Here is a 288,358-nt window from a genome sequence, read left to right as displayed (position 1 = left end):
AAATGTTCATGTATGAATGAATAATTTGCGAGTCGAGTTAATTCTTAATTAAATTTTAGTTCCCTTCGGCGACTTGTGTTTATACTCGTTTGTCCCAAAGCGAGAATAAACATGAGCCGCGCGTAAATACTATGTACACACACAAGATGTCAGTGTATGCTTCATTCTTCTTCAAACCCTCATCCGCACCTGATGGTGCATAGGGCACGTGTGTATTCTAGTATATACAAAAAAATCATATTTTTTATATTTTTCAATATGGTTTCAGCGTGTTGAAAATTGATATTCTGTCAGCATCTCGCGATTGTTCGCGTATATCGCTCACTCCTTTCAAGAACGTCATAAATCAAAAAACTTGATTTTCAGGGATAACGTTTTTATAATTCAAAAATATAATACAAGGTATTAAAAATAAATATCAAGCCACTTATTGAACATTTTACTGTGCAACAGATCTTTTTAGGTTAAACCTGAAGGTTTTTTCTCCATTTGAAAAATAAATAGTATATTAAATAATAGTATATTAAAAAATACTTAAATAATACGTTTTCTTCAAAATGCAAAAACAACACTTTCTGCCCTGTAGCGTGTAAATATTAAGTTAAAAATATGCCGCTTTTGCTGGGATATACTTAGTACATTTTCTTGGCATTCCGAAAACATACACAACTGAAAATTGTTGATTTTTTATTTATGAAGTTCTTGAAAGGAGTAAGTGATATATCATATCAGTTATAGACTATATATGTATAATAATAAAAAAACCCTTATCCACACCCCAATGGTGCATAAGGCACTGTGTCATATAAACGCAGTGTTATCTTGATCGTTTACACATGAAGGAAAGGTGATCAGCCCTCCGCTTCAGGTACCAGTCCATGTTAATATTGAATAAATATTACAGTGAAAAAATCACTTATGTTTATTTTATCCCCCTTGGGAATCGAACCCAGGACCTTCAGAACGGTAGCCGAGCGTGTTGACCATTACACTACGGAGGCGGACGATATGTGTATAATATATCGTATAAAATTTTATGAAATATTTTTGAATATAGAGTTTAATAATTATTTGTTATTAATACTCACTACGCGAATTATGGTTTAATGTGTTTTAAATCCAGTACACATTACAAATCGCAAATAATTTATTTTTATATGAAAACATTAATCTTAATGACAATAAAATTTCTTAATTAAATCATCGTGAGCATCGGGGTTTATGTACGAAAGTAATGTACATTGTAATTTGTGCATCAGATATGAAGGAGTGGAGTTGGCAAAAGAAAGATGAAAGTAGACTGAATGCAGTCAAAATGCGATCTCTCAGAACGATGCATGATAGAGAAGGACCCCACACAATGGACCGATTAAGTTAAGACAGCAGCAGGCACCTCGGTGGTTGGAGGGGTAAGTGCAGCGCAGTCAGGGGATAACTGGAGAAGAGTCATTGCTTAAGGGTCACAACCCTCAGTAATGAGGACTTATACAGAGAAGAAAAATTTTGTACAAAATTTCAATCAATTAGAGTATTTTTGTTTCTTCTAGCTAAAGACATGTTTTATTTTATTCTGTGTTAAGAACAGAAGGGATGATCTAGTGTGGGACAATCAGGAACATCTCAGTATTTGCTCATTGCTGAGAGAAAACAACGTTAAGTCTTCTTCCCCTTATACGTACCCAAATGTGCACAGGGTCCTATATTTATTGATTTAATCATATTACATACATAAGTGCAATCTCTCAGAAGAATGTGCGACAAAACGATGTATGATAGATGTACGAATAGTGAAATAAGGAAGGAATGCAAAGCTGAGATAAGCATTATCCATAAAATTAAGAAAGGTGTGTTGAGATGGTTTGGACGTGTAGAACGAATGAGTGAGGAAAGAACGGTAAAACAAATTTATGAGGCGAAAGAAGCAGAGGAAGACCGAGAAAAACATGGCACGATCAGGTATGCCAAATACTTGAAAGTGGTCAGGTTATGAGTCGTAACAATCGGCGGGTATGTATGAGGAGATGCATGAACGTGGAAGAGGCGAAGAATGTTTGCAAGGACAGAGTGGTGTGGCGCTCTATTCTCTCTGCCTACCCCTGCGGGGAAGCGGCGTGATGGTTAGTTAGTTAGTTAGTTATATGAAGGAGTTTTGTAGGGCTTCGAAATTCATATTATTTCAATTGTATATTTATATCGAATATCGAATAAATATACAATTGAATAAATAAACGACATATCGAATGTGTTGCTCGACTCCAATCGGTGTTATTGCCTTGCGGAATACGAAGTGTGATGAGTGAAGAGCGGTCGGCGATCAGGTGCCCTGGCTTGGTAGCTCCTGGCGCGCATGCGTGGGCCCGAAAGTAATACCAGGTTCCGTAATTAGGTTGTAGAACCAATTTAGTGATTATTATTCTAAACGAATTAAGGATACTACCGCCATCTGGCCTCGGGAGGGGGCGGGGCTCACCCGACAGGGTGACCACACGTTACAACACACAATTAAAAACCAATAATTAAAATAATTACTTTTTACGATTAAATATATACATATGATTAATGATTAAAATAAATTATCTCAACATACATACATGAAGAATAATATGGAAGTTTTGGCATTTACAGGGGTAAAGACCGTCATAGGCCTGGTTAAGTGATCACTTTACACGTGTAACATTCACCAATTCTACCCATGATTGACAAACACACTACTCAAATTCTTGAAACTTTTAGATATATTGATCAAACTCGTAACACAGTATGCGAGAGTTTACGAAAGCCATCTATGATGTTGGAATGAGGAAAGCTTTTATTAAGCAGAGACTTACAGAGCATACTGTAGTACACACACATGTATATCGATTTCAGAAAAAAATGCTGTTTTAATTAAGGATTCTGGGAAAGGATGCATTCTTATTATTATTCTTGGTTGATATGCCAAATTGCAACAATTGTTGCATCCGAGTTATATAACGCATGCAACAATTGTTGGATACAAACTATAATTTCCTCGAGGAGTTGTGAGCAATCCAAGTTGCTATTGACTATTTTATAAACGAAAAGGGTATCAGTGATGGTTTTTCTGGATTGTTAGATATCGATTTTGTGATGCAGTAGGCTTTTTAAAAGTTATATTATTTCGAGAAATAAAAATACTTTGTGTTCTGATCCACTCACATTTTTATTAACCAACTGGTTTCGGCAACAACCTGTTGCCCTCTTCAGGGTTTCATTTATTACTAAATATATATATATAAAAAGAATTATATATCAAAATTTAACGAATGATTATTAGATTTCAATATTCAAAACATTTTTAAAAGTTATTTAAATAATAAGTTTGTCGACAGATTAAGTTCTTATTAAGAAAACCAGATTATTGAGCAGTATTTTAGGATACTGTGGACATGTGTATATATATTTTATTTTGTTAAATTAAAAATGTACTTTTGTTAATATATTAAATATGATTTACTTTGCGATTAGAATTTTTTTTACATAAATGAAAATTTTCACACAAAAACAATGAACTGTGTTGGACTGGTTAAGAAATTTGTCAGACATGAACCTAATTGAAAATCTATAAGAATATATATTCTGTAAGAATCGGCTCTCCGAAATTGATTGCACTACGGTGGAAAAGCTCATTTTGTCCATAATTCAGGTATGGTTTCGAGACGAAAAAAATTATATCCACCTTCTAAAACCTAATATAATAGATGCCAAAAAAGGTAAAATCTTTGATAGAGCCCAAATTAGATCATATTAAATATTTAATTGTGATATAGCTAATAAACAAAAGATTTTACAAAACTTTTTACGAAAATACGACAAAAAATGTTTTGTTTCAATTAATCTGCTCGTTATCGTATATAGACACTCACCAAACATAACCATTGTAATTTTATTTTATTTTAGTATAATCATTTAAGCAGTTTCGTTTGAAATTTACCTATCATACAAACGAGGTGTTCAGTGTATTGTAGAAATATTTTCACACACTCAGAATATTGTTGATAATTTGGTGATGGTCACCCTGCTCGAGATGGTAACGTACTTTATCAAAATTACATATTCGTCATAAATTTCTTTAGTTAATCGTGTTTTGGTGAGAGAAGGTGGGAAACAGTAGCCGGTATTTTCAACCGTTTGTCAGATTGAATTCATTAAAGAAATATAATTGAACTAGGTTATAAATCGTCACATAGCCGGCTGACGTATTAATAATAACCTACAACGTAATACACGAAAACCATTCCGGCGATTTGTCATATACGAATACCTTGTCTCGGATTTTTGATTATTTTTAAACTTGCGCTAACTCGGGTGGAATTGGAAAATGGTAAACGGTAGGCAGGATATGGCTATTAGATATTTTAATTGGTTTTGTGTTGTTGCTCGTCATAACGTGTTATCTATAAATGGACCACAATAAACAATAACAAATTATTGTAGATATTTTTTATAACGACTAGAGATGAAAATAAGAGACATTTATCTAATGCTTTGAATAATAAAGGTATGGATTAACTACGTATGTATTATTTCAAGGCAATACGATTCATCCGTTTTAAAGAATTATTTATGGCATTGTGATATTACAAAATACATAATTGATTACGTAGGTGTTAGATGTGTCTATTTATATATATATATATATATATACATATATATATATATATATATATATATATATATATATATATATATATATATATATATATATATATATACACATATGTATAAATACATGTACTCGTATGTAAAAAATTACAAAATCTCAGATCTTCTAAACTTCACCAATTACTTTAAATATTGACACATTGCATTGAAATATTGCATTTAAATTCGTGAGTATTTTTAAATATTTATCAGTTAAAAACATTATTTTTAAAACAGTTTTTACCCTATAATAACGGTGCCATCTATTGAACGTAATAGAAGTACACGCAATACTAATTACTGCTGATAGAGGACAACCAACGTCTTTCTTTAGCGACGGCTTTTGTTGCCATTTTTTATTGCATTATTGTTTCATAATTTTTAAGTATTTTTAATGCTTCACAAGCATTATGAAATAAACATTGGGTGCAAATGGGTGCTTCATATTTTTTTTCATTTTCATTAAATCAGACTAAGCCACAGCAACGCATGACTGGGTCCAGCTTAGTATTTATAATATTATGGAATATACTGGCTAAATCTCAATTAGAAATGCTCATAATCAAAGACGGACATGCATGCTTCAACCTTTGTTTGTCAATTCAGTTAAATTTAGTTATTAATTGATATCAATTTAGTTATAAATATAACTAGTTACTTGTTACGATAAGTGTTGAATGAAATGTGAGTGGGCACCCAACAAAATCTTGAATGACTGCAAGTAGCATAATACGAGTATTATAACAAAGCTTGTGGTTAGTAATATTATGGACTTAAAAGAGTATATCAACAATAAACAATTATAAAATAAGAATTTGAAATTTAAATGATATTTTTCTAATGATTTTAATTATTATATTAGAATTAGTTTCGCAAATGATTTGGAAATTTAGTTTCTATCCGACAATAAAAGGAAAAAAAAGTGTGATTTAATTTTTACAAAGTGACTAGTATTTATTATTTCGAGAAATAAAAATACTTTTATTTGGTTATTAATTATATTAAATTTTTGTTTAACTGTTTTTTTTTTATTTCTAACACCTCTAAATTATTAATTTGACTAGTTCTGTTATTATAATGCAAAATTTCTATCACATCTTCAAAATTTAACGAATGATTATTAGATAAGATGTAAATATAATTAATAACCAAATAAACGTTAGTCAAAGTCCCATTTTTAATATTTTTCCTATAAAATCAAACCCAACCTAAACAGAGTTATCCCCTTCCTTGCTCTTACCCCTCCTTAAAACACCATTACCCCCACCCCTACCCTTTTGAAACCCAACAACTTGTACAGTGTTTCTTTTTATATATATATTCAGTAATAAATGTAACCCTGAAGAGGGCAACAGGTTGTTGCCGAAACTAGTTGGTTAATAAAAATGTGAGTGGATCAGAACACAAAGTATTTTTATTTCTCGAAATAATATATCAATATGATCCACAAAGTTAATGCTTTCAATATTCAAAACATGACCAGTTTTTGTTAAAATTTATTGTAACGCGTGTTTCGATGCATTCACCATCATTATCAAACACCATTTGTGATGATGCTGAATGCATCAAAACACTTATAACAATAGATTTTGAGGAATAGTAATATTTAACATGTAAAATTAAGTTTTAAAAATGCATAGATATTGTATTAGCACAAAGTTACAGCCATTTAATGAAATTGTCAAAGCCAGGCAATGCTTTCTCAAAATATCAAATATATCAATTTGGTCAATTGAATGAAAATAATATTGTTTACATTTAAAAAAATAACGTTTTTTTTATTTAAATAAGAACTCCTTTTTCGACATGAGAGCAAAGAAAAATGACATATTCAATTGGGTTTCGTTAATCACCGTGCGTTGAATTAGAACTGAAACACAAACACGCCTTACTTTGAACTCTCACATTTCTCAATTAACTCTTAATCCATGGAATTCCTTTCTTTACCAATTTGATCCAAATGTATGGTATATTAAAAAAAAGGATCCAATATTGATCCAATATTGAAAAAAAGGATCCAATAGTGATCCAATATTAAAAAAGGAGGTTGTTCATTATTGTTCACAATCTGAACTTTTCCAAATTCCGAAGAGGCCACAGCCCCAATAAATTGGTATTTCCACTGTATAAACAGCGATATATTTTTATTATAATTAGGAAAGCGCCAGTCAAATGCCTTTTTCGTCCATCAGGTGCTTGACTGGAGGCCTAGAATAGGACACAGAAGAGTGGGTAGGCCCCAGATAAGATGGACGATGACATTTATTAATTGTCGGGCCTGCACTGGAAGAGAGTCGCATCCAACAGACAACTGTGAAGTCCAAGAGGGAGGCCTGTGTTCAATACTGGACACAAGAAGGCTGCAGTATGTAAGTAAGTAAGAAAAATACATTTTCATTGCTTTTTTGCTGTTCCTTTTTATATCGTATTATTCAAAGTAAATATGTATACCTAATATATCGTGGGTAAAAAAACGCTATCTCGAAAATATGCTATTTTAAATGAATGATGCATATTGTAAAGCTTTCAACGTTCTATAAACTTGAAAAATAAATTAAGTAGTTTAAAATGTCATATTTAAGTCGTTTTAAAAGAACCTATATTCAACTTTAAGTTCAATAGCGGGTATTTTATTCAGGCTAAAAGCTTTAATTAACAGGGATTATTCAAACAGGAATTTTAGAGATGACGTTTTTTGCCAGTATACCCACGATATTATAATATAATGCACAAAATACAGTCCATATATTGAGCACGGTATTTAACGTTAATAAGTTAGGAGTTGAGCCACAACTTGCCCTTGAACTGAGGGTTACTTTGGAATTTCATTATATTAACTTTAGTTTCCTTCTGCGGCTGATAATATCGGGAACATTATAACTTATAACGTAGAACATTATAACTTGGTCGCTCCATGAAGATGAACGCCGGTTAAAAGACAATCACGATTGTTGAGAAAGCCACGGTAGGCGAACCCATATCAAATATGATAATGTTGTACGTTTATTAAGTATGCCTTCGTAGTTAAGTGGTTGGGATTTTGGTTACTAAGCCTGAGGTTCTGGATTTAGTATATTTTTTTCCCAGAATAGATAAAACTTGTACTAATTTATTCATGAAGAATAAGTATGTTTTATTGTTTATTTTACATGTAAAATATTTAATTATTATGAGGGCCAATTGTGGCTTGTATATATATTTACAAACAGGTAATGTTCTTGATTTAAACTTGACCACACATAAATATTTTGTTCAGGTTTGATTTTCAGAGGGGCTTAAGATAAATATATGCGATTTTTCACTTTAATATTTATTCATACCTTTCCTTTGTGTATTTTGTATTAAACAACACTGAAAGAGAGTTAGGAGATAGGGAATGAAACTGTATTTTTTTAAGCGGTATATATTTTTTTTCATCTCAAAATAAATATAATTACATATGTTGGAAGTTATTTATTCGGAATAACCCTTTCTTCATTAAAATGATTTAATTAATAAAATAAGACATTTAAATGAGTATTGTAAGATGGACAACTAAAATGTATGTATAAAATTTAAGTGGACACGAAGTGAAGTATTCGTCCATGTACAGTTTTAATATCCATACTTATAATTTTATAATTTGATTTCCGTTCGGGTTGTTCGTTGAGTGTGGACACATCAATCTAGAGGCGTGTAAAGTGAGGTTGTAATTTTTAAATTAGATTGAGTGCTCATTATTAGGGAGCAACCACTCCTTCCTACCTAACAACTTCCAACCTAATACTCTCCTACCAACGTTACTCCTCACGTTGAAAACATATTTAGCTACGTAAATAACTAGGATATATTGTAACATTAAAAAAATATGCTTTGAAAATTTATTGAAATATCGGCACCTCCATATGACATGAGGTAATAACAATGATAATGATAATTTTGGAAAATTTAAATAGCACAATTTTTGTAAAATATTACTTCAAGGGCGTTTCACCGTGATAAAAGCCAAGTATTCGTTAAGTCCTAACTTTATTTTCTCCAAATCCAGGTAACATTTTACGTAAATGATTTTTTTTTAAAACATCGTTTTTGCATTGAAAAAATAAGTTTTTCTTGGAAATAATTATATGGTTTAAAAAAAATGATTAAAAATAAAGGAATTACAAAAAATACATATTTTTTTCCATATAATATATATATTATATAAAACAAAAAAGTATGCGATATAAATTCATAAAAAAAACGAGCGTAATGACACGTCAAGCCCAAAACGCGTTTTTTTTAAATTACCCAATGTCCAAGTGACTCTGAAATCTAGCTACGGCTTATGCAACACCGCTTATCATGACCCTACTCAGGCTTCAACTTTTTAAGTTTCATAGTGGATTTACTCTTTATGTTTAAAGTTATTATATTTTCATGTAATTCATGAGTGGAAATTCTAGGCAAAAACACTCGCTATCTCGCTAGAGGCATGAGTTCATACATTTCATTGATTCTCAGTTAGCAGTGAAGTTACTTAGGTGTATGATTTTAGCCCTGAGCGCGGCTCTGCGCATTCTGATTTGAACGCTTGAGATTTGGGCCTTAAGGGCGCTTTACCATGATTTAATTGGGAAAAAGCGCGTTTTTAGTCTTTGTCTGAATATTATCTCTCTCACTGTTTCTAACTACTGGTGAAAGAGCATTCCTCGCCTAATTTTGTGCGCTGGTTGCGAGCTGGTAAGATCATTTTACCAATGACAGTTGTCTGGAATACACAGCTCTTTTAGATACTCTAGGTAAGAAGTCACCGAAGCGGCGATCCGCCTCACCGTTTTCTGTGCTGTAAATTAAAGTCCAACGGAAATTACTAATCGGCTGTTCAGTGGTCGAAAAACTTACTAGCCAAAGAGCCAAATATGCACATTATAACGATTATTTTTTTTAAAGCCAAATGTACACCTTGATTGTAATTTCAGAGTTTATTTAATCACGGGAACATTCAACATAAATTTTGATTTTGTACATGAGGTCCCGGGTTCTATTCCCGGGGGATGAAAATAAATATGCGTGATTTTACACTCTAATATTTATTTAATATTACCCTGGGACTGGTCCCTGAAGCGCAGGAGTGATCACATTGCATTAATGTTGGTAAATATCAAGATAACACTGCGTCAATACGATGCAGTGCCCTATGCACCATTGGGTGCGGATAAGGGTAAGAAGACATACGAGTATTGTAAAAAAAAAACAAAATCCTGGATTTTTTTTTAATTTACAACATTTTGAGTGTGTCCCAATAGTTGTTCACAAATCTGGATTATCTCCAATTACGGGAGTTAAATAAAAAGCTTCTTTTCATCTAACCAATAGATGTCTCTAGTGATTCAAGAACAATGTTTTGAAATTGGTTCATATATATAGAGCTTCCAAGAATTTGAATCGTGTGGTTGTCAACAGTGGGTAGAATTGGTGAATGTTACACGTGTGTAAAGTGATCACTTAAACCAACCAGCCTATGACGGTCGTCAGCTTCGTAAATGGCTAGACTTCCATATTCTTCTTCATCTTTGATGAGATATCAAAGAATTATAAGACATTTTTTAATGTCCATGGAGACACGTCTGGTCCCTACCGCGCTCGATCGCTTAATGAATTGGATGCTTACAAATACCCCCTTAAAAGATCGTGCGGCTCCCGATCCACACTTTGCCGGCTACTGATCTAGTTTATCGTACACGTGGATTAATCCGAAATTTCGATAAATATATAGATTAGTAAAGTGTTGATAATAATACAGAATGTGAGAGGTATTTGGTAATGGAGTAGGCATCTGCCCTTACTGTGTGTAGCGACACGATGCGAGCCAATCTACATCAGTCATATCTCAACCAATCATTACATCTTACGTCGACATCACTCGTAGCTCTGTGTATGGAATTACCATCCTTATATGGATGTGCCAGAACGCAATTCGTTAGCGGCTCTGCGCCGAGGTGTTACAGAACCTCTTCAAATATTAATTTGATCAATATTTCTATCATATATTCTTCTTCGGCGCTCGGCTACCGTTCTGGAGGTCCCGTGTTCGATTCCCAAGGGTGGTAAAATAAATATAAGTGATTTTTTCACTGTCATATTTATTCAATATTACCCTGGACTGGTACCTGAAGCGGAGGGCTGATCACCTTTCCTTCATGTGTAAACGATCAAGAGAACACTGCGTTTATATGACGCAGTGCCCTATGCACCATTGGGGTGCGGACAAGGGTTTTATTATTATTTTATTATTATTCTTCTTCACCCATGTTAAATGTCAAAGACGTAATTGGGCAAATTCAAAACGTTGTGAATATTTAATTATTCAAATTTAATAGGGTCTAAATTTCAATTTACCTCTGTGGTGGAATGGTTAGTCGGTTAGTGCGTTTAACTAAGTGCAGAAGGTTCCGGGTTTGTTTCTCAGGGGGTTAAACTAAATATAAGTGATTTTATAACATCCTGGACTGGTAGGTACCTGATGGAAAACTAACTAACCACTATGTCTTTGTAAACAATCTTCGCTTCTTCCACATTCATGCATCTCCTTACACATACCCGACGATTATTATTCGTAACTTGATCACTTTCAAGTATTTGAAATACTTGATCATGTTTCAAGTTTTTCTCGGTTTTCTCCTGCTCCCATTTCCAGCTTTATTTAACTCATAAATTTGTTTACTACTCTTTCTTCACTCATTCGATTCACATGCCTAAACCATCACAACACTCCTTTCCACTGCATTCATTCTACTTGAATTTGTTTTCATCCAATTAAATTTAATTTCAAGACCGCTTTTGAAAATAATCCCATTGTGATTCCTTTATCTTCTTTCTCTGTCTTTCAAATAGTGATAATAATATTTTTTGTTGTTTTAAATGCAAAGAATACCGTATTCCGAAACCGGTGACTACCGGTGAAGTAGAGTTTTTAAGTGGTATTACACAAACGTGTATCATTCATCAGTTCCTACTCCATAAAAAACAATATTAGCTTACGAGACGTATGATGTTCTGTAAATCTGCCCCAGTAGTTACGATCATAGTATGATATTTACGAAATTGATCCGCTGTTCCCATGCGGTTAGCCCACAATAGTTTGACGTCCACATGTCCGCTAAGCAGTAATTTGGTGCTAATAAACGTAATTGAAAAATACTTATTTAAATTGATCTGCTCAGATGAAGATTACTGGCACCTGACAAGTGGCCGGTTCGAATCCGACCACAAAATGCCAGACTAGAAATTAACACGTTTTTGTAGCGGACCAAATTAAAAGCATTCTGATTTGCGTATTCTGGCCACGCTGATTTCACGAACGTAATTGGATGGGCACTCGCTCGGCGGCTGATGTTGTTTTATGCCAACAAAGATGTATTTTATATAATTACAGCGAATCAGAAAGTATTTACATCTTACACACGATTGATGCCTACGTGATAATCATAGTTTATCTACATACACAACGAGATAACTCATAGGTAAGTTAAACGATTTTTAGATGAAATTTAATTTTATTTTATTTGGGAATTTTAAAGAACAGTTACATCAAACTATACACATATATGTAGGTACTTGTAATACAAAACTAGTACTTGTACTGAACCAATAACAAAATTCCACACATGTAAAATTACCTGAAAGAGGGACAGAAGGGAGGAAAAGGGGAAAAGGTAAGATCTAAGCTCACTAGGTTTAGTGGGAACATAGACAATAATGGCGAGGATTTTTGGAAAAGCTTACTATTAATTTAATTTTTTTAATTATCTAAATAGTTCATCTCTGCTATCGGCAAAAATAAGATGGTTAGTTAGTTTAGTTAATTAAATTGTTCATGACTTGCTCTTGTATGTGACTGAGTGTAATATTTTGAGTCTGTGTGAGTAACAGAGAAATCTGCGAGATCCAAGACGTCGTTAGATGGGGAAGACAACGAAGAAAGCAATGGTATGCGCATGTCAGGAGAATGGAACCATCCAGTCAACATTGCACTGCAAGGCCAACCACAAGGTAAATAGATGACTCCCGGGAAGACCACCAAAGATATCGATCGACAGCGGGATCAACGTCACAGGAGGCTAACCCCTCTTAAAAATAGGCCACAAGACCTACACCAAGCAAAAGAGGAAGACTAAGTTAGTCAAATGAGTGGTAAGTTTCCATTATGCGATTCGCGAGCAGTGAAAAATAATTACTAGCAAGACTACGGCGATGTTCTTCGATTCCTGTTTTTAGATTTCTCGCAGTTTGGCTAATATATTTTTTTATCGCAGACTCTACAAAAAATTTCATATACACCGCTTCTATCTAATCTATATTTAGTTTTGATTTTGAGTTCACAAGAATTTTAACTAAATTATTATTAGTACCTACTCGCATAACACGCAGGTTGGATATGAGAAGGTAAAAGTTCAAATATAATTTTAGTTATTAATCCAGTATAGAGGAAATTCTACCCGAATTTATTTTTTAAAGATTCATTGTTGCATGCTGAGTATACGTATAAGTATTTAATATGATTATTATTTAGTCAGATATCGCAGCAAAAAAGCATAACGGGCTATTTTATTTAATGATAAACCTCTTTAAAACGACTTCTGTATTCCACAGTATAAATGAGAGGTAGTAAGGCAGTCCATTTACATTATATTGTGCCTTTATTTCGGACTGACCAGATCTGCTCTGTCGCAATATGAGAATTAACTTTTCAACGACTGTAATTTGGTGGTTTAATTTGCATAAAACTCACAATAAATGAGTTGTTTGTGCCTCTTACCTCGGGGCGGAATATCACTGCTGAGCACGCAACCCCTCCCTCGGGGGACAATTAGCTACAATGTTAAAAAAAAAACACCGAAAAATTATATTCATACCTTCTTAATACTATTATTATCTCATAGGTCTATATTTTGAACGAAAATGTTAAATTGATTGTCCAGGCGATTTCGGGCATTGTTTTTTTGTTGTTATTGTATTTTTAAATTATCGCTTTTGCGTTTGCTTATATTTAATCGAATCTTTCAGACAAATGTGCGGTAAAACGATATATTATAGATTTTCGAATGGTGAAATAAGGCAAAAATGCAAGGCTATATATATATATATATATATATATATATATATATATATATATATATATATATATATATATATATATATATATATATATATATATATATATATATATATATATATATATATATATATATATATATATATATATATATATATATATATATATATATATATATATATATATATATATATATATATATATATATATATATATATATATATATATATATATATATATATATATATATTTATATTTATATATATATATGTATATATATATATATATATATATATATTTATATAAATATGTATATATATATATATATATATATATATATATATATATATATATATATATATATATATATATATATATATATATATATATATATATATATATATATATATATATATATATATATAAATATATATATATATATATATATATATATATATATATATATATATATATATATATATATATATATATATATATATATATATTATTTCGGTCCAAAAATGCTTCATTTTTTATATTTCTTGAATAGTTTTGGGAGTCACTTTGTGATGATATCCATTAATTTTCAATTAAAAATTTACTTGTTAATTATCTCTGTTTCTTTAAATGGACACGTTTCAATGCATTCAGCTTCATTTTCAAACTTAATATTTAAAACACGGTGTTAAATGGTGTTAAACTTTAAAAACGATAAATGGATAGATTTTCAAATGGTGAAGTGAGGCAAAAATGCAATATATATATATATATATATATATATATATATATATATATATATATATTGTATATATGATAACCATATATACAAATGTGTAGTAACACGATGTTGAATAGATGTTCGAATAGTGATATAAGGAAAGGATGCAAGGCTGAGATAAGAATTATCGATCAAATTAAGAAAGGCGTGTTGAAAGATGGTTTGGGCATGTGAACCGAATGATTGGAGAAAGAACAGTAAAACAACTTTTTGAGGCGAATATGGTCGGGAGTCGGAAAAATCGGCGGATATGTATGAGGAGATGCATGAATGTAGAAAAGAGAAAAGATTGTTAACATTGACAGATTGGGGTTGCGTTCTTCTCCCTGCCTACTCCTGCGGGGAAGCGGCGTTACGGTTAATGATGTAGTTGATGGTTAGTTAGTTATATACATAAATTTCCCGCTAATTGTATATCTAGGAAGTTTGCCCACGTGTTGGCATATTTCACGGGCGAATTTGTTTATCGTTTGAATTCTGCTACTAAAATGTTATCAGGATTTCAAGTTTAGTTACGACTTAGCGAATGCTGGGCCTTAAGTATAAATTATTTTGCGTTTGGTGAACTGAACTGTAAGAAATTATTGATAAGTGGACATTGTTTAAACCTGATCGACATGTAAGTATGTTCTAATCACGTGCTAATCATTTTGGCACATCAAAATTATTTCTTCATTATTAATATCTTTTTGTAAAATCAATGGCCGCATTTTGGACCTATCCTGTATACATAATTTGGTCGATTATTACGTGATAAATATTAATATATTTCAGTACTTATATTTATATTCATGATATTAAAACCAAGATGACCGACAATTACAAGTGGGTTTATGCCGGTCACATGGAAAACGGGAGAGTCTATCAATAGCGATTACGATGACGTAAGACGGAGTAGTAGATCATATTGGACATACATCAATACTGAATTATCAGACTATGAAATATTTTTTAAAAAATCAAATAAATGTGTTTTCTTCTAAACATTTTGAGCGTGTTCAAATCTTTGTTCACAAATCTGGGTTTGGTTCACTTGGGAGCTATTTTTTTAATATAAATATCTCAGCGTAGATACGTATGTATGGGGCGATGCATGAATGTTGAGGAGGCGAAGAATGCTTACATACAGTGGAGTGGCTTTCTATTCTCTCTGCCTACCCTTAAGGGGAATCGGCGTGATAGTTAGTTGGTTAGTTAGTTTTTTTCGTTCTGACTGTGAAAATTGTTTTCTTAGACATGTGTTGAAATGCTTTAAAATGTATGAAAAAAGTGTTTTTCATATTTATTTTCATAATAAAAAGCATATAACAATCATAGTCTAAATGCGTTATTGGATATATAATAAGTCATTTAAAAAGTCTCCGCAGTTTTTCGCAAGAAGATGGTGATGATGCCTATATCGCTCACTCCTTTCAAGAACGTCATAAATGAAAAATCGTCAATTTTCAGTTGTGCATATTTTCGGAATGCCCAGAAAATATACTATATCCCAGCAAAAGAGGCATATTTCTAACATGATATTTACCCGCTACAGGGCAGAAAAGTTGTTTTACTAAATATTTTTCAAATGGAGAAAAAACCTTCAGATTTTACCTAAAAAGATCTGTTGCACAGTTAAAAGTTCAGTAAGTGGCTTGATATTTATTTTTAATACATTGTATTATATTTTTAAACGTTAAAAACGTTCTCCTGAAAAATCAAGTATTTTGATTTATGACGTTCTTGAAAGGAGTGAGCGATATGTCGGACAAACACTTACTCAATTGTCTCAAATAAACATGTGTTTAAAAGGTGACATTTTGTCTTACATTTTTTGTTAAGATAGATTTTTAATTCATTGCTAGTGTAAAAAGTTATATTAATTTGATAATGAGTGAAATATCTAAAGAAATATATTGTGTGATGCTTTTCTGCTATAAAAAGGTAAAAAAGCTGTAAAAACATGCCGAAAATTGTGTAAATGAAAAATGTGTAAAGCAGCGTGAAAAGCAAAACACAAGTCTGGAAACATAAAATCAAATGGCATATACCAACATCATGAATAGGGTAATAAGTCCGATATAAATATTATTATTCATGCGTTAAGTCAACTTGAATACAGTGTTGCAGGATTATAATTGTAATTTATATATAAATTCTCTGTAATAATAAATAATAACCTCAGATTGCCCTCAATCTTGTCGCCTCGAAGTGTTCTCGTTCTCCACTGCGTAATGTCTTCATTTGAATTTCTAAAACACCAGTTTGGTGCGATGAAGACACAAAGTAATTATATTTCATCTTCAATCACACGAATCTGAATAATTGTCCTAAGTAATGTGGGAATTATGGTTGCCAGCGGCTAGATACTACACATTATTACACATAAGGTTAATAGCTATAATGTCCTCTCATCTGCCTCGGGGAACCGAGGCAAAACTCACCAATCTTACTAAAACGGGAATATCTAAAGATTATTATTATTATTATTATTATTATTATTATTATTTTTTTACATCTCACCAATAGATGTCTCTAGTGAAGTTCTAGTGATTCAAGAACAAGGTTTCTAAATTGGTTCATTTATATAGAACTTCCAAGAATTTGAGTAGTGTGGTTGTCAACAATGGGTAGAATTGGTGAATGTTACACGTGTGTAAAGTGATCACTTAAACCGGCCTATGACGGTCGTCAGCCCCGTAAATGCCCAGACTTCCATATTCTTCTTCATCTTTGATGAGATGTCAAAAAATAATATGAAAATAACTCCTGTAATTGGAGATAATCCAGATTTTGTGAACAAGTATTTGGACACACTCAAAATGTTGTAGATTATTATTTTGTTGTTTAGTGAACGCTTCTGTTTAATGGTCGTATCGACAGCTAATTTCTAAGTTATGAAATCTGTTAAAAATGTAAGAAAACGTAAATTAACTAGGATTTACCAATATATATTTTTAAATATCTCAACAAAGATGAAGAAGAATATGGAAGTCTGTGCATTTACGAATAATATGAAAAATAACTCCTATAATTGGAGATAATCCATTGGAGATAATCCAGATTTGTAAACAAGTATTTGGACATACTCAAAATGTTGTAAATGGGATTAAATGGGATTTTAGTGTTTAGTGAGGTTAAGTGTTTTTTTCTTCTTCAGTTTTTGTCACGGAGTACATATTGAAAAAACTCTGGTGTAGATTATTCGATTTGTTTATTTCGTATTTTATTTTTTTTTATATTGAAACCACATATTGAAAACCTTGATGATTAGGCATTCTAACAAAATATTAGTTATAAAATAATAACCATGTAGTTTTCTTCACATGAGTTTTATTTGACCAGGAACCCAGTCTGATGATGTCGGTTACGACGAAACCCGGTTGCGGGTCAAATAAATTAATGCCGAAAAAACTACGTAGTCGTGATTTTATTCTATAAAATGCAGTACCTACCACCAAGAAATGTCAGTACAAAACATTTATCTTAATTTTTGGCATCTCAACATAGATGAAAAAGAATATGGAATGGGCATTTACGGGGATTTGTGAAGTATTTGGACACACTCAAAACGTTTTAAACTTAAATCTAATAAAATGTAAATTTGCTTTTATTATTCCAAATTACATGTAGTTACCTACAAGATATTGTTTTTTTGCGATTGTTTTTTTTTCGTATTAAGTGTGATTATTTAGGTATATATATTTATATATATATTGATAAATATATATATATATATATATATATATATATATATATATATATATATATATATATATATATATATATATATATATATATATATATATATATATATATATATATACAGTATCTACTCAATGAATTAGGGCCACCCATTATTTTTTTGAATACTCTGAAATCTTTTGGATTATTACATTTATTTTACATAAATACTTTAAGTTTTTTATTGACATCTAATATCATGTATATTACCTTCAATAATATGTAAAATATACCTGGATTATTTAAGCGTTTACAAAATTTTAAACCCTTTTTCTGAGAAAGGTCCCTAATTAGCACAGGTAGACAGATAGTTGAAAGTTCAAAAAAAAGCCCTATCTCATTTATTAGTGAAGTTTCTTGAGTTCTGATTGTTGTTTTGTTCAGAGAGGTTATATAGTTATCGTGTCTTGTGAAAAAAACTTAATTTTTAATTTTAGTTCATAAAGTATAATTTTTTTTTGTAAACACAAGTGTTTTTTTTGAAAAGGACAAAATGGGAAAAAGTAAAGACATTTCTGAGGAAAAAAAGTCTAGTGTTATAGTGCTACTGAAATTAGGAATACTATCTAATAGAGAAATTTCAAAAAAAGAAAACGTTTCTCGTCAAACAGTGGACAAAATTTCAAAATCAATAAAAAATCAGTCACCCGCCACCAGCAATCAGCGAAAGAACTGTCGTAAGATTAGAAAAACAACACCGAGGACTGATCAAAAAATCGTTCAAAGTGCCTTAGAAAACCGAAGTGCATCAGCAAAAACATTAAAAATAAAATTGGAAGAAGAGGGTATAAATATATCGGTATCAACACTGAGGCGACGTCTTTACGAAGTAAATCTGAAATGCAGGCGCCCTGTAAAAGTACCAAAATTGACACCACGAATGAAAGCGGATCGATTAAAATGGGCCAGGCTACATCGAAATTACTCGGTAGATGATTGGAAAAAGGTATTTATTTAAATTGAATTTTCAACATATCATTTTAGTCAATAAACTTATATATTTGAATTAAACTTAAATTTTCATTATTTTTCAGGTCATCTTTAGTGATGAGTGCCGGTTAGAAGCCGTGACAGAGAGCCGTCGATTCGTCAGGAGAACACCAATGGAACGTTACAATGAGGCCTGTGTGGTTAAAGTTATCAAACACCCCCCTGCAACAATGATATGGTCATGTATTATTAACAATTTACCTGAGCCGTTGTTTTTCGTGGAAGGAACAATGAACCAAAATTCCTATAAGCAGGTCCTCGAACGAATTTTATTGCCCTTCTACCATACACTCGACCCAACAGAAGGTCCATACACCTTCATGCAGGATGGGGCACCTTGCCACCGGGCTAAATCAATAATAAAAATTTTGTCTAACAAAAATCTGCCTTTGCTCCCCTGGCCTGGAAATTCTCCGGACCTTAATCCTATAGAAAACGTATGGAGCATGTTAAAAAATAAGGTATACTCATTCCCAAATCCGACAGTAGACTGTCTAAAAAAAAAATTAAAAAAATTAGGTCAGAAGACGAAGAAATAAAAAACACGATAAAACAGTGCATTTTAAGTATGCCAAAAAGAATTGAGGCAGTTATTTCTGCCAAAGGTGGAAATAATAAATACTAACTATATTTATATGAAAATATATGCATAATTTAAGCGTAATAAAGTGTTCTTGTGTAAATAAAATTCAATGTTGTTTTATTCAAGGTTTTCTCTGAGTTATTCCTGTTTGAATTGAGAAATTGCGCGAAATTCTGCGTGGCCCTAATTCATTGAGTAGATACTGTATATAAATATATATATATATATATATATATATATATATATATATATATATATATATATATATATATATATATATATATATATATATATATATATATATATATAAATATATAATATTCGTTTTACATTTCTCTGAAGCATGCACAGTGGACGAACACTATTACCTCAACTTACACTCACTAATGATAGACGGCCTATATAATTACACGAAGTACTGCATTCATAATCTGTATGCAAATGAACCGGAATATTTAGAGCGATTTTAATTTAATAATTTGCACAATTATACGCAGGAAATTTCGATCAAAATAACGACGGATACTTTCGAAATTTCAAATACATATTTATTTTAGCTTTTCATAAATTAATTTTAATAACAAACTGTACCCGGCCACGTGTTACTGCAGTTAAATGAAATAAAAAGAAAATTATTTATTTATTTATTTCAAAACTTAACATACATAAGTCATAAATATATATATAATATTCCCGATGAGTAATTTCTATTTCTCATTTTGGGACACGGGATTAAGGTAAACAAGACTTGAACACAAATAATATAGTAATTTTTTAAATAACCAAAACTAATACATGGTAAAATATAAAAACAATAAGCAGGTATAATAAATAGGCATAAAAAGCATATTTAAAAGAAATAAATCAGAAAAACATAAGGTAAGAAGCATATTTAAAATAAATAAATGAGAAAATATAAAAAAAAACATAAGGTAAAAACAAAATAAGAAAATATTACTAATTACTACAGCATCAATTGACAGCATCTTCTTCTTTACGTGTCGTGTCTGGTCCCCTTGATGTTGACACTTCACTTGTGACAATGTGTCCATATTTTGGGCAGTCCAAAATAACTCTTCGACTTTCTGTACTCCTGTCTACTCGTGTACATTATGGAGCCAGGAGATCAGCCTTCTTTCGACACCTCTTCAATCCTCGATCTTAGATTTGGTGATCAGTTGCAGTAGCTTATACTTTTCTCCTTGGAGCACATGTCCCAAATAGGACACTTTAAGGGGATATTCAAGAAGGGGATATTAAGAATTCATTCCACCTGAGATCATTATGGAGGTCACATATCTGTTCACGCCCGATTTTTTATCTATATTCAATATACATAAGAATGTCATATTATTTATTGATTCGGCATTAACTTTGTGGCATGACATATTGATTTTTATTTTTAAATTAAACACTTGAATATACCACTTCAATGCGTTTCATTTATATATATATATACGACTAGTTTCGAAAGCTTACAGATGTTTTCATCTTCTGGTAAAAATTAAATACGTAAGAATGTATATTGAAATTTTTTGTTTTTTAGAAAATATGTAGAAAAAATATGTTAATATATTTTTTTAAATTTCTTCTTCTTCTTCAAACTCTCACCCGCACCGCGATGGTGCATAGGGTACTGTATCACATCGATCCAGTGTTATCTTGATCGTTAATTGCACGAAGGCAAGGTGTTGAGCCCTGCGCTTCAGGTAACCAGTACAGGGTGATATTAAAAAAACTGTAAAACTGAAAACGACTCATATTTTTTTTGACCTCCCTGGGAATCGAACTTGGGACCTCCAGCACGGTAGCCAGATGCGCTAACCGCAACACTACGGAGGCGGACAATTTTGATTTCTTACCTTTCAATAACTCTTTTCAAAATAATATTTATTTATAAGAAAAACCATTTTTTCAATATAAAAACGGTGTTTTAACCAAAAATTCGTTAAATGTTACCTGGGTGTGAAGAAAACTAAGTTGTGGGTTATCGATTATTCCAAAAAGTTGGCTATACATAAGTGTTTTATTTTTTATAATTAAATTAAATTTAAAAAGTTTATCATTTTAAGAAAAGTTAAGAAAAGCTTGACATCAATATGACAAAAAATATAGAATGTTATTTTATGTATATTATATTATATGTGTGTGTGTAGGTTGGTATACGTAATTATTCGATGCATGTTACACAAAAAAAGCGAGGAATGTTTCGATATATTTATTTTTCGATCAGAGTTAATTTGGAATGGATACAGGCGGTGATTTCGCCGTATTAAATCTTAGTAGTCAATTATGAGACTCAACAACCGGGTGCCGGGTATCGAGTTCCAGAGTTGGCCGGCTAGAATCATACTTAAGCAAAGGCGTTGCATCCGATCAATAATTTGACGTTAAACGGGTATTACTGATCGTTAGCTAGGCTGTACTTTAAAGCAGCTAACGGCTAAAACTACCTGACAGCACTTTTTTCGGGAGCTAACTCCCTCACTTAGAAAATGTTACATTATAAGAATAACCACAAAAATACTGTAAACCCCCCTATAAAGCTGAGATAGGTACCGCGTTATCGGAGGAGACGTTATAGGGAAGTTAATGTTTTAAATTGTTTAAAAAAAAAAAAAAACATGTTAACTCTTACCACTCTGTAGGCCAGACATTCTGGCCCGTATGATTCTAGTAGGCAGCTCCGTGGGCCACAATGTCTGGCCCGGCGAGGTATAACTTTAATCACTGATTTCTCTATCACCCAAGTATATTCTACCAAAAAATATTTCAGATAAATACAGTTAATCTTAATTAACATGGTCATACGAATTGCCAGACAGAGTGTCCTAAAATTAGGGAACCAAAATATTTATTTTAATGGTAGAAAAACGTCGCATTTTTTTGATCAGAGTAGCTGCTCAGTTATGAGAAAAAATAGTCAGAGTAGAAAGGGTTAAAAGTAGTACTCATGATTCAAAGTATCATTGAAAATCTTGTCCGCACACATAACGCGCACAGACTATGACAACGTGCCGCGCAAGTTTGCCAACTTGACTAACGCTTTTTCTGTATATTCTTAAGAATAATGTTGAGGATAGGTATTTACACTGACGGAATATGTAGTACTAATTTGAATATACATTTTTTTTAAATTTTTTTTTTATAAAATACAATAAACGTTCAATTTCTTTTGTAAAGCTTTCAATTTGGTCTGTTAAACGTCCAATATGATGTGAAAAACTGTATATGAAGCGAATGTGGAAGAGTCCCGCTGTAGAAAAGCTCGGATTCGTCAATAATATTAACAAATTCAAACCTTTTCCGCACCCCAATGGTGCATAGGGCACTGCATTATAAACACAGTGTTATCTTGATCGTTTACACATGAAGGAAAGGTGATCAGCCCTCCGCTTCAGGTACCAGTCCAGGGTAATATTGAATAAATATTAGAGTGAAAAAATCACTTTTATTTATTTGACCCCCCTCGGAATCGAACCCGGGACCTCCAGAACGGTAGCCGAGCGTGCTGACCATTACACTACGGAGGCGGACAAAGATATTAACAAATACACAAATTTAACTAACTTTTAGTGAAATAAATAATAAAAACAATTGTTTTCGCTCTTACATTGTCCACCGAACGGTTTTGCCAAAAATGAACCATTTTTGGCAAAACCGTTTTTTTAGCTTACTTATAAGAAAAAGTATCAGCACTTAAACGGTTAAGATAATATAATAAATGTAGCATACAATATTTACATACATGGCGTTTGGCCTAAATTTAACAACGCTTTTGGGTTCGAAAGGGTCAATTTATCCATTTAAATTTAATAGCAATCAATGAATTAAAAATTATTGGTTTATCGGTTATAACAAATTATATATAATAAGGCTTTAATAAAGTGAGCTCATATGTATCTTCGGAAATCGCGACCAGACGAGGGGTAAAAAATTCTCTAAAAATTGCACGCTCCAGACTGCTTCGTCCTTTTAATCAAAGGATCGGGTAATATTCCATTATTTTTAATGCGAGGGTGATTACTCTTCTCAACGCACAGATTAGCGAGTGGCCTCCGACTTAATCTCATCCTCGCAATCTCCGCAAATGCTCAGCAGCGTTTAGAAGTTAATTAACTACTGTGGTAATAATGATGTCCACCGCATGCGTAGTGCATTCTTCAAGAGAAAAACATTACATTTTTGATTAAAAAAAAACCTTTCTTCCCAGTTATTAAAAAAAATTATTGGCATATTATCTGTAATTCCTACACATATATATTTTTCATAATTTTGTCATTTGAAGTTTCGTTACGGGCTCTGTCCATTATCATAATTTCTAACTCGCATTTTCCGTGGTAAATAGTGCATAGGGTACGGCATTGCATCGATGCAGTGTTATATGGATCGTTATGTCTCTGCCCTTCAGGTACCAATTAGTCCATTTTTTCCGATATAATTTCATATTTTTGTTCAAAATATATACGTTAATACATGTATACATGGGGCACAACGCATACATTTGTAAAACTATATTTATATATATATATATATATATATATATATATATATATATATATATATATATATATATATATATATATATATATATATATATATATATATATATATATATATATATATATATATATATATATATATATATTTATTTATTTATATATTTATATTATGAAAATAAGTCCAGATTCTCATTGAACAAGAATACATTTTTAATTAATGTTTTACTTAGTAAATACCATTATTCCTTAAAATCTACTGTGACACGTGCTTCGATGCATTCCGCATCATTTTCAAACACCGTAGATTTGTAAGTAGAAAATTTTAAGAAATAGTGGTATTTACAAAGTAAAACATTAATTAAAAATGGATAGATTTTTACCACAAAGTGATTGCCGAATCAATTAATGAAATAATACATTTCCAGATAAAACTAAACAAACCTATTTACCAGAATGAGCCATCGATGTCCATGCGATTTCATTCTTTTGAAACGTGCACGTTCGTATTACGTATATCTATATCTTGTAATGACTGTTTCTACAATATTATTACCCACTAATTAATTAGAATTATTTTGTTATAAGAATCGTGCAAGAATATAATTATCCCAAATGTCAATACTGAGTTTGTTAATTTGATATACACGTTATAGCTACCACGAAACAACGCTGTAAATTGAATATTATATAGCGTTGTCATTTTCCCTAAATTGTCAATTCATTCTTTTAAAAAAAATAGAAAACCTTCAAAGTAAATACCGCATAATGATTAAACAATCCAGACTTAGGCGTGAGGTCAGGGTTGACAGCTGCGAATATACGGATCAAATAACATTACAAACTAACCATCGCGCCGTTTTTCCGCAAGATTTTTTTTTCTTTTAGAATAATCGTTGCCTCTTCCATATTCGTGCTTTTTTTTATACATATGTACGTAAACCCGCCGACTTTTACGATCCCTGACCTAACCACGTACCAAGTACATATTTTAAATACTTGATCATCCTAAGTTTTCCTCGGTCTTCTGCTGCTCGTGTTTTCGACTACATTCACCGAAAAAAATATGTTACTGTTCTTACCTCACTCATTCGTTCCATGTATCCTAACCATCTCAACACACCCTACTTAATTTTAACGACAATGCTTATCACAGCTTTGCATTAATTCAAACATCTATCAAACATTGCTTTGCCGTACATTTGAGAAATCGCATTTAAAAGGCATTCAGTCTGCTTTTATGATATTGATATCGATATCCTTACCAATATTAAATTTTATTATTTATTTAAAAGTTTTTAGTTAATTTGGTAAAAATAAATATTATTTAAAGTGATTTCCCCTTAGTTAAACTCCTGTATTTTTAAACATTTTTATCACCGATTTTAAATTTTTAGATGTTTATCTCGAACTATTAACAAAATAAACAACAAATAACCTTTTTTCCGTACATTTGTCGTAAATAGATAATAATAATAATAGATTCATAAACAGGTATGTTTGAATCGAATATTGGGACCGTGCATATGACAAAGTGGCAACCCTGACATATTCGTCTATTTTGTTTTTGATTTGCTGAGATCCGTTTCCTTGTGAGGTGTTTAGATTACATAAAACTAATTTAGACGCATGACGAAATATAATAACGTAGTCTTGACAATAGGTCCATACACTGTCTCAGTACATTACTTATGTCCCTACGTGTGGATGGCATATTGTTTTTTTTGTACCAGATCGACATATATATATAATATATAATACAATTCAAAAGCGGATATAATTATACATATGTACACACAAACACACACACACATACACATACATACAGTGGTAGGATTCAGCCGGTGCGCACCGGTTCGCTAGAACCGGTGCCTAAAATTTTTAGAGTTCTCCGAACCGTTCCTTAACCCTTTGTTGTCACACAATATTCCGATTGAGATCATATTATATCGGAGCACGCTCGGTTTACTTCTTCCTCCACGTTGAAAAAATATTTGAACCTCACGAAGAGATTGCTTTTTTTAGAAAGATGAAAAAAAAAAATAGTGGAAAAATGCAGTCAAGTTATTGCACTTAGTAAAAAGAATATCGTGAAAGACTTACGCTTCAGCATTTTTTGTGAATGTTCTGTTTATGTGCGGTATAAAAAACAAATAAATGAATAAATTTAAAAACTATTTTTGTATAGGAGGGGGCTAGGGGTACTACCTAAAGGGCGAACCGGTTCTTGAAAATTTTGAATCCCATCACTGCATACAAACATATATAAAAATCAAGTATTTCAATAACCTTCATACAGATACGAGTATAAAATAATATTGAACACATTAAAATACTAAAAAATAAATTACATGAATTATACGAGCATACATATTAATCTAAGAAAGAAAAAAACCTAAGTTACCTTAAAATACACCTAATTTAAAAGTCTACTTAGTGTAGTGTAGTGTAGTGATAAGCGCGTTTTGCTACCATGTTAGAGGTCCCAGGTTAAATTTCCAAAGTGTTCAGGAGGCCTAACCAGGCGGCGTGTCGCGTTGCGGTCCCATGGTAAGTGCCGCGGACTGTTAAGTCAGAGTTTCTCGGTTCGAACCCACTCTACCACAATCAGATACCTTTTTCAAATATTGCGCCGCGTAGGCTCACAGAAATAGTATGAAATTGAAATATTTGTTTATGTAATAAAAACACATATACATATTTATCTTTTCTTTAAAAAACATTTGGACACACGTACGCAGACAATCGCCCTACCGAAATTAGATTGCAACGCATCGCTCCTTTTAACAAGTGCTTTGATAAATAATCATCTCCAAATAATAGCGTGTATCATTTTTTACATGGAGAATATTAAACTATTTTCTGATACAACCAATAGTGATTCAGCTATTATGGGACCTCTATAGCGGGCAGTAATTTCTGTTCACGATCCCGTACCTTGTTCAATGACTTTGTGTATTTTTAAAGATAATAAGATGACGTGTCATAATAAAATCATGGTGGTAGCATTGTCCGCTTTTTTCGACTTGTACTTATAAGTTAGTACGAGGAGCACATGCGAGAGACCGCCTTTGATTGTTGCGGATCAAAGGTGGCGGAATGGTTTTGTTGAATTAATTGATAGATTATGCACGGTTTTTTCAACTTTTCCTCCGAGATAATTCCTTTTCTTTTTTGTCAGCTTCCTTAATATAGTGGTTAGCGCATTTTGCTACCGTGCTGGAGGTCCCAGGTTCGATTCTCATAGGGTTCAAAATAATATTAATGATTTCATTAATTGATTCCCCAGTCACTTTGTGGTAAAATCTATCGATTTTTAATTTAAGTTTTACTTAGTTTATAATGATGCGGAATGAATCAAAACGCGTGTCACAATAGATTTTAAGAAAGAGAGGTATTAACTATGTAAAACTTTAATAAAAAATTTAAATAATTTTTCAATTAATGGCTTGTTTATGTTATATATTTTTTCGGCATTCGTTTTTTGGTAAGATAGGATTAAATTATAAATAAAAACGTTTTATATCACAAGTTCACGTTTCGACTAGTCTCTGAAACTACAGATGCTTCCATCTACAGAATATATTTAAAGCCCTCGATGGAAGCATCTGAAGCTACTGAAATTAGTCGTAACAACATGATACTAGTGTGGTAAAAAAAAACAAATTTTATTCATAATTCAATGTCACCCACGGACGATAACTAGTTATAAGAACTAAGTGTAGCAATAAGTTAAATATGTACGTATTAGGTAAGATAGTTTATATCTAGTTCATAAGTAAACGTATATCCTATGTAAATTCATCAGTGAAATCATACACTTAATACAATAGTAATTTTTTAAACTTATGCTTTTAACGAGATGGCGAGTGTTTTTTTCTAGAATTTTTCACTCATGATTAACATAAGCTGTAGCTAGATTTCGCATAAACATAAACATTAGATAATAATAATAATAATAACCGTATCCGCTCCCTAGGTGGAGCATATGGAGTCCACAAACTGTCGCCAGGCTTTTCTGTCGGCTGCCAGCTCCCTTGCATCCTCCCAAGTCAGATCCGCGTCCCAAAGTTCTGACGAGAACTGCGACGAGCAGTGGTCGTCCTGGGCGGCGCGAACCTGATGAACATTAGATAATTAAAAAAATACTTCCACTACATTTTTAGGTGATTCCCAATCCTTGTTCACAAATCTGGTGGGTAGAATGGTGATTTTTCAATTTTATTTCTTTGGTTAGTTTATATTATATTTAACACAAACTATTTTTACACTTAATCATATATATATGTTCATCTTCTTACATCATATATATATTTACATCTTCTTTTAGTATACAAAACATTTTCTTTTAAATTCTTTCAGACTCTTTTTATTCTGCATACATTCAGGCATCATACATTTTCAAACCCAATTTAGCAACTCTGTCTTATTTAAAAAATCTTATTTAATCTTTATTTACCATAAAGTAATATGTTTATAAATGTTACACGTGTGTCAAGTAATACCCAGACATCCATTTTCTTCTCCATCTATGTTGAGACGTCAAAATGTTAAAAAAATACTAACTTACTCACAATTACCATAACCCCTATAAATGGGTGAAAATCAAATTAAGGTAAAGTATTTGAATGCGTGTTATGAGTAGATTACTTTATTCAATATTATTGCTCTCCATAATACATGCAAGCCGTACACAAGTTTAAATGCACCCAATTCTTGTATACAGCCATCTCCCGAAGGAGGCTAACATTATATCATGTGATACTATCTCATAACACGCTGAGTTAGGAACCGCTTTCAGAATAAGCGCTATGTAATATGACGTGCAACGCTCATTACCGGCACGATATACTACATTACTCCCCCAGTCCAGCTATAAACCAAATTGTTTCATACAATAATTAACGAGCTACGTAGCTTACGCGGAATAAGTTCACTGATAAATTTGTGCAGTAGCACCATCTAGGTGCGTTTGCACTGCTCTGTATTAGTGACTCGCTGTATCCGGCCATGTGTGACTGTGGTTCAGTCTGGTTAAACAAAAAATAAATAAAATTAAAAGTAGATTTTTAACGATTTTTATCAGGGAAATTCATCATTGTAAATACATGTGGAGCTGATAAACACAACTAAGTTTGGAGTAAGGTCCTTGCAATACAACCAAATTAACCAGCTGCCTGACATATCGCTCACTCCTTTCAAGAAAGTCATAAATAACAAAATCGTCAATTTTCAGTTGTGCAAGTTTTCGGAATGCACAGAAAATGTACTATATTCCAGCAAAAGAGGCATATTTTTAACTTAATATTTACCTGCTACAGGGCATAAAGTGTTATTTTTGCATTTAGAATAAAAGGTATCGTTTAATTATTTTTAAAAATATAATAATATCCATATCCGCTCCCTAGGTGGAGCATATGGAGTCCACAAACTGTCTCCAGGCTTTTCTGTCGGCTGCCAGCTCCCTTGCATCCTCCCAAGTCTGACGAGAACTGCCGACGAATTGTCAGCAGTGGTCGTCCTGGGCGGCGCGAACCTGATGCCTTGTAAAAGAGGCAAGCTTGATTAAGGCTCTCTTTTTAAAATATACTAAATATTTTTCAAATGGAGAAAAAGCCTTCAAATTTTACCTAAAAAGACCTGTTGCACAGTAAAATATTCAATAAGTGGCTTGATATATATATTTTTTATGTACTGTATTATATTTTTAAACTTTAAAAACGTTCTCCTGAAAAATCTAGTTTTTGATTTATGACGTTCTTGAAAGGAGTGAACGATATATAAAATAGATCCCAGTCAGGGATCCAAAATGAATGAACTGAAAAAATACTCTATGGAAAGATATTTGTGTTGGTGATTAGTTATATTTTCTTATTTTTTCCCTTTAAACATGCTTCTTGCCTTATGTTTTTTTTATATGCCTATTTACTGTAACTTTTATGGCTTTATATTTTACATTTTGCCTTGTGTTTTCTTATTTGTTTTCTAGTCTTGTAAACCTTAATCCCATGTCCCAAAATGAGTTATGAAAATTATTCACCGGGAATATTATACTCGTATATGTGACTTATGTATGTAATATGTTTAAATAAATAAATATAGGACTCTATGCACATTTGGGTACGTATAAGGGGAAGAAGACGTTACGTGGTTTTCTCCCAGCAATGAGCAAATACTGATATGTTCTTAATTGGCCCACACTAGATTATCCCTTCTGTTCTCAACACAGATTAAAATAAAACATGTCTAGCTAGAAGAAACAAAAATACTCTAATTGATGTCCTCATTACTGAGGGTTGTGACCCTTGTAGAAGCAATGACTCTTCTCCAGTTATCCCTTGACTGCGCTGCACTTAGCCCTCCAACCACCGAGGTGCCTGCTGCTGTCTTAACTTAATCGGTCCATTGTGTGGGGATCCTTCTCTCCCTCTCTTCCCCTCCAGGGTACATTATAATCAAGGTAAATAATATTTTATTTATTTGTGGTAAGACATGTTTCAATGATAAAGGAAACACCTGTTTTTATACCACTTCAGTTTTATTAAAAACTACTTGTTTCGGAAGCTAAATTTCCATCGTCAGGTCTGAATAATACCTAAAATATAAAAATAAAAAAATTATCTATAAATATGGATAGTGGTAAGTTAGGAGGAGGGTGTTAGTCAAGGGGCGAAGTTTGAAAAGAAAGGAAAAATGGAAAGCAAAGGTGAAGAATTTCGAAACAATATATTATTCAATAAATTATATTGTTTTTTTTGGATTTCCAAATTTTCTAAATAATGACCTTTATGTGGAACAAGGTGTTATCATTTTAATTTATGAGAAATAAAAATTTTGCTTAATAATAAATCGAACTCCCTTCCTAAAAAATGTGAAGAATAATGTATGAGGAGATACACGAACGTGAAAGAAACGAAGACTTTTTGCGACAAAGACAGATTGAGTGGCGTTCTATTCTCTCTGCCTTCCCCTTTAGAAATGGCGTGATGGTAACTAACTAGTTAGCAAGAATCTCTATTGACAAAAATGCCATGGAAAAAATTAGAACGCAATTCGACAATTATATCCTACCTACATACTATTACGTTCATATTATTATTGTTGTCATTTTAGTATTGCATTTATATAATATTTAAGGTACATATTAAATATTTTTTTCACTCGAGTTTATATCGGTAGTCTGTATCGGGCAGCTCGACTTTAATTTTAAATTTTAAATTTCAAATCGTTATTTTTCGGTTTTCAATGATTATTTCGGTGCGTCGGGGAAATAATAATACGTGTAGTAGTGTTTTAAAGTAATAAAAAGTTTCAATATGATGTGATTTTGTTGTGAAATGTTCAAATATAAATTTCAAAAGTACATTCTCAATTTTCCTACACTTTTGTCTTTTAAAACCAGTGAGTGGCGCAATGAAGTCAAGAAAAAATATGTTTCAAGACCCGGTGAGTTTTTTTAAATATTTATATTTGTGTTCATTTTACAGTTGACCTTCAATTTGACCAATTATTTTTCAAATAGATACATACTTTTATATTAAATCTCGTTATATTTGTAAGTAATTTATAAATAAATAATTTTGTCAATGCTTTAAATACAATGTACGACATTTTATAAATACTTCTTATACTTTCTATTACACAGTACAGTACGTTCTCCTTTTCTAACTCTTAGGATACTTTTTGAACAAATGAGCATGCTATATTTGGCGAACGCTACTTAGTAACACGTGTGCGCGTATTTTGCTAGGAATGAGCATGCTCAAAAATCGTCAGCCGTTTTTCGGGCAAGTAAATGAATTAATATTCTTGAATCATACCAGGATCAAATGAATGATTACTGGTAAGCATATTTGCGAACGTAAAAAGATAGGTGATTCCATCATATAGTGATGTTCGTGGCATTATCACAATAGTCTTAGAGGGCGCATTATTGTGAATGGTGAAATATAAATGAACGAATAAATTCTTATTATTTTTTGACATCTCATCAAAGATGAAGAAGAATACGGAAGTCTGGGCATTTACGGGGCTGACGACCGTCATAGGCTGGTTTAAAGGATCACTTTACACACGTGTAACATTCACCAATTCTACCCATTATTGACAACCACACTACTGAAATTCTTGGAAGTTCTTTATATATGAACCAATTTAGAAACCTTGTTCTTGAATCACTAGAACTTCACTAGAGACATCTATAAATAACATCTGTAAATAAATTATCTGGTCAAATTATAAGCTTAAATAATAAAAATGAAAATGGTATTTTGTGGCGTTTCTCATGTGTGTGATTATAATCCAGGATTTGGACCTCACATACTAATATAAGAGTTTCTGCTTAATAAAAAGCTTCTTTACATCTCACCAATAGATGTCTCTAGTGAAGTTCTAGTGATTCAAGAACAAGGTTTCTAAATTGGTTCATATATAAAGAACTTCCAAGAATTTGAGTAGTGTGGTTGTCAATAATAGGTAGAATTGGTGAATGTTACACGTGTGTAAAGTGATCACTTAAACCAGCCGATGACGGTCGTCAGCCCCGTAAATGCCCAGACTTCCATATTCTTCTTCATCTTTGATGAGATGTCAAAAAATAATATGAAAATAACTCCTGTAATTGGAGATAATCCAGATTTTGTGAACAAGTATTTGGACACACTCAAAATGTTGTGAATAAATTCTTCTTCTTTTCCCTCTTCTTCTTCTTGGTGGAAGCCTTGTGGCCTGTTTTTAAGAGAATTACACTCCTGCGATGTCGATTCCCAGCTGTCAATCTATCTCTCTGATGGTCTACCCGGGAGTTTTCTATCTTGGGGTTGGCCATATAGTGCGATGTGGGGGAGTCTGGATGGTTCCATTCTCCCCACATGCGCATATCATTGTATCTTTCATTGCCTTCTCCACCTAACGACACCTTCGATCTCGCATATTTCTCTTATCCTGGTGTTCCTTATTCCATCTCGTAAAATTAATAAATAATGATAAAGATTCGTGAATCGTACCAGGATGTCATAAATGATTACTGGTAAGCATATTTGCGAACGGAAAAAAGTTGATTTTATCATATCGCTCATTTGGTGCAACAATGGCGTAATTACACTTTTAGTAAAATATTTTTTTATCTCTTAATGTTTTAATAGTTATTATAACATAAATGTGGAATTGTTTCATTGACTTTTTTTTATTAATGTAACTATGTTTGTTAATGTAATGTAATGTTTATTATTGTAATTTATTTATTAATGTAATTTAGTCCGCCTCCATAGTGTAATGGTCAGCACGCTCGGCTACACCATTCTGGAGGTCCCGGGTTCGATTCCCAGGGGGGTTCAAATAAATATAAGTGATTTTTTCACTCTAATATTTATTCAATATCACCCTAGACTTGTACCTGAAGCGGAAGGCTGATCACCTTTCCTTCATGTGTTAACGATCAACATAACACTGCATTTATATGCAGTGCCCTATACACCATTGAGGTGCGGATAAGGGTTTAAATGTTTATTATTGTTAATGTAACTATTTTTTTATTTTACACTTTTTTATTTGATATTTTTATCAAATAAAATAAATTACAGGAGATACCAATCAGACGTTGTAGCAACAGAAATGGCGCCATTTTACTCAATTCTACAACGACACTCGCGACATCTCGCAGCATTTCACCACAAAATCAATTCTTACGATGTTTCTCCCGATGTAAATAGTCTTTTCGCACATTTTGACGCATTCAACTTGTTTAAAAAAGTGTAATTACGTCATTGTTGCACCAAATGAGCGATATACGGACTATCGCGGTATTGTCACAATATATAATATATAATATAAAACCCTTATCCGCACCCCAATGGTGCATAGGGCACTGCGTCAAATAAACGCAGTGTCATCTTTCGGATCGTTTGCGCATGAAGGAAAGGTGATCAGCCCTCCGCTTCAGGTACCAGTCCAGGGTAATATTGAATAAATATAACAGTGAAAAAATCACTTATATTTATTTAACCCCCATTGAGAATCGAACCCGGGACCTACAGAACGATAGCATAGCGTTCTGACCATTACACTACGGAGGCGGACAAAATGTCACAATATCCCTAACATTATTAAATAAGACAAATAACACGACGCGATCCGTTTCTTCTTCGTCTTCCTAATGAGGACGCGGGTAATTACAAGTTCTGACACTGCGCTTTTCGGCGCGGGGTTTCCAGTGCTCCAATCGCCGGCTCCAATCTGCGATCGCTGCCCGGGCGAAAGGCGCCAACGCCAAGCCGGGCTGGAATTGGTTTCCGTCGGCCATGACGGCGCCCGAACGGACGATACGACGCGCGAGTACACAAAAAGCGAATTGGAAATCTAATCAAGCTACCGGGATGGGACCGTGACTGGCCGGATTCAAAAGCTGCTCCTCCAATATTCGGTACTTGGCATTGTTCTAACTTAGACCGTCGCTTCGAAAAGTGGACTTCACTCGTGACGTCACGCGTTATTACATACATAATTTATTTCATATGATTTTACATTTTTTTTACGTCTCAACATAGATGAAGAATAATATGGAAGTTCTGCGTATTTACAGGGCTTACGACCTGTCTCCTTTCAACAACGTCATAAATCAAAAATCGTCAATTTTCGGTTGTGCACGTTTTCGGAATGCCCAGAAAATGTACTATATCCCAGCAAAAGCGGCATATTTTTAACTTAATATTTACCCGCTACAGGGCAGAAAGTGTTGTTTTTGCATTTTTTTAAAAATGTATTGTTTAAATATTTTTTTAAATATACCTATTAAATATTTTTCAAATGGATAAAAAAACATTCAGGTTTTACCTAAAAAGATCTGTTGCACAGTAAAAAGTTCGATAAGTCGCTTGATATTTATTTTTAATACATTGTATTATATTTTTAAACTTTAAAATGTTCTCCTGAAAATTCAAGTTTTTTTATTTATGACGTTCTTGAAAGGAGTGAGCGACACGTGTAACATTCATCATTCTACCCTTGATTGACAACCACACTTTTAAAATTTTAAAGCATGGCTAGGGTAGAATGGTAACTTTTACACGTGTGTGAAGTGATCACTTAACCAGTCTTTCAGATCCAGATCTCAACATTGATGAAAAAGATTATTAAAGTCTGGGCATTTACGGGGCTTACGACCGCATATAATGGTATTTATTTTGATAAAAAAAAAGTTCGTGAAGCTGTGTGATTTGAACAATTGAATTTTGAATATTAAAATTTAATTCAAATGGGCTTCTTTATAATATGTATATAACTATCAAAATATTCTAGTATTGGTCTGATGGACAGATCCAGTCATCACGATAATACTCCATCTCTTGATCGTTCTCGGAAGCGCTCGGCTCATCCAATCAGCGGCCTGCTTATCTCAAAGCAACATCTGAATACAAACATAAATACCATTACAGTGTTATATTCCTGTATATTATTATTTAGATACAGACTTCCTTACAACAACAATGAGATACACACGCTTCATGTGAATACAATGATTTATCTGTATGTACCTGCCCGGAATCTGGAACAAATTGAACCATTTGTGCAAGCAGTGTGTATATCGTAATAGAGTTTACATATTCTTCTTCATATATGAAGAAGAATATGTAAAATAGGTCTTTAAGTTTACAGTTGACCTGATGATGGAATGGTTATTCCGGAATCTGTAGTCATCTAGTACCTAGTCTTTTAAGGCTTAGCATTCGTTAAGTGGGAACTTAATTTTCTCTAAATCCAGGTAACATTTTACTTAATTGATTTTTTTTCTTAAAACGCAGTTTTTGCATTGAAAATTAAGTTTTTCTTAAAAATAATTGTATGGTTTTTAAAAGAAAAGAGTTATTGAAAATTAAGGAGTTAAGAAATATACAAAAACTTTTTTTCTAAATACATTATATTTAAAAAAAAATTATATCCAATATAATAATTATAATAATAAAACCCTTATCCGCACCCCAATGGTGTCATATTAACGCAGAGTTATCTTGATCGTTTACACATGAAGGAAAGGTGATCAGCCCCCCGCTTCAGGTACCAGTCCATGGTAATATTAAATAAATATTACAGTGAAAAAATCACTTATATTTATTTTACCCCCCTTGGGAATCGAACCCGGGACCTCCAGAACGGTAGCCGAGCGTGCTGACCATTACACTACGGAGGCGGACACAATGTTTTAATTAAATGACATGTTTGATACATGACATGTATGATATCCAATATACATTCTTAAAAAAATTGGGCGTGGATAGACATGTGACCTCTCCACTGGTCTCCGGTGGTATGAATGCTGAACCTTAAGTGGTATTACATAAAGTGAACATCGTTCAATGAAAGGAGATTGTTATATTAGCAAACTACAAAGTTACAAACCTATTAATATACATTAAAAGAATATGGAAGTCTGGGTATTTTGAAGCTTGCGACCCGCCAAAAGCTGGTAGAGTATGGTTATTCATACATTTCATGAAGGTATCTGCTAAATAGTATACCTACACAACAACGAAATGAGTTATTCAAAAGTTGGAGGAGTAAAAACATATCGCTCACTCTTTTCAAGAACGTCATAAATCAAAAATCGTCAATTTTCAGTTGCGCATGTTTTCGGAATGCCCAGAAAATGTACTATATCCCAGCAAAAGAGGCATATTTTAAACTTAATATTTACCCGCTACAGGGCAGAAAGTGTTGTTTTTGCATTTTGAAGAAAAGGTATTGCTTAATTATTTTTTTTAAATACCCTAAATATTTTTCAAATGGAGAAAAAACCTTCAGGTTTTACCTAAAAAGATCTGTTGCACAGTAAAAAGTTCAATAAGTGGCTTGATATTTATTTTTAAAACATTGTATTATATTTTTTAACTTTAAAAGCGTTCTCCTGGAAAATATTTTTATTTTATTTACGACGTTCTTGAAAGGAGTGAGCGATATATATATTTCAAAAATATATATATTCTTAAAATAAAATTGTGCGCGGAGACACCTCTGGCTTCTCGCACAGCCGATCGCTTACTGAATTGTTACATTTGCGAGTACCCCTTAATAAACTTCACCGTAAACAATATGTTAACAATTAATTATCATTTATTCTTTCAGATACTGGATAATCGAGTGTCTGATTATAAATAATAAATTATGAATTTAAATAAATATATTAATTATTTTGCAGTCAGTACAACTTGGTCCACCCTGTATTTCCCCATAGTTTAATCCATTCGAGCTGTCTACCTTGAGTATCTTTATAAAATTATTTACGGGCCTTTCTTTTATCGGAAAACCTTTTTTATAATCTTATTATTTAGGGTACATTATCCGTTACGCCACACCTCCCGTTCGGATACCGCGGAATCCACCAAAATATTAATTGAATTAAAATTATAATTAAGATTAAAAATAACGTAATTTAACATGTTATCGTGTAATCGGCGCAACCTGTAATTTGTTAGCAATTGCCACGGTCCTATTCCGGCACTTAATTTCCGACAGGATCGGAGTGAGACTTATTTTTATTATTTGGAAAACTAAACTAGTAGTGTGTCAAATTGCAACAATAAATATTCGTACTTGCTTCTCCTTCTTCTTCCTTGATCCATCCCAACTTATCGTCTTTGTGGACTGTTGGGGTCAGCTCTTCTAGTTCTCAGGTTGTAGGTCCTTCTATCATATACAATGTCATCCTATGAATCATGTTATCTTTCTGTGGCATCCATAATTTTTTTGATTTTCCTTTAGATCGCCTGGTTCTCTACGTCCTATGTGTAGATACATATCATCTCAATTGCCGTTCCTCTATTTGCCTGATTTTAAATTTTTCATGCAGCTTATAGTTTAACCAGTTATTTTATTTATTTATTGGTTCGTCGATTAATTTGTAGAACACCATTTTAATTTACGTACTATTTTTTTTAAATCAAACACAGGTTTTTTGAGTATACTAAGTTGTATTTTTTAAATTTTTATAATTTTTAAGTGTTTTTATAATAAAATACAACCTAGTAGACTCAAAAAAATTGTGTTTGATTTTAAAATTAATATATAAAATTATTTTATTCACAACATTTCAGTGTTTCCAAATACACTAGTTTGTTAATCTGTATTTCTTCTTATAGGGGTTATTTTACATTTTTGACATTTCAACATAGAAAAGAAGAATATTTTTCTTCATTTGTGTTGAGATAACAAAAATGTAAAAATAACCCTAGTGGAGAAACCCATATTTGTGAACAAGTTTTTGGACACACTTAAAATGTTGTGAAAAACTTAATTGTTCGTTTACTCAAAATCTTACATCTCCTAAAGTTTTTCAAGATGAGGAATAATATGGAAGTCTGGGCATTTACAGGGCTAATGACTTGTTATAAATTGGTTTAAGTTATCACTTAATATGTATACGTAACATTCGCCATTCTGTCCATAATTGACAACCACACTACTCAAGTTATATTTATGCTTCAAACAAAAATATCCGTCAAGTGCTACTTCTTCGGTGACATCTATGGTGAAAATCAGTAAGTTTTTACTGGCAGAAACCTTCATGGAATGTATGTAAGATTCTTTTCGAATTATTTAACACACTACGAGATGCTAGAAAATATAATTTTCGTTTTAAATTAATCTTCCAATATTTTAAGTGTGTCCAAATTTTTATGACAAATTCTGGATTATCCTCCACCAATAAGTAATAAATATCAAGATTTTTTATTGACATCTAAACTTATTTCACCCTCGCCTTTTTGAAGAATATATGTTGGATTTTTATTGTTTACTTAAAATGTATACTATATAAGAAAAATATTTTAGTATTATTTTCACTCTTTACCTTGCAATTATTCTTTTGTTTTTAAAACCGTATATTTATTTCAAATAAAAACTTATTTTTTCAATACAAAAATAATATATTAAAAAAAACAGTAACGTCAAATGTCACCTGGGTTTAAAGAAAGTTGATTTGCTATTTAACGTATGTAGGGTTTTAAAGCGTTTTACTACTGATAGTGATCTAATAATCTAGGGCATTTCCATATAATGCCCGAATCCGCCTCTGTCCGACAACCATTGAGATTCTAATGCCCAGTTAACAGGCAATTTCAACACCGTTTAATTAACAACGAAATTGTACCACGGACTGGTCGTAAATTATTCAGATTAACTATTATATCGGCCCACATTATATTTCGATACTGATTTATTTTGTTTGTTACCAAGGATCATGCACACTGGGTACCCAGCCACCTACACCACTACACACTGCACCATACTATGCAGTCTATGCACCATACACAAGTAGCGCAGGTTATATGCCGCACTGGGAACGGAGAGGGTGTAAGGACGTTTTCATGGTTTTATGGATTCAGATTCTGGAAAGTTTAATAAGAGATCGGTTAAGAAATTATAGCTGTAACTGTTTTGTAGAGATAGGTTTTTTTTTAAATCTATAACTACCGACGTATGAAATGGAGACACTGATGAATATATTTATTTATTTATTTGCGGCAAAGACTTTGTTTTGAAATGAATTTGAGTTAAATAATAAGAATATAATAAAGGTTACATATAAAAGCATCTTTGGCTCGCACATTATTACAATGTGCTCAGCCAGAAGAAAGAAATAAAAGCTTTTATATGAATAGCAACATAAACAAATACATACACATACACACACACATGCACATGCACATGATAATGCACTTGCACATGCATATGCACATGCCCATGCACATGCATACGCATATGCACATGCACATACACGTGCACATGCAAATGCTCATACACCTGCACATTTTTATTAAATTAGAGTCTTCAATAGACATAAATAAGATCTGATCATTCAGAAGATCTGCATCAATCGATTTGCATCATGAATGAATTGAACAATGGATCAGACTAATTGAGCGGGGATAGAATTTTGGTTATAAATCCTATCAATGATGTTAGCAGATATCAACAAAAAAGATCATCGCAATATTTGATGATTTATACATTGGTAGGCAATGCTTTTGTGCCTATAATAAATGCACGCCCCTGCAATATTGATGGGCGCTGTCGGAAAAATTTTAAATTTAAAACTTATAATATTATTTATTGCACCCCGCACCCTTTCTCCAGTCCCACCCTTTTCGTCTAACACAGGATATGTTCCCTCTTTGATGTTCATAACTAACATATACTCTTGTTATAATATTACCCAACAAATCATTATAACTATTCCAGGTTACAGTTGGGGTGACCATTGTTTCATTTCAACCTAATTTAAATAACTTTTTTTGTTACTCCGTCCAATAGCTATTCACAATAAAATCACAATAAGCAAATATAATGTGTACGAGTATCTTTTAATTTTTACCGTTTACCTGCTGAACTGTTTTCTTTAAAGTATGCTAAAATTTTTTAATTAATGTTTTACTTAGTAAATACCACTATTTCTTAAAATCTACTGTGACACGTGTTTCGATGCATTCCGCATCATTTTCAAACACCGTATGATGCGGAATGCATCGAAACACGTGTCACAGTAGATTTTAAGAAATAGTGGTATTTACTAAGTAAAACATTAATTAAAAATGGATAGATTTTACCACAAAGTGACTGCCGAATCAATTAATGAAATTATGCTAAAATTGTTGAAAATTTGTTTTCAATAATGGTTAATTTCAAATTCAGTGTATTGAACGGGGATAAAAAAGATATTTACAAAAAAAACTGCTTTTTTATTTTTGTGTGTATTTCGACGCCGAAAACGGTCGGTATATCTATGTTTTTCAAAGTATACAAGAGTCAATATATTGCTTCTGAGCAGTGAAACGGTTAAATGATTTAGAACAGATACTGAAATTGAGGCAGAGAAAAATTTTATCAATCGAATTCTCATTCTATCTTTTCCAAAGTATCTACCCGCAACAGGGCAGAAAGTGTTGTTTTTGCATTCTAAAGAAAAGGTTTTGTTTAATTATTTTTTTCAATATACTTACTAAATATTTTTCAAATGGAGAAAAAACATTCAGATTTTACTTAAAAAGATCTGTTGCACAGTAAAAAGTTCATTAAGTGTCTTCGTATTAATTTTTAACACATTTTATAATATTTTTTAACTTTAAAAACGATCTCCTGAAAAATCTTTTTTTTTTATAAATCACGTTGTTGAAAGAATTGAGCGATATGTGGGTTATTTTTGTATAAATTCTTATGTACATAAAAAAATATATGAATAAATGAGAAATTTTAGATTTTTCTTTATGATGTGTTAGGATGTTAAATTTCACGTAGACAAAAATAGTAGACAAAAAATTGTACACAAAAAATATCGAAATACTATTGTACACAACCATGATACACGATTTACAAAGAGCGAAGGTTTGATAGCCCCAATAAATATGGGAGTCGAACACTGCAATATATCGTTCCGAACATTTTTAATTTGTTGCCGACGAATGTTAGAGGTCAAAATAAAATATGGAACAAAGGCAAAATAAAGGAATGGTCAAATGATCGAGAGTTAATTTTATGAAAATTGTAAAATGTTTATATTCTTAATTTTTTTCTCTTTTTCTGTGTGTATATTAGGTTAAAATTGTTAAAAACAATAAAAAAAATGTACTGAAAATGAACTCCACCGACATGACACACAAGGTGGCTTGGTGGGTCTCTGCAAAAAAATGTTCTAAATATGTAAAAATTGGGATTTAAATGAATGCAAATAAAACTAACGTATTTTTGAAGTTTTTTACGGGCATGCATCATGGTCACCGCACAGTCCTGGCAGTCAGCGGGGCTTCTGTATTTTTACTAGGGATATTTATTCAAAAATAAATCCAAACCATGCCATCGCGTTTGAACTTTTCAAGTAGCCTTTTCTCAACAACATCATAACATTTTTTTATCGTTATTAAATCACATTAATACTTGACAATAGAACAAGCGTTTACTGCTGATGGTTTATAAAAAAATACTGTAACTATCACGATAAATTTCTTAATGGTTTGAAATGAACAAGCGCTTTATGATATCAGGTTTTTTGGGAGTTTGTTTTGATGCGGATGAACGGGTATAAGAACCAATACTAAAATTGAGATCAAACAATATATTTTATTAAACCAACCTGTTTTGTTACGATTGGTATATATATCGTCGTCATACAGGAGAAAGTGACCAAGTGCATTTTTTACAAAAACGTGATCATTGACTATTTGATATCTTACTAGCTTAATATTGCCCCGAAAAAATCCCAAAGGATTTTAATCTTGTAAGTATAATATATTGAATAGTTAAAAATGACTAACTGCATTGGTGTTTATTTTCTTGCTAAGCAATAGTGACTTAAATGGCCCTCCTGAACATTTTACGTTTTGGTAGTTAGTCACTTTCTCCTGTACGACTACGATATATAAGTATAAAAATAATGTTTACCTATATGTATATCTAAAAACTAACTAACTGACTATCACGTAGCTCTCCAGAGTTTGGAGATAATCCAGATTTGTGAACAAGTATTTGTACACACTCAAAATGTTATCTGGTCAAATTATAAACAAAAATAATAAAATGAAAAGGACATTTTCTGGCGTTTCTCGTGTATGTGATTATAATCCAGGATTCGGACCTCACATACAAATATAGAGTTTCTGTTCAATAAAAAAGCTTCTCATCTCACCAATAGATGTCTCTAGTGAAAATTCTAATGATTCTTGTACAATATTTCGAAATTACAATATTTCATACATAATTTCCAAGAATTTTAGTAGTGTGGTTGTCAATCATGGATCGAATTAGTAAATGTTACACGTGTGTAAAGTGATCACTTAAACCAACCTATGATGGTCGTAAGCCCCGTAAATGCCCAAACTTCCAAATTCCTCTTCATCTGTGTTGAGATGTCAAAAAAATAATGTATTTTTTTTCAATCCAGCCAACTAAACACAATTAATATAAATATTACTTTTATATTTTTTTACAAAAATGTTAGTAATATTTTCTAGTATTTAACCACTCACCGATATATGTATAAATATATAAATATTTTTTAATTGATATAAAAATAATTAAAGCAATCAATCTCTAATGTTATAACGTTAATAACATTTTTTAAATGAATTAATTAATTTGATTCCGATGTCGAATATTGAAGCAAAAAATATACATGTACAGGGTGTCCCATAATCCCACGTATTCCTTTTAAGGGGTGTTAGGCCAGCTTATGACTCACCAAAAAATTCAAATATAACAGATGAAATATGTAAAAGAATGTTAAATAGAAAATATGTAAAAGTGCCTTAGTTTTCGAGATATTTCCACTTTATGAATTTTCCGAACATCTACGCCTAAGATCAGTTTTATGAGGGCCACATTTTTTGAAATTTTTATATTTTAGGATTCTAATTTATGTTTCACAATACTGAATAACTATTCTGTTGATCACAGTGCAAAATATAAATAATACTGTCTTGCCTTGGTGGAAAAAAATATTAATGCCTGGTCTATGATTTTAAAATAAATCTCTGGGTAATTTTGACTCTTCACCCTGAAAAAACATATGACGTTTACCTGGCAAGTCATTTTAAAAAGTTGTTTAATTTATGTCATTTTTAAAAAAAATATAAAAATTTCTTTGTTTTACTATAGAAAAAAAAGGTTTTGCATTTTTTATGCAAAATGAGCTGATTTTATAATAATTTCATTTATTAAGAATTCCGATGTAAACAATTGCTTTGGTTTAGTAAAGTGAAAAGTGTTGATGTTAAATTAAATAATTTAAAATACGAAAATATGAAAATTTCAAGAAGTGGCACTCAAAAAACTGATCTAAGAGGTAGATTTTAGGGAAATTCATAAAAGAGTAAATATCTCGAAAACTAGCGAGTCATAAATTAGCATAGCACCCCTTAAAAGGAATACGTTGGATTATGGGACACCTGTATATATAGGTTGATGAAAAAAATATATCATTTTAATTTTCTTACAACGGTATTTTGATTAGAGTATATTAAAATTAAACGGCATATTTTAATACTTATTTCATTTTCAAAAATGGAATCGAATTAAACGATTTCAATTTGAATAGAGAATAGTATAAATTTGAATGCATGTTCCAGGAATGGGATTGGTTGAATTGAATAATGGTATTGTAATCTGGGAGTGAGATGTCATAGTTGGTAGTCGGTTTCTGAAACCAATTTCTCGTATTATGTCTGGTCGCAGTCGGGCGCTATTCAGGAATGATTGGAAGTTTACTATTATTAGACAAGATTGGTTCACTTGCATATAATAATTTTTAATTAAGACATTACGAACGCTTCAGAATACGCCGTGCCAGCGATTGTCAACGCGAGAGTCGCGGTGACGTTTCTCTTTCATCTCTTTCAATCAAAATTGATTCTTCTTCTAACCCTTATCCGCACCCAATGGTGCATAGGGCACTGCGTTGTATTGACGCAGTGTCGGGTTGTGGTCCCGTGGTTAGTTTCGCGGTCTCTTGAGTCAGAGTTTCTCGGTTCGAATCCGCTCTATCAAAATTTGATACCTGAAATAGGTATTTCGAATAATGAGCCGCTTAGGCTCACAGAAATAGTATAAAATTGAAGTATTTTTATAAATAATAAAAACACAAATATTTATCTTTTAATAAATTATTAATAAAATATTTAAAAAAAAAAAAAAAAACATTATTTAGAGTTATGATTTTAACTTCTTCTTCGTCTTTTAACCCGCACCCACTGGACACTTACCACGGGACCACAACCCGACACATATATAATCGCTTCATATAGGTACTTCTGTAACTTTCATTATTCTTAACATATTTTGAAGATCTATATCATTTGAGTGAAGTTGATCACTCCAAATGAGGTTCTCGATTTTAAAAAAATTGAGAAACTCTGCGATACTGAGAAAAATACAGTAATATGTTTATAACAGTTAGACAGAATTTATTTATAAGTATATTGGAATAAATTTAAAAGTATTTTAATATGATGCTTAAACTGAAAACTCTTATTTTCAACTGAAAATGACAGGTAATAATCGCTGTACAATACAAAGAATGTGTGTGTTTATAGATTATATATATATATATATATATATATATATATATATATATATATATATATATATATATATATATATATATATATATATATATATATATATATATACAATATATATATATATATATATATATTATATATATTATTATATATATATATATATATATATATATATATATATATATATATATATATATACATATGTATACACACACACATTTTTAAACGTTTTCACGTATTAGACAATTTTAGTGCTGAGATTTTTCTTACACTTTTGTTATACATAATTATTGAAGCATTTTTTGCCAAATTAGTCCATTTCAAATTGAGTGGCCATTTTATGGGCAAAAAAAAGATAATTATGGAATATGTATTTCTATTTTTCACTAAAAATTAGTTCAATTTATTTTTTTTCTGAATCTGAAGCTCGACCGCTAAAATACACAGGTGTAATCGTCGGTATTTCGACGACCGTGTTTCTGGCATACCAGAATCGAAATATCGATTTAGATAGTAATAAAAAATTTAATAATTATTTTATTTTATCAGACACTACATTTTTCACCCTGCGGATGAGATGTCACTATTGTAATGAACTGGAAAAATACTATAATTAAAATATATAATTTAAATGTAATTTTGGTTTTAAATCACTATAAATATTTTATTATAACTTAATTATAATATCTACCGGTTTCGAAGCTAACCGCTTCTTTATCAAAATACTCTTTTGAAAGATATTTGTGATGGTGATTTTCTCTTTTTTTCTTTTCTTCACCTTATGTTTTTTATATGCCTATTAATTATACCTTTTATTACTTTATATACTACATTTTGCACTGTGTTTTCTTGTTTTTAACTTTCTTATCGGTTTTTCAATCTTGTCAACTTTAATCCCATGTCACAAAATGAGAAATGGAAATCACTCATCGGGAATATAATATATATGACTTACCCATGTGAAAAGTATAAAATAAATAGGTATGTCAACTTTATATGAAACATCCGTAGTTCCTCTTTATATGAAAGACAATAAAAAATCATATTAAGAGGAACGATACATGTTTCATTAAAAATCGAGATACCTATAATACATGTATATTAATAAAATCCTGATTACAATGAAAGCTACAAAATAATATAACGAAATTAATGCATCGTTGATCTTGATCAATCCGTATTAATATTCTTCATTCGGAGCACCTCAGTTGAAATGAAAATAATCTAGTTTTTTTTTCATGAATGTAATCTAATAAAATGACGAGTGGAATATTTTGCAATGGCCAATGGCCACTATTGGCAGTGACCACCTAGTGGCAGAATAAAATGCTTAATAATTACGGCGATCTGTCTCTATAATTATTCTATGGATGTTAGTTGCACGGTCCATTCTGGGGGACTAATATAGTCATCAAAACAACCCCCCGCTACTTTATATGGACTAAGGGACCTTTCGCGGTGGGTCCGGTTCGTCACTCAGGCCCCATTTTTTTTGCAAACAAATATTATTACCAAGAAACAAAGCAGGTATCTGCTTTTAAATTGAATGGAAATATTTTAAAGGCGATGTTTTATGTTATATTATTTATTATATTATTATTTATTAACATTTCGCTTATTTTCTCTATGGTTTACAATATGATCAACTTTAGATGGAGAAATTTAAGTATATTTAGGCGAATTCTCATACACAACCAAGGGTTAACGCATTTATACTGTATTTAAGTACATATTGTGACTTGTGGCATTTCCTTATGTTTTGTTTTGGGGAAGCCATCAATTGTTTACTTGTTGTCTAAAATTATCAACCCATTGCATCTTGTTTTTTTTAATTATCTTTACATATTTTTATAATTTTATACTAAAATTGAATTTTTAGCCAATGTTTTCAGTACCTTACTTTTGTTTTTAATTATAAATTTGGTCAAAAACCGGGTTTAAAATGGTAAAGTCGTCCGAAATAAAAGTCTAGAAGTTAATTTAAAGTGAAGTTGTGTAAACTACGGAGTGTAAGTGATAACTTCCTTATAGAATCACAGCCCTAGATAATAAACACATCAATTTGCAACAACAAAAAAATAGTAAAAGAGAACTATTTGTGTTGTTATTATATACACAAATATTTCAATTTCATAGTATAATATTTTCATAGCATAAGCGACCCATTATTAAAAATAGGAATCGAATTGTTGTAGAGTGAGTCGAACCCAGATACTCCGACTTAGAGTCCTCGATACTTATCACGGAACCACAACCCGACACATTTCAGAGTCGAGTCGCCTATGCTTAGCGGCCTGTCCGAAGCAGCGCTACTTTATGTCTACTGAGCAGGGACTTTAATAGTCGAGGCTGACGGCGTGTGGTGCACAATAGGACGATGACAGTAGGCGAAACTGGTCAGGACCCTTTCAGGTGCTCTGTGTGGTAGCTACAGAGCTCGATACAAAAACTATTCTCGAATAAATTGAATACCGCTAGCTAACTTGCCTTTTTTATAAGTCGCGATCTCTCATAGTATATTCATACTGAATACTATCACAAATAGAGAAATTAAATACGAATTCAAGTCATATTTTTTTATTACTAAGCTTCCACTCGTTTACGGATGATTGTAAAATTAATAAAGTATTTTTTAATAGAAAGAGAAATATGTGTGTTATTATTTTTGACATCTCATCAAAGATAAAGAAGAATATGGAAGTCTGGGCATTTACGGGGCTGACGACCATCATAGTTTGGTTTTAGTGGTATTTTCTGGCGTTTCTCATGTGTGTGATTATAATCCAGGATTCGGACCTCACATACAAATATAAGAGTTTCTGCTTAGTAAAAAGCTTCTTTACATCTCACCAATAGATGTCTCTAGTGAAGTTCTAGTTATTCAAGAACAAGGTTTCTAAATTGGTTCATATATAAAGAACTTCCAAGAATTTGAGTAGTGTGGTTGTCTATAATGGGTAGAATTGGTGAATGTTACACGTGTGTAATGTGATCACTTAAACCAGCCGATGACGGTCGTCAGCCCCGTAAATGCCCAGACTTCCATATTCTTCTTCATCTTTGATGAGATGTCAAAAATAATATGAAAATGACTCCCGTAATTGGAGATAATCCAGATTTTGTGAACAAGTATTTGGACACACTCAAAATGTTGTTAATATATGTGTTTATTATAAACACAAATATTTCAATTTCACTATAGTATTATTGTGAGCCTAAGTGGTACATTATTAAATATAAGTATTTAATATTTACTTACGCGCGTATTCATAGACAACGTTATGTCAAAATTTCAAGGCAATCGGTGAATATTTTAAGGACATTTAAGTTTTTCAACAAACGAATGTTTACATTCACGACATTTTGGTGTGTCCAAATCCTTGTTCAAAATGTTGTAAATGTAAAATGACTCCTAAGTGACGAAACCCAGATTTGTGAACACGTATTTGAATACACTCAAAATTTTTTAATAAAATTACTGGTCAAATTATAAGCTGCATAAAAAAATTGAAAATCATAAGAATCAAGAAATTAATACGAATGTCATTAAATACATGCTCTACACAGCTTCTAGCAATAGTACGTCGCTCGTTTTGTTGACCCTTTAGGTACCTTGAACAAAATACTGGCGTTTTAAGTTTTTTTTTCTAAGAATAACCTACAAAGCTTCTGCTTTTACAGGCTTCTCACAGGTAATGTGATAATCACAAACACTTAGACTGATTAAAAATTAATATTTCTTTTATTTATTTTTACATTTTGTTCTCCTCTTTATCGGGAATATTCTTTATCCTAAGTTTATTCACTTTGTGGTGAGTCGGGTAGGTCTCTAAACGCACAGGGGACCTGCCAAGCTGTTGTAGGCGGGTAGCAACTACTACTACCAAGTTGGCAACACTGAACTACTGCTACTACCAAGTTGGCAACCCGAGCGGATTCAACAAAAGCGGCCAACCGGAGCGCGCCAGCGAGAATCGCCTGCCATCGCTTGATTGCCAAAGGACGTATATTTTAGCTTCATATTTAATTCAAAGTTCCAAAATCGATTAAATAAAGTATAATAAGTTAATATCAATAGTAATTAAAGTGTAAGAATTTTATATCAATAAACAAACTGTAAGTAAGCATTTCTTTTAAATATCCTGCTCTGGCTTCCCGCACAATACCACACACCCCGGGTTTCCAAATTGGTGACCTCCGTTATAACACAAGCACGAGGTGGCTAAATTGGTGAACCCGACATTCTTAGGTCTTTCCAAACTGGTGGGTCTCTAAACTGTCAAGTTGACAAAAGTGAGTTAGCGAGAGTGATGTAGCGGAGTCTATAAAAGCCCTTACATAAGTGAGATCGCTTTCTTTTTACCTGCGCTCTCAACTAACTGCATCCAGAGCTCAATTTAAATTAATAAACAGTGTTCTAAGCCAGTGTTCCGCAAAGTGTGTGCCCCGGCACACTGGTGTACAGTGGTGATTAGTTGGTGTGCCGCGGAAAAAGTCACTTGCGAGAGCAAGAGGAATTCATAGAAGTAAAAACTAATCAAACATTAAAACTGAAATTTTTTAAAACAGATCTAGCACATATTTGGCTGCATATAAAACATGAATATATACTACTTTCAAAGTGTGATATTGCTATTCTTTTACCATTTGCCGCGACATTCCATTTTTATATCTAAAAACGTGGATTGTATGACTGATCACCTTGAATAAAAAATAGTCCACGATCAAGTTAACACCGTTTAATTTGCGTAAGAGTGGCAATGTGTATTTATCTCAACAGTCAAAATGCAAATACAACTAAAAAAGCTGGGGTTTCAAAGGCTTAAAATTAGCATAAATTTAATTGACTTGGTCCAGTACAACCGTGGGTCGCTGGAAGCCACCCTTCCTCCTGTCCGTCAAAAAGAACGTTCTTACGAGCCATGATTGATTCCCCAGAGTAATACGTGTGCAAGGTCTCGATGTCGAAAACTCTTGATTAATTATGCTCCGTTAATTAGACACGGCGAACACTAATTGCTCGGGTATAATTGAATATTGTAATGATTTTAAATTTACATCTTTCAAATAATACATACTCAAGCTGTGTGGTAATGGTATAACCATACTGTAGGGAGAGACATTCTTTTCTGATGATGTATATTTTGTTTCCTGTAATTGATTAATATGAAAATGGTTCTATATTAGATACTTAGCATATATATATATATATATATATATATATATATATATATATATATATATATATATATATATATATATATATATATATATATATATATATATATATATATATATATATATATATATATATATATATGTATATATATATATATATATATATATATATATATATATTTATATATATATATATATATACATATATATATATATATATATATATATATATATATATATATATATATATATATATATATATATATATATATATATATATATATATATATATATATATATATATATATATATATATATATATATATATATATATATATATATATATATATATATATATTTATATATATATATATATAAATATATATATATATACATATATATATATATATATATATATATATATATATATATATATATATATATATATATATATATATATATATATATATATATATATATATATATATATATATATATATATATACATATAAATGCATATTTATAAATATTTATAAATATATATATATATATATATATATATATATATATATATATATATATATATATATATATATATATATATATATATATATATATATATATATATATATATATATATATATATATATATTTATATATATTTATATATATATATATAAATATATATATATATATATATATATATATATATATATATATATATATATATATATATATATATATATATATATATATATATATATATAATAAGTATTAAGTAAAATTAATTTGTTTTTTTAATAAAGGAATGTTCTTCAAAAACATACTTTTTTTTAACTTAATATTTTTTTTTAAATATTTACCATTTTAATAGCAATTTTTTTTTGATTTTTTATTCGCTTATGTTCATTAATAAATTACAATTTTCAATGAAGCACGTATTTCTGAAAAAAAAGCCAATAATATATAAAATTAAGTCCCAAAAATTAAGGGTACTTGTTTAAAGTTGTGATTTTTCCATTATTATCGATTTTTCTCTCGAAGGAGTGGAGGAAAAAAATAATATCTTCATATCGTAAAATAAGTATAAAACCAACATACCAGTGTAATAAAATCGGTTAAAGTCGCTAAATACTAAAAATTGTAGTAAACTTCAAATTGCTCGGTGGTACAGCCTAGAGATCATGGACCGAAATTACCCGGTGATAGAGCCTTAGAGATCATAGACTCAAATTGCCCGGAAGTACAGTCTAGAGATGATTAACCCAAATTGATAGGAACATACAGCCTATAGAACATGGACCCAAATTGACAAGATTATACAGCCTAGAGAACATGGACCCAAATTGCCCGGTAGTACAGTCTAGAGACCGTGGACCCAAATTACCCGGTAATACAGTCTAGAGATCATGGATTCAAATTTCCCGGTGGTACAGTTTAGAGAACGTGGACCTAAATTGCCCAAGAGTACAGTCTTAAAATCATGAAACTAAATTGCTTTACGATACAGCATACAGAACATGGACCCAAATTGATCAGTCTCTTTTGTTCAGTACTGCAAAATGATGTTTTCCGCGTCAATTATTTCACTGATGATGATTTAGCTGATCTTTGATCTGAGCAGTGTTTAAAACGGTATAAATAAATTATTTAATAACTACTGGTCTATATTTTACATGTCGTAACAAAAGTAATTAGTTTTCGTACCGAATTCATCAATTACTTCTAGTCTAATTACCCGATCCATGTAATAACAACCAATGATATTACTTACGTAGGATAATTCATTAACTCCTTTAGATCCATTACATTATTTGAATAAATTTTAATAAAGAATACGCAAAAACTCTTATTCCTGTATTCTTTTTTTTTGCTTACCCTTATTCCCACCCAATGGTGAGAAAGGCACTACATCTTGCAGTGTTATCTTGATCGTCAAGTACACGAAGGAAGGTGATCACCTCTGCGCTTCGGGTACTTCTTCCGGGTATTATAAAATAAATATTAATGAAAAAAATCACTTATATTTATTTTGACCGCTGTGGACCCCCTAAGACTTCTGCACGATAGCTCAACGCGCTGACTATTATACTAGGTGGAATTGCCAAGTGTAATTTTTTTTAAAATAAATAACAAGAAAAACACAATGCATGCCATGGTTCAATTTTTTCAATTGTTGAGTTCCTCACCAAAACGTTACATTTTCATTATAAATGATTTTAAGTAATCAGGAATTCTAGCTTGTAAAATTGTTACGTTTTGGTGCGATTTAATGATTTCATATTGGTTTAACATAGGATTAGTCACGTTTTGTCTCAACTTTAAGTAAGATATCAATAGAATACAATAAACAGAACAGATTTGCATTTAAAGGATTTTTTTGTGCAATATTGGAAATGTTACTTTTTGGTGAATACATCCACAGTTATAACATTATGATTTGTTTACAACATTTTGAGTGTGTCCAAATACTTGTTCACAAAATCTGGATTATCTCCAATTACAGGAGTTATTTTCATACTATTTTTTGACATCTCATCAAAGATGAAGAAGAATATGGAAGTCTGGGCATTTACGGGGCTGACGACCGTCATAGGCTGGTTTAAGTGATCACTTTGCACACGTGTAACATTCACCAATTCTACCCATTATTGACAACCACACTACTAAAAATTCTTGGAAGTTCTATATATATGAACCAATTTAGAAACCTTGTTCTTGAATCACTAGAACTTCACTAGAGACATCTATTGGTGAGATGTAATTTACGGTCGTCAGCCCCGTAAATGCCCAGACTTCCATATTCTTCTTCATCTTTGATGAGATGTCAAAAAATAATATGATGATTTGTATTCAACAAACTTGTATGCAATGGCGTACTTTATACATACACTTTTTTACAATTTTATTTTGTTAAATAATGTACAGACACTATTGTCTTTTGTAACTCTTGGTGTCTTATCTTCCTCCTCTTCCTAAGTTATAGATCCTTAATCTTCAACCATCAAATTTATATGAATTTTCAGTATTAATATAATTTCATAAATCGTTTAACCTCATTTCACAATAAAACTTTTCAATGTTAATATTTTATTCACTAGAACTGAGCATAAATTTTAGGTTTTCATTTCGAAGTCATGTCTGAAGAGGTTTCATGGAGGTTTTTTTTTAATGCTTCGAAGGCTGTAGAGCATAATAATTAATTAGACTAGAAATATGAAAGTTAGTAAGGACATATTATGTTAACTGCTAACTGACAGATTACCATCATTTTTCGTGATTCTAAACACACTTGGAATAAATTACTTCGCTGTGTATTTACATCTTAAGCTTGTCAAAGTTTTTACAGATAATAAGGTACGCTATAACAAATTCTAAAAAAATATATTAAAAAAATCTTCTTCTTCTGCTTGGTGTAGGTCTTGTGGCCTGTTTTTAAGATGGATTAACCTCCTTCGTCGATGTCGATTTTCAGATGTCGATCCATCTCTTTGGTGGCCTGCCCGGGAGTCATCTATCTTGGGTATATAGTGCAATGTGGAGGAGTCTGTATATTTCCGTTCTCCTCACATGCGCATTCCATTAAAAATTACATGTTTTTAAAAATTACAAACAACATTTAACGTAATTATAGAATAAAATAACAACTATGTAGTTTTTTCACATTTTTTTTTATTTTACCAGCAACCGGGATTCGTCGCAACGACAATTACGACGAAACTCGGTTACTGGTCAAATAAAATCAATGTGGAAAAAACTACATTGTACACCAAGAATGTCAGCACAAAACTTAAATCTAATTTAACGTAATTGATATTTTTTATTAAATCACCATTTATGTATTTAAAAAAAATGTTTTTCGTTGAAAAATATATAAGGTTTTGAAAAGAAACGAGTTATCGAAAGGTTAGGAGTTAAAAAACATATATTTATTTTTGTCAATACCGTAGAACTTTAACTTAACGTAGGGCTACTTGAACTTTGATGTGTTACTTGAGCCCAGTACAAAAAAATATTTAGATCGTTGTATCGATCGAAGTATCGTGACAATAAGTGTTACCTGTCAGGAAAACAATGAATCATGTCGATACGTTCATTGTTGTAGACCAAATACAGATTTATTTTTTTTAGTACTGGGCTCAAGTAACACATCAAAGTTCAAGTAGCCTCGTTCTACGGTACATATTCTTCAAAAACATCAAATTCCAATATATTATTTGTATTCTAAAAAAATGTGCGCTAACACACTTCTGACTTCTGAATTGTTTATTTGGGAGAACGCCTGATCTTCTCATTTTATCGATCGTAGAAAATTTACAATCGGAGCAAGATTTTCATGTATTATTCACAGGTTATTTCCATGATGATTTTTTCATAGATATTTTGGGAGAGCTTTGGAAGGCATTATGAAAAATTGCGTCCGTAGGAAATGAAATTAATTAAGTTCCATACCCTGTGCTTTGTCTCATTTCCAGAGATGGGAGGTCCAACAGATCATAACGTTAATTGGAACTGTCAATCACCGTAATGAACGTAAATGGAGCCCGTGATTGGTCCTCCGCTGACTTTTGAAGTAGCAACGGGTTCGTTGAACGAGATCACCATTTGCAAGAGCGTTTTGTGTTTTACGATTAGAACCTTATCAGATAGTGTAGGAAACAGAAGAAGAAAGACGATAGATATGGAGGAAAGATGATTGAAATGGGACGTATGCTGCGAAATAACAACTTTATCTAGCATAAATGGAATAGAAAATTAAAGTTTTATACTGACACTTTTTTGTGGAACTGCATGTTCAATCTGCATGTTGCAATCACAGCTTTATAGTTTTTTTCGCATTTTCAAGTTTTTTTTTTAAATTTGGCCAGAGAGAACAAGTTTCGTTGTCACTGACATCATCAGACTAAATTCTACGTTATACACATAACAAGGCAGGTGTAAACCACAATTTTATGTAATTTTATGTGATTGAAATTCATTTTGTTAGAAAAAATTTATAAAATAAAGTTTTTCTGACGGAATTAATTTCAACCATATGAAATCATGATTTTCAACCCCTACCTTATTATGTACATAGCATAGAATTTCGGAGAGCCAGACAAAAAATAATCTTATGTACATCTTATTTCTTAGTCAGAAGTTGAAAAACATGATTTTAACTATTTTTTCTGATGAAATGAAAATTAATCATGTAAAATCGTGGTTTAAACCCCTGCTTTATTGTGTATATTACATAGAATTTTGTCTAGCCTCGCACCAGACTGATGATGTCGGTAACGACAGATCCCGGTCACTAGTCAACTTAAATTAAAGTGGAAAAAAACTATATACATATGTAGTCATTGTTTTTTAATAGGAATAGAGAATTATAAAGAGCAAGGGAAAGATATATGGAGCAGCAACTAAAACTTGCGTTTTGTATAAAGAACTTTAAAACGAAGCTTTGAGCAGAAAATTAATTACCACAACGACATAATGATTAAATTTGTTATTAGGAATGAAAGTAGATGTAAGAAAAAAGTATCAATTATGCACAGAAAAGAATAAACATTTTCAGTGATTAACAGTGCTTTAATAGAAAAAGTTTCAATTAAAAATTTTGATGTGAAGGATATGCTTGTCAACTTTACAGATACTTTGTGGCACATTTTATAAACTTTATAAAATTAAACAACTTTGTTTTAACCACTTTTTATTGGTACACTAATCCATCCGGTTTCGACAAGAACCTTGTCATCATCAGGGTTTATGGACTAAATTCTAAGACATTAAAAATTTTGGTAAGAGAATGGTAATTAACTATGAGTATTTCAATGTTTTAGAATTTAATACATAAACCCTGATGATGACAAGGTTCTTGTCGAAACCGGTTGGATAAAGTGTACCAATAAAAAGTGGTTGAAACAAAATTGTTTAATTTTATAAAGTTTATAAAATGTGCCACAAAGTATCTGCGAAAAACATTTAAAAAAAGATATTCGTGTCAAATTATAATGAAAAAATAGCAAAATATACAACATTTACTAATCGGATTATTTTTTACGATACAGAGGGTAAAAACTGGCCTAATATCTTTTTTGTATACAATTTTCCTTACTAGGTTAAATACTAACAGGATTTTCGAATACGGATATCAAGGATATAAAAATATCAAATGTTTCCCGAAACAATCTCCCAGTTTAATTCACTTCACGCCAGGGATTAGCTATCACTTTATGATATCATAACGCTATACAGATATTCTGTGTCATACAAAATTTATTGTTATTGTGGATGTTGTCAAAAGAGAATGAATAATCAACACTTTATTACGATTTATTGTAAGCGCTCGTTGTTTGCCAATGTAAGTAAATTTATCTCCGCACTTATTGTATTTAACGAATTCGTATTTGCATTCAACAATGACTTGCGCGTCATTAAATATACAAATTGAATTATTTATGCGAGCGGATAATCTATAAATTTGACTTCGCCCACCTCTCTGCGCAAAATTAGGTACCTAGTGGGTCCCTAACCGAACGCGAGAGAGTGCGAGTATTGAATCCATAGAGGCGTAAATATAATATGAAGATGAAGTGTTCAGCGAAAGGAGTACTTACTTAAAAGGAGCAGAGGGTGCAGATCAGTGGCGGTCGGTTACTTTTTGTAGAAGGGATGCTGGACATCAGATGTTTATACTCGTACTCATAGATACTGCATATCAAAACACATTTTTTCCTTTTTTAAAATATAAAGAATAAGAGATATTTAGTGTGCTCAAAAATATGAATTATAAAAATTGCTTAAAATTTTTAAAAATAAAAAAACCCTTATCCGCACCCCAATGGTGCATAGGGCACTGCGATATATAAACGTAGTGTTATCTTGATCTTTAACACATGAACGAAAGGTGATCAGCCCTCCACTTCAGGTACCAGTCCAGGGTAATATTGAATAAATATTACAGTGAAAAAAATACCTGTATTTATTTTACCCCCCTTGGGAATCGAACCCGGGACCTCCAGAACGGTAGCCGAGCGTGCTGACCGTAATGGTCACGGAGACTACGGAGGCGGACACAATTATTACGTTTAGAATATTTCTATAAGCTCTGATCCATGGCTGAGTTAAACACAAGGCAAAAAGAGATGGAAACTACCAAGTAAAACATATCATTATGTTTAAGAAGTAATTTTTTTTCTAGGTAAATTTGCTACCATGGTTTTTTAAAAGCAAATTTAAATAAAATTAAGATAAAATGGGATAAATATTATTTTTTTGAAATCCTGAAATAATTTTAATACATGAAAACCTTTCCACCGTATTTTAAAAAACATTTTTTTTAGTATTCTTTATTTAGTCTTTTGTTAATATATTTATAATCATTATATATTAGGTAGGTACGCATTGTAGTGCAGAATAATTATTTACTTTTGTCGTTTTTAAATATTAAAATTACTGTACATTATAAAGCGCCCTTGAGGTGATTTCACTTGAAGACGGCGCCATATAAATTGTGCGATAAATAAATAAATAAATAATCATAAATGTAATGTAATATAAATGTGAAGTTCAGTATACGAGTATGTATGTATATATGAAATGTCGTTAACAAGTCGTTGTAATTTTGATGTGTCGAGATTTCCGTCCGTACTTCGTATATATCGCTCACTCCTTTCAAAAACGTCATAAATAAAAAATCGAAAATTTTCAGTTGTGCATGATTTCGGAATGCCCAGAAAATGTACTATATCCCAGCAATCGAGACATATTTTTAACTTAATATTTACCCGCTACAGGGCAGAAAATGTTGATTTAGCATTTGGAAGGGAAAGTGTTGTTTAATTATTTTTTGAAATATACTAAATATTTTTCAAATGGAGAAAAAATCTTCAGGTTTTACCTAAAAAGATCTGTTGCATCTGTCGCTGTTCAATAAGTGGCTTGATATTTATTTTTAATACATTGAGTTTTATTTTTAAAACTTAAAAACGTTCTCTTGAGAAATCAAGTTTTTTTTTATTTATGACGTTCTTGAAAGGAGTGAGCGATATGTATATGGCACATACATGCGTAGGTAGTCGAATGAAATTAATTCCGTTTTAATGGTTTTAAAGAAAAGCTCATTCTTATGCATCAAGAAATTAATGTTGACTGTTTCCCATTAGAAGTTCTTGTTAATGTATAAAAGCCGCAACTGTGTTTCGAATTAAGCGAAGGCTGAGAGGACTCGACTCATTTGGCCGTGGGGCTGTAGTTGATGAGTTTAAGTGGTTAAGTACCCCCGGACCCACCCTACGCCCCTTTTTCATACCTCGGGTCCGGTGGTCAGGGGTTAAATCCAAACCCATTCATCATCATAACTTACTGCGGTGTGGCCGATATTACTTAACCGATATTTTGTGGGTTAATTGTTATTGTATTAATAATTATAATGATTTTTTCGTATTAATGAAATTTAATTGATTTTTTTCTCATGTTGAACAAGGATATAGAGAGTTGACAATATTACTTAACGGATATTTTGTGGGTTAATTGTTATTGTATTAATAATTTTAATGATTTTTTCGTATTAATGAAATTTAATTGATTTTTTTTATGTCGAACAAGGATATAGAGAGTTGACAATATTACTTAACGGATATTTTCTGGGTTCATTGTTATTGTATTAATAATTTTAATGAAATTTAATTGATTTTTTCTCATGTCGAACAAGGATATAGAGAGTTGACAATATTACTTAACGGATATTTTGTGGGTTCATTGTTATTGTAATAATATTTTTTTCGTATTAATGAAATTTAATTGATTTTTTTATGTCGGACAAGGATATAGAGAGTTGACAATATTACTTAACGGATATTTTCTGGGTTCATTGTTATTGTATTAATAATTTTAATGAAATTTAATTGATTTTTTCTCATGTCGAACAAGGATATAGAGAGTTGACAATATTACTTAACGGATATTTTGTGGGTTCATTGTTATTGTAATAATATTTTTTTCGTATTAATGAAATTTAATTGATTTTTTCTCATGTCGAACAAGGATATAGAGAGTTGACAATATTACTTAACGGATATTTTGTGGGTTCATTGTTATTGTAATAATATTTTTTTCGTATTAATGAAATTTAATTGATTTTTTCTCATGTCGAACAAGGATATAGAGAGTTGACAATATTACTTAACGGATATTTTGTGGGTTCATTGTTATTGTAATAATATTTTTTTCGTATTAATGAAATTTAATTGATTTTTCCTCATGTCAAACAAGGATAAAGAGTTGACGATATCGTAGTCATACAGGAGAAAGTGACCAAGTGCATTTTATACAAAAACATGGTTATTGATTATTTGCTATCTTACTAGCTTAATATTGCCCTGAAAAAAATCCCAAAAGATTTAAAACTTGGAAGTATAATGTATTGACTTGTTGAAAATGACTAACTGCATTGATGTTAATTTTCTTGCCAATCAAAAGTGACTTAAATGGTCCCCCTGAACATTTTACGTTTTGTTAGTTGGTCACTTTCTCCTGTACGATAACGATATTACTGTATAACGGACATTTAGTGAGTTAATTGTCATTGTATTATTTTTGGTGTACGCGATATTACTTAATGGATATTTTGTGAGTTAATTGTTATTGTATTAATAATTTTAATGTTTTTTCCCCTATTAATGAACTTTAATTGATTTTTTCTCATGTCAAACAAGGATATAGAGTGTTGACAATATTACTTAACGGATATTTAGCGGGTTAATTGTCATTGTATTATTTTTTGTGTACGCAATATTGATTTGTTTTCATATCGAACAGGGATACAGAAAGAATTAAGCACCTAAGGGAAAATTTTTGTACTTTAGAAATAGAGTATAACTCAATTTGACATATCATATCCTCTACCTACATACTATTAGGTTCATATTATTTTTATTGTAAAAGCATTGTGTGTGTATATATATATATATATATATATATATATATATATATATATATATATATATATATATATATATATATATATATATATATATATATATATATATCGGTAGCCTAACTTTAATTTTTAATTTCAAATCTTTGATTCTACGTTCTCAACTATTATTTCGTTAGGTCAGTGAAAAAATAATATGTGTAGTAGTATATTAAAATAACAAAATGATTGAATGTAATATGATTATGTTTTGAAATGTTCTAATACAAATTTAAAAAAAAACATTACATTTTGCTAAATCTTAGACTTTTAAAACCAGGGACAGATTGGTGTGGCGTTGTATTCTCTTTGCCTACCCCTTCGGGGAAACGGCAGGATATTTAGTTTGTTTTTATTTTTATATAATTAGAAGTATCTATCTTTTTAATAACTATCGATGGTTTCCTGACAGATGGATCGGGCATCATGAGGCAGAGCTCGCGTCCTGGCCCCCCCATTCATCATCTCCCACAATAAATATTCAGGGCCCGTAATAATTTTTCTGTTGATTTTGGACTTATTTCATTAGTATATCGCCGCGGGACGCGTGCTTCGCCCGAACGCGCCAGGTGCGCGCAACCCTTAGTCACAGAACTAACTTCAACTTAACTAGCAATGCTAGCACTTCTTTTTTATTGAAACCCTCCTTATTATCACACAAAGTGAACGATATGAACAGTGTTAAGGAGACAGTGTTTTATTACCAAACCATTTAGTTATTTTTTTCTTACTTATGATATTTAATTCAAGTTTTCAAAATTAAACAGCACAATTATCAATATTTTTTATAGATTACATATAATTAATATACTTTATAAAATAGAAATTCTTCTTATAATATGGTATCCTATACATAGAATATGGTATATGCGTTAGTGTATATGTGTAAATAGTGGTAGAATGGTGAATTTTATAGATGTATAAAGTGATCACATAAACCAACCTTTTACAGGTCATAAGCCCTGTAAATAGGTATGTAAATATTAAAAAAATATATGTTTATTGGATTTTTTGTTGTTTTTTTTAGAATATATGTACATGCAAAATATATATATTTTTTTAACTCCTTATCTTTCGGTAAATGTTTTCTTTTTAAAACCAAATATTTATGTCGAAAAAAACTCATTTTTTAATACAAAAACTGTGTTTTATGTAAAAGAAGAAAAAGAATTACGTCAAATGTTACCTGGATTTAAATAAAATTAACTTGCTATTTATCGAACTTGGTCCTTAGTTTAGTTTCTATACGAGTTGATTTGGTTGAAGACCCCTGGTGCCGAAGTTATCTACCCTAATTTAACAAAAAGGTGTTTCAAATCTACTAGAGAGCCTAGGCAAAAGTGCCGCATAACAAAGCGGTTATTGTTTTTGAAAAATAAAACAAAAATACAACACTAAATTGTACCTACCCATCCACAATGGCAGATGTGAGAACAGTATCCTTTGAATTAAATTTATTATCAGAAAGGAAAACCAACTAGCTATGCGATATCGCATGGAGGGTTCAAGGGAAAAACGAATCGTGTCGTTCTTAAATATTTCACAGAAAAATATTAATATCGCCTTCGACAATATCACTTGGTAGAGTATAGTGTACACGTGTTTTTAAATTTATCATTATTTATATAAATAACATTGTAAACATTCGTTTGCTCAAAATCTTAAATCTCCAAAAGTTATTCACTGATTTTTAAACATTTAACTCTTGAAATTGAAAACGCGCGTGGTTTTATCAATGTAAATAAAAATGTAATAGATGACAGGATTTTTAAATGATATTTCTTTCGCAATGGCAGCGCCATCTGTTGAACGTAACAAAAACACGCGCAACACTAAAAATTTCTCATGGCGGACAGTGTGCTTCTTGACAGCTGCTATCATTTACCATTTGCAGTATTTTCGATTACGTCGTTGTTTATTTTATTTGCTTCATAAACATAGTGAAGTGAAACATACATATTAGAAATGTGTACTTTCTATTTTTTTATATATTCTTTTTATATTTTTAGTAAGGCAGAATGAACCACAGTAATGTGGCTAAATACAGGTAGTTTTTAATTGATTGAATCTTAGCATTTTCCCAAAAATAATCTACGTACAAAAAATATATGCAATTAATGATTTACGTACGAAACCAATAATGGATTATTGTTGATATATTAAGAATTCATGTTTTTTTATTTGAGTATTTTTATAATTTAACTCGTTTTTCTCCTGGGCCATCAAATTAAGTTGAATACATACATATATTTTTTTTTTATTTCATTTCCTTCTCATTATTTTTTATCTAATTGATTTTAAAATGAGGATAATAAGTTGTTATTAATGCTTTATGGCGAGTTATAATAATTATTTATTTTAATGAGTTGTGAATTTATTGTTTGATAAATAAACAACATGTTTATCATTTTTATTATACCGTTTTACCCAATGTAGCAGATGTTGCGTTTTCAATTATTGTAATAATATAATGTATGGAAAAAGCACGATTTTTTTTATTTATGTTTGGCAATATTTGTATTTTTTTAAATTGATTTAATATAGTTACATTTTTAAGTCTGCCTCCGTAGTGTAATGGTCAGCATGCTCGCCTACCGTTCTGGAGGTCCCGGGTTCGATTCCCAGGGGGGTTCAATAAATGTAAGTGATTTTTTCACTCTAATATTTATTCAATATTGCACTGGACTGGTACCTGAAGTGGAGGGCTGATCACCTTTCCTTCATGTGTAATCGATCGAGATAACACTGCCTTTATATGATGCAGTGCCCTATGCACCATTGGGGTGCGGAAAGGGACTATTATTATATTATATATTATTAGTTACATTTTTAAGTACAACATAATACAATTTCTAAACATTTATACATATGGCAAACGTATAGTTTTAGATTCGCTGTGCCTCTCCAACAAAGAGACTGAGCTCTTGTGCTTGGAGAGGGACTTACAATCAAGGTTTAATGTTTTATATAATTAATGGTATAATATTCTTTTTTTATATTTTTTTCAAGATTTATATGTAATGGACATTAATTTTTTTCTTTTTGAATTTTAATTTTAATAACAACAAGAATTTTAATATCTTCTATTTTTTTAATTTCTTTAGGAAGTTTATTGAAATATTTAATTCCCAAATATTTGAAGTTTTGTTGAAAATGTTTACTATTACATTTTGAAGTTGAAAAATCATTTAAAGGCTGAGATTGACCGGAGAATTTCGTCGTAACGTAACTAACACGTTACGACGCGAGCATTCAGCCAGTCAGTACAGCGAGCCGAGCGCTCCATCCATAGTTTCGGATGCTCGCTGATGCTCGCCGCGAGCGATATTACGACGTTATGGTACGACGAAATGCTTCGGTCAGTCTCCACCTTGAGAATCTAGAAGATAAACTTTTTTAATTCAAATATTTGTCACCCTTTAGAAATTGAAAAATAGCAGCTATTTTTAAAATGATTTATATGGTTGGGACTTGAAACTTTGTAAATAATAATTTTGTTGGATATATATTTTTTTCAAAATAACTTTAATTATTTTTTTCTGTACTATTTTCACAGAGTTCAGTGTGTTGTTGTAAGTACCCCCCCATCCAACAATGCCATACTATAGAAGTGAGTGTACAATTTAAAAGAGGTTGATCTATGGTACCAAGGAACATGGGGATAATGTTTCATTTCGGTTATTTATTTCAATTATATAAACACTAAAACGCACCATGAAAGGCAAAAGTCATAAAAACTGACTTCAACGGAGAAGAGATTTTTTAAATTTTGTTTTTCATTCAATTTATAAATTTAAAACTATTATCCGCACCTGATGGTGCATAGGGCACTGCATCATATAAACGCAGTGTTGTCTGGATCATTTATACATGAAGGGAAGGTGATGAGCCTTCCGCTTCAGGTACAAGTCCAGAGTAATATTAAATAAATATTAGAGTAATAAATTTAATTTTTTTATATTTTAAAATCTATCATGATACGTGTTTCGATCTAATCCGCATCATTTTCTAATACCGTAATAAACTGAAAATGAAACGGAATGCGTTGAAACACGTGTAACAAAAGGTTGTAAGAAAAAGTGGTATTAACTTAGTCTTAGACTCTGTCTTTTAAGACTAAGTAATTAATAAAAAATAAATGAATAATTTAGTGTTTATTCGTATTTTTCATTAATTTATTAAAATACAGCCGAACTCGGTTATTACGAGCACAGATATAGCGAGATCTCGGATATAACGAGGAAATATTCGTCGAAATTTTGGTTTTTGATTTTATCCATACATTTATTCACGGTTATAACGAGCAACTTCTCGGCTATAGCGAGCAAAAAGAGATCGTATTTAAAAATAAAGTTAATTGTAGTTTAACTTTTCAGTTTTATATGACCAATGATCAATGATCAGTCTCTAGTTGCCACTGAATCAAAATGGTTGATCTTATTCCCCATCGTAGCCACATTTCTCCATTTAGTTTTCATGGGAACTGCTGGGAAGTGTAATAAGTATGTGAAGCTTTAGAAGTTTACCACTTAATAACAAACCCCTAGCCAGGGGCGGCGCTTTCTCGAGTAGACACGAAAGTAGGATCATTTATCACTCCTAACCATATTACGAGTTGTTCAAATGTTACGGCTATCGTCAGAGACTGTCCATACCTTTATTGTCAAGTTCTTTAAAAAATGCATATTTTTACGGTATTTTTAAGGTTTATTTCAGTTCAAGTATTTTTTAAATTAAGTTTACATATTTATTGAACAATTTAATCGTTTCATAAATCATATAGGATACAAAAACATCTCCACCACTTATTTTATTAATTTTAGTCCACCTTCATAGTGTAATGGTCAGCACATAAGGCTGCCGCACTGGAGATCCTGGGTTTGATTCCCAGGGAGGGTCAAATAAATAAAAGTGATTTTTTCACTCTAATATTTATTCAATATTACTTTGGACCTGGTACTTGAAGCGGTGGTCTAATCACCTTTCATTCATCTGTTAACGATCAAGATAACACTGCGTTAATATGATGCAGATCCCTATACACCATCGGGTTTGAAAAAGGGTTCGAAGAAGTTAAAAAAATTATTACATATTTTTTTTCCAATGAAATATGTACCTACATAGTTTTTGGAAAGAAAATAAATTAATTCAACCAAACACGCATTTACATTATGTTTAAAAATATACGTTAGATAATATTTTCAAATCATTTTTGCCAAGAAAAAATATTATTGAAAGATATTTTAGAATTTATTTTTAAATAAATTCAGAATTTGTAAATCGATAAAACATTATTTTCTGTATTTTTCTCTCTCTTAAATTGAAGAGTTTTACAGTAACGTTATTAAATTATTAAATAAGTATATTATACACATACACAGCATATAAAACTTCAACATTACTCAATAAGATTTGAGTAATCGCTTGCTTCACCCCCTGTCTTGTCTTTCTATACTCTTTCAAGATGAAGAAAAATGGGGTCAAAAAATTGGCTATTGAGCCCCCTGCTGATTCAATTAGCCGGACCGGCTATAATACACACACGTAATAAGAAAAAAACAGATATTAATATTTTCTATTCATAAATCAATGATTGAATGCTTCTCTATGGTGAATTTCATTAATTATTAAGGTAGATCTATTACTACTCTATGATTGATTAGTGGATATCCATTTAATTGATTAATATCGAGTTGATCGATCGATTGTAAGGAATTATATAAACCAGTAGATAAGTATTATTTTACAACAGATGAACATCAAAGAAAGTCAATACGTTTTTATGGTTTTTTTGTTTTTTTAAGGGGTGGCTCTTAACCATCTTATACATGTTTTAGTTTATTTTCTTAATTTTTCCTTTAGTGTTTGTACCCTGCTAATAAATACAAGGTAAACTTACAAATAGATTTTTGCATATTGTATGGGAAAAAAATGTAAAGCGGTGCAGTTCAGCCACTCTACTCTACCATACTTTGGCTAAAATAAACGTATGTTTAAGAGAAAAGTTATTACATATAGATTATAACAGAAGAGTGCATTTTAACTTAAAATGTAACTTTGTTTTAAAATCTAAAACAATGTTACATTTTAAATAAAAAATGGAAAGTCACAAAGTTGGTGCTTCAAATATGAATTATTTGCATTTTAACTGCTTTAACTAACATTCATTGGCTCCGGGTAAATATGGTATATGTGCTAATACAATACAACTTAATATAGAGAGCGTTATTATTTCATACGTTCTGTAGTGTTACATAATCAAAAACATCTTATATAGGAAATGAAATAAAAAGACAGTAGGGTTCAGTTATCTACGCAAACATTCTTTGGCTTCTTATATAACATACACGGTAGATTTTTATACTCTTGTATTTACAAGGTGAATAAACAAAGATTTTTTATTTTATTTAATCTGCAATGTCACATATTAGAAAAAAAATTGTAAAGGAAATAAAATAGATAAGAAAATGTGAAAACAGAAGTGTACATTTGACCTGCTCAAAACCGAATGGGTAAATATACAGTATCGAACAGATTAATTTAAACAAATTGTTGTTGTGGTATTTTCGTAAAAAGATTTGTAAATGTTTTATTTATTAGTTATATCACAAATTTATATTTAATACGATCTCGTTTGGGCTCAATCAAAAATTTTACTCTTCTTAGTATCTATTCTATAAGGTTTTGGCACGTGGATGCCATTTTTTCGTCTCGAAACCATACCAGAAGTATGGACCAAATGAGCTTTTCCACCGTAGTACAATCAATTTTGGAGAGCCGATTATTACAGATTGCCGATAGATTTTCAATTAGGTTTATGTCGACCAACATTTCTGAGCAGTAGGAATATGATATATAATAATGCATATAATGCTTGCACTGTTCACATCAAGGTTTTTGCAAAGATAAATTAATAAACTGAGTTTTTAATTTTAAATATATGTTTTCTTCTATAAAGACCCTCGCATGAAAACCCTCTATAAGAAGGCATTGTATAATTACATCATACACTTCTGATTCTATTATCGTGACGTAGATATTTGCTTTTACTCAACAGTAGGTATCACAGCAGCCTTCGGAGATCAACACGACGCCTCAAACTAGGATAATGAAGAAATATTAATTAAAAATTGGTGAACAAGTAATCTATAATTAATATCAATAGAGCGGTAACCGGACGCCTTCCTCTATAAGGACGGTAATGTGTTCAAAATCAATTTAATTTTACTATCTTGTCTATATTTAAGAACAACCTCATGTTATTTGTTTAAATTTTTATCGTGTTTATAATTACAAGCCACGGTTTTAGTTAATTAAATATAGAACCCACCTGACGCTCGGTGCTCGGCCAAGGAAAGGCACAAAAAATGACGTTCCTCAAAGGTTATATTACAATCTGCCCCGGTTTGAGGCGAAGTGCCCGCCCCAACCACCCATGAGCACCACTGTCATAAATTTTAATTAAATTATGCCCCAGTTTTAATTTTAATCGATTTTGATTAAAACGCAATAAAAAGGTCTCACAATGTCTAGTAATTTAAATCTTAAAACTAAGAGGTGCCCGGTTTATTTGTGATATGTTATTATCCTCTCGGTTAATAGTTTAATATAGAGATAAATATTAATTGATTATTTGGATGTGTGTACACTCGTGGACGAAAGGAACGTAAACGATTTTTACTACTTTTTGTCGACATATAAGGAAAACCGGAAAAATTTAATGATCATCTCGGCTGATGATTTGAATGATCACTTTTCACACGTGTAACATTCACCATTTTGCCTATGATTGACAACTACACTCACACTACACGGCTGCCCAAACTCAAGACACAGTAAGGGACATTTTTTTGTAGTACGTTTTTTTTTGCATTTTTGGACTAAGTAGATTGTACTTAATCCAAAAATGGAAAAAAAACGGACTACAAAAAAAATGTCCCTTACTGTGTTTTAAGTTTGGACAGCCGATCTCTTTGATATCTATACGGCATATTTTAACTGTTTTTAAATTTTAAAATACTGTATATTAAGATGATTTTATTTATAAAATAAAAAAAAGTTTAAACAATTGATTTTATTTATTAAAAAAGCTAAGATTTGTGATCATAAAAATCTCATTTCAGTTTTAGTTTTGAAGTAGCATATTTAAGTATTTTTTGTAGTTATCTTGGAAAACATTCCTATGGAATATATTTTTTTAAGTAATTAAATAAATACTTTAATAATTATTTTAAAAAAAAAACATTTAATTCAAAATTGTGTACACAAAATCCACAAGCAGCTACAAAAATATGATTTGCTAGAGAATATAGTTACACCTATCAAATCAAAGTGTTGACAGATATAACATAGATATTAAAAAAGAGAGGGAATCATACTTATCGAACACCCCAAAAAATTAGGATGTTAAGATAAAAACCATATAAGTAAGTACTTATATATCACAAAATCCTTTTTTTTTAAGAAACAGCAAAACTCAAACATATTGGAATTGCTTATCGCAGCATGTTTTTTTTGTAAAAATATTTCCATTCTACAGAAGCTCAATGGAATTTTATTAAAATAAATATTTTAATAAATAAATAAAAAAAGGTGGCTGTTCAAAATTCTCAAATTAATAAACGCCATATTTGATATATGATCAATTTGATGCAGTGCCCTCTTTCCACCATTGGTTGCGAATAACTGTCAGTAGTAGTCTATTATATCTGCATATTTTATTCTGCTTTAAATAAAATAACAATACTGAAAAGTAGTCACTACTTCATTTAACAGAAAAATGAGAGAAAAAATCGCTAAAAAAATGTAATCAACATTCCGTGATTATTCCAAATTCGCAACAGAATCTCATTATTCGAACAAAACGCAAAATGAGATCACCCTTCACCTCGATATTAATTATGGTCTCGTTAGAGGAAACGCCAAAACAAGCTCTAAGTAATATGCGTCCAAGTGTCAATATCCCATCCGCGGTGTTGCCAGTTACTTAGCGCAATCTTGTTTACGTACCGAGATCATTTTTCATAGTCTGTCATAATAATTATGGAGGGAGTTTCGAAATTAATATTCGCGCTTTATTTAAATTTCGAACGCTCGGGGCAACAAAAAATGGTCTGAAATGTAGATGGGTAGGTACCTACCCACTGCTCGCGGAAATCTTTCTAGAGTAAATTAATTAATTACACATAAATCTTTGTTAGATCTGTATTCGTGTAACATAAATCGTATATTAGTAGCGAGAATTGTCATATTCGTCGTCTCAATACTAGTTTCGATATGAAACTGTAGAAAACAGCAAACTTTGTGAAATATAAACCGAAAATTAACCAGCTGCCTGACGTATACAATATTAAATAGTATCCAATCAGGGATCCAAAACGAATGACTTAAAAAAAATATTTAAGTACTTTATGGAAAGATATTTGTTTTGGTGATTAGTTATATTTTCTCATATTTTTCATTAAAATATGCTTCTAACCTTATGTTTTTTTATATGCCTATATACTGTACCTTTTATTCTGTGCTTCTTATTATCCTGCTGTGTTTTCTTATTTGTTTTTCAATCTTGTTAACCTTAATCCCATGTCGCGAAATGAGAAATGGAATTTACTCATCAGGAATATTATAAATGTGACATATGTATGTAATATGTTTAAATACCATTCGCGTCATGTTCAATACTTGGCTATTTCAATGAATGATTAGACGTTAGGATCATGAGACTTTTGATCTGGTGTGTATTTTCCCATATAAAGGTTTAATTATTTTTATGTTTAAAATTACTTTCCTGGCAATTATTTTTGTAAAAAAATTGGTTTAAGTGATTATTTTAATGAAAAATAACTGTTTTATTTTCATTTTACTTGGTCAATACAACTATTTCTTAAAATCTACTGTGATACGAGTTTCGATGCATTCCCTATTACTTTCAAGAAAAAGTAGCATTTACAATGTAAAAATCAAATGCAAAATGGATTGATATTAGGTACTACTAAGTGACAGCCGAATCAATTAATAAAATAACTGATTACCAATTTACTCAAATCGAAATAGGTAAGTATTTCATAAATAAGTTTGGTATATTTCAAGTGTGTCAATATTTTTCTACATGATGTTTTCTCTCTTTCTCTTTTTTTTCTCTTGCTTTCTCTATAAACGGGTGGAAGGGAGGTCTCCTTAATTATTTGGTGAATAAAAGACAAAAATAACTTTAATACTGATTTATGTAATAAAAATATTTTAACCTAGGAGACAAATTTTAGTACATTTGCTTACATAAAAATAATAATACAATATAAATTGAACTTTTTTATAAATAATTTATTTTTTACATAATTATCTTACTCACTTAATATTTTTGTACATTATTTTTTACGTAAAGTATAAATATAATTGTTTTATTTTATAACGTGTGTAAACAAAAGTAATAAAACATTATACAGAGTGACTGAAGTGAAGTACAAGATAAAATAAATGAAAAAAATCAATAAAAATTAAATAAAACAATATTTATTTATTATTTTTTGTAGAGAAAACTAGTAGGTTAAAGTTTACCAATAATAAAAATTAATATTTAAAAAAATCATATCGATAAATTAACATTAGAGTATGTTGTACATTTTATCAATTAAAATATCCTTTCAATTAAAATTTCTTACTTTCGAACTCTCATTAGGACGGATTTAAATTATTTTATTTAAGTACTAAAATATTTACAAAATGATCACAAAATAACCTAACCTAGAATTAAATAATAATTATTGGTATAGCAACATATTCGTGATTGAAAGTCAAGAAGAAAACAACTTTTATATGAACGAAAAATCCATAACTAAAAATTTACTATTAAATATATCGTTTTAAAAATCTAGAACCATATTTCTACTTATTATTTATTTATTTATTTATTTGATGTAAAAAAGGCACTGGTAGGTTGATTTTGAGCCATTCAAATATTCTTATATAATTTTATATTATACTATGTTTATTAAATTAAATTAAGTGCTCAACTAACATATTATAGATATATTTTACTTACATATGTATTGTATTATATATAAATGGACGGATATTTACATGATAATATAATATTAAAATAATACATAACATTATCATCACATATTCTTTATGTAAATATTTATAGTATGTTCTTAGGAGTAAGTTACAGTGGAACCTCTCATTACGAGTAATTCGCATAGCAAGCAAAAAAAATGAGAAAGATTGTCGCATAACGAGTTACAGAGAAGGGGCAAGTCCCTTTTTTACGACATTAACTTGTGAACCGGGACTTCCGCGCCAGTCAAAACAAAAAGCGTTTCGCTTAACGAGTAAGATTCTGGAACGAGTTATGCTCGTTATGAGAGGTTACACTGTATTTTCTTTTGGACGGATATCGTTTTTTAAAGGAATTAAATACTAACCCTTTGGACGGAGTATACGTAATATACGTACTTATAATAAATTTATTATAATATCAGGGAATTTCCTTTTTGTCATAAAGTGATCGAAAATAGATGTGTTTGGAAATTTACTTTTGGAAATTTACTTTTGGAAATTTACTTTTAACTTTATCCAATGCGATAACAGGGTGAATTATAGTTAAGTGAACGATCAAAAGATGCTGTCATCGTACGTAGGTACTGACATTTCGTGGTCCAATTAGATTGTTTTCAAAAGCCAAACTTTACATATAAAAGCCAGAATTTATGTATAATTTATAATGGAGCAATATACGACAAAAAATTATGACCAGTATTCATCAATTTTTTCGTGGACATCTCGAAATATTACAGATAGGTGAAATATCATTCTAGATCACTTGATTTGTTTTGAATTTTTTTAGTGTTATCTACAAACCAAGAAGGTATAGGTACATGGATTAACAGTTCACAATTTTTTATCGAGCCAATATTCCAGGCCTCAGCCAAAATTATTAAAAACAAACAAAATAACTTTTTTGTACGCCCTTGGATAAATTTTAGAGTAATTATTATTTCTTCATCAGTAATTATTGTGCAGTAAAATACTATATTCAAGATTGAGGTAAATAAGGCCAAATTCAGCTGATGAGATCTCCGTGTCCATTTTGCCTCAACATCTCGAGCTTCAGTTCGTGCTCCCGCGCCTTCAGCCTCAAAGCGGCAATGCTAGAACTTCTCCTGTCGACTTCTGGAGCCCCAGGAGAGGACCCACCGCCAGGAGATAGGGGTGGAGACTGCGTGACGTACTCCTGGGTAGAGCTGGTCATCAGCTTGGGTCTCTGGGCGGCGGAGATATTAGCCAGAAGAGTCTGGAAGGAGCTCGCGGCTGCAGGGTTGTATAGATGGCTCATGCTTTGAGGAAACAGCGGAGGGGCAGCCCTGTGGAACGGATGTCCGGCTCCAAGATACCCAGCCGGGATGACTGGTCCAGCGTGGAGAGGGGGGTATCTGAATGACGCCAGGTTCGCTCCGTCGAAGGGCTTCCTGAAGTTGAACCCGAGGTGCGTGAACGGGTTGGGTAGGGCTGTTTGGGCGGGGGGCGCTGGAGACCCTCCGGGCAGGTAGGGGTTGTAAGGGTGGCCTTGGGGGCCAACCTTTTCTTGTTTCCTCCACTTGGCGCGCCTGTTTTGGAACCACACCTGGAACAAAGAATAATACAAATTTTAGCGATTACCCTCAATGAAGAAATTTGAAATTTTGTTAAACTTTTTGGTCCTGAGATTTTTTTCCATTTAAAAAATTAAACACTTGTATGTTTAATACCACTTAATAAGTTTTATTTCATTACACATGACTAGTTTCGAAAACTACAGTTGTTTTCATCGACAGGTGATTACTAAAACTAAAGAGCAGAATAAATATTCTGGTAAATATAGAAATACTGTGTTTACACTATGTTCAAATGAAGCAGTGTCCTATGCACCATTGGGGTCCGGATAAGGGTTTAAAAAATAATTATAAAAAAATAAAATATAGAAATTAATATTTTTGAATTATGAGATTTTTTCTAATAGGTACATATGTTTTGTTAAAATTAGTGAATATATTTTTTGTAAAAATGGTCATATACATTTAGTGGACATTGTAAGGACAAAAACAATAGGTTTTTACAACAGCAACAAAAATAATATTTTTTAACTTATATTGTAGTACACCGTACATAAAATCATAATATCTCATTATTTTCAGTTAGCGAGTGTTTTTCCCTAAAATTTTCACTCGTGAAAAACATGAAATTATTGTAACTTTCAACATAAAGAGCAAATCCACTCACGAGTAGGCATAAGCTATGAAACTTATAAAGTTGAAGCCTGAGTAGGGTCATGATAAACGGTGTTGCATAAGCCGTAGCTAGATTTCAGAGTCACTAGGACGTTAGGTAATTCAAAAAAAAATATTTTCAGTTTTTTTTTTAAATAAATAAATAGATTTAACAACATTACGTTAAGTGATATCTGATTTACTATTTAAATATATTTATATTGATCTTGAATCACGTGTCAATCATAATTAATGAATTGCATAGTATTCCAAGAATATTCTTGCTTGGAAGATTATAATAATGCAGCGCAATTACGAACATTGTAGCACCAGCATACAATGTCAATATTTAATAAACTATTATTTAAATAACGAGATAATTAAATGTAATATATCGGTATCTTAACTGACACGAAGTATGTAGTAGTAAGTAGTGCTGTCACCAGATGAGAACTTTGTGAAATTTACAGCTTTCCCCGAGTAACGGATCATTGTCAGACGAGAGGAATATCTAATTTAACATATGTACTTAACCTATAAAGGATTGTATTTGACTCGTTTTGTGTTTATAACAGCCGATATAATCGATATTTTCATTCTTCATTTTCATTCGGGAAATTCGCCTTCATAAATACATTGTTTTCGTAAGTTGGTAATGAATGACGTCACATAAACGATGGACTTATTTTGATATTGGTAACATTGCTAAATTATTAGCGGCTCTATTTGTGGATGTCCGTGGTCATTTTGTAAATATAAAAAAAAATACAAAACAAAAAACAAAATTATATTTTCTATCTTCGGACACTCGTCGTGAAATGACGTTGCTGTTTGATATCGACGCGCTTGCTTTCCGTAATCTTAGTTTGAAAAAAGAATTAAGTTTTTTTTGCACTGATTGATTTTTGTTTACATACGGATTATTGTTTACATACGGATGCAGTGACACTTGAATTTAACCTTTCGCTGCATTGTGTATCAGATTTGTTACACGGCCAAAAGTTAATGTTAAAACATATATCAATATCTCACAAGTATATCCATTGCATATTGTTGCAAATTTGATACATAAGTATTTTATTGATTTTTCTTTGTTAAAATTTTTCATTATTTTTTATTGTTTTTCCTCTAATGTTTAGAGTAAGATACTAGATATTTAAATTTTTATTTATAAATAATAATAATAAACCCCTTATCCGCACCCCAATGGTGCATACGGCACTGTGTCATATTAACGCAGTGTTATCTTGATCGTTTACACATGAAGGAAAGGTGATCAGCCCTCCGCTTCAGGTACCAGTCCATGGTAATATTGAATAAATATTACAGTGAAAAAATTACTTATATTTATTTTCCACCCTTGGGAATCGAACCCGGGACCTCCAGAACGGTAGCCGAGCGTGCTGACCATTACACTACGGAGGCGGACAATTTTTATTAAAAATGAAAAAAATCATGCAACGATGGGTTAAGCATGTATAATATTAGTAGGACTTTTTTTTAAATATATGTATTTGGCTGGATTATTTGTCCGTTACATCCGAAGCTCGTAAAATAGAGGTTCGTTATATCGAGGTTTTACTGTACTCTTCCACTGTTCTTCTGATCTATTGGTACGAATAACAAAGCTGATCACTGACGTTAGTATTTAAATAATTTCCCAATTATGTATGCGTAAATCCATTTGCAGAATTGAAAAGGACTCGATTTGATTAAAAATAAACGCAATACGAGTACGATTATGCGCACGCAGTAAATTTTTGTTTAATTGAAGTTGTTAATGTAATTTGGAACAAGCAATTGAGGTTAAGTATAACGGGGATTTATACCAGTACTTGACTGGATTCATTAACTACATACATATTTATTACATATGATTATGATTTAAGGTATTTAAACATATAAATTCTCGTAATACACATAATTTAAAGGATTAATTTAATAGCATAACTGATATAGTATTTAAGGATGATATGATGCATTGTTATCTTGATCGTTAACACATAAAGAAAAGATGATCAGCTCTCGGCTTCAGGTACCAACCAGTCCAGGGTAACATCGAATAAGTATTGAGTGAATAATCTCTTATATTCATTTTACTCCCTTCGGAGAATCGAACATAGGACCTCGAGTGCGGTAAACAAGCGTGCTGACCATTACACTACGGAGGCGGACTTAAACAAAAGATCGCTTAAACCAGCCTATGACAGGAGCCCTGTAAATACCTAGACTTCCATATTCTTCTCTTTCTACAAATGTTGGGATGTCAATAAACATATATATATATATATATATATATATATATATATATATATATATATATATATATATATATATATATATATATATATATATATATATATATATATATATATATATATATATATATATATATATATATATATATATATATATATATATATATATATATATATATATATATATATATATATATATATATATATATATATATATATATATATATATATATATATATATATATATATATATATATACACATATATATATATATATATATATATATATATATATATATATATATATATATATATATATATATATATATATATATATATTTCTTATATTTAGCTAAAAAAGTTAAAAGTTTTAGTTAGAAGAAACAAAAAATCCACTAAATGATCTATAAACCTTGAACATTATAAGCAAGGTAAATAATAATGCAACTTCCATAAAAAAATATCTATAGTAGATAACTAAACATTCGTCCACGCGACGACGCCCTTCTCCGAAAAAGCCAAGTGCACCTACTTCCCTGCACCCCGCACCCGCCAGGCTTTGTTTACGGAATAGTGATTCATTGTTAAATGTTTCTTACATTTATTCCTTATAAGCCAAACTTAAGTGTCATGTAACCAGTTACTATTTTTATAAATACTTTTGATAATTTTCACGTTTTTAATTACGTAGTCCACCTGACGAATGTTTAGTTACTATGAATCTACAAATATTGTTTTGTTATCTAGGGTTAAATTGTCCTCAAATTTAAATAATTAAATTATTTAATACCAAATAAAGTTGTTTACATTTAAAATAAAGAAATATTAACCTTCTTTCTAAATATAAACAGTAAAAAAATAAAATCTTTAAATCGTCTTCATACATATCCTTTCCTCAGATCGTTTCAGTGATAAGTTTAATTAATATATGCTAACCTATTTTGCATTTCATTTTTATTTTTCTGAGAATTTTTTTCTCTCTGTATCTTTAATTGAAATGATTACGCATTCTGCTCGAAATTAAGGCAAATTTAATTACATCTATTATCTCCATTTACGGCCAATCTGAAATCGACCCCACATATTGAAACTAATTATTATTTCCTTCCTCATACTGTTTATTATTCCACGTTTGCTATAAAAATTCTTACTCATACGAAACACACATTCATACGCTGTCTTCGTAAACATCACAATAAATGCGACGATTTTAAACGATTGGTACTTTAAATAAAACGTATCTTCAATATGGTTTCAAATATTCCCGGCAAATTTTTTGACTATCTGACATTTAATATAAAAAAATGCGTGTAACACCTGTATAAGTGATGAAAGTTGAGCGTTTAAAAAAAATAGAGACTTTTAGAGAAATTTAGTGTAAGGACATGTTGAAAGAAAGAGCATCTCAAAAGAAATACAATATGCAATTCACATCAAAAATATTATTTCGTGAATCTATTCGGCAGTTACTTTATTATATCCACAAATTTTTAATTAGTATTTTACTTAGTAAATACTACTTTTTATTAAAATCTTTTGTGCCACTTGTTTTGATGGATTCCGCGTCATTTTCAAACACCGTACTTTAATTTATTCGAAAATATGTTATTTTGACTAATGACGCAGTATTTTAACGTTTTCAACGTTCTATAAACTGTCAAATTACACTACGTAGTTTGAAATATTATTTTTATATTGTTTAACTAGTAAATTCATCTTTAAGTTTAACAAAGGCTATTTTATTCAAGATGAAAGCTTTAAATAGCAGAGATTATTCAAACAGGGATTTTAGAGTTAACGTTTTTTGCCAGTATACCCACGATATAATATTTTCAGATACTATACACGTACATGTGTCTACTACATATCGCTCACTCCTTTCAACAACGTCATATATCAAAATCGTCAATTTTCAGTTGTGCATGTTTTCGGAATGTCCCAGAAAATGTACTATATCCCAGCAAAAGCGGCATATTTTTAACTTAATATTTACCCGCTACAAGGCAGAAAATGTTGTTTCTGCATTTTGAAGAAAATGTATTGTTTAAATATTTTTTTAAATATATTAAATATTTTTCAAATGGAGAAAAGCCTACAGGTTTTACCTTAAAAAATCTATTGCACAGTAAAAAGTTCAATAAATGGCTTGATATTTATTTTTGATACATTGAGTTATATTTTTAAACTTTAAAAACTATCTCCTGAAAAAAAAAGTTTTTTGATTAATGACGTTCTTGAAAGGAGTGAGCGATATGTAGGTAGTGATGTTATACTTCAAAAATAGATTCTCCTATCACACGATTCGGCCCATTTGAACGGGTAAACCCGATCGTATTGTATCGTATCTACCTCACGTAATTGTCGTTTTTATTTTTCAATTAAACCAAGAGGCAAAATGAATAATTGGAGTAATAACAAAGCTCTTATTATTTATTCAGTTCATTAATGACCAATTACATGGATTCCGATTTAGATTTCAGGTTTCTGATCCATGAAATTTGGTTATTATTAAATTATTGTTGAATTATTCAAATGCCCCAACGGTAATTGCTTTTCAGCGAGGAATTTAAATTGGTTTAATTGAATTTTTATCATTTTTCGGTATTAATGAATAACGAAACATGGGAAATTTTATCTGATGTGCGGTTTCATATTTTGAACAAATCGTAGTTTAATAATACCTATAAATTGTATTTTTTTAGTGATTTGAATCGAATTTAAATATCATTATAATATCATGTTACAATATGAACGAAAACATTTCAATCACAGTATTTTTGTAATTTTTCAATATAATAATTGTGTGTATGTGTGTTTGGGTGTGTGGGTATGTATATATATATATATATATATATATATATATATATATATATATATATATATATATATATATGTATATATAAATATATATATATGTGTATATATATATATATATATATATATATATATATATATATATATATATATATATATATATATATATATATATATCTATATATATATATATATATATATATATATATATATATATATATATATATATATATATATATATATATATATATATATGTGTATGTATGTACATATGTGTATCATTTGTTATAGAGTCCGGAAATATACATTCGAATAATTTACGCCGTTCGTCTAAAAGTTACATTTCGAAACTTCTACGAAAGTGTTGAACATAGTTATTTCGGAACCTCAACTAACTAACTAACCAACCACCGCACTGTTTCCCCGCAGGGGTAGGCAGAGAGAATAGAGAAGTATTTTCAAACAATCCTCGGCTCATCCACATTCATACATCTCCTCATATATAGGGTAGACTGGGTACGGTTGAAACAAAGGACGGTTGAAACAGAGCAAATATCTTGCAAACCGTATGCGGTAGGGTGAAGGGTCCAAGGGACGAACAAAGCGGACAACAAGTTCAAACACGAATATCAGTGTTGCATCGCTCGCCGCACGGTGCAGTTGCTTGTAGGAGGTCTTATTGTATTTTGATAACCAAAAGTAAGTATTTTTGTTCCGAGAATTTTCCTTTTATTACGGTTTCTATTGAAACGATATTATTGAGTATGATTTCGTGTTTGAAATGAAGCTTGTAGAACACGATTTAGTGATTAGTTTTAATGTGCCATTATTGTTAACATTACTATTTTCTGTTTTCCACCTAAAGGAGGGGTTGGGGACGGTTGAAACATTTTTTGTGGGTACGGTTGAAACAACATATTTTTTCAGTTTTCCTGTTTTCTTGATGCCGAGAGTACGCGCAAGAAAGACTTCGAGAGGGGAGGTCGACTTGTCAAGGTATACATACGCTTATGAGGAGGTTAAAGCAGGAGATTCACTGCGAAAAGCGGCGGAGAAGCATGGATTAAACCACTGTTCGCTCATTATATATATACGAAAGCGAGATGCATCTGGTGAGGAAGAAAATGGGATATGAACTCCATAACGAAGTTTTTAATAAAGGAGCAGGAGCTTGCAAAATACTTGCTACTAAAAAAAACAGAGAAAGAAGAGATAAGAAAGGAACATGAAATAAGGTTGAAACGGATGAAAACTAAGTAAGTCAAGAAAAGATTGGATGGAGGAAAAAGTAGAAGGATCGTTAAAGGAAAAATAATCATAATACGCAATAGGAATCATCATCAGAAGAGGACGAGTGCTATTGTCTTGTTTGTCTGTCACTGTATTCAGAGAGCAAATCCGGTGAAAAGTGGATACAGTGCACCACTTGTAAACTGTGGACTCAAGAAGACTGCACAAAAGGTGGTCTTAGCTATGTTTCCCACAATTGCGACTCGGAATGATCCCAAAGCTAGATTTTCGCTTGATTTATGACTAATCAAAATGAAAGAAGTGTTTCCTTTTAGTTTATTCACAGATTATTTTCGTTCAATTTGTTTTTTTTAAATGCCATTGTTTTTAGTTGTTTTTGTTCATTACATATCTGTAGACTGATTAATATTGTCATGCGGTGCCATAATTATTTATAAAACAAACATAAATAATGAATAAAACGTTTTACAATATTAAATATTGATTTATTTGCGTGTGTTTCAACTGACCCCAATCACTGTTTCAACTGCCCCTGGTATGGGGACGGTTGAAACAAATCGGATATATTTTTTAAATTTGATCTGCCACCAAAAATAACACACCGGGTACTGAAATAATACTTCCCATTAGTAGACAGAAACACACTCTTGTATTTAATGCATCTTCATCATCGCTTGACTTGTTAAGAACAATTCTATGGACAATATAAGCAAAATTGTTTCAACCGTACCCAGTCTACCCTACCTGCCGATTATTCCGAATTCTGACCTGACCACATTCAAATCAAAGTTTAAGGTCAATTTTCAGTTTTTGTAGTGTTTTAATTTTTTTCTTGGAAGATTGTATTAATTTTGATCTTCGGCAGTTAGTCTGGCTAAAGGCTGCGATATAAAATGCGTTTATATCTTTTGAAAACGTGCTTTCTAAATGTAATATAATTTCAATACGCATAATTATACAGTCCCGTCTTTAGAGTAATTATAAATAAATACCTTCGACCGTAACACGATGATTATTGAAGAAAATTAACAGAACTACTCGGTTTTATTATCGAAATTAAGTAATTCAGTCTGATTAAAATTTCCGTTCCTTAATCCGAGTGACTCTATCTGCAATGTCCATTCCGTTTTATAGCATTTTGATTTGATATTACAAATCGAATATTACGATTTGTATTTAATAAGAATTTAGTACTTTAGTTTTACCGACAAAGCGATTTTAAAAGCAGGTGACATTTGATAAACTTATTCAAGTTGATTCGATCAATTAAAAAAATCGTTAGTTGAGGTTATGTTTTAATTCTCCACGATTTTTTTATGTTCAACCCGGATCTTAATATGTTTTTATATATTTTTTTAGTGTTGACGGTAAATTTTATAAATTTATAATGCTGTACACTTATTTAATTTTTTTATAGTTTATGAAAAGGATTTTTTATTATTGTATTTCTCATGAACAACCATTTGAGGTAGGTCTTTAAAAAATATTATCTTAAGGCCCAATATACAATAAATCGTGACTTACTTTTCAATTTAAAAATTCTTTCAGGTAACATTTAACGTTTTTGATATATTGGTTTACAAAACCGTTTTTGTATTGAAAAATCAAATTTTAATTCGAAATAAGTATTTGGATATGATAAGAAAGGAGTTTGAAATTCGTCTGAAAAAAATCATTTTTTAATTTTCAATTCAGAATAGAACGCTACATTACTATGTCATTGCAAAAAATCTTTGCCTCTATCACATTCATGCATCTCCTTATAGATACTCGCTGATGACTCTTGACCTGACCACTTTCTATTATTTGAAATGGGTACTTGATGATTGCAACTTCAATAATTATTAATTAATTTTCATAATTATTTTCTGATTGATCAATATCTAAATACGAATTCTTAAAACAATTCCTATAAATTTATATTTGAAAAGCACATTATTTTCATCCTTAAAAAATTACAATTTGTTTTGTAAAAAATGCAAGAAATTTCATTGTTTTTGTGTCTATTGAAAAATATAGCAATGACTGTTGTAGTTTTTCGGGATTTCCATAGTACCTACATACTCATACAACAACAAAAATTCACCAAACGGAATTATCGTGTGTGTAATTGAATTGAGTGAAATTCTTCAAAACAATTAACATGAATTTTAATTTGTACTGCGTTAATTTAATGTCGTTTTTTGTACTAGTAAACTCTTCGGTTCACTGAGTTTATGAACATATTCATGTGTTTAATAAACTGTAAGTAGGTTCTGTAAAAAAACACAGGAATGTAGGTTAATTATTATTATTACAGTGCATTGGATTCCATTTTTATTTCGTAAATGTCACAATTATCGAAATTCACTTTTGAAACTGGAGATTCATATTTTGTCCTTGGTAGTGTTTTTGGAATGCCATTAAGGCCCAGTATTCATTAAGTCGCGACTTAACTCTCTCTAAATCCAGGTAACGTTTTGCGTTATTGATTTTTGTCTGAAAACAGCGTTTTTGCATTTAAAATAAAAGTTTTTCTTCGAAATTATTATACCATGCATGGTTTTTAAAAGAAAAGAGTAATTGAAAGGTAAGAAGTTAATAAATATACATTTTTTTCTGTATACATATATTCTAAAAAACAAACAAAATATGCAAAACCTATATTCTTTGAAAAAATCGGACGTAAACAGACATGTGACTTCTCCTAAATTCGGTGTCAACGAATATCCCCTTAAATCGCAAATTACACTGATTTTTGTGTAAACAATTAAATCCTCATTTTTTTAAATGAGAAAACCAAAAAGAAAGCACGAGGGAAAATATGATACTATTGGGAAAATGTTTTGTCCGCCTCCGTAGTGTAATGGTCAGCACGCTCGGCTACCGTTCTGGAGGTCCCGGGTTCGATTTCCAAGGGGGGTAAAATAAATAAAAGTGATTTTTTCACTGTCATATTTATTCAATATTACCCTGGACTGGTACCTGAAGCGGAGGGCTGATCACCTTTCCTTCATGTGTAAACGATCAAGATAACACTGCGTTTATATGACGCAGTGCCCTATGTACCATTGGGGTGCGGATAAGGGTTTTATTATTATTATTATTATTGGGAAAATTGTAATTCTTCAGTTATGTCGTTTCATACTTTTGAATGTTAAAAATTTTTATATATTTTTTAAATCCTTGTTGATTTCAAATGTTATTCAAATTAGAATTATTTTACATGAAAAAATACCTGCTTAAATGTCTTTCATGATGTATGAATAACAAGATATATTATTTTTTATAATTAAATACTTGTATAACCACTTAATGAGTTTTACATTACACACTACTAGTTTCGAAAACTAACAGACGTTTTCATCTACAGGTAAAAAGTAAAACCGTTTTAATAATGTGGATTTTCTCCAATTAGGAGTTATTTTTTACATTGTTTTCGATATCTCAAAATAATGTAAAAATAACTCCTAAAAATCCAGATTTGTGAACCAGTATTTGGACACGCAAAATTTTGTAAATTAAATCTAATAGTATGAAAGAAGTTTTTTATCATTGTTATTTAAATTTCGGTTTTTTATCATTGTTATTTAAACAAGTCAGCGATATAATATGTAGGTACTTATGAGCGAGGCTGGGTTTTTGTAGCTAATTCAGGTAGCCGCTATAAAACCCGACTCCTGTAAAAACGGTGACTGTTATTATTTAATTATCCACCGCGTTCCTGAATACCCACTGTCCCCAATTACCCCTCCGACCCCTCCCGGAGGAAACATGTCCCGAGACGTCATAATTAGGACCAATTAACCCCGACATACTATTGTCATTATCGACACAATCACACAATGCGAAAATCCATAAACTCGGTGTCTTTAACACAAATCTGACCGAGGTTTATTTGTTTTTTTACGTAGTTTCATCCTTTATTAAGCCCAGTATTCGTTGAGTCGCAACTTAATTTTCTCTAAATCCAGGTAACATTTTACGAAATTGATTTTTTTTTTCTAAAAACACCGTTTTTGCATTGAAAAATGTGTTTTTCATCGAAATAATTATATTGTTTTTAAAAGAAAAGAGTTATTGAAAAGGTAAGGAGTTTTAAAAAAAATATGAAAATATTTTTTCCGTACCTATTCTAAAAAATATCCAATATATTATACATTCTTTAAAAAAATCGGGCGTGAGAAGACAAGTGACCCCTCCGGTGGTCTCCGGTGGAATGAATGCGACTTAACGAATGCTGGGCCTTAAACGAAATATGTATAACCTATTAGAGGAAATAGACGCTATGACGCTTCCAAGATGTGTACATTGAATTGTAAAGCAAACAATATGTGTATTGACAAATTAATACTCGTACATATTTACGATGTAAAAAATAAATACATTTACTTTTTACAATATTTTGAGTGTGTCCAAATACTTGTTAACAAATCTATTTATATAGATCATCTCCACTTAGGGGATATTTTTTTACATTTTTGATGTCTCAATATAGATGACGGTCGTAAGCCCTGTAAATGCCCAGACTTCCATATTCTTCATAATCTATATTGAGATGTTAAAACATAAACTTTTATTTATTTTTGGTAATATTTAAAAAATATATTAAATAGTAAAAAGGCATTTATCATTTGCAAAAAAAAATATATTGAAATTTCATCCTATTATATTTGTATGATTTTTTTTATTAATCAAAACATTTTCATTAATATATGTACATCAATAAATATACCGTGAATGTATTGCAAACTAAAATTATTTTTTGAAAGACGCCACACTTAACTAAACCATGTTGGTTTTCTAAAAAAATCGTAATAATTGCGCACAAAATGAGGTATAAATAATATTTTCATGAGTAAATTTATGTCTTTTGTAATAAAACGAATAGAAGTTGTGCATAAAAACAAATTGAGGTATGTTTTCGGCATCATTTTGATATCTTATGGTAAACATATTTCTTCAAAAATGGCTCATTATTTACAGGTTTAAGATTGATAGTTTGTAATCTCGAAAAAACGAGTAGTGTAGAATATATGTATATGTTTATATAAATTTTTTAAAACATCGTAAGTTGCCATTGATTTATGGTCATTCAGTAGTCTACAGTTGTAATACAGGTATAACATTTAGCCATATTTCAAAGGAATATACATTTATCCAACTTAAATATAATACATCATTATTCATATTTTTATTGATTGATTTGTTACCGATAAACGATTTTATTTCGGATTAAAAAAAACTGTTCATACTACTTCCTAAGTGAATGTAGAAAGTTAACAGGGAAAAAAAGTTATTGAACACCAATTTACTTTTTTTTTAATTGCTGTAATGCGTCCGTTAATATTTTTTTTATGTAATATCGCTCACTCCTTTCAAACTTGATTTTTCAGGAGATCGTTTTTATAGTTAAAAAATATAATATAATGTATTAAAGATAAATATCAAGCCACTTACTGAATTTTTTACTGTGCAACAGATCTTTTTAGGTGAAACCTGAATGTTTTTTGTCCATTTGAAAAATATTTAGTATATTTAAAAAATAATTAAACAAAACCTTTTCTTCAAAATGCAAAAACAACACTTTCTGCCCTGTAGCGGGTAAATATTAAGTTTAAAATATGCCACTATTGCTGGAATATAGTAGTACATTTTTTGGGCATTCCGAAAACATGCACAACTGAAAATTTACGGTTTTTGATATTTGACGTTCTTGAAAAGAGTGAGCGATATACCAGAAACTAATTAACAAAACTAAGTCGTATAAAATTGAGGAATTTGAAAAGTTTAACAAGCTAAAACCATACACATCTTTTTAAAGTTAACAAAATGGAATAAATATTTTTTTAAATATCATCAGCCTATCCTGAGACATTGAAAACTGTGCTTTTAGATAAGTGATAAATTTGAAAGGAAAATATAGTTTGTTCTAGGAAGTAATAATCATATTAATAAACGGTTAGTATAAGTTCACCTCCGTAGGTCAGTGCGTTTGGCTGCCATGCTGGAGGTCCCGGGTTCAATTCCCCAGGGGGGTCAAATAAATATAAATTATTTTTCACTTTAATATTTATTTAATATTGCCCTGGACTGGTCATTGAAGCGAATAGCTGATAACCTTTCCTTAATGTCACTTCTATACGATCCAGTACCTTATGCACCATTAAATTACATGTGTTTGTCATATCAACTCTAAAAGGTTTAAGGTATTTAATTTATTCGTTTAAATTTAAAAATGATTTTTTTTAAATAAATTTTTAATCTTTTAAAAATGGGTGGTTAAAAAGTTATAAACATTATGTTTTTTTACCTGTATTCTTGCTTCTGTGAGACCAATTTTCATCGCCAATTCCTCTCTGGAAAAAAATATTAAATTAATACATTTGAATTATTTTTTGTTTATTTATAAAATTTTAGAACTGGTAGTTATTTGGAGTAATTAAAAATGTTTTTTTTATGTATTTCATATTGTAAAATATTATAAAACTAAAATTAAAATTAACATCTTTATGCATACTACAAAGCTAACCAAGGCATTTTTTTTAATGAGTTGACGTGACTTATACTTTATAAATTTTCAATCATGGTATTAGGATTACGAAAAAACTAAAGAATTGTTAATATTAAAGCAGTATAAAAAAATCATAAACATTCAAAGACTAATTTATTTATCACTTTTAATTAATTTTAGTTTTACACTTACAATACAGAATATTCAAGTATATTAGTGAAATAAATAATGAAAGAAATTACTTAATATGAAGCACCCTTAACAATTTTTTTTTATTTAGAAAAAATATCGTGTCGAATGTTCTGTTTAACGATAAATAAAATAAAATACAACATTTTGAGTGAGTCCAAATACTTAACATAATAAACAGCTTCTTTTCATCTCACCAATAGATGTCTCTAGTGAAGTTCTAGTGATTCAAGAACAAGGTTTCTAAATTGGTTCATATAAATAGAACTTCCAAGAATTTGAGTAGTGTGGTTGTCAATAATGAGTAGAATTGGTAAATGTTACACGTGTGTAAAATAATTTTGTCCGCCTCCGTAGTGTAATGGTCAGCACGCTCGGCTACCGTTCTGGAGGTCCCGGGTTCGATTCCCAGGGGGGTCAAATAAATATAAGTGATTTTTTCACTGTAATATTTATTCAATATTACCCTGGACTGGTACCTGAAGCGGAGGGCTGATCACCTTTCCTTCATGTGTAAACGATCAAGATAACTCAATATAAAAATCAAGATAAACCCTATGCACCATTGGGGTGCGGATAAGGGTTTTATTATTATTATTAAAATGATCACTTTAACCAGCCTATGACGGTCGTCAGCCCCGTAAATGCCCAGACTTCCATGTTCATCTTCATCTTTGATGAGATGTCAAAAAATAATATGAAAATAACTCGTGTAATTGGAGATAATCCAGATTTTGTGAACATGTATTTGGACACACTTAAAATGTAAAATAAAATACATTTAATTCACATGTTTTTCAATATCTTATTCAATTAGTTTTACCAATTACAGTCGACGCCGAGAATTCTTAAAGAGAAGATTTATAAGACTATTATATGAATATTTCTGTTATTAGAGAACTCAATTACTGAGCAGTAATTATCTTATTTTAGGTCATCATTGTTCAGCATCTTCTCCACCTCATTCCACTCGGAGCTGGCCATTTCAATGCAAAACATCCATTGCACAATGTACAAAGGTTCCCACAAATGTGCAGGTAGGTAGGAACTGTGCAGGTACTAGCAGGTACCGGTAGTGTGTGCAGTGAAGGGAGAAGAATTAGATGAATCATCGTGAAACTAATTATGATTAGGTCAGTGGGCAAGTTTGCATTAAAGTCGGCACAATTATTTGTTTCGTATTGCGCTAAACTAAATAACGCTTTTTAGATAAGTCACATTTGTGGTTTCACAATATTTTAAGTGCGTCAAAATCTGGGATCCATCCACTTGGGAGTTATTTGTATTGATATCTCAACATAAATGAAGAAGAATATTGAAGTCTGGGAATTTATCATTTATTATTTCTTCTTCGCCTGTGTTGGAATATCACTATAAATAACTCTGAACTGGACAACACCCAGATTTGTAAATTTCAAAATATAATATATAAAATTAAAAATGTAATATATACATGTTAAAATTGAAAATCAATTCTTTGCTTAAAACACGGTTTCGTATTGAAAAAAAAAGTTTGGCTTTAAAGTAAATATATGGTCATATATATATATATATATATATATATATATATATATATATATATATATATATATATATATATATATATATATATATATATATATATATATATATATATATATATATATATATATATATATATATATATATATATATATATATATATATATTTTTTTTTTTTTTTTAATTTTTTTTTTATTATATTCTAAAAAAATCTAATTTCAAAATACATATATATATTTTATAAATGTGTGGACATTTTAAAAAATATATAAATTGAATATGTGTTCAATGAACATATGCTGTATGAACACATGATGTGTTAGTGATTGTCCTGACGAAGAGATGGGTACGTCTCGAAACAGGTAGACGTAAAAATCTCGGTGAGTGGTTATATACTAATTTTATAACCATTTTTGTAAAAAAAAAATAAGTGAAAATATGTATATATTTTTAATACATATTCTAAAAAAATCTAATTTCAATCTAAATATATACATTTTTTTAAATGTGTGAACATTTAAAAAAATATAAACATTGAAATTTATATGGACAAGATATACGTCTGGCTCCTCGCGCAGCCGGTACTGATTTGTATATTTGCGAGTACAACCTTGATATGTGACAGATAAATGTAGGAGCCAAAATATTGTTTTTTTTTTAGATTTTCCATGGGTTTAAGGCACATTGATATTCACTATTGATTTCTAAAATATGTTTATCTTAATTCGATATCTCACGAAATTCCCAGACTAAGGATGGTAAACGCTGTTTTCCCATACATATTATCTTCGTGATATTATTTTATATTTCTATGAACTCGTGGAGTCATGTGCTCGCTTGAAATGTGATAATTCCGCCGATTTCCTGCGTTCAACTAGGAATCGATTGAGAAAATAATACTATTTTGTACTGTGTTGTAGGTTACAGCTATTTATCTATAGGGTGCCTGTAAAACATGCATTTTTTAAGTCGTCATTAAAACCGATAATAATTTAAAAATACAGTTTAATGCTGAATCCCTGGTATAAAATAAATTCCATCGCCCTTTTACGTTCTTCTTATTCGAGATTCCTCTTCCCCTCTTCCCCTGGGTAGGCAGAGATAATAGAACGCCAATCTCTTTGCAAACAATCTAGCTTCTTCCATATTCATGCATCTCCTCATACATACCCGCCAATTATTCCGACTGTATAATATGGTAACCGGACCACATTCAAGCATTTTAAATATTTGATTCTGAGTTTTCCTCGATCTTCCTCTGCTTCAATTTTCAACTACGTTTGCCTCTTAAATTTGTTTATTCTTCTTTTATCACTCATTCGTTACACATTCCCAAACCATTTCTTAATTTTATCGGAAATGCTTATATACTCTTGCAGTCTTTCCTTAAGGCCGAGATCTCGATCGTTCAAATCACAACTCCATTATTTTTCTTCTAACCCTTATCCGCATCTAATGGTGCATGGGGCACTGCATCGTAGCGACGCAGTGTTATCTTGATCGTTAATTGCATGAAGGCAAGGTGATCAGCCCTGCGCTTCTTGTACCAGTCCAGGGTGATATTAATTGAACTCCATACCTTTCAATAACTATTTTCGTTTTGAAACCACACATTCATTTCGAAGAAAAACTTTTTTCAATACATAAACAGTATTTTTAGCGAAAAATTCAATTAATTCAAATGTTAGCTGGGTTAAAAGAAAATTAAGTTGTGATTTATCGTAAATCAGGCCACCACCCGAATGAAGGAAAACAGGATTAAGACGCTTTAACTTGACCAGCATTTTTTTTAGTTTTTTTTTATAATTTCATCATATCATTTTTGCTTCAATACCCACTATTCTTTCCAAAACCCATAGCACACATTTTTTTTTGGAAAACCTACAGAATATTTTATAAAAATAACATGATATGATAGAATACAAAAAAAAACAATTCCAACTGTAGGTTTCCACCTAAGTAATCTAAAAATAAACTAAACTGTCATAAAAGTACAAATATTTAGAAAATTTCTTTATCAACTGGTGAAATATAATAAAATAATAAAACCCTTACCGCACCCCAATGGTGTATAGGGCACTGCTTCATATAAACGCAGTGTTATCTTGATCGTTTACACATGAAGAAAAGGTGATCGGCCCTCCACTTCAGGTACCAGTCCAGTGTAATATTGAATAAATATTAGAGTGAAAAAATCACTTATATTTATTAAACCCCCCTGGGAATCGAACCCGGGACCTCCAGAATGGTAGCCGAGCATGCTGACCATTACACTACGGAGGCGGACAAAATATAGGACAAAATATAAATAAATAAAGGCGGTGAAATATACATCAACAATATTTCTTTTAAACGTATTAAAGGAAACATTATTGATGTCTATTTCATTAAGCATTTCATTGCACATATCGCAGGCTCGATTTAAAAATGAATTTTCCGATCACCCTGCGTGTGAATCCATGTGAAACAGGGCAATAGTAATAGTGCACCGCCTTGTACGTAGTACGGAGTAATGAGATGTAATGGACTGCTCACTACACCCTGATCCGAGACACACCGGCGGCCGGGAGACGTGATCTATGCTCGGATAATTATCGCAATCGCTACAGTGTCAGCTGCCATGGAACCCATGCCGTTACGTGTATGCATTACCAGATGAATACCATATGCAAAGGGGACAAAAATCGTACAATAATGATACTTTGTTTGTGAATAACAGTGATGAGTACTGGAAAGATCCGATTCGAAAGACCAATAAAAATTAAGGGAGTAGGTACTCACAAAAAATTCAATTAATAATAACGTTGAAAATAAGTCCTAATTGGGGATAATCCCGTTTTGTGAACAAGTATTTGGAAGTCTGACTTCCATATTCTTCTTCATCTTTGATGAGATGTCAAAAAATAATACCAAAATAACTCCTGTAATTGGAGATAAACCTGATTTTGTGAATAAGTATTTGGACACACTCAAAATGTTGTTAATAAATTATTTGGTCAAATTATAAGCTTAAATAATAAAAATTAAAATGATATTTTGTGGCGTTTCTCATGTATGTGATTATAATCCAGGATTCGGACCTCACATACTAATAAAAGAGTTTCTGCTCAATAAAAAGCTTCTTTTCATCTCACCAATAGATGTCTCTAGTGAAGTTCTAGTGATTCAAGAATTATGTTTCAAAATTGGTTCACATATATATGTAGAACTTCCAAGAATTTGAGTAGCGTGGTTGTCAATAATGGGTGCAATTGGTGAATATTACACGTGTGTAAAGTGATCACCTAAACCAGCCAATGACGGTCACAAGCCCCGTAAATGCCCAGACTTCCCTATTTTTCTTCATCTATGTTAGGATGTCAACAAATAATAAACTAACTAACTAACTAACCATCACGCCGCTTCCCCGCAGGGGTAGGCAGAGAGAATAGAGCGCCACACCACTCTGTCCTTGCAAACATTCTTCGCCTCTTCCACGTTCATGCATCTCCTCATACATACCCGCCGATTGTTACGACTCCTAACCTGACCACTTTCAAGTATTTGGCATACCTGATCGTGCCATGTTTTCTCGGTCTTCCTCTGCTTCTTTTCCCGCTAACATTCGCCTCATAAATTTGTTTTACCGTTCTTTCCTCACTCATTCGTTCTACATGTCCAAACCGAAATGAAAAAAAAAAAAAAAAAAAAACAAATAATATACCAAGGTTATGCTGCTTCGTCTGAAGTTGTCCTGCGATTGTATTTCTACAATACCCATGAATCTGCAGTAACATTAATTATCCCATTGAGTACGCGGGATTTGACTCACTGTGCCGATTTTAGATATCTACCGCTGTAGCTAATTACGATTATTATTATTACGACTGTGCAGCAATAGTGTGCGGTAATCATAATTGACGTTTCTGCAATACCTTATGATAAATTATACTTGCTTGCTGGGCCGGTAATTGGATAATCTCTACTCCTAGTTTATGACTTTATACTTTTGATTTTCAGTGAATCATCGCAGAGAATTTGTAGTATGAGAATATTCGTAAAAGAGGGATCGTTTAAATGTTATTTTGTCGTGTTTTTACGTTCTTTCAGGTATTAATTAATACCTAGTTTGTTTATTGTTTCGGCATTAACTTTGTGGTAAGACATGTTACAATGATTAAAGAAAACACTTGGTTTTTAGTAATTATTTTTCGGAATTTGCAAATCACATAATAGATACTAATCACTCATTTCACTCTCATAAATTAAAATTGTTACACCTTGCTCCATATAAAGGCCAAATTATGAATTATCTTGAAAATTTAGAAATCCAAAAAAAACTGAATTCTAATAATAATTTATTAAATAATATATTGTTTCAAAATTCTTCACCATTGCTTTCCATTTTTCCTTTGTTTTCAAACTCCGTCCCTTGACTAACCCCTTCCCCTTACTTTCTCCTCTCCTTATTTTTGGAACAATTTTATATTTTATATTTTAGTTATTATACAGACCTGAATGATGGAAGTTTAACTTCTGAAACATGCAGTCTATAATAAAACTCAAGTGGTAAAAAACGAAGTGTTTTCTTTAATCATTAATACCTTGTTTGTTGCTGAGATAGCACGAGAGAATGAAAACAAAAGTTAAATGCCTCAAATCAAGTTATTAAGCAGATGGTTTTTGCAAGAAATCGATTTTGCATGGAAAAGTTAAAAATATATATAAAATTAAGTATTTTGTACGAAGAATCAGCAAAAGTTAACCTACATCGAGGTTGATATGAATATATATAAATATAAATGATGTATGATAGATGTTCGAATAGTGAAATAAGGAAGGAATGCAAAGCTGAGATAAGCATATCGATAAAATTAAGAAAGGTGTGTTGAGATGGTTTGGACATATAGAACGAATGTAGAGTGAGGAAAGAACGGTAAAACAAATTCATGAGGCAAATGTAATTGGAAAAAGGAGCAGAGAACGACCGAAAAAAACTTGGCACGATCAGGTATGCCAAATAATTGAGAGTGGTCAGGTTAGGAGTCGTAATAATCGTCGGGTATCTATGAGGAAATGCATGACCGTGGAAGAGGCCAGGAATGTTTGCAAAGACAGAGTGGTGTGGCGTTCTATTCTCTCTGCCTACCCCTGCAGAGAATCGGCGTGATGGTTAGTTATTTTAATAAAGATGCTAAAGTAAAATAATGATCAAAGTCTCACCTGGTGAAAACGTCAGGGTAATGGGTCCTAGCAAAAGCTTTTTCGAGTTCCTCCAGTTGAAAGCTCGTGAACGTCGTCCTATATCTTCTCTGCTTCCTCTTTGGCGCAAACTCGTCCATCTCTCCATCGCTGTTGTTGTCAGATGGATTGCTGTGGGTGCTTCCGGGAGGTCCTGATCTGTCTCCCGGAGAGTGCATGCCGTGGTGGGCATCTGGAGGCGTGTGGATCCGGTGGTTATCCATCGGGGAGTTGAGAGATCGGTGATTATCATGCGGGGAGTTGATAGATCGGTGATTCTCGTGAGGAGAGTGAATCGTCCGGTATCCTTCGCTGGGAGAGTGGATGGTCCGCCTGCCTTCGTGATGAGGAGAATGCAGAATCCGGTGGTCGGTTTCCGGTGGCGAGTGGCGAGAGCGGTGGATGTCCGGCGGGGAGTCCGAGGCTGGAGGCGGTCTGGGGGACGCTTCTTCCGGTTTGGCCTCCTCGGATATGCCCATGACGGGGGAGGATGGTATCGTGGTTAGTGGTGGGTGCAGACGGCTCTGATCTTGCACCAGGAACTCTACAACAAGAGAGAAACAATCGTTATACTTCCATGTATTCCGAAAATAAACAACTCAATATGTAACACTCTCCATATCATTCATCATTCACTTTGTGTAATACCACTTTAATTTAATTCAATTCAATTTATTTATTTCAATTAATATAAACATTACAAACTATAAAAAATTCAAATAGTATACATTAAAAATACAGTAAAATAATATTTTTGCAAGAACTATTGCTAAAGGTGTAAAACAATCCCGCTTCGGAAAACTATTTTAGACACATAGAGCAGATCAATATCCAATGAGATATTGTTCAACATAGCGGTAGCTCTACAGGCATAACCATCGGCAGGTTGGTCCTGTGTATAGGAATGTGAAACAATCTATGTCGACGCTGTCACTATCAGGAGCATACAGACCAATGTTCCGGATAATTTAATAATTACTAATTCGTGACTACAGGTTTCGGAATAATCATTCCTTCGCCAGGTCATTAAAATGAAATTATTATGGTTTGACATTTACACAAAAATAAAAATTTGAAAAAGTTAACAATGCTTTTAAAATCCAAAAAATACTCAGTGTGAGTTTACTTTTTTGAATTCATATACAAATTTCATTTCTAACCCTAATCCGCACCCAATGGTGCATAGGGCACTACGTCCAACAAAAGCAGCGTTATCTTGATCTTTAAAAACACGAAGGAAAGGTGTTCAGCCTTCCGCTTCAGGTACCAGACCAGGGTCATATTAAATAAATATTAGACTAAAAAATCACTAATATTTATTTTGATCCTCTTGAGAATCTAATCCAGGACTTTCAGTATGGTAGCCTAGCGCACTAATCACTTCACTATTAAGGTGAAAAAATGTCAGTAGTGGCTGAAAAAGTCAAGTAAAATAGCGTTATCTTTTTTGAACACGCGTAATTATTAAAATAATTTATGACTGAGGGTAAAAAAAACGACTGTTATGTATGAATAAAAACATTTGGACAAACTACTACGTCATTACTGCCAATCATTTAAAATATATATTTAATTGAAAATTAAAGAAATGAGCTCCGAATAGTGCAGTTCGCCAATGTAATTAAGTCGTAATTTCGCTCGTCGTAACTTGGGGTAAACGTGTTGCTGCCATTAAAGGTTATAAAGCATTTATTTTATAACGATTTAATGGCGAGATGTTTTTGCTAACAAATAGAGACTGCCCCAATTATTCAACCCTCTGCACGCAACGTTTCCTGACGTTAATACCTTGGCACTTTACAATGTAAATGACACAAAAACGTCACGTTACAACTTCAATCAATTACACAGCACTTCTCAAATACCTATAAGTATAACTCGCATCCGGCTATAATTCATTAAAAATTAACTATTGTAGATTATGTAATTTTTTACATCTCAACATAGATGAAGAAGAATATGGAGGTCTGGACATTTCGCTCACTCCTTTCAACAACGTCATATATCAAAAATTGTCAATTTTCAGATGTGCATGTTTTCGGAATGCCCAGAAAACGTATTATATCCCAGCAAAAGCGGCATATTTTTAACTTTATATTTACCCGCTACAGGGCAGAAAGTGTTGTTTTTGTATTTGCATTTGGATGAAAATGTATTGTTTAATTATTTTTAAAAATATATACTTAATATTTTTCAAATGGAGACAAAACCTTCAGGTTTTACCTTAAAAGATCTGTTGCACAATAAAAAGTTCAATAAGTGGCTTGATATTTATTTTTAATACATTTTATTATATTCTTAAACATTAAAAACGATTTCCTGAAAAATCATGTTTTTTTATAAATGACGTTGTTGAAAGGAGTGAGCGATATGAATTTTGTACTTTTTGTAGTATAGTTTAATTTCACTTTTAATTTTTACTTCTAATTTTTTTTTATTTCATTACTTTTAATTGTTATTACTCTTTTAACAACCAAATTTCTAGTCTTTATATATGTATTTAACCTGTACCTTTATTTGTTTCTGTAAGTTTGTTGCGTTCTCATCTAATTGATGAAAAACATTCAAACAATTTGTATTGCACTGTATTTCATTTCTTGAAATATGTTTTTCATTGTTTTTGAACCATAAATAAATTTAAAAAAATTACCGGGTTTACGATCGTCATAGGCTGCAATTCCTATAATTGGAGGCAATCCAGATTTGTGAACAAGTATTTGGACAAACTGAAAAGGTTGTTAACTGGATTATATATTATATTATACCAACAGAACAGTTTTAAAAAATATATTCCCACGGACGTTTCAATACCATTTTTGGCATATTTATAAAAAAATAATTAAAAACTATAGTTATTCAACTAAGGCAAGAAAAATAACCTAAACTATATCTTGTTCAGATCAACAAAATTTTTCGATTACGTACCTTTTTAGGTTTTATAAAATATATTTTTAATAAATACAGAATTCAGAATTTAATAGAAGGTATTAGATAAAACACTGTTATTATAATATTTATTGGTTTATTTCTTTATTATTTAATTATATCTCTCGAAGTTTAAGAACGTCTGTATCGCGAATGGCCGGTGTCGCGTTATTAACCCCTGGTAATTGGACTACAGGTAAATTAGTAACGGCATACTAGGACAGGTGTTTGAAAGTGTTCGGTTCCTACCCATTGAGAAAACAGAGACCTACTTTAACTCCTGCGCTCCTGTTACATAAAATGCCTTTTTTTTATATCGTTTCTATTTTCTTATAAAAGCTAACGCATTTTTCCAAATGTATATAATATTTTTTATTATTACTCAATTAATTTGCACATCTATTATTTGTACCTACATCTCCGTTCGGTCTCAATATTTGAGATTTAAATTTACAAAAGATATTATTGTATTTTAACCGATTTATTTAGGCACATAATACATGCACATAATATTTATAATAGATTAATTTGGATATTGTATATAGGGCCATTTTCTTTTAATACTACCTCAAGGGCACTTTTTGATACTACAAATAAAATGTAAAAACTATCAGGTTTTAATATAATTTACAATTTTACATATGAATTTCTGTATTTGTCTAAATAGGCTCACCCGTTCTGAAAAAAACTAGTACAGGATAATATCAAATAAATGTTAGAGTGAAAAAACAATTATACTTATTTAGACCCCCCCCTCCTCTGGGAATCAATCGCGGGATCTCCTGCATGGTAGCCAAATGTAGTCATCATGAAATCATATAGCTGGATTTAAACATATGGATATGTTTTATATCAGAGGATGAAAAATGCAATGTCTGATATTTTCAAATATATTTGATGAAGTAAATGTTAGATCAATAACAGAAAGGCCTTCAATTTAGCTCGCGAACAATGTTTTATTCGTTTCTCAGTGGTCATGGAATGATAAACGGTTGATTATAATTATGGAATATAATTGCAGGAAGTCGTTGCAATGTAAATGCGAAGAAAACGCGTTGATTTAATTACGCAACGATTCGTTTTTGCATTGTTTAGAAATCCATTTATTGTCGCTGCATCGGAAAAACACCATTTTTAATTGAATTATTACAAACATTGCGTGGTGCCTATTTATCTTACAAAGTAATATAATTCATTTTTCAATTATTTTGCGATAATCTATCATAATAAAATATTTAAAGGTTGATTTTTTATTGCATGCAATGGATAACAGATTAATCTTTTCAGTTCTTTGCTGATTTTTTAGAATGAATGAGGCTGTAATTTAGTTCTTTCAGTCAAAACTAAGCAAATTTTATGGAGGGGGGAGGGAATCGATATGTTAGAAATGAGATAGAATAAATTATATTAAATAATGGGGACTATATTTTTGATTTGTTTTTATGTTAATAAAAATTAATGAAAAAAAACGGATTTCAAAAAAAGTATACAGTTATATTTATAGTTATATATATATATATATATATATATATATATATATATATATATATATATATATATATATATATATATATATATATATATATATATATATATATATATATATATCTATAAATAAATTAAATTTAGAGTTTATATATATATACATTCAAATAAATCTTGTAATACCATGCACGTATGCATGTTACATATGATGAAATCATTGTTGTATTGACAACATCGTTTGCGTCGTGGACACGCAAAAGACATCATAAGAACCTTATTTAAACATTATAAATCTGCAAGAACCCATTTTTACTAGTTTAAAACCAAGCATTCGATAACAAATTGATAAGCTAAAAATTGATGTAGTTTTTTTATTATTATTAATATTGAGAATTAGTAAATTTATCTATGGTCTATACTATATTTGGTATGTATATTTCACATAGTTTTGAGTGTGTTCACTCAAAATTATGTGAAATATATAATACATACTTGTTCACAAACTTTTGGTTTTTTACTCGATACTCTTATTAAATTTCTTTCTTTCTGATGTTCTGCGATCGTGAAATTGTTCATAATGGGGTTCGTATTTAATAAACTACTTTAACGAAATCTGAGGAATTATGTTAATTTAAAAGTATGTACATCGGAGCGACAAAACATCGGTTATTAGTTTATATCTCGAGGCGGATATGCACAAAATGATGTGTAGCTGTAATAATGACTAATGAATAACAATGCGGATTTGCATAAAGGCTTACATGTAATAACAACAGACATGCGAAACGCTAAACACGTGAATTTATTTTGTATTTAAACACACCTTCATTTGCAACCTCGACGAATTCAGAGGAAAGTTCATCTTTTACTCATAACCCTTATCCGCACCCAATGGTGCATAGGGCACTGCATCGAATTGACGCAGTGTTATCTTGATAGTTACACACATGAAGGCAAGGTGATCACTCTTGCGCTTCAGTAACCAGTCCAGAGTAATATTAAATAAACATTACAGTGCAAAATTAGACCATTACACTACAGAGGCGGACATCATCTTTTAACTACGTATTAATTTATTAATATATATTACATAATAATAAATTATAAATTGCTATAATGTGCCCTCATTGAGTTTTTCCATTGCCGTGAGCACATTTAACAGTACGTGTTTATGAAACTATTGTATTGTGAAAGGAAATTATTTATAACATTTAATCATATATGTACGAGATGGCTGAATGATAAGCTTTGCACTCAAAAGTTAGTATTTGACGAAAAGGGTGCTGTATAAATATTCCCAAATGATTATTATTATTTTTAATTATTTTCCGCTTCCGTAGTGTAATGGTCAGCACGCTCGGCTACCGTTCTGGAGTTCCTGGGTTCGATATTTATAAAGTGTTTTTTTATCATTTTGTTTATATTACTTTTTTTTAATTCAATATTTCGCTGGATAGCTACCTGAAGCGGAGGGCTGATCACCCTTCTTTCATGTGCTAACGATCAAGAAAACAATGCTTTTATATGAAGCAGTGCCCTATGCACTATTGGGGTGCGGATAAGAGTTTGAATTAATTTATTCATAATCAAAACATAATACTTATTGTAGTTAAGATATTTATTTTTAAATTCATTCAATTTCCTTTTATGAATTTTAATGTTTGTGAACAATTATTTATAATTGAACATTTTGATTTTAAAATATTTTCAGTTGATACGTTAGATTTATTTCCTTAGATCTTTGGCTATTTCACCTCCCTAGTTTAGTGGTTAGTGTGTTTGGCTAACGTGATAGAGGTTCGATTCCCATGGAGTTCAAAATAAAGTGATTTTCACTTACATGTTAATTTAATATCGCCCAGGGCTGATACCTGAAGCGTAAGACTGATCAGCTTGCTTTCATGTAATTAACGATCAAGTTAACATCGTATCGGTCTGCTAGTCGTAAAGTAATGTATTGTAAATCGCAACTAATATTCATTACTTGTACATCATCATAAACTCCAACAGCCGATATGTGTCGCCTACTTTCAAAATCCGCCAGATCCATGTTGGTCGATTTTACAAAAAATGCAAAATTCTCCGGGTAACTTTTACGTTTAAAAAATTTATCTATCTTTAGATAACAAATTATGAAATAGAGAATTTTCCAATTTTTTTAGAAAATTATTCGGTATTTAAGAAAAAACACGAGACACAAACCGATAATTACGTCATTTTGAAATATTATTTAGCATGGTTTTCAAATAAATAAATATTTTAAACAATACAACCCACAAATGGAATTCCAATTGAGTATTTATTTATAAATCTTATAAAATTGGATCTGGCGGATTTTGAAAGTAGGCGACATACATATATAAAGTAAATCATAATTAAAATGAAAAAAAAAATCTTAATATTTACATATACTTGCGGAGTGAATGTAATCAATTATCGCACGCACAGCATCAGTGGTATTTTACTAACATCATTGTAATATCTGTCAATACATTGTATTGTGTTAATTTGAAGGAATAAAACCCTTACATATTTTTAAATCACGCAAACATACTTAAAAACATGATTTTTTGAAAATCATATAAAGCTTGCATTCAGAATTAATATCTCATTATAACTCAAATAATAAAATTATTAATTAATACCGGTTCGATTCCCAGGGGGGGAGGTGAAATAAATATAAGTGACTTTTTTACTCTAATATTTATTCAATATTACCCTGGACTGGTTCCTGAAGCGGAGGGGTGATCACCTTTCCTAAATGTGTTAAACGATCAAGATAACAATGCGTTTATATGATGCAGTGCCCTATGTACTAGTGGGGTGAGGATAAGGATTTTAAGAAGAATTATTTGATAACCAAATAAGGAATGTCAAGCTGAACAAGGAATAATTAAAAAGATTAAGAAAAGTTCTGTAAGGTGGTATGGACATTTGGAGCGAATGGATGATGAGAGAATGACTAATAAAATACATGTGGCAAATGTCAGCTGGAGAACAAAACGACGCCGGTCGAAAAAGACTTGGCACGATCAGATCATTCAGAACCTAAAATTTGGTAGTGTCAAAAGTCTGCGTAATCGGAGGTCATGTATGACTAGACGTATGGATGTGAAAGAAGCTAGGGGTGTATGTCAGGACAGAAGAATGTGGCTTTCCATCCTCTCTGCCTATTCCTACGGGGAAACGGCGTGATGGTAGCAGCAGTAGTAGTAGCGATGATAACCAATTACACAAAAATGCGATCGATAAAAATACTCACATCTTTTTAAATGCGATTACAACTTTTTTTTCAGGATCAACCCGCACAGCATCTATTTTAGATGCTTGTCTGCAGGTAGGATAGGAAAGGTAAACGTGAAAAATACATCGCGAAAGCCCAGACCTATTGAAAATAAACCTTTCTTGGATGCATTTAGCAATTGGCGGGAATCGAACCCGCTACGCCCAGTTTCGCAGTCGAGCGTCTACCCAACTACGCCACAGCGCCTGTCTAATAATAACAATAAAATAATATAACACAAATTTTCAATTAAAGAACTTCAAATATAACTTTGTTTTACAATCACTACGTATCGTATTATTACTTGATTATAACGTCGACTGGTTTCGAAGTAAACGGCATTTTCCTCAAGACTTGAGGATGAAGCCGTTTGATTCGAAATCGGTCGACGTCACTATGTAATTAAGTTGTAATAGGATATGAAGAGTTTTATTACGTAGCTATTTTTACCATACAATTTATCATACAATGTTTCAACTTTAGCGGGAAGTTTCAATAATTTTATCTTTCAAATCAATGATGGATATTAAACATACTAAATATTATACTAAACATCAGTTCACAATGCTTGATGTGATATCGCTCACTCCTTTCAAGAACGTCATAAATAAAAAAACTTGATTTCTCAGGAGAACGTTTTTAAAGTTTAAAAATATAACACAATGTATTAAAAATAAATATCAAGCCACTTATTGAACTTTTTACTGTGCAACAAATCTTTTTAGGTAAAACGTAAAGGTTTTTTTTTCCATTTGAAAAATATATAGTATATTTAAAAAAATAATTAAACGATACCTTTTCTTCAAAATGCAAAAACAACACTTTCTGCCCTGTAGCGTGTAAATATTAAGTTATTTTCTATATATAGTATATTTTCTGGGCATTCCTAAAACATGCACAACTGAAAATTGACGATTTTTGATTTATGACGTTCTTGAAAGGAGTGAGCGATATATTAAATTTTGGTACTGATTTGAATATCCTTCTTCATCTTCTTCTTTTTCTAGATCCTAAGGATCTGTTTGTGCCTCCGCTTATAGCTCTTGGGATGGGAGGTAATTAAATTTACAAAACACACATTATTTTATGTGTTTTGTAAATAATAAAATGGAAAATCACAAAGTTAGTGCTTCAAAAATAAATTATTTTAATTTTTGTTTGTTCTTTAATCTTTCTGGCATCAAGCCTGACTGATTCGTACCTGGGGATATCAGCATAGCGTGCAGTGAAATTGAACAAAAAAATCTAACATAACACAGAATCGCATGAAATTAAAAATAATAAAACATTAATTAAATTAATTGTTATTGTTATCGTCGTGAATGCTATTATCAATACTTAATTAATTTCAACACAGCTCCAGCATTGCAACAATGTTTTATTACGCTGTGTCATCAACGGATACTTCAGTCACCGCCATCTTGATTCGAAAAAACGCAGTTTCCCGCCATTTCACACCACAGAAAATTTCCGGCTGTTCGTAAATTGTACAAAAAATGCTCTGAATGAGAAACGTTCGATTATAACGCCTTATGCCTTATAGGGTGATGCAAAACCCTTTCCTTAAGAAAAATCAACCTGTTAAAATTATTTTATAATGTGTGTTTTGTTAATTACTTTTGACGTGTTTTTGCTTGCGCAAATGGTGCCTAGAGCTGTAGGTACATTTGTATCATACACTTTTTTCTTAATCATATTTCTTCTTCTTCTTCTTATAGTCCTTGCGACCTGTTTTTAAGAGGGATTAGCCTCCTGCGACGTCGATTCCCAGCTATCGGCCCATCTCTTTGGTGGTCTGCCCGGGAGTCGTCTACCATGGGGTATTTATAAAGTAAAAAAAAAAACACGGTGACCTTTCCTATCTATAAAATAACACTACCATAAGTAAGCCACTAAATATAATTTTACTGCAGTTAGGTATTTTTGTCAGTTGAAACTTAAATCATAATGATATCATATGATAAAACAATGTATTATTTTTTGACATCTGATCAAAGATGAAGAAGAATATGGAAGTCTGGGCATTTACGTACTGACGACCGTCATAGACTGGTTTAAGTGAATATGAAAAATAACTCCTGTAATTGAAGATAATCCAGATTTGTGAATAAGTATTTGGACACACTAAAAATGTTGTAAATAAAACATATAAATTTATTTTGACCCTCTGTGAATCGAACGAAATCAACCTAGTACCTCTAGAACGGTAGCCAGACGCCCTAACTAAACAAGGTAGCTAAGGATAAACAGCTGACATTTTCTATAGTGTTAAATTTTTCATCAATGTTATCTTCATTGAAAACTGTTTCAACCGCATTTCCGGATCTGATACAGAAGCATCTAGGCTTCCTGACATACCCTATCTTTCATAGCAATTTTTTTATGAACTATGTTGAGAATATTAGTGAAAATGTGAATCAAAATTGGATCCCGATTTTATTGTCAATTTACATTTAAAAGCTTTCAATATCCCTGTCACTGCCAATCTAAATAAATACAAGTTTGTAAAACCTCCACAAAGATTCTAGAAGTGCCTCTGTGTAGGCAGTGAAAGGGGTTAGCAGTTAGTTCAGTTAATCAGCTAGATCCGATTCCAACCCGACGTTGGCCGGTATACAGGACTATGTTATCTTCAACAAGAATTTATGCCACCATTTTATATTTTGTAGCCAAATAATCCAATGATAATAAAAACAATATTTTTTTAAAAATTATATAGCGCCATTTTCTTAAAATACTACCTCAAGGGCGCTACTGCTAAATTACAGAAGCAGACAAATAATTTTTACAACGTGTCGGTATATTGTTCTACATAAAAGAAGAACATATAAGAAGCTAGGGGTCCAAATTGAATTGTTATTTCGTATTGTTGTCGCCAAGAATACATTACTGTGGTATTTTTCACTTTGCAGCCTCGAGAGAGAGTGATCGACGGCCCCTACGTAAAGTACTCTATCTGAAAATCTGTTACTTTACAGGAGAGAGCTTAGAAGAGTTTTCAACGCATTCTTTTTGATTAATTAACGGTTTTATCTGAAATTGTATACTAGTATTATACATTCAAAACACGATATAATAATGTATCAAATCGTTTTTAAACATTATGCTTTGTCAAAATAAGCAGTTAGCGTTTTAGGAGTTTAGTTCATTTTGAAAATTTGATGTAGATAGCGTCTTATATGCCCGAAAACTAGGCGTATTTTACAATATAATATGTTTTTGTTTTGTTATATTTGTAGATAACGGTCAGTTGATAACATTCACCAAACATCTCAAAATTGCCAAAAATGTAGTTAGAGCACTTTGCGTAGGGCACATCGAGATATTGACGTTTTTCTAGCGGTCCCGCGTTTTAGTCCGCTCGCATTCTGCATCCAGGTCTCATCTGTTGACTAATTTATGCCGGAGCTATCACGATCCGCTAATGGAGATGTCAGTCCTGCTGAACAGAATCGCTTCCATTCCAGCGACAAGGGTCCCTCCAGTGCGCATTCCTCGACCCTTTGTTCTCTACCAGCGCGGGCTCGTTAAAGACCTCATCACCGCATACCGAGGCAGTTATGGATAATTAATTCAATTGCGAGTTTTTATCATATTTTAATTCATTTCGAAAGGGAAAATAAACAATCGATACTTTCGGCAGGGGCGAATTTCGGATTTTTTTTCTTTCTCTAACTTTTACTCACATCCGATGGTAAACAAGGCACTGTATCGTATTGAAGCAGTGTTATATTGATGGTTTCTTACGTGAGGTGATCATTGTGTATTTATCTTTCCCGCATCATTGATTTTATATATAGAAAGTTTCACTTTATTTCTCATTAACGTGGGAATAAAATTACATCATTTATTAATATTTTGAGTACGTAGAAAACAGAGTAACTTGATAACAAAGTGAAGTTAATTTAATTCCTGGCTTCGAAATAATTATAGAAGTTTCTTCGTTGAGTGGGTACTTATTTAGAACTAGAATAACTTTTTATGACTTAAAATTAATATAGAGGATAGTAACTAGATATAATTTTTTATCTAGTAAATTTGTATGTACCTGAAGTGCAGGCTGATCACTTTCCCTTCAATACGCTTCAGGGTATTGAGGGCAATGTAAGGAATATCGTATGTAATATACGAATGAGAGGTAGCCAGAGGCTAATTGTATTAGAGACAGTTGAAGAAAAACGAGTTAGAGAACGTCTTCTCAACTGGATGAATGGAGACAAATCATGCACTCATCATCATCACTGAGCAATACTTAATAGAAAAAAGAAGAAGAAAAAAAAGTATCGTATTTACTGAGACATGTATCGTATATCGTAAAACAGATATCGAAGTGTAAAATTTTAATACGGATTATTTCTCGAAATAATATATCAATATGATCCACAGGTTAATGCTTTCAATATTCAAAACAACAATTATTTTTATTCACATAATACTTAAGACATTTATATGGTTATCGTTATTATTCACATATTTGTATTGCGTGTATTAAAAAAAGGATGATATTTTTTCAACATAACGTAAACAATTTTTTTTTTAAATTAGCAGTTTTTAATAAATCATGCATCTTCGGTCTGTCATTGTTTTTTATTTTTCTCACAATTAGCTATTGCATGTTTGACAATGTAAGAGTAAAACGATATGTTTCATCTAATATTATCAAAAAGATATATATTTAGACTTCTGTTTAGGAAATAAATGTCAAGATAACATTCCTTAAATGAACAAACGTATAAAGATAATATGTAGTTCATTTTTATAAATTTCAGAGTATTTTCGTTGAAAATTTGTTAGAATCTTAACAAATTGAGTTGTTAGAATTAAAATATTTTTCACTTGATTCATAAAATTCGTAAGTATTTTCATATAGTTTTTCTCATTTTAAGTCCGTCTCTGGCATTTCGAAAATAATTTACAGCCGTAGCATTTTGATTCGATGCTGTTAAATATACCATTTAAAATACGAAACCCACATCAATATTTATAACGAATAACGTAATTTATTGAAATTCAAATTTAAAATTAAGAATTTTAATAACAAAAAATTATGTATGTATATGAAGTTAGGTACCTTTCTGAGATATCTAAGTTTTTCGAACTGAAATGATAAATTCTGAAATAATGCTACTATAAGGTAGTAAATGCTTTATGATTAACAAAACATAATTGTACTCGCTGATTGATCGTATATTTATTATTCAAATCCTTAATAATTATTATCTACTTGAAAAAGCATATCAAAATGTTTTGTATGATTTGTAGGAGCCAACGATTTTAATAAAAGGGACTCTATAAATCACTCAGACTAAATTATTTCTGTTCAATATTCATTTACATAATTTTTCACACTTATTAATTATGAATTTTTGCACTTTTAATTAGTTCGAATCAATTAGTGAATTTCGTAATAAATTATAGTTGATTAGTAGCCAAAAAAGGGTACGCTTAATATGCAAGGGCCATCGATTCAGGCATGTGTATAACAAAGCGTCCCGAGACAAAAATTATCTTAATTAGGGCCCAGAGCTTTCGTAAGATCAATTCCTTTTTTGCTTCAAATACTACAGCGTCCTTAGTGAAGACATCATTCAGGGATGTCCAGTGGTGGAAATTTTACTAGGTGACATTTATTTTAATTAACTAAATCTGGCAAAATTTAAATACAATATGGCTTAAATGAGAACTGATGAAAACGGAATATATATATAATATAATTTGTTGAAACTTTTTCACAAGAATTACTCCTTGCTGCATAACGGACTGATTCAATTTTGCTTGTTGATATTTTAATGTCTTAATATAAATAAATTGGTAGTAACAAAACAACAAAAAAAAAACAAAAAAAGAACGGATAAATTGAAAATTATATAATTTATTTATAGATTTGGCGATTAATTTGTAGAACTCCATTTCAATTTATGTAATAAATGTTAAATGAAACGCTGATTTTTAGAGTCTAGTAAGCTGTAATTCATTGTTTAAAATACACGTAAAAAATCAATTTTGTGACAGTTGTTTCTTCTAGTTATGGCATTTTCAAACGAATGAAAAAACTATTTGGTATAGTTGTATAAAAACTTGTCTTAATGTTATAACTTGTATAAAAATTATCTACAATTAAGGTGTTTCTGGGATATTCATGAAAAACTCTCAACCTTTTGTTGAAAACTCTAATACTGTTTAGAACATTGAACATTTTATTTCCGTTTTAATGTTGTAAAATTTTTTGTTATTTTGGACTGTATATTAATATAAATATTTTATATTAAAATCATAAGCTTTGTGGTATGGGAATGAAACACTTTTCTTATCATTCATCGTTCATTTTGTGTAATACAGCTTAAAACGTAGTAAGTGGTATTACACAAAGTGGACAATGAATGATAAAGATAAGGAGAGTATTGCAGATTAATATGTTACCATTCTTCATTATTCTAGCATATAGTATTTTTTTCGATTTTTGTGCATAATTCTAATTTTGCTGTGGAGACTAATAAATTCTAATTTATTCGTTTCGATTTTTTAGGGACCACATGAAGAACCATTAGGGATACCAGAATATTTTTTTTTTCATGGAATTGATCAAAATGTATTTTTGTTTTTGCAGCATGTCTAGTTTATGCTACGACCATTTTAATTTGAATAAATGAATAAAGCATTGAATTATATTATCATGATTAGACGGTGTGGTCTTTAATTTCTGATATTCTTTTTATTACATTAGCTTTGATTTGTTTTTAAGCATAGACCCACCACTACACAGCGTAGTTAACGATTTTTTGACCGGTTTTATTTTAAGTCATCCCAAATATCCTTCATCCATTAAATATATAATTCACGAGTAAGTAGGTAGGTACCTACCTGCATATAAGTTTATAATACTCTCTTTGGTTGGGCCGCGTCGACTATGGCTGCATTCAATCTAATTAAGCAATTATAGATAGTAATTAAAATGTTAACATTTTCCGCACAACACAACTTCCGGAATTTTTAAATAAAAAAATATGCATTTGGCCGGTTGCGCTCGACTTCAGTGCCGGACTAGCCTTGACTAAAAAATCTAAAAATGTTAAAAACGTAAAAAACAAGTAAATTTATTTCTTGATTTGAAATTAACGTGTTGCTTTTCTTGACAAAAAACCTTATTTGAAAAGTAAAATTATAATTGAATTGGAAGTAGCTTTTTAGTAATACGATATTTACATTTTTTTAATTAAAATTTATTTAGTATTTAACATACCACTTAAAATTTAATATTTAGCCGAACTTACGTACCTGAATCGTTAATAAAATAATGTAGTTAATAATAATATAGAAATAAATAAAAATATATTTACTAAATTAAAATTATCCTCTTGCATAGTGCAGTAACTAACGCCCTAAACTATTAGGCACACTAAAGGCATCTCACGACTTAAAAATAATAACATATGTTTTGCATTTTAAATTGGCACATTGAAAATATCAATTATATTTTCTAAATGATGATAGTGCTTATTATCGATGGAACCGCTGAATTATCACAAATATCGTTTAACAATATAAAAATATTAATAATTCATATAATTTTTTAACAAAATTTTAATTAAATTTAAATTTTGGTACGTTTTAGAAATTAAAATTGCGATAGAAATAAAAATAAATCTTAGACATCGGTCGTCATACGCGCCTCAGTTAACACGAATTGCCGTTTAAATTTAATCTAAGAATTGTGAATACTAGTTAAAAATAAATTTAAAAAAGAAAGAGAACATGTGATTGTAATGTAATAAACAACTGTACAGACTTTTCTATATTTTTTAGTATTTTTTTTAACTGTGATAAAAAAAAAAGTATTTATTAAATTTTGAATAACATTAAATTAACCCATAGGTTGGTAAAGTGTGGCTACAGAGCCACATGCGAATCTTTGACCTTTTAAGTGCGACTCCGGCACAAATATCCGCGGGAAGGCTCTTTGACTCGTTCGCATTAACCTTTTCCAGTCCCTCAAAATTAAAAAAAAAATCTAGGTAGACAGTTACATTCCCATTGGAAAAATATTTTGTCCTAGCTCCACATACTGTTGTAATAGATACGAGTGACAAAAATGTAAGCTTGGAATTTAAATAAATAATACTAATGATGAAAAAACATCCAGATTTGTGAACAAGTATTTGGACTCACTCAAAATGTTGTTAATCACGTTTTATCGGTGTGCCTGTAAAGGTCTAAAATTATAATAAAGGTGTTCTAGAATTGCAATCATAACATATATCGCTCACTCCTTTCAACGTCATATATCAAAAATCGTAAATTTTCAGTTGTGCATGTTTTCAGAATGCCCAGAAAGTACTATATCCCAGAAAAAGCGGCATATTTTAAACTTAATCTTTACTCGCTACAGGGCAGAAAGTGTTGTTATTGCATTTTGAAGAAAAGGTATTGTGTAATAATTTTTTTAAATATAGTAAATATTTTTCGAACGGAGAAAAAAACCTTCAGGTTTAACCTCAAAAGATCTGTTGCACATTAAAAAGTTCGATAAATGGCTTGATATTTTTTTAGTACATTTTATTGTATTCTTAAACTTTAAAAAACGATCTCCTAAAAAATCAAGTTTTTTGGTATGTGACGTTGATGAAATGAGTGAGCGATATGTTAGATTATTTCACAACCTCGAGTTGCACTGGATTTAGACAATATGTTATTTGCTTCGAAATAAGCCTACAGTTCATTGTCTTATACGGAAGGTGTGAACGATGTTTTGTATTTTATATATTCACATACTAACAAGATGTTATTTTTTGCTTTTCCTGCGAAAAACGTGTTTAAAAACGGAAGTGAACAAGGATTGCGTAACAACATCCGCTCATAGACAAGAAAAAATAAAGGATATTAATCGTTATGCTGGTGATATGTTGTTGATTAAAATTGCGAGAAGATTAAGCATCCTTTTAATTAGAATTAATGAAATAGAAACAATAATTATTCCATACCTCTGGTAGCATGTATCGTTGGTCATGCATATAATTGCAGCAGGAAATCAACGGTTGAATAAATTTATCGAAATATCGATTTGTAACATATGCCATCGCTTGAGTCGTTAGTTCAGCGAGTGTTTTTGCCCAGAATTTTTCACTCAAGGATTATGGTAACTTTAAACATAAAGAGTAAACCCACTTACAAGTGGGAAAAGGCAATTAAACTAAAATCGTATATCGCTCACTCCTTTTAAGAACGTCATAAATCAAAAATCGTCAATTTTCAGTTGTGCATGTTTTCGAAATCCCCAAAAAATGTACTATATCCCAGCAAAAGCGGCAAATTTTTAATTTAATATTTATCCGCTACAGTGCAGAAAATGTTGTTTTTGCATTTTGAGGAAAAGGTATTTTTTAATAATGTTTTTAAATGTACTAAACATTTTTCAAACGGAGAAAAAACACTAAGGTTTTAACATAAAAAGATCTGTTGCACAGTAAAAAGTTCAATAAGTGGTTTAGTATTTATTTTTAATACATTTCACTATATTTTTAAACTCTAAAATATGATCTCGTGAAAAATCAAATGTATTGATATATGGCGATGTTGAAAGGAGTGAGCGATATAGGTATATCTACTTTACTTGATTGCAAACTTAGAATCATTGAATCGGTGAAACTCATGCCTTGAAAGACATAGCGAGTATTTTTGCCCAGAAATTTTCAATCTAGTGTCATGAAATTATGATAACTTTAAACATAAAGAGTAAACCCACTCACAAGTAGTAATAAGTTATTAAACTTATAAAGTTGGAGGCTCAGTAGGAACATGATAAGCTGTGTTGCATAAGTCTTGATATCAGGATTCCTAGTGCTATCTATGGTTGTGTTGTACGGTGTTATTTGTATGCTGAGAATATTGTTTCTACAGACTGTCAATTTGACACTCTGTAGAAACAATGTTGACCGCTACAGAACCATGATTACTGATTCATACCTCAGTTGAATGGCATTGATGTGACAGAGCTGTGTGTTCAACAAGATGACGCAACATGCTACACAGCGGGTGCCACCATCAATTTATTGCGGCAAATTTGAATTTGTATACTTCTAAAAAAAACACCTTATAGTTCCAACTTTCAATGTACGAATATTTACATTATTCTTAAAAAACAAGAACAAAAATACTTTATACATTAAAAGTACAGGAAGGAAACATTACAATAATAAAAAAAAAACCGGCGACCACGACAAGGCAAGACACGAGTAGTATGTTTTAGAATCATGTTGTGCGGCAAATTACAAAGTACGTTTTTTGCGTAAACTACCTTTGTTCGCAAGAGCGAATAGGAGAAACGATCTGTTTTCGCGTGAAATAATTAACTAAATCGTATTATTTCACACTCCATTAGCATTTCGTATTCATTGTGTGAAAATTGGAGATTGCAACTCAATAATTCAATTACATTCGGCAGTTACATTCACAAATGGACAACATTTTTTACGCGAATTAATTACAAAAAAACATTTATCGATTTGGTACTGTTATAAGACCGATTTCGCTTAGATATTAGAATAAAGAGAAGCAAGAGGTATACTTAAAAATGCTAAAATAAAACGTTATTATTTGAAACTACTTTTGTATGGATTCTTTTTAAAATTAAAAGTAAAATATTAAATTTGTTTTAAAATCACTATAAATAGTGATTTTATTACAAAGTTATATATTAATTATAAAATAGAAAATCACAGAGTTATTGCTTCATATATAAATTATACTTTGTTAAATTGTTCTTGTGTACATTGTAACAGGGCTCTGTAGTTCAACAAATGTTGTATAGAATAAAATAACAACTATATACATAGTTGTTTCCACACAAATTTATGTGGAAACTATATAATTGTTATGTTATTATATAAAATTCAGTTCCACCTTGAAATCTCAGTAAAAAACTTAAATTTCATCGTTTCTTTTCTGCTGTTTTGTCTTTATAATAATTATCTAATTTGCGTTATTCTTTAAATGTATTAGTAGTTTTTTTTCAGTGAAGTATTACTCTTCTTTAAATCGCCGTATACATATTAACTTATCTTCTTTTCTTACCTTTCCGCCTATTATTTGTCTCATTTTTACATTCAATCAAACTTAAACCAATTGTGAGTTTTTTTTTACTATCTAAAATGCGTTATTTACCTTGTCATCTGTACTGTATTTCTAGCAAGTTTCGTAAGCTCATATAAAATGTGTCATAATTTTTTGACAAAATAAAAATTCTTTGTTATTTTGCACCCATTTCATATAAATCATCTTCAAAAAAAGGTGTCTTTATATCATAACACGTTATTTTCGATCCGTTTCTGGCTTAAGTTATTGTAAGGTTTTCGTGATTTTTCAAAAAGTTGTTTTATGTTTATAGCTATTTTAATTTATGACAATTTGATATCGGCAATTTTCGACTAGATAATGAAACATATTAATTGTATCTTTCAATCTGAATAATTGAACTGAAAGAATGGTTGATACCATATTCACTCAATCAGGTATTAATCCATATTTTTCATAGCCATTTTAGATTCTCCTATTTTATTTCAATACAAAAAATAATATTTTCGTTATACTTTAACAATATTTCTTTTTTATGGCATCAAATTAGAGCCGTCGCACTGCGGTTAGTGAAAAAAATGTAACAATACTTTATTAAAAGCTAAAATACTAATATAATTATCGCAATAAAATATTTATAGATATAAAACCTGATTGTGGTTAAGTGGATAAATTGGGATGATCGAAGCTGAGTGATGCGAGAGACAAGAGATAAAGCATATAATTGGTGAGAAAGGCGGTGAATAATTAGTTCAATATTTATTTCATCAAAGAAATATTTAAAAAAAACAGCTAAAATGAACAGATGTTTATTTTACAATAAAATATAAATTAATAATAATAATAATAAAAACCCTTATCCGCACCCCAATGGTGCATAGGGCATTGCTTCATATAAACGCAGTGTTATCTCGGTCGTTTACACATGAAGGAAAGGTGATCAGCCCTCCGCTTCAGGTACCAGTCCAGGGTAATATTGAATAAATATTACAGTGAAAAAATCACTTTTATTTATTTGACCCCCCCCTGGGAATCGAACCCGGGACCTCCAAGAACGGTAGCCGAACGGTAGCTGACCGATACACTACGGAGGCGGACATTAATAATAATAATAATAAATTAATAAATATATGTAAACAACATGTTTGATGTCTCAACAAAGATTAAGAAGAATATGGAAGTCTAAGTATTTACATGGCTAATGGCCTTTTATAGGCTGGCTAAGTGATTTATTTAGACATGTGGAGCTTTCACCAATTCTACCCATGATTGACAACCACAGTACTTAAATTTTTGGAACTCCTAGTTATATTGATCAATCTCGTGACCCAGTACATATGAAAACACGACAGCCATCTTTGTTAGATTGAGGAAAGCTTTTATTAAGCAGAGACTATTTTATTTGTATGCAAGATCAAAACCCCGGATTGTATTCACATACTAAGAACCGTCTGAAAATCCTAATCGAAGATAATCCAGATTTGTGAACGAGCATTTGAAGAAACTCAAAATTTTGTTTAATGTAAACTAATTCACAATAAGAGTATTAGTCTGTTATATCGCTCACTCCTTTCAACAACGTCATACATAAAAAAAAACTTGATTTTTCAGGAGTAAATAAAAATTATTAAAAATAAATATCCAGCCACTTATTGAACTTTTTACTGTGCAACAAATCTTTTTATGTAAAAGCTTAATGTTTTTTCTCCATTTGAAAAATAGTTAGTGAATTGAAAAAAATAATTAAACAATTCCTTTTCTTCAAAATGCAAAAACAATACTTTCTGCCCTGTAGCGGGTAAATATTAAGTTAAAAATATGCCGCTTTTGCTGGGATATAGTACATTTACTGGGCATTCCGAAAACATGCACAACTGAAAATTGACGATTTTTTTTTATAAATGACGTTGTTGAAAAGAGGGGGCGATATGATTTATTTATTGTTAGTTCATTTTTTTGTTATTATAACATTATAACATAGAAAATATTACTTAGATAATTGATCTAGCTTTGTGGAGGTCCAATTCCGAATATATTTAGATCTATATGTATGGCAAAAATGATTATTATTTCATTACAATATATTGTTCTGTAATGTCAGTTCTTGTCACAAGTGTCAATAATGATAAATAGCACAGATAGTGGGACATAATGCATAATAATTTTCGTAATGTGTATTTGCTAACAAAACGTTGATTGACTGAGTTTAATTAGAATTGAAAAATATTAATCCTATGTGGGCAGCAAAAAATATACTTTTATTCCTTTCTCTAGCATATATACATTAGCTAGTATTTCAATATAATTAATCAATGTAAAAACTGCAGAAATATTTTTACTTATTAAAACAACTCTGTTTTTAACCACTTTTATTGGTACCCTTTTTCCAACCGGTTTCGACAAGAACCTTGTCATCATCAGGGTTTTTGTACTAATTCTAAAACATGAAATATTCATAGTTAGGTTATAGTTAATTACCCTTCCCTTACGATGCCAAAAACTTCCACGCACTCCGTACACCAAAGTTGTTTTATTTTATAAAGTTTATAAAATGTGCCACAAAGTAACCTCGAAAAAGATTCAAGAAATTAATTTTACATACACTAAAAATCATTTGTGTTCACTCTTTTTGAAATGGGCAATATGAATTTTAGTAAATAATAATGACATATTAAAAAAAAAAGGTTTTCGCATCAATTATGGATATGGTCGGCTTAAACTAATTTTATATTTAGGAAGCATGAATATTTTTTTTATCTAGGAGTCGGAATAATCAGTGGGTTTGTATGAGGAGATGCACGAATGTGGAAGAGGCGAAGATTTAAAAAACTTGACACGACCAGATCAATCAGAACCTAAAATCTAGTGGTGTCAAAAATCTACGCAATCGGAGAGCGTGTATGACTAGATGTTGCGATGTGGAGAAATCTAGGAGTGTATGTCAGGATAGACGAATGTGGCATTCTATCCTATCTGTCTACCGCGATAGGAAAACTTCGTGATGGTAGTAGTTATCGCCTTATTCTTTAAAGTAATCCATCCAAAAATATTGAACATTTAAGAGAAATTTATCGATTACAAAAATCCATACGTATATAGGGAATACAAAGTGTATTTTAAGAATATAAGTCAAAATATTTCGAATATTGTTTAGTAGATAGTGTTTTAGTATTATCAGTCTTGATAAAGAAGCGGTTAGCCTCAAAACCGGTAGACATATAATTAAGTTATATTTATAGTGATTTTAAAACAAAGTTACATTTTAATTATATTATGTATTTTTAGAATTGATCAATTCCATTTGCGTATAAAACTATGTTTTTTTCTCTCAACTATAAAGTAAGCCGGATGGAGTTAGATATTTTCAAGATTAAGCCGACGAAACGTATAAATTAATATCACGTAATATCACGTGTGATAAAGATATGCATTCATATGTTACGTATTATGCGATAGATAAATAAAATACGCAATTCCTATTTTACATTTGCGGTTAAAATAAAGTGAATACTGCTTAGAAACGAGATAAGATGCGAGAAAAAGAGAAGCAATAAAATATTTTAGTATAAATATAAGATAAGTTAAAGAAGCTATTTCCATTAATTTTGTTCGTGTATTATAATCCAGTTCTATATATTCGACTGTTTTTTGTTGCGGTTTGTTTCTCTTTCACTCCTGTGTGCGATATTATGTGCGAGAGCGCGATGGCGACATGAGAATCTTAGAAGCACTATACTATAATCCGCACAGAACAGACTTTTCACATTAGCGCGTGCTCTAAAGATCTTATCAGTTCAGATGTCTTTTTTGGCTAGTACGACTACATTCTTGATCGGTGATATTGTTTAAAGCCCAACACACGATAAATAGCAACTTTATTTTCTTTAGACCCAAGTATTGAATTTTTTTCTTGAAATACCCTTTTTCTATTGAAAGTTTATTATTATAAAATATATGTTCTAAAAAAATCAAATACCAATACATATTCTTAAAAAAACGTGCGTAAGAAAACACGTCCAACCTCTAGCACGGTCGTTCGCGTTATGAATTTTAACGTTTGAGATCTCAGCCTCCATACACGAAATAAAGTTAGTATGTTTCTTGAATGTTATCCGCAGATACTTTGTGGTACATTTTATAATATCTTTATAAAATTAATAAACTTTGTTTTCATCAATTTTTTACTACTACTAGTACTGCTACTACCATCACGCTGTTTCCCCGCAGGGGTAGGCAGAGAGGATGGAACGCCATACTCTTCTGTCCTGACATACACTCCTCGCCTCCTTCACATCCATACATCTAGTCATACATGCCCTCCGATTACGCAGACTTTTGACACCGCCAGATTTTAGGTTCTGATTGATCTGATCGTGCCAAGTCTTTTTTATTAATACAATTCAACCTGCCGGTTTCAACAATGCATTGTCATCATCAGGGTTTATTTTAAATCAAAAACATTAAAACATTAAAAGAGTTTCGCCAAAAACTTCCACACACTCCATAAAAATCCTAAATGTTATTTTTATAAAAAAATATTTATTTATCCTAAAGTTAGTATGGGCTATAGGACGCAGAGAACCTAGACTTGGTGTACATTACTTAAATTAAGAGTTTGATGGCCTCGGATGTTCACACCTTGATAGTGTATTTCTGCCGTATGTCTTCTGCCTCTCCACAGGGGTGAGTAGAGAGAATAGAATGCCACACCATTCTGTCTTTGCAAATAATCCTTGCATGTTCCATATGCATGCCTCTCCTCAAACATGCCTGCCTATTATTACGACTCCTGACCTGACCACTTTCATATATTTGAAATACTTGATGCATGAATGTGGAAGAGACGAAGATTGTTTACAAAAACAGATTGGTGTGGCCTCTCTTTTCTCTCTGCCTACCCCAGCGGGGAATCGGTGCGATGGTTAGTTAGTTTTAATTGCAAATAACATGACACACACACGATTCTTCTAATTACCTAACTGCGATATTTTACGGAATCCGCTGCAATTTTTTTTCTACCTTTTTCACCACTCAGAAATGTCCTGTAATATCTATGGACAATGACTGCATATATATAATAAGAAATAAGGAATAAAGTATTATTGTATCCAATATTATTAGTGAGATATTGATCGTCGTTCGTGTGGAAATATATTAATCGCTTTATTCATTCACTTCATACAAACTTGTATTCATCGTGAACAGGGTGGCATGAAAATATCAGGTAAAATTATTTATAATTTTCAAAACTTTATAAAATAAAACAACTTTGTTTAAAACACTTTTTTTTTAATCTCCTAAACGTTTTTCTCCTACTTTTTTTTCTATGTACTTACCACAAAAACAATGTGGTTTAAAACAATTTATTTTTATTTTTTTAAGTTTATAAAATGTGCTACAAAGTATCTGCGGATTTGTATTTTCATGAACAGATTATCTTGCCTATTTTATTTTATTAATTTTTTATTTTATTTTATTTGTTCGAGAATTGTACCGCTGTACATTTAAAAAAGAATATATTTTTTTTAGTTAAATAAACAATAATAAACATAATACCAGCCTATGACGGTCGTAAGCCCCGTAAATGCCCAGACTTCCATATTCTTCTTCATCTTTGATGAGATGTCAAAAAATAAAAATAAAAAAATAAAATAAAATAAAAAATAAAAAATAAAAAATAATAATAAAAAATAAATAAAAAAATAATATAATAATAAACATTACATTACATTAACAAAAATAGTTAAATTAATAAAAATAAAGCCAATTAAACAATTCCACATTAATGTTATAATAACTAGTATAACATTACAAGATAATAAAATAAAATAAAAAATTAAATAGTAACAGTGTGTGTATTTTTATTGTATCTCCGTACAATTAATATCATCTTCCGAAAATAATTTTAAAAAATGTTGAACATCTTTCAAAAATAAATGATCCTCTTATTACGCAGGCGGACAATGAATACATGGGCTATGAATACGGGGAAACGTTATTTCTACATAACTCGTAATACAAAAATACAGTGTACATGAATTACTAGCCATCGTGTAGAAAATTCTACTAACTAATGAGTATAGAATAATGTAATAAATTATTATTTCGATCGGTGTAATGATATCCTCGATATCAAAATGAAATAAATTGATTCAGTGAATTTATTTAATATTAAAGTAATCTGAATACCAATTTGTTTATTTTATTGATTGATTCGTCGTTACTTTGTGGTGATATCTATCCATTTTTAATTTAAGTTATATCATTGGCTGGTCAAGTGATCACTTTACACACGTGCAACATATACCCATTACATTTATGCACTACTCAAATTTTTGGAACTCCTGGATATTTATTGATTTGGCGTTTAAATTGTAGAACTCCATTTTAATTTATGTCTTAATTTTTAAATCAAACACGGATTTTTGAATCTACTAAGTTGCATTTTACTAAAAAAAATACTTAAAAATTAATATTGTGACAACTGTTTCGCCTAGTTATGGCATTTTCAAACGAATGTAAAGATTAAATGGACTGACGGTCCTTATATGGCTATACAATTCTAGGTACTTAAGAATAGTTTTAACTCCTAGATATATTGATCAATCTCATGACACACTCCAGTACAGTATGGGTTCACAATATCACAACAGCCATCTATGTTAAATTGAGGAAAGTTTTTATTTAGTAGAGACCTTTTTGTTTGTATGCAATATCCGAACCCCGGATTATTTTTACATATTGGGAAACGCCTGGAAACATGATTTTTAATTTTTTTATGTAGTTTATACATTTTGTCCGCCTCTGTAGTTTAATAGTCTGCACGCTCAGCTACCGTTCTGGAGGTACCGGGTTCGATTCCTAGGGGGGGTCAAATAAATGTAAGTGATTTCACTGTAATATTTATTCAATATCACCCTGGACTGGTACCTAAAGCGGAGAGCTGATCCTTTCCTTAATGTGTAAACGATCGAGATAACACTGAGTTTATATGAAGCAGTGCCTTATGCACCATTGGGGTGCGGATAGCGGTTTTATTAATATTTTTATTATGCTTTTTACTTCCATAGTATTCTTCATCTATATTGAGGTGTCTAAATGTAAAAAAAAACTACTGAATTAATAAGAGTTCACGTATTCGTAGAAGCCTGAGTGTAATTGATATCAATAGTATGGTAGAGGATAAGCAATTGAGATTGTATGGGCACATAGGACGTAGAGAACCTGAACATATTGTAAACCAGGCGATCGTCATGGATCTTCCTCGAAATACATCTAGAGGAAGACCAAACAATTCATTGATGCTACAGAAAGATAACATGATTCGAAGGTATGACCTAGGTGACGTTATATATGATAGAAGGACCTACAATCTGAGGACGAGGAGAGCTGATCCTAACAATCTACAAAGACGTTAAGTTAAAATTGAGTAAGGAAGAAGAAGATCTCCTGAGTGGAGAAAATCCAGATTTGGACACACTCAAAATGTTGTAAATATTTTTAGCGTTGACCCAGACAGTGATCGAACTCGTGGAACGGTAATTTAATGTGCTGACCACTATACAAGTACTGCAGAGGCGAGCATTATCCTCGAAATATCACAAAGTAAATGCCGAAACGATAATTTAAAATAATTTGAACATAAAAATAGCTTCACCGAGATCGTTCTGTCGAACTCAATCTATTTCCCGAAGGGTTAGCGGTTGGCTCGCATCACTGCTAACAATAATATCAATAATGATAATAATTGTATAATAACTAGCAATAAAAAGGCAATAAAACCTCGGACGGGAACCGAAACGGCTCGGCTGAGGACAGACCGCATCCTCTGCGTTCTGCTCATCTCACACCGGACGGGTTAAACTAAAGTACTTACCTACTACCTACCTACATTCTTTGTTCTTAAATAAACTTTGTTTGAATTAAGAATACCTAGCTAGAACTGCTCATCTCACACCGGACGGGACGGGTTAAACTTAGACACCTACCTACTTATATTCTTTGTTCTAAAATAAACTTTGTTTGAATTAAGAATATCTAGCTAGAACTGCTTATCTCACACCGGACGGGACGGATTAAACTTAGGTACCTACCTACTTATATTCTTTTTTCTAAAAAAAACTTTGTTTGAATTAAGAATACCTAGCTAGAACTGCTCATCTTACACCGGACGGGACGGGTTAAACTTAGACACCTCCCCACTTATATTCTTTGTCCTTAAATAAACTTTGTTTAAATTAAGAATACCTATCTTGAACTCAGAACCTGCTGCTCATCTCAGAAGGACGGGACGGGTTAAACTTAGGTACCTACCTACTTATATTCTTTGTTCTAAAATAAACTTTGTTTAAATTAAGAATACTTAACTAGAACTCAAATGCCCTGACTACCATGTTCTTCTTCATCTATGTTGCGGTGTCAAAAAAAAACATATTTCTTGTCGAACATTGACTTTTCTGTCAATAATCGAATAACCAAACGAATGATATCGTTAAGGGGTAACGTTCAATGCCCTTGCCACCTGTCGAAGTGGTACTAGTGCCACTGACTAACTGTCTGTGACTGCTCTTGTAATTACCCCTGAATTCAACCTGAAATGACCTGTGACGATCAAAGTACTATTAATGAAAATTGAGGAAAAGATATGCACACTATACGTTCAATATTTTCCTTTTATCCCACTTTTGCAATTCGACTATTTTTTCTGCAAAACCTAATACAATATTTTGGTGGTATAATCAACAAGAAATAAACCAAGAAATTAACAACATACATACTTTTAAGAGAGATAAAATATAAAAGTAAAACGCTCGTATAAGACCATTTTTCGAGTTAATTTATATTATAAATTAAGTATTTTTTGATAACATGACGATTTTAAATAAAAATGAAACACTTGAAGAAAACCACTTTTTGGGTCTATAAATGAAAACAAGACATGTTTTGAGAACATCTGTAGTTCTAGAAACTGGTCGTGTGTACATTATACTCAAAAGTGGTCTTGTACGAGTGTTTTATTGTTACATAATATTTAAACTATTCTGTTATTCGTAATCAATATTTTTTTTTAAATCAGGTGAATGTGGTTGATAATAGAAGCAGAAGAAATCAAGGAGAACTTAGTCAAACGTTTCAAATACTTAAAAGCGATCCTCATATTTAACTTTTCTGCTTTATTCACGATCCATGAAGTCATCTAGATACTTTCATTGATTGATTCGGCAATCACTTTGATGTAATATCTATCCATTTTAATTTATGTTTTACTTTTTAAATACCACTTTTCCTTAAAATCTATTGTAACAAGGCGTTTGAAAATGATGTGGAATGCATCGAAACACGTGTCACAATATAGATTTTTTAAGAAAAAGTGGTATTAACCAATTAAAACTTATATTTAAAATACCTAGACACTAATTTTGTACCTGGGTATTTACATATGCCAAAAATATAAATATATACATGTATACACTCTGTGCATATGCTGATGCTTTCCAAAGTTTTTCGCGCACAAAGCATTTTTTTGCCAGAACTTTATCGATAAATATCTGAAACCATTTGCCAATCTGAGGTTAATTTAAATATTATTTATTTTAATTAACGAATCTGTTTTAATCCGAAAGTTTCACGCGTAATCGATTTAAATTATCGTAAACAAAAAAAGACTGGAATAATTACAATTCCTTCAAGTAAAAATAATGTTTTGTTCTAGTAATTGATTACACAAACTACATTGGAAAGAGAATTGATCTTTTGCAACAAAGGAATCCACCATCTTACACAATTCAGATTCTTTTGTACTGTTATTTACTTAAAACAATTTTTCAATTAATTAATTACATTTATTTGAAATAATTTAATTTTACAATAAACAAAAATTTGGATGCTGTTAGAAAAACAACCTTTTTATTTATTACAATTTTGTAAAAATGGTAAAATGATTACAAAAAATGCAAATATTTAATTTTTACGAAAACGAATATATTTCTAATTTTTTTTTACTTTACAGTTTAAAAAACAGGAGATACCTAAAAAAATAATTAATACTACAATTTATATTCTTTCATCGATTTCTTTTCTCTCATTGAATTTTCTCTCATGTAAATCAGAAAAACAAGGACCTACAAAGTCGTTAAAAACGGTTCTAACTTCATAGAAAATACAAACAATAAGACAAATTAGATATCTTAATAGGGACTAAGCATTCAAGGTTAACGACTTTTCATTGGCTGGCTTAAGTTATCACTTTATGTAACAAACACCATGCTATCCATGATTGACAACAAAAGTATTCAAATTTTGGAAATCATAAACCAGCATGCAATAATTAGCATAAACCCATTTGAAATATCGCTCACTTCTTTCAACAACGTCATAAATCGAAAATCGTCAATTTTCAATTGTGCATGTTTTCGGAATGCCAAGAAAATGTACTATATCCTAGCAAAAGCGGCATATTTTAAACTAAATATTTACCCGCTACTGGGCAGAAAGTGATGTTTTTGCATTTTGAAGAAAAGGTATTATTTAATTATTTTTTTAAATACACTTAATATTTTTCATATGGAGAAAAACCCTTCAGATTTTACCTCAAAAGATCTGTTGCACAAAAAAAGTTTAATAAGTGGCTTGATATTTATTTTCAGTACATTGCATTACATTTTTAAACTTTAAAAACGATCTCCTGAAAAATCTACTTTTTTGATTTATGACGTTCTTGAAAGGAGTGAGCGATATGTCAAAGATTATTCCCAAATTATTATACATACTAGGTGACGCCTGTAAACATGATTTAACATTCACAATTGTGAATATTACACTTGTGTGATCAGTCAAACCAACCTATGACAGGTCTCAAGCCCTGTAAATACCCAGACTTTCATATTCTTCTAATAATCCAGTCAAAATGTAAAAATAGCTCTAAATCCAGATTTGTGAATAAGGATTGGGGGACAGAATATTTATTTCTAAGAATTTGTTGAAATGACGCGTCACGAGCCGCTAGCTGTGACCGGTGTTCGCATGGCCGGGTCGGCGTGTCCGCCTGCGTCTGCGTGACCAATGGCCGACTCGGATAATCCATTGTTTATTATCCATTATTATTATTATTTATTTATTACACCGTTCAGCGCTGACTGATTTTATTTTGTCACAGATGATTATGGACTAGGAAAATATTATCAACGCATTTTCCGGTCGGACAATGGAGGCGTGACTGATTTTATTATGAACTTTTATTGTTCGAAGTCTTCGAAATGAATTGATAGAAAAACTTTTTTCATCTCCTCCAGGGCTGCCAACCAAACGAAATAAAATCACAATATTTTTAGAAAAAAATATACATTTTCCGCCTCTGTAGTGTAATGGTCAGCACGCTGGGCAGTACTGAAGGTCCCGGCTTCGATTCCCAGGGGGGGGTAAAATAATTATATAAGTGATTTTTCAATAAAATACTTATTCAATATTACTCTGGACCTGAAGCGGAAGTCTGATCACTTTTCCTTCATGGGTTAGCGATCAAGATAACACCGCATTTATATGATGCGGTGCCCTATGCACCATTTGGCCATCACCATCATCCATGCACCATCTCATCAAAGATGAAGTAGAATATGGATGTCTGGACATTTACGGGGCTGACGACCGTCATAGGCTGGTTTAAGTGATCATTTTACATACGTGTAACATTCACCAACTCAACCTATTATTGACAACTACACTATATAAATTCTTGGAAGTTCTATACATATATATATGGACTGATTTTGAAACATTGTTCTTGAATCTCTAGAACTTCACTAGAGACATCTATTGGTGGGATGAAAAGAAGCTTTTTATTGGGCAGAAACTCCTTTATTAGTATGTGAGGTCCGAATCCTGGATAAAAATCACATACATGAGAAACGCCAGAAAACATCACTTTCATTTTTATTATTTTAGCTTAGGTATAATTTTTGACATACCATCAAAGATGAGACGTCAAAAAAATTATATGGAAAATAACTAATAAAAATTTGTGAACAAGTATTTGGACACACTCAAAATATTGTAAACTAATTGACTTATTGAATCAAATATAACAAAACCTTAGATTGAACGTTTGGACCCAAGCAAGTGTTTCCAGCCTCTCACAACCGCAGTTTTTATTACTCGTAATGGCGGATGATTCAGTTTAATTTCAGTGCTATTGTTTATTTATTTTCCTGGAAGCGAACCCCCCCATCTACACACCATGACTACAGTCTAATACAAATTATTACACTACCAGGTAATGCGGATAATTGATATTAGACAGGATATGTTATGCACTGAAATGGTTTAACTGGCGCATAATAACGGACAGCGATGCTTATGTAAATCTTCAGGGCGTTAGTTCAGATTCAAAAATGCAGTTAATACAGACGAGAGATGAAAGGTGCCGTGGCATAGTTGGGTAGACGCTCGACTGCGAAACTGGTGTCGCGGGTTTGATCCCCGCCAATCGCAAACTAAATTCAAGAAAGATTCATTTTTAATTGGTCTGGGTGTTTGTGATGTGTTTTTTTTTCTTATACATTTATCTTCCCTCTCCTTACTAGTTTACTTGCAGATAATCCTCTAAAAGTAAAGGCCTTGCGGGTTATTCCTTAAAATTAAAATAAAATAAATAAATATTGCACTGTTCGACGAAAAAAGCGCACAAGGGATAAATATAAAAGCTCTCACACATACACACGTATAATAAGAGCTTCCGAAAAAATACCACACGTAACAATTACAAATGGTTGATAGCAATTAGTAATATTCCTCTTTTTTTGTTTTTTTTTGTATTCATAAATTAAAATTTTATACCCATTTCTTTTTAAAAAATAAAGAAATGGGTTTTCTTTTTCCTGGCTCCATCTCAATTAATCGTCTTTGTAGACTGCTGAGGTCAGCTCTCCTAGTCCTCAGGTTGTAGGTCCTTCTGTCATGGACAACGTCACCTAGGCCATGCCTTCGAATCATGTTTTCTTTCTGCAGCATCCATGAATTCTTTATTATTTCTCTAGATATATTTCGAGGAAGATCCATGGCGATTGCCTGGTTCACAATATAATTAGGAATCCTATCTACCTTTTTTAAAAAAATTGTTTGCTTTTTTACACGGTATTGCAATGAATTATTTACCATGTAAATACAGAGTTCAGTAAATTTATTTTATCGATAAAACTGTTCGGTTCTGAGTATATGATAAAGAAGGCCCACAGGCATCAACTTTAAAGCTTACATTAAAATAATTGACAAAACTATTGTCTTTTAAATATATTTGTTGATTTTTACAATATGATTATAATAACGCGCCACCGCGCATTGTAGGGTTAAAAAAACTGGTTTTCATTTTAATTCGTATCGATTTATAGATCAACAGTTATAATTTTATGTTTTCAATCCCATATCTCCCAAAGCACATTTGTATTTCCATAAATGTCTTCATTTCTCCTTCAGTGTGTGATAAAATACAATGGTTTTTTTGTAGTTTTTTTTTATTTACTGGGCAGTCACCCAGTGAACGGATGTTTCTGTCTGTGTCAATTATTATTTTTATTTATAAACTTAATAATAGAAAATAATAACAAATCATACAAAATTTTGTATGCAACATTTTGAGTGTTTTCAAATACTTGTTCACAAATGAAAAAGTTTCTGCTCAATAAAAAAGCTTCTTCATCTCACCAATAGATGTCTCTATTGAAATTCTAAGTGATTCAAGTACAATGTTTCGAAATTAGATCTAAAGAACTTCCAAGAATTTAAACAGTGTGGTTGTCAATCACGGATAGAATTGGTAAATGCTACATGTTTATAAAGTGATCACTTAAACCAGCCTATGACGGTTGTAAGCCCCGTAAATGCCCAGACTTTCTGTTCTTATTCGTCTATGTTGAGATGTCGAAAAACAGAATTTTGTACTTTTATATTTTTCTACAAAAATGTTAGCAATATTAGTGTGTAACCAATCACCGAGATTTTTAAATCTACCGGTTTCGAGACGTACCCGTCTCTTCGTCAGGACAATCACTACAACAGCATTCAAACAATACTACCCTTCACTACCATAGTACTATTCACACACTTAAAACTACACAAAATATTTAACATATGTGATTTTGGTCGATTTAATAATATTGAGAAAACAAAATTTTGTAGTTTAAATGCGTTTAGCTTTATCATTTTAGAAGTTATGACCGCAATTCTAGAATTAGGTTCAGAAAGAAGGGTGGATACTAGTTCATGACATCACATAAATATACCACGAGCTAGTTGAACAAATTTACCGTTCACATTCAATAATTATACTGGTAACACCTAATAAAGGGGTGTATCTAGCTCGAAAACAAAACATTTATTGTATTTCTGATACAAATTAGCCCCTCTCTTATTTACCCTTCAACCCTTATACGTCAAAACAAGCCCTATTAAATTCCGAATTGGATGGGCGTGACAGCCACGTATCTAATTATACTTCTAAAAATTTAAATTGTGTATAAATTTTGCATTGTTTCCCTTTTCTTGCAGTGTGGCCGTTAAAAAAGGTAATTAGGTAGGTACTGAACATATGGAGCCGATGATTGGGAACTAGCAACATTAAACGTCAATTTCCGGTCGCTTGATTGGACGGCGCACCGAACACGTGACCCTCCTGTCATAAATCAAAATTCGAATGTGTTTTCTAATTTTTTATTGGCGGAGTGGAAACTTGAATTCTTTATTTGTTCATATCAACTTCTGAATATCATTTTTTTAATTTTCAATTTTTTTCAAAAACACATTATAAAAAAACCTTTTTAATTAAAGAATCTGTGGTTTTTGTCTTTAGGTCTTTTAGGCCTAGATCCCAGCGTTCAAATCATAACGCGCTCGGCCGTGCTGATGGCTGAACGTCTCTGGCTATTTTTTTAAAAATATATTTTGGAATTTTCTACATTTTAGCATATTTATCGAAAAAAAACTCCTTTCCTATCAATAACTCTTTTCTTTACAAAACCATATATTTATTTCGAGAAAAAAATGAATAATTTTATGCAAAAATTATGTTTTGAGAAAAAAATCTTTTTCTTATTCTTTTTGTAAATCCTAAAGATCTGTTTGTGCCTCCGCTTGTCGATCTTAGGATGTTGACTCTCAGCTGTTTTTCCACGTTTTTGGAGGTCTGCGTCCTTCAGGGTTTCCTTGATGGGCGATACGTGGAAGTCTGTCTTCTGACATTCGTTTATATGTGCAAGAATGTTACGAAAAATAATTTAAGAAAATAAAAATCGATTACGTCAAATGTTATCTGGGTGTAGAGAAACTTAGGTGCCAATTTATCTTATGTCGGGCCTGTAATTTAAATACTAAAACATTTATACAACCCCCCCCCCCCCTCCATTTTGTTCAAATCAGAAATATCCCCGCATTATACAATACATTAAATCATCCAAAATGGAGTGTGCGAGTTTGTGATTGTTAATGCAAATTTAAATATGGAACAATAAAAAGGTCATAAAACAATTTTAGTGCTCTCGGCTGTCAGAGGTTCTTGCCTCGTGTCAACACTGTGATTTGTTCCTCTCTTTTACCTACCTGCCCTCTCGAATTCAGGTCCGCATTAGTCCAATAATTAAAAAAAATGTAGTAAAAATATATATATTAAAAACATATAAAAGACAAGGTTAAATTCTTCTAAGCCTTATTTCCTATTGACAGGTTAAGTCATCATATGAAAATAATTGCTAAATGGGTGATTATAATTTTATCTAGTTTTCACCCTTGTTCATTATCACAATTCTAAAATTGCATCTATAATATTTAAATTTTAATTAAAAATGGATAGGTTTTACCACAAAGTGACTGCCGAATTAATTAATGAAAAAATTATATAATATTTAGAGTGTTAAAGCTGAACGCAATTTAACTAAATTTACTTTCACTTTTAAACAAAATTTATTATAAATATAAATAGGACTTGACACTGGCAGAAACATTTTTTCATTTGATGAACTGCCAACTAAAACAATAAAAATAAATAAAACTATTATTTTCGTACATATTTCTTATACCACAAGCTCTTTACTAACTTGATAAAAACTTGATAAAATTATATGCATTTTTTAAATGTACTAACTACTAACATAGATTAACGTTATAACAAAAATAAATTAACGTACTACTGTTTTATAATTATGGAAATTTGATTTACGGTGATTTTATTTTTGGTACTTTTCGATCTTATTTTATAAACATCATTTTTAAGCATTTAGATACTGGTAAAAGAAATATCTGTTTTAAAAAAATACAGCTGTGGGATGCACCATGTGAAAATTTAGGAAATTTACATATTATAATGGTGTATTTTTTCCCATGGTGTCCATATCTGTGGAGATCCAACTGTTTTTTTTCGAATATTATCAACGCCTTTTGGACGCCATTCGATAATTACTTACTCAAACGCTTAGCGAAACTTGCGTCGCGGCGCGAATACGACTCCCAACAAATCGACAATATCGCGGGTCGGGTAAATTTGAAATTGGTGTACATTTTCATATCTTCTTTCTCATACATTATTTCCTTAAATACAGAAGCATCATGGCTTCAAAAGTATCAATGAAACATTGAACATCGGAAATAAAAGTCTTAAGGACTATCACAGAGGACGCTCAGAGACGGAATTCTAAATTATGATATTAGACAGACCTGACTGAAGATGTCGTACGATGGAATAGAGAAAAAAGAAGTTTTTGGAGGGTCCATGTCAACAGGATGGAAAAATCGAGGATCCTATACATTGCGGCTAACCAAAGAGATGGAAGGATAGCTGGGGGTCAATATGAGTCATTTTCTTAAATAAACAGATCTCACAACAAATTAGGAAGAGTTCTTTGCAGTGATATGAACATGTGAAGCGAATGGATAGCGAGAGAATGACTAAGAAAATATATGTGGCGAATGTGAGAGGGAAAACAGAACAAGGTCGACCGAAAAAGACTTGGCACGATCAGATCAATCAGAACCTAAAATCTGGCGGTGTCGAAAGTCTGCGTAATCGGAGGGCATATATGACTAGATGTATGGATGTGAAGGAGGCGAGGAGTGCATGTCAGGACAGAAGAGTGTGGCGTTCCCTCCTTTCTGCCTACCCCTGCGGGGAAACGGCGTGATGGTAGTAGTAGTAGTAGTAACAGATCTTCAGATCTAATACAAGACTAATAAAAAATAAGAAGAGATAAAAAAAATTGGGAATGCCACCCTCTCCCTGGATATTTCGTATAAATTATTAAGTGCCTTGCACGTACCTCGAGATAAACGCCAGTCCCGACTTCCAGCGGACCCACTAAATTAGCGTCACTCTTAAAACATTATAACTGCTTAAACACAATCTGGTGATAAAGGATTTTACCATATTTATGCAGTTAAAGAATAAACAGTATAATTAATTATTACGTGAATTTAATTACCAATCAATAACTCAACGGAATAAAAATGCAATCTACGATATCGACATAACATATTGTGTTAATTTGAACTGGAATTCAAAGCATTATATCATCTGCATTGTTTTAATACGATAAAACAACACTTAATGTATACAGTACATGATATACAGTATGTGCTACCATTCAGTATTTACATATAAGGAAAAAATATTATATGTACATAAAATTAGACACCTACTAAAAATTTCACAAAACATTATTGTTACCATCTCACTATAAATTTCAATATCTTGATTTTTTTTCTTATTAACATTTTATTCTCATTAATCAAATATTTAAATAGTGCATATAACACTCATTGACGTAGTTTTGTCTTAACCTTACGTGATATCTTAGTGCATAGATTTCGTAATCAAATTTTCACATTAGATGTCGGTCCAAATAGATATTTAATATTTATATTTTGTGAGTTGACCTTTTAAATATAGTAATAGCTCAATAAACTATCTACTTACTTTTATGACATACAATATCTCCCAAAATACCAAGTGTGTACGTATTACCTTTTGATTTTCACGATTTTGTTTACTTTGTTGAACACAATGCTTTGTGATGAAAATCAATATAAAAATATTAAGATAGAAGAGTGTTTGCTATAACTAGATTTAACATTTAAAAAAAAAATTATATTTAAATATGTAAATACATATAGTACATTGATTACTCCCGTCATAAACAAATCAAATCGAACTACAGTCTTCAAAACGTGGACAAAGAACGAAAACAACGTGAAATTACTACCTGCTTTTATTTTGATGATGCAAGTAGTTTATCTCCTACCCCTTAGATTTGAAGTTCATGCAATCAAAAATACCGCATTAGTTGTGGAACGACCCATATCGCTCACTCCTTTCAACAATTTGATTTTTCAGGAGATCGTTTTTTAAGTTTAAAAATATAACATATTTTAAAGTTTAAATATCAAGCCACTTATTGATGCTTTTACTGTGCAACAGATCTTTTTAGTTAAAACTTGAATGTTTTTTCTCCATTTGAAAAATATATAAAAAAAAATAATTAAACAATACCTTTTCTTCAAAATGCAAAAACAACACTTTCTGCCATGTAGCGGGTAAATATTAAGTTAAAAATATGCCGCTTTTGCTGGGTACATTTTCTGGCCATCTGGAAAATCGACGATTTTTTATATTCGACGTTGTTGAAAGGAGTGAGCGATATATGCAAATTCATATAGATATTCATATTTAATTTACTTCAAGTTACTTCAATATATCCATAAATATGTAATACCGTTTATCTACCGATCAAAATTCTTCATCCGCTACTGTTTGCATTTTAAATTTAAAAATAGAGCCTTGTTAGCGCCGCGCCATAATTTCAAAGATGGAATGTCATAGATCATAGATTCGCGGGATGTCACACATTCTTGCCGGCCAGACAATGGCGGTGCGTCACGCCGAGGTAGGTACTGCCGCAGAGTAGGCACATATTGCTATAGAGCCGGGTATAGAGTATACAGTATGCCGCATGCGCCGCCGCTGATAAGGCTTCCATTAAACCACGTCGCCTGCTAATGGAGGGACATGATAAACCAGAGACATCTGTGGGAGGGCGGTTCAAGCGATTTGGACAGTTTTATCGTCTTCTATTGATTGGCCTGCACGATTTTTTGGGGAGTTTTGTTAACGTCGAAATTTTAAAATTGGGTAGGTTTTGATGGAAGTATAAAGGAGGCAGGTTAGTTTAAGAGCATGGAAAGCGAATGTTTTTGCCTACAATTTTCACTCATGAATTACATGAAACTATAGTAACTTTAAACATAATGAGTAAATCCACTCACGAGTAGGCATAGGCCATGTTGAAGCCTGAGTAGGGTCATGATAAGCGGTGTTGCATAAGCCGTAGCTAGATTTCAGAGTCACTTGGATGTTAGGTAATTAAAAAAAAAATAGAGCATGGCAGTCCAATAGTAATTCTTGAATGATTTTTTTTACATAAGTATTTTTAAAAAGAAAACGTGTATTATCCTTTTGAAATTCACAAACACATTAATGAATTTCTGATTTTTGAATTTTTGTATTACATTCCAAATCATTTTTAATTCTCTATTCCCTTGTGTCCTTTCCAACATTTAATTAATAAATATAAATAATTCATTATTTTTTACAAATTCTTTAATAAATATGAATAATTTCTCGAATTGCAATTCTGCAGTCACTTTGTGATAAAATCTATGCATTTTTTATTCAAATTTTCATACGGTGTTTGAAAATGATGCGGAATGTATCGAAACACTTGTCACAATAGATTTTAAGAAATAGTGGTATATTCTAAGTAAAACTTAAATTAAAAATATGAATATGAATAATGTGAATTAAGTATATGGTTAAAATGCTTAACATTTGAAGGATATGCAAATAAAAACAACAAGTAAGAAATATTTCTCATCTTCTATGTAATAAAATAACAACTAAATATTTTTTCCACATAAATTTTATTTGGCCAGTGACCAGGTTTCATCGTAACTGACTGATGGTGTCAGTTACAACAAAACCTGGTTACCTGTCAAATAAATTTTAAATGGAAAAATCTGTTTAATTAGTTGTTATTTTATAATATAAAATGCAGTTCCACCAAGAAATGTCAGTAAAAAAATTATATCTTATCTTCTTCTGCCTAACTTCATATCATTGAAGGTGGGGACTGACCGGAGCATTTCGTCGTAACGTAACGTCGTAACATCGCTCGCGGCGAGCATCAGCGAGCATCCGAAACTATGGATGGAGCGCTCGGCTCGCTGTACTGACTATTCGAATGCTCGCATCGTAACGTGTTACCTTGCGACGAAAGGGCTGCGGTCAGTCCCTACCATTATATCTATCTTCGTATACTTGGATAAACTTGATAAAGAAAAAGTAGAATTCAGTACAATATCCTTTTTTTTACAACATTTTGAGTGTGTCCAAATACTTGTTCACAAAATCTGGATTATCACCAATTACAGGAGTTGTTTTCATATTATTTTTTGACATCTCATCAAAGATGAAGAAGAATATAGAATTTGAGTAGTGTGGTTGTCAATAATGGGTAGAATTGGTGAATGTTACACGTGTGTAAAGTGATCACTTAAACCAGCCGATGACGGTCGTCAGCCCCGTAAATGCCCAGACTTCCATATTCTTCTTCATGTTTGATAAGATGTCAAAAAATAATATATCCTTTTTTGTTTAAAAAAATGATTACTTATTTTCCAATTAAAGCATTATTATTTTTTGTACGTAGTATTGGAAACACCCCATCTGTTTGTATGTTGTCCCGACTAAATGCTCACGTTGTCTCGCTATGTTTTGTCATCGGCTCGGGCTAAAAGGATTAGACCAATCAATTACTCAAATACATCTCGCATAAAATCCGGCACGCTCGTAAAAAAGACAAAACCATTCACTCTCAAACAAAAAACAAAGGGATCTAATGAAATAAACATGTTGTAAATTCGACAATACTTAAAACCTAAAGATCATATTTAATTTTTTTCTTGTACGTCGTAGTTGGCACGAACCTGCGATATTAAATTTAGAACTTTTTATAGTCATATAGCAATTTAACTTAATTTAATAGCTGTATACAGAACTCTCTGTCGGTGTTTATTTCTTCCAAATTTTATTGATTTCTTTAATAGGATTTTGTAAAACTCAAAAGGTATAAGTGACACTCTCCTTTTAATGTTATTCATACATTTACGGTCGTAAATAATATTTTATTTGAATAAAGAGAGAAAACAAAATGGTCGTGGTTATGGTCACCTTTTCTTTGTCGTGATTTTTTCTATGTAAAATATTTGACGTTTATTCGAAAATTATTCTAAATTTGAAATTAAATTAACCCTCCAATAGTGTGTTGTTATCTAATAAAAATTACGTCCCGGCGTTTTTCAAGTGTCAAAAATGAGTTTCGAACACGACTCGTTTGTGTTCGGGTGACATTTTTTTGTTGTTTTATTAGTCGAGGTTAAATATACCTTCGAATTTATGGGTGATTCCCTGTCAAATGTGGATTGAATTATAGCGAACTGTATGGTATTATTATTTTGTCAAATTACTGTCAAGACCACAGAATGTCAACAACGTAACTCCAATTGATGCGAGTAATCTATTTAATTTAAAGCGACGCATAAAGCAATATCTTCTTTACAACATTTTGAGCTTGTCCAAATACTAAATCTGGATTATCTCCAATTACAGGAGTTATTTTCATATTATTGTCTGACATCTCATCAAATTCCATATTGATCTTTATCTTTGATGAGATGTCAAAAAATATAAAACTCCGCACACCGATTGTGCATAGGGCACTGCATCATACAAACGCAGTGTTATCTTGATCGTTAACACATGAAGGAAAGATGATAAGCCATCCGCTTCAGGTACCAGACCAGGGTAGTATTGAATAAATAGGGTAATATTGAGTGAAAAAACACTTCTATTTATTTGATCCCTCTCCCCCTGGGAATCGAACCCGGAACCTCAAGGACGGTAGCCGAAAGTGCTGACCATTACACTACGGAGGCGTAGAAAAGTAAAATAAATAATTTACTTTGTACGATATGTACTTTGACGAGAAACGCGCTTGCCTGCCGTGTTGGAGATCAAGGGTTCAAATCCCAAGTGAGTTTACATAAATATAACTTTTCTACTTGAATTATTGTTTTCTCTCATCCGTGACTGGTATGCGCATGCGCATGGCTCATCCCTTTGCCTTCACACAATAAAACATCAAGATAACGCCGCGTCAATCCTATGGTGCAGTGCCTTGTGCACCATTTGTGCACCAACGGTTAGAATTTTTTCCAAATCGATTATAAATACGTGTAATTACGTAAAATATTGCATTCACAGTTTTTTATGACATTGATATATTTCCTTTCTCAAATACCGCTTTTTTCTTTTTATAATTTGATTTCTGCTTTTACGTTTTATCATAAAAATCACAGATTTTTTTTCTTCATCAGAAAATTGGAAATGAATAATTGGGAATGATGCTATAATCAACCATAATGAAATTTTATTGTTTTTCCAAAAATGGAGTTAGATCATTATGGGTGATGTAGTTAAACCATGCATTAATTTTAATAGTTAACTAATTTAAAATTCTTTTTACTGCCCGTCTATTCTATATTATATTGCTGAGAATTTTATTGCTTTTTTTTTTTTAAATAATTATGTATTTACATAATATCGTCGCACTTCGAACATATTATCTGTGTTTGCACAAAATTTAACTATATGGCGTTCGTTCTTGCCATTTTAAAATCACCATCAATTCAATATACCGTATGTAGGCATAAGCTACGAAACTTATAAAGTTGAAGCCTGAGTAGGGACATGATAAACGGTGTTGCATAAGCCGTAGCTACATTTCAGAGTCACTTGGACGTTAGGTAATTCAAAAAATAAAACAGATTTATCAATGCAAATACGGTGTTTTGATAAATGAAAAAAACAATCAAGTATGTAAAATGTTATCTGAATTTAGAGAAAATTAAGTCACGTCTTAACGAACGCTGGGCATCAAATGCAAGGATTATTTTGGCAAATAGTTATTTGACAATCGTTTGTGGCAATTTGTTCAAAATTAAAAAAAATGGTTATCATTTCATAGTTGAAGTTTTAACTAGTTACGTACTTAGTTGATTTAATTTATACGGTTTTATTTTATAGTCAAGGGGATGCGTACGTATTCCAGTTAGTTAACGTTACCCTAGCGCCAATGGTGGTGGTCGTCGGATTTACAAAACGAAAGGAATTATTTTATTATTATTGTTTTATCGCGTGTCACCCCCTCCCCTGCTCCTTCCCGACCCCCACCCTAACCCCATCAGAGCCACTCTGCCGCTGGACGATTAGGACAAGACAGAGTGACAATTCAGTGAAGGGGTGCTATTTTTTTTAAATTAAATTTTCGAATATTTTCGACATATTTTTTAAATTTATTTATTTTATATAGTTACATTTTTAAGTACAAAATAATACAATTTCTAAACATTTATACATATGGCAAAATTTATAGTTTTAGATTTGCTGTGCCTCTCCAAAAAAGAGACTGAGCTCTTGTGCTTGGAGAGGGACTTACACTCAAGGTTTAATGTTTTATATAATTCATGGTATAAAAGTCTTTTTTATATATTTTTTTAAGATTTATATGTAATGAGCATAATTTTTTTTCGTAAGAATTTTTATATCTTCTTTTTTTATTTCTTTAGGGAGTTTATTGAAATATTTAATTCTCAAATATTTGAAGTTTTGTTGACATTGTTTAGTATTACATTTTGGAGTTGAAAAATCATTTGAGAATCCCGAAGATAAAGTTTTTTTTTTAATTCAAATATTTGTCATCCTTTAGTAATTGGAAAAATTGCAGTTTTTTTAAAAATTGTATCTTTGTTTGGGACTTGAAATTTTGTAAATAATAATTTCAAATGTTCTTTGTTTTGGGTCAAATTCACCCGACAGTCTCAAACTAACTACGCTTCGACACATCGAATTCCCAAACCCTCAACTGTGACTAGTTTTCAGAAACTAACAAACTAGTTCTAATTGGTTTAAACGTCCTTTGGGGTAGGTTCTCATTTTAAGCCACCAATATAATGTTTTTATTTTAAATTTTATATTTGTTATTTTTTTGAAAGCTGTCCCACCGCATGCCCAGATCTGATAGAGAAGCATTTAGGCTTTCTGACAGATCTGCTCTTGCTAAGCAATTTTTTTTAAATAATTTACTGTGAAGCTTTAAAGCTGCGAAGAAGCCTACTGATGGTTTAGCTTTTTAGTTACATGAGGTTTCGGAATAACTATACATACTCTGCACTTTCGTAGAAATTTCGAAATAATTCGGACACTTTTAAAAATTAGTGGTGTGACATTCTATTATATTCCTGCAGGATTAATTAACAGATTTTTCGGTTTTTACATTTAAAAAATCTTATTTGTACCTACGCCAATGAGTCGAGACAGTCCCGCGACATATTAGTAGCTATCCAAAAAGAATAGCCGGACCGAAGCGACGATGAAAAAAGTATAAAAAGTCGGCGGCAACCGGCGGTCGTGTGTCCCTCATGTCGTTTGATTACGGACGTGCTTTGGGAATATTTCGACGCATTCTTGGAATTTCGGCCGAACGAGATTAATTGATCAACTCTGTTTTTTTCCCGCTGAATACTTTTTATTCGGTCAGTTCGATTGGTCCAGTTTTTGGTCACCCGGATCAACCATCTGACTTTCGACAATCACTCAACCCGGACATTCGTTTTCTGCAGATATGTAAAAAAATAGCTAAGAAACTAAGTAACCATCACGCCGCTTCCCCGCAGTTGTAGGCAGAGAGCATAGAACGCCATACCACCCTGTCTTTGCAATCATTCTTCGCCTCTTCCACATTCATGCATCACCTCATACGTAATGCTAAAATGCTTTTAATGGATCGAATATTATATACGATGATGTAGGGTGTAAATTAAGTAAATTGTTATTTAAGGCCTAGATCTCGGGCGTTCAAACCAGAACGCGCTCGGCCGCGCTAAGGGCTTAGAATTTTTTATATTTTCAACTCATTCTTATCCTTCTCCAACCCCTTATCCACGCCCAATGGTGCAGAGGGCACTGCATCGTATTGACGCAGTGTTATCTTGATCGTTACTTATATGAAGGCAAGGTGATCACTCCTGCGCTTCAGGGACTCTTTTCTTTTGAAAAGTGTATCTGTATTTATTATAAAGAAAAAAATCAATCTAATAACGGTGTTTTAAGCTTAAAATTCAACTGTGTCAAATTTTACGTGGGTAAGGGGATACTCGCTGTAACAGATAGCATTCAGCGTTCGGCAACGCCAGAAGCACGTCATTTCACACCCGATTTTTTTAAAATTACGAGTTCAATTCGATTTTTTAGTTTTTAAGAATATACATTTAAAAATATTTTAATATGTATTTTTAACTCCTTTTCTTTCAATAACTTTTTTCTTTTCAAAACCATATTTATTTTCGAATTTTTTTTTTCCATTACAAAAACTATGCTTTAAGAAAAAAAAAATTACGTCAATTGTTACCTGGATTTAGGGCAAATTAAGTTTCTATTTAACGTATACAGAGCCTTAAAGAAAATTAAGTTGCGATTTATCGTATATTGGGCCTTAAGGATGGGTCTTCTTCTTCTTCTTACCCTTATCCGCACCCAATGGTGCGTAGGGCACTGCATCGTAGCGACGCAGTGTTATCTTGATCGTAAATTGCATGAAGGCAAGGTGATCAGCCCTGCGCTTCTTGTACCAGTCCAGGGTGATATTAAATAAATATGAGAGTGAAAATCGGCCATATTTATTTTGACCCTCCTGGGAATCGAACCCGGGACCTCCAGCACGGTAGCCAAACGCGCTGACCACTGCGCTACGGAGGTGGACCTAAGGATGGGTAGGTACCCGAAACGCACAGGTTGCATACGCGGGTAAATCAAGGATGGGATAAACACCTAATGGATCGAGGATCGTGCAGGTTGTAGAATTAATTAAGGCTGGTTTCATAGCCAAAACGCCATTAAGATAAACATCCTTCACGGGTGATGTGATAACTAATTAGTACCTCTAAGGATTTCACTTCTTTCGGGATTTGTGAAAGGATTTGTTATCACAAGGATGCCTGATTAAAATAAATCAAAATGAAATACAACGCGTTATTTAAAAATGCGTTCTCAAAACGATGACGTATAAAAAACACAAATTTACGTTATTTTGAATCTGTCCAAATACCTGTTTACAAATCTGGATTATCTCCAATCATAGGAGTTATTTTTCACAATATTTTTTTGAGATCTCATCAAAGATGAAGACGAATAAGGAAGTCTGGGCATTTACGGGGCTGACGACCGTCATAGGCTGGTTTAAGTGATGTTATTTCAAATTCGTCCGCCTCCGTAGTGTAATGGTCTGCACGCTCGGCTACCGTTCTGGAGGTCCCGGGTTCGATTCCCAAGGGGGGTAAAATAAATATAAGTGATTTTTTTACTGTAATATTTATTCAATATTACCATGGACTGGTACCTGAAGCGGAGGGCTGATCACCTTTCCTTCATGTGTAAACGATCAAGATAACACTGCGTTTATATGACACAGTGCCCTATGCACCATTGGGGTGCGGATAAGGATTTTATTATTATTATTATTTCAAAATGCTTTCCCAAAACGATAACGTTAAAAAACATTGATCTACGTTGTTTAACCGTAAAATAAACAATTTTATAGTAATATATTTAAATCTTTTATTATTTAAGTGAATTTTTTTTACGTAGTTTTAAGTGTGCAAATAGTGCTATGGTAGTGAAGAAAAGTACTGTTTGCATACTGTGGTAGTGATTGCCCTGACGAAGAGACGGGTACGCCTCGAAACCGGTAGACATAAAAATCTCGGTTAGTGGTTATATATGTACTAATATTACTAACATTTTTGTAAAAAAAAAATAAGTAAAAATGACTAACCACAAAGTAAATGCTTCAAATATTAATAATATTGAGAATACAAAAAATCAGTGTTTGATTTTACATTTTATACATAAACATATGACATTGGTTGCCTAAACTAAAGTTCCACGTAAGAATAATGTTTTTTTTTCACATCTCATCAAAGATGAAGAAAAATATGGAAGTCTGGGCATTTACGGGGCTGACGACCGTCATAGGCTGGTTTACACACGTATAACATTCACCAATTCTACCCATTATTGACAGCCACACTACTCAAATTCTTGGAAGTTCTACATATATGAACCACTTTAGAAACCTTGTGCTTAAATCGCTAAAACTTCACTAGAGACATCTATTGGTGAGATGTAAAGAAGCTTTTTATTAAGCAGAAACTCTTACATTATAATGTTTTTTGTCGTAAAGAATGGAACCACTCAATGGTAGACGCCTTAAATCGCATTCCGCAAGTAATCGGGGGAACAGGTGTGATAAGGGGGCCCTCTGTGACTCACTAGCTCTGCCTTCGGGCCCCATTACGGGGTGACCTTGGGCCCCAGTCAAAACAAAACTTTTATTAAGGGGATTTTGTTAAAAGAATGATAATATATATGCGTTTGATTAACAGCACTTAGTGGGACTCCACGACTCTAGATTAACTTAACCGTTCTGTTCACGATTTCCGTAATTCATTTAAATATAAACGTGAAAAAAGGCTATTCATTAAACTGGAATTGATTGATCGATTTTAATTGTTACTTTATTTATATCAGTCTGCGTTGTAAATGGCAATTACCCTTCATTAGCACTTGCCATACAATTAAACTGTTATGAATCATATATTTACAATTTTTTTAAATATATCAACAAAAAAATAGATTACTTTTAAAAAAAATTCAGAAAACCTGAACCACAAATTCTTAAACTTTTTTAGTATGGCACCTCCCGTTGAAATGTTTCGTCGATTCAGGAAACAGAAGTCTAGAATGTTCTCTCACCGCTTTAAAAAAGTAACTTCTTCAAACCCTTATCCGCACCCTAATGGTGCATAGGGCACTGCGTCATATAAACGCAGTGTTATCTTGATCATTAACACATGAAGGAAAGGTGATCTGAATTAGAGTGAAAAATCACTCAATATATATTTTACCCTCCCTTGGGAATCGAATCAGGGACCTTCAGAACGGTAGCCGAGCGTACTGACCATTACACTAAGGAGGCGGACAAATATCTACACAGAGGGGAGGAATACAATTTTTCCGGCGCACCTCTCATAACTTGTAATTCGTATAACGAGCAAAAAAGGGAAGTTGCTGCCTTATCGAGCGACATTTCGCATAAGGAGTTTCAGAGAAAGGGCAAGTCCCCTTTTCAGCTGAAACTTCCGTGCTAGTCAAAACAAAAAAAATGTTTCGTTTAACGAGTAAGATTCTGGAACGCATTATGCTCGTTATGAGAGGTTCCACTTTATATGGATTTTCATTTTATTGTTTTAAATCTACATATTGTTATTGTCAGCCTAAGGGGTTGTTATAGGGCAGGTCCCAAATAATTATCTTATTAAGCCCCTAAAATAATACCGTTTTACACTCACCATACCAAAGATGGTCTGGCAGTTTCGTCCTCGATTGTACCAATCAGAATAAGTTCACCGGCAGGATAAAAAATGAACACGATTCATTTTGGTAAATTTACATAATATTAATTAAAAACCAGCTAAATATTCAAATCAGGTATGTCTAAGATAAAGGACGTTTCATTTTAGTGGAGTTGATACCTAAACCCGGTAGGCATTAAGGTAGGAACCTCTAAAAAGTAGGTAAGATACATATGAAGTTAAAAATACCAGCACCAAAAATAAATATATGTATGATGTAGGTACTCAGTTATTATATATAGAATAAAACAACATCTATTTAGTTTTTTCCACATAAATTTTATATGACTAGCGATCAGGTTTCGTTGTATCCGACATCATCAGTCTGATGATATCGGTAACGACTAAACCCGGTCGCTGGTCAAATTAAATTTATGTGGAAAAATCTATATACTTAGTTGTTATTTTATTATTTGTATAAAAAGCAGTTCCACCAAGAAATATAGGTACAAAACTTTGTGGATATTTGATAACTTAATTTTTGGTCATAAAAGATTGGAATTATTGTAAGTATACAATATTTTATACATATTTTTTGAACAACAAGATTTTTGATTCCAAGGGAAAGATTAAGCGTCAATTATGTAGGGTAAAAATAACTAATATTATTCGGTAAAAAAAATCTAATTTTGTGATTAAAAAAGTGGTTACTTCAACTTCCTGACATCCGATCTCAAAATACAAAAGTCGTTGAATGTATGAGATATAAAAATGAAATACTTGTATAAGACCACATTTTGATTTTATTAATACAAACACGACTAGTTTCTAGAACAACAGATTTTCTAATCAAAAGGTGAAAATACAAACTACATTTGACATACTTGATCATCAAGTTCTCCTCGGTCTTCCTCTATTCCTATTGCTAACTGTGTTTGCCTCATAAGTTGGTTTTATAGGTCTATTTCCACTCATTCGTTCGCATGTCTAAACCATCTCAACACACCTAAACACATTTGTATATGCATATCTGTGCGTGTGTATATATGTGTGCGTGTGTGCGTGTGTGTGTGTGTGTGTGTGTGTGTGTGTGTGTGTGTGTGTGTGTGTGTGTGTGTGTGTGTGAGTGTGTGTGAGTGTGTGTGAGTGTGTGTGAGTGTGTGTGAAAAACAGTTGGTGAATGAAATACAAAAAAATTATGAAATACGAAAGGTGGGTATCAAAACATCAAATCCTAATAGATTTTCTTCCGCAGCCTACTTTTGATATATCTATCGTAAAATAATTACGTGTTATTATGTGGAATTAAGGGATTCAACCCCTGTCAAAGGCTTCGGTGGTTATTTGCTCCCTTAAGCGTTGTTAAACTTTTATAATGAGGCTCCGTGGGCGGCGGGCTTCCAATAATCACGCAATAGCGCCAGGATCCATTCCGAGGACTGTAATTTCTTTTCATTTTAAATCTAAAAGTTTTCTAATGTAAGCTGTCCTGCTAATCCCTTTCACTGCCTACACCGGGGCACTTCTAGAAATTTTAGTGGTGGTTTTACAAACTTGTAATTATTCTCAATATTATTAATATTTAAAGCATTTACTTTGTGGTTAGTCATTTTTACTTATTTTTTTTTTACAAAAATGTTAATAAAATTAGTATATAACCACTCACCGAGATTTTTACGTCTACCGGTTTCGAGACGTACCCGTCTCTTCGTCAGGACAATCACTAACACAGCATGCAAACAATACTACCCTTCACCACCATAGCACCATTTACACACTCAAAACTACACAAAATGTCTAATACATGCGATGTTGGTCTTCGGGTCGACCAAAAATCGCATGTGTTAGACATTTTGTGTAGTTTTGAGTGTGTAAATGGTGCTATAGTGGTGAAGGGTAGTATTGTTTGCATGCTGTGTTAGTGATTGTCCTGACGAAGAGACGGGTACGTCTCGAAACCGGTAGACGTAAAAATCTCGGTGAGTGGTTGTAAACTAATTTTATTAACATTTTTGTAAAAAAAATAATAAGTATACTTGTATTTATTTAGATTTGCAGTGATATTATATCCCTGATATTGGATTTTTTCATGGCAATATTAAGCTAGTAAGAAATCAAATAGTCAATGATCCCGTTTTTGTAAAAAATGTACTTGGTCACTTTCTCCTGTACGACTACGATATGTTCAAATGGTGATATATGGATGGAATGGAAATCTTGGCGAGAAAAATAAGAAACGTTTGTTGAGATGGTTTGGCCATGTGAATCGAACGAGTGATCTCAGCGCTGGCAATGTTGAGTTGAATAAATATACTTAGAAATATACCTACATTTAACTAGCTATTTTTTGTATGCTCGTCGAGGGTTTAAGCACTGGAATCGAGTTTCCTCGGTGTAAGCAGTCATTAGCTACGTACTTACATATTATATATACCTACATATACACACATCAATAAAGAATATCAAACAATTCTCATAATATATTTACGCAAGGTGGATAGGTAGGTAGGTACATACCTAGCAATTTAATGCCATTAAATTATGTGGCACCAAGCCTCAGTATAACCAAAACTAATGCGAAAACATTATTAACTATGGTCATGAGCCATCTCACATACTATAATGTTAGAATAAAAATTACACATGTCGAAAAAATCCCTTAGATGTCTATCAAATCGTATCGAAAATTATTACCTACTCACACGTACGCAACTAATTAACTGACTAACCATCACGCTGTTCTAGGCAGAGAGAATAGAACGCCACACTAATATGTCTTTGCAAACAGCCACCTCTTGCAAAATCATGCATCTCCTCGCACATACCCCCCGATAACTCTGGCTAACTTGATCACTGTCTAGAATTAAAATTTTTGATCATGCTAAGTTTTCCTCTATCTTCATCTGCTTCTATTTCCAACTTCATTCGCTTCATAAATTTGTTTTACTGTTCTTTCTTTACTTATTAGAATCACATCGGCTGTCCAAACTCAAAACACAGTTAGGGACAATTTTTTTGTAGTACTTTTTTTTGCATTTTTGGACTAAGTAGATTCTACTTAGTCCAAAAATGCAAAAAAAAACGTACTGCAAAATAAATGTCCCTTACTGTGTTTTGAGTTTGGACAGCCGACATGCCCTAATCATCTCAACACACCTTTCTTAAGGCCCAACATACTTTAAATCGCAACTTAATTTTTTTTAAACCCAAGTTACATTTAACGTAAGTTTTTCTTCAAAATGAATTCTTACAATGATTAAAGAAAACACTTGTTTTTTACCACTTGAGTTTCAGAAGTTAAACTTCCATCATTCAGGTCTGTATAGTAACTAAAATATAAAATATGAAATTGTTCTATAAATAAGGAGAGGGGAAAGTAAGGGGAAGGGGTTAGTCAAGGGACGGAGTTTGAAAACAAAGGAAAAATGGAAAGCAAAGGTGAAGAATTTTCTAACAATATATTATTTAATAAATTGTTATTAGAATTAAGGTTATTTTGGATTTCTAAATTTTCAAGATAATTCATAATTTGGCCTTTATATGGAACAAGGTGTAATAATTTTAATTTATGAGAGTGAAATTAAAATTATTAAAATTAATGAATTCTTACATTATTCCGTTATATCATTATTCGAACATCTTTCACATATCGCTCACTCTTTTCAACATCGCCATAAATCAAAAAACTACTTCAGGAGATCGTTTTTAAAGTTTAAAAATATAGCGAAATGTATTAAAAAATTTATGTCGAGCCACTTATTGAATATTTTACTGTGTAACAGATCTTTTTAGGTAAAACCTGAAGGTTTATTCTCCATTTGAAAAATATTTAGTAGGTATATTTAAAAAAAAATTAAAACATACATTTTCTTCAAAATGCAAAAACAACACTTTCTGTCCTGTAGCGGGTAAATATTAAGTTAAAAATATGCCGCTTTTGCTGGAATATAAGTAGTACATTATCTGAGCATTTCGAAAACTGAAATTGACGATTTTTGATATATGACGTTGTTGAAAGGAGTGAGCGATATATCATTTTTCCGTTTTCTTGTATTTTATATTTGACCAGATAGCCACAGCAACAATGTAGTAATATAAGTAAGTTAGTGATATATTTTTTGTACTATCAAGTATAAAATTCTTTAATTTTTTATATGAAACCTGTAGCATTTTGACACAGGGGCGTAGTCGAGTCCTTTCCAGTTCGTTGTTTTTAATTAACTAACTTTGAACACGGGTTGATTGATGGCGCCTTTTTTGCCCGCGGCCGAAATAGGTTAACTGCTGTTCGCTTGAGGGTGAGACCCGTTTATTATTTGTTTTATAAGAAAGGTTTTTAAAATATATTTATTTTGGGGGTTTTATTTGATTAATTGCAAATGTCATGTGTTGCTTATTAAAAATACACCCTGGACCAGTGGTTCCCAATTTGCTTTTCCTGCGTGCCTATTCAAGAAAGACCTCAAACATGCATACCTAATTGTGAGAATGAAAAATGAAAAAATTATATCAGTTTTGTTTTAATTTTAATTTTATCAAAACATGTACCTACAAGTTGCTGATTAAATTATCATAGTAGAGAGATTGCCGCTAGTACCCCTTGATGCTACTTTGCGTACCACTTATTGAGTAACACTGGTCTAGACAAATATATATATATATATATATATATATATATATATATATATATATATATATATATATATATATATATATACATATATGTATATACATATATATATATATATATATATATATATATATATATATATATATATATATATATAATAAAACCCTTATCCGCACCCCAATGATGCATAGGGCACTGCGTCATATAAACGCAGTGTTATGTTGATCGTTAACACATGAAGGAAAGGTGATCAGCCCTCCGCTTCAGGTACCAGTCCAGGGTAAAAATATTGAATAAATATTACATTGAAAAAATCACTTATATTTATTTTACCCCCCTTGGGAATCGAACCCGGGACCTCCAGAACGGTAGCCGAGCGTGCTTACCATTACACCACGGAGGCGGACAAATATGACATATATGTTATATATAAGGTTATATCTATTGACGAATAAATTTTTATTTTATAATGATATATTTTTTTAATATTTTTAACATTTAAACCATTTACTTTGTGGTTAGTCATTTTTGCTTTTATTTTTTTTATTAAAAAAATGAAAACAATACAATTACAATGAATACTTACAATTAATACTTAAAACAACATGAGTAAAAGTATTTTAAAACTGATTTTTGGAAAATAAATTATAATGGTTGATTCATATTGTAGGTATATCCAATGTTTATGCATACCTGGGAATATAGGTACATATATGTATTTTAATATTATATGTATATGTTATTTAATATTTACACAGATGGGCATAATACGAATTTCCTTTAATATACCAAACAAATGTAACATCTGAAAAATAACAAATTAAATATCCGAAAAAATACAAATATAAAACAGTTTTGTTTGTTTAGTTAGGTAAATATAATATAAAAAATAAAAATCTTTTAAAACAAGGTTAGGGTACATAGAATTTCAAAAGAAAAAATTATCACTTAGTTACATTTTTTAACTTTACACAGTTACATCCAGAAAAAAATTCAAAATAAATTTTAATGATATTTTTATTTTCAAATTAACTCAGTGATTTATCAACAAAACTGAAATGTAGGTAAAAACCTATAAATTAAAAGTAGGGTGTTATGGGGTAAATTCGGTTATCGGCCCATTTAAAACAAGTAAATTTACTGTTGGTACTTTTTAACTTACTATAATTTTAAAGAAAATAATAAAATAATCTAAAATTCGGAATCATAAATAACATTTAAATGTTAGACAAAGATATCAATAAGATGAATATAGGTATTTATTAGATCATATACTAATTTAATTATTAAAATATAATTACCTATATATCTTTCTAATATCTATTTTTTCATTCAAACCCTCATCCGCACCCGATGGTGCATTGTGCACTGCGTCATATAAACGCAGTGTTATGTTGATCGTTAACACATGGAGGAAAGGTGATCAGCCCTTCGCTTCGGTACCAGTCCAGGGTAATATTGAATGAATATAAGAGTAAAAACTATTTTATTTAACACCCCCCCCCCGCTCTGGGAATCGAACCCGGGATCACGAGTACAGTAGCCGAGCGTGCTGACCATTACACTACGGAGGCGGACTAATATCTATAATTATAATATCTAAAGGTAGGTATATAATACCTACCATTTTTTTCTCTAAATGTTTAGTTTAAAAAATTCATACCAGATATAATTGTTAAAACATATAAAAATAAACAAAAGGGGTTAGGTATATTTGCAAGTTGACAGTCCTACGTCAAAATGCTTTGAAATTAGATAAAATATTTTGTTTCAAACTCACCCTGAGGACGCACGTAAATAACCATCAATTATTTCACACTAAACTGTCTAAAACAAATAATTCAATAGTTCAAAGTATTTATTTTGCACAAAACAGTGAAGAGTTTATTAAAAAATCTCGAAGAATTTTCCAGAGACACAGAATTGACAGCGGCAATATCTATGGATTTAATTTAAAACAAACAACACTGATACAAATTCAAAAAAAGAAGTAGAATGTCGGTTGTTCGGTGGAACATTAATTCAAATCGCGTCGACGCACTACACCCGTCAAAGGCTCGACCAGTTCTGAAGTCCAAACTATTTTCCTTTAACATCACTCATCTGTGGAAAAGAACGTGGAATTCGAATCGAGCCAATGGACGAAAGCCTCGGAGGCGTGGCCAGAGTGGGGGGGCTGCCATTGGCCCAGGCTCCGCCTTATGGCAACATTTTTTTCAAAACATATAATTTCTTACAGAATGCAGGCCTTAAATTAATTAATGTACGAGGTGGATTGTAATTACTATTAATTTTTTGCTGCAAATTGCGCATTATTTGGAAACAATTTATATTAAAAAGTCATTATTGTGGTACCTACCTACGTATCATAATTTGATGTATTTTTGCCAGTTGAAATTTTTATAAGCCGTTTTAATCGTCCTTTTATTGAGTAGGTATGGGCATTTCAATAAACTTTCTTTAACAATAATTATAAAATAATATACTTAATATGATAATTTATATCTGTTTTTTTCAACTTTTCCTATTCAAGGTAGGTACATTTACCATAATAAGAAATTTCAGAGGTGCATATTTACCATATTATGGTAACATATTTAACCCTTCAATGCGTGACTTTTTTATTTTAATTAAAAAAAATTGTATTGTAGGGGAGAGTGCCCATGGATGGGACGTTTTTGATTTTGCCTCTCTAGTTCTTCTCTGTAAAATAAATCACAAAAAGTAAACGTGGTTTCTCTTTATTCAATCTTTTAGCTTCAAATATGCCATACTTTGTTTTCTAAAAAAAATAACTTAACTGCCTGAAAAATCGATTTTAAATAATGTCCTAAAATGTCCCATTCATAAACACCCTCCCATGAGTGGGACACCAGTATACCATGAAAGGGACGTCAATTAAAATGCAAGATCGATGGAAAAATTATATTTTAAAACAAAAATAATTGGTAGGCACTTTTGTATAATACGTAGACGCATGCAAAAGAAATTTTATTGAACATTTTTGCAACATTTTTGGCAAAAAAAGATCAGATATCTGAATATTCCACAATTTTAATGGGCCACATAATTTACATTTAAGCCATAACACTATAATACCAATATAGTGTTATGCACTATCATGCATAACACTATATTGGTATTCTCCTTCACATATGTGACACTTATTATCCTCCTTTCCTTTTTTTGTCAGTGATACACCTTCTATTTCAACTGATTTATCTGAACTGATATCTCTGTCATCACTCATTGAAATCTCTTCTGTGAGTTTTTTTTTAACTTTTTTAGCGTTAGGCTTATTTTTTGGTCTATCTAAAGGTTTTCGTTTTCCATTCTTCAATAATTGTATTTTCAAAAACTTGTCCTTTTCTGGAGTTTCAGAGATTATACTTGATTTCCCCATTCTGATTTTTTTCTGTACTGTAGAACATATTCTTCCAGCTGAATTTAAATACGTGGGAATCATTTCTTCTTGCTTCAGAGTAAACTAACTAACTAAAAAAACTAACTAACCATCCGGCCCCTTCCCCGTAGGGGTAGGCAGAGAGAATAGAACGCTACACCACTCTGTCTTTGCAAACATTCTTCGCCTCTTGCACGTTCATGCATCTCCTCATACAAACCCGCCGATTATTATGACTCCTAACTTGACCACTTTCAAGTATTTGACATTCCGGATCGTACCATGTTTTTCATTCGCCTCATAAATTTATTTTACCGTTCTTTCCTCACTCATCGTTCTACATGTCCAAACCATCTCAACACACCTTTCTTAACTGTCCCGTTCCGAAGGGGGTATCAATTTCTTTACTAGCGCTCCACAGTTTAATTATCGGTGGTACATCGCCAAGTTTGCACGTGTGTGTGTTGTGTTCCCAAAACCCAAACGTTATTTGGCAAATACAGAGTGTTTTTTCTCGTTGCTAAGAAAAATTATAAATTATTCAAATTATCTATTAACATTTCTTGGTGCATCGCATTTTTACATTTATTTTATAAAAATCTGCCTTTTTACACTGTAATTAAATTGTCATAATTTTAATATTTATAAACTTTACCCTAACAATGAGTGGAAAACAATTGACAGATGATATGATTGAGCAACTTCTGAACGATACGGACACTGATGTATCTTTAAGTGATGATGAAAGCGATTTAGGGTTAGAAAATAAAGATGATGTTTCCGACACAGATAACTATATAATCGAAGAACTTTCAGCGTGGAGTCCGTAGATATAGAAGACAACTGTAGAAATGAAGAAGAAAATTTGTTCACTTCCAAATCAGGCTACAGATGGACAGATATTCCTCCACCTTCTTCAAAAACCCATTCCCACAACATAATAAGATCAACATCTGGTATAGCTGGACCACTAGCAGCTGCAAAGAGTATGAAAGAAATGTTTTTTTCTTTTATTACTCCTACCATGATGACTGAGATAATACGTTGTACCAACAAATATTGTGAAGAACGAGGTATTACGGGAAACGCAATAACAGAAAGCGAAATACAAGCTTTTATGGGATTTTTATTAGCATCTGGCAAAAATAGAGGTAGAAAACAACACATTAGTGAGCTTTGGAAAACCAACAGAGTATTTAAACAGTTCTTTTATGCAGCGGCAATGCCTCGTGACCGGTTCCAGTTTATTTATAGCAAAATTCGGTTTGATAACAAAGCTACGAGAAATGAAAGGATGGCTCTGTCTGGCCATAAACATGAGGCAATAAAATTATTTTTTGAACAGTTTGTGGAAAATTGCACGATAAATTATTCACCTGGATCCCACTTATCAATAGATGAGCGCCTAGCTGTCTTTAGGGGAAATTGCCCATTTAAGGTGTATATAAAAAGTAAGCCAGGGAGGTATGGAATAAAAATATGGGTGGCGGCAGAAGCCGATAGTGGATATATTTGTAATGCACAGATTTACACGGGCAAAATTAACGATGTACGGGAGGTGAATCAAGGTCATAGAGTTGTGATGGAGATGGCCACACCGTATTTTGGCAGTGGACGAGGAATTACAGTCGACAATTTTTTCACATCTGTGGCCTTAGCACAATCATTGATGGCGGAAGGACTTTCTCTCACGGGGACAATGAGAAGCAACAAAAGAGAAATACCTGTAGCATTTCAGAAATCTCCTTCACGAGAGTTATTTTCCTCACTGTTTGGGTTTTCGAATAATATGACCCTGGTATCGTATGTTCCTAAAATTAAAACTGCTGTAAATCTTCTAACGACAGAGTTTTATAACAAAAGCGTCGACGTTGGATATAAGAAAAAATCGGAAATAATTTTGCATTACAACAAAACTAAAGGTGGAGTTGATTTGGGAGATAAAATGACGAGAGAATATTCATGCGCCCGGTCTACAAGGAGATGGCCACTTAGAATTTTTTTTGAAATCCTTGATATGGCGGCATTGAATTCTTATTTTCTTTGGCTTAAAAAAAATCCAGAATGGAAACAAAATGACAGAAGTAAGAGAAGAAAATTTATTCAACAATTGGCCATGGAGCTCGTGACAGATAACGCAAGAAAACGAAGCAGATTAAAATCAAATGATAAGCTCCATCAAAAGGCATTTAGCTTATTTGCAGATGAAATGGGGGAAGAATTCCCCTTAGATAAACCATGTACTTCAGCTTTCAATCCACCTACACAACGAGGTCGCTGTAATTTCTGCCCCCGCAAATCTGACAAAAAAAAACAAAATAAAGTGTGTTGTTTGTGACGAATTTATATGTTTAATACATAAACACGAGGTAAAAAAGTTTTACTGTCCAAACTGTTCATTCAACGTTATGTGATTTTTTATATTGTTTTTTAATGTCTGAATTTTGTAAACATTCTTTGTTTTCTTCCCATAATATAATGACAAATTATAAGCACGCTGTGTAGTATGCTTCACTCTCTCTCCTCACCCCCCCCCCGCACGCATCGTTCCGGCCAACATCCGGCCGAAGCGCTCCAGTGATGATTGAACTTCGGTTGGAATTGGATGCAATTACCGCAGAGAACTTCTTCGCAACTATGTTTTTTCGAAAATTATTATGTTTATTGCAGAAAAATCAAATTATTATGGATAAAATAGAATAACAATAGTATGATAAACATTTTGGCATAAGTAGAATTTGTAAAAAAACTGTATTTATAGCATTTTACTTGGGGTATTGCCAGTACCCCCTTCGGAACCTACGGATTATTTTTTTTTCCTCCGGACCGGAAAGGTTAATTTTATCGATAGTGCTTATCTCAGCCTTGCATTCATTCCTTATTTCACTATTCGAACATCTATCATACATCGTTTTGTCGCACATTCTTCTGAGAGATCGCATTTCGACTGCATTCTTTTGCCAACTCCATGTTTCACTTCCATACATTAGAGTTGGTACCAGGACTGCGTTGTGCACTGCCAGTTTAGCTTCCGCTGATAGGCTCTTTTATTTCCTATGCTAGGTGTATGTAAAAATGTATAACCACTAGAAATATCAGCCTTTACTTGTTTAACATGTCTATAAAGAGAAGATTTTCCTATTGCATATGTCTTTACAACCAACCTAATATTTTGCTTTTTTTTTAAAAAGCTCTTCTACAGCAGCTTCAATTTGAACGTTGGTGATGCATGTTCTGGGCATTATAACCTAAAAACAATATAATGTTCAGAATGCGTGTGATAAAACGAGTACAAACGATTTTTAATGTAAATTAAAAGTATTCGCCATGAATGGGATAATTTTCCCTTGAGTGAGACTGTCCCATTCATGATCACTGTACGCGTCCCATTCAAGGAAATGCGTGATTTTTAGAAAAATAGATAAATCGATACATTTATACTTAAGTAAATTTGATGAAACTTACTTTATAATATCCGGAGAGAACCGACTTAAATAATCGTAAATATCAATTGGAGCACTTATCACAACTTATATGTGCAAACATAATCAAATTACAGTATATAATTTACTTTTTGACGCAAAAAAATTGTAACATGTCTTACTCGCTTTACTGTCAGTCGAGAACTGACGTTTGAGGATTAATCTGTCTTATATCGTAACGTTAATGTTGGGTAATTTTTGTTTTTTTTTTGTTACAATAGTTTGGGCTGGAGGACGATTGTCCCATTCATCCTCTGTCCCACTCATGGGCACTCTCCCCTACCTTACTCTAAACATCAGAGGAAAAATAAATAAAAAATAATGAAAAACATTTAACAAGGAAAAATCGAGAAAATAATTATGCATCAAATTCGCAACATCATGCAATGGTTAACCTTATTAGATATTGATATAGTTTTAACTTTTGGCTATGTAACGCATTTGATACACGATCCAGCGCAGGGGGTAACAAATTATGTTTAATGCGAAATGTGAGCCTACGAAAGAATTGAGTATAAACTCTGCCTACTCATGTATAAATCAATACACAATATGGCTCCAGAGTATCTTAAGGAGCTGTTGTTCCAGATGAATTGGTTGATAGACGTCTCACGCTTCGATCGGCTACAACATCTGCAATGGGCAAAGTGATCTTACCAGCTCGCTACCAACGCACTAAATTTGGCGAGCGTGCCTTTGCTGTTGCAGGACCGACGGCGTGGAATGCTCTTCCACCAATGGTTAGAAATAGTGAGAGTGAGATGATCTTTAGAAAAAGACTAAAAACACATTTGTTTGCTTAATCATTTCCACCATAATATTTTCCCCAATTCATTCACAGTGAAGCGCCCTTGAGGTATTTTTTTACGAAAATGGCGCCATATAAGTTATCTAAATTTATTATTATTATTACTTACTGAGCTCAGGCAATCAAAATTTTGAGCAATTGTGTTATTTTGACAAAACTAGACTTTTTTCCGCGGCACACCAACTAATCACCACGGTGCACCAGTGTGCCGCGGCACACACTTTGCGGAACAATGATTTATATAGTGCTATTTTCAGAACTGGTCAGTGGCGTGCACAGATAATTAATTAGGGTAGGCAGTAGAAGTAGGTAATAAGGTAAGCTAAATACTACAATACTTACTAGGATAGACAGTAGAGGTAGGTAGTAAGGTAAGCTAGGTATTACTCAGTATATTTAAAGCTGTCCCACCGCATGCCCAGATCTGATACAGAAGCATCTAGGCTTCCTGACAGATCTGCTGTTGCAAAGCAATTTTTTTAAACTGTGTTGCGAAATTTATTGAAAATGTGAAACATACTATTACTCAGTAAGGTAGGGTAGGCACTGGTTGCGTTTTTTATATTTCACGGGGGTATGTTAGGATAGGCACTGCTATTCTGCCTATATAGAATGCACGCCACTGAATACGGTAGACATAACTTACAATTGACACGTTCTTTAATATGTTAGTTCTCGCCAGCATATATGGTCGAGTTGAGTAATATTTTTAATTGTATTTATTTATTATATGTAAAATATAATAATAAAAAAACCCATATCCGAACCCCAATGCCGCATACGGCACTGCGTCATATAAACGCAGTGTTATCTTGATCGTTTATACATGAAGGAAAGGTGATCAGCCCTCCGCTTCAGGTACCAGTCCAGGATAATATTGAATAAATATGACAGTGAAAAAATCACTTATATTTATTTTACCCCCATTTTTTTTCCACATGAAGGAAAGGTGATCAGCCCTCCGCTACAGGTACCAGTCCAGGATAATATTGAATACATATGACAGTGAAAAAAATCACTTATTTATTGGGAATCGAACCCGGGACCTCCAGAACGGTAGCCGAGCGTACTGACCATTACACTACGGAGGCGGACATATACTATATATTTTTTTTATAAATCACAACATCTGTGATAAGAAAATAAATTTAATTTTTAAAAAAATATGCCTAAAAAACAAGTCTTGTTTTTGAGTTTAGGGGGGAAAATTTCATAATTATTTTATTAATATTCCCAAAAACTACTGCTTTTTCAAGGTTGTGTTAGGTATAATAGACGCTCTACAAAATATTCACAAAATATGTATATTTTTTACAAACATTAAACAGTTGTAAAAATCGACGAAAATACTTAAATATATATAACAATACATTAAAATAAAGAATACAATTAGCAGATACAGTACAGTAAAAAATAAAACATTTTTGCATGAATAAAATGAGAGTTAAATCACTTTTTACAAAACACAAAAAAATATATGAATAACAGAAAAAAAACCTACTTATAAAAATGTTATTATTATAAGCTTTTAAGCTTTAGTTTAGGACGCTTACTGAATTATATTATTTCGAGTAAGGCATTAAATAATTTAATGATTCTATGTTAGCAATGAAGTTACTTAGATGTATGATTTTAGTTCTATAATTTTACATGTTAGTATACTCGTATGTACTAAGCATTACTATCTACCTAACACTTTATACTCAACTATCACTACACATGATTCTTATAACTAGTTAGAGATTGGGGGTAAATAATGTTAGTTTAGTTATACAGCTAGATCCGAGTTCCAATCCGACGGTAGATAGTACACAGTCGCCTCCACAACCCGACCAGCACAGCAGACAGACACGAAGCGGCGCCAAGGCGTTTGCAAAAAATATTTAAATACAAACACAATATATTGAAAGCTGTCCCACCGCATGCCCAGATCTGATACAGAAGCATCTAGGCTTCCTGACAGATCTGCTCTTGCTAAGCAATTTTTTTTTTAACTAAGTTGCGAAATTTATTGAAAATGTGAAACAACATAAAATTGTATCCCGATTTTACTATGAATTTACATTTAAAAGCCCATACAAATACAATAAAACAAAAATAAAAACTGGCAAATACCTTCCTCATTCTAGTAATGAATCGTGTCTAATTTGTTTTCAGTTTCATTAGCTCGGGCGCCATGTATTGTACCTATTATTTTTTTATGGATAGATTTCTTGTTAATATTACCGACGCGCTGGCAAAGGATACTGCAAGTCACGGGGTCAATAGGCCCTGCAAGTCAATTAATTTAGGGGTGGTTCTTTGAATATTGCAAATAGCCGCTGCCACAGAACACAGTAGGTACCCTCTGTGACGCTACACAAATAACAAATAACAAACACACTGTGGGTCGGTCCTATTGTCTGCGAAATTACCCCAACAAAAACCAGCAAAAAATATTACCTACATACTTAAGTGATTTTTAGATTGCTTACCTGTTCAGAACTTGTAAAAACTGATGTACTTAGTGCTATTGTACAATCAATTTGATATACTTATTTATAAATATGCATAATAATCCTGATGAACGATTTTAATTTTTCACAACATTTTGAGTGTGTACAAATACTTGTTCACAAATCTGGGCTAGGGGTTCCAATCTTGATATAAATAAAAGGGTATCATATAAATAAAAGCTTTCTAAATCCAATCATGGATTATTTTTTAAAGTGCAATATTTTTATTATATACAAAAATACATAAATTTCATGCTATTTCTTTGAGCCTAGTCGGCTCATTATTAGAAATAGGTATCAAATTGTGGTACAGTGGGCTCGAACCGAGAAAGGTCTAAAGGCTTAGGTAGGTACCTACCTCTTAAGAACTTGTTATATTGCGAGTAATCTGACACAATGATATGTTGGACTTGCCATATTTCGCCGTCACTTTTTGTTAACTGGTTTGTATTGAACGTAATAAAAATATCATTAAAAAGGTCGCTCATTTCAGCGTGATTGTAATTGTAATAAAGAGTTTGTAATAAGTAAAAAATAAATGCACCATTTAGATTGTAGGAGTGAATACAAATTAATGATCCGCGACGAATTAATGCATTAGACATTCGTTAGGTTCGTTTATAAAAAGTTAATTATACAATTTCTAAAATGGCTCGCAATCAATCATGACTATCCGAGAGTCACTTCAGGGACCGTAATTAGAATAGGAGAGAGACTAAGAGTGAAGTAGGTACAGTATGTGAACGAAACAATCATTTTTACCTACATGTGAACACTGTGACATTAATCGTTTCGGTAAAAGAAATTGTTTTTACGGACTAAATCTATCAAAACGGAAGACAGGACAAAAAAACGACCATCAATTACACGCTCTGAAATTGCTCTCGCGTCGGTAAATCTAAGTTTAATTGTTGCTCAGGTTAACTTCCGTAACAACATTAATGAGCGACAAATTCGGAGTAAAATACAAGAACTGTGACATTAGTATAAATACACAAGTCAGGAGTCTCGAGTAACGGATTGCCATTGTTTCAAATTACGATTGCTCCTATTTGCGACGTCTTACTTAACTCGGGGGATCGAGAACCAACTATTAGAAAGAATATTTCTACATCTTTGTTCACAAATCTGAGTTTCTTCAAGAGTAACCCAGATAACCGGAGAAATCCAGATTTGTGAATAAAGATTTGTGCACACTCAAAATATTGTGAATAAAATAACCAGTCAAATTATAAGTTAGATTATGTGTTCAGGCGTAGGAGGTGACAGGAACGGATAAAACAAAAACTGAAAATATTTTTTTCAGGTGTCTTCTAGTATGTAATATAAATCGGGAAGAACCTTACATACATTTCATAAGGGTCTGTGATAAAAAAAAAGTTTACTCAACTCAACCATAAAAGCTGCTAAGTACCTACACATAAGTGAAAAAAACCTAACTATTCCCAAATGTCAATTAGTTAACGAAAATTTAAGGCAAAAATATTATATTTACGATTATATCGCATTTTTATTGGTTGGTTAAAAATTACGTCATTTTACTCATGACTACCTTTATAATATTGGATTTTAAATATAAAATGCGTCACACGAAAAATAACTGCTCAACTGCTGAACTGACTGACTAGAATAACAGGACGTGCATGCGTTTGAAAGAATTTCGTATACGCAAAAGTCAATCATTAAGCCTGTTTTATAAATTTAACTATGCGTTTAATTTATTTTGACACAAGTAACTTGACTTTTCCGATTTTGATCAATAATTCAATATTTCTTCAAACATAAACGCGTACCTATATACATGATGTACTTATGTATGTAAAAGATTATAGCAAGTCTAAGGATGTCTTAACGTCTTAGCAGTATTTGTTCACTGGATGCTTGATTCTTGACTTATAAGGCTATATTTTGTAATTTATTTGCTGATTCTGTTAATAAAATGATTTCCTTAAATCAGAGGAATTCCTTATAAAATATTGTAAGCTTCCTGAAATATTTCAGTTAAATTTGTATGTATTATAAAAGGAACAATGACGTGTTAGATACATTTATTTTAAAAATAAGATTGCAAAATACGTCATTACAAATATTTTTCTAGCCTAACCTAAAAACCTAACTTAACCTAACCTAACATTTTTAATAGTATTTTTTCAATGGAGAATTATTAAGCAAGAATTATTTTTTTATTTTAAACTACTGATTCTGTTAAAAGAACGAGTTTCTTAGATCAAAGTAAACCCTTATAAAATATTTCAACCCTCCTGAAATATTTCAGTCAAATTTTTATGTAAAAGGAACAAGCGTCACCTAATTTTTTTCAAAGATAGCAAAATAAGTCGTGACAAATATTTATTTTTAGATTTCTGGCGTCCCTAAAATCATATTTTCATTTTGTAACTGAACGAGTATTATGAGCAACTAATACACCTTAATTTAGCTGAAACGATTAACTTTCTACCCTCACATTAGTCTAGAAATAATTTCAATTGTGCAAGTAAACAAAAAAAGAATACGATTGTAATCGTGTCAAAATCCGGTCCCGTATCGGCCGCAGCTATCTGTGTAATTAGAATATTAGAATAATATAACAATGGAGCTTATTTTGTGATTTTAATTTTAATATCTTTTTAATTATGTCTGCCTAATTATGTTTTGTGGGACACCGCTCTCTGTCACAGCGAGATTAGGCAGTCTCTTGCACAAGTTGGATAATGCCCCCGAGATGGCGACTGCTTGTGAAAGAATACATTTGGCTACTTGAATTGTTCTTGCAAAAGGAAATGGGTCCGTTCGACAAGAGAAATCTGATATAGATAATTAATGATTTGTGTAGTGAGTAGGTACTTTTTTCGATCAAGTTGTAAGAAGGTCTTTAGTCGATATAGAAACAGACGATAGGAAAAAAAATAGAAATACGTGTCACTATATATCTACATATTTTAAGAATTAGTGGTATTTACCAACTAAAATTTACCAACTTACATTTTGAGTGTGTCCAAATACTTGTTCACAAATCTCCAATTAAAGGAGTTAGTTTTGATATTATTTTTTGACATCTCATCAAAGATGAAGAAGAATAAAAAAGAGTAATCACATAAATCACTTAGTGTGTAAAGTGACCACTTAAGCCAGCCTATGACGGTCGTCAACCCAGTGACTGCCCAGACTTCCATATTCTTCTTCATCTTTGATGAGATGTCAAAAAAAAAATGAAAACTAAAATTTTATTTGTATATTAATTGTTAAATTAAAATGGAGTTCTACAAATTAAACGCCAAATTAGTAAACAACTATAATTTAAATTAAATAACCACGAAGCGACTGCCGAATCAATTTTCGAAATTAAATGTTAAGTTAATAAGGATTACTTTTATTCGGTTCGAAACATTTTTTCGGTATTTTTAACTTGACAATATTGATCAACATCCGGTTTCAAAAAGGTAAAATCTTTCCAATAGAAAGTCCCCGAGAAAAGTTAAAGTACCTATTTTTAATCAATAATTTAATTAGTAAATACCACTATTTCTTAAAATCTACTGTGACACGTGTTTTGATGCATTCCGCATCATTTTCAAACATTGTATAGATTTTAAGAAATAGTGGTATTTACTAAGTAAAACATTAATTAAAAATGGATAGATTTTACCACAAAGTGACTGCCGAATTAATTAATGAAATTAAATTTACCTACCCTACCCACTTAAATTATTTTATTCGTAGTTTAGATAATAACAACATTACTTCCAGTCTTTCATTTCTAATGACTGGCATTATGAAACAGCTTAAGGATCTACATTACCAGAAAGATAAATTTAACTTAAAAACTATTCGTGTTTTACCTAATAAAAGAAAACATAAACGTATTTGTTTTTACGTATAGTTTTCTGTTAATAAGATAACTTTGTAACCAATTAATGAGACACCTCTCAACTCCAAGTTTTTGTAACTTATACGGCAATATTTTATGGCAAATCATATCAAATGTCGGTATACATGGAATCTGTACTACTATTAGTGTTTTATTACCGTACCACAAAGTTAAAGATGCTTTTAATTTACAAAATATAACCATATTTATCCTATAAAACATTGCAAAGTTAAAAAGTTAACTTTTGTATGGAATCCCTATAATCCATATTATTTGTTATTTATATAATTTTTTCACATCTCAACATAATCAACATTGATAGGTTTTGACTCGTAAAAAGTACTCACAAGATAAGAGGTGTCTATTATTTAATGTCGCCAACTTCCTACGCAAAAAACAGCATTTCCAATTTCAGACGGATATGTCTGTCTATCTGCCTATGAGACATATTTATTAACCCACAAACGGTGGTTCGCCCTTCGTATCCCGGGCCCGGCTTATAATTACAGCGGCCCGGCCCTGTGATTAGGGTTCTGGACTCTGCCACCCAGGGACAAGTTTTTTTGCCAATTCTGGCACCTAATTTGCGGCCGGATTATCGACACGATACCGGAAACGGGAAAATTATTTTATTTCTGTTGGTAATATGCAGTAATTGACGCAAGGACGTTTCAATAAGGATGTTCCTCGAGTATCCTTTCGCGGTAAAAGGAGTAATTGGTTGTCCATTCATAAAAGTTATTTGTTGAAATTGTACGAGTAGATATGCACCTATAGATTATCAAAATCACTCGTAAACCAGTGGAGGTTTAATAAAATAAAAAATATAATATCTTGAGTGTGTACAAATCTGGATTATCTCCAATTAGGAGTTGTTTTTATATTATTTTTTGACATCTCAACATATGTAGATGAAGAAGAATATGGAAATCTGAGTCATCTGTCGTGCGCCCCGTAAATGCTCAGACTCCAATTGTTTGAATCAAGTTACCGAGTGAAGCGTTGTTTTAAGGAGATTTCAAAACCCCCTCTTAAGCCCTGGTAGGTTAATTCCGAAAGTTTCTTGAATTCGTGATATGATGTGGGTGAAAAATGGTCGAGTGGGAAATACGATGACTAAACCTTTTCTGCAAATGCTTTGACTCGGCTCCGTATCTGTCTGCTGTGCTGGTCGGGGTTGTGGAGGCGTTGGCATTCGGATCTAGCAGGTTAGCAGAACTAACTAGCTTCTAATTCCTGTCACTGCTAATACTGGAGCACTTCTAGAAACTCAGTGATGGTTACATATTTTATTTTTATTTAGAAAGCCATTAAGTGTAAAATTACATTTAAATCGGGAATTTTCGCTATTTAGTCCTAGAAAAAAATATTTGCTGTCTAACGGAAAGCCTAGAGCTTTTGTATCAGATCCGCGAATCTTTTAAATATACCTACCTACGATTTTGAGAAAGAGCAACGAATGCAGTATTGGAGTTATGTATTTTACTTGTACGCCCACAATATATAGATACAAAATTGAATTTAATCTAAAGATACACAATTTTATTCGAATATATATATATTTTTTATTGTAAAGTTTTAATTAACTCTATTATTTTTGCTACATATTTACTGGGAAAAAAATAAGACCAGACGAGAAGAAATGAGTTATGAAAATTATTCCAGTTAATCGATCATGATTCTCAAAACTAGGGGCCAATGTTTGAGATCATTCGAAAATTTAAACATCTCTCTAAAACTCCAAACTACACATTTTTTAGATGTTCACTAATACATATTATAACTGACATGCAAGTGGATTCGTAAAATATTATGTTTCCTACTTGATCATGCTAAGGTTTCTCGGCATTCCTCTGTTCCTTTTTCCAATAACATTCGCCTAATAAATTTGTTTTAACGTTCTTTCCTCACTCATTCGTTCTACATGTCTAAACCATCTCAACACACATTTTGATGCAGAAAAAATGCTAAAATAGGCGTATGATCTTCAGCATAGGCCCCCAAAGTTTATTGACATTAGTGGCGTATCTATTATTTGACTAGTTGTCCACAAACTCTACAATGAATTACGTGACTACGCGATGTGGCTTTACGAATGTGAGTAGGTTGGAGCTGGCCGGGCGGTTGTACCTCCTATTAGCCATACTCCATCCATCAAATTATTATTATTGATCATAGATATTCCAATTTAAGTCATCATTCTGATTAGATTCGTATTTTAATTTGTTCGACCGAGAAAAAAACTTTTTCCTCAAGTTACCGGACTGCCTAGCATGTCAATTGTCGTGTTCGTCGCGTTATTTTCCATTTATAAAATTACATGAAATCACAATGCACTTACGATCGCAATCACGTAAACACGTATGTTTTTACTGACGAAAATAAAATGAAACGCGTGTAATAATGTATTACCATTGATTGTTTTTAGTATACTCCTATAAATTTGTCTTGGATTTTATAAAACGTACATACAATATGTTTTAATAATTTTTGTTTGCTGCGCAGAGTATCATTTTTGTATTATTTAGGGACACATAGCATATATATATATATATATATATATATATATATATATATATATATATATAATTGTATGGGTAATCATAGATTATATTTCATATTTAAGTAATATCATTTCATAATAAGAACGTCTTTGCTACACAAATTTTTTCCAACAAGTTTTTTTGTGTTATTTTTTGACATCTCATCAAAGATGAAGAAGAATATGGAAGTCTGGGCATTTACGGGGCTGACGACTGTCATAGGCTGGCCATTCACACTTTACACGCGTGTAACATTCACCGATTCATCAATGATAAAGCCTCGTAAATGCCCAGACTTCCATATTCTTCTTCATCTTTGATGAGATGTCAAAAAATAATATGAAAATGACTTCTGTAATTGGAGATAATCCAGATTTTAATGTTTTAGAATTTAATAAACCGCGATGATGACAAGGTTCTTGTCGAAACCGGTTGGTTAAAGTGTACTAATAAAAAAAACAAACAATTTATCATCGAGATTCTCAAACGATTTTTCTACTCCAAAATACAACACCAAACAATTTCAGCAAAACTTCAAATATTTGGCAATCAAACATTTCAATAAACTCCCTAAAGAAATAAATAAAATAGATGATCTAAAAATCCTTAAGAAAAAAATTAAAGCTCTATACATTTAAATCTTAAAAAAATATATAAAAAAAAACTATTATATATTTTATATAACATTAAACCACGAGTGTAAGTCCCTTTCCAAGCACAAGAGCACAGACTCTTTTATGGAGAGGCACAGCGAATCGAAATATAAAAGTTCTCTATATGTATAAATGATTCAAATCTTATTATGTTATAAATAAAAATGTAAATATATTAAATGAATGAATAAAAAAATAAAATAAAATAAATAATAAAAAAGTGGTTAACACAAAGTTTTTCTAATTTTATAAAGTTTAATGGTTAATTAGTTATTCAGGATAGTTGCGGTTCTACTGTACATGGATATTGACGCATACTTGCGATATTGCATCTTATACTAGCCTCAAGAAAATTGAATGACATTGGCCGTCGTTCATAACTGAACTAGTAGACCGAATATAATGGTATTTCATTTTTCTACTAACCATTCATATAAATAAACATTGTAGCTAGATTGTACTCATTTAACTGTGTTTTACGAGCTACAAATAGTCTAATCATCGGAATTGAATGATGTTTCGAGTATTTCTACTGTAAAAAATGCTCGGTTTAATGTCTTGCGGTCACATTGGAGCACGGAGGAAGTGATCTTATTACCGATACATAGACCTTTCATCTACCTGGGAGTATAACTATAATTGAATATATAATACAGTCAACGGATATTTGGAGGAATGCTACTCTAATGCAGTAAAAAACAAACAAACAAAAAATAGGTATTAAAAAGTTTAAGTATGAATAATAGAAACAGAAAAAATACGAATAACGGTGTTCAGAATTTTATATTAATAAACTATGTACGTACATATTTATTACTGTAAGAACAATTTCATTTTTAACTATCTGTACCCGACTATACGTTACTATGACTCAGACTGATTGAAAGGAAAATAAAGAAAACAGAAAGCACGCTTTTATAACATGATTTGTTTCACAATGCTTGAATGAATCATGAAAAATCGAGACGACAATGCAATCGAAAACCAAAAAGTGACAGCAATGTCAAAAATCAAGTTGTCAGCCAAGAGCATGATTTTTTTGTGTATGTGTTGTTGTTATGTTCAACAGATGGCGCTGCCTTTGCGGTAAAAAAGGCAGTTTAAAAGATTTTTTCCTATCACAGGTATAAAAAAACAAGCGCGCATTCGAATGCAACGATTTGTGAAAAATTTATAGGAAATTGTGAATAAGTATAGTATTATATATTAGAAGGCTCAAATCACTGTTTAATTTTAATATTTAATAATATTATAAATATGGAGTTCTACGAGTCAACAAATATTTACGGTTACATTGAAATTTCACCTTCGTATTTTTTTTGTAGGATATTTTCGTCGGTCGTAAAAAAACTAAGATAAATAAATATCTCAAAATCGAGGAGTCTTCAAATCAGGCATTTTGTTAAGAATTTTGTTATTTACATAATAGATCGACAATTCAATTTATTAAAGAAATGTTGAATATGTAAATGTTTGCATTATTATGTAGCTTTTTTCTGGGAGGATGTTTTTAAAGCGCCAATAGAAAATAATATGGGAGGCATATAACACAAAAAATATTATCCTTTCAGTGGAGTTCCATAAATTTAACAGCCATTACAATCACTTTTTTTTTTAAAGCAGCGTGATATTTTTTGCTTATTTTATTTGACAAATAATGAAAGTAGACGGAATGCAGTCGAAATGCGATCTCTATATAAGAGTTTTTGCTTAATAAAAAGCTTTTTACATCTCACCAATAGATGTCTCTAGTGAAGTTCTAGTGATTCAAGAACAAAGTTTCTAAATTGGTTCACATATGCAGAATTTCCAAGAATTTGAGTAGTGTGGTTGTCAATAATGGGTAGAATTGGTGAATGTGACACGTGTGTAAAGTGATCACTTAAACCAGCCTATGACGGTTGTCAGCCCCGTAAATCGCCAGACTTCCATATTCTTCTTCATCTTTGATGAGATGTCAAAAAAAAAATACTATTTTTTTTATCACTCATTTAGCCGACGGGACATAAAAATGTCCAATTGATTAAATTTTTAAAATATTTTGACGATTGCTTACTTGAATCATGTATTTTTATTTATTTGAATTTAAATTTGATTACACTCATTAATTAATTTTACAAGAAATATCCTTTTATCGTGGGATTGTATATAATTTTTTTCTAAGAATTACAATTTAACACATACCTTTATACATTTTTTTATTTTTTACATTAGAATTATATAAATTATGGTAAAAACCATATAGTTTGTGTGACTGTAGTCTCGTCATTATTTATGTTTGTTATAATAAATTTCTTTTGTGATAAGTACCAAAGATTTTATTTTAGCTTAGTACTCATTTCAATAAATAGTATGATTTAGGAAGTAACAAAAAAATACTTTAACAAAATCTAACTAACCATCACGCCGCTTCCGCACAGGGGTTGGCAGAGATAATAGAACGCCACACCAATGTGTCTTCGCAAACAGTTTTTGTCTCTTCCACTTTTATGTATCTTCTCATACATACACGCCGATTAATTCGACTATTAACCTAACCATATTCAAGTATTTCAAACACTTGATCGTACCAAATTTTCTTCGGTCTTTCTCTGCTCCTATTTTTTACTACATTCGCGTCATTTTTTTTAAGTGTTCTTTCTTCACTCATTCGTCCACATGTCCAAACCATCTCAACTCCCATTTCTTAATTTTATCCACAATGCTTATCGTAGACTTGCATTCTTTACTTATTTCACCACTCAAACAACTATCAACCATTGTTTTACCGCACATTCGTCTGAGAGATCGCATTTCGACTGCATTCAGTGTACTTTTATTATTTTGCCAACTCCATAATTCACTTCCATACATTAGGGTTAGTACCAGGATTCCAAAAATACTTTTTTTACTCTTTTACACCTGGGTTATTTTAAGGTGGGATATTCGATAGCCCGCAACTTAATTTTCTTTAAACCCAGGTAACATTTGATGAAATAGATTGTTTTGCTTAAAACACAGTTTTTGTATTGAAAAAAAAATAGTTTTCTTTAGAGATAGAGTTATCGAAAGGTAAGAAGTTACATAATACATAAAATCGTATTCCAATATTTTCAACAACAAAAAAACGTGCGCGGAGACACGTGTGGCTCCCCGCTCAGCCGGTCGCTTACTGAATTGTATGTTTGAGAGTTCCCCCTTAAGAAGAATATAAATAAAATTAAGAATAAAGAGTATAATGACAGGATGGAGCGGCGATTCTCTCATTCATTATATGTATAAAAAAATATATTACCGATATTAGGGATGGACACTTCCGGGTCTAACAGAGACATTATAAGGCCATTTCTGTGACAAAACGGACAAATTAATGGACCAAAAGAGTCTACAGCATCTTCAGGACATCTTAGCGCCACAAGAGTAGATGAGTATTATAAAAAATATCCCTTAATTTTATTACATTATAACTGTAAGCGCCGACCTAAAAAGTTAAAACCTTTTTTTTTGTTTTGTAGTTACAACACCGCCTCCGTAGTGTAATGGTCAGCACGCTCGGCCACCGATCCGGAGGTCCCGGGTTCGATTCCCTAGGGGGGTAAAATAAATAAAAGTGATTTTTTTTCACTGTCATATTTATTCAATATTACCCTGGACTGGTACCTGAAGCGGAGGGCTGATCACCTTTCCTTCATGTGTAAACGATCAAGATTACACTGCGTTTATATGACGCAGTACCCTATGCACCATTGGGGTGCGGATAAGGGTTTTATTATTATTATTATTTAGTTACAACGCACGCGAGTGTATTTAAAAAAATTAACACAAATTAATACACCCAGTTTAGTATTTGTATTATATGTGTCGGTAGAATACTAAAAACAAAAAAATAAAATAAAAAATAAATTATGAGAAGGAATGATCGATTGCAGTCAAAATCACTCGCAAACGAGTGAAGATTTGAGAAAAATATTGTAGGGGTGTTTTAATTAGAAGTGAATAAGAACTAGGTTAACTAAACAATCATACTTTATGGTCATCTGATTGTTAAATGAAAATGTAATGAACAATACATGCATAAATAAATTATAATAATATAAATTCTCTTTATTTATTGATTTGGCGTTTAATTTGTAGAACTCCATTTTAATTTATGTATTAATTTTTAAATCAAACACAGATTTTTTTGAGTCTACTAAATTGTATTTTATTAACAAAAAAACACATAAAAATTAATATTGTGACAAAATATAAGGGTACGTACCTACATCCCCCATGAGCTACTGTTGTGTCCCATAAATTATTGCTGCGCATGTTAAAACTGCCACTTAGCATTGTATAGCTACAAAAGGACCGTCAGTCCATTTGATCTTCACATTCGTTTGAAAATGCCATAACTAGGCGAAACAATTGTCACAATATTAATTTTTTATGTGTTTTCGTCAATAAAATACAAATAAGTTGACTCAAAAAATCTGTGTTTGATTTAAAAATTAATACATAAAACAAATTATCTTTTTTGCGCTTTATATCTGGACAATTTTTTTCTGTATTTTGTACGAATCTACGTTTGTTACACAGTATTATTAAAAAAAAATTATATCGCATTTTGTAAATTTATGTCTTTACAATTTTTTTATGAATCTTTGTTGCATGAAATCTTTCTGTAATTTTAAATTGATATATGTAATTTTATGCCCTTAAATATGTTATTTTTTTCCCCATTTTTTGTTTTTAAACGTTTATTTTATACATTTTTCAAAAAGTTTTTTAGCTTCACACACGCTTTGCCCAATGAGCCGAAATATATTATATATTATAACTAAATGTAACATTTCAATAGATAAATAAATACTCGTAATTTCATTGATTGATTCGGCAGTCACCTTGTGGTAAATTCATAGATTTTTCATTTAAATTCTACTTGATAAATACTACCATTTATATAATCTATTGTGACACGAGTTTCAATGCATTCCGCATTATTATCAAATGCCATATTTGATAATAATGCGGAATGCGTCGAAATAAGTGTCACAATAAATGTAAAGAAATAGTCATATTATATGTATAACCAAATAAACTTTACTTTAAGTAGGTAAATAGTTTGTTGACTTTTACCTTTGAAACCACAGAGATTCAAGTGAAAAGTGAATCCAACGAGGTGTATTCATGAGTACATGTCATATATCGCTCACTCCTTTCAAGAACTTCATAAATCAAAAAGCTTGATTTTTCAGGAGACCGTTTTTAAAGTTTTAAAATATAATACAATGTATTAAAAATAAATATCAAGCCACTTATTGAACTTTTTACTGTGCAACAGATCTTTTTAGGTAAAACCTGAAGGTTTTTTCTCCATTTGAAAAATATTTGATATATTTAAAAAACTAATTAAACAATAACTTTTCTTCAAAATGCAAAAACAACACTTTCTGCCCTGTAGCAGGTAAATATTAAGTTAAAAACGTGCTTCTTTTGCTGGGATATAGTAAATTTTCTGGGCGTTCTGAAAACATGTACAACTGAAAATTGACGATTTTTTATTTATGACGTTCTTGAAAGGAGTGAGCGATATCTAACGCCATCTAAAGTCTTATGTGCCCTTATGAAACCTAAATTCATACATAATCATTATATTATTTATTATTATTAGCGTTTCAAACTTGTAGGTATTAGAGGTAATTTCATTGAAATACTAAGAAAATAATTGGATATGATTTTCGAAACAAATTGGACACAGAAATAGAGCATACTTTTATTTATTGAATTTTTTATCAAAAATAAACTAAGGTCTGAAAATAATAAGCGTTATATTTTCCTTGTATCCGGATGCGTTTCTAGTTCCACCATCCGTAAGGTCATAAAAACCGAGCAACATACAACCGATAAAGGTATTTATTATGTACGAATTCATGATACAAAATGCAATAAAATAAAATAGTGCCAAAATAATTGTATTTTTCGTATTGAGGATGTGGTAGAAAAAAACCCTTTGTCATGCTTTATATTGGCTCCAGTGACATTAATATATTTTTTATTATCCTCGAAAAAGATTTATGTATTTTCTAGAAATAATAGGTGTTATGATCACAGGGTTCCTTTGCAGTACTGACCCTTGTTATTTATGTGTGGGAAGTTTCCTTTTTTGATTGATAAGTGTGTTCTGATTTGTATGAATTCAAGTTTTATTGTTATTTTATTGTTTTATTTTATTGTTGTTTTTCTTTGGTTGTTCCTGAAGACGTAATTATCTTTCATATATTGCCAAAAAAAGAGTTTGCGGTTTTTTACTAGCTGCATCCTGCCACGCGTTGCTGTGTCTTAGTCTGATTAAAAGAAAAAGAAAGAAAATATAAACTAAACATTACCAATTTGCTTTATTGTATTTCACAATACTTATAAAGCAATGAAAATATTTAAACAAAAAAAATGAAAATTCAAAGAGGCACTAACAATCAATAATCAAGCTACCCGCCGTGAGCAATACTTAGTATTGCGTGTGTTGCTGCTACTTTCAACAGATGGCGCTGCCATTACGGTAAAAACTGCGGGAAAATATATTTTTAACTGTCGCAGATTTTATTGATATCTTAACATATCGTACAATATTTCTATTATACACTAGCTGTTTCTGTGTCATGCGTTTCTGTGGCTCTAAATAAATATAAATGAAAGCCTCATTCTGGTTCAATACATTTGGTCTATCTCCTCAGTCTGGTTAAATACAAATGAAAGAAAAAAAACGTAAAAATACGCGTGTATTTAAATGCAACGTTGTATCAAAATTTAAAAACAATCGGTGTATAACTTAAGGAGATTTGCGAATTTGAACAAACTAACATTTACATTTGTATTTATCACTTACCTACAGTAAGTGCATGAACAGCAAAGCAGATAAATTAGTATATTTAAAATAAAATATATTTGACATTGTACTCGTATGTATGTACATTATTGAAAAGCTTTGGTTGGTTGGAAGCTTTTTAGCAATAAGCTCGCCAATGTAGGTATCGTGGTAATATAAAAATATTTAAATTTAATATTTAAAAAGTATCGTGGTAATATTTGCATAAATATCGTCACCATAAATAAACTCTGAAAGGATGAAAGCAGACTGAATGCAGTCGAAATGCGATCCCTCAGACGAATGTGTGGCAAAACGATGTTTGATAGATGTTCGAATGATGAAATAAGGAAAGAATGTAAGGCTGAGATAAGCATTATCGATAAAATTAAGAAAGGTGTGTTGAGATGGTTTGGACATGTGGAGCGTATGAGCGAAGAAAGAACGGTTAAACAAATTTATGGAGCGAATGTAGTAGGAAAAAGAAGCAGAGGACGACCGAGGAAAACTTGGCACAATCAGGTATGTCAAATACTTGAAAGCGGCCGGGTCAGAAGTCGTAATAATCGTCGGGTATGTATGAGGAGATGCATGAATGTAGAAAAGGCAAAGAATGTTTGCAAAGACAGAGTGGTGTGGCGTTCGATTCTCTCTGCCTACCCCTGCGGGGAAGCGGCGTGATGGTTAGTTAGTTAGTTTTTTTTAAATAAACTCTCAACTTTCGAATGATATATTTATTTATTTATTTATTTAAACTTCATGTACAGAAAATAAAAAGTACATTGGCGGGCTTATTGCTAAAAAGCAATATCTTCCAACCGACCAAAGACGGACTAGTGATATTGATCAAAACGTTTGATACCATATATAGCCGTTTGCAATCAGTGGGCAGATAGTACTTGAACATTTAAAAAAACATAAATTACAAATTGACTTTTAAAAAGAAACATAAATTAACAAAAGACGATAATAAGGAGGGCAAAGGAAGAAGGGAGTTTAGGGAAGGAGGTAGAGGGAGGAGGTTTGATCGACAGTTAGGATTCTAATGACAGATAGTAATGTCTCAGACGTTTTTAAAAGTTAATACATATTATTGTCTGATGTAATAGATTTTATCAAAAACTAAAAAACAATTATTAACAATTAGACAAAAAAGTATTCTAGGATTCTAATGATAAATACGAGTATTTATAAAATTAGATCTAACAAATGTATGTAATTGTATCGAATTTTATTAGGTATCTGTCATAAAAAAACTAGTTATTGATATTGTTAATATGAATGATGATGAGTCGGCTTGTGGTCACGTTGTTTGTGAATGGACGATGAGTCAGAGGTTCTTGGTTCGACCCGCACTCAGTCGCAAATTAATTCCGCACAATTTTAAAACACAAACCGCTAAAATTGGCCGGAAATAATTATCGAATTATTGTAATATATATAAATAAAAAATAATAACTATGAAAAAAACAATGGTAGATATTAAATACAAGCTTATAAAATGTGATTCAAGGTAATCTAATGTTAATAAGGAAAGAATGCAAGGCTGCATTATCGATAAAATTAAGGGAGGTGTATGGAGATGGTTTAGACATGTGGAGCGAACGAGTGAGGAAAGAATGGTAAAATATTCTCAATATTATTAATATTTAAAGCATTTACTTTGTGGTTAGTCATTTTTACTTATTTATATATATTTTTACAAAAATGTTGATAATATTAGTATATAACCACTCACCGAAATTTTTATGTCTACCGGATTCGAGACGTACCCGTCTCTTCGTCAGGACAATCACTACCACAGCACGCAAACAATACTATCCTTCACCACCATAGCACCATTTAATAACAATAAAACCATTATCCGCACCCCAATGGTCCATAGGGCACTGCTTCATATGAACACAGTGTTATTTTGATCGTTTGCACACGAAGGAAAGGTGATCAGCCCTTCGCTTCAGGTACCAGTCCAGGGTAATATTGAATAAATATTACATACATTTATAGCACCATTTACACACTTAAAACTACACAAAATGTTTAACACACGCAATTTTTGGCCGACCCAAAGACCAACATGCACTAAAGGTTTCAGCACAAACATGCGTTACGAGCCGAGGTCAACATACCCTAGTGGATTTAATTTATGAAATGACAATGACATTCGTTTGAAAATGCCATAACTAGGCGAAACAATTGTCACAATATTAATTTTTATGTGTTTTTTAATAAAATACAACTTTGTAGACTTAAAAAATCTGTGTTTGGTTGAAAAATTAATATATATAATATTTTTATTTTTATTTAACACGTGTTACAACACATTTTAAGAAAATGCGGTATGTACCTACCAAGTAAAACTTAAATAAATAAATAAAAAACACAGATAAATATGGTAACATATTATTTTATGCATTCAGAATATTTAATGCCTCTATTTTGGCGTAGAAATTGCTAAGTTTTTTGCTTAATGGACCGTAGTCGACTGATAAACGCTTTTATTGGCGATAAATTATAAGTAAACGAAACGCCACGATTTCGTCGTGATCCGCGGAGAAAACAAATAATACATCATACTTTAGATCCATTATAGATCGATCGATCAGCAATGTAAATAAATAATTTCATGCGCGTCTCTCTGCGGTCGTTCGTTACTTTCTAAAAGAAATATAAGAAATTGTAACTGCCATTTTAAATTATCTTACGATAACAAAGAAACAACATTATTTGATACTGAATCGTTGATACATATATATATATATATATATATATATATATATATATATATATATATATATATATATATATATATATATATATATATATATATATATATATATATATATATATATATATATATATATATATATATATATATATATATATATATATATATATATATATATATATATATATATATATATATATATATATATATATACATATATATATATATATATATATATATATATATATATATATATATATATATATATATATATATATATATATTGTATATATATATATATATATATACACATATATAATATATAAGGTATGAAGGAGAATACGGGCATGGACGGGGTTTATGACCGTCATAAGCTGGTTTGAGTGATCACTTTACACTTTAGATGTCTCTAGTAAAATCCTGGTGATTCAAGCACTATGTTTCGAAATTAAACCATATATATAGAAGTTCCAAGAATTTGAATAGTGCGGTCGTCAATCGTGGATAGAATTGGTGAATATTGCACGTGTGTAAAGTGATCACTTTAACCGGCTTTTGACGGTCGTAAGCCCCGTAAATGCCTAGACTTCCATATTCTTCATAATTGGATATAATCTACATAGATTTATGAACAAGTATTTGGACAACCTCAAAATGTTGTATTAACAATGTTTTTTACAATTTTCACTTATATTCCCTGGTTTAGTATTTTTTTCTTCTTCATCTATGTTGAGATGTTAAAAATAATATTTTAAATATAATTATACACTTCCTTTGATTTTTGCTATAACCTTACCCATTTTTTACAGAAACGGTACAGTGTAGGTATATATATTAAGCATGAAGTTTAGTACGACATAAAAGTGGTCCTTCGAGCCGGATGCTCGGTGGATAATGTACCTAATTGGATGGGTAATATGAATTCAGTTTATCTGATGCACGATGACGTAGATAAAGCCTCACACCTTGCGTGACCAATCAGCGATCGTTGCAAACCGCACTTTGGAAAAAGTGGTGCGTTTTAATCGATTACTTCGCCGCCGATCATTTTACAAATTATTTCCTCTTTACTGGTAATAAAAAAGCCATAATATACAGGTATTATTTGATTATAATTTCAAATGTTTTAACAGTACTTTACCAAACAGTATAGTGAATGATTACATCGTACCGAACAAATTGGCAAAAAAAATAAAGGGACGAAAATAAGAGTATAAGCAGGTAAATATTCTCAAATCCTTTTTAATGTCAGAACGTAATAATGTCCTTTAGCCATTGTATAGTTGTGGCGCGGAGAGGCTAGAAATATTTTTGTTAAAAATAAAAAATTATTTTGGTGCATCAAAAGTAAAATTTTCAAGCAACACTCCGGTAATTTATGAATTTAAGGTAAATAAATTGTTTTTACATATTCGCATGCATCTGTTTACTGATTATATTGGCTATTAAAAAATATCTTGTTATTCAAGAATAATATACCCTCAAAACCGTGGCTGTCAATTTAATTGTTTTACTCTATGTCCCGTACCTTGGGTCATAAAAGTATGTAATTTTAATTATGGTTTCATACATTTGTTTTTTTGTGATTTAAGAATGCCAAGGAGAAAAAAATATGTTTTCTATGGAATACAGTTGATACGCAGTGATTAGAGGCATCAGTTTACGAGTTTACTAACATCAAAATCGTAATTAAATCAAAGAAAACTGATTGATTCACATATTGTTTTTTTCCTCTTTAAAGGATTATAATAGCATTCAAAGAAGGCCTTTAATTATTTAAAAAAAAAACTTTATAAATATAAAACATTATAAACTAGGTAAATATTTCTACTGAACGATTACTTTATATGACCGTACCATACCTTGGGCCAAGAGAAGAAGTTTTGTAAAATGTAAAATATTAAAATTTGTAAAATATTCCTATGTATACTATGCATGATTAGCACGTGATATTTTCTGACAATATGATTATAAATAACCTATCTATTTGGTTCAATAAAAAAAAATACGTACTTTGTCAATTTGACCATTTTATAAGACTTTGAAAAAAAACGGCCCAGAGAACCTCTCCCGTATTTAAGATCGGGGGTTGGAATATTTGTTTAAAAGTATATTACCTCTTATGCCACGTTTTTATTTTCATTTTAAATTACAAAAAAAACATTTTTTTTTTAAAAAATCAAAATTAAAAAATCAATCAAATATGTTAAAACCTACATTTTATATTTTGTATAATATAAACATAAAAAAATAGACTATTGTAATTAAAGATTTAATTCCCTCATAATGTAAGACCAGCAATTTATCATTTGTTGAGATGTCAAATATGTAAAATGCTGATGTTGACATCTCAACATAGATGAAGAAGAATATGGAAGTCTTTGCATATACAGAGCTTACAATTTGTCTTGGGCTACTTATGTGATCACTTTATATACGTTTAAAATTTAGCATTTTACCCATGATTGACAACCACACTAATCAATTTATTATCATTTTTTTTTTATATCTTACACATTTAAAAAGCCATACGCATATGAGTATATATAATCATGACGTTTCATGCTTGAGTTCACAACAGATATCTATTATTAGATTTAGAAAGCTTTTATTTAGTTGGGATCCTTTTATTTATGTGCAAGATACTAATCCAGATTACTTTACATACTAGGAAACACTTGAAAACCATTTTCAATTTTCATGCATCATACTTTGACCACTTATTTTTTCACAACATTTTGAGTGTATTCTAATACTCGTTCCCAAATGTTTTTTTTTCTAAATCTTGGTTTCTTTACTTAAGTTATTGTTACAAGTAAAAAATAATAAAAAAACAAAGTAAAAGTAATCAGCGGTGATACGTAAATCGAAGCTTGAATTCAGAGTTATTTGGACGCAAGGAAATAATTATTTTTTAATGGTAAAAATTAAATAAATAAAAAATAATAAAAAGTTTTTGCCCATTTTAAACATAAAGTTAAATGGAGGTACACATTAATGAGAATATTCGAGTACCTAAGATATAATTAGATCTGCTTTATACATATTTACTTACGTACATATTTGCGTTCTCATACAGGTACTTAGCCCCATATTAGAAAGCAATAATTTATCCAATATCTCACGGAAGTATGGAGTGTAAGCTTCGCACCATAATTCATTCCCATTACAGATAATTGCGGCTATATGGTCTCATTAAAGCTCCGGCCAATACTCGTAACCAATGACTGAACGGGCGTTGTGTAAAGGTTCACGGCTGTAACAATGAGTCGTGTTTACTCTGCAATCAGGGAATAAAGTATCAATTCAGACGCTAATGCGACGTAAGAGATACAAAATACCTCACATTTACATCGTCAAGAGAGATGATGATGCTCTGTAAAAAGGGAGCTTCCCAAAATAAAATAAAAATCATGTTTTAAATTAAATTTCACTTAGTAAATAACACTACTTCTTAAAATCTATTGTGATACGTGTTTCGATGCATTCTGCATCATTTTCAATGTCCTTAAAGTCCTTGGGACGTTGAAGGATGAAGAGAGGATTTTCGGTTTCTTATTTTAATCAATTAATTTATTATTAATTATTTATCATGTTTTATTTATCATTTATTTTGTATTATTTTCAGCAGTGGAAACGGTGAGAATTTTGACATATCTTTGTCATACAGGAGAAAGTGACCAAGTGCATTTGTTTACAAAAACGCGATCATTGACTATTTGATATCCTACTAGCTTAATATTGCCCTGAAAAAATCTAAAGGATTAGTATAATATATCGACTTGTTGAAAATGACTAACTGCTTTGATGTTTATTTTCTTGCCAAGCAAAATGACTTAAATGGCCCTCCTGAACATTTTACGTTTTGTCAGTTGGTCACTTTCTTCAGTACGACTAAGATATTGTAAATGGGGTTCATTATTATTTATATTTTTGTTGATTTTTAATGTTGTTAAAAATTTTAAACACCTCCAACCCCCTAATCGTCAACCTTCATCGTCTTAAAGACATGATATTAAGGACATGATATAAAAACGACCATTAAAACACGAAAGTGAATGATGAATGATAATGAGTGTTATATTGCTGTACCACAAAGTTAACAGTGCTTTTAATATACAAAATATATTAAAACACGTTTTTACAGGTAAATATATAAAAACACACGCGTATTTCAATTGAACTCTCCTCAAAATTTCAAATCGATTAGTGAATAATTTTAGCAGATATAAAATTGTGAAAAAATGAACATTTGAATTTTTATCATATTTATATAGATAATCCTAATATTTATTTAAAGGTTTTCTTTAAATATGGAATAAAATTAAATATTTAAGCAAGTATAGATCCCTTTTGCTAAACGCTTTTTTTCATAACGACCTAAGTGCGAAAATCGATTATATATAAAATAATATGTGTTGGCTTTACAAACCCGTTTGAATGTACACCAATAAATTGAAATGAGAATCTTTTATGGACGAAAAAATAAATAAGCCGGCTGTAATATTCTAAAATCTGGCGGTGTCAAAAGTCTGTTCAATCGGAGGGCATGTATGACTAGATGTATGGATGTGAAGGAGGCAAGGAGTGTATGTCAGGACAGAAGAGTGTGGTGTTCCATCCTCTCTGCCTACCCCTGCGGAGAAACGGTGTGATGGTAGTAGTAGTAGTAGAAATATTTTACTGAAAAAAGGGAATACTTTTCTTCTTATTTTAATTCAAACCATTATCCGCACCCCAATGGTGCATAGGGTACTGCATAATATGAACGTAGTGTTAAATTCATCATTGAGTGATGAAGGAAAGGTGATCAGCCCTTCGCTTCAGGTACCAGTAATATTGAATAAATATTTATTTGACCCCTCACTTATATTTATTTGACCCCCCCTGAAAATCGAACCCGGGACCTCCAGAACGATAGCCAAGCGTGCTGGCCATTACACTACGGAGGCGGACAGATAAATATATGTATAATTATTTTTTACTAACTGTTGCCGGCCACGCACGGCTGTGGCTCAGTCTGATTAATAAAAAAATAATAAAATAGAAAACTTTTATTTCTGATATGCTTGATTCGAAACAATAATACAATCAAAAACATAAAAAATGCTAGGTAATAGAAGCTGTAAAGAAGCATGCTTACTACCATGAGCAATTATTAGCATCGCGCGTGTTGCTGTTGCTTTGGCGTTAACAGATAGCGCTGGCATTGTGGCCAATTTTCTGTTTTCTACTAAAATAAACTAAAATGTAGAAAAACATTTAAAAAGGAATAAATGATAATTATTGTAGTAATATAATTATTTTTATTCAAGACTCTGTGATATGAATGTATAAAAAATATTTTTACAATGATTAAAGAAAACACTTCGTTTTTTACCACTTGAGTTTTATTATAAACTACATGTTTCAGAAGTTAAACTTCCATCATTCAGGTCTGTATAATAAACTTTAACTTCTTAACATAAGTTTAACTTCTGAAACATGTAGTCTATAATAAAACTCAAGTGGTAAAAAACGAAGTGTTTTCTTTAATCATTGTAACATGTCTTACCACAAAGTTAATTCCGAAACAATAAATTAAATATTTTTTCTATTAAAATGCTTTTTTTCGTAATTAGTGTTCGTACGTATGGGCGTAGAGGGTTAAGCGTGTTCCAGACGACGTCGATTACGGCGAAACCCGGTCACTAGACTAAATAATTCGATCATTATAGCACAAGTATACAATACACCAGCATTAAAATATTCGGTTCGGAATATACAATAATGGAGTTAATCCGATAACTATTCCACAAATGGATTAGATTAGATTGATTTCTCGTTAGAGGGAGAAGGCACCACGTAGTGCCTCTCCCTCTCCACTACCCCTTCCGCTACAGAGACTTCCAACCATATAATTTCATCACATTACGTACACGTTTCACGGCACTAATTTAATATAAATGTTTTGTTTTTGATACCAAACCATAAAGCCGTGTTCACACAAGTCGGAGGAAAATAATAAATTTATTTATGGCATTGTTGAATGGGGGAACACAATGACGTGTTGAACTCTGTCAAAATATAATTAAAATGTAACTTTGTTTTAAAATCACTATAAATATTTTATTATAACTTAATTATAATGTCTACCGGTTAGCTTCGAAACCGGTAGACATTATAATTAAGTTATAATAAAATATTTAAAAGATTTTAAATAAAGTTTAAAATGGAAAATCACAAAGTTATTGCTTCAAATATAAATCATATCTCTCAAAACAGTTCATACAACAATCAGTAAATTTATTTAATAAAAATTATCTGCTTAGAGCTGCCCAAGACAAGGACAATTACTCTCAAGTGATAGTCGACGTTAAAGGGACCTGACATGACAAGCACAGAAGAAGAAGAAGTGAAATAGATCACATCATTCAACGATGCGTGATTTAATTTTTTATATCCTTTAGTATTTGTAAGCTGTTTATTGTACAAGGTAAATTACAACAAAAAAATATCTTTTTCATAAACACCACAGTGTTTTACAAAGACATATTGTACGGAAAAAAGCAAAGCAGTGCAGTTTAGAAGCTCTACTCCAGTGTTCCGCAAACTTTTTATGTTCAAGCTACACCTGCCAAATTAAGAAATTTCAGAGGTACACGAATTTTTTATTTATTTAATATTGATTTATTATCAAAATTTAATACGAAAACATATAATATAACAACAAAGTTTATTTATTATCTTCACTAAACTAGACATTTTCCGCGGCACACCAACTAATCACCACGGTACACCAGTGTGCCGCGGCACACACTTTGCGGAACCGTGCTCTACTCTACTATATTTTGGCACCACACAATGTAAAATAGTGCCATGGTACAAGGTAAAATAAACGTTTGTACAAGAGAGAAGTCATTACATATAAATTATAACAGAAAAGTGCACTTCAACTTCTTTAAACTAACATTCGTTGGCTCCGGTTAAATATGTGTGCTAATACATACAACACAACTAAATATAGAGAGCGATATTTTTTCATATGTTCTGTAGAGTTGCATAATCGAAAAACATCTTGTATAGGAAATGAAATAATAAAGACAGTAGGGTTCAGTTCAAATTATCTACAGAAACATTATTTGGCTTTTTATATACAAGGGGTAAGAATATATATGAGTGAGTTTTTCACTGTAATATTTATTCAATATTACCCTGGACTGGTACTTGAAGCGGAGGGCTGATCACCTTTCCTTCATGTATAAACGATCAAGATAACACTGCGTTTATATGACGCAGTGCCCTATGCACCATTGGGGTGCGGATAAGGGTCTTATTATTATTATAATAATATTTTTTTTTTATAACCCTTATCCGCACCTAATGGTGCATAGGGCACTGCATCAAATTGACGCAGTGTTATCTTGATCATTACTTACATGAAGGCAAGGTGATCACTCTTGCGCTTCAGGAACCAGTCCAGGGTAATATTAAATAAATATTACAGTGGTAAATCACTAATATTTATTTTCACCTCCCCCCCCTGGGAATCGAACCCGGGACCTCCAGCACGGTAGCTAAACACGCTGACCATTACACCACGGAGGCGGATTATTATATACAAGGTAGATATATATATATAAATAATCTTGTATTTACAATGTGAATAAACAAAAGATAAATTATTTGATTACACGTAAAAAATATATTTCATATGGTTTTATGAATAAGCATAGTAAACTGTGCCAAAACTCAGTGCGGGTAATACAATATAAATTAATGTAATGAGTCTACCAAATAAATATTTTGGCTTGAAAATAACGAAATTATTGCATGTTTTATTTTTCAAATAAATGATTTTCAAAAAATCGTTTGAGAAAATATTTTAAATTTAAATCCAAAAAAAAAATTATTTGAGATGCGTGTCATGAATATGATATTTGAATATATTTGGGAAAAACGATGAAGTGTGAACTCGGCTTTAGAGCAATCACACCATAGCGTACATTTATTGGTTGTAGAAATCACGATAGTTCGTATTTAATCAGACGGAATCGGTTTTATTGCGGGGCCGGGTACCCGGGATGCCGGGATCGAGCCCGGCCCGGGATAATTTGACTAATGCCAGTGCGTTTACTTTTTTGTTGATGTCCCATTAGCCAAATGACTGGCTTGGGCATCGAGCCCAACTGGAGAAGGTATGGATATTGTACAAGCGAAACTAAAAGTAAATAACCAATTTTTTTTCAAATAATTTGTAAGTTATTTTTCAGCCTTTTTATGTCCGCCTCCGTAGTGTAATGGTCAGCACCCTCGGCTACCATTCTGGAGGTCCCGGGTTCGATTCCCAGGGGGGGTCAAATAAATATAAGTGATTTTTTCACTGTAATATTTATTCAATATTACCCTGGACTGGTACCTGAAGCGGCGGGCTGATCACCTTTCCTTCATGTGTAAACGATCAAGATAACACTGCGATTATATATATAGCAGTGCCCTATGCACCATTGGGGTGCGGATAAGGGTTTTATTATTTTATTTTATTATATTTTTCTGCACAAAATAGCATGTTTAAGGCTTAGATCTCAAGCTTGTCTCAAGCGCTCAAATCAGAATGCGTTCGTGTGCTCACACTCAATTAATAAAAATCTTTCATTTATTGTTTCGGCATTAACTTTGTGGTAAGACATGTTACAATGATTAAAGAAAACACTTGTTTTTTACCACTTGAGTTTTATTATAGACTACATGTTTCAGAAGTTAAGCATCCATCATTCAGGTCTGTATAATAACTAAAATATAAAATAAAATTGTTCTATAAATAAGGAACTTACTTTCCCCTCTCCTTATTTATAGAACAATTTTATATTTTATTTTTTAGTTATTATACAGACCTGAATGATGGAAGTTTAACTTCTGAAACATGTAGTCTATAATAAAACTCAAGTGGTAAAAAACAAGTGTTTTCTTTAATCATTGTAATAAAAATCTATTGGATATTTTTTTGTTTTGTAGAAAATATACGGAAAACATATTTTTATTTAACTCCTCTCCTTTCAATTATTCTTTTTTTTTCAATACCATATAATTATTTCAAAGAAAATTTTATTTTTACAATGCAGAATAGATGTTTAAAGAAAAAAATCATTTACTCAAAATGTTACCTGGGTATAGAGAAAATATGGTTATTGCTTGATGAATCCTTTAGGATGATTTTATTTACATGGTGTTATCTATTTTTCTCATCTACGTCGAGCCACCAAAAATGCAAGTATTGAATTATTTAGGGTACATACGAACCTGCTTAAAATTTGTATTAAGTGATTGCAATTCACTTGAATTTTTGAGGATTTAAGAAGAATTATTCTTCTTCTTCTAACCCTTATCACACCGAACAGTGCATAGGACACTATTGGGTGAAAATAAGGTCTGTAAATACCCAGACTTCCATATTCTTCTCCATCTGTGTTGAATTGTCAAAAAATTGTAAAAAAAGGTTAGGTGGATACTTGTTAGAGAATTTATGGCATAGTAAGCTTTGCAAAATCTATGTACTTCTCTTTGTACTTCACTTTTGCCCCACCCGTATAGTATTTCAATATATCCATTCTCTTAGCACTGCGTTAAGATAGGTATGACGGGAGATTACTGGCGATCTGAGCGTGATGATGAGAACACCCTTGGGGAGTTTACAATATCATTCTTGTGAAAGGTGATGTACCGGTTTTATTAGTAATTCAATCTGCATTCGGATTATTATCAAATTGAAGTGATTGGTTATAAAATAAATTATGTTGTTTTATCAATGAATAAATCGAGGAATGACAGTATTAGGGTTGACAGGACATCTGAAGACCTGGATGGAAAATTTGAGAGGCTGATTCCAGAAGACCATTACATCCCTATTTTGAGTTTCTCCAGACCTCTCCAGAAGTCTCCAGACCGAGTAAGATATGAAAGACCCCGAAAAGAAGGTAGGTAATATGTTGATAGAAAATAATGGTAACTAATAATATAGTTATTGGCATACGAAACTCTTAGTCTTAGATAACGGGACATTCGTAAAATTTACGACGGACATCCTATTTATGGGGAGCAACGAGGCAACACTTGAAAAGAATGTAGTGACAACTAACATGTATCTTAGTTTTTACAAGTATTTTATATAAAGTTGATCATTCAAAATTTACAAAAAAACATGCTGATTTTTTTAATTATTTTTTTGATAAACGTTTTTGATACAAATGTAAGTTATTCAATATCGCTCACTCCTTTCAACAACGCCATAAATAAAAAAACTTGATTTTTCAGGAGATCGTTTTTAAAGTTTAAAAATATAATGAAATGTATTGAAAATAAATATCAAGCCACTCATTGAACTTTATACTGTGCAACAAATCTTTTTAGGTATAACCTGAATGTTTTTTCTAAATTTAAAAAATATTAAGTATATTTAAAAAAAATAATTAAACAAAACTTTTTCTTCAAAATGTAAAAACAACACTTTCTGCCCTGTAGAGGGTAAATATTATGTTAAAAATATGCTTCTTTTGCTGGGATATAGTACATTTTCAGGGCGTTCCGAAAACATGCACAACTGAAAATTGACGATTTTTGATTTATGACGTTCATGAAAGGAGTGAGCCAAATGTGAAATTGTTTAATTGGCTTTATTGTTATTAATGTAACTATTTTTGTTAATATAATCTTATGTTTAATATTTTTTACAATATTTTTTAGTGTAAAGCTGTACAATTCCCGAACAAATAAAATAAAATAAAAAAATAAAAATAAAATAACCAGACAGTTTTCTTAGCGATAAAAACAGCAAACATTAATAAAAATGTACCAAAAAATTAATATTTTCCCCGAAACAAAACTGTGATTCCCCTTTGCTCGATCGTCCACGCGTATACAAGGGTAATAAATAAATAAATTACGCAGGAATTTATAGTACTCGAATTTATTTATTTATTCAGACGATTGTGACGCGCTAAGTGCGGTCACTGCAAATTGTATTGACAGACGAAATCAAAGAGATAAACTATTCGAGTACTGGTCGGCTGATCGCCTTCCTACCTCGGCTGTGGTGAGTGCTGGTGAGCGATTACGGGATGATGTGATTGGTGAAGAAGGATGATCGCGGACACCTGCTGTCTGAGTACTTCTTCAAATTGCCCCAACAAAGGTCCAGTGACGGGCTGTGCGGACCACTTGACAATTTTTATTTTATTTTATGTATTTCAAAACATATTACATACATAAATCATATATACATATAATATTCCCGATGAGTAACTTCTGTTTCTCATTTTGGGACATGGGATTAAGGTTAACAAGACTGGAACACAAATAATAAAGTAACCAGAAAGATTTTTTTTAAATAACCAAAACTAATAGTAATGCATGGCAAAGTATAAAAACAATAAACAGGTATAATAAATAGGCACAAGAAGCATATCGTAGTCGTACAGGAGAAAGTGACCAACTGACAAAACGTAAAATGTTCAGGAGGGCCATTTAAGTCACTTTTGCTTGGCAACAAAATAAACATCAATGCAGTTAGTCATTTCTAACAAGTCAATATATTATACTTCCAAATTTAATTTTCTGGGCAATATTAAGCTACTAAGATATCAAATAATCAATGATTACGTTTTTGTAAAAAAATGCACTTGGTCACTTTCTCCTGTATGACTACGATATTTAAAAGAGATAAATGAGAAAACACAAGGTAAGAAGCATATTTAAAATAAGCAAATGAAGAAGATATAAATTGCCTTACAACAAACAGGATTTAGTGCCTTGCTTGAAGAAATGAGGATGGAGAAAGATTGTGACGAAATAAATAAAAATACATGAGGATTTTTTTATTTTTTTTTATTATTTTTTTTAATCGATCACTAGAATAATTTTACTAGTATACCTACCTTTCCGATATTTCTAATCATTTAATAATTGTTTATGTTTTGTCACTGATTTTTCTTAGATTTACATTTTTATTATTACTTGAATATACCATGGGATTTATTATCAGAAGTGTATTGCTCTGCGTAATAAATTATATTTTAAATTCAGTTAGAAATAAAGTTTGTAAAATGAACGCCATCCGTAAACCCTAGAAGCAAGTCGTTATTTAAAAATAATGTTTAATACCATATAAATATATGTGTAGGATATACGTATGTTATATTCACTGGAATTTTTAAGAAATTATAATTTAAAAGGATACAGTTTCTAGGTTTCATTATGTATTTTTGCTGAAACAAATGCACAAAATACAATGTGTTATTTTTGGCAAATTTTATACAGATATATATGTATATACCTATTATTAAAACCCTTATCCGCACCCCAATGGTGCATAGGGCACTGTGTCTTATAAACGCAGTGTTATCATGATCGTTTTACACATGAAGGAAAGGTGATCAGCCCTCCGCTTCAGGTACCAGTCCATGGTAACATTGAATTTTTTTTTTTCACTGTATATACCTATACCCTATATAAAGTCTGTAAATATTCAGACTTACGACTTGTCATCGCCTGATTTACGTTATCACTTTATGTAACATTAATTCAACCAATCGTGAATTTTTCGGATATTTTTTAACGCTTTAACTGAGACTTGGTGGCATTTTGTGATTTGAATTTTTGGAAAATATCAAAATGCGAGTTTCAATTCCAACCACTCTTTTTTATATTGTCCGCTAATGTTGTGATAAGCGCTTTTGGTTAAAGTGCTGGGCTCGGTTTTCAGTGGGGAAAATAAGATTTCTCACTCATTATTATTACCCTAGACTGGTACCTGAAACGCAGGGCTGATCACCTTGCTTTCATGAAAATTTACTATCAAGATAGCATTGCGTCCGTTCGACGCAGTGCCCTAGGCGTCATTGGGTTCCGATAAGGGTTAGAGGATGCGAAAATCTTATGTGTATGTATGAAAATGTTTTACGTATTTCTGGACTGCTTACAAAACGCCCATGGATGGCAAAAGCTACGGATGGTATTAGAGGATTAGGTAGATCATTATATGGGTGAGTTAGTGCATCATTTCTCGTCCGATGGGCCGCCATTGCGTTCCTACAAAATACTTCCCGCCTTTTCCCTAACCTAATATAAATGATATCGATTTTGTTGGATCACTTATATCAGCTGCACGGAGCGTGTTTGCTTTTCAAATTCCATCTCATGATAATAGCGAGTCAAGTCTATGTAAGTAAAAAGATCATATTAAAATAATAAAAAATAACATAAAGTAAAATAATGAAAATAAAACATTATTGTACGTTTTTACTTTTTGACATCTCAACATAGATGAAGAAGAATATGGAAGACTGGATATTTACATGGCTTACGACCTTTTATAAGCTGGTCTAAATGATCACTTTTAAGATGTGTAGTTTAAAGCTGGTTTTAGGCTGGTTTAAGTGATGTTATTTCAAAATGCTTTCCCAAAACGATAACGTTAAAAAACATTGTTCTACGTTATTTAACCGTAAAATAAACAATTTTAAAATAATATATTTAAATATATTATTATTTAAGCAAATTTTTTTTGCGTAGTTTTAAGTGCAAATAGTGCTATGGTAGTGAAGAAAAGTATTGTTTGCATGCTGTGGTAGTGATTGTCCTGACGAAGAGACGGGTACGTCTCGAAACCGGTACATATAAAAATCTCGGTAAGTGGTTATATACTAATATTATTAACATTTTTGTAAAAAAAATGATCACTTTTACTTAACTATTCTACCAATGACAACAATACTGGAAGTAGCCTAAAAAGGTGATTTAAAATTTTTATGATGCTTTTAATTTGATCAGTTATTTTATTCACAGCAAGCAAGATTTGTGAATAAGAATTACAGATTTTTTTTCTGGAGTCTCTTCATATACAATGTATTTAAATATTGTTTAGAAATTTTACACTTTTGTAAAATTACTTTTGAGTTTATCGATATAAAACACGACTTGTTTTGAGAACTATAGATGTTCTCGAAACTAGTCATGTTTTCATTCATAAACTCAAAAGTGGTCTTACGCATATATAAGTTATATTTTTACATGTAAGGCAGGATATTCGATAGCCCGCAACTTAATTTTCTTTAAACTCAAGAAAAATTAAACGTTTATGATTTTTTTCTTAAACTCCGTTTTCGTGTTGAAATAAATAAGTTTTGCCTCGAAACAAAAATATGGGTTTGAAAAGAAAAGTTATAGAAAAGTAAGGAATTCAAAAAATATATTTTTCATTCAAACACTTAACCGCACCCCAATGGTGCATAGGGCACTGCATCATATAAAAACAGTGTTATCTTGATCGTTAACACATGAAGGAAAGGTATTCAGCCCTCCGCTTCAGGTACTAGTCCAGGGTAGTATTGAATAAATATTACAGTGAATAAATCACTTATATTTATTTTACCCCCTTGGGAATCGAACCCGGGACCTCCAGAACGGTAGCCGAGCGTGCTGACCATTACACTTAGTCCAGGGTAGTATGGAATAAATATTTGAGCGAAAAAATCACTTATATTTATTTGACCCTCCCTTGGGAATCGAACCCGGGACCTCCAGAATGGTAGCCGAGCATGCTGAGGATTACAGTACTGAGGCGGACAAAACATACTCGTATATGTGTATTCTAAAAAATAATCAAATTACAATAAATGTTCTAAAAAAATTGCCAAGACAACACGGTCGCGTTCTGAATTTATTCATTTGAGATTAAACCTTGAGTTTTCATTTTCTTCTACAAAATTGATACCAAATCAATAAATAATTGAACGAAAGATGATCTCTCACAAATAAATACATTTTTACAGGTACCTAATGATTGCATTGTGTTATTTTAAAGATATTTGGTTTGTCGTCACACCGTCACCGCTGGCTGGTTTTTAGTTTTATGGCAGCAATGTTCCGATTGGAATATTTCCAAAGATGTAAAATTATTATTAATTTCTAGAGTAATAAACTAAATAAAACGTTTTAGTGCCCTGGATAATACCTCCGTGGCTGGAACAATGGCTCAGATCGCCTTAAACCACCAACTTGATCTGCTTGCGAGGGAACTTGGGGGAATTCGGGGCAAGTTTGACATTTCACTGACTCCTTTCAACAACGTTGATCAGAGATTGTTGAAACCTGTAGATGCTTCATCATTAAATGGGTTGCCGAGTAGACACTTTCAACCATTGAAACATAGCCATAAAAAGATTAAGATTTTTTTCGGATATTTCGCTCACTCCTTTCAACAACGTCATATATCAAAAATTGTCAATTTTCAGTTGTGCATGTTTTCGGAATGCCCAAAAAATGTACTATATCCCAGCAAAAGCGGCATTTTTTTTACTTAATATTTAGTTGTTTTTGCATTTTGAAGAAAATGTATTGTTTAATTTTTTAAATAAACTAAATATTTTTCAAATGGAGAAACAACATTTAGGTTTTACCTAAAAAGATCTGTTGCACAGTAAAAAGTTCAATAAGTGGGTAGATATTTTTTTAAAAATATTGTATTATATTTTTAAATTTTAAAAACGATATCCTGGTCAGGTTTTTTGATTTATGACGTTGTTGAAAGGAGTTAGCGATTTGTGCATTTTGCGATCTACGATTGAACCGATATGAAATATAGCATATGACATGTTTATCCCTGTACTACGGGTTTATCACATCAAATTGGACGTTTTACAAAACAAATTAAATCCCGCTCCAATCACAAGAGCTTAGTCTCTTTATTGCAGAGAACTGCGTTATTAATTTGAAGATTGTAAAAGTAAAAATGTTTAGGAAAATAATTAAATAATTAAAAAAAGCTTTTTTTAACCATATTAAATCATTTTATAAAAAAAATTGGACGTTATTTTGTATTTTTACTAAATTAGAATTTAAAAAATCATATTAGTACTACATAGACCATCAGGGTTAATACCTGGCCATATATTATATACTTAAGACTAGCGAATGTGTTAGTCGTCAAGTTGGCAAGCGTGCGCGGCCCGTTGTCATAGTCTGCACGCGCGATGTGTACTAAATGTTTTTACGATGTGTACTAAATATTGACAAGATTTTCAATGCTACTTTGAATGATGAGTACTACTTTGAATATACGAGTATTAAATTATTATTTCAAAATTCATTATTTGATACGGTTGCATTTTTTTAAATAATTTTAATTAATTTTCCAGACTAGGCTCTTGTGCTTGGAGAGGGACTTGCTCTTATTATTTATTGTTTATGTTTGTTAGTAATATAATTAATTTTTATATTCATTATTTTTGCATTTTTTAATATTTTATTTCTTAGATTAACATGGTAATTAAGATTCATTATTTTTTATTTTTAGCATTTAAATGTCTTTTTTATATCTGTACGAAATACAAAATACCGTCCAATTAAATTTTTAAGGCGTCCCATTTTATTTGTTAAACGTCCAATTTGGTTTGTAGAACGACCTATTTGAAGTTAAAGGAAACCTGTAATATATTAATACTTCTTTTCCTCTATATTTTCGATGGGTCAGGCGCCCCGCGCTCCCCTGCATCCCACACAATCGGGATTATTTATTCTATCCCGAGGCGCTACAATGTATAACTCAATTATATTTTACAACAGTCAGCGGTGCACCCCATCTACCTACTTAGTAGTACTACAATCATCATTTCCTTACGGATCATGTGGAGATTTTTTGTTGATACAATACAAACATATCTATAATACAAATTTTGTACCAACAGTTCTTGTTGGAACTGCATTTTATATATTATTTTTTGATATCTCATCAAAGATGAAGAAGAATATGGAAGTCTGGGCATTTGCGGGGCTGACGACCGTCATAGGCTGGTTTAAGTTTATAACATTCACCAATTCTACCCATTATTGATAACCACACTACTCAAATTCTTGAGTAGTGTGGTTTTCATCTCACCAATAGATGTCTCAAGTGAAGTTCTAGTGATTCAAGAATAATGTTTAAAAATTTGTTGATAAAACTTCCAAGAATTTGAGTAGTTTGGTTGTCAATAATGGGTAGAATTGGTGAATGTTACACGTGTGTAAAGTGATCACTTAAACCAGCCTATGACGGTCATCAGCCCCGTAAATGCCCAGACTTCCATATTCTTCTTCATCTTCGATGAGATGTCAAAAAATAGTATAAAAATAACTCCTGTAATTGGAGATAATCCAGATTTTGTGAACAAGTATTTGGACACACTCAAAATGTTGCATTTTATATAATTCAATAACAACTATATAATTTAAGTCCCAGTTTTAAAACTAGTTTCCGGTCTGATGATGTCAGTTACGACGATACCCAGAAACATGTTAAATCAAATATATTTGGAAAAACTGCATAGTTGTTATTTTATTATATATGTATCCATAGTTCGTTTGTGTTTGTAGATTATTCGACTGACCAAGGAATTTTCATCTGTATAAATAAAAATGTCAATTTTCTAACCAACTAACTAACCATCACACCGCTTCCCCGCAGGGGTAGACAAAGAGAATCGAACCCCACACCACTCTGTCTTTGCAAACATTCTTCGCCTTTTCTAAATTCATGCATCTCCTCATACATACCCGACGATTATTACGACTCCTGACCCGGCCGCTTTCACGTATTTGACATACCTAACTGTGCCAAGTTTTCCTCGGTCTTCCTCTGCTTCTGTCAATTTTTGTTTGTTCCAAATCTTAAATCTCCTGAAGTTATTCACGGATAGCATTGAAATGTTGACCCTACTTTATGAAATATTATATAAATGAAAATGTAATTCTTCGTTTGCTCAAAATTTGGAGTATTCTACAGTTATCCATAGATTCCTTTGAAATTTTGACACAACGTTGTATTCGAATACGAAGTATCTTTACATGTAGCAGTTTAAAACATTTTTTACCGCAATGGCAGCGTTATCTGTTTGATGTATCAGCAACGCACGCGATAATGCTTATCTCAACCTTGCATTATTTTCTTACTAGAAAGTGGTCAGATCGTGGCTGACCACTTTTAAGTATTTTAAATAACTGGTTGTATAAGTTTTCTTCGGCTTTCCTCTGCTTCTATTAAATTCAAACCCTTTAAACATCATTAATGAATAACGTAAATAAAAACAATATCAGTAAGTTAGTCATTAGTGCCGTAACGAGACTGCGACCACATCATTACCCACAACACTGACATTTTAGAAAAAGAGCCATTTGAAAACCAAAAAATAGATGAGCGCTTTCACAATTTGTTTGTTCATGACATGCTTAAGGTCTTCGCCATAATTTAGAATTGCTATTAGAACTACATCATTAATAAGAACTACACTGCGGTTGGCAAGAACGAGAAGCAAGAACGAGATAAATGTAGTTATGTTAAATGCATTATTTTTAATAACAAATTGATCGTGCTTCGACAAGTTAGGGCACCTAACCGCTAAATTAAAAAATAACCAAAAACTGTATTAAGAGTTGAGTCTTTCCACATATCAATCTTCTTCCTAGCAACATCCGAACTTATCGTCTTTATAGACTGCTGGGGTCAGCTCTCCTCGTCCTCATGTAGGTTCTTCTGTCATAAACAACGACACCTGGGCCAGGTTTTCGAACAGGTTCTCTCTTTGCAGCGTCCATGAATTTGTAGCCGTCTGGCCAAGCCATTTGGTGTTGTCAGGTTGACAACACTGAGCGGATTCAACAAAAGCAGACAACCGGCGAGAATCGCCTGCCATCGCTTGATTGTTAAAGAACGTATATTTTAGCTTCATATATAATTTAAAGTTCAATAATCAATTAGATAAATTAAAATAAGTTACTATCAAATCGTTATCAAATCGTGTAAGAATTTATTTCAATAAACAAACTGTAAGTACGCATTTCTTTTAAATATCGTATTCTGGCATCCCATCAATAACCCACACACTGGGTCATCCAAATTGGTGACCTCCGTCAATAACACGCACCCGAGGTCCCCATAAATTTTTTGGTCTTCCTCTAGATGTTTTTAAAGGATGGTCTTTCCATGGTTCACAATATGATCAGGTTCTCTACGTCCTATGTGCCCATACCATCTCAATTGCCTTTCCTCTGCCTTACTATTGATGCCAGTTACACCCAGGCTTCCACGAATGCGTGAGCTTTTCATTTTTTCAATTTACTATTCAAATTGTAATACACTATCAATAATCTTCACACGCAGCTCAAAGTAAAACAGATCAACCTAAACTGGCCTTCAGTTAACCCCTGATGGATATTGTCTAAATTCCTTTAGATAACTTTCGAGAAAGATACATTGCTATTGCCTGGTTTACGACATGCTCTGGTTTCCTGCGTCCTGTATGCCAATACCATCTCAATTGTCTTTCATCTACCTTCCTTTTTATGCTTGCTACGCCCAGGTTTCCACGAAAGCGTAAACACTTTATTTTGTCTCTAAAAAAATGAGTAGCGTAGTTGTCAATCATGGGTAGAATGGTGAATGTTGGGCGCGTGTAAAGTGATCACTTAACCAGCCTATGAAAGGTTGTAAGCCTTGTAAACAGCCAGACTTCTATATTCTTTTTCATCTATGTTGAGATGTCAAAAAAAAACTCTTGCCAAACGCCATGCAAAAAGTAAAAGTTACATAAATTACAAAAATTAATATTTCGGCCTTCAGGGTGTACGGTACGCTCGAATATACAATTCAGTATGCGACAGTGTGTTCACGTTTTTTAAAAATATATAAGCTTGTATTGAAAAAATATTTTTATACATATTTTTAAAATCCTTACCTTTCAATAACTATTTTCCTTTCAAAATCATATGTTTATTTCGAAGAAAAACGCTTTTTTTTCACTACAAAAACGGTGTTTTAAGTAAAAAAATCAATTACGTTTAATGTTACCTGGGTGTAATCAAAATTAAATACCGGGCTATCGATTATCTCGCCTTAATAATCAAAACAGCCATCACATCGCAGCTAAGAGCGTAGACTGACATCTTAAAAACTTTTTCATAATACAGTATTGAGATGGTTAGGAATTTGAACACACAATTATGCAAACGGTGTTAAATGTACTGTATACAAAATAATTGAAGATTTCAAAACTCCAGATGATCTAGAAATGTCTCTTATTACTATTTCAGGTCAATTTAAACAAACATCTTTGCGGTTTTGGATAATTTGTGTGGAAATTGAAATAGGTAGCTGTATGTTAATACCTCAAAGCTTATTATAATTCTTGCTTTTTATATTATTACATAGGAATTTTGATGAATGAATAAAGCTATTATCGTTATAACTGTAACTCCATAATTAACTATTTTTACAATACGTTTTGTTTTAAACTATTTACTATACATTTACAATCATTATTTATTATAATTGTGAGTTTTTACATCGACAAGCAGACAAGAACAGTAAATACCTACTTGAAAGTGGTTAGGTCAGGAGTCCGAATAATCGGCGGGTATGTATGAGGAGTTGAACGAATGTAGAAGAGGCAAAGATTGTTGACAGAGGAAATTCAAAGAATTCATAGATGCTGCAGAAAGAAATCATGACTCGATGGCATGGCCTAGGTGACGTTGTCCATGATAGAAGGACCTACAACCTGAGGACTAGGAGAGCTGACCTCAGCAGTCTCTGAGATGAAAACTCTCCGATCTTGTGAGACCGCGAAAGAAACATTCATATCCGGAACTCGTGTAAAACGGAAGATAAATATCGTGAGGTGGGGAAGACAACGAAGGCGATACTAGAATGAGCATATAAACAGAATGTCAGAATACAGACTTCCACGTATCGCCCTTCAAGGAAACCCTGAAGGACGTAGATCTCCAGGCAGACTCCCGAAAAGGTTGAGAGCTAGCTAGCAGTCGATATCCCACAGCTTTTAAATGTAAATTCACGGTCGAATCGGGATACAATTTTATTAGACATTTTCAATAAATTTCCTATCTTAGTTGAAAAAAATTGCTTTGCAAGAGAAGGTGTGTCAGGAAGCCTAGATGATTCTGTATCAGATCTGGGAATGCGGTGGGACAGCTTTAAATATCCTTACCCAAACCTACTGCCTACCCCGATTAAAACCTGTGCACGCCACTGGATATAGATCATAGATCATTTGATCCACGAGGTTAACTTATATGTGCAAACGTCGCTATAGATCTTGCCCTAATATGAATCGTGATAGCTTCAGAGAATGGAAAGTCAGTAGTATCAATTCCTATTACAATAAATTCACAAGTTAGTGTTTTAAAGTACCTAATATTCGAGTATGAGAAGTCGATTAGTAGTGCATTCTTGCTGTGCTAAGAGTTATTGTATTAGCTCTATACTTCCCATTTATGTATTAACAGTATGTATTCCTTTCACACGATTATATTGGATTAAATTCAATAATATATTTCAATATACAGTAACAAAAATAGGGCAGAAATAATAAATAAAGACACTTTGTCTATGGACATAACGCTTACTCCTTTCAAGAACGTCATAAATCAAAAAACTTGATTTTTCAGGAGAACGTTTTTAAAGTTTAAAAATATAAATATCAAGCCACTCATTGAACTTTTTATTGTGCAACAGATCTTTTTAGGTAAAACATTAATGTTTTTTCTCCATTTGAAAAATATTTTTTCATTATCTACAAAAAGCAAAAACAACACTTTTTGCCCTGTAGCGGGTTAATATTAAGTTAAAAATATGCCTCTTTTACTGGGATAAAGTACATTTTCTGGGCATTCCGAAAACACGCACAACTGAAAATTGACGATTTTTTATTTATGACGTTTTTGAAAGGAGTAAGCGATAATTGTAAAGAAATATTTATTCACAGTTTTAAAAATTTAGGTGTATATTATTCATTACATTATTATTTTAACATCTCAAAATAGATGAAGAAAAATATGGAAGTCTGGACATTTAAAGGGCATATGACCGGTCATAAGTTCTGTAAATACCCAGACTTACTATATTCTTCTTCGTCTATGTTACGATTATATTTTTTTAAATAACTTCTAAGTGGAAAACCCCAGATTTATTAACAAGTATTTGGACTCACTCAAAATGTTGTTAATAAAGTAACTGGTCAAAGTATCTAAATAGGAATATGATAAGCGGTGTTGCATAAGCCGAAGCTAGATTTAAAGTCACTTAGACGTTAAGTTATTCAAAAAAGCTGTGCTATACCATCAATTTCTCAAGGGTTCTAAGATGTCCTTTTTTCAAATTGATTGAGGATTGACAGATAGAAGAACTAATGACAACGATCAACATTCATCGCTATCCAAAATTCTACAGTCTTTATTCTAATGATGATGTCTTCAAACCTTTTTTGTTTGATCTTTTGTAATTAATAGTAAATTCACGTACAAAAGGTGTGACAATTCTGTTGGATCACCGGACACAGAATTTGGTGACAATGGTCCAGTTTAAATATTTTGACATCCAGCGCGACCAATTTCTGGAACTATTTCTTATTACCAATTATTAGAGTAACCATGGTTTCCACAATGCGTGTACATAATACGGTATTATAAGTCTTCTGTTTTCATGCTCCTAAACGTTGTATGTTGACATTTTGACTTTATCCACAGCCGCAGCCTCTGTGAGTAGTCACCCAATGAAACAGTAAAAACACCTCAGGATTACCTTATGACCTTACTCTATTTTTGCTAAAAAACATATTATATACATAAAAGTCATACCGGTACATATAATATTCCCGATGAGCAATTTTAAATTTTTATTTTGGGACATGGGATTAAGGTTAACAAGACTGAAAATGAAAAACAAATGAGAAAGTTAAAAACAAAAAGAGGAAAAATCAAACAAAAGTAAACAAAACACAGGGCAAAATATTAAATATAAAACAATAAACGGGTATAGTAAATAGGCATATAAAAAAAACATAGCGTAAGAAGCATATTTAAGGCCCAGATCTCAAGCGTTCAAATCAGAATGCGCAAACCGCGCTCATGGCTCAACGTGTCCATACGCTTGATTTTTTTTTTAAATAATTTATCTTGGATTCTTATTTTGTTTTTAGAATGTAAATAGAAAAAACAATTTTTTAGTTCCTTACTTTTAAATATATATCTCTATCCTTTTCAAAACTATATAATTGTTTCGAAGAAAAACTCATTTTTTCAATGCAAAAACGACGTTTTAAGAAAAAAATCATTTACGTAGAATGTTACCTAGATTTAGAAGAAATGAAGTTGCGATTTAACCATTACTTGGCCTTAAAGGAAACAAATGAGAAAATATAACTAATCAGTAAAAAAAATATCTTTCCATAAAGTATTTTTTCAGTTCATTTATTTTGGATCCCTGATTGGTTTCTATTTTAAATACGAGTATTTCAGGCAGCTGGTTAATTTGTTTATAGGCATTTCGTTTATCTCAGGTCAGTTAGATTGCATCATTTATTGTAACTGCAGACAGTTGGTAGAATTCCATATTGAATTGTTGGGTAATATATCCAAAATAAAACAAGGTTTTTAATGGATGGAATTCTACATTTATTTATGTATATCTTAATACGTGACGCGTTTCGTCTTCTTAGGACATTATAAAACACAGAGTGTTTTATAATGTCTTAAGAAGACGAAACGCGTCATGTATTAAGATATAATAATAAAATAATAAAACCCTTATCCGCACCCCAATGGTGTATAGGGCACTGCGTCATATAAACGCAGTGTTATCTTGATCATTTACACACGAATGAAAGGTGATCAGCCCTCCGCTTCAGGTACCAGTCCAGGGTTATATTGAATAAATATGACAGTGAAAAAATCACTTATATTTAATTTACACCCCTTGAGAATCGAACCCTGGACGTCCAGAACGGTAGCCGAGCGTGCTGACCATTACACTACGGAGGCGGACAAAGAGATTAAGGTATACATAAATAAATGTAGAATTCAATCCAACCAAAACCTTGTTTTATTTTGGATATATTACCCAACAATTAGATTGCATCAGTCCATTTCATTTTAAATTTGGTCACCCTGTCGAAGTGTCATCTTCAGTCTCCGCCACGCGGTTCGTCAGGCTCGGCCGGCCCCTGTCACGGCGTCACGCTCCGTCACGACTGTCAGCAAGTTGCGTCATTGTCCACTCACACCCGTCACGAATCCCGGCAACCGTCATTGTAATGACGAACCAGATGCGTCAGTCATCCGTGACCACTGGAGCCGGTGGAGGAGGGACGAACGACAAAGGTAATCATCACCATCTTTGAGATAACGCTGTGACGATTCAATGACGTGCTTTATCTTCAGAAATATGAAGGGTATCTCTTTAACTGATCACTAGATGTGTGACTAACTTATCATCTTTATACAGACGAATCGAATATCATAAACCATCTGTGGCTGTCCAAACTCAAAACACCATAAGGGAATTTTTTTTGTATTTTTGGACTAAGTAGATTCTACTTAGTCCAAAAATGCAAACAAAACGTACTGCAAAAAAAATGTCCCTTACTGTGTTTTAAGTTTCGACAGCCGTACTAGAACTAATGAATGAGAGGAAGATGATTGCTTTACGTTCATGATAATGCTGTGACCATTCAATGATGTATTTTATCTACTGGGGCTGGTGAAAAGGATGTAGATGATAGCTTTACCTTCAAAATAAAGCTGTGACATTCAATGACGTGCTTTATGTACAGAAATGTGAAGAATACTGCTTACTAACCACAGACTGACTGAAATGTGAAACCAACTGATCACTTTTCTACCGACAAATCTGATAGAGACTACATGTGACTTCTGGGGCTGGTGGAAATAAGATGAATGATAGTTACACCTTTAAAATGACCTTGTAACAATTGTATAACGTACTTTGATCAAAATATCCAACTGATCACATTAATTCTGATTATCTATATGCATAACTCATCCGTGGACACTAGAGCTAGTTAAAGGCAGACGGATGATGCATCCACCTTCAAGATGACACTGAGACACTTCAATGATGTTCATTGTCTAGTGATGTATGGATCTGGGGATGTATGAAGGATACAAGTAAATTACCTTCGACCATGGACCACGGTAGACTATTTGTATGAAATTGTAAGGTCGATTCGAACGACGAAATTTTTTAAAATTTATTCTTAGATGACATGAATTTACCTTTCTTATTACAAGTATGTGTATTATATTCGGTGACTTATCACCTGTAGGTAACTTTGTTAAAAAATGCAAGTTTCATAGAGGGAGGATATCCGTTGAAGATGGATGATCAATGCAGAAGAAGACCAAGTCATTTAAGATCATTTTAAACATTTTTTTCGTGTTTTGAACATGTCTCGTTCAAAACAGAAACAATAAGTTGATAAAGAATCTCGCTAAGCACAGTACATTCCCTATGTATAATATATTATATAACGTACAAGTAACGTAAAAATCATTAAGCGATTTTGCGATGCAGTGATGAAGAATATTATTTAGCTTTTTCCCAACCTATCAAATCATTTAAAGTTTTACTTATTAAAGTTATTTGAAAATCGTTTTCTATTCGTATTATATATTCTTGTCAATCATGTCTCAGTCAATTCTATTTTGTCTTTTAGTATGTGAATTCCGGCAGTCATCACGATTTGTATGAAAATACAAAATTGATGGCTCATGACAGCTTTTTTCTTATATAACTGTCAATGAATTAGATATGTTTTGTGATACCTACGATATAAAAACTTGATGGACACTGTTCTCCTGTGGACATTAGATTAGCGCCATTTCGTTCCACTAGATTCGCCCGGCACCAGCGGGAAGCTAATGGAAAACTCAAGTAAATATCGTGATGTCAGAGCTTTAAGTTTGCTTATTAGCCATGCAAACCTAAAGGTAGTAGTATTAAAAAAATGGAGTTTGAAAGATATCTAGAGGTAAACCAAAAAATTCATGTATGCTGCAGAAAGAAAACATGATTCGAAGGCATGGCCTAGGTGACTTTGTCCATGACAGAAGGACTTACAACCTGAGGACGAGGAGAGCTGACCCCAGCAGTCTACAAAAACGATAATTTGGGATGTAGCCAGGAAAAAGAAGAAGGAGTTTAAAAGCCTCAATTTAAACGAAAAAAAGATCTTCAGAATCCTATATTTTTAGCAATATATACTTAAAAGTTTAAGTATATATTACCGTTTTAAAGTGTTTGAAGTATGTTCGATGGCTATACGACCCAAGCCAGAAGTGCAAGATGCGACAAATTTGATCAGGCAATCTGACGCTGAAGATTTTTAGTATTTAAATAAAATAGGCTGGCCCCAAAAAAGATGGGCCGATGACATTGTCTCCGTCGCGTAAGAGATTAACACAGTTGATTGCAGAATAGCTCTGCATGTTTAAAGGAAACAAATGAGAAAATATAATTGATTAATTGAACATACTGAACATCGACAACCTAGAAAGAGTTTACTATGCTATTGTACACTCACTACTACAGTATGGCATCGTTGGATGGGGAGGTACCTACAACAACATACTGAACTCTGTGAAAATAGTACAGAAAACAATAATTAAATTATTTTGAAAAAAATATTAATTTCCAACAAAATTATTATTTACAAAATTTTAAGTCCCAAACATAGAAACCATTTTTTTGAAAAACGCAATTTTTCAATTTCTAAAGGGTGACAAATATTTGAATTTAAAAAAAATTTAGTTTATCTTCGAGATTCTTAAATGATTTTTCAACTCCAAAATGTAATACTGAACAATTTCAACAAAACTTCAAATATTTGGGAATTAAATATTTCGAGAAACTCCCTAAAGCAATAAAAAAAAATTTATAAAAATTCTTAACAAAAAAAAAATATGCCCATCACATATAAATTTTGAAAAAAAAGAAAAAAAAGACTATAATCCCATTAATTATATAAAACATTAAACCTTGAGTGTAAGTCCCTCTCCAAGCCAAGAGCTCAGTCTCTTTTTTGGAGAGGCACAGCGAATCTAAGACTATAAGTTTGCCATAGTATAAATGCTTAGAAATTGTATTATGTTGTACTTAAAAATGTAACTATATTAAATAAATAAAAATTTTAAAAAAATGAGGTGATTACAGGATAGCTCTGCATGTTTAAAAGAAACAAATGAGAAAATATAACGGATTAACGGAGGTGATTACAGAATAGCTCCTATGTTCAGAGTACAATACAAAATGGTCGTGATTTGTTTATTGGCTTAAGCGGGATACTCATGACGCGACAAGCCGAATCGATTTGCGCCGGACGACTCTGTGCGCTGCTCGCTGTACGCCTTCAATATCCCCCATTGTGTGCAAATAATAAATAAACAGTGGCGACCATCCATCCGGCACTAGTGAATATGGCCAACCAATCAGTCTGTTGCGAATCAATTAGAAAATGGCTGACCGCTCCGGATAGGAATGCATATCTTCGTAATCTCAAACTTTTGTCACCATTAATATTTATTTATTTAAACTTTATGTAGAGAAAAGAAATAAGTACCTCCATTGGCGGGCTTATTGCTAAAAAGCAATATCCAGCCAACTAAAAACAGACTAGTGATATTGATCAAAACGTTTGATACCATATATCGGTAGTGTAAAGGCAAAAGGGTATATCTGGGTCAGACCAAATTTTACAGAAGAGCCAAAAAAACTCGTGAAAATAAATAACTCATTTGTTTTATGTATTTTTATATGAACATATCTTAAGAAAACTACATATTGCATTGCAACTGCAGCTTTATTTTTTTTTGCCAGAATGTGGAATACACTATTTTAGAGATTTTGTGGAAAAAACTTAGAAAATGAAAAATTTGACAGATATACCCCTTTGCCTTTACACTACCGATATATAGCTGTTTGCAATCAGAGGGTAGATAGTACTTGAACATTTAAGAAAACATAAATTACAAATTGACATTTAAGAAAACATATATTACAAAAGATGATAATAAGGAGGGCAAAGGAAATAGGGAGTTTGGGGAAGGAGGTAGAGGGAAAAACTAAGGGAGGAGGTTTGATGGACAGTTAGGATTCAAGTGATAAAAAGTAATGTCTATGACAATTTATGTTTTTTAAATGTTCAAGTACTATCTACCCTCTGAATGCAAACAGCTATATATGGTATCCAACGTTTTAACCAATATCACTAGTCTGTTTTTAGTTGGTTGGAAGATATTACTTTTTAGCAATAAGTCCGCCAATGTACTTTTTACTTTCTGTACATGAAATTTAAATAAATAAATAAATTTGACAGTTATATGAGAAATACTCAGTAACATATTTTTTATGCTCTTTACCTAATTAACTAACTAAGTAACCATCCGGCCACCTCCCGCAGGAGTAGGCAAAGTGAATAGAACGCCACAGCAATCTGTCTTTGCAAACAATTTTCGCCTTTTCATATTCACGCATCTCCTCATATGTACCCGCCGAGTATTCCTAAGCCCGACCTGGCCACTTTCAAGTATTTGGAATACTAGATTAAGACAAGTTTTCTTAGGTCTTCTTCCGCTTTTATTTTGAACTACATTCGCTTCATAACTTTGGTTTACTGTTCTTTTTTCACTCATTCAATTCACATCTCGACATACCTTTATTAATTTTATCGATAATGGTTATCTTAGCCTTGCCAAGCAGTAAACCAAAGTTATGAGGCGAATGTAGTTGAAAATAGAAGCAGAGGAAGACCTAAGAAAACTTGGCATGATCTAGTATGTATTTCAAATATACAAAAATAGTTAGGTCGGGAGTCGGAATAATCCGCTGGTATATATTATACATATATGAGGAGATGCATGAATGTGGTAGAGGCGATTTTTTTTAAAGATCGATGTAACGTTCTTTTCTCTTTCCTCCTACCCCTGCGGAGAAGCAGCGTGATGTTTAGTTAGTTAGTTATTAAGAAACTTATTTTTAAATTTCATTTTGCGTTTCCCCAAAGTTCCTTATTAAATATGAAAAGTTTTTGATCTAACGATTTCAAAATTACATTTTCTTTTCTTCTTAGATAAAATAATACACTTAAATGATAATATAAAGTAATAATTTGATATCTCGTGATTCGGGTATATTAGAGAACCAATCAAACGTTCTGAGTATAATGTCAAACATCATTAAAGAAAGGCTCCTTTATTAAAATCCAAAATTCAATCGTGATCCGGTAAACTTAATACATTTAACTCGCATTGAGTTTAATTTGCTACCACTATTAGATTCCACGCAAAAATACAATAAAATACACCATGCTACAAAGTAAAAAACGGTTCCGAGTTCAGCTACATATTATATTATTTTGTAATTATTTTCTATTTAATATTATTTATTTATTTGAAAGGCGCCGCGGCGCCTTTCAAATAAATATCAAGCCACTTATTGAACTTTGTACTGTGCAACAGATCTTTTTAGGTAAAACCTGAATGTTTTTTCTCCATTTGAAAAATATTTAGTTTATTTTTTTTAAATAATTAAACAATACTTTTTCTTGGAAATGCAAAAACAACACTTTTTGCCCTGTAGCGGGTAAATATTAAGTTAAAAACATGCCGCTTTTACTGGGATAAAGTACATTTTCTGGGCATTCCGAAAACATGACGATTGACATTGACGATTTTTGATATTTGACGTTGTTGAAAGAAGTGAGCGATTTGTGAACAAGGATTCGGACATATCGCTCACTCCTTTCAAAAACGTCATAAATCAAAAACTTGATTTTTCAGGAGAACGTTTTTAAAGTTTAAAAATATAATACAAGTTATTAAAACTAAATATCAAGCCACTTTTTAAACTTTTTACTGCGCAACAGATCTTTTTAGTTTAAACCTGAAGAATTTTTCTCCATTATAAAAATAACTAGTTTATGTAAAAAAATAATTAAACACTACCTTTTCTTCAAAATGCAAAAACAACACTTTCTGCCCTGTAGCGGGTAAATATTAAGTTTAAAACAATGCCGCTTTTACTGGGATAAAGTATATTTTCTGGGCATTCCGAAAACATGCATAGCTGAAAATTGACGATTTTTGATATTTGACGTTGTTGAAAGGAGTGAGCGATTTGTGAACAAGGATTTGGACATATCTAAAATGTGGTGAAAATTTTTTGGTTTTAAATAACTTTAGTTTTATTTACTTGTAGTTTTTAAGTAAACTATTCTAGGCAAAAACACTGGCCGATCCGGTGATATCTAACATTTCTATTATTTATACTATAACTATACTACAGTTGAATGCTTTTCATAACGAGCTTTTTATGAAACTGTTTTCTTATGTATGTAAAATTACAATACTTTCATCGTACTGTAATCAGCACTTTGAAACTTTCCAATCACATTATAATACTATTTGGGTAACAAAAGTTTTCTATGGAATTAAGAATGAACCACACTCCCCTCTGATTTCTAGTCCTTGGATATTATAAATAATTAACTATATTGAAAAAAGTTCCAATTGTGATATAAGGAAAGAATGCAAAGCTAAGATAAACACTTTCGATATTTTTTTTCTTGAATGTTTTTCGCAGATACTTTGTGGCACATTTTAGAAACTTTATAAAGTGAAACAACTTTGTTTTAACCACTTTTTTATTATTATTAGAATTTTTACCGAGTGTGTGGAAGTTTTTGGCAAGGGAATGTAATTAATTATGAGTATTTTAATGTTTAGGTATTTTCATATTACTTTTTGATATCTCATCAAAGATGAAGAAGAATATGGAAGTCTGGGCATTTACGGGGCTTACGACCGTCATAGGCTGGTTTAAGTGATCACTTTACACACGTGTAACATTCACCAATTCTACCCATTATTGACAACCACACTACTCAAATTCTTGGAAGTTCTATATATATGAACCAATTTAGAAACCTTGTTCATGAATCACTAGAACTTCACTAGAGACATCTATTGGTGAGATGTAAAGAAGCTTTTTATTAAGCAGAAACTCTTATATTAGTATGTGAGATCCGAATCCTGGATTATAATCATACACATGAGAAACGCCAGAAAATACCATTTTCATTTTTATTATTAAGCTTATAATTTGACCAGATAATTTATTTACAACATTTTGAGTGTGTCCAAATACTTGTTCACAAAATCTGAATTATCTCCAATTACAGGAGTTATTTTCATATTACTTTTTGATATCTCATCAAAGATGAAGAAGAATATGGAAGTCTGTCTATGGAAGTCTTTAAGTATTTAATAAAACCCGATGATGACAAGGTTCTTGTCGAAACCGGTAGGCTAAAGTTTACTAATAATAAAAAAGTGGTTAAAACAAAGTTATTTAATTTTATAAAGTTTAGTATCGATAAAATTAAGAAAGGTGTTCTGAGATGGTTTGGACATGCGAAACGAATCAGTGAAGAAAAAATTGTTAAAGAAATGTATGACACAAATGTAGGTAGAAATAGGAGCAGAGGTAGACCAAGGAAAACTAAGCGTGATCAAGTATTTTAAATATTTACTTGAAAGTGCTCACATCTGGTGTCGAAATAGTTGGCAGGTAGAAGAGGCGAAGATTGGAATTTTGCAAAGACATATTGGTGTGGTGACCGAAGAAAGAAATAGGAACAGAAAAACACCGAAGAAAACTTGGCATCAAGTGTTTCAAATATTTATCAAATAAGTGTTCAAAAAATCAGGTCGATGTTTTTTTTTTATTTTTTTATAGAGAAATATTTCTGTTTTTATTATTTACAAAAATACTTCAATTTAATACTTTTTCTGTGAACCTAAGCGGCTCATTATTACACATAGGTATCAAATTGTGGTAGAGTGGGTTCAAACCGAGAAACTCTGACTCAAGAGTCCGCGACACTAACCACGGGACCACAACCCGACACGAGGTTTAAGGAGATACATAAATTTGCAAGGGGCGAAGATTGTTTGCAAAGACAGAGTTATGTAGTTCTATTCTCTTTGACTACCCCAGCTGCAAAGCAGAGTGAGGTTAGTTATTTAGTTAATTTTAATGAAAAGGGAATATTTAAATTACGACGACCGATATAAATCACACAATTAAAAAACTTTTTCTACTCCGTCGCCGTGCTGTTCGCCTGAAATATCGCCTTGATTGTGAATTGAGGTAACGCTGAAAAAGGGGCTGTTTTGTGTTATTTTATTGGATTCGTTGCGTTGTTTTTTCGTGCTTTTTTACGTGAGGGTTAGTTAAGGTTAAGTTGAAGGTATCCTCTCGGGCAGAGTGAGGCGAAGGAAGTCGTGGCTGGCATGACAAACTGCCGTCAAGCGGAACCAATTACAGCACCGCGTAAAGCGGAGGTAAGTTGGTACACACTAAACAAATAACCGGGTCCGTGGTGAAAACGCCAACCATTGGTAAAGGGAAAACAAAATAGAATTGTAAAAAATATTTAAAAAAAACAACAATTTAAAAAAATAACTCTTAGGCTGTAATTTGTTCCGTTATTTTGATAAAAATCAGGGCCAACACACCGTTTTTTTACCGTATTTTACGAAATATAAGACATAAAAATCCACATTCGAACCAATAATTTTGCAACATTTTTTAGATCTCTAGTTCAAATTTGTTCAATTACTATTTCAGGAAATAGATTAAAATCAAGGCTAACACATCGTTTTATACCATATGTTATGGACTATAAGATGCTACGCGTTTTTTAACTTAAAATTCACATTCGATGGGCCAATTATTAATCAAAATTGTTTAGCCCTGAAGCTGTTACTTATTCAATTCCAGTAATATCAATATTTCACTTACGGACGTAGATAAAAATTAGGGACTTATAGTCTCTTAAAGAGACTTATAGTCTCTTAAAGAGACTTAAAGTCTCTTTGTTCACAAATGTGGGGTTTTTCACTTAGGACTTATTTATACCGACATCTCGACATACAGGCTAGGCTGATAGGGAGACATGCGACTCCCGGTATGTAAAATAATTCGGAAAAAATCATACGTACATTTCATGAAGGTATCTGCTAAATAAAAGTATTACTAAACTCAACCATGGATGGTACCAATAACTCACATTTGTGAGAATGACGTGCCAATTAAAGGATATATAAAAGTTCCGAAATTTGAGTAGTGTGGTTGTCAATCATGGGCAGAATAGTGAGTGTTACTCTATAGTGATCTCTTAATGCAGCTTATGACAGATCGTAAGCCCAGTAAATACCTAAACTTCCAAATTATACTTCATCTATGTTGAAAAGTCGAAAGTATGATTATGTAAAACTTGAATTAAAAATGGATATATTTTAACAGAATGTGACTGCCGAATCAATTAATAAAATTCATTTATATTATTTATTGATTTGTCTTTGACTTGACGTTGAGACGCCAATGACCATAGTATTGCACCAAAAAAAAAAAACTATCCACTTTTAAAAAAATGTTCTTGACCCCTGCACAGCAAGTTCCTCGCTTTGAACAAATTATATCAGGCCTATCGAAGTATTATAAAAGGGACACGAGTAACCAATACAATGACATTTGTCGCCGTAACAAAAACTTAAGAACTTTTTTATAGAGCACTCGGTAAACAGACCCATAACTGGGCAACGTAAATTCAATAGATTAGCTTTTCTTACAATTTTTAACGCGGGGAAACTCACATTTTTTAACACCTTTCAGAATTGCTATCGAACTGGAGAATTGGTTTAAACTATGACTAACCCATTGCTTACTGCAACGGATATTACAACTATATAATGAATGCAATTTTCGTCCGCCTCCGTAGTGTAATGGTCAGCATGCTCGGCTACCGTTCTGGAGGTCCCGGGTTCGATTCCCAAGGGGGGTAAAATAAATATTAGTCATTTTTTTCACTGTCATATTTATTCAATATTACCCTGGACTGGTACCTGAAGCGGAGGGCTGATCACCTTTCCTTCATGTGTAAACGATCAAGATAACACTGCGTTTATATGACGCAGTGCCCTATGCACCATTAGGGTGCGGATAAGGGTTTTATTATTATTAATGAATGCAAGGTCGAGATAAGCACATTCGATAAAATTAAGAAAGGTGTATTGATGACAAAAAAAGGACGAGAGTACGTGGAATGCAGTCGAAATGCGATCTCTCAGTCGAATGACGAATGTGCGGCAAAACGATGTACGATAGATGGTGATATGAGGAAAGAATGCAAGTCTGAAATAATTTTAGGCGTCTGGCTACACCGTCAAATTGGCACCGCTGACAAATACGAACATGACGAATTCGCAACGGAGATTCCCGAACGAAATCAACGATCGCGGCCAACCGAGAAGAAGAGGACGAGGTCACCTACACCGTTTAGCCAGAGCGGACGTGTTTATCTAGCTTCACATTTTTACTTCCATAGTTCATAAATTCATTAGATTAAGTATTTTTAGTAATTATCAATAGTAATTGTAGTGTAAGCGCTTATATAAATAAACGATCTGTAAGTAAGAATTCTTTAAATATCCTTTTCTGGCTTCCCTTTTCAATAACCAACACGTGATTCTTTCACGCGCCATCAGACAATAGCAACACGCTAAAATGGCCACCCCAACGTAGCAATCCGCTACACACACATATGGTGACCATATTGGTGACCCCCGATGTTCCCGGGTGGCTAAATTGGTGACCCCGACGTGATAACCTTTATCGATAAAATTAAGAAATGTGTGTCGATGGCAAAAAAAGGACGAAAGTCGACGAAAAGCAACAGTGAGGTATTGCTATCGAACTAGAAAATTGGTTTAACCTTTTGTTTACTAATGGATATTACAATTACGATAATATTTAATGAATGCAAGGTCGAGATAATTGGTAAAATTAAGAAAGGTGGTATTGTTAAAATTATGGAATGTATTTTATATGGTACGTATAGTACAGGATAGTGGACATTATTGGTGTATAGGGAAAATAATGAAGCATAAATAGTTAGGGGAAATAGAGAGAAAAGCAGCAATGGCAAATTTCCCTTTAATATTCAAATAAATCAAGACTTGGACAGATTTATATAACTTGGACAAGATAAGGATTCTTTGGAATAAAAATAAAGATATTTTATAAAATCATTCATTTATTCCTTATTATAAGTGTATCCTGTTCACAAATGACAGATTGTTATGCCCGGATTTCTCATGAGGAGTTTTACGTGGTTTCCTCCCAGGAATGAGCAAATGCTGAGAAGTTCCTGATTGGTCTACGTTAGATTATCATTAGATTATCCCTCCTGTTTCCAACACAAATTAAAATAAAACATTTTTTTAGTAAGTAGAAACAAAAATCCACTGAATGATCTATAAACCTTTTACACAATAAGCAAGGTAAGTAGTAAATGCTATCTAGATCTCAAAAAAAGCATTCGCATTTCGGCAGTTTCTAGTTGCTTAGAGTAGGTGTTGTACATCGTCCAGCATTCAGACCCATAGGGCGTTTGTGCACTACACGGAATCTTACCGTTTTTTTTATTGATCAAAAATCAATAAAAAAATCTTCTCATGTACACTTTTAAAGACAGCCTAACAATTAAACTAAATTGCCATGTCAATAAATTCTTCCTTTCCCAGAAAATAAATATAAGGGTACATACCTACACCCCCCACTACCTAATGAAAAAACCAACCTTATATCTTCACTACGGCTAAACATATTTAAATAGACTATTATTGTACATCATCTCTCTCTATGTAAACGCTTGCGTTATGCGTTATTGATAAACTAATAATTACATCTACATATATAAATTCTTAAAAATAATATTACCAACAATTGTTATAAGCTTTAAAGTATTAATTCTCTAAAATATTGCCATGTCAATAAATTCTTCCTTTCCCAGAAAATAAATATAAGGGTACATACCTACATCCCCCATTAGCTACTGTTGTCTCCCATAAATTATTGCTGCACGTGTTAAAACTGTCACTTAGAATTGTATAGCTACATAAGGACCGTAGTCCATTTGATCTTCACATTCGTTTGATAATGCCCTAACAAGGCGAAACAATTGTCACAGTATAATTTTTATGTGTTTTTGTTAATAAAATACAACTTAGTAGACTCAAAAAATCTGTGTTTGATTTAAAATTAATACATAAATTAAACTAAATTCTGTTGTCACAGGGTTGACAAAACTTATTTGATCGCTTTAGCCTTTATCAATATAGTCTTCATTTGGTAAACCGAGCGTGACTTTCGGACGGATGTCAGAGAAAATTGTCGTCAAATGGAATGTCTGATCAAAAAAGTTAATGAAAATGCGATTTGAATACAATGAGTAATCTAGTTTGTCGTGATCTTACCAATAAACGATGAAAAAGTGAAAAACGACTTAAATGGATGTCAAAAAAACTACCTTACTTGTGTTGAGCGCTGAATTTAGTTAGTACTCTAGTTGTTTTAATGATGTTGTAAAATATCAGGCTTTTAATACATCAAGAAGCAAATAAATGTGCTATATATATAATCCATAATATATATATAACGTGGTAATATTTTCCTTTTGAAAATTAAGTGTAAATAATATGTAAAGTGGGTGTATAATAATAAAATAAACAATGTGTTGCTTTGTAATTAAAGAAACGACAATAAAAGTTTATTCTTAATTAATCTTTACAATAATTTTTATATCTATATGATTCTGACAGTTAATAATATTATCGGAAGTCTTTTGTTTTCTTCTGAGTGACGCATGCGACATCTGTTGGTAGAACTGTTTTATGTAGGTACTATTTGTAGGTACTTAATAAAATGTATGGGTAGGTACCTAGTTATTTTATTACATCTCCCCCCTTGGGGATGAAAATTCATAGTAAAATTTTCACTCGTCCTCCGGATCATCTTCTTGTAGTGAAGGGACTGGTATAAGTTTAGTGATATGATAAAGGTTTGATTTTATTTTTTTGTGACCTGTATCAATTCTGTATATTGAGTTAGAAATTTTTTCAATAATTTTATAAGGTCCAATTTTTAGTTCATCCAATTTTTTTCTGTTTAGCTTGTTTCCATTTTCCACATACACCATGTCTCCTACGTTGAATTCGCAGCCTATTCTATTTTTGTCAAATAATGTTTTATTGTAATTATGTGATTTTATTGTATTTTCAAGCGCTATTTTCCTGTCTCTAATCCAGTCATTATTAGATTTTCCTTGTTTTAATTCGTTGGGTAAAATATTTACATCTGTACCATATAAAAGATAACTTGGGGAAAAGTCAGTGACTGAGTGATTAGTATTATTATATTTATTAACACATTCTTGAGCTATTGTGGTCCATGCTCTTCTTTTTCCTTTTTCATTTATTTTGCATCTGATTTTGTTCACCAATGTTTGATTCAGCCTTTCATTTAGGCCATTTGAGAATGGTGCATTTACTGCAGTGAAGATTATTGGGATCTGCTTGTCATTTAAGAATTCCTTGAATTCTTTCGAGTTTATTCCTGGGTATTGGTCGGTGAGAAGCATACCAATATCCTCGGTTTCTGTTATTTTGATTAGTTTTATAAAATCATTTGCATTCTGAGTTTTCGAGGTTAAAATAAATGCGTATCTTGTAAAGTGATCCACTAAGAGATGTAGATATTTTTTTGTTGATCTTGAACCTCCTAAACCTCCAATTGTGTCTAAAGATATTATTTCAAAAGGCTTTGTGGCCGGGCCTAGATGAGACATAAATCCAAATTTCTTTTGTCCTCTTGATTTATTTTTAATACAAATTTCACAATTTCTACAAATTGTTTTTATGTTTTTCGTCAAATTTTTGGCTGTGTAATGTGGACTAATAGTCTTTTGCATTTGTCCAATTCCAATATGGCATAGGTTTTCATGTATGTCTTTTATGATTTCGATGCTAAACGGTTCTGAAAGAATTATTTTTTCTTTTTTCTTGACCTTTTTAAAATAGACATTGTTTTTTTCAATCCATTTGTTTTTTTTCTGTTGAATTCTTTCATTTTTATTCTGATCTCTTAAAATATCTTCTAATTTAACCAAATTTACAACTTTTAATTGTTCATCTGCATTTTCACTCGATTCTAATACTGGATTCCTGCTTAGACAATCTGCTTCTAAATTCTTCTTTCCTGGATTATATTTTATTTCAAATTCATATTGCGATAAATAATATGTTAAATCACCTAACTCTTCATCGGTCCTAGATTTCAGATTCATATTTTCCAAAGGTTTGTGATCTGAATAAACCGTAAATGATTTACCTATTAACCAGTATTGCCAGTATCTTACTGCTTCCTTAATTGCTAAACATTCTAAATATATTGCTTTTTTTTTCTTCTGGGCTTCATTTAGTTTTTTTGAAAAGTATGCCACTGGTTTTTCTCTACCATCGGGCTGCTTTTGTTTCAAAATGGCCCCAACACCTTCTAAAGAAGCATCGGTATAAATGTTGATTGGTAAATCCTGATCAAAAATTTCTAGAACGGGCTGTGAGCAAAGCATGCTTTTTGTTATTTCAAATGCTTTTTGGCATTTATCACACCAAATAAATTTTTGATTTTTCCTTAGTAAGTTATGCAATGGATCTAGTAATATTGCACTCTTTGGTATGTATTCGTGGTAAAAGTTTATTTTCCCCAGAAATTGTCTTACATTTTTTATCGTTTTTGGAACAGGAAAATTCTTTATTGAAATCAAATTAACCTTTACTGGTTTTATTGAATTATTTTGAATTATATGACCTAGATATTTTACCAAGTCTGACGCAAATGCGCATTTTGTAAATTTTAACCTGAAACCTTCCGTTTCGATCGCTTCCAGCAACTGTGTTAGATGTTTAATGTGCTCAGCAAAAGTTTTAGAAAATATAAGAATATCATCTATGTAATTAACGGTGAAATCAGTAAGTTTATACTTTCTTAATATGTTACCTAGTATCCTTTGAAAAATTGCTGGTGAGGTCTTCAATCCAAATGGTAGGCAAGTCCATTGGAAATGTCCTTCTTGTGTAACAAATCCCGTCTTTTTTCTGTCTTCGATTCGTAAAGGAATAGACCAAAACGCTGAGTTTATATCTAGTGTTGAAAAAAATTTGCAATTCCTGGTCTTTATCATTAGGTCTTCAATTAAAGGAAATGGTTGAGCTTGAGGCACTACTATTTTATTCAAGTCTCTGAAATCTATACACAGTCTGGATTTTTTGTTTTCCTCTTTTTTAAATGCCAATGTAACAGGTGCAGCAAATGGACTGTAGGATTCTTCTATTAGCTTATTATCCAGTAATTTTGCAATTTGTTTTTCTATCTCCTTTTTATCTTCTACAGTACATCTGTAAGGCCTCTTACTGCAATATCTGTCTACTAGTAAGTCTATCCTCGCTTCGTATCCACTAACAGTGCCAATATCATATTTGTCTTTTGCAAAAACGGATTTATATTTGCAAATCAGTTCATTTATTTTAGATTTTTGAAATTGATTTAAATGATTTATTTTTATTTCAAAATCTTCTTCTTTTACATGTTCATTATAATTTATTTTGCATTCCTTGCTGTTGTTATTTTCTGTATTTTTAAATTCACTATTTTTAATTTTATATTTTGTAGAAATTTTTTCTACTTTCTTTTTATTTTCATTTTTCAAGCATTGTCTTTGTGTTATTTTTAAGTCTTCATTTTGGATTAGTTTAAATTTTTTTATCATATCTAATCCTATCAAAAAATCATATTTGAAATTTTCTTCATCAATAATATATACATCAACGTTTTTTTCCAAATATTTCAATTTGATCATTTAGTAATAGTTTGACATTTATTAATGGTGTTACTATTCGTTTTTTTGATCGGTTTCGTTTAACTTAGCTTCTATAACTGAATTGTTTACATGTCTGATAGTATTTTTATTATTAAACTTATCATCCTCCTTTGTTCTAAACCAGCACGTTACTTCAGGGTGATATCGAGTTCCCTTATTTAATTTTTCACAAATCTTACATGGACTTTTATCTTTAATTTTACCACTAGTTCTTAGATTTCCATATCTTCTTTGATCCGAAAACCTTTTTTTATTTACAATGTTTTCGTGTTTTTTTACTTCATTGAATAAATCGACTGTATCTTCTAATTTTTCTCTATCAATCATATTAATTATAAATTCTGGTAAACCAGCCACAATAAGATCTACTAAGGTACCCATGTCGATCGTTCTTCTCATCTCCAACAAAAGTTTTTCCTTCCTTATGGCATAGTCTAACAAGGAACCGTCGTTATATTTAAAAGATAATGCAAACATTACATGGTTCCATCCCTTGTTTGTAAATGTTTTACAAAAGTTGTTTTTCCATACTATCCATTCTGAGTTCATGGAAAATTTTATCATCATCGAACTGTACCAATCTTCACAACTTTTATCCATAAACAATCTTAATATTTCAATTTTTTTCTCATCCGTTGTCACCTCAAAACGTATACATTCTTTTTCAAAAATATCCATCCACTGGTTTGCATTAGGATTTTTGCTTGTAAATTTTTCAATGATGAACTTCTCTGAAATATCTTTTAAATTTTGATGTTTGCTTACCTGAGCATTTTGTATTAATTTTTCTAGTAAGTTTTGTAATGTTTGAGGAGCAGTATCCATTTTTATTTTTATTTTGTTTCTTTATTTTTGATTAACAAAATTGTCGTTTTATAACGTGGTAATATTTTCCTTTTGAAAATTAAGTGTAAATAATATGTAAAGTGGGTGTATAATAATAAAATAAACAATGTGTTGCTTTGTAATTAAAGAAACGACAATAAAAGTTTATTCTTAATTAATCTTTACAATAATTTTTATATCTATATGATTCTGACAGTTAATAATATTATCGGAAGTCTTTTGTTTTCTTCTGAGTGACGCATGCGACATCTGTTGGTAGAACTGTTTTATGTAGGTACTATTTGTAGGTACTTAATAAAATGTATGGGTAGGTACCTAGTTATTTTATTACATATATATATATATATATATATATATATATATATATATATATATATATATATATATATATATATATATATATATATATATATATATATTATGGATTAAAATTGGTGATATTTATATGTATATATATATATAACTTTCGCACATGATTGGTTCCTGAAAATGTGTGCGAAAGTTAAATGTTTGAAAGTAGAGGGATTAAAAAAAATAACAAAAATGTACAACCCGAAATCAACAAAAGTAAGTAAAGTAAATTTGTGGTTGTGAAATTTTGATTAATAGTGAAATGAACGAATAGAGAAGCGGACGAATAAGTTGTTGCTTAAGGGGATATTTACAAACATAGAATTCATTCGCCCGGCGACCACCAGAGAGGTGTCATGTCTGTTCACGCACGATTTTTTTATAAAGAATGTATATTCGATTTTTTTGTTTTTAGAATATATAGATTTTTTTAACTCATTACCTTTCAATAACTCCCAACCTTGTGGTTGTCCATATAATTATTTCGATGAAAAATATTTTTTTCATCGCAAAAGGTGTTTTTAAAAATCAATTACGTATAATGTTTCTTGGATTTGGAGAAAATTAAGTAACCATTTAACGAATGCTGGGCCTTAATTCGCACTAATATGCAGTAACAAAATATAAAATAATGTTTCGTTAGATGTAAACGCGCTTCCGCGGCAAGCCGACTAACCTCGCTTTTCAATTAGATGTTAACACGACAGAATTATTGTCGCCAAAGTTAAATGCTATTTTATTTTAGTGTGGAATTGAAAAGTTTGATTCGTGAGGGATTCGGGAACGAACCACGAAATGGGAAATGGAAAAAAGGCAATTTGTGGAAAGTTCAGAACTTAATTAAATTCGGGCAGTATTGCATTCAGACACGAAGCCTTATTTAATCACGTTATATGTGATTTATTTTTATTTGGTGCAATGATGAAAAGCAGCTTTACCTCAGACGTCGCGCGTCGACGCTATTACAAGCAATACAATTTTATTACCAATTTTATTACATTACTTAATTCGTATATTAATTTGATATTCACGAACATTGAGAACTGCCCTTAAAAATAAATCAAACATATATACAATTTTTCTCATTTTTCGCATTTTCAGTAATCTGGTTGTAATAACTGATTTTTTTTCGGTATACATAAGTTCACCTCCGTAGTGTAATAGTCGGCACGCTCGGGTACCGTACTGAATGTCCTGGGTTTGATTCCCACGGGGGTCAAATAAATAAAAGTGATTTTTTCATTGTAATATTTATTCAATATACCTAGGATTATAGTACCTGAAACGGAGGGCTGATCACCTTTTCTTCAAATGTTAGCGATCAAGATTACACTGTGTTTATATGATGCAGTGTCCTATGCACCATCGGGTGCTTATAAGGGTTTGAATATATAAATAACATTTCACATTAGTAGTATAGTTTGGTTCAAAACGTAATTTGTTTTGAGTTAAAGGAAAAAGGACAAATAAGGTGGTCTTGTATAACGACAACGCATTGTCTCAGGAATTGTTGAATGATATTGTTTATCGGTGGAATTCTTAACATTCTTCTGATAAGACCCGAAGTCCTTTAATTTGTACCTATTTATGTCACAGATAAAGACAGGTAGGTACATAAAGACACGATTTTTTTATCACCATAATAATATATTATGGATATCTACAATGCACAGTTATGTACGTATTCAGTATTAGTTATAAAAGTCTGAAATATGTTTATATTCATATGAAAATATAATTTATTTCGTAAAAAAATGTAATTAAGAAAAAGAACACTTACAGAATTATTGACATCTCTTTCACACCTTATTTTTCTCGTAATTTTCGATTGAGACTAAATTATGCTTCGATTTTCCATATATAAAAATAAAACATTTGTTTTATATTAATTTTATAATTTATTTTTATACCTAAACACGACTAATTTCACCGACTGCAGATGTTTTCATTATCTGGAGAAAATATAAAATTTTAACGAAATCTACCCATCCAAGCATTTCGTAAACCTAAAGTTTAAAGTCCGCCTACGTAGTGTAAGGGTCGACATCGACTACCGTTCTGGAGGTCCCGGGTTCGATTCCCAGGGGGGGGGGGCAAATAAACATAAGTGCCTTTTTCACTCTAATATTTATTTTATACTACCCTGGACTGGTACCTGAAGCGGAGGACTTATCACCTTTCCTTCATATGCTAACGATCAAAATAACACTGGGTTTATATGATGCAGTGCCCTATGCACCATTGAGGTGCGGATAAGGGTTTAACTAACTTAAGTTTAAAATGAAGGTAGGGCAAGACTTGAGAATAAATAGTGGTACCTACTCGGCTATCCAAACTTAAAACACAGGAGGGACTTTTTTTTATATTTTTTTTTTTGCATTCATGGACAAAGCAGATTCTACTAGTCCAAAAATGCAACAAAAAACTTTTTCAAAAAAATTTCCCTTACTGTGTTTTAAGTTTGGACAGCCGTTCTAGTATTTGAGTATTATTTATATGTAGATATATTATATTATGGTGTACTTCTAACTCAGTTAGTTATGCCATTCTTTGAGTGGAAATATTTTTTATATGACTGGTAGTTCCTTAAGCGGTTGATATCCAAAAAGTCACGAATAAAAACTCCGAACTGAAATTCTAGCCGAACGTCTAGACGAGGTGAGAGGGCGATCGTAAAACTAATTTGCTGATAAGGAAATGTTGGCACAGCACTGGGGTCGTAACTGCGACGAGTTCTGGTAGTGTTTACGGATACACGACCAACTTACATGCATTCTTAAAATTTGTACCTACCCAAATATATTCGCATCAAGGACACTGTCATTTTTTACGTCATTCGAGGTCATAATATGAAAAATAAAAATTACATTTAAATTAAATATTTGTGAACTCACGTGTGAAAGATTGTATCAATTCAATTATGTATACAACTTTATGTAGTGTAGTTGTCCGCCTCCATAGTGTAGTGGTTAGCGCGCTAAGCTACCATGCTAGAGGTCCCGGGTTCGATTCCCAAGAGGGTCAAAATAAATATTACTGATTTTCAGTCTAATATTTATTAAAAATGACCCTGGACTGGTACCTGAAGCGGAAGGCTGATCTACTTTCCTTCGTGTATTTAACGATTAAGATAACACTGCTTCTATACGATGCAGTGCCCTATGCACCATTGGGGTGCGGATAAGGGTTAGAAGAAAGAAGAAGAAGTTGTCAATCTCGGGTAAAAAAGGGAATATTACAGGTGTATAAAGTGATCAATTAAACCAGCCTGTAACAGGTTACAAGCCCTATAAATACACAAAATTACATATTATTTTTCATAAATGATAACATATAAATGCATATTCTTTTTCATATATTATGATAACATATAAATCCATATTCTTTTTCATATGTTGAGATATCAAAATCTACAAGTCCGATTATACAGTATTATTTATTGATTTGGCTTTAACTTTGTGGAGTAGCTTGGTGATTTAAATATAAAAATAAAACAATTGATAAATGTAAACGCGACAAGTTTCGAGAACTTCAAATATCAGCAAGCGAAAATACAACCATGTAAATTCATTTATGTAAAATATATTAAACTTTGTATTTTTACCTGTTGAGAAAATCTATAGTCTCGAAACTAGTCGTGTTTACATTAAGAGAATTTTGTGACAAATACCACTTTTTCTTAAAATTTATTATGACACTTGTTTGTAATACGGTGTTTGACAAAAATTCGAAATGCATCGTTGCACGTGTGTCAATAGATTTTAAGAAATAGTGGTATTTACCAAGTAAAAATTCAATTAAAAATAGATAGATATTACTGCAAAGTGACTGCCGAATTTATTAATGAAATATGTATTGATAACGCAATGTGTTTTATTTTTACATATATTCAAGGTGAAAAGAGAATTAATTAAAGTGTATTTATTTTATTGTAAAACCTTTCTACAATAAATTGTTATTGTATCTATTTAATGTAATGTATAAAATATAGCAATAAAAAAATATATTTAAAGACATATATATATATATATATATATATATATATATATATATATATATATATATATATATATATATATATATATATATATATATATACATATAGATATATAAATATATATTATATATATATATATATATATATATATATATATATATATATATATATATATATATATATATATATATATATATATACATGTATATGTATATATATATATATATATATATATATATATATATATATATATATATATATATATATATATATATATATATATATATATATATATATATATATATATATATATAATAAAACAATAAACCCTTATCCGCGCCCCAATGGTGAATAGGGCACTGCGTCATATAAACACAGCGTTATCTTGATCGTTTTCACATGAAAGAAAGGTGATCAGCCCTCCGCTTCAGGTACCAGTCCAGGGTAATATTGAATAAATATTTGAGTGAAAAATCACTTATATTTATTTGACCCCCCCTGGGAATCGAACCCGGGACCACCAGAACCGTAGCCGAGCGTGCTGAACATTACACTACGGAGGCGTACATATATAATGTATATTGTATTAACATGTATGTAAGTATTTCGGCACAACACAGGCTATGCCTAAAGGGCCGTAATACATATACTTAGTTTTTAAAAAATGTATCTATAAAAACTAAATCATAAAAAATATTTTTAAGTTTTGTTTTTATCAGTTTCTTGTAACAATGACATCTTTCGACTTGTCATAGGGTGTTGAAATTTAATTCATATGTCTCGATTTTACAATAACTGTATTTTCGTTAAACGTTTCGGTCACACCTGTAATCTTCAACCGATTGGGCACATACCTCGCACGAATATTTGGGATAACTTCGCATTAAAATTCTCCCATAAATTTTTGGGTCATTAAATTCAGTTTCTTAATTATAACCTGTCACAGACAGTGATTAGGGGAGGAAATGTATTATTTTGGGATTATTTATTCTCTGCAGAGGTTATTAAAAATCAAAGAAATTGATTTACGTCCTTTTTATGTTGTTCGCGTCAGACTATATGTTAAACAAACAAAGAATACTATATTTTTCTTGTTAATTAATTATTATTATATTTTTTTATATAATTTAATACAATTTCTAAACACACAATCTTTTATTTTTTGTCATCTCATCAATGATGAAGAAGAATATGGAAGTCTGGTTATTTACGGGGCTGACGACCGTCATAGGCTGGTTTAAGTGATCACTTTACACACGTGTAACATTCACCAATTCTACCCATTATTGACAACCACGCTACTCAAATTATTGGAAGCTCTTTATATATGAAACAATTTTGAAACATTATTCTTGAATCACTAGAACTTCACTAGAGACATCTATTGGTGAGATGAAAAGAAGCCTCGTATATACCCAGACCTCCATATTTTTCTTCATCATTAATGAGATGCCAAAAAGAAATATGAAAAATAGCTCCTATAATTGGAGATAATCCAGATTTGTGAACAAGTATTTGGACACACTCAAAATGTTGTATGCAATCTTTTAATATTAGTTGCGCTGAGCCTCTCCAAAAAAGACACTGACTTGAGAGGGATTTTTACTTCCTCTTCTTTGAGATGTTAAAATATAAAAATAACTCCTATGTGGAGTTATTTTTGATAGATTTATGAACAACGATTTATATACACCCAAAATATTGTGAATAAAATAACTGATAAAATAATGAGCTTTATAAAAAAAACAATCACGTTTTCATGCGTCTTCCAGCATGTAAAATAATTCGGTAAGGATCTTGTTTACACTCAACATAATCCACCATTCTACTCATGATTGAAAACCACACTAACTAAAGATAGAACCCATACATATCATATAATTCACACATTGTTTCATGAGTGAGTTCGTGGCAGTATCTATGATTGATTTGAATAAGTTTTTTTTTATTTAGTAGAGGGTCCCTTATTTTTAAATGTACATATGTAAGATCCTTCCCGAATTATTTTACACACTGGGAGACTCCTGTAGAGTAGAAGTGTGTTTGTTAATCACGGCTATAATATTACACATTTATAAAATGATCACTTAAACCATTCTATGACAGATTGTAAGCCCTTTAAATACCTATTCTTCTTCATCTATGTGGAGGTGTCAAAATATAAAAAAACTCCTAAGTTTAGAAACCCAGATTTGCGAACAAGGATTTGGACACACTTAAAATGTTATGGAAAAAAGGGTGTGTAACCGTACGTACACTCACAATGGATAAATTTAGAAGTTGAAAAATTTTGGTTACTAGTAAAAAAAAACAGTTTAAAAGGGACTTGGCGTAAAATTCTATTAGATTTTTGAATGCATAAAAAGCTCGTAAATTTTGAAAGCACCTTATAAATTACAGGGATGAATTGAAATAAGCACAGGGTAGAGCGTAAGAGGCGAAGGCTAAAGTCTAAATTAACAGGCATCGACAGACCTCTTAAACATATGGGCGTGGACCATTATCATAATTCTAACATGAACCATTTAGGATTGTCATTATTTAGGTTAATATATATATATGTAGATATACATATATATGTGATTAAAAAATATATGGAGTCATTATCTTTTTATTAGATTTAGCATTAAGGCCCAGTAATTTTCTCTAAATCCAGGTAACATTTGATTCTCTAAAATCTAATTGACTGTTACATATTTTGATAGGTGGTACCTTTACAAAAGAAATGATAAGAAAAATAATAATGCTTTCTTTGGTAAAACGTATAATAAATTTCCGACTAACGGTAATCCATTTTGTACATATTTTATTGGTCTAATTTTTCACGTATATTTCATAAGTCAGTAAAGATTTCCTGATCAAATAAATAATCTAGACTACTTATACAACATAAATAAATATATAGATCTCGTTGCCTAAATTTTTTTTCACTAAATCCACTGAATATTAAGGAACTGTACTATTTTTTTTATTTATAGTCGAAGTGATATGGGTAAAGGAAATAATTCGTTAGTGCACAAGACAGGACCGTAGGGGAGAGTGCCCACGAGTGGGACAGAGGATGAATGGGACAATCGTCCTCCAGCCCAAACTATTATTACAAAAAAAAATTAAAAATTACCCAACATTAACGCTACGATATTAGACAGATTAATCCTCAAACCTTAGTTCTCGACTGACAGTAAAGCGAGTAAGACGTGTTACAATTTTTTTGCGTCAAAAAGTAAATTATATATTGCAATTTGATTTTGTTTGTACATATAGGTTATGATAAGTTCTGCAATTGATAAATACAATTATTTAAGTTGGTTCTCTCAGGATATTATAAAGTATGTTTCATCAAATTTACTTAAGAATAAATGTATCGATTTATCTATTTTCCTAAAAATCACGCATTTTCTTGAATGGGACGCGCGCAGTGATCATGAATGGGACGGTCCCACTCAAGGGAAAATTGCCCCATTCATGGCGAATACTTTTAATTTATATTAAAAATCGTTTGTACTCGTTTGTATTATACGCATTGTAAACATTATATTGTTTTTAGGTTATAATGCCAAAAACACGGCATCGTTCACCAACCATCAATCACCAACGTTCTAATTGAAGCTGCTGTAGAAGAGGTTTTAAATAAAAGCAAAATATTAGGTCGGTTGCAAAGATATATGCAATAGGAAAATCTTCTCTTTATAGACATGTCAAACAAGTAAAGGCTGATAGAAAATAAAAGAGCCTATCAGCGGAAGCTAAACTGGCAGTGCATAACGGAGTCCTGGTTCTAACTCTAATGTATGGAAGTGAAACATGGAGTTGGCAAAATAAGGATGAAAGTAGACTGAATGCAGTCGAAATGCGATCTCTCAGAAGAATGTGCGACAAAACGATGTATGATAGATGTTCGAATAGTGAAATAAGGAAGGAATGCAAAGCTGAGATAAGCATAATCGATAAAATTAAGAAAAATGTGTTGAGATGGTTTGGACATGTAGAACGAATGAGTGAGGATAAAACGGTTAAACAAATTTACTAGGCGAATGTTATTGGAAAAAGGAGCAGAGAAAGACTGAGAAAAACATGGCACGATCAGGTAAGCCAAATAGTTGCAAGTGGTCAGGTTGGAGTCGTAACAATCGGCGGGTATGAGTGAGGAGATGCATGAACGTGGAAGAGGCGAAAAGAATGTTTGCAAAGACAGAGTGGTGTGGCGTTATATTCTTTCTACCTATCCCTGCGGGGAAGCGGCGTGATAGTAAGTTAGTTTTTTTAGTTAGTTAGTTCAGTCTGAAGCGAGAAGAAATACTTTCCACGTATTTAAATTCAGCTGGAAGAATATGTTCTACAGTACAGAAATAAATCAGTAAGGGGAAATCAAGTATAATATCTGACACTTCAGAAAAGGACAAGTTTTTGAAAATACAATTATTGAAGAATGGAAAATGAAAACCTATAGATAGACCATAAAATAAGCCTAACGCTAAAAGAGTTTTAAAAAAAACTCAGTTTTCAACAAAATATTTCAATGAGTGATGACAGAGATCAGTTCAGATAAATCACTTGAAATAGAAGGTGTATCACTGACAAAAACAAAAGGAAAGGAGGATAATAAGTGTCACATATGTGAAGGAGAATATCAATATAGTTTTATGCAATGGCTTAAATGTAAATTTTGTGGCACATGAAAAAAAAAAAAAATTGCCAAAAATGTTGCAAAAATGTTAAATAAAATTTCTTTTACATGTGTCTACGTATTATACGAAAGTGTCAACAGATGATTTTTGTTTTAAAATAGAATTATTCCATAATTCTAGCATTTTAATTAATGTCCTATTCATGGTATACTGGTGTCCCTCTCATGGGAGGGTGTTTATGAATGGGACATTTTAGGACATGATTTGAAATCGATTTTTCAGGCAGTTAGGTTAATTTTTTTAGAAAACAAAGTACGGCATATTTGTAGCTAAAAGATTGAATAAAGAGAAACCACGTTTACTTTTTGTGATTTATTTTACAGAGAAGAACTAGAGAGGCAAAATCAAAAACGTCCCATCCATGGGCACTCTCCCCTACTCCGAATCAAGAAAACATTTCATATTATTTATGTTCAGCTCGTAAAGTTTTATCGATAGGCGCTAAAATCGACGATACAATGTATCTCTTAAATGTTAAGTTTATCTTATCATTATTTTATAGATATATGACTTATTTAGTCTGCTGTATTTGTATATTCATTACTTTACATTTTCACTCGTTTAATAAGGTGAACAAATGTTGTGAAATAATCCATCCGTATATCGCTGATTTGGTGTAAAAATGGCGTAATTACACTTTTATAGTAAATACTGGCTGGAGCATTTCGTCGTAACGTAACGTCGTAACATCGCTCGCGGCGAGCATGTTACGTTACGACGTTACGGCATTGCTGACTGACCGCGATCAGTGCTCGTTTAGAACACAACTGCTCGCTTGTGGCCTTGTGCTCAGTGTTGCCATGTCACTCACTCCTTTCAAGAACGTCACAAATGAAAAAAACTTGATATTTTGGGAGAACGTTTTTAAAGTTTAAAAATATAATGCAATGTATTAAAAATAAATATCAAGTCACTTATTAAACTTTTTACTTTGTAACAGATCTTTTGAGGTAAAACCTGAAGGTTTTTTCTCCATTTGAAAAATATTTAGCATATTTAAAAAATAATAATTAAATAAAACCCTTTCTTCAAAATGCAAAACCAACACTTTCAGCCATGTAACGGGTAAATATTAAGTTAAAAATATGCCGCTTTTGCTGGGATATAGTACATTTTTTTGGCATTCCGAAAACATGCACAACTGAAAATTGACGATTTTTTATTTAACTTTAAACGTTCTTGAAAGGAGTGAGCGATATGCAAACCAAAAAATCTTAACTACAGTCTAGAAATCTGTATTAAATTTGTATAAAATCAATAACCCAAAATCTGAATGAATCTTTGCAACTTTGCATTCATAGTTAAAATGTCGGATGACGAAGACGTGAATCTTGGTCCTGTGATTTTAATCAATTACAGCTTACTCCAGATGAAGAAAAAAATATTCCCCGTTGCTTGGGGCATTTCCCAGAGATTGTCAACCTTGATACGGCCTAAAATTGCATCCGACTTCGGATGGAGCATTCGCAACGAGCGGCGAGCAGCTCGGCTCGCTGTACTGACTGTACGAATGCTCGCATCGTAACGTGTTACGTTACGACGAAATAATTCCGGTCAGTCCCTACCTTGAGAAATATTACAGAAGATGCCATCCAGACGTTGTATCAACAGAAATGGCGCCATTTTACTCATTGCTACAATGACACTCGCGCCATCTCGCAACATTTCCCCACGAAATCAATTCTGTCGATGTTTCTCCCGATGTAAATAGTCTTTCCGCACATTTTGACATATTTAACTTGTTTTTTAAAAAAAAAAGTAATTACGCCATAGATATAGGACTATAGTGCAGCGTCGAGTTAATGTTCTGTGAAGTGTTAGTCGGAACAATGTAGTCCTCTTCGTCTGAGGTATTATTTTCTTTTGTGATTGTCACTGTTGTAAGCTCCTAATGCAACGAGATAAAATCAAAATTACCAAGTTCTGTCCAGAGGACGACCGGATGCACCAAACTGTACTGATTTTTTTTCATTTAAGCTTAAAAAAATAGTCTTAAATACATTATAAATAATCGTATTTTTAACAATATACTTTTTTCCTTGAATATTTTTCGTAGATACTTTGTGGCTTTATTAACTTCATAAAATAAAACAACTTTATTTAAACCACTTTATTAACACCAAGAAGAATATGGGAATCTGGGCATTTACGGGGCTGACGACCGTCATAGGCTGGTTAACTACCTAGTATATACTATAAATTGATATATCACCTATAATATAAATTGATATATCATCCGTAGGGTGAATAATCCAGTGTCTGATAATAAATAAATCATATGATAATAAATAATAATAAAAAACATTAATTTAATTATGAATTTTGGTGGTAAGAACGTGTTTTTTACAAACTTTATATCCGTTGTTTTTAATTTATTTTTTACAATTCATGTTCGCAGCGGTACTAATGTGTACTTTATAAAAATCATTCTAGGTTGGGTACATATTACGTAGGTACTAGTCGCCGCGTAGGTACCTTTATATGTTGTGATTTTTTTTCATATCTGACAACAACTAATTGCTTTTCATATCAAGCGGCTACCTGGAGTATGGTTGTAATTACCCAGTGCTGCCAGGTCTTGTGATAAAATCTCTCGCTTCAGGCAATTAATTAAAGTTTTTTCAGCAGGTGTGACGCCTGTGTCTCTTGTGTACAAATTATAAGTGCCCACAATGTCGTCATTAGGGAATACTTACGGAATAATTCGCAGCCCATTTAATACTGTCAACAGCGGAGATAAACGTAAGCTGTGTAAAATTATCGAATTAAAAACGAATCAGAGTTCTCCCCGTAGGGCCCTCGAGAATATTTAGTCAAAAACACTAGGATGCTACAATAATAATGTAGAAAGATCGATGAGATCTTGGCTATGGTGCAGCCCACGAAGACCGAGAAGAAGTCGCAATAATATGGCGGCCCCACTTTCCCCCCTTCAGACTCAGCCGATTGTCGACGTTTTTCTTTAAAAAAATTTCATCTCATTATCATTTTCATTTCATAATTCATATAAGTATGTATAAGCGCCCTTGAGGTAGTATTTTACGAGAATGGCACTATATAAATCATCCACGATTGTTACTGTTATTACAGTCTGTTCACAGTTATTTTACCTATAGTTTTTTTATATATTCATACTGCCAAATAAATAATTTAAAAAAAAGCTAGAGGTAAAATAAAACAAAAAATCTTAGTCCTCATAACTGAGGGTTGTGACCCTTGTCGAAGCAATGACTCTTCTCCAGTTATCCCTTGACTGCGCTGCACGTAGCGCTCCAACCACCGAAGTGCCTGCTGCTGTCTTGAATTGATCGGTCCATCGTGTGGGGATCTTCCTCTCACTCCTTTCTCTTCCAGGCTACCAATCACAACCAATCATTCCAGGTTTTCCTCATTTCTACGCGTAACGTGTCCAAAGAACTGAAGAATCCGTCGTGTACAGACACTGGCCAGAGTCAAGCCAGCCAAGTGTAACTCCTGACGAATGAACTCGTTGGTGCGTCTAGCTGTGTATGGAATTCGAAGCATGCGCCTCCAACACCATATTTGTATGGCGTCAATTTTTCCCCTTTCTGCTGCTTTTATGGTCCATGATTCAGCAGCATAGAGAAAAATGGAGTGGACCAAACTCTTGATAAGGATTATCTTGGTGTTGTTCTCAGGCCCCGGTCTTTCCAGATTTTATCTAGCTTAGACATGGCACTTTTGGCGATGGCGATACGACGTCTGATCTTTCCTCAGCAAGTTCATTGATGATTTAATTTTTTCTAAGGAACTGAAACTCGTTTATTATCTCTGAACCTTCGAGTGAGTTTCTGAGATTACCAAACGTCAAATCATGATCTTGGTTTTGCTTTAGTTAATCTCCAGACCCAGTGCCTGGTTTTCAATCTCTACTCGTTTAAGGAGATTTACCATATCTTTTAGGATGCAATATGAATGTTCAAAAATTGATAAAATGGTGAACGCTTCACACCAAATACTAGCCCTTGGATGCTCGGACTTACACCTTCTTTCATATAAGAAGATGTAAGTCTGAGAAGATGTAAACGTTATGAATTTATATTTTTTATTTATATAGATTACAAAAACGTACCTAATTTAAAATTAATGGTATAATAAAAATGGTTTATGGTGTACATTTTATGCTAAACACTTTGTTGCAGAAGTGCTACACATTGCGAGTATTTATGGTATATAACCTCATCTGCAAGGGACGGTTTACAACATATACCAATTACATACGGTACATTCACAGTAGAGGGATTTTATTGGAGGATAATAATCCTTTTATTATGACGAAGTGCGATCTTCCCAATAAAATATAACTGCCCTACTTTAATTTAAGTTTTACTTGATAAATACGACTATTTCTTAAAATCTATTATGACACGTGTTTCGATGCATTTCGCATCATTTTCAAATACGTTTTATGCGGAAAACTTAAACTAAAAATAGCACAAGTGAGTTAAGATATCAACAAAGTGTCGATAAGAATAGAATACAGACTCAAATTGTACGGATTAAATATTTGTAACGTAATTCATTGTTAATTAAATAATTTAGTAATAAAAAAATAATAATAAAACACACATAAAATAATTATAATTAAATAAATTTTATAACCAACAAATATTTAAAAAATAATAATTATGAGTTCCTCTCCAAGCACAAGAGCTTAGTCTCTTTATAAGAGGGAACTGCGTTATTTTATTGTTTGTTGATTGTAATATAGAAATGTCTAGAAAATTAATTAAAATTATTAACAAAACAACTTTTGTTACCATTTTAATAATAATTAAAAAAAAATATAAATATATATATATAATTGATGTTATTTTTTTAATGTTTTTACATACGATATATGATTATTATTTTATTATTTTATTTTCGACGTGTTTATTTCATATTTTTCATTCGTTCAATTGAGCAACGTTCAATAAAAACTTGCACCATAAATTAGTACGTTATGTTGTGTATTTTTAGGGTTATTTTATGAAGACAATCGGCAAGTAACTTATATGCAACACCATGCACTAATGGCTAACGAGTTCCTATAAATACAACAATTAACGTGTCCGTAGACCGGAAGAAAAGTCGAGTTGTTCCGGACATGCCACAATGCCACGATGTGATTTTAAGGAGGAAAGATAGTAGTAGACGGAAGAATTATCGAATAACAAAACTCCTATAATTGGAGATAATGTTAAGAAATATTTGGACACACTCAGAATGTTGTAAATAAATGATATTTTCTGGCGTTTCTCATGTATGTAATTATAATCCAAGATTCGGACCTCATATACTTATAAAAGAGTTTCTAATTAATAAAAAGCTTATTTTCATCTCACCAATAGATGTCTGTAGTAAAGTTCTAGTGATTGAATAAAATGTTTAAAAATTGGTTCACATATCGCTCACTCCTTTCAAGAACGTCATAAATCAAAAAACTTGATTTTTCAGGAGAACGTTTTTAAAATTTCAAAATATAATACAATGTTTTAAAAATAAATATCAAGCCACTCATTAAACTTTTTACTGTGCAACAGATCTTTTTAGGTAAAACATGAAGGTTCTTTCTCCATTTGAAAAATATTTAATATATTTAAAAATATAATTAAACAATACCTTTTCTTCAAAATGCAAAAACAACACTTTCTGCCCTGTAGCGGGTAAATGTTAAGTTAAAAATATGCCTCTTTTGCTATGATATAGTATATTTTCTGGGCATTCCGAAAACGTGCACAACTGAAAATTGTCGATTTTTGATTTATGACGTTCTTGAAAGGAGTGAGCGATATGTATATAGAGCTTCCAAGAATTTGAGTAGTGTGGTTGTCAATAATGGGTAGAATTGGTGAATGTTACACGTGTGTAAAGTGATCACTTAAACGAGCCTATGACGGTCCTCACCCCCGTAAATGTCCAACTTCCATGTTCTACCTCAACTTTGTTGAGATATCAAAAAATTATAGGAATTCATTATATTTTATGTACCCACACTCGTGTACAATAAGTTGCATATCAAATATTCAACTTACATACGCATTAAAGTACACATATATTTTTATTTTATAGAGCAATGCCGGTTATTTTTTATTCATTTTTATTAAATGATACAAAAATATCGTAATTAATGTAACAATTACGTCAGAACAATGTATTCTTCTTCATCTTTGATGAGATGTCAAAAATAAAAAGTGGAAAACGCTCTTTTAATTATTTTTCGTTATCTAGCGTCTCTGAAATGGCTTCTACTTATTCGATATGTAATAATAATTATTCAATCAGTGGAGCAATTTGCTAAAGTAGCAGAAAGTTGGAGATTTCAATCTTAATTCTATTAAGAAGTCACGCGACCACCCCCCACCGCATACATGCAAGAGGCATACGCGTGTACACACACATGTACTCGTAACATACGACTACATGCTTGATTTCGTGATGTATAATGTATGCACAACGTATACATTCTTCTAACGCATTGATAAATATATAAGTACATATTATAAATATTTATAAACACATAAATAAATGATTTTTCAGTCAAAAATGTTAAAAAATTACCCTGGACTAGTACCTGAAGCTGAGGGACTAATCACCTTTTCTTCATGTGTTAACGATCAAGATAACACTGCGTTTATATGAAGCAGTGTTATCTCGGGTGTGGATAAGGGTTGAAGAGACGGAAGAAGACACACACACACACACACACACACACACATATATATATATATATATATATATATATATATATATATATATATATATATATATATATATATATATATATATATATATATATATATATATATATATATATATATATATATATATATATATATATATATATATATATATATATATATATATATATATAAATATATATATGTGTGTATATATTCATTTCATTATTTTCTTGTTTGTGAGTAATTTTTAATTTTTAATAACAAACTGATTATACCTACCAAAATAATTTGAAATTGAAATATTTATGAATATAATAAGAACACAGACACTTCTCTGCAAAAATAAGCATATAAATGAAATATCGTTGTCTATCCTTGTGCCTGTTATTCTATCGTCTCTCTTACATATAATAATTAAAAATGTTTATCAATTGATTCGGCAGTCACTTTGCGGGAATACCTTTCCATTTTTTATTTATGTTTTACTTAGTAAATACCACTATTTCTTATTTTTACTGATAACATTTAGTTTCACTTAGTATTTACCAATTTAAAACTTTAATTAAAAGCAAAATGCTTAGTTTAAATATAATTAACGTAATGATTTAATTCCTACACTAAGACAACTATGAATCCTTGTGCCCAACTACCAATAACATAATAATATGCTCGGAGAGTTTTTATTCTTATTACATCTTATGGGCCCATAAATATTATATTTTAAGTGTGCAATTATTACAAGCGTTACAAAGTGTTGGAAATATGCAACAATGTTAATGTGGCCATCAATATACTGGCGTACATACGTAAATTACCCTGAAATATAGTGCTGCATTAAACTGGAAAATTCAACAGATCTTATTGTTTCCGAAATGCCCCCACAAAAGGACTGAAGACATACTAAATAAATTCTACATATCGCTCACTCCTTTCAAACAACGTCATATATCAAAAATCGACAATTTTTAGTTGTGTGTGTTTTTGGAATGCCCAGAAAATGTACTATATCTCAGCAAAAGGGGCATATTTTTAACTTTATATTTACCCGCTACAGGGCAGAAATTTTTGTTTTTATTTTTTTTTTATAAATTTATTATTTTTCAAATGGAGTAAAAACCTTCCGGTTTTACATAAAAAGATATGTTGCACAGTAAAAAGTGGTTTGATTTTTATTTTCAATACATTTTATTATATTCTCAAAATTAAAAAACGATCTCCTGAAAAATCAAGTTGTTTAAAATATGACGTTATTGAAAGGGGTGAGCGACATGTTTACTCAAAGTATGCATTTTTTTCATATCGCTCACTCCTTTCAAGAATGTCATATATCAAAAATCGTCAATTTTTAGTTGTGCATGTTTTTGGAATGCCCAGAAAATGTACTATATCCCAGAAAAAGCGGCATATTTTCTACTTAATATTTACCCGCTGCAGGGCAGAAAGTGTTGTTTTTGCATTTTGAAGATAAGGTGTGATTTAATTATTTTTTTAAATATACTAAATATTTTTCAAATGGAGAAACCACATTCAGGTTTTACCTAAAAAGATCTCTAGCACAGTAAAAAGTTCAATAAGTGGCTTATTATTTATTTTTAATACACTTTATTATATTCTTCAACTCTAAAAACAATCTCCTGAAAAATATTTTTTTATATGCGTTGTTGAAAGGAGTGAGCGACATGTTTACTCAAAGTTTACATTTTTTCATATGAAGTGAATTAAACAAACCAAAAATACAATTCAATTACTCCTTTTCTAAATTTTAAAAGCACCTACTTTTATTAAATTATCTGCAATTTCGACACAAAAGTTCATTCGAATTCACGCGTGTTTATATACATTTTTTAAAAACCCTTAAATGCACCCAGTGCTACATAGGGCACTACATCTTAGCGCCGCATGTACCATAAAACGTTGATATATTTAAAACATAGATAGATTATATAAATGTAGATTTTTGGCATATTAAATTCGTAGAATCAGTTATTAATTTAAAGGAATAATTAAACCATTTATATAAAGAAGAACCTACACATTTATTAAGCGTAAATTAAAAATATGCTTCCTCTAAAATGTGTCCTTAGAGTTTTCCCAAATGCATAATGCTGATAATTATGGGAAATTAAAAACAAAAGGAAATTAAATATTTTTGTCAATTGAATTTAATTTTCATAAATGCGGTCAATTTGTAGTAATATTTTTCCATTTTCAGTTTTAATTTTACTTGGTAAATAACACAATTTCTTAAAAATCTATCGTGACACGTGTTTCGATGAATTCCGAATCACTTTTAAAAACCGTATTGTGTGTTTTCAAACACAGAATGCGGTGTTTAAAAATGTTACGGAATGCATCGACAAACGTGTAAAATAGATTTTAAGAAATAGTGGTATTTACCATTCAAATCAAGAAAATTATTAAAAATATTTTTTTAAAGCCTTTTAAACATCAGTTCGTTACAAAACCAACACAATTATCATTGAATAAACTTTTTGAAAAATACAGAAAACAATTTAAATGCAATGATGGCAGTCTTAAATGAATAACGATCAAAACTATGTTACCTGGAAACCGTCTAAAATTTACGTTTGTTTTATTAACATTTTTCACCCAAAAAAACTTCGGTGTTAGGGGCAGTTACCTTGTATATAAAAGTGCATCCTGTGTATTTTATTGGGGTAGTGGCCAATTAGTCGCTACAAATTACATTTTACGACAGGTCGAATTAATGGCAACGTTTGGGGTGTAATTGTGCCCCCTTACCGACAGATTTCGACAATACATTTATATGTTGTTTTACAAGCGCTAACAGCCCGAGGATGAGACCAATTTACACAAAACAGAAAACAATTTACGCAAACGAGACCACAACCACCTTGGCAGGATCTAGGATCTATAGATCCTTTATTACCACCTCATTATGTAAAATAGGCATAACATAAATCTATCAAACTAATTCGTTAGAATCTATATATCGTGGCTACTGGCAAAAACATCTCAAAAACTTTAAAATATACAATATCGACTTCATGATTTATAAAGTTTTCAACGTTCTATAAACTATTATTTTTGACTTCTCATCAAAGATGAAGAAGAATATGGAATTATTTTCATCTCAACAATAGATGTCTCTAGTGAAGTTCTAATGATTCAAGAACAACGTTTCGAAATTGGTTCATATATATATATATATATATATATATATATATATATATATATATATATATATATATATATATATATATATATATATATATATATATATATATATATATATATATATATATATATATATATATATATATATATAGAAGTTCCAAGAATTTGAATACTGTGGTTGTCTATAATGGGTAGAATTGGTGTACGTTACACGTGTGTAAAGTTATCACTTAAACCAGCCTATGACGGTCGTCAACCCCGTAAATGCCCAGACTTCCATATTCTTCTTCATCTTTGATGAGATGTCAAAAATAATATCAAAATAACTCCTCTAATTGGAGATAATACAGATTTTGTGAACAAGTATTTGGACACACTCAAAATGTTGTTCTATAATCTGTCAAAATACACTAAGTAGTTTGAAATGTCATAATAATGTGGTTTTAAAAGTAAATTAAATTTTGAGTTTATTAGCGGGTATTTTATTCAGGCTAAAGATTTTATATAACAGAGATTATTAAAACAGGAATTTCAAAGTTAACGTTTTTTGGCAGTATACCTACGATATGTAACTACTTGATTTGTAATAAGCTCATTTCCTCGAGTACGAAGGATAATAAACAAACTAACTAACTAACCATCACGCCGCTTCCCCGCAGGGGTAGGCAGAGAGAATAGAACGCCACACCACTCTGTCCTTGCAAACATTCTTCGCCTCTTCCACGTTCATGCATCTCCTCATACATACCCGCCGATTGTTTCGACTCCTAACCTGACCACTTTCAAGTATTTGGCATACTTGATCGTGCCAAGTTTTTCTCGGTCTTCCACTGCTCTTTTTTCAAATTATTATTATTTGTGATAATACTCTGATAATTTACGACATTTTGAGTGTGTCCAAATACTTATTCACAAATCTGGATTATCTCCAATTATAGGAGTTATTTTTCACATACCCTCCGATTATTTCGACTCTTGACACGGCCGCTTTCAAGTATGTAATTTCAACTATATTCAAAAATTGATATTAGTAATGTTAGTAAATAACCACTCACCGACTACTTCTGTCTACCGGTTTCGAGACGTACCCGTCTCTTCGTCAGGACATACACTACAATTTAACAATCATGCGAACAACACTACACCACACCCACTTAGTACTATTCACATACACTATCACTACAATGCAGTTTCCCAAAAGCATGGTGGGACTAACAACTCGCTCTGCATGTTTTGCATGTGTAGTGATAGTGTATGTGAATAGTACTAAGTGGGTGTGGTGTAGTGTTGTTCGCATGATTGTTAAATTGTAGTGTATGTCCTGACGAAGAGACGGGTACGTCTCGAAACCGGTAGACAGAAGTAGTCGGTGAGTGGTTATTTACTAACATTACTAATATCAATTCAAATGTTTGACCACAAAGTAAATGCTTTGAATATAAAAAATATTCAAAAAGTTTATAGAAACTTGTCACTGGAGAATTCTAATTTTGGAACTTATACACTCATGTGTATTTAAATAATGTTTCAAATATCCATATGCCAGAAGAAATTGTGTTAACGATAACCGACTAACGAATAAAATTAAGAATTTTAACTAGCTTGTAAATAAATTAATAAAATAAATAAATAAATAAATGGAAACAAGTTGAAATGATATAAAAATTAGCATATCATTTAATTTGTTATTCAAAATGGAATGAAAATTAATTGAATATGTCAAAAGAGCAAAGTTAAATTAGCATATTTAATCAAATCTCAACATTTACATTCATCGCTGTCATTATAGGAGGAGTTTAGATAAGTTCCACTAAAATAAGAAATATAAATTATTGTTTTAGACATTCACAAGGTGTATTCAACAAAAGAAATAAAATTTACAACATTTTGAGTGTGTCCAAATACTTGTTCACAAAATCTGGATTATCTCCAATTAGAGGAGTTATTTTCATATTATTTTTTGACATCTCATCAAAGATGGAGAAGAATATTGAAGTCTTAGCATTTACGGGGCTGAAATTATAAGCTTAATAATAAAAATGAAAATGGTATTTTCTGGCGTTTCTCATGTGTGTGAATATAATCCAGGATTCGGATCTCACATACTAATATAAGAGTTTCTGCTTAATAAAAAAGCTTCTTTACATCTCACCAATAGATGTCTCTAGTGAAGTTCTAGTGATTCAAGAACAAGGTTTCTAAATTGGTTCATATATATATATATATATAGAACTTCCAAGAATTTGAGTAGTGTGGTTGTCAATAATGGGTAGAATTGGTGAATGTTACACGTGTGTAAAGTGATCACTTAAACCAGCCTATGACGGTCGTCAGCCCCGTAAATGCCCAGACTTCCATATTCTTCTTCATCTTTGATGAGATGTCAAAAAATAATACATAAAAAAATAATAAAGAAAAATAAAATAAAAAAATAATAGAACTAAAATTGATGATAATCCATTTTCCACTTAAATTTTACTTAGTAAATACCACTAATTCTTTAGATCTATTGTAACACCTGTTTTGGTGCATTCAGCATTATATGGTGTTACTGAATACATCGAAACACGTGTCAATATTGATGATTTTAAGAAATAATGATATTTACCAAGTTAAATCATAATTAAAATAAATTTTTGAGGCGAATGAAATTGGGAAAAGGAGCAGAGGAAGGCCGAGAAAAACACGGCACGATCAGGTATGCCAAATACTTTAAAGTGGTCAGATTAGGAGTCGTAATAATCGGCGGGTATGTATGAGGAGATGCATGAACGTGGAAGAGGCGAAGAATGTTTGCAAAGACATAGTGGTGTGGCGTTCTATTCTCTCTGCCTACCCCTACGGGGAAGCCGCGTGATGGTTAGTTAGTTAATTTGTTTTAAAATTAAAATTGGATTGATTTGTTCATTGGTCGATGATAATTTTCCTATACATAAAAATCTATAATATTTTTTTTTATTTAACTTTTGTAGTAACGTTTCTTGGTGGAACTGCATTTTTTATAAAAAAAAAAAAAAAAAACTGCATAGTTTTTCCACCTACATTTTATTTAATCGGTGACTGGGTTTCATCGTTCCGACATCATCAGTATGGTGGAAAGCTAGACAAATTTGAAATGATAAATAAAATATACTTTTTAAAGATTTTAAACTGTTATGTACTTTTATATACATATTTTTTTACAACATTTTGAGTGTGTCCAAATACTTGTTCACAAAATCTGGATTATCTCCAATTACAGGAGTTATTTTCATATTATTTTTTGACATCTCATCAAAGATGAAGAAGAATATGGAAGTCTGGGCATTTAAATGCCCAGACTTCCATATTCTTCTTCATCTTTGATGAGATGTCAAAAAATAATACATATTTTTTCATATATTTTTGTATCCCAAACAGAAATTTACTCACAGGAAAATAAAATATATTTTTTAAAGATTTTAAACTGTTATGTACTTTTATATACATTTTTTTTAAAAATATTTTTGTATCCCAAACAGAAATGTACTCACAGTGTAAAGAGTATAAGCATTTTCATATTTTCATTAATAGATTCGGCCGACAATTTGTGGTAATATCAATCAATATTTTAATTTTAATTGAACTAAGTAATACCACTATTTCTTAAAATCCATATTCATATTCTTTGTTGAGAACTACTATCTCCCAATTTTTTACCTATAAAGAAAATTCAAATTTGTAATAAAAAAAAACTGTTCATAACTATTATATTAAAATTTAATGTCATAACCATAGATTTTCATGTATTAATTTTTTTTAGAAATAGCACAATAAATTGAAAATTGATAATTAAAAAGTTAAATAAATATTTGACACTTCCTATTATTCGTAATATCATACCTAAATAAGATAAAATAGATACAAACTCAGATAATGTAAGTAATGTACCTATATGTGCATGAAATACAAAAAAATTACGAAACAATAATCACCACTTCCTTCCTTCCGTTTGTACAATGACATTCCACTCCATTCATCAAACTACCCATTCATCAATAATAATAATAATATCTACGCTTACCCATTAATAAAATTTGGTACTTGATTCAATTCAGGTACAACTAGGGGTGGGCAAAGGGGGCTCGCAAGCTTAATAATTTAAAAATAAGTCTGATAATTAATTAAGTGTGCTAAGCAAGCCCCTTATTACATTATGAAAATTAATTTAAAATCTCGAAATATGATTACTTCAATATTATTTCATTAAAAATATAGGCTTGCTTCTCTTGTGTGTATTTTTTGCCATTTTTCACATTATATATTTACATATTTATATATATATATATATATATATATATATATATATATATATATATATATATATATATATATATATATATATATATATATATATATATATATATATATATATATATATATATATGTATATATATATATATATATATATAAATATATATATATGTATATATATATTTATTTATGTAAAAAAACACTCGTTTTTTATCACTTGACTCTATTTTATCATAACGACTAGTTTCGGAAACTATGCTTCCATTTTCAGGTCTAAATATAAACAAAACCATAATTAATAATTATCTGTTCTATAAATAATGAGGGGGGCATTTATAGAACAGATAATTATTTATTATGCTTTTGTTTATATTTAGATCTGAAGATGGAAGCATAGTTTCCGAAACTAGTCGTTATAATAAAATAAACTCAAGCGGTAAAAAACAAGTGATTTTCTTTGTCTACCACAAATTGAATGTCGAAACAATGAATAAAATGGATAATTTAAATTTTAGAGTGAGTGTATACTAATATAAATACACCGTCTCGACGGAGTGTTATCTTGATCGTAATTACATCCATGCAAGGTGGTCAATCCTGCGCTTCAATCACCAGTCCTGTAGCATATTCAAGAAGTTTTAAAGTGAAAAATCACTTTTCATTGTATTTATTTATTCCCCCTGGAAATTGACAAAGCGGCACCTTCAGCAAGATAGACAATCCCTCTAACCACTTCACTACGGAGGCGGACGAGATGGCAAACTTAGCATTATCTTACATGAGAGGTTTATTCAATAATTGATTCGGCAGTCATTATATTACTACCACTCGGCTGTCCAAACTCAAAACACAGTAAGGGACATTTTTTTTGTAGTACGTTTTTTTTGCATTTTTGGACTAAGTAGAATCTACTTAGTCCAAAAATGCAAAAAAATGTACTACAAAAAAATGTCCTTTACTGTATTTTAAGTTTGGACAGCCGTACTACTATCACACCGTTTAAAGAAGTAGGGTGGTAGCAATGGTAGGCAGAGAGGATGGAACACCACACTCGTCTTTCCTGACATACACTCTTAGCTTCCTTCATCCATTCATCTAATAAAATATGCCCTCCGGTAAATAAAATGTAGGTACTATTCACATGCTCTTTGTGTGTAGCATTCACGCGCATCTCTTGTTTACACTTGCTTTAAGACAAGCGATTATAACACATTTATTTTTTCGTATTGTTTTATTCATTACACACTGACGTAAAATATCGTGTCAAAACTGTAAGAGTTGAAATTACGCAAAAAGTCATTTGATTCATCGTTATCAGCATTACGCGTCGAGAGCGTATTCCGCACCGGGTAAATGTTTTATGTACGCGCCTGGCGCGTACATAAAACATTTACCGCACCCAACGTGTTAAATTGAAAGTTCCTACCTTCGTCTCCCAGGTAGGTGCCGAGGGCGGGCGGCTGTCCGACTAGGCTGGAGATGGACAGCACCGCCCTCGCCGCCCGCGGCTTGCCGCCCCCGCCCACGCGGGTACTCAGGTCCATGGAGACCAGCCCTCCCGAGGACGCTATCTTGCTGAAGGTGGAGACTAGATGGTCAACTCAATCCTCCGACTCTTGCACTTCGCGTCAATGTCAAATTATTGCCACAAAATGTAATTTAAACACTTAAAAAAATACTATGAAAATAGATCACTTTTTTTATAATTACGTGTGTAAAGTGTTTTATTTAAATTTATTTATTTTTTTGGTAATTTTTGACGTTTATCAATGAAGGTTTATCGTGTGACAGCCACTTTTACAATGGCCCCCTAATTCAACTGTCAAAGTGACAGTTGGGCGATTGCGAATGTCAACAAGATTCGAAAATCGAACACTATCCGCCGAGCCGATTCGCCGGCACGACCGTCACGCGCAAACTTCACGGCGATGAAGGTTCCATTTTCGAACAGCTGTCAGAAACGAAACGTCAAACGGGCGCGGAAACGTCAGGCGGGCGCGAAGAGCAAAGCGCGTTCTCGGCCCTCTTTCTCGGCGAAGGCTTCGAAGGAAACTAAAGGCTGTATCCGAAGGATTTCATGTTTCCTAGCAGAGTTTTCCAAGCCGGGCCCGCGTCGGACTTTTGCCACCGGAATCCGCGGCGACGGAAGCCGGTTTTTCCCCTCCTTTCCGATGTCGTGGGTGGGGCCTGATATGGCGGAGGCGGGGCCTTAGAAATTTTCAGACCAATGAAGGACCGGCCCGCCAAACCCTCGAATATGGAATGTGTGTAAAGTGTCGCACCTGAAGTGGATGACATGTTGGATTTTGTCGCTAATAAGAATTAAAAATGAGCGCTGATGAAGTCGGAAATATTTGAAAGATTTTTTTTAATAAATATTATTTAAACTACTCTTACTTTTTAAAAATCTGAAGGAACAGTGCCATTCGGTGTATTTTCAATTAATCTGATTATTTAGTTTTCGATTTGCAGTTTGCCGTAAAAGACAATAAAGAAACTTCAAAAATATATATAATAAGAAATAATGGCAATGAAAATGAATTTCTCATATTTATTTCGCTCCTTCATACTATTCGTATACTTATAATAAGACAGTTAATTCATTAAAAATAAATACATTTATTGATTTATTTTTTAACTTTTTTTTAATTTTGTAGAATCTATATTTTAAAAACAAATAAATGATGTGTTGAGGTGGTGCTGGTTCCAACCCTAATGTATTGAAGTGAAGCATGGAGTAGACAAAAGTTGGATGAAAATAAACTGAATGCAATCGAGCTATAAGTATATAAACATAAATAATAAAAATGAAAATTATATTTTCTGGCTTTTCTCATGTGTGTGATTATAATCCAGGATTCGTACCTCACATACTAATAAAAGAGTTTCTGCTCAATAAAAAAGCTTCTTTTCACCTCACCAATAGATGTCTATAGTGAAGTTCTAGTGATTCAAGAATAATGTTTCAAAATTGGTTCATATATACTTATAGAGCTTCCAAGAATTTGAGTAGCGTGGTTGTCAATAATGGGTAGAATTGGTGAATGTTACACGTGTGTAAAGTGATCACTTAAACCAGCCTATGACGGTCGTCAGCCCCGTAAATGCCCAGACTTCCATATTCTTCTTCATCTTTGATGAGATGTCAAAAAATAATATGAATGCGATCGAAATGTACAGCAGAACGATGTACCTACATATGATAGCTCGAATGGTGATATGAGGAAAGAATGCAAGACTGAAATAAGTATTATTGATAAAATTAAGAAAGGTGTGTTGAGATAGTTTGGACATGTGGAACGAATGAGTGAAGAAAGATCAGTTAAACAGATTTATGAGGCGAATGTAGTTCCTTATAGAAGCAGAACCATTTTCAAATACTTGAAAATGGTTAGGTGAGGAGTCGGAATAATCGTCGAGTATATATGAAGACATGCAAGAATGTAGAAGAGGCGAAAATTGTTTGAAATCGCAGAGTTGTGTCGTTCTGAATAGAACTCTCTCCCCTTACTTCTGCCAGGAAGCACAGTGAAAATTAGTTCATTAAAAAAAAACTTTTATATATTAGTTAGTTAACTAACTAACTAACGCCGCTTCCCTGCAAGCGGTAGGCAGAAAGGATAAAAAGCTTCATCACTCTGGGATTGCCCGTGCCCTTGTCTTTGCACACAATCTTCACCTCCTCCACATTCAAAAGTCTTCTCATACATACACGTCAATTATTCCGACTCCTGACTTGACCACTTTCAAGTATTTGAAATACTTGATCATGCCATGTTTTACTGTATCTTCCTCTATTACTTAGTCAGTCAATTCATGACTTATTTTTAAGTTTTTCTTTGATCTTTATGTAGGTATTATGTAGTTAGTTGGGTACCTACGTAGTTCATTTACTGATAGATTTGGCGTCCATCTTAATTTAAATATATATTAAATGTAAAAATCAAACACTGATTTTTTTAGTGTACTAAATTGTAATTTATTGTTTTTTTTTACATTTTCAAACGAATGTCATTTGTTAGAAATGCCATAACAGGAGAGACAATTGTCACAAAATTAAAAAAAAAATTAACAATAAAATACAATTTAGTAGGTACTCAAAAATGCCTGTATTTCTCCTGTTCTCTTATACCCAAAGGGCCCAGAGCAACCGTGTACTAAGCTTTGAGAATAGGTGTCTGCGGAGAATTTTAGGCGTGCGTTGGTTTGACTTTGTGAGGAATTAAGAGATAAGGCGTAGGACGCAGCAAATCTTGGTCACAACTGTCGTCAAGAAAAGGCGATTCAGTTGGCTTGGCCATGTACTCCGCATGCCTCCCGAGAGTCTTAATCAAGCTTGCCTCTTTTACAAGGCATCAGGTTCGCTCCGCCCAGGACGACCACTGCTGACAATTCGTCGGCAGCTCTCGTCAGGACGCGGATCTGACTTGGGAGGATGCAAGGGAGCTGGCAGCCGACAGAAAAGCCTGGAGACAGTTTGTGGACTCCATACGCTCCACCTGGGGAGCGGATATGGTTTAATAATAGGTACTCAAAAAAAAGTTACTTAGTCGATAAAACTCTTGGCTTGTTGAAATCTTGAATACACCACTGGCTTTGTTCGTTTAATTAGATTTACGTTGTGTTTGTAGTTGTTTTAAAGCGATTGCGCATGTCCCGGCGCAGTTTAACAGACGAATCACAAGTGCCCCGCATAGGCCGGTATCCAATTAGCATTAATATCATATAAATAAAACTCAATTAAGGCTGTTTGTTCACAGCGAGGGGCGGAGAGGAGGGGGGAAGGCTGCCATATTGGAGAGCGGTAGGCTCAGGACAGGACCAAATTGGACTGCTTTATAGGGACCTGTCTCTATAAATAGGTGGGCGCTATAGGGCGCCTTATTTTGTGAGTACCTACCTATCTATAATACATTAACCTAGCCGGCACTGACAAGGGGGATTGAAATACCCAATATTGCTCACTCCTTTCAACAACGTCAAATATCAAAAATCGTCAATTTTCAATTGTGCATGTTTTCGGAATACCCAAAAAATGTACTAAATCTCAGTAAAAGTGGCATATTTTAAACTTAATATTTACCCGCTACAGGGCAGAAAGTGTAGTTTTTGCATTTTGAAGAAAAGGGATTGTTTAATTATTTTTTTAATGTAGTTTTAATAAATATTTTTCAAATGGAGAAAAAACATTCAGGTTTTACCTGAAAAGATCTGTTGCACAGTAAAAAGTTCAATAAGTTGCTTGATTTTTAATTCATTTAATTATATTTTTAAACTTTAAAAACGATCTCCTGAAAAATCAAGTTTTTTGATAAATGACGTTGTTGAAAGGAGTGAGCGATATATGAATTTTAATTCGATGACTTAAGTATTTTAACACCTGCTTACTCCATATTTTTTTAATCTTAAAAATAATAAGTAGGTATTAAAGACAACTGTGGAGGTTGTTACTGCTAACGGTACTGGAACACTTTTGATTAGGAAGACGGAAACGCGCAAATGAAGACAATCTTTTATTTATTAAAAATAACAAAGTTATAATTGTGAAAATAACAAAATTACACCAATATATCTAAAATTACAAAACACAAGGGCGAGAAGAACAAAGCGACACCAAAATAAAAACAGAGCGAGCACTGCGTATACACGTTTTGAATATTATTTAATCTGAGCACACAAAATTTTGTCCGCCACCCCTTATGTACGATTTTAAAGGAGCTGCACGTAGTGGGGACAATATTATAAACAAAATATTAGTCGATGAACTGCGTCTCTTTGTTCTTATCGCGTACATTTATTAATACTATTTTAATACATAAATTATTCTGAAAAATACACAGATTTTGGCCGAAACAGAGGTCCTCGCCAAAACGTTACATTTCCATTATAAATAATTTTAATTAATCAGGAATTCTAGCTTGTAAAATTGTCACGTTTTGGTGCGATTAAATTATTTTATATTGGTTTAACACAGGATTGATCACGTTTTGTCGCAACTTTAATAAAGATATGTACTTGCTGCGTACTACGATTTCCATATGAACTGGGGTCTTTTAGTACCCCGCTTCGGATCACGTGTAATTTTGTAATGATTAGTACGGGAAAGGTTAACCTTTATTAAAATTAAATATTGCATTAAAGAAGTAAGAATAAGTTCCTTGCTTTGATTGTTACCCTTAATATGATCCATGATTTTTGGTGTCAACTTAAAAAATTAACATTTTGACAAAGATGAAAAAAATTATGGAATTCTGGGCATTTCCGGGGCTTACGGCCGTCATAGGCTGGTTTAAGTGATCACTTAACACACGTGTAACATTCACCAATTCTACCTCATATTCATCATTAGAATATCAGGCAATATTGCAGTGAATTAACAATAAATATGGGAGTCGAACACTGCAATATATCGTTCCGAACATTTTTAATTTGTTGCCGACGGATGTTAGAGGTCAAAATAAAATATAGAACAAAGGCAAAATAAAGGAATGGGTAAATGATCAAGAATTAATTTTATGAAAATTGTAAAATGTTTATATTTTTAATTTTTTCTATTTTTTGTGTCTATATGGTTTAAATCGTTAAAAACAAAAAAAAATATATTAAAAAAAGAACTCCACCGACAAGACACACAAGGTGGCTTGGTGGGTCTCTGCAAAAAAAGTTCATAATGTGTATAAATTGTGATTTAAATACATGTATACAAATAAAATATTTTTTAAAAATGGGATCGCACAATAAAAATTAATCCCACCACACTTGCATTTTTAATACATAAAATTTTACTTTAATTGTGTAATTCGACGTTTTCTGAGGCGAACACCTAGATACAAAATACAAAAAGACGTGTTTTATTAATTATTTTATTTTTACACCCGCCGCGACCTAAACATCTCAATGGGCGTCTCGACACCACCACGCCAACATGCCAGCAGCTACCTACCGAGTACGTCACGTAATAATTGTACAAATTATTCAAGTTACGTGCTACCCATTGCCCACGTAGCCGCAGTATAGGAACTAGGCACTGAGCACTGAGCACACCTAATGCTATCGGCGCGATCTCGCGATACTTACTGCCCGCCGACACGCGATACCGTGTCGCGGTGTCGTCCCTTGTGGACTAAGTCGCTCTATTGTGCTTGTCAAGCCGAATAAACGAGCTGTTCGGAGCGATGGCGTCTGCGAACAGCGGTTTCGGAATAAAAATCTTGATTGTAGCTGGTCATGAATGGTGGGGCTAGCTCTAATCGATATCGGCCTCGGCAAGACGCTTGACGTGTGCCTTAGACCTTATCCGACACTAGGTTAATATATTACAAATAATACGTCATCAAAAAAATGTATCGTTGAAAAAATAATAATAATAATAATATATAATATATATATATATATATATATATATATATATATATATATATATATATATATATATATATATATATATATATATATATATATATATATATATATATATATATATATATATATATATATATATATATATATATATATATATATATATATATATATATATACATATATATATATATTTACAATAATTTTTATATCTATCTGATTCTGACAGTTAACAATATTTTTTTCTATCGGAAGTCTTTTGTTTTATTCTGTGCGACGCATGCGACATCTGGTGGTAGAACTATTTTATGTAGGTACTATTTGTAAGTACTTAATAAAATGTATAGGTAGGTACCTAGGTATTTTATTAAATATATATATATATATATATATATATATATATATATATATATATATATATATATATATATATATATATATATATATATATATATATATATATATATATATATAATATTTTTTTCTGTGACCAGTGGTATTTACCAAGTAAATGCTTACTTTGTTTACGTCGACTTAGCGCTATTCTCGTCGCCCATAAACCACAACATTAAAATATCTGTTACGAATCATCGAAAGTATTATAATTGATTTTTATGTTGTAAATAGTGGTATTTACCAAGTAAAAGACTACTTTGTTTACGTCGACTTAGTGCTATTCTCGTCGCCCATAAACCATAAATCTGGAGATCAGTATTAATAATACATACATTGAAACATGATACAATAGTTTTTTTTTATGTATATTTATAAATAGTAGTATTTGTTCGCCTCCGTAGTGTAATGATCAGCACGTTCGGCTACCGTTCTGGAGGTCCCGGGTTCGATTCCCAGGGGGTAAAATAAATATAAGTGATTTTTTTCACTGTACTATTTATTCAATATTACCCTGGACTGGTACCTGAAGCGGAGGGCTGATCACCTTTCCTTCATGTGTAAACGATCAAGATAACACTGCGTTTGTATTACGCAGTGCCCTATGCACCATTGGGTTGCGGATAAGGGTTTTATTTATATGTATATAAGTATTTACCACGTAAAAGACTACTTTGTTTACGTCAACTTGGCGCTATTCTCGTCGCCCATAAACCATAAAACTGGAGATCTGTGTTAATAATACATACATTAAAACGTGATACAATAGTTTTTTTATGTATATTTATAAATAGTAGTATTTACCACTTAAAAGACGACTTTGTTTACGTCGACTTGGCGCTATTCTCTTCGCCCATAAAACATAAAACTGGAGATCTGTGTTAATAATACATACATTAAAACGTGATATAATAGTTTTTTATGAATATTTATAAATAGTAATATTTACCACATAAAAGACTACTTTGTTTACGTCGACTTGGCGCTATTCTCGTCGCCCATAAACCACAGCGTTGGAGATCTCTGTTAAGAAAGTGGATGTTCTGTAATCGTGTTCCAAGCAACGATTAAATCAACGTTAATAATTCTAACGAACGGAATATCCTGGGCTATTTGTTTTCCCGAGATTTACGGCCGAGCATTTAGTTAACTATAGTTTTACCGCCTAATAAAGTTATAGCCCCGAATGGCTGATACCCGCGAACCATTATGGTGTGCCTAGAAATACTTACTCCGTGTTCACTTTAATGGAACTTAAATTTCTCGTAAATTATTACAGACTTCACAATGTAAATGATTCGGAACATAAATTAAAATATTGATTTGCATAATTCACGTACCTACCTAATATTTATACAAAATAATGGATAACGTCACGCCACGTTGCTAAAGGGTTAAGATGAGACAAAATTATATATTTGTTTCTTTCAATTCTTCTTCTTCTTTTTGAATAACGCCCACGTGACTCTGAAATCTAGCTACGGCTTATGCAACACCGCTTATCATGAACCTACTCAGGCTTCAACTTTTTAAGTTTCATAGCCTATGCCTACTCGTGAGTGGATTTACTCTTTATGTTTTGAGTTACTATTATTTCACGTAATTCATGAGTAAAAATTCTAGGCAAAAACATCCGCATCTTCTTCTTCTTCTTCTTCTTTTTTTACATCCTAGGGATCTGTTTGTGCCTCCGCTTGTCGCTCTTGGGATGTTGAGTCCCAGCTCGGCAGTCCAAATTTAAAACACAGCTAGGGACATTTTTTTGTAGTAGTTTTTTTTTGCATTTTTGGACTAAGTAGAGTCTACTTAGTCCAAAAATGCAAAAAAAACCTACTACAAAAAAAGTGTCCCTTACTGTGTTTTAAATTTGGACAGCCCAGCTGTCTTTCCATCTTTTTGGAGGTCTGCCTGAGGGTCTGCGTCCTTCAGGGTTTCCTTGAAGAGTAAGACGTGGAAGTCTGTCTTCTGACATTCTGTTTATATGTTCATTCCAGTCGTCCCCACCTCACCTCATTCAATTCTTTTTATTTTATAATTCCGTGGTATAGGCGCCGCGGCGTAGTTGGGTAGGCGCTCGACTGCGAAACTGGCGTCGCGGGTTCGATTCCCGCCAATTGCAAAATGAATTCAAGAAAGATTTATTTTTAATTGGTCTGGGTGTTCGTGATGTATTTTTCATATTTACCTTCCCTATCCTACCTGCAGACAAGCATCTAAAATGGATGCTTTGCAGTTTATTCCTTTAAAAAAAATAGTTCTTATCACTCATTTTACATGTATTTATTTATTTATTTCAAACGTGGTATTCTTCTTATCACTTAGGAATGTGTGAGTACAGTAAAACCTCAATATAACCGACTAATTTGCGGAAGGCGGTGTCCGTTATATATTTAAAAAAAGTTTTAAATAAATCATACTGTAAAAAAATATATATAAACTCTGTTTTTAGATATAAATGAACAATACAAAACTCTAACAAAATTGTATTTATTGTCTTCGGACACTCGTCGTGAAGTGACGTTGCTGTTTGATTTCGATATAAGCGGTAATCCTGCTTTGGAAAAGAAATCAACTGTTTGCACTTTTGAAGTTTTGAGACATAATTTGTGATTATTATAGCCGCTAAAAATTGGCACTTAAATTTAAGCATGTTTAATTTTAAAAGGACGTTTAAAAAATACATTTGACCGGATTTTTTGTACGTTAAATCCGAAGTTCGTTAAATAGCGGTCCGTTATATAGAAGTTTTACTGTCACATTATAATACACACATGTTACAAGTGTGTTGGTATGAATAAGTACATAATTATGTATGTTATTGTTCGAATCATGGTCTCATCAAATCTATCAATTCAATAATTCCTTCTTATTAATACAATAACTCTTTTTTTTCAAAACCATATAATTATTTTGAAGTAAAACTTATTTTTTCAATATAAAAACGGTGTTTTATCAACAACAAAAAAATCACGTCAAATATTATGTACTTGTAATAATAATAATAACCATTTTCCGCACCCCAATGGTGCATAGGGCACTGAGTCATATAAACGCAGTGTTATCTTGATCATTTACACATGAAGGAAAGGTGATTGGCCCTCTGCTCCAGGTACCAGGTCCAGGGCAATAAATTGAATAAATATTACAGTGAAAAAAAAAACACTTATATTTATTTGACCCCCCTTGGGAATCGAACCCGGGACCTCCAGAACGGTGGCCGAGCGTGCTGACCATTACACTACGGAGGCGGACGAAAGGTTGTACTTGGGTTAAAGAAAATTAAGTTTTGTTTTATCGTATATTGGGCCTTAAGAAAAAAAATTATCAACCCATTAGTTCATCATAATGAGAACAATTACTTAAAATTTCGACATTCATTGTTTCATATATCATTATTATTAAACATACCATATATAACACTTTATCGTAAAAATCAGGTTCGGCTTTTTTGCAGCTCCACTTCTGTCTGATAACGCGAAAGCTTTATAATATTTACTAAGGCAATAAATCAATCAGTTTTGATGAATGCATTTTTTAATGGAATAAAAATGAAATAATGAAACGGCTTACTTTGCAGCACGTACACACATTGTGCAACCTTCATTTAATTTTAACTAACCTTACCCAGTCACACTTTGCTTTGGCTCGGACTGGTTAAATGAAAATGTAAGGAAATAGAATCCTCTTTACTCCATTCTAATGTTATTCTCCATTACAACATTTTGAGAGTTTGCAAATACTTGTTCACAAATCTGGATTATCTTCAATTATAGCAGTTATTTTTCATATTATTTTTAATATCTTAACATAGATGAAGAAGATAATGACAATCATAAGCATTTACGGAGTTTATGATCGTCATAGGCTGGAAGTGATCGCCTTTACACACGTGTAACATTCACCAATTCTACCCATGATTGACAACCACACTACTCAAATTCTTGGAACTTCTATATATATATATGATCCAATTTCGAAAAATTGTAATGAATCACTAGAATTTTCACAAAAGACATCTATTGTTGAGGTAAAGAAGCTTTAATATTGTTCAGAAACTCTTTTACTTGTATGTGAGGTCCGAATCCTGGATTATAATCACATACATGCGAAACGCCAGAAAATATGCTTTTCATTTTATTATTTTAGCTTATAATTTGACCAGGTAATTTATGATCCACCTCCGTAGTGTAATGGTCAGCACGCTCGACTACCGTTCTGGAGGTCTTGGGTTCGATTCCCAGGGGGGTCAAATAAATATAAGTGATTTTTTCACTCTAATATTTATTCAATATTACCCTGGACTGGTAGGTACCTAAAACGGAAGGCTGATCTCCTTTCCTTGTTTACGATCAAGATAACCTATGCACCAGTGCCCTATGCACCATCGGGGTGCGGATAAGGGTTAGAGAGTTAATTTGACCAGGAAATTTATTTACAACATTTTGAGTTTGTTTATGTTTAAAAGAATTTTAAATAAAGGAGAAATAAATAAGTAAAAATGCCGACAATATGTCTTTTTAACACAATTTTGAGTTTGTCCAAATACTTGTTCACAAATCTGGATTATCTCCGATTAAAGGAGTTATTTTGTATATATATATTTTTTTAAATTAAAGGGTTGTCTCAGATCAGCAAATATTCCCATGCCATAAATCATCCTCCTCTCTGACTAATGATTCTGCGCTCTGAAATCTTGTAGTCTCAGCGTCCCTCACGCAGTCGGCCGGGGTGATGAATTCCGCTTGCAGTTGGTACCCTTGTAGCCCCTGCCCCCCGCGCCCCCGGCCCCAGGAGCCGCCGGGGGGCCCGACAGGCCCTCGCCACTGGCCCGCCGTCTCCCGACACCTCCGCAGCGTTGCGAAGGTGTTTGGTTCAATGTTGAGTGTCGCCACTGAAGAATGCAATGTTACAAAACAATTCCCAAACCCTTAGGTAAACAACACAGAGAGAATAAAGCTTGGTTGATAGGTATTGACTTTTATATTTTGAAGCACTTTCTTTACTTTACCTAGTTCAAACCTTTAAATTCTTGAATGGTTGTTCTTGTATGTGTAAAATTAGAGGTAATAGGCAAATGTATACCCCAAACGTCATGTTCTCAGCTATCACCTGTCATATCTTGTTTTTATACCATCTGATTGAAAAAAAAAATTACTTTACAATAAATTGGTGATCAATAAAGAGTTAAGCAAGGTGTGTTGAGACGGTTTGGACATGTGGAACGTATGAGTGAGAAAAGAACGGTTAAACAAATTTATTAGATGAATGTAGTTGGAAAAACAGGCATAGGAAGACCGAGGAAAACTTGACACAATCAGGTATGTCAAATACTTGAATGTGGCCGGGTCAGTAATAATTGTCGGGTATGTATGAGGAGATGCATGAATGTGGAAGAGGCGAAGAATGTACAGTGCAAAATATTATAAATTTATCGCATTATCCTTTTGATGTTACACGTATATGTACTTATACTTAAAATCCACTTATTCTCTGATCGACAGTTGGTTTTAAAATACTAAAGTCTTTAAAAATAAAATCCAGAAGTGAAATTATCTACACTTTGTATTTGACGCGTTATCTTTTTACTATTATATTTATTTTTAAAAAATGGAAGATAGTAATAATTAATAACTGATTTACTATTAAAAATAGAGTCAATTTAAATTAAACAAATTTATGAGGCGGATGTAGTATATGAAAAAAAAGCAGAGGAAGACCGAGGACAACTTGGCACAATCAAGTATGTCAAAAACTTTAAAGCGGCCGGGTCAGGAGTTGTAATAATCGTCGGGCATGTATGAGGAGATGTATGAATGTGGAAGAGGCGAAGAATGTTTGCAAAGACACAGTGGTGTGGCGTTCGATTCTCTCTGCCTATCCCTGCGGGGAAGCGGCGTGATGGTTAGTTTAGCTTTTTATAAAGAGTTTGTAAGTAGGTGAAACTATTTTCAAACGATATACAAATATTGTAAATGTACATAGGTACTATAAACTATAAAATAGACGGCTATATATTTTTTTTTTGCATATAAACCATTGAATGTAAACAATCGCCTATATGTAGGTACTCGTTAAAGGTACCTACCTTCTATTTTATGTTTACTTTTACATGAATCATTTTGCAAGCGAGGTAAAAAATAGAAAATTAATATTTTATTGGTTTATGTATAAAAAATTATCTCAAATACATCAAATATTCAAATATTAATTAGGAATTAGGAAAGGCTTGAACACACATCCGAAATAGTTATTTTTATGTTAAGATTTTAATACCATTTAATGGGCTTGTGTTCTTTACGCACAATTAAATAGAAGGCAACTGCATCTACCGCAAACCAATTTGACGTATTTTTTTATTTTATTTAAGAAATAAGAGTATTTTGAGTATTTTGACAATCAGATAATACATTTTAACATTTATTTAAGTCTCTAAATTTACTTTTAATGGAACTTCTTTATGTACCTACTGTAATTTTTTTTAATTTACTGGCAAAGCACCCAATTTTGGGTGATACTTGAAGGGTACCTACTGTAAAAATAATAAGGAAGGCTGCCAATTTATATAACCGCGTTTTCGTAAAAAATCATCTCAAGGACCCTTTGAAATTTACGATTTAGTTATTTTTCAATATTCTATATCTTTATTTACAATAAGTACTTAGATCGTGTCTAAAATATTGCAATTAATTTTTAGCACCCATATTTATATTTTGAAATATTTATCTCATATCGCTTACTCCTTTCAAGAACGTCATAAATCAAAAATCGTCAATTTTCAGTTGTGCATGTTTTCAGAATGCCCACAAAATTTACTATATCCCAGCAAAAGCGGCATATTTTTAACTTAATATTTACCCGCTACAGAGCAGAAAGTGTTGTTTTTGCATTTGAAGAAAATGTATTGTTCAATAATTTTTTTCAATATACTAAATATTTTTCAAATGGAGAAAAAACCTTCAGGTTTTACCTAAAAAGATCTGTTGCACAGTAAAAAGTTCAATAAGTTGCTTGATATTTATTTTTAAAACATTGTATTATATTTTTAAACCTTAAAAATGTTCTCCTGAAAAATCAGGTTTTTTTATTTATGACGTTCTTGAAAGGAGTGAGCGATATGTGAATAGACAAAATTTAAAGAACACGCTACAAAAGGTTATAAATATTTCGATTTCTTCGACTTCAATGCGGTTCTTGGCGCAACATTTTGGAGAGTATTGATATAATTTAGTGAGGTGTGTCGTTACATAAATACCTAATTTCATTACTAACTCCGCGGGAAACCAAAATATCAAATCAACTCAAAGGCACTTAAGTTTAATCGGTGAAACCAAAGCATGCCTAAGTTTATTATATTAGTTCTAATGAGAATTCTACTACAGTATTATGAAAAATGAACGTGAACTATCAAATGATGATAATAGCTCTGGATTTTAAAACTATCTTGATGATTTTTGCCCTCGATCTGAGCTATTAAAATATGATTCTAGCTCTAGACCTGTACTATCGAAAAATGATTCTAGCTCTAGATTAGAACTATCAAATGATTACTCTTGCCCTGTTCTGAACTATTAAAACATGATTCTAGATCTAGACCTGAACTATCAAATGATGATTATAGCTCTAGATTCGAACTATCAAATGATTATTCTTGCCCCAGATCTGAACTATTTAATGTGTTTCCAGCTCTAGATCGGAACTTTCAAAGGTGATTCTATCTCAAGATCAAACTATTAAAATATAATTGTAGTTGTTTCTCAAAAAATGAGGATTATATTTCATAAAAACAATATCTCATCTTTAGGTCCACGGTTTGAAATTATAAAAATGTTTTTATGCTATGAAGGTACCTACCTATTTTCGCTATTAAAAAATTATTCAAGCTCTAGATCGAACTATCAAATGATGATTCTAGCTCTAGATTCGAACTATCAATGATTCTAGCCCTAGATCTCTAAAGGCGTTTCTTAATAAAAATATGCATTATATTTAGTTTAACAGTATCTTTAGGTCCAGGGTTTTAAATTATAATATTTTTTACTGTGGATAATGATATGTTGATACCCATCAGGCGCGTTCCACCCATACATTTGACTTGCGGAGTTCACTCTGTGTATTTTTGCTATAGAAAGATGATTGTAGCTCTAGATCCGAACTAGTAAATAATGATTCTAGCTCTAGATCCGAACTATGTTAAGTTAACTGAGTTTATCATTTTAAATACGACTAGTCTCGAGAGCTGCATCAGCAGCAGGCAAAAATACAAACTGTAGCATTCAACGTACATAAAATATTAAGTGTATATTTACCTTTTGATTACGGCATTTGTAATTTTTGAAACTAGCCGTGTTTACATTATTAACTAATAAATGTTTTTTAAATACATATCAATATCTAAAATAATTGTATATCTAATAACTAACTAACCAACACGCCGCTTCCCCGCAGGGATAGGCAGAGAGAATGGACCGCCACACCAATCTGTCTTTGTACACAATATTCGCCTCTTCCACATTCATGCATCTCTCCTCATACATACCCGACGATTATTATTTATAATTATTCAACTCCTGACATGACCAATTATCTAATGAACATTGCATTTTGCACTTTTTAATGGTTTTAATAAAATTAAAATACACATGGTCCCTTTTTGTGTTATACCCCTGAACCAATAATCCTTTATTACAAGCGCCATCTCCACGACCGCGTTGTCTACATAATATTAAATATGATATTCATTTAGTTATGGTAACGGGTGATGTAAATTAGTTTTGATAGCTACAAAAGTCAGACTTAGGGTCAATCCACACTGACAGCCTGAAAATTAACTGACTCATTTCGTTTCTTTTATAATGCCCCAAATACCCTGCCTTTATTATTACTAGCATAACTTTAACGATCGGATTATTTTAGGACGATTATCCTTAACTTCAAACGAATAACAAAATAATAAAAATTTGTATTTTTTTTCAAAGATGAAGAAGATTATGGAAGTCTGGGTATTTACAGGGCTGACGACCGTCATAGGCTGGTTTAAGTGATCACTTTACACATGTGTAACATTCACCAATTCTACCCATTATTGACAACCACACTACTCAAATTCTTGGAAGTTCTATATATATGAACCAATTTTGAAACATTGTTCTTGAATCACTAGAACTTCACTAGAGACATCTATTGGTGAGATGGAAAGAACCTTTTTTATTGAGCAGAAACTCTTGTTTAGATGTCAAAAAATAATATGAAAAACTCCTATAATTGGAGATAATCCAGATTTGAGAACAAGTATTTGGACACACTCAAAATGTTTTACATAAAAACATTTCATAAATCACGTTACTTTTGATATGTAGATGGATTTTAAAACAGTATTTTATTACTTTTGACATCTCAACATAGACGATGAAGAATATGGGTTATAGGCTGTCATCGACTGGTTGAGAAATCACCATTCTACTCATGATTGACAAACTTTTATTGTTTTATATTTTCCATTTTGCCCTGTGTTTTCTTGTTTGTTAATTTTTCATCTGTTTTCTGTGTTGTTAACCTTTATCCCATGTCCCAAAATGAGTAATGGAAATTACTCATCAATATTATATGTGTGATTAATGTATGTAATATGTTTAAATAAATCAAATAATAAAACCATACTATCAAAATTAATATATACATTTATTTTTATTTTTTGTTATTTAATATTATATATAATAGTTACATTTCATTAATTTGCTTGACATTTCTACTTTTTTTAAACATATCTTGCTATAGCTTTGCTGTTTTCTCCAAAAAAGAGACTAAGCTCTTGTGCTTGGAGAGGGACTAGAAACAAGAATTCATTAGATCAGCGACATTAATAATTATCTATAAAACTGAAATAGTCTTTCGAGCGTTTGAAATACTTTATTAAGTTGGGTTGAGATGGTTTGGGCATGTGAATAGTAAAATAAATTTATGAGGTGAATGTGGTTGGTAATAGAAACAGAAGAAGACCGAGGAAAACTTGACCCGGTCAAGTATTACATTTTTTTTAAATTTCTTTAATTAGCTTATATTACACTAATATAAACTATGATTTACACTTAATTTACATTATATATATATATATATATATATATATATATATATATATATATATATATATATATATATATATATATATATATATATATATATATATATATATATATATATATATATATATATATATATATATATATATATATACATATATATACATACACATACACACACATATATATATATATATATATATATATATATATATATATATATATATATATATATATATATATATATATATATATATATATATATATATATATATATATATATATATATATATATATATATATATATATATATATATATATATATATATAAATATATATATTTACATCTTCTCACAGTAAACAAAACATTTATTTTAAAATTCTTTCAGACTCTTTTCATTCTTCATACTCATACATTCAGGCATCTCATCATACATTTTCAAAACCTTATACATTAAACAATTTTGTGACTCAGTTTTTTTCAACAATGGCAGTCTTACTTTATCCTTATTTCTAGCAATATGTTCATGAAAATGTTTGTTTATCACTATTTTATCCTTAAAATATTTGGGTAATTTATCGTTTAAAAATTTATAAATAAAGATCAGCATATTTAATTTTAGTCACTTTTTATAGATAGTCAATTGAGTTCTTCCACGTTTTCAATATACTATTAATCTTCTTCTTCCTGGCTCCATCCCAACTTATCGTCTTTGTAGACTATCGGGGTCAGTTCTCCTCGTCCTCAGGTTATAGGTCCTTTTATCATATACAACGTCACCTAGGCCACGCCTTGGAATCATGTTATCTTTCTGAAGCATCCATGATTTTTTTTGGTCTTTCTCTAGATGTCTTTTAAGGGTGGTCTTTCCATGGTTCACAATATGATCAGGTTCTCTACGTCCTATGTGCCCATACCATCTCAATTTCCTTTCCTCTACCTTACTATTGATGTCAGTTAAACCCAGGTTTCCACGAATACGTGAACTCTTCATTTTTTCAATTTACTATTCAAATTGTAATACATTATCAATAATCTTCACACGCAGCTCAAAGTAAAACAAATCACCCTAAACTGACCTTCAGTTAACCCTTGATGAATATTATCTAAATTTTGACCCCAGTCTAGGGTCAGTCAGACTAGACGCCTCATGTTTTTATACTAAAGGCTCTGGTCCGGGGCTAGGTTGAGTCGGGTTCGTATAATGACATAATTAAATAATGTAAATTCAGAAACAATAATATCATGCTGCGAAAAGCAATATTTCATCACCCCGTATAAATAGCGCGGTATAAAAATTTTAACTGAGTTAATGAAATGAAGCATATACAGGCTGTTTTATTTCATAATATTAAAATCTTGTTTTTTATTATTTTTTTATTGAAATGTTGTATTTTCATACATAGTTATTTTACTATTGACTCTCTTCTTGAGAATAATACATATAGCTATGTATTTATATATATATATATATATATATATATATATATATATATATATATATATATATATATATATATATATATATATATATATATATATATATATATATATATATATATATATATATATATATATATATATATATATATATATATATATATATATATATATATATACATATATATATATATATATATATATATTTTTTTTTTTTTTGAAATAATATTACTGTGAATTACAATTGTTTTTAAACAAGTTCTTTATAATTTATATATTAATAAATAAAAATAATAATTATGTGCATTTAAATGTAGAGCGTTAATAAAATTTCCTTAACGTAAGTATAAATTTATTTAACTAACTGACTAACCAACACTAAGAGGTAAGTAGTGAGAATAGAACGCCACACCAATCTGTCGTTGCAAACAATTTCGCCTCTGCCACATTCATCCATCTCCTCATAAATACCCGCAACATGAACATCAACATCAACATTAACGTCAACGTAACGTCAACGTCAACATCAACATTAACATCAACGTCAGCATCAACATAAACATTAACATAGACAAGAACATCGACATCAATATCAACATTAACATCACATCAACATCAACATCAACATCACCATCAACATTAACATCAACATCAGCATCAATGTTGGTCAATATAATCAATACAACAGCATTTCCTTCTCCTTCCTGCAAAATCTATTTTTTTGTACCATACCCTTTTTTTTAATCTCTGAATGTTTTTTTATAGTTATTATAACATAAATGTGGAATTGTTTAATTGGCTTTATTTTTATTAATGTAACTATTTTTGGTAATGTGATGTAATGTTTATTATTGTTAATGTAACTATTGTTTATTATATACTTTTTTTTATATATAAAGCTGTACAATTCCCGAACAAATAAAATAAAATAAAAAATAAATATCAACTCGATGTTACATTTTTTATTCTTCTTTTTCTTGTACTTTTAGAGTACAGTGTCTTGCGCTTGTATTTCAACGTTATCAAAATATTTTTCAAACACCCTGTGATTTCGTTTCTAACACGGGAAATAATCAATTCATGGCGGCGTTGGCGGGGCGGGGGACGGGGAAAGGGGGGGGGGGGGTGAGATGCTGAGAAAAAGTTGTGAGTTGGGGATCAAAGCGGCTGGAACTGGACGACCAAAGTTTGTTAGTAAATTGACAAGCGGCCGTAATGGATGGCCCGCGAGGCGCCACGCACCGAGCCGGCGCGCTGCTCTGCGCACTGCGACCTGCGCACAGGGCCCACCACACTTGCTCGCAAGTGCGTAGGTGCACGAAACTACGGTGGAACCTCTTATAACGAGTGATTCGCTCAACGAACAAAACGGACTGCGAAAAATGCTCCCTTAAATTTGCCCTTAGGGCGTTTGTGCACTACACGCTATTTTACCGTCCGGCATTTCAGTTAGCGTAATAAAACGATGATTGGCTTGGATTGGCTTTTTATGCGGCTTATATTTTGACCAGTTAGTTTTATTAACAAGATTTTGATTGTGTCCAAATACTTATTCACAAATCTGGGTTCCACCACTTTAAGGAGTTATTTTTACGTTATTTTTTTGAGATGAAAAATAATATGAAATACAACTCAAAAATAATTAGAGATTCCAGATTTGTTAACAAGTATTTGGAGACACTCAAAATGCTGTATGTTATTTTCATATTTTTTTGTTTTTATTAATTAGTTATAAATATAACTATTTTAATTTTTATTAAATTTACTATTATTATTTCTATTTGTTCTTATTCCAAACTATTAGATTAAGTGGGCAAGCCTTTAAGGTCCATATGGACCATATGGTACAAACATTATATAACACAAAACCATTTTTTTTTAATACAAATAAATTACATTACCAACAAACATAAACAATAATAGTAAGTCTAAGTCACTCTCCAATCATAAGAGCTAAGCCTCTTTTTTGGAAAGAACTGCGTTATAAATTTTAAGATTGTAAAAGTAGAAATGTCGAGAAAATTAATTAAATTATTAAAAAACTTCTGTAACTATAATAAATAAAAAACGTGAAAATTTAAAAAATTAATATTAAATCAAACACAGATTTTTTTAGTCTACTAAGTTGTATTTTATTGTTTAAAAAAAACACATAAAAATCAATTTCGTGACAATTTTTTCGGCTTGTTATGGCATTTCCAAACGATGGTCACATTTGTTTGACCATTACAAGGCGAAAGAATTGTCACAAAATATATTTCTATGCGTTTTTTTAAACAATGAAATACAACTTAGCAGACTCAAAAAATTAGTGTTTAACTTATCATTTAATACATAAATCAAAATGGAGTTCTACAAATGAAACGCCAAATCCATAAAAATTATTTTAAAAAAATCAAAAATGGTTAACTATTTTTTTTGTTTGCACTGTCGGGATTCGAATCCATGATCTCGCTATGCGCACATGACCACATCCACACATAACCACACAACCCAGACGAGCCCGCTGAAAGCTTCAGTTATACATATTACATTATCGGGTCCGGCCTGCAAGGCCTCGAGACAGTTGGAAATAAATTTATCGCATTCGGCCGGAAAAATAAATAAAAATATGTTAGCAGAACACATAACTAACTTAAATTATGTTTGTTTTAACTATTAAAATAAATTGCATTATTTAAACATATAAATATGTAAGGTCCTAATTGAATGGCTCGAACCTTTTGGCCGGTAATTTATGGCCACCGTATATCATAGCTGTAAGGGCCCGTATGGTATAAATTTTATTATAATGTAACCATCGGATCTTTGAACAATATTTTGTATCGCGAGCGCGAAATATTACCGATTCGACATTTAAATTTATATATATATATATATATATATATATATATATATATATATATATATATATATATATATATATATATATATATATATATATATATATATATATATATATATATATATATATATATATATATATATATATATATATATATATATGTATATATATATATATATATAGAAATACAGTAAACCAACTTATAACTTTGAAATAGGTAGGTACCGCGTTAGTGAAGGGAACATTATCGGAGGGGGTAAATGTTTTTAAATTATATTTTAATTCAATAATGACTCACTTCAGTTATTTTCTCTGGTGAAAATGTTGGAATACAATTTAAAACATTAACCCTTACAACGTTTCCTCCGATAACGCTGACTATCTCAACGTTATAGAGGAGGGGTTTGCTATAAATATATTAAGAAAGGTGTGTTGAGATGGTTTGGAAATATGGAACGAATGAGTAAGCAAAGAACGATAAAACAAATCTATGGGGCGAATGAAGTTGGAAAAAGGAGCAGAGGAAGGCCAAGAAAACTTGGCTTGATCAGGTATGTCAAATACTTACTACTAGAGTGACAGGTCAAGGGTCGAAATAATACTAGAGTGACAGGTCAAGGGTCGAAATAATCGACGGGTGTGTATGAGGAGATGCATGAATGTAGAAGAGGCGAATAGTGGTGTGGCGTTGTATTATCAAGGCGGCGTGTTGGTTAGTTATTTATAAATAGTTTAAAATCAGAGAAAAAACATGCGGTTGGATATTGATAGTATAAAATAAAATAAATAATAGTACGGATATTGTCAATCTGTGTATGTAACTAAAACGGCATAAATTACTAGTATAGTCACCATATTATACTCGTATCCATCCAATCATGGAACGTTTCCGACACTGTACCAAGAAACCAATTAATAATCCACACTAAACAGGATACAACGTTTTGCCTTAACGCAGGAAGTCATCAACGCTTGTATCTGTTACAATTTGAATCAAACAAATTCAATATTAACTTAAGTTAATTTATAACTTAAATACCACTTATTCTAAAAATCAATTATGACGCGTGTTTCGATGCATACGGTGTTTGATAATGATGCTAATTGCATCAAAACACGTGCCACAATACGGCTGTCCAAACTTAAAACACATTAAGGGACTTTTTTGAAAAACGTTTTTTTTGCATTTTCGCAAAAAAATGCAAAAAACGTAATTAAAAAAGATGTCCCTTACTGTGTTGTAAATTTGGACAGCCGAATAGGTTTTAAGAAATATTAGTATTTATCTAGTAAAAATTTAATTTTTAAATATATTAGAAAGGTATTAATTACTTTATAGTACATAGTGACTACCGAATCAATGAAAGATATCATTATTATTATCATATTGTAAAATAAATACATAAATAAAAACCTTATTGATATGGCCGCCATTTTGAATTGTGACATTTTTAAACTTTAGGCGTAAAATGGTAATGAATACGATAACGAATGAATGAATAACTAAATATAATAAACAAACTTGTAGGGAATTTTATTTTCTACTTCAAAAATTATGAAAATATTTATTATATAGTTATTTTTTGACTTTAAACAAATCAAATTATATCAACAAGTATAAATGATTAATCACAAGATAATACAATAACCATCATCTTCGTAATGCCAGCGGCAAAATATGTATCCAAAAATTGTATATTTTTCTTCATCTATGTTGAGATATAAAAAAATACTAAAAAAACTAACTCCTAATTGGATATAATCTAGATTTGTGAACAAGTATTTGGACACACTCAAAATGTTGTAAATAAATTAACTGGTCAAATTATAAGCTAAAATTAAAAAATTAAAAGCATATTTTCTAGCGTTTCTCACGTATGTGATTATAATCCAGGATTCGGACCTTACATACAAATCAAAGAGTTTCTGCTCAACAAAAAGCTTTTTTTATCTCACCATAGTTGTCTCTAGTGAATTCAAGCAATATATTTAATATTGAACAATATATATATAATATCTACTCATTTCACTCTCATAAATTAAAATTATTACACCTTGTTCCATATAAAGGCCAAATTATGAATTATCTTGAAAATTTGGAAATACAAAAAAACCTGAATTCTAATAATAATTTATTAAATAATATATTGTTTCAAAATTCTTCGCCATTGCTTTCCATTTTTCCTTTGTTTTCAAACTCCGTTCCTTGACTTACCCCTTCCCCTTACTTTCCCCTCTCCTTATTTATAGAACAATTTTATATTTTATATTTTAGTTATTATACAGACCTGAATGATGGAAGTTTAACTTCTGAAACATGTAGTCTATAATAAAACTCAAGTGGTAAAAAACGAAGTGTTTTCCTTAATCATTGTAATATATATAGAAGTTCTAAGTATTTGAGTAGTGTGGTAGATCCCGATCATAGGTAGAATTGGAGAATGTTACACGTGTGTAAAGTGATCACGTAAATCAGCCTATGACAGAAGTAAACCCCGTAAATGCCCAGACTTCCATATTCTTCTGCATCTATGTTGGGATGTCAAAAAAATAAAATAAAAAATAACTCCTAATTGGAGATAATACAGATTTGTAAACACTAAAGTATTGTAAAAAAAAAGTTAAATATGTTAAGTCGTATAACCAAATTAGGTATTATTCTCTGCGAAAGGAATTTATGAAATGCATTTTTGTCAAGTTGCAAGGTATCTTTAAAATACTGCCATCCTCAAATGACAATAAATGACACCTTTTGCAATTTCAAACATCAAATAGGGTAATAAAAAAATATGAATAGCAATTTGTTACTGTGGCTTGCTTTAACCCGGTGTTTTATACCTTGTACACATTGCTTCTAATAACCATAATACCTCTATAAATAGAATAAATACAAGGCTAAGATTTTAGGTATTCCTCCATTACATATTTACGCATTGATTTAAAAATCAAAATTAATAATAATCAAAATTTATCGGGTACATCGGATGTATTATGTGAATATCGGAAACAAATTCGCGTATAAACAGCGCGTGAAGAGTGTGCGGGAAGCGCGACACTATAATCGCATCTCACTCTTGCATGCTTGCACTGTGCAAGCGTGAGGAGCTCAAAGCTCAATGTTCTCTGGCTAGCGGCAGTAGCTTTTGGGCTTCCGACAAGATTGGACCTATGCTTATTCTGTGAGCGTTGCCAGATGGTTTTTTAATGTTTTCAGGAAATATTATAATCCTTGTTATTATAATTTTTTTACTTCTTTTATAATTACTTAAGGGGATTAACTATGAATGTCCATATTTTTCCGATTTAAAATCGCTCATTTTTTTTATTGTGTAGTGACTAACCAACACCGGGACGCGCGTTTTATTTTAGCACCGGAAAGAAAAGGTTAAGCGGTTACGAATATGTATGACAATATTATATATATATATATATATATATATATATATATATATATATATATATATATATATATATATATATATATATATATATATGTATGTATATATATATATATATATATATATAATATATATATATATATATATATATATATATATATATATATATATATATATATATATATATATATATATATATATATATATATATAAATATATATATATGTATATATATATATATATATATATATATATATATATATATATATATATATATATATATATATATATATATATATATATATATATATATATATATATATATATATATATATATATATATATATATATATATATATATATATATATATATATATATATATATATATATATATATATATATATATATATATATATATATATATATATATATATATATATATTTATATATATATATATATATATATATATATATATATATATATATATATATATATATATATATAAATTTTTTATTTTTTTTTCATTTAAGTAAATGTTTAATTTGAATATTTAAATCAGAGGTTTTCAATGTTTGCTCGTACGGTCACCTGTGCTTAGTATACAGCGGAGTACTGGTACCAACGTAAATGTTTGGAAGTGAAGCGTGGAGTTGGCAAAAAAACTAAGAACAAATAAATAAATGAACTGAGTTTATTTATTTATTTTTATTTCATCATACACAAAATTACAAATTAAAATTATGTGCCTTCACTGAGTTTTTCGTGCCGAGGGCACACATAAGTATTTAAGTTTTCTTAATGAGCTAGGAACGGCCCTTAAGGACTTACTCGCAATAATAGAATTCAGTTAGAGTCCGGCAACGCAGAGAGGCATCTATTTTTTTCTAAATCAAATATATATTAGATTTTGTTTTGTTTTTTAGAATACATATTGTTTTTTTTTAAGTCTTTACTTTCAATAACTCTTTTTTTTTAAACCATATATTTATTTCGAAGAAAAACATATTTTCTCAATACAAAAACGGTATTTTAAGCAAAAAATTCAATTACATCAAATGTTACCTGGGTTTGTATAAAAATTATCTAATTTTGCGCCTTAAACAACTTTTTTTTCAAACCATGTATTTATTTCGAAGAAAAACTTATTTCTTTAATACAAAAACGCTGTTTTAAGCACATTTAATTCATTTGAATCAAATGTTACCTGGGTTTGAAGACAATTAGGTCTCGATTTATCGTATGTTGGGCCTTCAATTTGGCTTTGAGTGTTGCCAATATAAAGAGCCATCCGTTTTGGGTTTTATATCATGTTCCCATGTCCAGAGTTGTTGTTGCGAGTCAGACGCCCCGGCAAGTGTCAATGCAAACACCCGGCCCCGCGGGGGGCGCGGCCCTAGCGAGGGGGCGCAGCCCGAGGGGGCTAATGGGGGAACAAACGGATAAATAACATAACCTGTGATGACAAAATGCAACTGTCACTAATTTTACGATTTTTTATTCGCATCAGCGTTTTTATATTTAATTAGAGAACACGTCCTTATTTTACATTTCGTTCATGCTGGGTTAAGTGATCACTTTATACACGTGTAACATTCACCATTCTACTCATGATTGACAACCACGCTACTAAAATTTTGGAACTTGTATATATGTACCTTTATCCTCACATGTGAGTTCTCGGCACAATCTATGGTTGCGTTGTGATCACTTTGTACACGTGTCAAATTCACCATTCTACCTATGATTGATAATAACACAACTCAAATTTTGGGACCAGAATATATGTTTATCCTTTAATTGTGACGACTTTTTTTCACATGTGAGTTTTTCGCACCATCTATAGTTGAGTTCAGATTGCTTTTTTATTTAGAAGAGACCTTCATGGAATGTATGTAAGATTCTTCCCGAATTATTTTACATACTTTTACCCGGTATTCGCAACTTAATTTTCTCTAAATCCAGGTAACATTTTACGTAATTAAGTTTTTTTCTTAAAACGCCGTTGTTGTATTGAACAAATAAGTTTTTCTCCGAAACAATTATCTGGTTTTGAAAAGAATAGTTATTGAAAAGTTAAAAAATATATATATTAATGAAAAATATTTTTTCTATGATTATGTATATATGTACATCGCTCACTCCTTTCAAGAACGTCATAAATAAAAAAAACTTGATTTTTCAGGAGAACGTTTTTAAAGTTTAAAAATATAATACATTGTAATAAAAATAAACATCAAGCCACTAATTGAACTTTTTACTGTGCAACAGATCTTTTTAGGTAAAACCTGAAGGTTTTTTCTCCATTTGAAAAATATTTAGTGTATTCATAAAAATAATAAAACAATACCTTTTCATCAAAATGCAAAAACAACAGTTTCTGCCCTGTAGCGGGTAAATATAACGTTAAAAATATGCCCCTTTTGCTGGGATATAGTACATTTTCTGGGCATTCCGAAAACACGCACAACTGAAAATTGACGATTTTTTTTATTTATGTCGTTCATGAAAGGAGTGAGCGACATATTCTAAAAAAACAAATAAAAAATCTTCGACATGATATTGCTATCTTGTAGAACACACTACTTAAATGATTTTTCATTAATGTCACAATGTTATGACAAATATCAATGAAAATATTAACATGTATATATTTACATTTTTTAAATAAAATAAAGAGAAATATAGAAAATCTTTTTGACAATCCTTTTGCTGGATATACATTAATTTTGCTCTAACGAGCTTGATATTTAATCCATGGAGCAGTGTTCTATGAAGGCGCAACATTTACCAGATCGGCTATATTTAATTATAAGTAAACACATACGCATATATCTTTTAATTCTCACGCTAATGTTAAAATGGATGAGAAAGATCGGGATATTGTATTAATTTATGTAAATCGTTATTAACGCAAGTATAATGCTCTAGCGTGATCAAATTATAGCACCTACGCTGTGTAAATAATGCCGATATCCATGCATGGGACGGAAAACGTCTGGAGTGGAGGCATGACGTCTCTACGCCACTAGGCTGGTAAAGAAGTTCTGACGAAATTTGAAAGACGAAATGACCATTGTAAAGGTGCATATACCCGGCGAGAATGTGGCAGGGTATTTCATACACAGATGCTATTCAAAACATCAATATATATTTTTTTAAATATCTATTGTAGCTTTGTTGAGAGGAGTGGAGGGGATGGTTGTGTAATCGCAGAAGGAGTGCAATACAAACTTGCAGTAGAAATTCCCCAAATTCATCCATATATATAATTTAAAATATCCTTATCCGCACCCGATGGTGCATAGGGCACTGCATCATATAAACGCAGTGTTATCTTGGTCGTTTACACATGGAGAAAGGGGGACTAGTCCAGGGTAATATTGAATAAATATTAGAGTGAAAAAATTACTTTATTTGACCCCGGAACCTCTAGTGCGGTAGTCGAGTATGCTGACCATTAGACTGCAGAGGCGGACTTATGTGTAATTATTATTATTATAATACACTACGTTAATTCATTAAATTATAATTAATTTTGTCGGAAAAAATATATAAAATATTAGTTTTCAATCCCTACTTTGTTGTGTATTTAACATTTTAGAATTTTATTTAGCCTCTCACCACTCTAATGATGTCGGTGCCGATGAAACCCGGTCACTGATCAAAGAAAATAAATGTGGATAAAACTATGTTCATGGTTGTTGAAATATTATATTCTTATTATTTTATTCAATGACATTTCTTCAATAGTGAAGCATGGTATAAAATCTGTACCTTTACAGGTTTTAGGAAAAGTTTTCTTAACTGTTTTTAACCTGTATATGTATTTACGTACTTATTATTAATAATTTATTAATAAATAATGACGTCATTGCTCGCTATTTATGAGTAACCATCATTTGCAATAAACGTCACATACATGTATCTATTTTTGTGTTTCTACATGCACGTAAGACACGAAAACCCACATGATATTTTGTCGATAATCTCAGATTCTACAATATTCTTTATTCTTCATTCGTCGCGTGAAGACTACATGCCAGCCGCGCAGTTGTGTATTCCGAATCCGAATTAATTTAGAGGCGAGCCGATATCTCGTGATATGAGACCGTTACTTTTTTCCCGCTTTATTACTTGAATTACATTTTGTGGTAATTAAATGAAACCAAAAACAAATTTATAAATCTCCCCGACCAAAGCACCGCCCGCCGCGGGGGGCTAACCGATTACAAATATTTTATTATTATTCTGGACCGATTAGATTTTTTGTGACCGAACGAACGAGTCGAGTATCATTTCTGTGCTGGTATCCCGGGATAAATACTTATTCTTCTTCCTTTATTTTACCTAGTTCTAACCAATGATAAGTTTTACTTTGTCGTATCCAACCTTTCGGCTTCTCTTGGTCACACATATGATACAATTAAATTCAATTTGTTTATTCAATAATTAATATATACATAACGAACTTACATTCAAGGCGTACATATTATTAATATAAATTACTACTACTACTACAACCATCACGCCGTTTCTCCGCAGGGGTAGGCAGTCAGGATGGAACGCTGCACTCTTCTGTCCTGACACTCCTCGCCTCCTTCTCGTCCATACATCTAGTCATACATTCCCTCCGATTACGCAGACTTTTGACACCACCAGATTTTAGGTTCTGATTGATCTGATCGTGCCAGTCTTTTTCGGCCGTCCTCGTTCTGTTTTCCCGCTTACATTCGCCACATATATTTTCTTAGTCATTCTTTCACTATCCATTCGCTCCACATGTCCATACCACCTTAGGTATAATTACTAACCCGTAATAATAAATTACAAAGTAGGTATTAGAACCCAACAGCCCCTCATACTAGAAGTCCTGAAGAGGAGAAGGTGGACATGGTTGGGACATGTGCTTGGAATGCCACCTGAGAGCATTAACCCTTCATGTCTCTCCTTCCAACCCCGAGGATTCCGGCGCCCCGGAAGGCTGTTGACGACCATTCACCGACTATACTCAGCAGAACTTCGAGATGCCAGACTGACCTGGGAGGAAGCCAAGAAAATAGCGCGTGACAGAGTAACTTGGAGACGTCTCGTGTTGGCCATATGCTCCACCTAGGGAGCGAACATGGAAAAAGAAGAAGACTTAGTACAAGAATTCCGCTTCGAAATCCCCCCTCAGAGACATTGAACAGATCAACATCCGGCGTGATATTGTTTGGCATAGCGGTAGCTCTTCCTACAGGCATAACCATCGGCAGGTTGGGTACTGTATACAGGAATGTGAAACAATCTTTGCCGACGCTGTCTTAGGTAATAACATTAACTACAAAATGATAACTTATAAAATAACGTATTAAATTTAATAACATACATAAAAATTTAAATTTTCTTAATCAAAACTCTAGTCTGGCCCATATTGTTGTATAGAAGCGAAACGTGGACAATCGGGCAGGCAGAACGAGGGAGGCTGGAGGTGTTTGAGATGTGGTGCTACAGGCGCTTGTCAATGATTCATTGGTCGGAACATGTAGGGAACAACCAGGTTTTAAGCAGGTCTGGGTAGTCTAGATGCTTACTAAATAAAGTAAGACAACAGCGAGCCACATGGATAAGCCATAATATAAGACACCCAGGCCTTCTTCTTACGACTGCAGAGGGCATATGCGAAGGTACAAACTACAGAGGACGACCCCACTTAAACTACATGGACCAAATTATATCCAACATGCTTTGTAGCGGGTACGCCAAATTATAGAGACGCGCAGAGGATAGATACGGGTAAAGACTTGCCATTATAGAAGCAAATCAATCATCACACAGTTAGTTACATTTGTATATTAAGCATATTAAGATAGTTTACATGTATTCATTAATATATATAAAATATACTTAATTATGTAGTTATTTACGGCTATAAAACTCGAAGGAATAAATAAATTATTTCTTCTCAGTATAACAAAGCTGAATTCAGTAGTTGATATATGTGTATATAATTCAAAACATATACGTACATATTTATCAATTCAATGCTATGTTAATATTAAAACCCACGCAATACCACATGAGAGTAGACACTTGACTGCGAATAGTAGGATAAATTAACAACGAGTAGTCTCTAACTCTTGTAATATATAGAATTTAAAAAATCAAAATAAAAACTAAAGGCTGAAAGTATGCGATGTGTTAAAAATATTTTTATGTATCGCTTCCCAATATTTTCTAAACTTAACAACAAAAATAAAATAATTGTGTAAATCGTTAAACTATTTTATAGATTTTCTAAAAACACCTGTTTTGAAAAAAAAACATAATTAATTTATAATGACATTTTTCTATTCATAAAGAATAGAAAAATCCTCAGATACAGGATTATTCACCCTACAGATGATATATCAATATATTGATAAATCATCCACTTCAGTATTATATTGTTACGACTAGTTTCGGAAACTACAAATCCTACCAGGAAGTGATAAAAAACAAGTATTTTATTTATTATTTTATACCACTTACCACAAAGTGAATACCGACATAATAAATAACATATGTGTAAATATTTATATAAATATATATATATATATATATATATATATATATATATATATATATATATATATATATATATATATATATATATATATATATATATATATATATATATATATATATATATATATATTTATATATATATATATATATATATATATATATATATATATATATATATATATATATATATATATATATATATATATATATATATATTTATATTTATATTTATATATATATAAATATATATATATATATATATATATATATATATATATATATATATATTTAAATATATATATATATATATAATATATATCGGAAACTACAAATCCTACAGGAAGTGATAAAAAAACAAGTATTTTATTTATTATTTTATACCACTTACCACAAAGTAAATACCGACATAATAAATAACATATGTGTAAATATTTATATAAATATATATATATATATATATATATATATATATATATATATATATATATTATATATATATATATATATATATTTATATAATATATATATATATATATATATATATATATATATATATATATATATATATATATATATATATATATATATATATATATATATATATATATATATATATATATATATATATATATATATATATATATATATATATATATATATATATATATATATATATATATGTATATATATATATATATTTATATATATATATATATATATTTATATATATATAAATATAAATATATATATATATATATATATATATATATATATATATATATATATATATATATATATATATTTAAATATATATATATAAATATATATATATATATATATATATATATATATATATATATATATATATATATATATATATATATATATATATATATATATATATATATACATATATATGAATATATGTGTGTGTGTGTGTGTGTGTGTGTGTGTGTGTGTGTGTGTGTGTGTGTGTGTGTGAATAGTACTGTGGCGGTGAATTGTAGTATTGTTTACATGCTGGAGTAGTAATTGTCCTGACGAAGATACGGGCACGTCTCAAAATCTCTAGACTTAAATCTCGGTGAGTGGTATATACTTACATTACTTAGATAGTGTAAAAATGACTAACCACAAAGTAAATGTAATAAATATTAAAATATTAATATTACAGTGTTTAGTCTTCCCACACGAGTTTTAAAAATAACCATTTGAAAGCGGTGTCATTGTGTTCATTAGTATACAACTATCAATAACCCATTATTTAGGTTAGATTTTTACATAAATATTATAAATCACGGTATATTTCTTAATAAAGTCGTGTAATCGTTAATACGATAAGTAAAATACAGATAATTTGCGTGATAGAATACATTAAGCATTCATCAAAGTCTTCCCGCTTGTAAAATATCACAATTAACGGTAATCTCGATATCCGCCGCCATTAAAGAACAACGAAAATGGCGCAATTAACACAATGCTCCCAGGATTGAGGTCCGCCATCTTACAGTCGAATAAGACTTTTCCGAGTGAAATATGGACCAATAAAATTCTTTACGATTGACTCCATATTAATTGAATTTCCAACTGGCGGCACTTCTCTTACAAATGGGACCTCATTACGATATGGAAAGATCCATCAACCATTTGGAAATGTGGATAGTATTTTATTATTCTTCTTCTTCTGCTTGGTGAAGGTCTTGTGGCCTGTTTTGAAGAGGGATTAGCCTCCTGTGATGTCGATTCTCAGCTGTCAATCCATCTCTTTGGTTGGCCGTGCAGTGCAATGTGGGGGAGTCTGGATGGTTCCAATCTCCTCACATGTGCATACGTATTTTTCATTATCTTCCCCACCTACCTACCTACCTTAGTTCTCGCATATTTCTCTTATCCTGGTGTTCCTTATTCTATCTCGGTAGACTCTTGCCAGATATGCTCCCTAGAGCCTTCATTTCTGACACTCTTAGCGCGTTTTTTGTTATTGCGGTGTCCGCTTTGCATTCGATTCTAAATGTCATGATGGGTCGCATACAAGTTTTATGTGTGTTATTCATTTTTACATATTAACATCTCAACATATATAGATGAAGAAAAAAATTAAAGCACCATCTGTTGAACGTAACAGCAACTCACGAAATAAGGTTGCTCATGGCGGATAGGGTGCTTCTTGACAGCTGCTATCACATAGCATTTTCTATATTTTCGATGGCATTGTTCCATAGATTTTTAATATAATATTTTTATTGCTTCATAAGCATTGAAATAAAACGTATTAGAAATGCTTGCTTTCAATTTTATTATTTTTCCGTTTAACCAGACAGAGCCACAGCGTCACGTGGTATGATACCGTTTTTTTAATAATAAAATTAGGACACACTTAAAATATAAACTGTTTTCACCACGTTTTTTTTCGTCATTTTTACATGTTCAGTCAATTTCACCATTCATTTTTAATATTTTATTTGAGAGATCATATTGATCCATTATCGAGTGATGGTCCCGCCCGAATAAGGAATCTACCTCACTAATGAAGACGTCAATGCCTTAAGCTGATTGGTTGATTCCGACTCTGAAGCATACAACTCCACATCTCGAGTCTTACAAATCAATTATAACAAATTACTCTCAACCCCAACTCTACTGCTGATTAAACTTAAACCATGGCATGTTTTATTGTTTTTATGGTGTACCAACTATCAAAGTGCACTTCACAACATCGTGCGTGGCCCCACAACATATCCAAGTCATATGTTGTGAGGTCTATATCAAAATCTATCAGGATAATCCAGCTCATATTTCATGATTTCGCTCACTCCTTTCAACAAAGTCATAAATCAAAAAAACTTTATTTTTCAGGAGATCGTTTTGAAAGTTTAAAAATATAATAAAATATTTAAAAATAAATACTAAGCCATTTATTGCACTTTTTACTGTACAACAGATCTTTATAGGTAAAACCTGAAGGTTTTTTCTCCATTTGAAAAATATTTAGTATGTTAAAAAAAATAAACAATGCCTTTTCTTCGAAATGCAAAAACAACACTTTCTGCCCTGTAGCGGGTAAATGTTAAGTTAAAAGTATGCCGCTTGTGCTGGGATATGCTGTGTACATTTTCTGGGCATTCTGAAAACACGCACAACTGAAAATTGACGATTTTTTTAAATATGACGTTGTTGAAAGGAGTGAGCGATTTGTGTATACCAGTCCGAGACGTATTTTGTAACAAAAATTTGCATTCATTGATCATTTTGTGGGTTTACTGGCAAAAAACTAGAAAACATACAATTTTGACTTGTCGACTATCATTTGAGAGTATTAGTCCCTATCTTGGGCAGTTCTAAACAGCGACTCTACTGTTCTGATCTCCGTCAATCTCGTATACTCCGAAGCTAGGAGATCCGCCTTCTGCATACACTTCGTCGTCTTCCTTCTATTCAAATTCTTACTTACTGTCATTGTAAATACGTTAAACATGACGAAACGGGTCACGTTTAGTGGGATTTTTAGCACATGGGATACAGAGTTACGGTAAGTTACTAGATAAACGATGATTATAACTTGATGAGGGTGGGATACAGGGGGTTTGAATACACGTATTTTTTGTACTGACTATTCGTTATATGGTGAAATTTTAATAGAATTATGAAATGAGTGAACCCTTTAAACCTTAATGACTATTGTTTTAAGGGATAACTTGCAAAGCCTCTTCTTTTAGAGGCTTGTCTGCAGGTAGGATAGTAAGGATAGGAAAGGTAAATGTGAAAAACTACCAGACCAATTGAAAATAAATCTTACTTGAATTTATTTTGCATGCGAGCGTCTATCCAATTACGCCACGGCGCCTATCTACATACTACAATTAAACGGTATTTTCACAATTAAAAAAAATATCCACCTGATGTTTAAAAAATTTATCAATACGATAAGGCTCAGTTACGTACTGTTCAAGAATAAAATTAAAATTATGTATCTTACATTTGTTGTGAAGAAAAAATGTTTTCGTAATTTGTTTTTAACCGAAAAAAGTCCCTTGAAGGAAGAACATATAATTGACGACAATTACTAAAACGTAAACACTTATCTTACGTTTCGATCCAATCAACGTATCCCATCCTCCGTCAACCCTAACCCTCAGCTCTCGCACTGGGGTATGATTACACCACAAATAAATTATTGTAATTTCATTTGTCCCTAATGGGGTCCCTTTAGCGGCGGTCCGCGTACTCATCTGGATCCTGCAGACCCCAAATTAACCTTGAGGTAGGGAAATGACACGAATTTACTTCCATAATATACGCACTCGAAACAAAACTTGGTAGGTAGGTACTAGTATAGTAAATAGTACCTACCTGCGATCGTTTGACTCTTGTCCTTTATAGAATTTAAAAAAAACTACAAGCATAAAGATTGCGGTGCATTCAAAATAATTTAACGTATTGTTTCCAAATATTTTTTTATTTAACAAAGAATTTAAAAGTAGGTATCTACTGTACTAGTAGGTAATAGTTCAGTACATACCAGCGATCGAATTAAAAAACCGAATGAAATTACTCAATTAAAATATGTCATTACTTGACACGGTTTTTTTATTCGAGAATCAACATGCCAATATATTATATGTGTAAGAGCCAAAAGCACTCGCAAACGAGTGAAAGCTTAGAAAAAAATAGTACCACATGTTCTGAATTTTCTTTTATTATAATCATGTTAGTATTTCCAATTTTACTTAGTAAATATCACTTTGTCTGAAAATCTATTTGAAACATAAAAAATACATGGAACAATTAAAAATAATACGAGCTTATTCCAAGCTCTTAAAGAGATTTTAGGAGATTATACCGCAACAAAGCTCCGCTTTTAATAATAAAAAAAGTGTTATGTTTCGCTGATAAGTATTGATTTGAAAAAAAAAACGAAATCGTCATCTGAATCAATGTAATAAGTTAAATAATTGCCTTATAATTATTCCAATCATATTTTTTGCACTGCCCATACTTACTCATTGGAAAACAAAATAAACTAATCGCGCTCTAAATCGATGTATGCAACTGAGTAGGTACCTACTCACTAAGTATTAATTTAAATTAATAATAACGTATCCTTGATTCACAATACGACAATACCTAACGCCTCCTTACCAATGGATCTTTGTCAGACGGGAGGAATATGTAATTTAACATATTCAACCTATAAAGAATTGTATTATACTCGTTTTGTATTTATAACAGCCGATATAATTAATATTTTCATTCATCATTTTCTTTTAGAAAATTCGCCTACGAAAAAACGTTATTTTCGTCAGTTGGCAATGAATGACGTCACAGAAACGATGGAGTTATTTTAATGTTGGTGTCATTGCTAAATTACTGGCGGCTCTATTTGTTGATGTCTATGGTCCACCCTCCCACTCCCCCCTCCTATCTTATTTGTATAACACAAATCGCTCACTCCTTTCAAGAGCGTCATAAATCAAAAATCGTTAATTTTCAGTTGTCCGTATTTTCGGAATGCCCAGAAAATGTACTATATCACAGAAAAAGCGGCATATTTTTATTAATATTTACCCGCTAAAGGGCAGAAAGTGTTGTTTTTGCATTTTGAAGAAAAGGTGTTGTTGAATTACTTTTTTAAATATACAGTGGTACCTCGACATACGAGTTTAATTCGTTCCGCAACCTTACTCGTATCTTGAATTACTCATATCTCAAAGCAAATTTCCCCATACAAAACAATTGAACTACCATTAATCCGTTCCAACCTCCAAAATGTCACCCCCAGTTATTTTTGTTACGTGGTTTTGAATAATAAAAACGTATTTATAAATATCAAATATTTATTGCACAAAAACAAAAAAGAGAATGTAAAGAAATAAATTAGATATCCTCACTGGTCTTTGCCTTTTTCGCTACATTTTTCTCGCTTTCACCTGTAGGCCGTTTAGAAAAAAACATGTCCAAGGAGGTTTGTTTCTTCCTCCCTCTCAGAATGTTCCGGAAATGAGTTAGGCAAGTGTCATTAAAAAGGTCAGATGCACGACCTGTTGCAACTTTTTCTGGGTGTTTTTTTTCCACGAACTGTGAAACTCTCTCCCACATTCCTAAGATCTCCTTTATCTTACTTGTAGAAATAACCTCCTCCTCTGACTCTTCAAAACCAATTTCTTGCATAACCTCAGTATGCTGCTGTGACTGTAACTCTTGTATCTCCTCAGTCGTCAGTTCCTGGGTGTGCTCCTCGATGAGCTCGTTCACGTCTCTCTCTTCCACCTCTAGACCCATGGATTTCCCCAGAGATACAATCTCCTTCTCTCCTGAAACACCGGGTTCCAATTCTTCATAGATCCTTTCAGTGTGTTACTACCGAACCGAACTCGTATCTCGAATTTCGCTCGTAACTAAAAGCAAAAAATCACTTGCTCGTCGGCTCGTATCTCGAAAAACTCGTATGTTGGGGCACTCGTATGTCGAGGTACCACTGTACTTAATATTTTTCAAATGGAGAAAAAACCTTCAGGTTTTACCTAAAAAGATCTGATGCACAGTAAAAAGTTTAACAAGTGGCTTGACATTTATTTTTAATACATTGTATTATATTTTTAAACTTTAAAAACGTTCTGAAAAATTCTTGAAAGGAGTGAGCGAAATGGTAGTTTAGTATCCACACTACTACTATTACAGCTCTATAAACCATATACAATAAACCATATGACGTCATAAAACGTTCGATGACGAAAATTTTATTCACGTTTTTTGTTTTATTCAAATATCTAAAGTTTAAACCTTGATATCTCTCTTAGTTCTCTACATATTGCAATAAGAATGTCACCGATAGTCTTGTCATTTTTCATATTGATTTATTAGCCAACAATCACCCATCGTAATATTTATCCATTGTCCATGTCCCCACTGAAAAAAACCCCTACCTCCTTTTTCTTCAATATCACAAGGCCACAATAAAAAAATTAGCCTTTTTATAATTTAAGTTTTATATACAGTATTTAATAATGATTTCGTAGGCATCAAAACACGTGTCACAATAGATAACAGATATATTCATTCATGCCTTCGCCGGAATCAAATCAAAGCCTTGTATAAGATAACCAAACATCCAAACCACTATACTACGGAGAATAAAGATACCACCAGAAACCGTGATCATTGAAAAATATGACCAGTAATCATAGTAGTAATCAATGCCTTGACACACTATTGTCTAATATTAGACGATTAAGATAACGCGGTGTATATCCAGTTTCTTCGCACCGAAAGACTCGGAATGAATTGCAGTGAAAAAAAATATTTAGTGGAACGTTCAAAAAGTTTCAAGAAATTAATTTTACAAAAAAGACGATTGAATGTTTTTTTATTCTTTTGTTGTGTGATTTTATCAGCATTTAGGTCGCACTGTAGTGTGCCTAATTACCATTTAGACGGAAATTATTTTGGGTTTGTTTTTGCAATTATTATAGCAGGTAAAGACAATAGCGGGTTGTATAGTGCGTCCATTCATGAATTTGCGATATTATAATATACATTCATAGCAAATACTATATAAATTCATAATTAAAATGTAACTTTGTTCTAAAATCACTATGAATATTTTATTGTAACTTAATTATAATGTTGTCCGCCTCCGTAGGTCAGCACGCTCGGCTACCGTTCTGGAGGTCCCGGGTTCGATTCCCAAGGGGGGTAAAATAAATATAGGTGATTTTTTCACTGTAATATTTATTCAATATTATTACCCTGGACTGGTACCTGAAGCGGAGGGCTGATCACCTTTCCTTCATGTGTAAACGATCAAGATAACACTGCGTTTATATGACGCAGTGCCCTATGCATCATTGGGGTGCGGATAAGGGTTTTATTATTATTTAATTATAATGTGAGTAAGAAATACCGACATCCGGAGCATGTGTAACACGGAGGATATCGTGAGGTGGGGACGACAACGAAGGCGATACTGGAATGATCATGTAAACAGAATGTCAGATGACAGACTCCCACGTATCGCCCTTCAAGGGATCCCTGAAGGACGCAGACCCCCATGTACACCTCCAAAAAGGTGGAAAGACAGCTGGGAGTCAACATCCCAAGAGCTACAAGCGGAGGCACAAACAGATCCTTAGGATCTAGAAAAAGAAGAAGAAGAAATTTAATGTATAATAATAATAATAAAATATTTATAGTGATTTTAAAACAATGTAACATTTTAACTGTAAAATGGAAAATCACAAAGTTAGTGCTTCAAATATAAATTTTAAATAAATTTTAATAATTTTTTTTTAAAGTTTAGTCTAGTTTATCCCCCTATATTCTTCTTCTTCTCGCTCGACTTGTTGAATGCTGCAAGTTTTGGTCTCCCAGAAGAAGAGAGAGAGGTCTTGGGATAAGTTGAATGCGGATAAGGGAACTCACAAAAATTTTCTTGAACGCGATTATCCCCTATCCCGTTTTTCTACGTCTGTTCCTGTTACAACCAGCTTCTTCAATAAATATAGTTTATAAATTATTTACGAACATTTGTGTTGCCTACTTTCAAAATCCGCCAGATCCAATTTTATAAGATTTTAAAATAAATACGGAATGCCAATTGTGGGTTTTATTGTTTTAAATATTTATATGCTTGAAAACCCTGCTAAAAAATACTTAAAAACAGCGTTATATTTCGAATTTCGCCATATTAATGAAACTTTCCCTTCTGGCCCATATCGGCCATTTAGAGAGCGGAGATAGGTCAAAAATTAAGATGACGTCATTATCGGTTTGTATCTCGTGTTTTTTTTTAATAGTGAAAAAAAAAATCCAAAAAGAATGGGAAAACTCTCTATTTTATAATATTTTATCTAAAGATGGACAAATCTTTGAAACATAAATGTTACCCGGAAAATTTCGCATTTTTTGTAAAGTCGACATACATATGGATCTGGCGCATTTTGAAAGTAGGCGACACATTTCTAAGATGACTGGACCTACCTACATTAATTTGTTAGTATAATAATGAATATTATAAAATTTGTAACTACAAATTAAAATATGCACTTTAAAAGACTCCATTAGTTAATTAAAACTTGAATCAACATCAGAAAAAATGGAAATGTGGACATTTACAGGGTTTTTATTCTCTCGTTGGCTGGCTTAAGCGGTCACTTTATGAGCACCGATCACGTTCACCATTGTGCCCATTATTAAACATTCGTATTGCCTAAATTGTCGGATGTTGTAAATATGTTATATTTTAACAACCGATTTCGTACCTCGGATGGAAATGCTGTCTTTAGAAATAAATATTATCAACGTTAAAAAATATCAGATTTTGTGGTTCAAGCGTTATATTTTTTATGTCTAAAATTACTAATGAAAATGTAATATTTAAACAACTACTGCAAAACCATTTTTCAACGTGTCTAAACTTTTTTATTATTGAAATATTTTACGTAAAATACGTAAATTGTAAGTAATAAATAAAACAACATTTTCAGTGTGTCCAAATACTTGTGCACAAAATCTGGATTATCTCCAATTACAGGAGTTATTTTCATATTATTTTTTGACATCTCATCAAAGATGAAGAAGAATATGGAAGTCTGGGCATTTACGGGGCTGAAATTATAAGCTTAATAATAAAAATGAAAATGGTATTTTCTGGCGTTTCTCATGTGTGTGAATATAATCCAGGATTCGGATCTCACATACTAATATAAGAGTTTCTGCTTAGTAAAAAAGCTTCTTTACATCTCACCAATAGATGTCTCTAGTGAAGTTCTAGTGATTCAAGAACAAGGTTTCTAAATTGGTTTATATATACAGAACTTCCAAGAATTTGAGTAGTGTGGTTGTTAAATGGGTAGAATTGGTGAATGTTACACGTGTGTAAAGTGATCACTTAAACCAGCCTATGACGGTCGTCAGCCCCGTAAATGCCCAGACTTCCATATTCTTCTTCATCTTTGATGAGATGTCAAAAAATTATATAATAAATAAAAGTTATGAAATGTTTTTGCGGATGAACTATACGCTTTATTCATCTCAACCAATCATACAAATGAATTAAAGAAGAATAAATGTCTGACCCTTTCCTTATTAAAGTCATTATCCGGGCTGCTATTACAGGACTCTGAGGACATTAAATGATAAATCTGAAGGGTGACCATGACTCAATAACGGATTTTGGTGCATCAAACGATGCATAAAAGAAGGCACTGAAAACATGATCAGTATCGAACTCACAAAAATGTTAACATTTTAAGAAATGTACAATAATTGACTGAATTTAAAATTAATTTGAGGAAGGAAAAATATTTATATGTATGTACTGAGAAAAAAAAATTGCAGTCGCGATTTTTGACCGGAGATAAATCTATAAAATATAAATTACTCAATTATTATGTGCATCCGTGATTTATACAGTTCATTCTCAATTGTGCAATTACGTTAAAGAAAAAATTTCCAGATAATAAAATAGTAATTATCTTTGCTAAAAATATATTTAAAAAATAAGTATGTAGGTATGTATTCGTATACTAAAAATTAATTCACATGTAAAATTTTTTAATTCTCTGCAAAAAATGTGTTTTTTTTTCCTGTTTTGGTTAATTTGAAAAATCTTTGGTAATTCGTGGATTTTAAAAAAAGCCTTACTGATTAACATATCCTTGGACATGATGCTTGTATCGGTCTTTATGCTTATTGTAAAATCTATTTTTAAAAATAAGTTAGCGTTCGTTAGTTCAAATTCTTCATTTTCCTAAAGTTATACATAGATTCATTTGAAATAATAGATGCACGCATGATTGTATAATATATAACAATGTTCCTTTGCTAAAAACCTTCCATATTGCTTTGAAACTGTTTGTCACAAAGATTGCATTCGAATACGCGCGTGTTTTACATACAATTTTCTTTCTTTACCGTTTGACTCGACCGAGCCACAGCATGGCGTGAGTATAGCTTGTTGAAAATAAAAATTAATAATAAACTATTGTTAATTCAAGTGGCAGTCTGACTTTAAGTAAAGGATGGTCACCCTGTGATTGAAGGGGAAAAAGGAAATAGTAAATTTAAAATTAATCGCGGTTTTCTTTGTTTCAATGACGTCGGACGCTACTCTTGACTCGGAATTATACGAGGATCGTGCTCAGGTACGCGGTTACCCTTTGTACGTACAATAAATTAATTATCAAACTCGGATTGCTCCGTATAAATGAATCAACTATTCAGGATTTCATATTTACTGACATTTATTACATTATAAGCATTACAAATTCGACCAAAAAGCCTTAAAATAAGCAGAAACGCAGTAAGATATAAACTTTTCAAGCACTCATCCTCACCCGATGGTGCATAGGGCACTGCATCATATAAACGCAGTGTTATCTCGATCGTTAACAAATGAAGGTTAGGTGATCAGCCCTCCGCTCCAGGTACCAGGGTAATATTGAAAAAATATTGGTGTGAAAAAATCATTTTTATTTATTTGACCCTCCCCTTGGAATCGAAGCCGGGACCTCCAGTACGGTAGCCGAGCATACTGACCATTACACTACGGAGGCAGAAGATATAAACTAGCTGTGGAAAATCGAATAATTCAGCTGGTAATGGATTTCATGTATATATATGTAGTTGATATCAGCAATACTAGCAATCTCTATGATAATACTCTAAGACAGGTCAATAAAGAGGCTGAAATATCGTAGGGCCTAATAGAAAAAATCTGGAAAAATAAACATATGAATATTGAGAGAAAGGTAGGAATATATAAGACACGCGAAAGACCGATTGGCGCATATGAGATAGAGACCAGAGGTGATACAGCGAGAGCCAAATCTCTTCTAAGAACGTCAGAAATGAGGGCATAGAAGTGCATAACCGAAAACCCGTTAAGAGACCGAGTAAGGAACACGGAAATTTGGAAAATGTGTAGTACGGAGGATGTAGTCAGTTGGGGAAGACAGCGAAGACGATTCTGAAAGCCCATGTCAACAGAATACAAGAAAATTTACTGGCCCAAATTGCAAAATCTCCAAGAGAACTTTTCTATGTAAATTATCTTCATATTATCTTCACATTCCTTTGAAAATGACATAACAAGGCGAAAGACTTATCACAAAAAAAAATAATGCATTTTTTAACAATAAAATACAATTTAGTAGACTCCAAAATCAGTGTTTCATATATAATTTCTTGAATTTTAACCGCACCTAGAAAATTTCCTTTATACCAACATAAAGAGTTAGATAGAAAATGTTTTATTTTAGTAAATCATATCATCACGTGTATATTATTATAACAGGGAATCAAGGGATGCAATCATAAGAATATAAACCGTCAGTGCCTTCAATAAATAAAAAATACAGCATTTTTTTACATAATAGCCTAATGACAACATTTCATAATAATGGTAATCCATTCCTACCCAATAATCACATTTTTTCGATATATCCATGATACATCATGAACAATCTAATCGTTATATCATTATAATGCGACAAAAAATTCAACTATTGACAAATAAAATAGGCCTTTAGACCAGAGGTTCCCAAACTCTTTTATCTCGTAGACCCCTTGCCTTACCTGATATTAATTTTTATCAAATTCACTAACCTCAAATGTATTTTTGATAGCCGGTATATGTAGTGTTACTCACTTTTAACCACACATGTTAGGTTTTATATATTTATATTTTAAATTCAAATTAAAACATAGACCCCTTGCAAGTTGTCATAGACCCCTGGGGGTCGATATAGACCACTTTGGGAATCACTGCTTTAGACCATAGATAAGAAACGGTTACAAGATATATAATTTTGTTTTTACCTAAATGTTTTCTTTTTTCCCACCCGCATATAACAGCTACGTAGGGAATAAATACATACTTATGTCAGTTAATTGATTTTTTCACACACTCTTTTTTTTCAATTTGTGAAATTGATAAACAAACGTTTATCAATTTTATCATATTTTTTAAAGTTTATATATTTTTATTATTATCAAAAGATTGATAGTATTGACCAGAACTAACCTAAAGTATTGTAAAACTTTCGACTAATTGTATTACAAAATAATAATAATATTACATTATCGCTCTTTATGCCTATATGGATACAGTACAAATACCTGAATATGTAATTTTAATACAAGTCAACTTCATTGAGAATACGTTATAAGAATGCAAAATCAATTCTAGATTTACTACATTTCGGAGTGGTTTAAATCAAGATTTTAATTCATATCTCAACAAAGATAAAGAAGTTTATTTGAGGTAGAAACATGGAATAATTATAATATGATAATATTTGCTACGTTTTCAGCCAATTATAAAACATTATTCACCAATTAAATATTCCCAATTTTCAATGCAAAATTTCATAATAATTAAGGATGCAGGTACTCGCAAACATACAATTCAGTAAGCGACCGGTTTTGCGAGGAGCCAGATGTGTTTCCGTGCACAATTAAAAAATATATATAAGTATATTGAAAGTATTTTTTTTAGAATACATATTTTTAAAAAAACATTTTCATAATTTAAACTCCTTACCTTTCAATAATTCTTTTCTTTACAAAACCATATATTTACATCATTGGATTTTTGGGGTCGGAATATGGAAAATTATAACATTCTATTACGAATTTTTTTTTTTTAAATATTTTATTTTATGTAAAGTTTATATTACAACTTATATAAACTATTATTTACACATAATTTACATTTCTTTAGAGTAAACAAAACATTTATTTTTAAATTCTTTCAGACTCTTTTCATTGTTCATACATTCAGGCATCTCATCATACATTTTCAAACCCTTATACATGAAACAATTTTGCGACTCGGTTTATTCAACAATGGCAGTCTTATTTTATCCTTATTTCTAGTAATATGTTCATGACAATTTTTGTTTAAAACCATTTTATCCTTAAAATATTTTGGTAATTTATCGTTAAAAAAATATTTGTATAAAGATCAGCATTTTAAATTTTAGTCTCTGACGTTTACAGTCAATTATAAAACTTTATTCACCCATTAAGTATTCCGTTGTTTTATTATAAAAATTCGTAATAATTAATCAGTCGAGTTTAATAAATCATCAAATTATTTCATTAAAAAACTACAATATTTTAACGAGATTTTTATTAAACAAAACTAATTAGATATAAGGAATTACGTTACCTACATTAAAGAACAAAGTTAATAAATGCACAATGTCGGCGTTTATCAGAATTTACTTGTTTAGCAAACAATGGAGATCATTCCATTAAGTAAATAATGAATCTGATCGCTGTCCTGATAGTGTTAAATCGAGTAATTAATAATGTACTTCTCGCATGGAGGACGCTGAATAAAAAGATACACAGTTTCATTCATTTAATGCTAATTCAGATTAACTTAAACACAATCTCGCTGAATAGTCTTGCGCCCAGGCCCCAATTATTACAATTCAGACAAATTACCATTGTTTGGAAATTGAATAATATAACGCTTAGCCAATCTCGAGTATGTAAATGAACATTTGTTTTTGCTAATTAAACCCATTTTGACAAATGCCAGATGCAATTCAGGTAACTAAAATCCGAAATATGAAGAAAATCACAAGACTAATGTGTAAATGCCGTAACTCTAGTTGCGGCTGTTTGACGTAACACGGCTCAAAGCATTCTTATAACTAGCCTATATCATATACAATCACAGATTTTACTCTATCTTTTTTCCTTCCTCCAAGCATCATTTTACAGCATCAGTTAACTTTAAACTCGCTTATCTCAAAAGTACTGTTTTTATATATATATATATATATATATATATATATATATATATATATATATATATATATATATATATATATATATATATATATATATATATATATATATATATATATATATATATATATATATATATATATTTATATAAATATATATTTATATATATATATATATATATATATATATATATATATATATATATATATATATATATATATATATATATATATATATAAGATGTATTAATTTCAACATATTAAGAAAATGTCATAAATTTAGGCACTTCATTGCATCGACGCAGTGTTATATTGATCGTAAACTATATGAAGCAAAGGTGATCAGTCCTGCGCTTCAGGTACTAGTATAGGGTGAACTTAAATAAATATTGGTATGATAAATGAGTAACTTATCAACCTCCAACTCAAAGCTTGTAAATGGCTAGCTCTTTTTTCTAAATCGAAAAAAAATAAAGAGGTTAAGGTATCAAATTGGTCGGATTTAGGTAAATTTTTGATATTCATCCCTGGTTTACTAGTAATTTGTTTTTATATGAAAATTGTTACAAATAATAGGTTTGATAAAAGTATTAAAATCATAATATTCAACACTGGACCGACGTTGATGCTGAAACGCTTCTAAATTATTGTCATCTTGACATTTTCTGCAATTATAATATTACGTAAAAAAAAATTAAATATTATGTCATATATTGCATATTTTTTTTACTCAAAGGAAAAGAATAATCTTTTTTCATTAGTTCATAATGTATTTTAATTTCAAACATGTTTATGATAGAGCATTATTGAATTTATTTTAAAATTAATTATAAAAAATAAACAAAAATCAATAATAAGCATGAAACAACGCATAAAAAGGTCGAACAGGCCCTATTTCAATATCATAATTTAAGTACATCATTAACGATAATTTATTTAAGTGAGGTGACCAGATTTCAAATCAAAATAAACGGTCGCATTTTTTTATTATTTTAGAAAAATAACTAATGTTTATGATAACGTATTCTAATGTTTGTGCTCTGTTTTAAGAGTCTTATAGAATGAAAATGTAATTCATTATGTAGTAGACGATTCGCCGTGTTTAGCGAAGCTAGAAATAAGTTCTCCTGTCACTGTGTGATCTGAGAAATGCATTCACAAAAAAGCACAATTCGAAAATATTCATTTTTTTTTAAACACGTTTTTTTAAACTTTTATCGAAAAGTTAAGAGGGTGCAATCTTTGTACCCTCAAACGTTGTTTTATCGTGTTCCTTTTTTGGGATAATGACACAGATTCACATTTGTATAAGTATGTGTATAAACGTGAAACTATGTAAATATCTGAAAATGAGTTTTGTATAAAACTCATGCGAATATTAAGGACATATTTTACAATATTTCTTCTTTACAATATACTTCAATATTTTACAAATATAAAAAATAACATCATTATCTTTCTTGTAAAATCCTGTAAACCGACAGTCTAATGTCAAACAAAACACCTGTGCCATGTAAAATGTAAAATGATGAATAGTTGGTCAACCAATGATATTTCGAAGTGTTTTTGGGCTTATATTGTGTTCTCAGTGTCGGTATTAATATTCCATATAAACCTAGGGTCTAGAGAAAACAAAACACCCGTTTCATGTAAAATGATGAATATTTGGTCACCCAACGATATTGCGAGGTATTTGGGTGTTATACCTCTTATATAGTATTAGGTGTCGGTACAAGAATGTTTGCAAGGACAGAGTGGTGTGGCGTTCTATTCTCTCTGCCTACCCCTGCGGGGAAGCGGCGTGATGGTTAGTTAGTTAGTTAGTTAGGTGTCGGTATAAGTATTCCATGTAAACCGAGAGTCTAGTGCAAACAAAGCACTCGTTCCATATGAAAAATGTAATCCTCGGTCACCCGATGATATTACGAGGTGTTTGGGTGTTTATATAGTGTTAGGTGTCGGTATTAGTATTTACTCGTTATTTTCCACACGATTTGCTTCAATAAATAACAAGCATTGTGTTCTCTCGATATCCGCCGTACTGACTGCCTGACCGGAGATAATTTCCAATTACATATATTATATTCTGTATGTGTTTAAGTAATTTATTTATTGGGCGGTACAGAACACACAATGGGAACATTTCACGGGGATTTTACGTCATCACTTTGTTTGGGAATGGTGTGAACGGGTCTCTATTCAACCAGCATTAGATATAACCATTTTACATATATAGCCTGAGATATATTTCTAATTAATAGAAATGAATAGTTTAATTGCTATCTCAACAGATACCAAGAAATAATTAAGACAGGAATATAAATTATATTTTGCACATATCCGCAGTATTCTTGAATATTGCTCCAAAATCCGGTCTCCTCGATATTTTAAATACATTTTAAGAATAAAAGGATTGAAAGAAGTGGAAGTCTGAGCATCCCAGGGCTTGCGACCTGGCATTTGGCTGGCTTAACTTCTTGCATCACTTTATACATCGCTCACTCCTTTCAACAACGTTCAATCAAAAATCGACGGAATGCTCAGAAAATGTACTTTATCCCAGCAAAAGCAGCATATTTTTAACTTAATTTTTAACTTTTCTACCCACTACAAGGCAGAAAGTGTTGTTTTTGCATTTTGAAGAAAAGGTATTGTTTAATTATTCTTTTAAACATACTAAATATTTTTCATCTGGAGAAAAACCCTTCAGGTTTAACCTTAAAATATCTATTGCACAGTAAAAAGTTCAATAAGTGGTTTGATATTTATTTTTAATACATTTTACTTTATTCTTAAATATTAAAAAGATCTCCTGAAAAATCAAAATTTTTGATATATGACGTTGTTGAAAGGAGTGAGCGACATGTAAATTTATCAGCCCCGTATTCCTAGAATACTTTACCCAAAAAATAACATTGTACTAAAATTATATCTAATAAAAATTATTCTTCATAAAGATATCTCAACTTGATATGAAATATTTATCGTTCCTCTTTATTTGAAAGAAGATGGAAGTCTGAGCATCACAGGGCTTACAACCCGGCATTTTGCTGGCGTCAGCGATCGCTTTATACACTTGTGTAACGTTCACCATTCTGCCCATTATCGAACATCCATATTGCGTTAATTCTTTGTTAAAGTTTTATTAAATATATTATTTTTTGACATCTCATCAAAGATGAAGAAGAATATGGAAGTCTGGGCATTTACGGGGCTGACGACCGTCATAGGCTGGTTAAAGTGATCACTTTACACACGTGTAACATTCACCAATTCTACCCATTATTGACAACCACACTACTCAAATTCTTGGAAGTTCTATATATATGAACCAATTTTGAAACATTGTTCTTGAATCACTAGAACTTCACCAGAGACATCTATATATTTGATGAAATGTAAAAAAATAATATGAAAATAACTCCTGTAATTGACGATAGTCCAGATTTTGTGAACAAGTATTTAGACACACTCAAAATGTTGTAAATTTATTAAATGTACATATTGTTTAATTACGATATTAATTAGACTTTATCACGTCAGTAAACAGTGTACCTACCTATGTTGTTTAAGGATTTGGCTCTGAAAGAAACCTCCATCTTTGTTCTGTGGATATTTGTTTATGTTGATTATTGAGTTTAACGACCACTGTACTCGTATTATCTCAACGAGTAGAAATATACAGACAAAATCACCGATTCTAATATGGGCAATATTTTCATATCATAAAAATGAACAACTTCATTATATTATAGTTGTCTACCTTACTTACTTTTTACATACTTCATACCTTTTTCTTTTGTCCAGTATTGAACAAAGACCTCCCTCTTGGACTTCCGCAGTTGTCTGTTGGACGCGACTCTCTTCCAGTGCAGTCCCGTCACTTTCTTAATGTGTCGGACCATCTTGTCTGGGGACTACCCACGCTTCTGCACCCTGTTCTAGGCCTCCAGTCAAGCACCTTCTTTGTCCTTCAATCATCGAACGTACGTGCCACATGACCTATGACATACGCAGTTCCACTTTTGTTCCGCGTTTCTTAGAGCCACATCTGTCACCTTGGTCTCTTCCCTTATCCAAATATTCGTTTTTCAATCCCTAAGTGATATGTTTAACATCGTTCTATCCATTACTATTTGAGTTACCCGGAGTTTATGCATGATTCGGCCCATACACCTAAGTAACTTCACTGCTAACTTAGAATCAATGAAATGTAAAAACTCATGCCTCTAGCTAGCGAGATAGCGAGTGTTTTTGTCTAGAATTTTCACTCATGAATTACATGAAATTAAAGTAAACTTTAAACATAAAGAGTAAATCCACTCACGAACTCACGAGTAGGCATAGGCTATGAAACTTATAAAGTTGAAGCCTGAGTAGAGACATGATAAACGGTGTTGCATAAGCCGTAGCTAGATTTCAGAGTCACTTGGACTTGGATTCGTTTTGCTAGGGCATATCTCTCGAATCTATAGGTTAGCACTGGGAGTACACATACATCGACTGTTTTCCTCTTCAGATGGATGGAATGATTGAGAATTTTAGGACATTTTATAATTTACCAAATGCAGCCCATTCTTTAGGCTTCGATATTATCCCTCCTGTATTCAACACGTTGACTACCAACTATGAGATTACTCGTAGATTGCCTTCTTTGCTAGGGACACCGACTATGAGTTATCTCAATGAGAACAACAAATCAATGCTGGCATTAACAGAAAAATTATTAATAAATGAAAAAAAAAATACTATAAAAAAGTAAGAGAATAATTTTATTGAATATGATTAAATGATGTTGGCTTCTTACATCGAAATTCTGAAAATTGCCGCGACAGACAACGTGTTAAATCAGATAATGTTTATGTGATTTCTGCAGTATCAATAACTGAAGAGGAGATGGTGACAATACTCCTATGAATCCTATCAACATATAAAAAATACACATAAGTACATATCGCTCACTCCTTTCAACAACGTCATATATCAATAAACTTGATTTTTCAGGAGAGCGTTTTTAAAGTTTAAGAATATAATGAAATGTATTAAAAATAAATATCAAGCCACTCATTCAACTTTTTACAGTGCAAATGATCTTTTTAGGTAAAACCTGAAGGTTTTTTCTCCATTTGAAAAATATTTAAGAAAATAATTAAACAACACCTTTTCTTCAAATGCAAAAACAATACTTTCTGCCCTGTAGCGGGTATATATTAAGTTAAAAATATGCCGGTATTCCGAAAACATGCACAACTGAAAATTGAGGATTTTTGATATATGGCGTTGTTGAAAGGAGTGAGCGATATGTACTAGTATATACCTACATTGCTGCCTTCTATGTAGGTACAGTCTAATAGTATTATAAGTTACTGTGTATTGTGTTTGTATTGTATGAATAGACGAGTAGCGGCTCGTTGTAAATTTAAATGAAGTAGGCGGGCCCGTAGGTGACGTCACGGCATTGTTTCAGTTGCCTTGGAGACGCGGCATTGTGCCCCTGAAAAGAAAATACAACGTCACCCTATCGTCATTATTCCGATATGTAATGATCCCCGAAGGCTCCCCGTATATCCTATCTGTTAATATGATTAGGTATTGGTAAATTAATTTTAAAATTTAAAATGGTGGAAGCTACATTGTTGGC

At 31.6% G+C, this 288,358-nt stretch overlaps 1 protein-coding gene across 3 annotated transcripts; it reads right to left on the bottom strand.

Annotated features, from left to right (window-relative positions):
- Positions 1-70,855: 70,855 nt before the first annotated feature.
- LOC148310385 (homeobox protein aristaless-like) lies at positions 70,856-238,013 on the bottom strand. 3 transcript variants are annotated; one of them, XM_088258496.1, is made up of 4 exons: positions 237,325-238,013; positions 93,473-94,034; positions 86,360-86,405; positions 70,856-73,122 (listed from the first exon to the last, which is right to left on the bottom strand). In XM_088258496.1, exons 1-4 carry the CDS (start codon positions 237,440-237,442, stop codon positions 72,562-72,564), a joined length of 1,287 nt encoding a protein of 428 aa, XP_088114622.1. In that variant the 5' UTR covers positions 237,443-238,013; the 3' UTR covers positions 70,856-72,561. The 3 variants fall into 3 exon arrangements, with proteins under 3 accessions (XP_088114622.1, XP_088114624.1, XP_088114623.1); XM_088258498.1 differs by lacking the exon at positions 237,325-238,013 and adding an exon at positions 183,299-183,365; XM_088258497.1 differs by lacking the exon at positions 237,325-238,013 and adding an exon at positions 147,218-147,486.
- Between the last annotated feature and the right edge of the window lie 50,345 nt (positions 238,014-288,358).

The sequence above is a fragment of the Brachycentrus maculatus genome, unplaced genomic scaffold (assembly GCF_059751285.1).
Source record: "Brachycentrus maculatus isolate JH-2025_06_01 unplaced genomic scaffold, ASM5975128v1 h1tg000097l, whole genome shotgun sequence".
In the NCBI taxonomy this organism is placed as follows: domain Eukaryota; kingdom Metazoa; phylum Arthropoda; class Insecta; order Trichoptera; family Brachycentridae; genus Brachycentrus; species Brachycentrus maculatus.
This window is presented reverse-complemented; position numbering and strand designations above follow the sequence as displayed.

Bases quoted from the DNA above. Each gene is read 5' to 3' on its own strand.
- LOC148310385 (XM_088258496.1), bottom strand. From the start codon at position 237,442: ATGGACCTGAGTACCCGCGTGGGCGGGGGCGGCAAGCCGCGGGCGGCG. The intron at 94,035-237,324 runs GTAGGAACTTTC...CTCTTGTTGTAG, and splicing joins CACCTACCTGGGAGACGAAG to AGTTCCTGGTGCAAGATCAG. The intron at 73,123-86,359 runs GTAAAAAAACAT...TCTTTGTTCCAG, and splicing joins TCACAGAAGCAAGAATACAG to GTGTGGTTCCAAAACAGGCG.